Source organism: Camelus ferus, chromosome 6 (assembly GCF_009834535.1).
Source record: "Camelus ferus isolate YT-003-E chromosome 6, BCGSAC_Cfer_1.0, whole genome shotgun sequence".
NCBI lineage: Eukaryota > Metazoa > Chordata > Mammalia > Artiodactyla > Camelidae > Camelus > Camelus ferus.
The window spans coordinates 4,121,972-4,355,926 of NC_045701.1; the positions used below are offsets into that span (position 1 = coordinate 4,121,972).

The 233,955-nt window shown below is 38.4% G+C and overlaps 5 protein-coding genes, 1 non-coding gene and 2 pseudogenes across 23 annotated transcripts; 4 read left to right on the forward strand and 4 right to left on the reverse strand.

Annotated features, from left to right (window-relative positions):
* Positions 1-3,173: 3,173 nt before the first annotated feature.
* TRIP4 (thyroid hormone receptor interactor 4) lies at positions 3,174-51,359 on the reverse strand. The gene is made up of 13 exons (XM_006184001.2): positions 51,193-51,359; positions 47,337-47,506; positions 46,375-46,508; positions 41,435-41,647; positions 39,899-39,977; positions 37,537-37,666; positions 35,180-35,395; positions 31,756-31,879; positions 27,783-27,970; positions 24,698-24,822; positions 23,567-23,658; positions 10,635-10,737; positions 3,174-4,826 (listed from the first exon to the last, which is right to left on the reverse strand). The coding sequence occupies exons 1-13, from the start codon at positions 51,291-51,293 to the stop codon at positions 4,759-4,761; spliced, it is 1,743 nt and encodes a 580-aa protein (XP_006184063.1). The 5' UTR covers positions 51,294-51,359; the 3' UTR covers positions 3,174-4,758.
* A 147-nt stretch (positions 51,360-51,506) lies between these two features.
* On the forward strand, positions 51,507-64,502 carry PCLAF (PCNA clamp associated factor). Of its 4 annotated transcripts, XM_032480964.1 has the most exons (5): positions 51,507-51,606; positions 56,252-56,637; positions 56,932-57,012; positions 58,170-58,332; positions 63,482-64,502. In XM_032480964.1, exons 2-5 carry the CDS (start codon positions 56,592-56,594, stop codon positions 63,525-63,527), a joined length of 336 nt encoding a protein of 111 aa, XP_032336855.1. In that variant the 5' UTR covers positions 51,507-51,606; positions 56,252-56,591; the 3' UTR covers positions 63,528-64,502. The 4 variants fall into 4 exon arrangements, with proteins under 4 accessions (XP_032336855.1, XP_032336857.1, XP_032336856.1 ...); XM_032480965.1 differs by lacking the exon at positions 51,507-51,606 and having other exon boundaries at positions 54,730-56,637; positions 58,173-58,332; XM_006184000.3 differs by lacking the exon at positions 51,507-51,606 and having other exon boundaries at positions 54,740-56,637.
* Positions 64,503-68,405: 3,903 nt separating this feature from the next.
* CSNK1G1 (casein kinase 1 gamma 1) lies at positions 68,406-218,662 on the forward strand. Of its 14 annotated transcripts, none has more exons than XR_004320372.1 (15): positions 68,407-68,647; positions 123,513-123,912; positions 144,640-144,680; positions 150,112-150,181; positions 175,859-176,010; positions 177,839-178,073; positions 182,439-182,524; positions 184,366-184,450; positions 184,724-184,872; positions 185,537-185,641; positions 196,138-196,248; positions 205,350-205,456; positions 212,692-214,437; positions 215,485-215,593; positions 217,506-218,662. XR_004320372.1 is itself a non-coding variant. In XM_014558668.2 (14 exons), the coding sequence occupies exons 3-14, from the start codon at positions 123,732-123,734 to the stop codon at positions 212,744-212,746; spliced, it is 1,377 nt and encodes a 458-aa protein (XP_014414154.1). In that variant the 5' UTR covers positions 68,407-68,647; positions 104,467-104,515; positions 123,513-123,731; the 3' UTR covers positions 212,747-218,662. The 14 variants fall into 14 exon arrangements, 8 of the variants coding, with proteins under 8 accessions (XP_006184054.1, XP_032336859.1, XP_032336861.1 ...); XR_004320374.1 differs by having other exon boundaries at positions 212,692-214,159; XR_004320373.1 differs by having other exon boundaries at positions 212,692-217,650; positions 218,312-218,662.
* On the forward strand, positions 90,339-90,410 carry TRNAD-AUC. The gene has a single exon. It is a non-coding gene; the product is annotated as a tRNA-Asp (tRNA).
* Positions 136,375-136,474, reverse strand: LOC116664500 (annotated as a pseudogene).
* LOC106729506 lies at positions 141,087-141,899 on the reverse strand (annotated as a pseudogene).
* Positions 218,663-221,032: 2,370 nt separating the features above from the next.
* PPIB (peptidylprolyl isomerase B) lies at positions 221,033-226,797 on the forward strand. Its single transcript, XM_006183991.3, has 5 exons — positions 221,033-221,228; positions 221,953-222,066; positions 222,748-222,841; positions 225,721-225,905; positions 226,458-226,797. The coding sequence occupies exons 1-5, from the start codon at positions 221,094-221,096 to the stop codon at positions 226,578-226,580; spliced, it is 651 nt and encodes a 216-aa protein (XP_006184053.1). The 5' UTR covers positions 221,033-221,093; the 3' UTR covers positions 226,581-226,797.
* On the reverse strand, positions 226,793-230,270 carry SNX22 (sorting nexin 22). Of its 2 annotated transcripts, XM_032480975.1 has the most exons (7): positions 230,136-230,263; positions 229,673-229,756; positions 229,139-229,243; positions 228,531-228,625; positions 228,135-228,167; positions 227,832-227,899; positions 226,793-227,388 (listed from the first exon to the last, which is right to left on the reverse strand). In XM_032480975.1, the coding sequence occupies exons 1-7, from the start codon at positions 230,208-230,210 to the stop codon at positions 227,267-227,269; spliced, it is 582 nt and encodes a 193-aa protein (XP_032336866.1). In that variant the 5' UTR covers positions 230,211-230,263; the 3' UTR covers positions 226,793-227,266. The 2 variants fall into 2 exon arrangements, with proteins under 2 accessions (XP_032336866.1, XP_032336867.1); XM_032480976.1 differs by lacking the exon at positions 229,673-229,756 and having other exon boundaries at positions 230,136-230,270.
* Between the last annotated feature and the right edge of the window lie 3,685 nt (positions 230,271-233,955).

Consider the following 233,955-nt stretch of genomic DNA (forward strand, 5'->3'; position numbering starts at 1 on the left):
TTAAACCCTTTCCGCCAAACCATCCTTTATCACCAAATCTTGTTTCTTTTTATTATCTTAAGTCCCCTATTCCGTCCTTTTCCAACCCACCATTCTAATGACTGTAACTTTTTATCTTTTCTTATCTGCCATTCATCTGATTGCACAGCACACAGTAGGCATTCAATCCTAGTTTAAGTTAACTTTCCCACCGACCTCTTACTTGTGAAATATCATACTCTTCACCACCTCCTCCCTAAAACTTCCACCTCCTTCCAGAGCAAACAAATTTATCTCAATCCTCAAGGCTCCCCACACAGTGTTTAGCCTCAATTATGTCTTTCCTGTGTCCTTGGCCATCTTAGCTCTGCAGTATTTCTCTTTCCTCTCTTCCCTTTTTAGGAAAAGGGCATCCTTCTACAGTGCCACTCAAGATAGTATAGTATGTGACTTGAGGATAGAGCCAGATAATAAAATCCCTTTACTCTCCACCTCCATATACACATACAAAAGGGTGTGTGTGTGTGTGTCAGGGGGTAATAGCTAAAGAATACTAAGCCTGTCTGGTCTAGGAAGAATAATCTCCCATTTGTTCACCAATATTCAGCTTGCCCTCGGACAGTACAAGGACAAAACTGAACCCAGGTGACAGCAAACCTCTCTAATCTGTACTGGATGATGTTATAGGTGAAGACTCAGCTACTTGCAGGCAGAGAAAGAGAGAAGTTTAGTGTCTTAGACTTAGGTGTGACTTAATTAAGGGTTAAGACTTGAGTAGTCATTTCCTATTGAAGAGTATGACTATTATTGGAGAAGCCTAGACTGCAAATATAGGGAACAAAGGAAAGTAAACATTCCTACAGAGCACTCCAATTTTTAGACAGAGAAATTTCTCAAGTCTAGAAGACCCACTAAAAATTTTCAAGCAATTGATGTCTTATACATTAAAAGAATCTTTAAGTTTTGATTTCCTGCCCCTTTAGACCAGGGTTTGGTAAATTATGGCCCACAGGTCAAATCCAGCTCAGTGCCAATTTTGGAATGTCCTATGAACTACGAATGGTTTTTACATTTTTGGATGGCTGAAAAATAAAATATTATGTGATGCGAAAATTATATGAAATTAAAATTTCAGTGTCCATAAAGTTTTATTGGCTCATAGCCACATTCATTCTTTTATGTATCATCTATGGATTTATTTCACTTGAACTTCAGTAGCAGAGTTGAATAATAAGAGGGACCCTACGGCCTAGTAAAGCCTAAAACATTGGCTCTCTAGCTTTTTATACAAAGAGTGTGGACCCCTACTCTAAACAAGCACTGTCTGATAGAACTTCTGGCAATGATGGAAATATTCTGTATTTGCATTGTCCAATTCAGAAGTCACTAACTACGTTTAGCTATTTGAATACTTGAATATGGTACCAGATGACTGAAGAACTGAATTCTTAATTTCATTTAATTAAATAACTCATGTCATTAGTGGCTACCAGGTTAGACAGGATAGCTCCAGACTCTTCTCAAATCTTCTGTACTGACATTTTTTGCCCTTTGTTCCAACACCTCACTCCCTTCCTATGACACATCTATGGATTCTCAGTCGCCTTCTCGCCCCACATTATTTACCTGACTCCAAGTTAGGGTACAATATTTACTAGGTTTTCTTTCTGGACTCTCCACTATCACATCGGAAATCTGATCAGTCTACCAAGTTTCACCCCATGAATTAATCCACATTAGGAGCACACACATAAATGGACAGACATTTACACAAGTTTCTTTGTGTCAGAGGATGGCACTGAGCTAAGTTCTTTCTTCTCCGCGTGAGAGAAGTAGAAAGCCCTCCACATGCTAGATCCCTTGATGCTGCTGGAGCCTGTGATATGGATCACCTCCCTCCAAACACATTCAAAGAAGTTGAGAGCAGCAGATGTGTACTTGCTATTTGAATCTCAAGGAAAAAAAAAAAAATCCTTCATCACAGGACTTTCTTTCCTCCCCCAGGCCTAATAAACTGAAGTTAGCTGATTTCTCTAGTTTAATACATGCTTGCTTTTTTACTGGCCTTTTCTAGCTGGGCAAGAGAACAACCCCAATACTGTCTCAATCTTGGCTAGGACCTCTAAGCAAAGGTATTAAAAAAAAAAAAATTACCAAACAAAATAAAATCCACATAAACGGGCTTTAGTAGAGACAGTAGTTAAAATGGAAAGAGATTAAGGGTTATAACTCATAGCTTTGTAATTATTTGTAAAAAGCAATCTTTAAAGTCTAAAATTTTTACACCTACTCCCTAGGGGAAAAATGGGTTTCTGTAAACTTACAGTTTAAAAAAGAAAAGAAAGGATATCTAGTTCTCTTTTTCAAGATTAACTATAGCAAGAAACTCTACAGCCTCCCACCACCCCCAACCCCCTAGCCACTTACTCCAGTCCAAACATCTGTCTGTAAGGCCAAAGCCTCCTAAATCCTGACAGAAAAAGTCTTCAGTTTCATATACATCCTACTCTGAGCTAATATAATTGAGACTGCGTCCTACCTAGAAAAACAAAAACAAAAACACTGAATCCTTTAGCTATGATACAAATTGAGAGCCACTGAACCCAGCCATCCAAAAGGGGGTGCAGGTATTTAGGCTGCAGAAGAAAACCAGCTCAGAAATGTAAAATTTCCCTCAGGCCAAGATGTCCCAGAGTTACAGGGTGAGTGAAAAGTGTTATAAAGTACTGAAAGGCTATTCCTGGGCAAGTCTGTACTCAGGCTGCTAAGAATTTCCACTAGGCTTTAAATCAGGCTATTCATCACTGAGTAACTGAGGGCCATCTACCCCCAAGTCTCTCCCACACTTCCTCCCGGGTGTCTCCGCAAATAAAAGAGAGACTTTATACCACCACCACGTGAACTGAAGACAGGCTTTCACAGTCTAACCATGAAAAAGAGAAGTTTCCAAGTTACTCGGCCATTTACTCATGTGGCTCCAGCTGCATATTCTGGATGCTGAGGTGGGTTCTCATAAACTTGTAAAGTTCTTGTAAACTTTCTTATCACAACACGCAGAATGGTTGCATAACCTGAACTCTTGCATCTCCTGATGTTTTTCTTTAGGCATGCACACACAATCTATCCAGGTGGAAAAATCAATCCAGACTCCTCTGTGCTCAGGCTGTCGTTCGAATAAAAAGGCAGAAAGATAATTTTTTTTTCCTCCCTAGGCTCTTCACCTCTTGCCTTCCAGTTTTATTTTGGTATTAGGAAAACCAGACAATTCCAGCACAGAATTCAAGTTGCTACTGCTTGGTAAACTATTAACCGCATAGTGAACCCAGTGTGGCTTCTTTAATAATACTAGGATCTGCAGGAGGCCAGAGGGAGACTTTTTTTTTTCCCTAAAGAAGTGCCATTAGTGTCCTTTCCACTTTCTCTACAGAACTGAACAGAAGAAAAAGAATGCTACATGCCTGCATCACCAGAACAAGAATCGGGTGGGTTTTCCCTGGGAATCCAAAGTGATCAAGCCCCCACAAAACCAATGCCCAGAGCTATGCAACAAGCAGGGTTCACAGTTGAGTGAACATCAATGCATAATGAGTGGAGGCATTTCAATGCAAATAAACGCTGAATATGAAGGATTAAAGAAAGGGGAAATTAATCTTTTTCATAACACAGGGCACTTTTTTTCTCTCCCTTGTGCTCTCTTTTTTAAGTCATGCACACAACTGCTGGAGGGAATCCAACTTCCCCCGTGTGGTGGTGCTGCTTTATAAAAAGCAGAACGTACACATTTAAGACCATGAATTTCCTGAGGATGCCAGCAACTGAGATTCTGACAGTTCTTCTGAACAACCTCAGAAAAAAAAAAGTGCTTCACTAAGTGGGGCCAGAATGACTGGTAAAAATCTCATTTCAAACCAACCTTCTATTTTTCCAAAGCTCAAAGCTTCCTGGGGTATGGATGATTTAAAGGGTTTGGTTTCAGCATTTGGGGGTATTTGTATGCATTTACTGAAGGGATTTTATTTTTGTTTGTTTCTAATTGCTCCAAGTGATATGTTTGCAATCCCAACAAAATAAATAAGGCAGTTTCATGCTGCTTTAGCAGGTGGCTCCATCTCATCCCGTCTGATCCTCTTATGTACTAACGTCTCAAACCAAAGAACAAAGTGGCAGCACCTCTTTAGGTGTGGCTCCTCCCATCCCTGCCCCCCAAAATCTGCCAACGAAGGTTACTCAGCTTTTAAAGACTGTTCACTTGAAGAGATGTTGGACTAGAGCAGCAAACCTGTTAAAAAAAAAAAAAAACTTCTCGTCCCATCACAGGTTTGTATTAAACACAGTCTTAACAATATCTTAACACTCTACCAGGCTATCACTTTGGGGAAAACAAACAAATAAAAAATACTTTAAAATTCAAGTGGTCCCTTAAAATATCATTAATCTAGGTTAAGAATTTTCCTAATGGCAAATCCAAGCCTAAAAGAGGAAAATAATTTCCAACTTTTTCCTTTTTCTTCTGTATCATTCTGAGAAAAATGTCAAAGATACAGAATTTTTAAAAGAAGTTTTTATAAATAATGTATTCAAAGATTTTGACCCACTACATAAAGTAAGAATCCCACTCTTTCAGAAAAATATACAGATTTTGGTAAGAGTTTAAATTCTGAGAGTTTCAAGCCTGATGCCAAGCCTTTAGATTTCTACTGCTTCAAATCCAAAGGACCAATGGATAGCAATTTTAGTACACAAAACTCCACTATGCTGTATAGCTCCTTTTCTCCCGGGTCAGACAGCTTTATTCTGCTTCATTAACCCCTTCTTTGCTCCTTGATGGATCTTGGAATCCAGTTTCCCTGTAAGGGAGAAAAAGAAGCCTCATTATTTATTTTTTATATTTGCAATGCAAATCTTTCATGGCCTCCCAGGTCTTCTGGTTACTGTGTTCCTGTCACATTCAATTATCTTGCTTCGGGACTCAGACACTTTCAAACTTCAGAGCTTCGTTTTGTAAGAATGAGGAAGCAGTGGGAACACTGTACAGGGTCACACAAACGTGCACACACAAACACACTGAGTATTCGCCTAAAGAATCTAGGAAGTTAATATTTCTAATTCTGTACCTACTAGAAAAGAAACATCATGTTTTCCAGAGTGTCTGATGCTAAGGCAAACTTTTAAAGAACACACACATAACAATAAAGGAAGGCATTTCACACAGTGGGAAACCCATTCCTCTGACCTGTTAACTGGCTGAGCATAATGCATGAACCTCCCTCACAGTGAGAAAAGCAGTTCAACTCACCCCTTAGCTGCCTCAGACTTAATAGGGGGAGTGACCTGAAACAGTGGAGTAGAATCCACATGAATGCTTTAATGACAAAGGGCCCCTATCACCAGCTAAGAAGGGCAAAGGTCATAGGCCGTATGACTCTTCTAAGTGTTAAAGTTAGAAAACAAGCAACCTTCCAGTCCCAGGTGACCCTAATGAGAGGTACTTCACTGATGTGGTCTCTGACCTCTGACTCGTGAGATCTACCAGGATAAAGTTTGGTTCAGTGGTAGCCACCTTAGGAACCATCCAACTCATGAAGAAAATCTTAAGAGAGTTCCTCATCTGAGAATAGCGCTTGCAGGTTGCTTTCTCCCACAAAAAGCCTTATTTAAGTCAATAGCAATGCTGATGCTGGATACAGAAACAGTTCAGCACAGCCTCAGCACTAACCAAACAAACAAACAGGACAAAACAAAGAGCCTCCCTTCAACAATGGCTGGGTCTTCTACAGGCCTATACACACAACCACTGCCCCTTTATATTGTCATTTTCACTTACTGCAGCAATCAGGTTTAGGAGAGAAAGCAGTGGGCAAGAAGTCAGGAGACCCACGTTCCAGTCCTCCTTTGTCTGTTATTAGCTAGCTGCATGACTTGGGGCAAGTCATTCAGTCCCTTTGGACTGGAATATCCTCATTCATCCAACTATACGGATGCATGTCCTGATTACTGTACATGGAGACAGGGAGAAAAATACATTCAACCTAACAAGTTTTCCTGTTTTCTTATTTTTTTTTCTTCTTCCTCATCTCTCCAGGGCTACAACTGCCCCTGGAATAACATTACTTCCTTTTCTGTGCTTCCTTAGAAACCATCACTAAGTGATGCCCTGAATGACGTCCACCAACACTCACAATGATGTTGATTTTAATTTGGGCTTTGGAGCACAGAGTATTCCCAGGGATTTAGAAGTTCTTTCATCCCCCAGGCTGCCTGGCTGGAAATCCAAACATGTGCCAGCAATCTGGCAGAGTCCTATTACAAGGCAAGTTTGCCTTTGTATGCCTAAGACACAGCGACTGCCAAATGGTAGGTGCTCAATAAGTGAAGTAAACAAACACGGTGGACACCACAAATTTCAAAACCTTTACATTACAGGAACTACTAAGTAACCAAAAATAGCAGATTATCAGATAAACATAAGAGTATTCATTGTAAAGGTGGTGGTACCCAGAGGCACAAAAAGGTATTGCATTTCATTAAGCTTTTTAGGACAAGTTAGGACAGAATTTAGAATTCATCTAGGACTCCAGACTTTTAGTTCTCTGTACTGAATAAGTTGGAAGACCCAGGTCCTAGCTTTAGTCCTAAGACTACTTAGCTCTATAACCTTTAGGAAGTCACCTAGTCATACCTATACCTTTCAATGCTAAGAGGAAATTGGGTTACAGAGTACCGAAGGCCCCTTGCAGCTCTATGAAACTGCGGCCTAAAAATGAAATGTAAATAATGTGTTTCTGAGACAATATGATAAAGTGAAAAGAGAAGGAAACCTGGAGGTAGAAAGACTCAAGCAAAATACACCTTCTGTAAACCTGTTTACTCAACTGTATAATGAAAAATTCCTACTAATTTACCAAGTTGTTGAGAAGATTAGGGCTAACACTAAGTGCTTTTTATAGACTAAGCACTGTATTAAGTATTTTATAGACACTGAATCAGTTTATCAAATAACTAATTGAAATAATATATGTTAAAGCACTTCATAAGCTCTAAGTGCTCTGAAAAAGTAAGGGTAGTCGTATTATTTATGCTAAAGCTTCAGAGTTGTGTTTCTTAGTTATGGTGTCAGTTTTACCTTTAATTTACCATATAACTCTAGGCAAGGCTTTTAACAATATTTATTTCAGGTTCCTCGTATTAAAAAGAGACATTACCTTCTTCATATTCTCAAAGCTTTACTATATAATAATACTTCAAATATAATTTTCATAAAATCCCAGTCTATGAAAGCCCTCATGTGAGGCCAGCTCAGACAAGATCAACTCATCTGAGCAAAGCACTCAATGGTAGGCAAACTGATCTCTGGCTTCAGTGATGATGTGATAAAATGGAAAACTGATAGGAGAAAAGAGATAGAGAAGAAGAAGGATTTCCAGGGCATTCCCAGGGATTCAGAAAGTCTTTCATCCCCTGGTTACCTAAAAAAACTATACATGTGCCAGCAACCTGTGAGCGCCTTACAAGTAAAAACTTCTTTACAACTCTAACATCTACCATAGTGACTGCCGATAGTGGCAATTCTTGGGTCAGTTGGGCAATGAAGACAAGCGACTGGGACTTCTTGCATGAAGAAGCAGTTATCAAGGATGCCCTCAGATTGCCCAAACTCTGAACTCTAACTTCTAGTTTAGCCTGGTCTTTTAAGACTTGGGATCTGGACAGTTAACTATAGTAATACAGAGCACGCTCTTAAAAGCAAAGTGATAATGCCTAGTTTCTGTATTTCCCCAATATTTTTACATTTAGTACACACAGCATTTCAGTGTTAAACCACATCCTCAATCATCGTGCCTAACAGAAATCATGTGCAGCAGATGGGGGAGAAGTTAAAAGGGAAAAACTATTTGCCATCAATCGATGTTACTCTCATAGGGATTTCCACATGCTTTGCATAAGATATAAGGCAGAATCTGCATGAGTTTAAAAAGCATGTAGTTCACGTAAAGAAAAAAAATTCCTTCATCTTTTTGAGCATTCAACCTATATATTCTATTATACTTTTTTGCATTTCTTAATTTGAGTAGACACACAGCCAAGTGATTTCATACTACACATTGCTTTTTTTCTGAATTACTTAAATTTCAAGAAACATGATTATCCTCAAGTCAAGCAAGCTCAAGTTTATATGTCCAAAAACATGAATTAAAATATATACCTTTACCAATAAAAATATATTAAAAAAAAAAAAAAGAAATGACATGGTCTTAAAATGGAATACTATGCAGCTGCTAAAACAATAAAGCAAATCTTCAGGAAGTGATAAATGTATATATACTTTTAAGGCATATATATGTACATATATATATATACACACACACACACAAGTGATATAACATGTAAATGGGTTGTATTCTAAAAGTTTGCAAGTCAGAAGTTTTGAATTTGGAATATATTTCTCAAAGAACTAATCTATAAAAAGTGGCTAGGTTCCTAAGCCATCCCACAAGAAAAAATATTTAAGGCACAGAGCTGTAACTGAAGTAAGTATTAATATCATTAATACCACGGAACTTAGCCACTTCATGTAACAATATTCTAGAAGAAAATGTGAAGCATTCCAAATTAAAAGCCAAGTATGTGATTTCCCCTATGGCAGTGGTATTAAAGACTTTTCCAGCTGTCACCTACTGGAGGTGGCCACTATGACCTAAGGGAAGGAAGTTCTGACAGAGTGTAAGGTTTTTAAAGATAGTAAAGAGGAATGAAGGAAAAAGGAATGAGGAATTATAGGAAAGAGAAACTACACACAAGACTAAATCCTCAGGTAGGCTGGCTCCCCCTTTAGAAATTTTCTGAGACACACAGGGATTGGTCAATCTATTCTCCCCCTCCCTCCTACTACCTATTCTTTGCGACCCACGTTTCACTGTGTCTGGTCTACCAAGGAAGAAGCTCCAGTCTCACAATTTCTCTCCAGCCCTGCTGTGCCTGAAATAAGCACACAGTCCATTTTGGCTTTTTAAGGCTTTTAACCAACAGAAACAACAGGGAAAAGCTCTGTCCTGAGACCATCACTCTCCCCCACCCCCTATTAAACCTTGTGGTAAAAAACGAAGGCCATATGTGTGCTGAAGGTGGGTCTCTGGGTAGAGAAAAGTACTGAAGTGAAACATTTCAGAGAAGTATAAAAACTCTGTTTACACAGAACATTTTCTCACAGGAGCTTAAGCAGCAGATGAAAACCAAGATAGGGGAGGAAGCTAAGAAAATGTAACTGGGACTAAAGATCAAGCAGACGTGGGTCTGGGAGAAAAGACCAACCACATTTTCCTACCACCAGTGTTGCCATCAGTGCCTACAGTAAGGTAAGAATGGAACAGAGTAAGAAGGGGTAAAACTCCACAACCAAAAAAGAGGAAGAGGAAATGGAGGCTTAAATCTTAAATAGTGGAGAAGAAGGAAAAACAATTTCCAGGGCCACTTGGCAACCAGCTGGGGTACAGTTTGAAGCAAATAATTTGTGTACGAATTTTCTGAGTTGCAGGAATCTCAGGAGCATTTTTCATAAATCATGAGGGTTGTCTGAATTTTGCAGTAAATACACATTAATCTAAATTCATACTCCAAAAATTTCATTTTGTGATCAAAAACAGTATTATCCATAGCAGTCAGCTAACCAACAACATCAGTATCTCTTGGGAGAGGGCTCAGGAACCTGTGTTCTAACAGTTCTCTAGGTGATTTTTATTTACATTACAGTTTGAGTAGTACTTCTCTGCAGAACGGCTTAATAAAATAGCTGGTCCCCAAGGTACAGGGCGAGGTGGTATTGTGCACAGATCAACAACTATACATGCCCCGGAATCGTCCAGGTCACACAGTGCGAAAGCAACGTCACAGAGGCACAAAACCGCAACTGACATGAGCAAATGGGAGAGTTGCTGATGTTGTTTTTAAAAGGAAGTTAGGCAGAGACGGCATCACTGTATGTTTCTTGAGATTGCTTGGAAACAGAAGCGGCTGCTGTAGGACTAGACAGAGGAAGTGAAGTTGGGAGTTGAAGAAGAGTCGGAAGTTGAAAGAGTAAAAGTCAACAAGCACTTTCTAAGAAGTGAACATGCAGAGGATACTATTATCGCAAACTCAGAAAAGCAGGAGCTACAGAAAAGGAAATACCAAGAGGTTTCAAAAAGAGGATGAAAAGCAAGAGGGCTAGAGCAGAGCTCAAGAGAATAGTGGGAAGTGGTGCCTCCAAAACAGACACTCAAAAATAGACATTTAAAAAGTTAGGTCTTATTCTTGGATTGAATATTGAGGAACAATAGATAAATGACAATGCTGCCACAGGCACTGGCTTAATACTTCCTTTAATGAGCGCAGTACAGTGGAGCAAACGTTCTCGTTTGGCTGAAAAAATAGGATTTCAACTGTAATGGGTTCCTAAATGGAAGTTTATAGAGTGATGCACTCACATACCAATAACTTTGGAAAGGCTATACTGCAGTTAACCTTACATTAAAGTTATTGCTAAACAGAATTTTATTAATCTTCCAAATAGTTGAGATGCCATAGAACAGGGTAAAAAGAGAGGAAAAAATTTAAAGTTAAACAAGTGAGATTAAGACAAAGAGCAAAATAAAATTAGACCATTGAAGCTTGTGACTTACAGATTTTTGGATTTCCTTTAATAGGAAACTTCACAATCATTTCCTGGGGATTTGCGCAGATGAAAACAAATGGAGAATCAGATTCTTGACTCATGTCTGGATACTGTGAAATATAAAAATAAAAAGTTCAGGCTAGTTGGGACAAATTTTGAATTTCAAGGAGCTCAAAGGATGTCCCAGAATCCACCTCCACATTCTAATGATATAGTACGCTCCATTTCACAGGCAGGTGAAGAGGATTATGCTCAACAAGCAAGAACAAACCTTCAACTTTCCCCAGGCTCTAGCATAGTATTCTTATACAGTCCTTGGCCCACCATTTGTGACATCCTATAACGGAAATAACTTCTTAAAAAAAATGCTTGACATCTTCACAGAAGAATCAAAACTGACTACTCTTTCAATATAAGTGACTGTGAGTTGGGAGATTCAGGGGTCTCCTTCAGGAACATCAGGAATCCTCAGATTCAACTCAAGGGAACCAGTGGAAGATTTAAGAAAAATAGAACATTTGTGGAAATTCTGCCAGAAACAACCAACAGAGCCCTTCTCTCACTAAAGGGAAGGAAGATGATTCATTCTTAAAGGTATGAACACACCAAAGCTGTTTTGCTGGATGCATTCCAGACTTAGGGTGAGAAGGTAACTAGTAGAGCAAATTGGAAAATAATTTAGAAGCCTCCTTCGGATCTCGTATCACAGAACAGATCTGTGTGAACACTTAGGACTTTTACTCCTTCTACAAAGACAGACAGAGAACATGGAGCAAGACTATCTGGCCATATAATCATAACTTCAGGAACAAATGGGGCTTGGCAGAAAGTGCTCTCTAGCAATGCCCGACTGACCTGGTGTTTCATTATTTCCTATCTTGGGACGTCTCGTGTTTGTCATGTTCGATAAATAAAACACATAAGCTAATTATGACTATAGGTCAGACTTCATTACCCAAAGAGCCTTTCTCCTAGTAACTACCATCAAAAGTATGAAATTATTTTCCACTCTCATTCACCTGCTAAGATGTGTCTTCTGAAGATCTAAGGCTCTAAAGTAAAAATGGAGGTTTCAATAAAATCGTAAGAAAATTCAAATGTTTCTTTAACTAGTAGAAGCATAAACAGTTAAACTTCTTTACTCACCACTCTGACCTAGGTGGTAAGTAATACTGTGAAGAAAACAGAAGGGATTCTCAATGGCTTTTAGACCTGCCCACATACCACAGCTTTTGTGGGGGACAGGTGTGGCGTGTACTTTGATAAAACACAGCTTAATATCAAGTATCAGCCACAATTATATTCACAGACAGGGTCAAAATGTTCATGGTAGAAAAGAAAGCCTAAAGATGGAAGGGTAAACCTTCTTCTTTCCTTATCCCCTGGATCTTTAGAACTCAAAGAAAAGCAGGATCCAGCTGTTAGTTCAGAATGAATAAAACCAGAGGCTGCCATCAAGATCTTTAAACCTAATTCTACAGAGGCCAAAGCAGCAACAGTCACGGTTCACATCTCTTCCATTTCCCTGCTCTCTCTTCTCTGTGTCATAGAGTGTCAAGGCAGAGGACAAAGCTGCCTGAACTTCACAGCAATACTTTTCCAAAACTGCAAGCCATTTCCCCTCTTTCTTCCACATGAATAAATGTTCTCTCTCTACTGGATCAAATGCATTAACAAACATACTATCTGTAATGTCTGCCATAAAACAAAAACTCCCCAGATGCTGCATACTCCTCCAGTTACTACCCCATTTTTCAGAGTCTCTTTATAAGAAAATTCATTAAGATTACCTGTACACCCTCCCTCAAATTCCTTTCCTTCTACTTTTCCTTGAATTCACTATAAACAGGTTTTCACTCCCATTACTCCACCTAAACTATTCTTGTAAAGGTCATCATTCATTTCCCTGCTGCCAAATCAAATGATCAATTCTCAGTTCTCATCTTATGCGACAGATGGAGAACTTGACAGAATTCTTCTCTCCCTCCCTCTTGAACGCATTCCTCGTCTGGCCTCCAGGATACCATTCTCTTCCTGATTTTGCTTCTTCACTGACTGCTCCTCATATCCCCACCCTGTTGGGAGTACTTCAAGAGTCAGACCTCAGACCTCTTCTCTCTCTACACTCACAACCTTGGTGATTTCCTTCAGTCTCAAAGTTAAAAAAATAAGGTCCTGAATTTGTAGCTATGAGAGGTGATGGAGAGAGGAGAGTGTGTTAACTAAACCTATTGTGGTAATCATTTTGCATTATATGGATCATATATCTAATCTTTATGTTGTATAACCTGAAACTAACACTGTGTTATATGTCAATTAAATTGCAATCAAACGAAAATAAAAAAAAGTCCTGGAAATGCAAGTCAATACCACAAAGAGATACCACTCTACCTTCACCAGGATGATTATTATAAAAACAAAAAACATGGAAAATAACAAGCATGGGTCAGGATGTGAAGAACTGGAATCCTCATGAACTGATGGTGTGAATGCAGAATGGTGCAATTGCTGTGGAAAACAGTTTTGTGGTTCTTCTAAAAGTTAAACATAGAATTACCATATGATCCAGCAATTCTAGTTCTAGGTATACACCCAAAGGAATTGAAAGCAGGGATTCAAATACTGGTACACCAATGTTTAGAGCAGCATTATTCACAAAAGCCAATCATTTTCACAATCCAAATGTCTATCAATAAATAGATGAATGGACCAACAAAATATAGCATATACATATAACGGACTATTATTCAGCCTTAAAAAGGAATGAAATTCTGACACATACTACAACATGGATGAACCCTGAAAATAAATTATGCTAAGCGAAATAAACCATACACAAAGGGATTCTACTTATATGGGGTACTTAGAATAGACAAAATCATAGTGAAAGAAAGTAGAATAGAGGTTACCAGGGGCTGGTGGGAGAAAGAAAGAGGAGTTGTTATTTAATTGGCACAGAGTTTCTGCTTGGGATGATGAAAAGTTCTAGAGGTGGATAGTGGTGATGGTTACATAACACTGAATGTATTTAATGTCCCCTGAGTTGTACACTTAAAAATGGTTTAAGTGTTAAGTTTTACATTATGTATATGTACCACAGTAAAGATAAAATTAAAAAAAAAAAAAAAAAGTCAAAGTCCTGGATTTCCTTCCCAAGCCTGCTCCTCTCTTACTCATCCCTTTAAAATAAATAAACAGCTATTCCATCCTTCCAGTTGTTCAGGCCAAAAAATCTATAACCAACTCACTGGGAAATCCTGTTAACTCTACCTTCGAAAGATATCCAGTATCTCACCACTTTAAGACTTCTATGACTAGTTCCCTGGTCCAGGCCGTCACAGTGTCTCCCTGGATTACCACAATAACCCCCTAACTGGTCTCTCCATTTCTACCATTAACCTCCCTCTTGTCCGTTCTCAACATAGCAGTCAGAGCTATTTTTTTTTTTTTTTAAATATATCAGATCAGGTCACTCCTCTGCTCATAACTCTGCAATGGCTTTTCATCTCAGAATAAAAGCCTAAGTTCTCACTATGACCTACAGGTCCCTAGACAATCTGGCCCCATTTCCTCTCTGAAGCCTTTTCTTATTACTCTACCCCAACTTTTTACTCCAGCCACAGAGGCTTCCTTGTTGTTCCTGCTTCTGGATCTCTGCACTTGCCCACCCCCTTTTCCTGGGACTTTCTTCCTGCTAGGTATATATATGGCTTCCTCTCTCTATCTTCAGAATCTTGTTTAAATGTCAACTTCATAGTGAGTCTTCAGGCACACTTAATCCTCAACTCCTACCTTAATTTTCTTCTATAGCACTTGCCATCATCTGATACTATATAATTTACTTATTTAAATTGCTTAATTTGGACTTCCCTTACCAGGATGAAAGCTCCATGAGGGCAGGGATTTTTTGCCTGTTTTGTTGACCCCTTAACACCTAGAATCATGCCTGGCACACAGCAGGCAATCAATAAATATTTGTTGGATGAAAGAACAAGAAATTTAACAACTTGTGCATTTATATTATCTTAACCATGCTAAATACACACATGCTGGGAGCTGGACACTCTTAGAACTAAACTCTGGATAAAACAGGTGTTATTCTGTAATCTGTTATCCCTAAGCTAAATTAGAAATTTTGTGTCTTGGCAGGTGGCCAATAAGGCCCTATGTTTAATAAAAACTACCCTGACATATATTAACAGAGTAAGAAATGTCAAATAATGGGAAAAATGATGGATAAATGAAATTACAGAACAAGAGGTCCGCTGTTCATTCATGCCTCACAATAAAGACAACAGCTAAAATCAACTTTCCCAACTGAATCCTTAAATCCAAGTTTCCTGTGAATATCCCTTTCCCAAGCTCCATCACTAAACTTCAGGAGAATTATAAGAAACAGAACTGAAAAGCAAAGAAACCTATGAAGAATAAAGAAAAGTAAGGCCTATGTATTGGGAGAAGGGTTTATTTCTCATGGTAAAATGCATTAAAGTCATCTTGGCAGAGCCTCAGTGCCTCCAAGAAAGCATAATCTCCCCAGTTAGTCTTGGACACTGCAGACCACATTAAACACCAACAAGTCAGAGACTTACCAAAGAGGAATTTTTGGTTTGAGAGTCAAAAGATAAAATGCGGCTGATGCAGAGAAAGAGTTAATTAAGAAAAGGAAGGTTCATACTTGTGAAGAACAGAGGTAAACTCTGGATGCCATATCCAACTTAGAAAGGATGCTAGATTAAGGGTCACTGAGGGAGCACAACACACAGCAAAGGGAATATGGGTTATAAGACCAAATAACTCAAAGCAACCGTTCAAGTTCAGCACCAGACTCCTCAGGACACTGCTGCTGTTCTTGCCTACAACAACATGATTCCTGGTTTCCAGCTTGATGAGTGGTGGAGGCGGGCTTACTTTCTTTCATGCCTCATAAGTTTCATAGCTGTCTAACATAACAGGTAATTAACTACTAAACAACCATTTTCTTCTCCTCTCCAGAGGAAAATTATTCACTAGTCATCTAGAAAACATTTCTCTTGCCATTTTTGTAAGAGACAAAAAAAGTTTAGCAGTTTTTGGCAACCACTACTGATTCAGAGCCAAGTGGGCATTTCCCCTAACTCTGCCAGCCTCTTTTTAATCCTTGGACTGAAATGATCAGATACTCCTAAACGATGTCACTCTTCATGAAAATCCCCAGATGACCTATATGTAAATCTTGTACCTGTCTCCAGAGGACTAACGGCTAAAGCAAACAGTTAAGAAACTCATTAACAAAGAACATATATTTGCTGTAGGTTTTCATGGTTTAAACTTTGGAGAACGAGACTGGACATGAAATCAGGCTCTGAAATCTAGTTAGCTGAAAACCAACTCCAAGAAGATTGAAGTGATAATATTCAGAAAGAGGGAAGGAAATGAGTCTGATAAAAAAGGCCACAAGCACAACAGATCTAAAGAAGCATATCCTGAAAGCAACTGTGTTCTCTGATAAATAGTTCTCATTTACATTTTCCTTCAAAGCAATTCAAGGTGTTCACAGGATAACTAGCACTGCGGGCCCCATGACACTGGACTGTAAGAGTTTTCTCACATCAGAGTAACATACTCATCAAAGTGGGATAGCTGAACTCCCACATACCAGTACCCAATTCAAATCATGGGCCTAGTATCAAATACAGAGAGTTTCAGCTCAATGCTCCATTCACATATGCAGGTGAGAGGAATAATGAAAAAGTAATATGCAGCTTTTGGGTCTTATAGCCATTTGTGGAAGATGATCTGGTTGAAGCCACACGGCACTGGTTTCGTGGTTTCTTCCTACTGACAATAAAATTCCTACTATGGCTTTCTGTGCCCTTTGGAATCCTATCTGTGCTGGAACCTCCACACACAAAAGAACCCAAGGACTTATATTTTCTCTAAAATTAACCTCATAGCTTTTCTGCTCTGATTCTTCAAGACCTAAATGGGAATCATCCATTCGTGGCAATTATTTTTGGTCTTTATTTTTATACAGCAGGCTTTTACATCAACCTAAACTAGTGAAAATCAAAAGAAAATTGCTCTTAATTAAAGATACTACATTATAAGGTCCTTAATCATTGAAATCTACCCTGAGACTAACACCTCAGAATGCTAAGATTCCTCTGGCATTAAGGGTTCTTCCAGTTTCAGATTTTTATCTACCAGTGGCTGGTCTGACTCAACTGAGGACAACTATTCTGAGGAAGAATTCAGAGAACCTTTGACATGAGTTGACATATCATTATCAAGTAATATATAGTGTTATTAACAGCAATAATGTCCCCTTATCAAATAACATGTCTTTTAGACATGGAAACAACCCAAATGTCCATTAATGGATGACTGGATAAAGAAGATGTAGTACATACACATAATGGAACACTACTCAGCCATAAAAAAGAATAAAATAATACCATTTGCAGCAACATGGATAGACCTGAAGATTGTCATTCTAAGTGAAGTGGACCAGAAAAAGAAAAATGCCATATGATATCACTTATATGTGGAATCTAAAAAATAATAATAAAATTAAAAAATAAGGACACAAATGAACTACTTATTCATAATTTAGGTGATTGATTTCTTGAATATGTGTAAGCACATTTGACTGTCCTTTATGATTTGATTACTACATTCTGTTGATTCTTATTTTGTGGCTGGCTTTATTCCTTTGGTAACTATGTAAGTTTAAAAAGCTAAAGCTCTAATCTGTTTTTAGAAATGATGATCAGAACATATATGTAAACTAAAAAAAATGCAGTATATTGTAAATATGTATTTACATGCAATATTATGTCTATGTGCAGTCAAACTGTGATAATTCTACCTAATAAAACTGAAAAAGGAAAAAAAAAAAGAAGATAATGGGTTTAGTTTGAAAAAAACATGTCTTTTAGAACAAAATAGATTAAAATATTTTAAACAGTCCAACTGAAAAATCATAGAACTGCTTTTTATACAACAGTCACATACTACAGAACATCTCTCCTCTACCGCTACTATACAGATTTCCTTTGCCACAGCTCCTTTATTTTAAAAAGTCATTTACCTTAAAAGAAAATCTTGTTCCTCTGTATACCCTGTCTAGACTAACAGTACTATCATTCACCCAACTCACCACAGCCAGAAGCCCACCAAGTTTATCCCAGACTTCTTTCTCTCACCCTTCATATCCAATCAAATCACCAAGTCCTATAGACTTTACCTCCCAAATATTTCAATCATCTATTCCTTTCTTTCCAACTCAACTGCCAGAACACTACTGCAAGCCTCCATCATGCCTCCACCTGGACAAACAGGATAATTTCCTAAATCACCTACTTGTTTTCAGGCTTGCCCCATCGGGTCCAGCCTTCCTACAGCTGCCTGAACAATCTTTCTAAAATGTACATCTTACTATCTTATTATATCACTTATGTGGTTGCCCTCAGAATACAAGTCAAATTCCTTCAACACAGTATTTAAGGCTTTTCTTATATCAACCAACGCCTGCCTCTCAAAGTACTGTCACCACCATTTATTGAGCACCTACTATGTGCCAAGCATGTATCATGCTAGGATACTGGAGGTAAAAAGATGAATAAGACATAGATGGCTCCTAAAGGACTTACATGCAAACATATAATTAACAAAAAAATAGTTTAAAATGTAATAATAGAAACATGAACATAGTAGCCCAGAGAAGGAAGTGATTAATCCAAATGGCTGAGGTCAGGGAAGACTCTACACAGACAGTGACACCTGAGCTGTTTTAAAAGACGAATAGAACTCTCTTGGTGGACAAGAACATGGAGACATGATACAAGATGGTATATGGATGGAGATATAAAGTCTTCTTTCTCCAGGGACTGCCTTTTTTAGAAGCTGCCTTAACCTTCCCTGCCCTGCCTCCAGCCAAGGTGAGTCAGGAGTTAGATCCTCTCCTTTGTGCACTCCTTTGATCATATGATAATTACCATGGTTTAGTTTTCTTGTATCAGTCTCTTCTAGAAGACTGAAAAGATCGAGAGGGGATGAAATATATTGTTAAAACTGTGGATCCTTAATTTTTAGCACAGTGCCTGGCACATGACAGATGGTCAATAAATACTTGCTGAATGTGTGATTTTATATAATATTCTGAGCAATAAAGTTTTAAATTAGGAGATAATTTGCCACCTGGTTCATACAGTAAATTGGATAACAAACTAAGATGCCGTCAACAGATTGCAAGAAGATAGCAAGACTGCAAAGCTACAGCAGATTCCTTCTAGATCAAGCAGACTGCTTTCTAAGCCTGGGTTTATTTACAGATAAAGTGAAGGTGTGAAGGTGTCACATTGAGTGACTGACTCTACCTACATAAAACCTGACACCTGTTCCTCTTCCTGTCTAATTAGAACAGATTTAAAAAAATATATCTAACTTGGATGACAACTGCCTTCTCACTAGACATCCCACCTTCAGTCTCTCCACCGCAATCCATCTTTTACATTACTACCAGATTCATCTTCCTCAAGAAAGGCTCAGATGACCTTCAAAACTGACTAGAGAAAAATGTCTCACCTCCACAGCCTATCATTCAAAGCTATCTACCTTCTGACCACAACACACCTTCCCATTCAACAAATTGGTCTGCTATTATTCTCCAGTTATTCTCCATACAGAACCCATGACTTTCCACCTCACATTACACCCTCTGCTTAGAACACGCTTTTCTACCGCCCAAACAGGAAGCCTTGAACAGCAATCCCAATTTTACCATTTACTGACTATATGCAAGTCATTTTAGCTCTGAGTCTTAAATTCTCTCATTTCTAAAAGAAGGGTAATGATTCCTTGCTTGGAGTTGTTGTGAGGATTAGAAAATTACATACATAATAGGTCTGGCACATAATAACTGATCAAAAAGTGATAGATTTTATTATTACTATCCTTCAAGGCTAATTCAAAAGCCACATTCTTAATAAAGTCTTTTGGGATCCCTCCCAGCTGGAGGAGATTCCTCCCAAACTTGCCCTCCTTTAATTCCTCAGAGGCAGTCTTTACTTCTCTTAAGAGAGTTATCTTTGCTTTTTAGTTTGTATTTCATTGTACGTATCTTATCTGCCTAGTGGTCTTTCAGACTTTGTGGACAGAACCCATGGCTGATTCATCTTTTTGTTTCTCTTAGTGTCTAAAACAATGTCTGATTTATGGTAGGCGCTCAAGTAATTACTGATGAATAAAATACTTAAGAAAATCTTAAGAATTATGTGTTCATTTCCAGATGAAAAGTTAAACATGGAAGAATTTACATAAATGCACAGAAAAGTGTTAAATTTCCCTTTCTCTCTTCAAGATCAGTACAGCAGAAAGCATAATGCTTCCTGGATTACTTTTTTTTTAATGTACATGGTTTTCCTCAACTCATCAAGTGGGCACTTGATACCCAGGTTGCAAACAACTCTATAGACAGTCTGTTCTGACCTAGAAACTCAAGTAAATGTTCTAGTCTTCATGAGAACTCTGCAAATACATTCTCTGTTTCACTCAAATGAGCTGTGATATTAAAGACCTGCCTAGGGTTAGGCTAGTTGTTGCAGACATACAGTTCCCCTCTTTGTCAGGTCTCAGATCAGACCCCTTAAGGAATATACATACACTTTAGGTCTATGAATTGGCAGGTTTTCTCCATATAACAGAGAGAACATTTTCACATATTTTCAAAGAGAATTTGGGGACTGCATTTTTCAATGCCAATGCCTGGTTTGAATACAGACTATCACTTCCTTCATTCTCTAATTTCTCACCTCTCAAACAATCCTTTTGTGAATAGAAGCTGATGATTTCCACACATGAAGTGCTATATGCAATCTTTCTGCAGATCTCTATTGCATGGACATTCTTATCTAAAAAGGAACAAGTAATACTCTCCTCCCCACTGGAAAACTCTAATTCTATTGCTGATGTCAATTATACAGGCACCCAGCAGCAGAAATGCTTCAGCATAATTCCTTCAGTACAGGATCTTGGCTATTACAAAAGCCCTAAGATCAAACGGACTAAAGGGTCAGTAAGCTGGCAGGAGAGGAATGGATTCAATACAGGAGAGGTAGAATAATCAGTGACCAAGGAGATAGCAGACAAATCAGATTTTTCTATCGAAGACAGAGATATAAATAGCACAAACCCAATACAGATGCATAGAAACAAAAGCCACCAACTCAACTTTTCTGTTCGAAAACTTGTTAGGTCCTGAGAACTGTTCAAACCACAGCTGCTAATGGTTATGGATTTGGCAATCAAAATGTCTGTGTTTAAAAAAAAAAAGTTTTAACTGCCTTACTACTGAGGTTACAAACCACAGCCTTGATGCATTGTTGCAGTCAACATCCTCCCTGCTGTTTTTGAGAGCTTACATCTGCTGTGGGCAGATAAAACCCTGACAAGGCACGGGCTCCTTCCAGGGGAATACAGGAGAAGTTTTAACTAGATGACTCTCATCTACCTTTCTCTCCTGAGTTGAGCCTACAGCCTTTTCGGTATCACTCCTACCTTGTCTAGGTTGATCCCCTGCCATTACTCAAGAGGACTGACGGTCAAGCAGGATTTTTTTCTGGCACAAATCAGCCATGCCAGCCATATCACTCTTAGAAGATAACAGGAAGACGAGTTCTTAGCTCAGGGGAAAGCATTTTAAGCACATATTTTTTAAAGCCACTTACAGTGTAGTGCACTTGATTTTAAACAACCACTAATAAAACCTTTTCTTTCTTTTTTTTTAAGGAACTAAATGATCTCACTATGCCAAAAATAGTGAAAGTTTAGTATATTTTAACTTATCAAAGAAAGGCCAAGAACAGCTATTATTCCTAAACTCTCAACTCATTCTTGAAAAAGCAAGAATAACACTGGTAAAACAGACTAGGCAATCACAGTACTTATATCAGAGAACTCTAGCTCAAACAGACACAGGTAGACTACCAAAGGTGCTTGAGACATTTTCCAAAAGACAGCCAAGTACCAAAGCTACAACTTTTGAAAGAGGTAAGATCCTTACCCAATAAATAATCTCCAAATATGGCTAATACCAATTCTGAAGACACTCATGTGCTAGCCTCGCACACAGAAAAGAAATAATGGGAAAAGCCATAGAAAAGCTGACCACAGGAAAAATGGGTATGGGATTTCTGTGTCTGATGAAGTCTTGTAGCTTCTGGCATTTTGGGGTATTCTAATGTCATACACACATCAGGGAAATTCATAAGAAGAGCTGCCAGGACCTCCAGCTGGGAGCATATGGGAGAATTCCTTTACTTATATGTGCTGTCCTCAGCATCCTCTGTGTAAAAGACAGAATAAGCTCAAGGAGGACTACCATGCTGACCTGAAAGAGAGGTACCCCTGAGAACCCAGAAAGGTTTGTTTTGTTAAATAGATTTCTAATTCCTGTAAGCCTTGTGGTACTCCATACACTAGGATTACAGCTCCCTACCCTTCTCTACACAAATCTGTGGCAGAAAGATGACTGGCTAACTGTCTAGTTATTGAAATCATTTGACCTGGATCAAGTGGTGGCCTGATTAATTGACAAATGAGAAAGTAAAGCCAATCCCATCACCCACACTGCCAGATGCTCCTGGGTTCTCTTTTAGAATGCAAATAACCTAAGGAGAAAATATAATACATTAAGTTATACTAAGCTGTACCTGAGAGTCTGTAAAACTCAAAGGCCTACACCAAGATAAGGAATTTTTACAATTATTACTTCTAGACTGAAAAAAAGAGGAGGAGAGGAAAGAAGACCCTGAAAAACAAAATAGGCAAAAGATCCGCAAAAAGATAGGATAGGCACATTGGGGTGTGGAAAACAAAGGGACTCCACGTTTTGCCTGGGTCTGGATCAGGTACTGAGGGCAGAACAAAAGGGTTGGAGTCAAAATTCATACCAGAACACATGTACTGTACTCATACACATAAAGAAATTAGAAAAGGGCTGAGGAGGCAATCCCCAGGAAAATGAAAGGTAGAAAACTGGAAGGATAATAACTATTGGCTAAAATCTTTGAGGAATGGATAGAGAGTGAAATGGACCGGAGCAGTTTTTCTAAAAGGCAGACACTAATGGCAGTAATGAAAGGCAAAGGAAAGTCTGGAAAATAAAGAATTTATTGAGAAAATAAGCTAAAGGACATTTTTTTAAGCACAGTGGGGGAACCCCTATTACAAAAAGTAGCTATTCAAGAACAGGAAAACCATCTGGTTAGGTAAGACTCTTCATGCTTCAAGGATGGACCTTCTCATTCTGGATTCCTCCTAGCCTGAGCCTAATCAAAAAGGCTCTAAATTTCAAGAATTTTCCAATTAAGCTAAAGTCTTCCAGCTCCCTCTACTGTTCAAAAATGTACTTTAGTTATGTCAGTTCAATCTTTAGCAATCAAAATTTTTTAAAAAATGCATACATATGTATGCACAAACACTCACACACACCCAAACCTGGCACTGTCTGGACAACTGGAGTTCAAACATACTTGCCTATCATGAATACTCTGGCCTGGACCAAATGTTTCAGAATAAGTAATGACAAATTCTACCATTTCCCACCACCTAACTGACATAATTTAAGGAATAATGGAGGGTTTCTTTGCCAAAAGCAGCAGTTTTATTAAAGGATAAGAATCCAGCTATTCTTGCTAGCTGGATTGTGGCAATAGCTTTTTATGCAGAAATGTTTATGTACCAGTCCTCCACATACCAGGAACCAAAGAATCACCGAATATTTGTTTCTGCCATGGTCTTCCCTTCCCAATATTTCCTTTTTAAAAGATTCTCTTCACATGTCCAAATTCGGTTGTTAGCACCTTACTATCTCCAGGATATTCTGAATTGAAGGCTCTACAGGTCAGCTGTGGCGGCAAACAAAGCAACCATCCAAGAGAAATACTCTATACTCACCTGATCCTTAAATTGCTTCTGGGACAAGCAGTCAATTAGGTCCACGCAACCCAGGAGACAACCTGATGGATAGTCACTGGGAAACTCCACATCTGAATCAAGAATAACGGAAGGATTGGATAAATTTCCCTCTTTAAAACCTTGGAACTCACATATCTGTTTTCAATTCTGAACAAATCGCTTTCTCTATTATCTACTCGTAGGCATAAGGAAAACAATGAGGCTTTTTATTTGGCACAACTGTTTGTATTTTAGCAAAAAAATTCAGTGAGTAGCTGGCTTAGTCTACTATCCACTATCCTAAACTATAGGAAAATTAGTTTCATACCATCGAAGTTCAAGGACTCCACAACTTCAAACAAATTAATTCTACTCTACTCAAGTGGATCAGACTGCAGTTTGGTAGTGATGGGTTTTGGAAACAAGCTAGAGATGTCAAGAGAAAAACCATAAAAATGTAGTAAAAAACATAAGAATGTCAGAATACGAATTTAAAGTAAGTCGGTCATATCAGCCAAAACAGCATTTTTAAGGAAACACGAACCTTGATTCCTAAAGTTTGATTTCCTAACAGCTTTTAAAGGATGGTTTTGCACTTATTCTCTCATTTTGCCTTCAAAACTATTGTATGGCTGAGTAAGAGGAAGGAAACCAAGACACCTAAGAGTCAAAGTGTTTTTTTAGGATCCTGTGCTTAGGGTGATTCCCAAAATATGCCACTTAAGTCATCCAACTTTCATCTGTCCAAATCCAATAGCATATGTCTATATTGGGTCACTCCCAATTAAAAAATTCTTATTTGTGGTTGTTCTTCCAAATCTAAAGATCCCAGAATTTACAGTAGTTGTTTTACTCTCATAATTTTAAGAAAAGGAAAAATTATGACTATTTGGTTGATTCTTGGTGTTGGGAACTGATATTTTTATTTGTATTGTTTGATGAATTAATGCTTTGAACAGCTGTCTATGATTTGCCACCATACAAATAAAGTCCCTTTCAGCCAAAAACAAACAAACAAACAAAAAACAACCAGCCAACCAACCCACAGGAAAAAGGAAGTGAAAGAAGATGAACTTCAATGACTTCTCTCCACAAAGTAAGACTGAAATTAAAAAAATATACAGCTGTTACCTTTCCCACGAAGAAAACGGTATGTAGTCTGGAGTTCTGAGACTTCCTGAGGGGAGGGTCTTTTGGCTGTGGCTGCTATCCAAAGTCGTCCTCTGTGAGGGGTGTACCAGCTTCTGCCCTCCACCCTTCAACAAATACAAATTCAGTAGAAAGAATCTAAATTCTAGTGTCTTGGAGGATCTGATAACATACAACAAATTATCCAGTTGAATCAAGAAATCTATAGATGATACCTCACCAAGAGGGGTATTTTTTGTGAAAAAATTTCTCCTATAATACCTTTCACTTAAGTATGAATACTGTTCTCTAGTTTTTTTCTATCATCTGAACAAAGACAATTCATCTTTCTCAGCTCCTGTTTTTTTACCTGATCTCTGTAACTCAGATTTGGAGCTTTCACTAGCCTTGGGACCTTGACAATCCAAACCTATTTTCAAGGCATCCAACTTGTCCCACAAAAATGGAAATCCTTGCCTTTAAGTCATGAAAGATTTATTAATTAGTTGTTCTTTAATATGACAGAAAAATCCTCACCCACACATAACTCCCCACGAATAGTATTTTTATAATTACTATTTAACAGAATTTATGTAAATAAAAATGCCTATCATCTTTACTCTAAATTGTAACCACATTTATTTATATTTTCTTAAGTGTTTTATAAAAGTTCTTTGAAGATAATTAAATGACCTGTTAACTAGTTTGAAAGAATCTTTAAGTGGAATAACAAAATGCACTTCAAGAGAATTTAATTACTCCCTACTCTCCAAGGATTACAAAAAGATGTTTTTCATTTAGTTCCCATAAAATGAAATAACATATCTTGATAATATACCCTTATTATACTAGTCTTATAATGGGAAACAGGGAATTTCTCATATCCTTAGTTTTCCAATATAGATGAATTGGAACAGTGCCAGGTAGTCAATAAATGAGGAATGAATCAATATTATTTTTTCCCTCTACACCAAATGATCCAAAAGGTTATTGGGTAAACGGTCTCACAAATGCGGCGGAACCACCCACTTTATTTCTGTGGCACTAGTGATTGTGGGCTGGATACTGCTCATCCTGTTCTTTTCAGTGAGAAAATATGAATAACAGATTCAAAATAGGATGAGAAATGTAAACATTCTGATTCCCACAGCAGTAAGCAAGCTGCTTTTCTACTTTGGAAACGGAAGGCACCTCAACTGCAGAGATCTGAGTAATGGCACTAAATCATGGATTATGAAACAATTAGGAGTCAAAGCAAGAAGGTCTGACCTTCAAGAGGGGAGAAAAATGGTAATGCACCTTAATGAAGGATGCAAATCACAACTAATCATGAAAACATCAAGTAGAAATGATTGTTCCTAAATTCTGATAAATCTTCTTTCAGGAAAATAGAGAAATGACAGAGGCTTACACAGTAAGAGTGAAAAAAGCACTCTGAAAACCTAAATTCTAGTTCCATCTCTGCCACGAACTAGCTTTGCAATTCAGCGCAAGCTACTATACCTCTGCCTGCCTAGGTGTCCAGGATTGTAATAATACTGGCCTGATCTACTTAAATAGAGGTACTGCTTTGAAAATTCCAAGACTGTATTTAAATATAAGGCATTATTACTGATTTGAGTTAGGACACTGCCAAGGATATAAAATTCTAATAGATAAAAAAAGAAGGAAAAAAGAGATATGTACACCCCCCACATTCACAGCAGCATTATTTTTAATAGCCAAAACATGGAAACAACCTAAATGTCCATTGATGAGTGTGAAGAAAATGGATGAAGAATAATATTCAGCCATAAAAAAAAAAAGAAAATGAAATCCTGTTATTTGCAACAAAATGGATAAACCTTGAGGGTATTATGCTAAGTGAAATAAGTCATACAGAGGAAGATACTTTATGATCTTACTTATATGTGGAATCTGAAATAACCAATCTCATAGATACAGAGAACAGATTGGTGGTTGCCAGAGGGAAATGAGTGAAGGTGGTCCAAGAGGTATAAACTTCCAGTTGTAAGATAAATAAATCCTAGGGATATAATATACAGCATGGTGACTACAGTTAACAATACTGTATTGTATAGTTGAGTTGCTAAAAGAGTAATCTTAAAAGTTCTCATCATAAGAAACAAAAAAAATTGTAACTATGCAAGGTGATAGATGTTAACTAAACTTATTGTTGTAATCATTTTGCAATATTTCATATATATATGAAATCATTATGTTGTACACCTTTAATACAATGTCATTATGTCGTCTACATCTCAAAAAAACCGGGGAAACAAGGAAAAAGGAACATGTAACGATAAACAAAAGAAGAAAAACATAATATAAATATATAATGACCTCACTATGTAACAATTTGCACAGGAAAAAGAATATAAACAAACCTCCACAATGCTAACAGTAGCTGTTTCTAGGTGGTGGAATTACAGGTGATCTTTCTTTTTCTAGCTACTTTTCTGTATCAGTTTTCTATTTACATTTATAAAAGCTAAGAAAAAAACATTTAAAAAAGTTGAATTGAGAATAAACATGTGAAACCATAGAATAGTAAGCTATTACCATCACTAACAGGTACAATAGCGTAAGTTTATAATACCTCTACTTAACCCTCACTACTTCCTCCACTTTTTATAGAAAAGGAATTTGTGGTAAAATAGTTCCTCATTATGGTTACTCAAATAGATGTATAGAAAAAAAAACAAAACCAGTTAGGCTGGTGTCTTAAATAAAAGTAAGTAAGCATAAAAACTTTCCATTTCCAATAGGTTCAAACCATTAAGGTTGCTGAGTGCTGTATTACAAAGGCAAAGCCAAGAGACATTTTCAGTAGACTTCCTTCGAAACGTGAAAACACTAATAGTCTATTCTTTATTATGACTAGGATCTGTAGTCTTTCTAACCTGTTTTTTTTTTTTTAAGCTAGCCAGTGAAAAACAAGTCCTTAACATGAATATATTGCTTAAAGTTCTATGTGCCAAAGAGTATTATAAATCATCCCTAGATTGGGGAAAATGAATTCCAATCCATAATTCTAAATCAAGTTTATGCAAAATCTTCTACCACCAAGATTCATTTCTGTCCTTACCTTTTAATCCCTCTGACAAGCAGAGAAGCCCAAGGTTGATGCAGAGAGAGGCACCAGCCACCATCAAAGCCTTCCTGAAATTCTTGGTCCTGGATTCGAAACTGCTGCCGACATGAGTTGAACTCTAGCCCCGATCCTGCTGAATGGAAAGCTGCCTTCTGTGAGGCTGCGCTTGTCTGATCTATCCACTATACAGGAAATAAATCAAACATATAATTTTGTCTGACAAGGGAAGAACCTGGGGTAGGTATACAAAATGAGATGAAGGCTAATAATGAACAAATCATACTGGGAATACTCTCTTAGAAAAATGTATTTCATCTTTGTCTGAAACAAGGTGGAGAAGGTATAAATTCAGGAGGAATCCCACGTATGATAAAAAGGGCTCTTCTTAAAGGATAATTAGATAATATTTAATTCTCCATACATAGCTTCCTAATTCTAGCAACAGCACAACTATCAGACCAAATACTTGGTCTGTAATTATTTCCACTTTAAACTTATTAATGATTCATACAGGATTTTGCACAATTTCCCAATATAATCCTATCAGTGAAAAGAAGGTTCAACATTTTGGTCCACACAATCTTCGCAGGGGCAGGGTCGCATGCTGTTACCATGATAAAGCCAAACAGATGCTTTCAGGGGCCAGGAGTTCTGAGTATTAGATGCATGAAGTAGTCCTCTTATCCTGAAATGAACAACTGTCCCCGAAAAGAGAGGATGGAGCACTACTCCCATCATGTAAAGCGAATATACAATTACAGAGTACAGGTAATTACAGGAGGCTAAAGAATCCTGGCAGTAACTCAGTCAGAGAATGACAAAGGTTAACATTTCTAGGAGGGTATAGCTTAGTGGTAGCGTGCCTGCCTAGCATGCACAGGGTCCTGGTTTCAATCCCCAGTACCTCTGTTAAAAAATAAATAAACCTAACTACCTCCCCACAAAAGAGGGGGGGGGGGAGAGGTTAACATTTCTTCCAGAACAAGAAGACTGAGTGCTCTGAAATTCATTTTCAAAAAAAGGAGGGAGGGGCTCTATTGGGATGAAGAAGTTTGGACTTAATTGTATTAATTTATTTTTATTTTTTAATAATTTATAGGGAAAACAAAAATGGTAGAACGTCAGTCTAGAGACTAAACAATCATTTCACTCCTAAATGTTTTAGTTTTCTCAACTGTAAAATTATGGAGTTGGACTAAGTGAATCTCTAAAAATCTTTCTGCAATAAAATTTTATGACTGTAATCAGCTGTGTCATATCTTAAAAAGAAAAACCAAACATTTACTAAGTGAAAAACATATAAAGCAAGAAGACTTATATAAAAAAGGATACAGTTCTTGCTTTCAAGGAACTTACAATCCTAGTAGACGGCACATAAATAACTATCCAAAACGTAAGGCAGAACTGAGTAAATACTACACGGGGACTTAAGTCCTTAAGTGGGAACACAGAAGAAGAACTGATCCATTACAGGGGAAGTGAGTGATTTTATAAAAAAGCTGGTATTTGAACAATCCCGAGATCCTAATTCTCTGTTCTACCTCGATCACAGTTCTTGTTTGTATTACCTGTTTCCCTACTCCACAGCTACTTTCCTAAATTAATCTTATTATCTTTCAATAATACCATTTGCAGCCAGCTAACTGGTCTCACCTCCATTTACAGCCTCTAAGTATCTCTCTACTTCACTGCTAGCTGCAACACTAATTTGGGTCCTCATCTCTCCCCCACTGTACTACTGCAATAATCTTCCTAGCAATTTCCTTGCTTCTGCTTTCCTCTTCCCTCCAATCCATTCTCTACATAGGCATGGAAGTCATGTCAGTCTTCTGCTAAAATTCTTCAAGGACTCTTTCTTGCTCACTTTAGGATAAAACCAAACTCCTCAGCATGAAACATAAGGGCTTTCATGATGTTACCTACTATACTGGGTTGAGTAGCATCCCTCCCAAATTTATGTACTCCCAGAATCTGTGAAAGTGAATTTGGAAACAGCATCTTTGCAGGTGCAGTCAAGTTAAGATAAAGCCATACTGGATTAGAGTGGACCCCAAATCCAATGACTAATAGCCTTATAAGAGAATACACAGAGACAAAGACACACAGGGAAGATGGCCACGTAAAGACAGAGGCAGAGAGTAGAGTGACGCAGCTGTAAACCAAGGGATGCCTAGAACCACCAGAACCTCAAACAGACAAGGACACATTCTCCCATAGAACATTTGGAGTGAGCATGGCCCTGCCAACACCTTGATTTCAGTGTTGAGAATTGTGAGAAAATAAATTTCTGTTGTCTTAAGCCAATCAGTTGCGGCACTTTGTCATGGCTGCCCTAGGAAACTAATACACTTACTAGCCCAGTTTAATTTCTAACGATACTTAATTACTTGTGGTTCTCCAAACCTACAATGCTCTCAAGCTGCAGAGCCTTTGTACATGTTATACCATCTACGGAGAATTCTCTCCCTAGACTTGTCTGCTTGGAAATTCCTATTCATCTTTTTAGTCTCTTCTCAAACATCATTATCTTTTGTGACTACTCTGGTGGGTTTACGATCTCTCTCCTCAACTCCAACTGTGTCTATGACATGTGTCTATCATAGCAATTATCTTGAGGAATTGAAATTTTCTGTATTCAAACTCATCTTCCCACTAAATCTGAAGTCCTTAAAAACAGGAGCTGGGCTTTTGCCTTTTAACCTCCCAGCATCTAGCAAAGAAACGTAGACAGTGCTGAATGAGTATTCCCAGTGAAACTGTCTAAAGCAGTGCTCTGACTGCATCTCTCTGCTTAAGAACATTTTATGACCCACATTTATTTGCAAAATAAAAATGTGAAAACGTCTTAGCTAAACATTTAACTCTTCAGTGATCTGACTACCTACCTATCCCTAATCTATTCCTTGTGATATAATCCTTTTATGAGTACTACCCTGGTAGCCTAAATTCACTATTCCATATATAGCTCACCCTTGAAAAACATGGGTTTGAACTGCATGGGTCCACTTATGAATTTTTTTTCAATAGTAAATACTACCGAAAAATATGATCTGCAGTTGGTTGAATCTGCAGACGTGCAACCTACTTTGGATGTGGAACCACTTTATGGAGGGCAGACATAATCATAAGATAGACATGGATTGTCTACTGTGCAGATGGCCGGTGCTCCTAATTCTTCCCTGCATTGTTCAACTGTATGTATGTATATATGTGTACATGTATGTACATGTGTAAAAAAATGTGTGTGTGTGTGTGTATCTACCACATCTTATTCCTACAGTTAATTCTGCATACTTTTTTGGGGGTGGGTTGTGCGGTTGGGGAGGTATCCTGCAGTTAATTTTGACTGGAATGTTTTCTTTTCCCACCAACCTCAAACACCATTCTCTTGTAAATTTACTTTTAATGAATGTCATCTTCCCTATAAAGGCCTCTTTTACACCTCTCAACTCAAGTAGTCTTTCCCTCCTCTGTGTTTCCACTGTACTTTTATTTATATCTCTATTAATATCAGAGTTGCTTATGTAATCTTTTCCTCTACGAGTCTATGACTTCTTTGAGGATAGAAGAGTGTCTGGTTGATGACTTACTACTGTGATTGTACACAGTAGATGCTCAATGTACTTGAAAAATGAGTAACAATGAATAACTGAATTAATGTATTAATTTAAAATACCACTCTATGGGACTACCCACATTCTATGAAAGATAGAGAAAGAACATTAACAAAAGGACCATGGGATTATTGTTTAAATCTCTACAGTACTTAACAAAACCTTCTCTTGAGAAATACTCAAAAGACAACTTGTCAGAAGTGCTGCAAAAAAAACTGGGCCAGAGAGTAAAGTCGGTAGGTGTATTGAAAGAGCAGATTGGTATCTAACGCTTACGAGACAGTCAGACCTGAAAGGCAAATTATCTGGGTCCAAACTTCTTTCATCATCAGTTAGAGCAAAGGTCCACCAACCTGGGGAGGTGACTGGTACAGGTTGGGATTCACCAGCAGTCCCAAAGGCTCTTCAGATCTATCCAATTTGGTCAGTGGCTGGTTCAATGTTCCACTGGCAATAGCCTGTATTGCCTCATCTAGTCTGTGATAACAAACCAAAGGATGCAATAATTGGTAATGTTCCATGCTCAGAATAGCCTTACTTAGCACAAACATAAAACTTGCCAACAGTAATAAAGTTTGAAATTCAAAGAGGGGATGATTTTCCTCATTCCCCATACCAACCTCCCCTTCTCTTCCCAAGAACCCTAAGGAGTATGAGACAGTAAAAAGTTCCTGAACACTAAGAAAATAGGTAGGGCACATTACAACCACTTATCTGTTTAACAAGATTACTGGTAATGCCGAGATTAGAAAAGTTGCCTAGAAACAGTCTGACTCACAAAAGAGTATTCTACGCCAGCCTATTTCTCAATATCTTCAATTATTCTTCCAACCTCTCAGGAGTCCCTCTCTACTCTTCCATGCTGATCTGAATTGTATCCTTGCTTCAAGTCCCAGAACTTCTGAGGTGGCCCTCTACTGACCCAGCACAAAAGTACTCACTTCTTTCTTTGAAGTCGTGTTGCACCTACTATTTAAACAGTCATCAACTCTACCGTGTTATCCTGTGTCTACAGTGTTTGCTTTGAAGATCTGGCTCTAATCCTATAAAAGAATGTGATTTTTTCATTTAAAGATTATGGAACTAATCCTGCTGGTTAGTAAGAGATTTTAAGTTCTGCAGGAACCATACCTTATTCTATGCTACAGATCTACATTACTCGCTGCTGCACTCCATGTCCCTGCCAGATGCTTGACAACCATTTGTGGACAATGATAATTCTGAGGCAGAACATAATGAAAAGCTTTTACTGGTAGAAAAGACTGACCGTGACCTTGAATACAATTAAAGAGATATTTGTTAGGAACCTTTAAGGTGCAAGGCAATTAAAAGGGGTAGAGGGCAGGATTCCTGCCTTCAGGAAGCTCTGAATCTAAGTAGCAGTTTAAGACAGCTATAAAGATGACAAACAACATATGGGAGGGTGTAATTATTACTATGAGACAGGCACAATCCATCTGGTGGCTATTATCTCATCATCCTATGTGTTGTATCAAGTAGGTTCAAAGGGGAGGTAGATATTTAAAAAGCAAAGATTAGAGGAAGGATTTCCAAAGCAAGGGAAAAGCAGAAGAAAAAAGGTAAAGCATGAAGGTTAGAGGGGAAAAAACAAAGTACAAGAATTTGAGGGAAGAGGTAAATCTAAAATAGGATGGGGATAGTGGGATCTAAAGGAGAAACAGATTTGTAACATAGTACAGTGCCAAGTATATCCACACCTCTAGAATCTATAAAAGAAATAATACAAATTGCTAATCAATACATTTTTAGAATGTTTAGACTTAACAGCATACAACCAAAGCAAAAGAATGTGAATAAAAATTATGATGAAATACCATTTTTCATGTGTCAGAATGGCAAATTTATTTTTTTAATTGTTGAGAGACAAAGAAACTAGCATCTTGATATTTAGTGTATAGCTCATAAGTCAAAAGCATGCAGAATTTAAATTTTGAGATACTGCCCAATTTCACTTCTAAGAGGCTTCACTATATCTTATTGTACATAAAAATGATTTTGTCATAAAAGCAATTCATGACTATGGAAAAACTAGAAAATGCAAATTAATAGAAAGAAAATGAAAAATTCCTGAACCTGTCACCCAGATATAAGTTTGCTTTTTTCTTTGTATCTGTCTATCATATACGTATTAGGTAAGAATAAATAATTATTCTGAAGTTAATGGTAGAATTTCTTTCAGGGAGAGAACAACCTTTGTTTAGGAAAATTCTGTGATGGATTTGCCAGGTATAAAAGAGAAGGCCAAGGACTGAGCCTTGTGGAAAGAAAGCATTACTGTGTTCACTAATATCCAGTTTTCTCTGTATGTGTGTGTAAGAGAGACAGAAACATAAAGAGACAGAGAGATGTATGCCATTTCCAAAACAGGGAGTGAGAGCTCCATGAGCTTTTTTTTTTTTGGAGGGGGGTAGGTAATTAGGTTTTATTTACTTATTTATGTTTAGAGGAGATGCTGGGGATTGAATCCAGGACCTTGTGCATGCTAAGCATGCACTCTACCACTTGGGCTATATTTTACACCCCCCTCCGTGGGCTTTCTTTTCCGTGCTGTGCTGAAGCCAACATGTGTAACTTTTCTCAACTCTACATTCAGTAACTTCATGTTGTTAACTTGAAATTGGCCATGAAGTAAATTTTTTTCAATAAACTTTACTTTTTAGAGCAGCTTTAGGTTCACAGCAAAATGAAACAGGAGCGGGTGGAGGCTATAGCTCAGTGGTAGAGTGCATGCTTAGCATGCATGAGGTCCTGGGTTCAATCCCCAGTACTAAGAGGGCATATCTATTTTCCTATACTCACAGATGATGCAATGTTACATATTTTAATTTTCAGCCAATTTAATGATACATTATGTTTTAAAATTTGCACTTCCCTAATAGTTAACTGAGCATCTTTTCTAATGTTTACTGGCCATTTGAATTTCCTCACCTGTAAATTATCTGTTCTTAGCCTCTTTCCATTTTCAACTGGATTTCTCTTGTTAATTTGCAGGTCTTTATATAGTATGGATATTGCTCTTTTTAACTGTTAAAACTGTTTAAAATGTTTTCTTGCAGTCTTGTACTTTTTTACTTTATTTAAAATATCTTATGTCTTTTTGACTTCTGGGTTTTATACTTTGCTTACAAAGAGCTTTACCATACCAAGACAGTAACTCTATTCTCCTAAATTTCTACTATTCTATTTCTTTCTGATCCTTTTATTTCTTTTGCATTTAATGCTTTAGTCAGACTTATTATCGCACTATGGTTTGAGGTAGAGATCTAACGTAGATTGTTTCTAAGCTGGTGGCCCATCGTTTATTTAATCTTTTCCTTTGTAACTAATTACAAATTACTAAATGTACTAAATTTATACATCTCTGCATTTACAAAGCTATAGACACACACTCATGCACACATACATACACAATGCAGACACACAGGTCTCTTTCTGAATTCTATTACATTTCATCGATCTATTCCTGTGCCCAAACTGTACCTCATTGTTTTAAAAAGGTTTTTTTTTTTTTTTTTTTACAATACATAGATACATACATACATACAGCTTTTTACAAAACTACAGTAGTTATATAGGAGAATAAGGTGCCCTCATGGTTCATTTTCAAAATTTTCTTAGCTACTCTTACATGTTTCTATTCCAAATAAATGTATTACTTCAAAAATTAACAGAAACAGAAGACCCATTAAAGGGGAGAAATCTTTTACAGTCAGACTGCCCCCTTTTTTCAGACCCCTTCTGGTGTTGCCCACTTACTTGCTGTGATACTCAGCTAGTGGATTTTCATCCTCCACGATCTTCCTGCCTGCAAAGTCAATGGTAATCTTCTTAGAGAGCCGAGAGGCATGTCGGAATTCTCTCAGCTCCTCCTCTCGCTTCTGTAGGGCTTCCCGCTCAATTTTGGACAACCACTGGTTAGAATCACTGGCAAAGTAATCTGATTCATCATCAATGACTTGGGTCCTTCGAATGCTGAAGAAAAATAAAAGAACATATGGTAATTACATTGATGACAAACAGGGACTTGATTACTAGGAAGCTGTTTCAAAGCAGCTCACTCTTCTGCTATCCTGAAAGTTATCATCTCGAATATAGATGACCAAGAATGTTCCAAAAATAGGTCAAGCTCTGCCTGGTTCCCACCTTCTGCATATACCTTATCCCCACTGCAGGGAATCAGCTCCTAGAACTAATCTTACCCTGGGCAGGAAAAGACATAGCACCATAATTTATTGTCCTACTTTTCTTACTAGTCCAACCCTCACCTTATAGCCGGAATTCTGTCTAATTTTGCTGCATCTGAGTTCGCGTCTTGGTAGCTTACTCAACATCCTAGTCCCTGCACAATTGGGACCTAGTCTATTCTTGCTAGACCCAGTTGCTGCCCTTTTTCCTTACAAATTGGAGCTCTATCCTGGACCCTCAGTCCTGTAACTTATTCTTAAGTTATCTTATTATTCTACTACTTCTATATGTCATTTTCCAACCACCCCCGCCATCCCCACCCCAACCCTATCTTCAGCCCTTCCCTCAATATACAAGGGACATGTTCCAAGATTATAACAATCAGGCCTATTTCTAAAATTACACTGACAAAGAAACTAAGAACTAGAAGGAATCTTGATGATCCAACTCTGTCATTCTACAGATAGGGGCTCAAAGAAGTCAATTGACTACTCCAAAGTTACAAATCCAGTCTCAACTGCTTCAGTAGAAATTAATGATACATACAGGTATTGGGAAATACTGAAATCAGAATCATTTAGCAATTTTCCAGGGCTCAGCTAGAATTACGGAAGTTTTAAAGTAGACTAAGAGTGGTCCTATACTATAGGTGAACCTAAATAATGAAACTGGTGTCCCTGAACACACGAGCATAAAGGCAAAATCAATAGGGAGAGACCCTTTTCCAGTTTCTCTTTAACAAAAAATGTACTCTATTCTAGTAAATTTCACTGAGAAGGGCTAAAAGTGATATTTAAAAGTTTAAGAGCCAATATTAGTTACAAACCTTGTGATGGGCTTACTCAAGGAATAGCTTTCAAAGTTATATCCCATGCAAATGATCTATATTAGGTGTGTGTAACCAAAGGATTATAATGCTAGAAACAGACATACTTAGTTACCATTAAAGAAGAGATTCAGTGTCTGAGAAGTGAGAATATAAGTCCTATTTTAAAATTTTTTAAAATTAATTTGCTGGGTGGGGGGCTAGGGGAGGTAATTAGATTTATTTTTAGAGGAGGTACTGGGAATTGAACCCAGAACCTCACGCATGCTAAGCATGTGCTCCATCACTTGAGCTATATACCCTCCCCCCATAAATCCTATTTAAAGATTCTTTTAGTGGGGAGGGTACAGCTCAGTGGTAAAGCACAGGATTAGCATGCACAGGGTCCTAGGTTCAATCCCCAGTACCTCCATTAAAATAAATAAGTAAGTAAATAAACTTAATTACCTCCCCCCAAAACAAAAACAAAAAATAAATATTCTTTACCACCAACTAGATCTCAATACATATATTGTCCAAACGGAGAAAAAAAATGAAAGAGAAATTAAAAATAGAACTAACAAATCCATCAGCTTGCCTCCTAAAGAGAAGTTAGTGGGCTAAATGACCAAAGTGTAGGTGTATAAAACTTAAAATTTAGGGACATTATTGAAAAAGAAGACAAATTTAGTGTCAAAGCGAAAAGGGAGGGTAAATCACGCCTTCTCATGATATGGTGTTACCTACACTCTCCCAAAGGCAATTTCTTAGGGAATCTCCAGGGCCTGGCACAACATTTGTACACGGTAGGCATTTTAACATATGCTGACTGAATGAATGAATGGCTGCAAATGAAACAAGTAGGAAATCTGTCAACTCAGATCAACTTTCCAGGGGGTATACTAGCATTTGCTAAGAATCAAAAATGTTGCAAGGTAGGATCCTTTTGGTGGGAGCCTAGCTTATTCAAACATGGATTCAAAAACAAGATGTATAACCCCTAGAGCGAGCCTTCAGCTCTTCTTTTGCTGTAAACGCTTCCATAGTCCACCCTAAAAAGATCAAGTGCCAAAATAACGGACTAGTCTTTTCCTTAGCATTTTTTATTCTAATCACATCATACCTAGTCCTGTCAAACTCTAACAATTTGTCTTTATGCTTGATAGCCTTCTCCAGACCAGATTTAAATCGTAATTCTTGATGAGGAAGAAGGTCCTTGGTAGAGATGTCCACCTTTCCAGAATTCTCAGTCCCTGAAATTCAATAAGGAAATCAAATGTTGTCAGCCTATAATACAAATTAGTTGTACCACTGTGCAGCAAAGAACACATAAAAAGATCTAGCTTTGCCCCTAATGACGGCCAGCCATGGGAAAAAAAACAAGTACACAGGCCAGGTTTTACTTGTCAAGCATCAAGAAGTGCTTGAACATAATAGGTTCTCAGTAAATGTTAAGGATTTATTTCTTCCCTCATGGAAATGTGGATCACTAAAGGTAACAAACTGTTTAACAACACAGTATAAAAAGGCTTTATAAATAAAAAAAGTTATTGAGTAGGGCTGAATATCACTTTTAAACATACTTCATATATCAAAGCTAAAAACTAAATAATAGAAGAAAAAAGAGAAGAAATTGCAGCAAAGGGACAGAAATCAATAATGAGAACTTATTAGATGCTAAGGCACTTAATACATACTACTTAATTTTCACAATAACCCTGTAAGACAGTTTGTATTATCTTTGTTTTACAGATAAATTGAAGTTCAGAGACATTAAAAAACTGACTGAGTTTACTAAGTTGTAAATTAAAAGGTGGAAACAAAATACAAACTTAGGTCTGTCTAACTCTAAAGCGTACATTACATTTATTCCTTGGCCCGTGTATTATCTCCTTTGTGACAGCATACCACAAATCTGATCCAGAAAAGACAGCCGTATATTATGATAAAACCAAGACCTAAGACGTGTTAGGAAAACAACTAGGGTATAACAAAGGCTGACTTTTCTCTTTACCTAAAACTCTAGGCCTGTTCAAAGTCCTGTCAAATCTTTTTTTTTTTAATTTAGAAAAGAGATTCTTGTGTTCTGAATATAAGAAAAGCATTTAGAACTACTTTTTCTCATAACAATGACCCTAAATTAATCCTAATTAAAAAAATATGGAGACATGTTCTACCTCATTAATAATAACTAAAAAAACACAGCTATAAAAATAAAATAATTTGAAATGTCAAAACTCAACAGTGACAGCTTTGAGGGTAAAATACTAATGTTGTTGTAGACTGGTACAATATTTTGGTAAAGTAATATGGCAAATACATCTTAAGGGTCAAAAATGACCATATTCTTTGACTCAGTAAACCCACTCTTAGAAATTTATCCCAAGGAAATAAATCAAAAGATACAGTATTAACAAAGTTGACCACTGTGGTATTATTTACAATTTGGAAACAGTTAAAATATCCAATAATTGGGAAATAGGTAATCAAACTAAAATAAGTCAAGTTAATGACTATTTTTAGCCACTAAAATTTACAAATATGAAGAATATATGGTAACAAAAAATAATTATAAAATGTCAATTTAAAAAAGGGAAAAAAGTAAAATTCTGTATACACTGTGACTGCTACTTCATAATACAAACCAATCTATATTAAAAAAAAACTACGAACTAAAGCAGAAACAAAATATTTACACAAATTTACAGTAACGAGTACATTGTTTTTCCTTTAAAAAGTCCTTAACGATTTTTGTCATGCTTTTTCCAAATATGAGACTTTGAAAAGAGTTGCAAAAATAGCAGAGTTCCTGTGTAACATTCATTCATCTTTCCTTACTATCTTATCTTACATACCATAATATAATTATCAAAAGTAAAAAATTAACATTAGTACAATACCATTAGCTAAATTACAGACTTTATTTGAATTTCAACATTTTTTCCATTAATACTATTTTCCTGTTTAGGGATCCACTTCAAGATCCTACATTGCAGTTAGTTGTTGTGTCTCCTTAGTCTTCTCCAATCTGTGACAATTCTTCAATCTTTCCTTGTCTTTCATGATTTTGCAAATCTCCTATTATAAAACTTACATCCAATAATTTTAGCATCCATTGGTGGATTTTGTCTGTAGCCATTACTACTACTGAAGTGTTCTAATGGTAATTTTCTATTACTCTAATTCCTTCAGTGTATTAATTAGAATTCTTTTATAAGAAAGCTGTCCCTTCTTCACCACGTATTAACTAACATTCAGTTAATTCATGATATTATTTTATTCTTTGGGTTATAATCCAATAGTATTATAATTAGTTTTTTGCTCAATGTTATGTGGTTTTAATAAGAACTTTAAAAAACAAAATGCTTGTAGAGTAAATGAGTAAATAAACTGCATCTTGCATACCAGGATACAAGAGAAACAATCATAGGTACAACAAAATGTATCCATCACCAGTGTGATCCAGGTAGAAGATTGTTGCCTACCTGACATGAGCTTCTTCAGCAGTTTCTGGCTCTTGTTTGAGTCACGCTGTAAAATACCTTGTTCCTCACGAGTACATACCTATAAAGTAACAAGAGGAAAACACACAATTCAATCATTAAATTGTTTGCTTAATAAACTTAAAAAGTAACCTCAAATTACACATAAGATAGGACAATAAAATAATGAGATTTTTTTTTTATCTAGACAAACATACCAAAAAATATGTATATCCAAATGAGTTTTATGCTAGCCTCTTTCCATTTCTCCTTTCTTTTGTGAATCACACCAAAAGCTGATCTCACTGTGTCTCTGAATGACTAGGTAAAAAAAAATCTAACCTACTTTCAAAGAACAAAGATTTGCCACCATTGGGAATACTGAACAAATGTACAACACTTTTTAAAAAAAAAAAAATCTTCCAGTTCTAATGGTGAAATTCAAGTCTTACAAGAGAAAGTATAAGCAGGTGTATTATTAGAAAGAACCAGAAAAAGAAGCAAAATACAGTACCACCAGGGAAAACTAGTCTAGCTTTTACACTACACATATTTTTTTCTTTGCCTTCGAACATTATCTACTTATAAAGTAATAAACGTATTAAAGAAAGGAAAAGTTCTGTTTATTATAATATCACTGCAATTATAAGAATGGAGGTTACTTAAAAGAAGAAGGGGTTCCTTAAAAACAATTTCATACTGAGCTTATAAAACTACAAATGTCAAGGCCAATCCACATTATTCTCTCTTGAACTGAAGGAATCCAGGGACCTAACAGAAAATACTGCACTTGGCTAGCAGCTGCCTGAGTGGCACGTAGTGTTCCTTCCAGCAGCTGTAGGGTGTTTCTCTAGAGAAAGTCTCATATGGGAGGACATTTACTGCCATTTTACAAACACTTGTTACGTTAGATACTATATTTTTCAGGTCATCCATTGTCTATCAGCTTATTCAGTGAGTATATTGAAAAATTAAAGGCCCCATCAGAGAAGGGAAAACAAAGCAACACAAAATATACGCCTTCACCAATGCCAAATGCCACTGCTTCTGCCAGTCAGCAAACCGGCAGAACAAGCTTTCTAGACCGCTCACTAGGGTATCTGTAAGAGAGTCATTACTGCTACACTCTTTGAGGTCATTCACGCAAATAATGAAGAGCTATAAAAAGGAGGTGTTCTAGAAAAAAAAAGATATAAAGACTGGAGGACTACATCACGGTGGCACTGTTTCCCTAGGAATGTGAGCTACATCTGAAGACTGACAAAAAAAATTTTGTCATTTCAGGCCCTAAAGTTTTCTTGAATTGAAGTTAATCTCATACAAGACTTGGATCCCTCAGCAATGTATGTTCTCAAAACCCTCTGACTAATAAGCCTCAGGACTGGGATATCACCTGGGGCTTCTGACTATACAAGTTCCCACTACTAGAATTTCCTGGACATCCTGAGGAAGAACTTACTAAGAAAAAGAGAGATTAGGAGTGTAAATGTCCCTATGTATAAAACCAAAGTGTGGTAAAATAGAAAAGAAACAACTTACCAGGGTGCCACAGAATAAGCAGGGGCCAGAACCCTCTTGTTCACAGACAATACGCCCACAGATCAGACAGTTATTGATCAGCTTGTGCTTCTGGCCCAGGCAATCACAAGGGTGGCGACCAGGGATCAAGACTGCAAGTTTGTCCTGTCCCTCTTTTGTGTATAAACTGACAAACTTCGTCTTCTTCTTTAAGGAGCTGCTGTTCTCTTGTGCCTAATTGTACAAAGATATCAGAAATAGTATCAGATAATTAATGACAGTGAAAACAGTCAAGAGAGAAAAACCTCAGTTCTGTTAAATAATGACTTACACACTACTCAGGAACCATGAAAGGAGGTGGGAGAAATACAAATTAGTTATTATCAAGGGTCTGAGAAAAGGTTATTCTCCTGAAAAACTAGGTAATAAACTCACACTTTTCTGCTATTAGCCTTCAGCCCTGTATTACAGCTAGTGGAAGGTAAATGTAGCAATAAAAGCTGTTTATGTGACATATTTAAGCACAGCTAAATTGGAGATCATAAAAAACAAAAATGCCTCTAAAAGCAGATGATGTTCATAGATTTGGAAATGAGACGAATAAAATAAGAAAAATCTATAAAGAACTGACTCAGTAAGAAGAAGACAGATAACAATAAAAAATTGGGCAAAGGACCTAAACAGGAAATTCATAAAAGAAAATATTCAAGTGGCCAACAGACACATGAAAAGGTGCTCAAATTCATTAGTCATCAAGATAATACACAACAAAACCACAATGCAAAGCCATGACACACGAACGAGAATAACTAAGTTGAAAGGACAGAAAATACAGAGTGTTGGCAAGGATGCAGAGCAATCAGAACTCTCACATACTGTTCGTGGGAGTGTAAACTAGTATCTGCTAAAGTGAGCATCTGTATATCCTGTGACTCAGCAGTTCAACTCTTGGGTACATACTCAACAGAAATGTGTAAATATGTTCAACAAAAGACATATACAAGAACATTCACTGCACCATTAGAATTGGAAACCACCCAAATGTTCAATAGTTTCTGAGTATTCACTTAATAGAATCCTGTGTACCAATGAGAATGAAAAAGCACAGCTATACAAAACAGTACGGATAATTCTCATAAACCAAGTGACACAAAAGAGTATATACCATCTAGCTCCATTTACATAAAGTTCATGAGTAGGCTAAAACTAATCAATGGTATTTGAAGTCAAGAAGGTGTTTTCCCTTGGGAGGGTTATCAGTTGGGGGTGCATGGAAGGGTTTGCTAGAGGAATGGTAATGTTTTGGTTTTTGGCTATACAAAAGTCAGTTTGTGAAAATTCACCTGTTCACTTCTGTATGCGTGTTATAAAATAAAAACTTTGAAAAGAGAACTATATTTATCAGCCTCTGTCTTAGTTCATTCCGGCTGCCTGTTACAAAATACCACAGACTGGGTAGCTTATAAACAACAGAAACTTTATTTCTTACAGCTATGGAGGGTGAATGTCCAGTATCAGGGTGCCACATGGTTGGGCAAGGGTTTTCCATGGTCACAGAAATCACTTCTTCATCGTATCCTACATGGCCAAAGCGGGTAGGGAGCTTGGTGGGGTCTCTTATAAGAGCACTAAACCCATTCATGGGGGATCCACCCTCTTGACTGACATAAGAAACTCTCAAAGGTCCCACTTCCTAATCCACACGGGGCATTAACATTTTAACTTGTGAATTTTGTTTTTTGTTTGTTGTTTTGGGGCGGAGGTAATTAGGTTTCTTTCTTTATTTTTAGAGGCAGTACTGGGGATTGAACCCAGTACCTTGTGCATGCCAAGCATGCACGCTACCACTTGAGCTATACCCTCCCCTGCTTAACTTATGAATTCTGAGGGGGACACAAACATTCAGATCATAGCAGCCTGTGACACTTAGGGTGTATAGAGGCCTCTCCCATGCTGTAATCTTACTTTCCCTTTAAACTGAGAGTTTCTCAATCATTTCCAGAGACTGAAGTTTCAGAGACAAAAAAAAACTCTGGAGTTCTAGTGGGTAGGAAAGTTACCATAAGAAAGGTAACAGTTGTTAGGTATAAAGACAGGTGACATGCCCTAATGTCCAAAGCCAAAAGTTGAGATACAAGGACAGTATCAAATAAGTCAACCTAGACAAAAATTAAAATCTAAGGCAAGTGCTAAGGATTTTATCTAATCTAACAGGTTGCCATTTTTCAAGCGAGGCAATCCTATCTTTGGCTCTCAAGATGGTGGTGAGGGGAAGATTAAAATCTCTAAGGAGAAACTCCTATTTCACTCCCATTAAAGTATCCAGTTACATTAAAATATGGTATTTGAGAGATTGAGGGCTGTGCTTTGATTAGGTCTCTTATATACAACAGGCAATAAGCATTCACTGAGAAGGAGAAGGAGAGACAGAGTAATAGAGCAGAGAAGGAGAGAACAGGGCAAGCAAGAAAATTCATAAGTGTATCAACCCCTTGCTCAAAACCATCCACTGGCTTCCCATCTTGCTAAGAATAAAACCCAAGCTACTTATAAGTACTTATAATGCCTTACATATGGCCCCCAGGTGCTCTCCAACCTCATCTACTTATCATTCTTACCCTGCTCACTATGCTCCAGAAACGCAGGGCTCTTGGTACTCCCGAGAAGACTTTTCTCCATCTCCCCTTTGCACTTATTTCCTCTTTCTGCCTTTGTTCCCAGCCCATCTCTTCATATACTGGCTCCTTGGCAGTGTTCAGGTCTTAGCTATGATTCCACTCCCTCAGAGAGGCTTTCCCAGCCTATTCACAAGAGCTCCTGTCCTATCAATTACTCCCTACTGCATTGCTCTTTTTATTTTTTCATGGCAGTTTTCACAATCTACTTCAAAATTTTTAATTACTTTAAAATTTTTCTTTGACTATCTTTCTACCTTTCCTCTGAACCACTAAAATGTAAACTCTAGGAGGGCAACAAAACCTACCTAATGTGTCTTGTTTATTGCTATATCTCAAATTCCTAAATCAGTTCTTGACACACAGCAGATACAATCAAAATTTCTGAATAACCAAATAGCCTATAATGAAAAAGAATATGAAAAGGAATATATACATATGTATAAATGAAACAGTACGCTGAACACCAGAAACTAGTTTCTATTTTAGTTTCAGTTTACAGTGTTTAGTTTACAACATTGTAAACTGATGATACTTCAATTAAAAATATATATTAAAAAAAGAAATTACCTGCATGGTGATTCCATCAAATGAGGGAACAATAATTTCTTTAATCTATCTCTTACTGTTTAAAAAATTAGGTCAGTTCATATTTTCAGTATTATAAATAGCATCATGCAGAACATAAGCTTTTTTTGTGGGTTTCTGATTACTTCCTTAAGTTAGATATTGAAGTCATATTAATAAGCCAGATGACTAGATAAAAAAGCTGTGGTATATTTACACAATGGAATACTACTCAGCCATAAAAAGAATAAAATAAATGCCATTTGCAGCAACATGGATGGACCTGGAGATTGTCATTCTAAGTAAGCCAGAAAGAGAAAGAAAAATACCATATGATATCACTTATACAGGGAATCAAAAAAAATGGGAAAAAAAAAAGAACTTATTTATAAAACAGAAACAGACTCACAGACATAGAAAACAAGCTTATGGTTACCAGGAGGGGAAGGGGATGGGAAGGGATAAATTGGGAGTTCAAGATTTGCAGATACTAACTAATATATATAAAACAGACAAGTTTATACTATATAGCATAGGGAACTATATTCAAAATCTTATAATAAACTTATGGTGAAAAAGAATATGAAAACAAATATATGTATGTTCATATATGACTAAAGCATTAAGCTGTACACCAGAAATTGACACAACACTGTAAACTGACTATACTTCAACAACAAAATATATATAGAAAAAATAAAAAATCAGTCCGAAGCCTAAGAACATTTCCACAGTTCTTGACGTACACTACCAAATTGTCCCCCAGAAAACTTAAACCAATTTATATTGCCACCTGTAGTGTACAAGAGGTTCTTGTTTTAACATAACTTCAACAGCACTGAGTATTCTATTTTTTAAATTTTTGACAATTTGATAGGCAATTATCTCAGGGATTTACTGTTTTCTTATTTGAGTACTAGCAGAATATGGGAATTCTCAGTACTAAAATCAGGGGAGTCCAGGCAAATAGGGCAACAAAATGGTCATCTTAATTATTACTAAGGATAAACATCTTTTTATGTTTATTGCTCATTTGTGTTTTTTCTTTTGCTTGTGATAGTCTGTGCTCATTTTATACTAATTAATAAAAGGCTTAAATGTCTATTTTTTTTTCTTTAAGTTCACAGTACTTTGCAAACCATTTTCCGTGTTTTTTTGCATGGTCATCACACTCAGAATTTTTTGGTCACTTCTCTTCCTTCTTAGCATAATTAACTATTCCAGTCTGCTGGGAAATTTAGCTTGTCAAATTGCCCTGAATATAAATATTTCTGCTTACCTTGCATGGCTATTTTGAGAACCAAGAGAGAATATGAAAGAACTCTAAATGCTAAATAATGATGGTGAGGATGGTGGTGGTAGTGAATGGTCTAAAATAGAAATACTCTTAAAACAGCTAGAATTGTGCATTCTTTCAGTATAGACTCACAAAAAAATGTTGACATTGAAGCCCTAGTGCACTTCATTAAATATTTTCCATCATATATATAGTATATATATCTCTAAGCAAAAAATCCTTATAATACTTATTTAATCAAGCTGCTCAAAAAATCTACATATAGAAAATATGTCATCATTATCACTCTCTCACCATAAAATTCATGCATTTGTTGAAAAATTGCCATACTAGACCAATGTGTACCCTTTGCTCTCTGAAATGTATCAGTCATTATCTCTTCTCTACATAGCCAAAAAAAGGCTCATTCTCAAAGCACTCACCTTCGCCAAATCAAAAGGTGTTTTGACCTCTATGGCCGTATCAGGTTCAGTAAATGCAGGAACTTCCTGTCTGTTTCTCCCTTTCCGCCTGCTCCTCTTTAGCTGGTCTCCTGATCGCTGCCCATCTAAAATCTCTTTAAAGAAGAAGAAGAAAAAAAAAAAATATATATATATATACACATGTACATAGATAAAGTGAAAATAGTAGGACTCATTGTTGAATTAATAGCTAATAAAGAGAAGGCAATGCTTAGTATTAGAGTCAAGATACGAAGTCAGGCAGGTTTTTAAATTATCTTTCCCTCTCAAATCAGAATTAAATTTAAACCACCATTTTCAAGATTGTAGTCAATGATAAAAGACTACTGGCTAACATTAAGACTACTGGCTAACATTAAGAAGTTAAATTAAAGTCTGATACTTTAGATTGTATAGTAATAATGCCTTATTTAGTTTGGTGCTTATCTTTTGTATTATTTAACTTAAAAGTTGCCTCTAAACATTATTCATAATGAAAAAGAATATGAAAACAAATATATGTATGTATATGCATGACTGAGACATTGTGCTGTACACCAGAAATTGGCACATTATAATTGACTATACTTCAATTAAAAAAAATTTAAATGCTATTCATACTAAAAATTGTTAACGTCTATTTACATCCATGTATATACATAACTGAAGTTTGCCTTTAACTCATGTATAAATTTTTCAAGTTATTCTGAAGCCACATTTGTATCTATAAATAGGTATTTTTGTGATATTTTCTAAGTTGAAAAAGTCTGGACCAAAACAACATTCACTGTTTCTACAGACTGAGTAGAACTGAACTAAAATATGTATACATATAATTCTGGTTAAGTTTGCTGTGAGGAAATAAATGGTGACAGAACATACCAGGTCCCATAAACCAGCCAATCTACCAACATTTCAACCTTTACTTAATTATAGTAAATTACCATCTTTCTTGAAGGGCTGCTGCAGAGCATCAGAAGTCAACTCCTGATCATTCTTTTGCCATTTGGTTACAAGTTCTTCTATGAATTGACCTTTTTTGCCCTCATTTCCCTGAAGGAGATCAGTAACATATTCTCGCATCTCTTCAGCACTCTCAATTGACAAAACATACCTCAAGAAGCAAAGATACAAGTTGTTGAAACAAGGCTAGCTTATACTATGTTTTTCAATAATTATAACAGACATCAAAAAGTAGTGGGGAAAAAAATTAATTCAATAGTTTTTATTTCAAGGCAAGTTCTAGGTTAGATGCTAGAGATACAAATTTGATTAGAACAAAGACCCTGATCTCAAGTAGTTCATAATCTAAATTAATATAACCTTTCTGTATTTGTAGAATCAAATCACTGTTTGAAGACAGACTCAGGGATGGTCTTAATAGACGAACACTCCCCATAACTACACATCCACAGTCATTATATTTTCCTAAGGACAATACAATTACTTAATCTCTACATTGCAAAACCTAAAATTTCTTTTTTGCCAAAAATATGTATACTACAAGCTAATCAGTTACTGATTTAACATTCTTAAAAATTATATATCAAGTTTAGCATCACTCAGAATAAGCAGATCTATTTTAAGAAAATGGTATAAAGGATTCCTAAAAGTGAAACAGGGTGGGAGTACAAGTCAGTACGACCTTTCTAGAAATCGATCAGCCAAAATATTTAAAGTGCCTTAAAAACAATCCAACAATTCCATTTATAGGACTGTAAGAAATAGGACTCTATAAGAGACACAGGAAAATTTATGCAAAATATTTATCTGAGAAAATGCTCTCACATAAAGTGAAATAGTAGGATAGACTATATAGCACAGGATCCCAATTGCCATAAAAGGAATGTGTATATCCGTATACTTACGCGTAGACGAAAGGCTAGAAGGTTATATACCAAAGTGATTACCACTAAGTGATATGATTAAAGAGTTTTGGTTTATTTTTATTTTCTTTTTTTCCCCTACAATGAATGTATTTTGAAAACGTATTACAATATGCATAAGAAAAAACACTAATAGTTATCTCTAGGTTGTGGTATTATGGTAATCTTTGTTCCTCCTTTATCCTTTTCCGATTTTTTTTTTTTTTTTAGTTTTCTACAGCACATATGTCACATCATTAGGGAAGAAAGAAGTGAAAAAAATTACTAATAAATTAAGTATCGGACCATGAAAGCAATAGAAGATCTGAAGAAACTGTAATGCAGACATGCTGGTATGGGATACAAGAAAAGTTATTACAATAATGCTATATATCCTTTAAATTTTTAAAAAGTCATGCAATTGTCCTATCACTGGTAGCATAGGTACTGGGTTCTTTTCCTAATGTGGTGGTGAATTTGCAGAGTTAACAATCTATTCGTGAACAAATCTGTGCCTTTGCATCTCATTCAGGGCATCTTCTAATCCATCACAAATTTTTTAAAAAGGCACAAGTATTTTCACGACTTTCATGGTTTAATCAGCTTGATCTCCAAACTTACCAGGCCCCATTAAAAGACTAATTGCTATTATGAATTCACAGAGCTGCAAGGAACCTCAAGGGATCATTTAACTCTGGAGGATTCAAGAGTTACTAGGAATTACTTAGAGTTCCAGAAACATTTGAATACATGTCATTTTAACTATTTAACGAAGTATAATAAAGAACAGCATACATCCAAATGGGTTATATACCAAATCTCATCACAATAGAGTCAACCAACACAAGAACTAATGCAGGCTGTGGAACAAAGTTTATTTTGCTAACTCTGTTTACAGACCTTAATGTCTCATAAACGTACCACTGATTAGTAGAGTAACAGCTCTATATCATCTTTTTAAAAAATTCAGGCCACTCATACCAAACTGTTCAGGTAAGCACACTGTGTTATATAGTAAATCCTTGTTGTTAACCATTTTGTATATAGTGGTGTGTATATGTTAATTCCATACTCCTAATTTATCAATCTTCCCTCCTTCTTCCCCTTTGGTAATCATGAATTTGTTTTCTATGTCTGTGAGTCTGTTTCTGTTTTGTAAAAAATTCATTTGTATTACTTTTTAGATTCTACATATAAGTGATATCATATAATATTTGCTTGACTGGGTTTTTTTTGATAGTCTATTCCAGTGCTCAAAATAATCCTTTATTTTATTTTTAGACCTAAAACTTTAATTTCAAAAAACAACTAAATACCTACCCAACTCCAGATATATAAATTATTAGAGTGGTTTTTATACTTATTTCCTCCCATCATGCACACAGTAAAGCTAATTCATATCAAAGATTTTAAATTATATGCAAAAACTGTATATTTACCTTACACCAGTGCTTCCTAAAGGGAGAAGACCTTGGCTACTGTTTTACAGATATAAGAAATGCTTTAGTTCTAAGGACAGAATTTAGGAGATGAAAAAAACAGTTTAAGCTTCAAAAGATATTACAGACAAAAACTGACAGTGACTGAAATTACTTAGTGATAAATACCAATTTCTCAGGTGAAGGTAACAGTATTCACTTTGGCTCAATCAACTATCTTGTACCTGCTGGGTTATGGGCATATTACCCAAAATCTGTAGCATTTGTTTGGAAAAATTTTAAGAGAAATAGATAGTCCTGAAGTTGGTTTATTGCCTATACATCTTGGATTCTAAATAGATGATTACCTAACCCCAGGCCAGGGGTGCAGTTGCATTTTTGCCTTGTTTTCCTCCTTCTCTGCATCAAAATAATCCTTTAAAATAGGCTCTCTTAACTCTCTCCTTTCCAACAAGTCTACTTTCTCTGAAATTCAGAAATTAACCTTACTTTCTACAAAAGCCCTAGAATGTAATTCAGGTGTCAGAATCAACGAGCAAGGAAACAAATCAAGAAACACTTTCAGGTTCCTTGATTACGTTCAATTTTTTTGTAGAAGTTTTTTCCTCTGCTTGAAAACTGCACTGCCACCTACCTATCCTTTAGTTCTCAGGTTAAACTCATCCCTTGCAATAAACCTTCCGAATTTCTCAAATCCTAATGAAGTCTTTAACTCAATGCTCCCACAACACCCTGCACTTCCCCCATCTCAGCACTCATCAACGAAGCAGAATCCAATTGTCTCAACCATCTTTGTTGCCCCAGCACCTGGTATGCAGTAGGGCAAAAAGCAAACAATAAAACCAACCAAGCCTTTATAAAAAAAATGTGTGAAACAAATCAATTAAAAGCAGACATTAAGTCATGTTATCATCTCCATCTGATAAGAAACATAAAGCATTAAAGATAACCTCTGCTAATTATTCATTTTACATATGAGGAAACTAAGGTACAAAGAGGAAAATTAAGTTGCTTAAAGTTCCAAAAACCGGTGAATGACCACAGAAAATAGAACCTGGGAATCGGGAATCCGGAGCTATTTTTGCACTGTATTGCGCCGCACCCATTTAAATTTCATGTCCTATCTGACACAAACCGGATCCGGCAAACTGAAATACTCAGAGTAAGGAATTTCTGGAAAGACAATTTGGCTTGCCTCTTCTCCCCAGAATCTATACGGAAACCGGCTCCCGGGAGTCCTCCAAGTTTAATCATCAGGCATTTGGCGTTTTCCTAGGGGAAAAAAAGGCCCCGCCGGCCGATCGTGGAGCCTTGACACCTCACTCCAGAAACTAAACTAAAAAGCCGGAGGTCAAAATCCCGCGCTCGGAGACGGAGAGCAGTCCTTTTATCACATTGCTTCACTCATCAACTTTTTAGTTCTCCCCGCTTCCCGGTTCGCTCAGCCAGCGCACATCCCAGAGCTACTTCCCACCTAGAATCTAAACCGGTCTTACTGTATGATCTCCTCACTGACATCCAGGCCGAAAGTTTTCCGCAACTGCTGGGTGCACCAGCCCACCAGCTGCTCCTGGGACGCCGCCCCGGCCACCGCCATTTTCCCCAGCCGGAACCAGCTGGGCTACAAACGTTCGGCGTCCTGCGCCGGACTAGTTCCCTTCGCAACACCAACCTCGAGCGCGCGGGTTCCGCCAGCCGGCACCGCCCCACGCCGTAGCACCGCCCCACGCCGTAGCACCGCCCCCAACACAGATCCCTCCCACCTGTGCCACCTCCTCCTTCCCACTTCCTGATGTTTTCAATTGTACCAGGGCTCCATCTGTGCGTGATTCTTCCGCGTCGTCAGATGTAGGACGTGAAAATTGGGAATTCTGCTGAGAAGACAGTGCAAATACCTATAAAAACTACAGGTTAGGAAAAAAACAACATAATACCCCGTAACTGGAGGGGCCAGCTTTTAAATTGGTCAGGTTTTATGTAAAACATTTTAAATAGCACTTGAAAACTAAGAGTAAATGCTGTAAGGATTTGCTCCGGTGGCAGTGTGGTTTTATACAGCCCAATACTAGAGTCAGGCTGCTAAAATCTCTATTTATTTTTTTGAGCCAGGTCTTTTCTAGGAGGACCACGACAACTTTGCAAGCTCAAGGAGGGGAAAACTTAAGTAAAACAGGTGCTGGGGTTTGGCTTTGAAGACCTTCCACATGAATCATACGTATTGATTATTAAGAAGTTAAAATTATTTGAACCCAAGGTGACCAGAGTTAAAGGTCTTTGGCTACTTCCTACTCCACTGGGACAACGGACTGGGAAAAATTTAGCCAGATTTTTGTGGAGAACATAATGTCTTCTGACATAGTTCATCAGTAAATTTAATTGACTGGCTTTATGTTACGTGTATAGGTTCTTCATTCCCATTAGGCTGTTTAGGCTAAGTAATTACAATAATGGATGCTGTTTCACCTTTTTATGTTAATATTTTTACCAACATAAATAATCAGAATCATATGTATGTTGAAGTACATTAAGTATAGATTGTCTTTATTATTAATTTGGAAAATCCTTGATTTACCAGATTAAAAAAACACTCTGAATGTTCATAAATGGTACAAGTTTTGTTTCTTCATAGAAATCTGCTACGTTTAATACTAATTATAACGTATCCAACTTCCTTACCTGTTTTTATACTGTTCTGTTAACTAAAATGTTAAATTTTTGAAGACAGAGACTAACCTAAGCTATTTGTACAATAGGACTTAGTATATCATGCATATTATGATGAAATTTTGAGAACCTTAAGAATAAAATGTTCTTTTTTTCATAAGGAATATGTTAATGATTGTAATCTCTAGTTTGTAATATATGTAATATAATGCCATTTATAATCATTATCATTTTAAAATTGAAATATAGTTGATTTACAATGTTGTGTTAGTATCATAGAAAAGTGACTCAGTTATACATATATATACTTTTTCATTTTTATCCAATATCGGTTACTACAAGATATTGAATATAGCTCCCATTATCGTTTATTAAAATAAATTTCTGCCTGAACAAAGCAAGCACATTTATTTAATATGATTTAAAGATATTCTTATGTATAAATTTAGGCAGAAATTTCATTTGTACATACTACAACTTTTCTTAATGCCCTACACCTTTAGAAATTTCACATTCACACCACACAACTCTGTTTTATTTAAGTGTAAAGGAGAAGAACTTCAGCAAAGCAAACATTTAAATTAAGATTTTTTTGGAGGAGGGGAGGGTATAGCTCAGTGATACAGTGTATGCTTAACATGCAGGCGGTCCTAGGTTCAATCCCCAGTATCCCCATCAACAAATAGTCTCTTTTATCCCATGTCCTCGAGTTTCTTCCCTTGTTTTTTTTCCTTGAAATATATTCAGTTTACAATATTGTGTCAATTTCTGATGTATAGCATAATAGTTCAGTCATACATATACATGCATATATTTGTTTTCATATTCTTTTTCCTTCTAAGTTACTACAAGATATTGAATAGTTCCCTGTGGTATACAGTATAAACTTGTTGTTTATCTATTTCATATTTATTAGTAATTATCTGCAAACCTCGAACTTCCAATTTATCCCTTCCCACCCTCTTTCCTCCTTGGTAACCAAAAGTTTGTTTTCTATGTCTGTGAGTCTGTTTCTGCTTTGTAAATAAGTTCATTTGTCTTTTTTTTTTTTTTTGACTCCACATATAAGTGATATCATACAGTATTTTTCTTTCTCTTTCTGGCTTACTTAGAATGACAATCTCCAGGTCCATCCAAGTTGCTGCAAATGGTATTGTTTTATCCTTTTTATGGCTGAGTAGTATTCCATTGTATAAATCTAACACAATTTCTTTATCCAGTCATCTGTCAATGGACATTTAGGTTTCTTCCATGTTGTGGCTATTGTAAATAATGCTGCTATGAACATTGGGGTGCATATATCTTTTAGAACTAAAGTTCCCTGTGGATATATGCCCAGGAATGTGATTGCTGGGTCATATGGTAAGTCAATTTTTAGTTTTTTGAGAAATCTCTATACTGTTTTCTATAATGGCTGCTCTGAACTACGTTCCCACCAACAGTGTAGGAGTGTCCCCTTTTCTCCACATCCTCTCCAGCATTTGTTTGTGGACTTCCAAATGATGGCTATTCTGACTGGTGTGAGGCAATACCTCATTGTAGTTTTAATTTACATTTCTCTGATAATTAGTGATATTGAGCATTTTTTCATGTGCTTATTGGCCATTTGTATGTCTTCATTGGAGAATTGCTTGTTTAAGTCTTTTGCCCATTTTTGGATATTTTTATTAAGTTGTATGAATTGTTTTTATATTCTGGAAATTAAGCCTTTGTCAATCTCATCTTTTGCAAATATCTTCTCCCATTCCATAGGTTGTCTTTTTGTTTTGCTTATGGTTTCCTTTGCTGTGCAAAAGCTTATAAGTTTAATTAGGCTCCATTTGTTTATTCTTGCTTTTATTTCTATTGCCTGGGTAGACTGCCCTAGGAGAGAACATTGCTGAGATTTATGTCAGATAATGTTTTGCCTATATTTTCTTCCAAGAGGTTTATAGTGTCTAGTCTTATGTTTAAATCTTTAAGCCATTTTGAGTTTATTTTTGTGTGTGGTATGAGAGAATATTCTAACTAACTTCATTGATTTATGTGCAGCTGTCCAGTTTTCCCAACACCATTTGCTGGAGAGACTGTCTTTACTCCATTGTAAATTCTTGCTTCCTTTGTCAAAGATTAATTGACCATAGGTCTGTGGGTTTATTTCTGGGCTCTCTATTCTGTTCCATTGATCTACATCAATGCTGTAGCTCTATAGTATTGTCTGAAATCTGGGAGGGTTATTCCTCCAGCTCTGTTTTTTTTTCTTCAGTATTAATTTGGCAATTCTGGGTCTTCTGTGATTCCATATAAATTTTAGGATCATTTGTTCTAGTTCTGTGAAAAATGTCCTGGGTAATTTTCTAGGGATCACATTAAATCGGTAGATTACTTTGGGTAGTATGGCCATTTTAACAATATTAATTCATCCAATCCAAGAACATGGCATATCTTTCTATTTCTTTAAGTCATCTTTAAAAGAAAGAAAGAAAAAACCTATTGAACACACTCTGAAATATCATAATGCATGACAAGTCACTTTTTGAAGCTACTATAGAAACAAATAGCTAATGTATTTGTATTGAAACATCTTACACTGCAACAGATTGCTTTGCAATTAAAGTTTTGTTTTATCTAAAAAAATACTATATTAAATAAAAGTGGTGAGAGTGGGAAAAAAATAAATAAACCTAATTACCCCCTCAAAAAATTTTAAAAAGGAATTTATACTCCATATCACTGTTTTTTCTTAAGTTTTACTCTAATATACATGCTTTCTTATCATAATTGACATTAAAAAGACAAACCTACAAATATAGCTATGTATATGTATATGTAGATCCTTTGTACAAAGGTATATTTGCAATTCTTTCTAGCTATTTGTTTGGCCTGTGGACCAAGGGAAAAGACCAGGTTCTCTATGCATTTCTAATCTTTCCAAGGATCATGGATATGAGTTCGAATTAGGTAATTCAGGCCTTAAGTAGAAGCCACTTACCTGAAATGGAAATAATGTGCACTGAAGAAATGTGTATTGAGAGGGGCTTGATGACAAGCAACAAAGAAGGATACCTTAGGGCTTGTTGACTTTTCTGAAAGGAATTTGGCTATAATCTTAGGCTCTAAGATTTAGATTAAACTACAAGTAATTTGCAATACATTTCCTCCTATTACAGTGTTAGTTTCATCTGTTGTCTAGATTCTGTAATTAAAAAACACGAAGTAGTTGTTGATTCTGTTAAATTACAGAGTAACCTTTATTCAGAAAGTTCAAGCATAATTCATTGGAAAGAATCTATGCTGTGCTTAAATTTTCAGGGTTACCTTTGAAGTACACATTTAACAATATACATCCTAAGGCAAGTTCATTTGATCAGGTTTTGTGAATGGTATTCAGAGAGTGAAAATCACTCCCCCAGGGATACTGTGAGTAATTAAGATAAGCATAGGGATAAACAATAGTTATGAGATCCTATTCTAGAGTACACGATGTGCCAGGGATATACCCTTTGCACATTTGACATATTTTTAAGGAATTGTGAGACCATACAGATCTAAGGAAAATGTTTTATTGTAATAATAATAACGTCTCTTTTAATGTATGTATGTATATACAAGTCACCCAGTTTTTTCTTCAGTTTCGCACTATCCTAAAAAAAAAAACAAAAAAACAAAACCTGTAAATAAATTGTATTAGCTTCCTTTTTCCCATTCCATAGAATTGCCTTAATTATGGACGCTGTAAAGAGAGTGCATGCCTCAGTTATTAAAGGAAAGTTCTCTTTATTTTAATTTGCATCAAGAAATTCATTTCAGATGTTGCTTCCGGGAGTCAATCACTATGGATAGAAGCCTGTGGTTAACTTTCGAGGAAATGCTGGAATTCACTGTCTTTCTTGGGCTTTCTTTTCTAAATAGGCCCTTTCCCCTGGTTCAGAGTCTTAGCACCCACGCATTGGGCACCCTAGGAAAGCACCCTGACATCGCCCACCTGGGTCAGATATGAATCACAACCTTCTGCGAGTTGATGGGCGGGTCAACACCTCGCCGAGTGCCGGCAGCAGTCACCACCGGACACTGGTGATTGGTTGCGCGTTAAAGGCGCGGAACCAATGAGAGCGGCGGCCCGGGAGAGTACAGGGAGCGCGCGGGAAAGCGACCAATATAAACTCTGGCGGGAGATTCGTTTTCAGGGCCTTGTCCCGTGAAACACCCTCGACTGGAGTGTCAGTTGATAGCTCTCATCTGGTGTTCGAACATGGTGCGGACTAAAGCAGACGGTGTCCCTGGCACCTACAGAAAAGGTGAGGCAGTCGAGCACTAGAGTGAAGGGCAGGTGGTTCTTCGGACATCCCCGCCGCAGGCGGGAGAGGCCGGGACTCCCCACGGCGCTACCCGCCAAACTGGTCCAGCCCGCCAGGAAGGGGCGGCCCGGCCCCTTTAACCAGGAGGAAGAAGCGGCGGGGACAGGGGAGGGTTATCTGCTGTTCTGCATCGCGGGGCTCTCCTCTCCGGTCGGCTGGGTCAGAGACTGGTAAGAACGTGGCTGTAAGACTTCCTGTCCCCTTCTGAATGCTGTCCTTTACCTCTCTCCGCAGTGGTGGCTTCTCGAGCCCCCAGGAAGGTGCTTGGTTCCTCTACGTCTGCCAATAATTCCACGTCGTTTTCGTCACGGAAAGGTAAAAAGCGCCCCTGCAAGCTCCTGGAGGAACCCTCTCAAAAAGGAGATCAGGCCTGGCACCACAGTTCTCCTGACCTGCGAGCCCCCTGACCCACCAGTGGAATTTCTTTTCCTGAGATCCTCACCCCTGAATTTCTTCCTTGCCCTCTGATATAATGAATGGGCCTTGGTCTCTTGGCGCGCTGGGGTGGAGGTGGGGTGTTGCATAGTAAAGAATTAGGGACGGACAAACTTTCTCTTCAAACCTGTTTTTCTTTTCTGCTTTAGCGTTCTTATTTTTCTTAGTATTTACAGATGGACTTTTTCTTGTGAGGGGCTATTTAAGCACCTCTTTACTAGATTAAGAATTATGACAGTACTTGACAGTGCTAATCACGTTGTCTTCTTACTGTAAATGTTTTTGTTTTCATTTCTGTGCATCTTTTTTCCTTACTACCCACTTTGCAGGCTTCCTTCCTTCCCTTTCTCTTCTTTTTTTTTTTTTTTTTGGAGTGTGGTGTCCTTGCGTGTGTTTTCAAACTTTGCAGCTCCTGATACTGCTTTTTGGGACATTAGGAGGGAAAACTGAGCCACGGAAATACCTTCACACCATTCCTTCTGTGCCATGAGAGGTTGAGGAAATACCGTGCCATCTAGTGTCTCATTTCTTTCAGTAGGAAGTTGAGCAGTTTGGAAGATAAATTCCACAAGCCCTAGTTAAGAACATACGGAAAAAAACTGTGTCAAATTTTGGTATGACAGTACATAAGACTAACTGAATAGCTCTGCTTGTGGAGAAAATGTGAAAAATATTTTCTATTTTGTTAATGCAATTTTTCTAGGCTAAATGATAAATATAATAATGTATAATGTACTACTGACTGAATACAGCTTTATTATGTTACATTTTAAATTTCATTTTAAGGGGAAGGATATAGCTCAAGTGATAGAGTGCATGCTTAACATGCACAAGGAACTGGGTTCAATCCCCAGTACCTCCTCTAAAAATAAACTTAATTACTTCCCCCACAAAAAAATAAAATGAAATTCACTTTAAGGTGGATGTAATATCATTTAATATCATTTAGATTTGATGCTAAAGAATTAAGTTTCCCTTTAAGGAATGGTGATTGTATTCTTAATTTTTATTTAGTTCCATCTGTTTATATTTTATAGCAGAAAATAAATATGCAGGAGGAAATCCAGTTTGTGTGCGCCCAACTCCCAAGTGGCAAAAAGGAATCGGAGAATTCTTCAGGCTGTCCCCTAAAGATTCAGAAAAAGAGAATAGAATTTCTGAAGAGGCAGGAAGCAGTGGCTTGGGAAAAGCAAAGAGAAAGTAAGTTTTCATATTTGGAATATGAGACATATTCTTGAAGATAAAAGACAACAGAATATTGAGTAACTGAAAGATTTCTCTTTGAGCAGATAAGAAAATATAAACCAGATTTTTTTTTTTTTTTTTTTTTTTTTGAGCAGAAAAAGGTTTATTGCAGGGCTAAGGAAGGAGAAAGGGTGGCTGGTGCTTAAAATACCCAAACTCTGAAACCAGAACTTTTAAAAACTGCTAATCCCTTATTTAAGTCACTCTGAAATTTGAGACGTAAGTAGGAAGTTATTATTTTTACTAATCTCAGTCACAGAAAGAGGGTCAGATAAAATTCCCATTCAGATAAAGTTCCCATTCAGATGATAAGTACTACAGTATTAACCATGAACTTCTGGTCTTTATTCTTTAATTTTTACTGTTTTCTATAGAATTTTTTTCAAAAGCAATTTCTATGATGGTTTATGTAGCTTGAATTCCATTAACCCCACCTCTCAAAAACTACTAGTTCAACCTTCACAGGAAGTATATAACCAGTATGGAAAAGTTCAAAAATATAGAAATCCCCATCACCAAGAAATAACCAAAACTAACACCATGGTGTATTTTCTTCACACCTCCTCTATAATTATGCAAGGATACCTCAAAACAAAACAAGGTGGGTATAAAACTGCACACATACGGAGTTCAGTGTGTAAACCTAAGAAGATAATTAAATCAGGCGTTCACATTTTTAATGTCAGGCAAGTGTTCTTGATAAATGTTAAGCAAAAATTCTGGATACAAAAATACAATGATTATTGTGTAAAAGACATGTATATAAATATACCAAATGTCTGTACAAAATATGCCAAGTATCAATAGTGATAATCTCTGGGTAGAAATCTCTCCTCATACTCAGTGCTTCCAACTTTCAACAATAAACATATTTTAAGAATCAGGAAAACAATAGCACCATTGGGGGGAAAAAAAGCAATGGAAACCTGCTTTTTAAATCGATTTATAAATAATAGTGTCCAGACTCTCCAAAGAATTTTGAAATTTTTTATTTCAAAAACAAATTATTTGACTGGAGGTGGGGAGTGGTGCCACGTAGGCTTGGTGCCACGTCACTGGCATTATGAAGCCACTTAATTTAAGACCCTGCTAGGTCCCTCCCTTGCACCAGCCAGGACCCGGTGATCCTCCAGCGCCCGCGTAGCGAGCCCCGTCCAAGGCGCAGTGATCAACGCGGGCAAGGAGATGGCGGCCAGGCTCAGTTTGGGGCTGCTGCTTCTGGTGCTGCTCCTACCCATGCAGATTTATTCGTCCGTTCTTACAACCAGCACACAAGCTCCTTCGGTCCAAACCACAACGACCGGCTGTGCCTTTCAGTCAACAGCTAGTCTCCTTGTGGTCTTGCTTGCCCTTCTACATCTCTACGGTTAAGAGACTTGGCCAAGAAACAGCTACAGTTTACCAACCCATCTCCTAAAGCTCGCTCCATGCGGCATCTACAAGTCCAGCGTGGCAAGGGGAAAAAAAAAAACAGGTCTTCATCAAATCTACTAATTCCACTCCTTATTAACACAGAAAATGTTGACAACCCCAAATTGGACTATTTTAAAGAGCGTCTGAAGGATTTGACTAGATAATGAATGCCAAAATTAAATCTGCTGGAGTTTCACGTACAAGACTGGAAAGAGCATGGAGAATTAATGATGTGATTAAGTGTAATTTAAGAAATATGGACACTTGAAACCGTACCTGGTAAATAATAACTTCATAGTCATCTAGAGAGAAAGGATGAGCTGTGGAATGGAGATTCAGTTTTCATTTTGGTTCATGAAACCTAGAAGGCCATAAAATGATTAGACAATATAAAAAGCTTCAGTGATTCTGTTTATGATGTACACTCACCAGGTATTACGGTAAACCTTCTATGTATTGTTTCAGCAATCCTAGTGTAATGCTGATACACTCTGTCAGGTTTTTTTTTTTAAATCAGGTTTTACATTGTTAAGTTTTCACTGTTTTTTTTTTTGTAACTTTTTCCTCTGGGGCTTTGGATTTGACATTGCATTTTGCTTTTTGTAGTAACAGATGTGTGCCTGGGCAATGATGAATTGGAATCTACTACAAATCCAAGATTAAGTAATCCTTGCATATATATTCAAAATCAAATGATAGGTATTTCCTATCACACAGTCCCATCCAATAAGAGCGCCAGACTCATATAGCTGATTTGGATCTCTTAACTTGATTCCAAAGATTAGAAGTACAATGACTTCAACCGGTCTTAAAATACTGCTTTGTATTTGTGCATATGTTGAATAATTTTTACAGCTTAAAAATTGACCTGTTTTGAAGGCATATTTGACAGATCTTGAAATTAAGAGGCAAATATATGAAGGAGGCAAAAATAAGGTGTATTGGGTTTTTGGGAAATGAAGACTGGAAATTTGCCTGCATTAAATTCACAACTGTTTTTTGCTCTTTCTGTAAAACTTGATGAATCAGAATAGCTACATGTGGAACACCTACATCAGTCATTATTTTTAGATGGTTAGAACCTGCTACTAAATCTAAGTGGGCTTGATTCTGGAAAGCAAAACTTTACAACTGCCTTGATGTACAGAAACCTTTTTAGAAATAGATACTCCGTGAAATCTTTAGTTCACATGTTCACAGAATGATGCTTAGGTGTTAAGTATCTAGTATGTCCATAGTACTCTTAGTAAGTCTCAAGCCAATATTTGCCATCTTTAGAAACCTACACAGAAACAACCAGATCCAACAGATCTCAAGCTCTGTTAGATCTATGTGTGTGAGTGAACACACCCCTTTGCCTCATATCTGAACACTGTACATCTGTTTTGGATTGTACGTTGTGTTTGGAATTGATTTGCATTGAACACAAACTAAATAAAAATAAATGGCCAAAAGAGCAATTAAAACGAAGCTTTTGACGTATAAAATGATGTTTATGCATATAAAATGTTAAGAATTAGTCAACAATTTCATAAGATCATTTAGTAAATTGTTATTGAGTGCCTACTTTCCATCTTATGAGATGTTTAAAAGGAATGTCAAATTCTGGAGCATTAATCAAATTTTATATTCTGTTGCTATATCACTATATGAATCCTGGTTTCAATAAAATCAACAAGCAAGGAGATACATTTTTGGATAGTTTTTTAATAGACTTGTTTTCCTATATGTCTCCGTTAGTTCCTTCTCATTTTCTGGCACTATTCTTCCATATACTTTCTCATGTTAATATGAACAAGCTAAAAGTCAATATTAGCTCTAGAATATATGACAGTCCTCTTGAATTATTTGTGACTTCCATTAAGGACATAAAATATTTGGCAATATAGCCAAATGTGGCTATGCCATTGATCATCATAGCAATAAAATGTGTATCACAGGCTTTTCATCATATGGAGAAAGATTACACATACAGTCTTGTAAAGAACTTTGATCCATCGTATAATAAAATCTGTGACATAAAACTAATAGAGGTTTATATTATTGCTTTAGGCTTCTTAACATTTGTTTTTGTTTGTGAGAGTTGTAAGTATCACTTTATTGATGGTAAATTGATAGATTTACTGTTTTTTTCTTCCAGTTTTATTGAGACAAAACTGACATACAGCACTGTACAAGTTTAAGGTGTACAGTCTAATGATTTGACTTACATACATCATGAAATGATTATAATAGGTTTAGTGAACATCTATCATCTCATATAGACACATTAAAGAAACAAACTTTTTTTCCTTGTGATGGGAACTCTTTCAATAGATTTAGTATTGATAGTAAATAGTAAACTATCAGTATATTAGAAGGACTTCTGCTATAAACTCTCTAATTTAGAGAAATATAGAAAATATAGAACATCGCTACTCCTATGACTTCATAATTCTAACAAAGGCAGGGTAAACGCCCATCAGGTGCATGGGGGAGAATAAGAATCAAGAACGACTATCTGCTCAAAACCTTGAACAGAACTGTGATACCTAAAGTAAATTAAATCAGGTCCCCCACAAAAAGAATTTTGGGTCATGATAGTGTTAAGTTGTTAACTTGATTTCATTTCCAGGAAAGTACAATGAAGACCTCTTGGTAATATAATGGTAGGTGAGTCAATGGTAATCCTATACTAAATCAGAAAACCTTTGTTTTAGTTTCCTTCTTTGACTACCTAGCTCTATGACCATTCAGGCTTACTGGATCTAATTTGAAAACTGATTATTTTAGGAGAAATCTCATAAACCTTTATCAGCTCTGAAAAAGATTCTGATTTATGATTAAGCTTTCAATTGACTTCTTCTGTATAAAAAGTATAATAAGTACAAAATAGCTTTGGGATAATATAAATTATTTTTCAAAAGCTATGACTACCTGCATGCCAATTTAAGACAGTTTTGGGATTTTTCTAGTTAGGTAATACATTCACATAGTTCCAAAAGGGTATACAGTCAAATATGACAACTTGCTGTATTTTCTCTGCTTGAGTGTATCGGTTAAAATTTTTTTTCCCCTTAATGGAGGCACTGGTGATTGAACCCAGAGCATGCAGTCTACCACTGACCCCCCCCACCCCTTTTTTGCCTTTTATTACTACAGAGTTCTCACTGAATGATTATACTCCTCATCAATCCACTTAATCTATAAGGAGGTGGATTACCCTCCTCCTCCCTTATAGAATGCTATAGAAATAGAGATTCCCTTTTAATAAAAATGGCAACATATCCTAAAGGAGACACTGATTTGGCAAATTCACAGGCAAAATAAATTATTAAAAATTTTATCGCTCTAAAGGGGAGGGTATAGGTCAAGTAGTAGAGCACATGCTTAGCATGCACAAGGTCCTGGGTTCAATCCCCAGTACCTCCATTAAAAATAAATAAACCTAATTACCCTCCCTGCTAAAAAATAATAAAATGGTAGGATAATAAATAAAATATTTTAAAAAGTTTTATCACTCTAGGATTTGGAATTTGTAGGGGTTTGTCAGTTACTGGAGTTTAATTTTCTCTCATTTCTAGTCTCTTGACCATACCCACTGCACTGTTAATTAATGTTCTTGATTTATATGTCTTTAAAAGACTGTTTATGTTTTGATTTTTAAACATTTGGCTCAGGTGACTATTGAAGTTCTCTATTCTTTCTACAGAGCACGTCCTTTGCCACCTGATCACACAGATGACGAAAAAGAATAGAACTTTTTTATTCATCCTTGACTGATGTCTCCTGTTTTCTCTGGTATTCTAGGGTGTAAATTTGCATAAATGTATTTGTTCCAATTAGCATTGTTGAATAGGCATTTAATTTTAAAATGAGGCTTACATTTAGTTATTCAAGAGCAAGTAGTTATGATATTGGAAAGTTTGTGAGATTAATTATGGTTACTTAGCTTAGTATTCAACATAATGTATTTGGTTTCTTTTACCTGTTATTAAGCTTTTTCTTGCTAATATAATTGCATGGTGTTCTAATTATGAATCTACTGTATTTGAGGTTTGCTTGGATCTTTGTACTGTTGCCATGTTTATTGGCATATGATTATTGGAATGATGCCATATTTTTGTTCTTTTTATTTGCTTTAAAAAGCAGAGTTAGATTTTTGCACATCGAAAAATTCAGTGTTAATTAAACTGAACCCATACCCCTTTTTAAGAAAGTGGGGCAAAGATGCAATGTTGAAAACATTTGGATGGCTATTTATCTTCTCCTTAGAAAAATTTAAGGACAGCTTAGTCCTAAGGGTTTAAAGGGTTGATAAAGCTTCTAACAACAACAAAAAGATAAAATACTAGCATACAATCAGGCAGGAAGATTCCATAGACTACATTAAAAGAGAGGAATTTTCCTAGAATATGCATTTTGTTCAGTGCCATAAAATATTACCCTTTGGGCCTATACTTTTAGAGTTGGAAATCAATAAAATATGAAAGGCAAATTATGCTATAAACCCAGAGCTATGTCTAAAGTCCTTAGAGCTACTATTGTATTTTTCAAGATAACCAGGGGTATAATCGAAGAGGTGGGTATAGTACTACTTAGTAACTGATGTTTTGCTTCCTTATCAGGCGTTTTGCTTACTGACATCCTGTTGTCAAAATTAACCATGTTTTAACAGGCATGCTTTTCTGAAGTTTGTTTTTAATAAACGATTACTCATTTTCACAAGACTATCCATATGTGTGCTTCCTAAGATTATATACTACTAGATATTTCTATTTTACTCCTTTCAAATACAAATCAGTACACTGACCTGATTTTATCAACTTCCAAAATGAGTCTGGATGACTATAGAATATTTTTTTCTTTGTCTTTTAGAGGTGGATATTACACAGAATGTTACTGAATTGAGAGCAGAGTTTTTACCCTAAGTACTTCCTTGATAATTAGGCTTTTTATTAAGGAGTAGCTCAAACCAACCCTCTAAATAAGTCAAGTTTTGATAGGTTTGAAACCTGATTTGCTATTTTTCACTGATGGAAAGAGAAACTTTATGGTGGTGTGTCCAATGAAGTCTAATTTTGATATGTAACTGTTTCTAAAAAATGTGACCTAAAGAACCTGCAGTCTTTTTAAATACAATCCTTTCAAAATATACAGTATTTTTGATGATGTCTAATCTTTTATTAGGCAGAGGTCCCATGTAATCTTTCCTTGTCAAAGCTTTTAAAAAATGTAGATTGGCAATTTAGCCTCTTCTAAACATGAGAGAACTACAGACTCCCTGTTTACACTGAAACTGAATCAAAAATAAACTTTGTACATTAAAAAGATAAAGTAAATTTTAATTTTGTATCCCTTGTCACAAAGTTAATATTGTTTTCCTCTTTGAACGGGTCATTCAAATTATTAATTTTAGTGTTAAATTCCTGACCAATGATTAAAACTTTTTATGGAATTTTTGAATGATAGGACACTAGGAGGATTATATGATTTCCTGTTTTTTACATAGTTTCACAATGGAAGAGTAATACTACAGCAAAAATTGTAACGTATGCTTAGAGTTATTTATGAGATGAGAAATGCTTATCATTTTTTAAAAAGCAGAAAACAGAGCCTAAACTCAACCTTTCCTACACACACACACACACACACACACACACATAGATATATATATAGAGAGAGAGAGAGACTGCTTACAAATCTCACTGTACTTAGAATCCTTCAGGCTAACTCAATTTTGGAAAATCTGAACATAAAAACATCTGGGCTTTTGTCCAACTGACAGTGTTAAGATGATTCTTTTTACCTTTGAGGATAGCCTATGGAGGTGGGAGAGATGGTCCTTGAATCAAAACTGAGAGGAATGTTAGAAGTTATCTTGTTCCCCCAGGCCAGCTATAGCTTTTCATTAGGTGGATTGTTTTATTACCTGGCAGCTCTAATTGTGAAAATGCTATGAGTTAAAAATTTGATTTTTTTCTGAACTCTCCTCCTGTTCTTAGTTCTGTCCTCAAAATAACATAGAACAAGTTACTCCTTCCATGTGACAACTTTTAAGTATTTAAAGATAGCTGTTACATCTTTAGCCTTCTCTTCTTAAGGCTAAAGCTAAACATTCTATTATGTCACAGTTTATCCCTAAGTGAGTTTCTCTTAAGTCCCTTAAGAGAATGTGTATGGGGCCATGCCTTTCGTCTTGTATACTGCTTAGGCAGATAAATGGTAAATCTGGCTACATTTCTTCTAATTGATCCCAAGAATTCATTAATTTTGGTATCTTTTATGTTTACTTATTATTTCTTTAGTACTTAGAACTGCCAATAGAACTTTAAGAATATTTGAGCATTTAAGTATTAATTCAATAATTAATAATAATAAATAATAATTTAATAGTAACAGAGTATTGGGTTTCCCCAAAATAAACCTTAGATACCTTAATTCTTTCTTAAATGATTACAAGGGACAATTAAAAAGTGTTTTAAAAGCTTTCAAGAGATTGGAAAAAATGGCTGGAGGTCCTACAGGATGAAGGTACTATACTGACCTTGAAGGCTATTTGAGATCTAGCATAGATCTGAGAGCACTGTCTTAGCTATGGTTCATATTAAGACTATGGATTCCTGTGGTACTACTCAAAAAATCCTAAAAGTGTAGTTAAACCTACATAGCTAGTTTTAGGTGTGGATTGTGTTATATACATATTTATTTATTTATTTGAATTTTACAAATTCAAGCTTTGATAAATATATACACCTGTGCTATACATCTTTTGAGGTCTCCAGATAATGAGTATGTTGAAAATGATAGAATTATGGAAGTCACGTGACCACTTAGGAATCAAGCCAGGTATTCATGCACCTATACAAAAGTGATTGCATAGTAATTTTTAAAAAACTGTAGGAAGAGTGGGTCTAAATGAATGTTGTTATATGCTAATTTAAGTCACATTTCTTAAGACAACAGGAAAAATGAATGATGCATAGGAATTTGCATTTTTATGTTGACATAAATTGCCGTGTTTGACCTTAACTATTTTACCCAATAAAACATTTCCTTCTATGGGACACATTTACCAATTCTATGTTTTTAATTTTTTAGAGACATCTGAGTCCACCATAGTTTCAGATAAGTTGTTCATTGGGCTTATAATCTTACTTTTCTAATTAAAATTTTAAAATATTTAAACCTGTTGGCAAGCTCTATTTTGTCATGGTAGCAGAATTATCACTTGTCAATTACAGCCAGGTAATTGTGCTCACATTCCATTTGAATTGTGTACGTATATACTCCCACATCATGTATGTATGTGCATAGCAAGGGTTGAAATGTTACAGATTTATTAAACAACCTTCTAATGACATTTGAACCTAGTGATTTCCTAAAGGTTTTGCTGAACTGACTCTAAGGTGAATCAGTTTAATGCTGTATCATGTGTACAGGAAACCAACAGACCTGCTGTTTCTTTAAAGTTACCAAAGCTCATTTCCTCTGCCCCAGCTAGGTGGAAAACAGTTCAGTATTGGTGACTAAGTGGTGACCAAAAAAATTATGACCAAAGTTATTATGACCAATAGCCAGCAATTGCAAGTACATTCACTGCCATGGGCTAGATAACAAATTCAGTGAGCTACGATTAAACTTTACTGCTTTTAAGCAGACTTATTCAAGATAGGAAAGTTAAGCCAATATTTTTACTCATTTTTCTCTGAATGCCCAATTACATTTCTCTGAATATTTAATTGCCATAAAGATATAGGTAATTTTTCAGAAGAGAGGATTAATTAGTTTGTTGGCTTTTGCCCCAAGCAGTGGTTTTCCCAATGTTTTTCAAGCTCAGATCACCCCAACACAAGAATAAATGTCTCTTATTAACACTGTTCTGTCCACAGTATGGGAATGAAGGTTTATTCTGAGTGGAGGATTAAATGTCTTCCTCCTTCCCAAGTTTGACTACTGGCTTCCTCTGGCCTTTTCTCACTTTTTTCTTTTCTTTTAGGGAGTAATCATTATACTCTATATACAGTGAATCTTTGTTTTCCCCTTCCATTTAGCCAGGTTATTTCTAGATCATACACAAACATTTGCAGTCCTTTCAAAAGAAGATTAGTGAACGCAAAACTTTCTCATTATTCGGTTTCAGGGGCTGTCACAGGAGAGCGAAGTGCATGAAAAAGCTTTCATAACATTGGAGGTTTTTAAAAACCCAGTTGAAACACAACCGAAAATCCGCAAGAGGGAGATGCTTGCTAAACCGCCAAAAAGTAACTCCCACGAGGGACCACAGTCAGCCTTAGGAGAAACCAGTGGGTCCGCCTGGGATTCAGGGAGGAAGGGAACAGGAGTAAATAGTAATTGGGGGCTGGTAGGGGGAGTACAGTTGAAGAGAAATCAGGATGCACTTCGTGGCTTTGGCAGGGAAGCCCGTGCTCCACCCAAGACCAGGAGCAGAAGGTAAGAGCGTTTTGCCAAAGAGGAGCACACATCCCTCATACCTCTTGGTAGTACCAGAAGAAATGGGGGTGGTTGTCTTTGAAGGCACTTCCGCTTAGCAACCCCACGCGGTTGCTAAGGAGGGGCGGTAGTGGGGATGACCCGGAAGTGGTGGTGTCCATTTCTTGCTGCCTGCTTTAAGTTTGACCTATCGGGAGCGCTAGTGTGCTCTGCGCTGGGCTGAGGGTGGGGCCCGCGCTAGTGGTTCCGGCTGGGCTTCTGCCGCCCCTCTGCTCCTCGTCTTCCCCCTCCCCTCTCGCACCTCTCCTCCCTCCCATTCCTGGGAAAAAGAGAAGCCGCCGTTGCGGGTGGGTAGAGAAGCATCGGCGCCTCCGGGAGGGGACTGCGTCCGCCCCATCTGAGCTCCGGAGCACGGCACGACCAGGTACTTGCTCCGGCTTCGACGGGGTCCGGGAGGCTGGAGCCCGAGGGTGTGTGTGTCTGTAGGGGCGGGTGGGGGCCCCTTCTCCGGGTCGGGGAGGGGAGCGCGGAGATCCTGGGTGGGGCTCAGGCAGGCGTGTGTGACTGTGAAGGGTTGCGGGGGTGGAATCGGAGGGTTGGGGGACACCGTTGGGCGAGAGTTTCGGGTAGCCGAGTCGAGATTGCGGAGGAGGCGCCCCCTCGGATGCAGACGACTTCGGCCGGTGTGGACCGGGAGTTTGCCACCTGGAGGGCTCACTCTGAAAGGGGGAGCATCCTCCCGGGTCAAAAGGAGAGCATGGAGCTCGGCGAGGTGGCCGGGGCAATCCCATACTTCTGTTGCTTGCTTCCCCTGCTCACCCCGTTGGGACAGAGCCCGGCTTCTGGGGTTGTGGGTGTTGTGAGTCCGCTGGGCACCGTGGGGAGCCGCCCTTGGCAGAGCTAGGGCAGAAGAGTGGGTAAAAAGACCTCCCTCCTCCCAACTTCCGTGCGTTTCCCCCACTTCTTCCTTTACTGCTCTCTCGCTCCAGTGTCCTGCAGGAGCGGTTTTCCCCCCAACGCCCCTCAGTGGGCTGGTATCACAGCGTTAAGAGGGTCGAACTGGGTTGGTTGCCCCTAAATAATACTTCGAATGTTTGGAAAGTGCCAAAATTGCAATATTCAGCCAAATCTCCCAGCTTGATTTGAAATCTGGTGTAAATTATTTTAGAAAAGTGCACTTCTGAAAGGCACCAGACTATAGGCTAGTCCGGCGTAGCCTTTTTTGGTAAATATGCGCGTTTATAAAAAATAAACCTGGGGAACCGTATGGATATAGAGGTTTAGGCGAGACATGTTGAGGCAAGCCTTTTTCAACCTCTTTGTTACCTGCCAGTAAGCCTGCCCTAGTTTAAATGAAGCAGAGATCCTTTCATTTATATTTCAATCAGTGACTGAATTGTAGGTACTGTGTGTTTATAGATGTCTCAGAATAATTATGTGAACGTTCAGAGAGACAAAGATTCTCAGCTTTTGAGCCTGCCTCTTAATCTTTTAAGGAGATAATTGTGATCAAGTGGAAGTATTGGCTTTGAGGTTGAGTAAATCTCGGATTGAACCTGGACTGCCACAGGCTAGTTATTGACCTTGGGCAAGTCATGGAACCTACCAGAGTTTCAGTTTCTTAAGTAACATGAGTTAAAATTCTTATCTGTATTGTAAGGGGGATAATGTATTTAAATAATAGCCCACTTTAAATGGAAGCACCTTCCAATTGAAAGATGATTTATTATTACTGTTAGACATTCAAAGTAGCCCAGTTTAGTGGAATGAGGTTTGCGATAGGAACAGAACTGGGTAATATTCTGAAACATAAGTATACAACTGGCTTTCAGTGGCTTCTAGTAGCATGAAATCCAGTTGTCAGTAATTTCTTAAAACTCTTGAAAATAAAGCAGGATATGTTTGCATTAACTGAATGGCCAGTAATCTTTCAAAGGTTTTTCTCAGATTTGGATTGTATTGTATTGATGAGAAAAATATTTAAAAAGTAGTGTATGTAAATCTTAATTAACAATGCATGTCTCTGGAGAGAATTAAAACTGGGGCATAAAATAGAAAGTAGTTGTAATTTTAGAATTAAAATCAATAGAAGTAGCATGATTCAATTAGACTTAAAGTAGTAGCAAACACAGAATTTATATATATATATAAAATTTGTAAAAGAAATGAAAATGGAATTTCTACCTTTAAATCATTATGATGGTAATATAGAAATATATGTCGGAAACATGAAGTCTTTATTCATTTGTAGGTATAAGATGATACTGTTCTATGTAACCTGCGTAACCTGTTCTATGTTAGATTGTCAGCTAATGTAGTTTGCTTTTTGATGTATTTTGTAGTTAGTAATTTTTAATTCATAAATGTACTTTATACTCAAAAGGTAAAAAATAACTTGCTTTAATAATACTTTTTTGTCTGTGTATGAAAGAAGAGTAGAAAATTTGTAATTCAGTATCCCTTTTTAGGGGTTACAGGTTTTGCATAATTTTGAGAGAAATTTTCAAATATATTTCTTTGTGTCTCTTTTAAAGAGTTTACCTTTTTGTTTTTTTTGATCACTCAACTATATTGCATGCTCTTTGAGGTAGAAATACTGTTTAAAATTTTATCCACCACTGAAGTTACATAATAGGCAGCAAATAAATAATGGTCAAATTGAAAAATGGATGGATATATTTAAAATAATTGATAAGGTATATTTATAGTATTTTTTAAAGAGTTGAAATTATGTTTTTGCTGCAGTTGTGGATTTTTGTAAGGTTATTCAACTTCCTAAATGACTTTTCTGATATTGTAAAGTCTTTACTGTATATGTATGTGTTAACTGTGTTTTCCTGGATCATTATTTTTCAACATCTTTGAATCTTAAAATTGAGACCATATTATCTTACTTTGTAAAGCCATCAGAAGCTCCCATTTTTCCCCCCTGTCTTCTCATAAAACTTTAATAAACCATTTATTTTGGTATAAGAGATGAAATACTAGTTGTATAAAGATCTATCTGAAACGTGGGCAACAATAGAGACTGTTAGAGATGATACTTTTCTCAATGACCTTTTCCACTTAAACAAAGTATGTGACCATTCCATGGATCTTTGCAGTTGTTAGTTGTGGAATTTGCTTGTCAGGAAATCTAAAAATGACTAAACCTTCCTTTAATGTCTGTCTCTTGGATGATCTCAGAAAGCTTTAGGAAAGATTGAGAAGGTTTATTTACCCCTAGAATGTATAATGAACAGAGTACAGTTAATTTTGTTGGTGCTGCCAAATCAGGAGTGAGTTACTGTGCAAATGTTTAACAAATGCCAGGCAGTGCTTTGCTCAAACCAAATGAGTATTCTTCTAGAGCTTGTTTCTATTTTAAAGCCTATTTCTTTTTGGAGTTATGATTTGGTCTCTAACAAGGGTAAAGAATCATTGTATCCAGAAAAAAAGGCTGATATCAAAGATTTTAATATCACCATTCTTAATGGAAACTGCTTCAATGGCTTCAGATAAGTGTAAGTAGATTTTCGTGAAAGAACCTTTAGATTTTGTGGAATGATAGTTTTTTTCTCTTTAACATCTAACTTGTCTCTACTAATTTCTGCCTAATATAGAAACTTTGAGAAGCTGGGAGAAAAAAAAAAGGATGAATTACTTTAGAATTACCATTTTGTTTCATAGGTTACTTATTTGGAGAGCTAAATTGGATTTTGACATTATTGGGATTGTGTTCAAGATGGACTTGGAAAAAAAATTAGATGCCATCTGTTTCAGATTCCTATTCCCACACCCCTTCATGTTCTGTGCCTTTGAATTCATCAGATTTTTTTTTCAAAAATAAAAATCCTCAGTGGATTTAGGTTATATAATTTCAGCTATACCAGTGAACATGTAACTAAAAGAACTTGCGTTTAACATTGAGTTACATAGACAGATCACAGGCATTGGTTAAAAGTAATTGTTTCTTCAAAGTATCTGAACATTAGGTAGCTAAACCTTTCCTGTCAGTAATGCTTACCATTGTCTGCTTATTGGTGGAAGTTGCTTAAAAAAAAAGGATTATGGAGATACAGAGTAAACATTTTTTTCCTCTTATATTACAATCAGAAGAGAAGCCTCTCCTGTGGATTTTTTTATTTAGTGATAAGTCCACTTAAATGTAACTCTCAATAGTGAGTTTTGCCTTACTTTATGCCAATTGCTATAGTTTTCATCTAAGTGGTACCTTACAGTTCACAGGGCACATACTTTTCACTTTTCAGTTTGGATCGTAATGAATCCTGAGGACAGGCGTTTGGACTTACTGAGCTGGAAAAGACTGTATCTTGTTCAGGTTACAGTAGTCGGGCACCTAGCATAGACCAGAAAGACCCAGGCATCTTTGAGAAACTATAAAGTAGAATTAGTGTGGTATCCCAGAAATGGCTTGAAGAGAGAGCCTTCTGGATAGAAGAGAGCCATGCTTTGTCTGCAGTAGGAATGTTCGGGTGATGTAGGAAGACAGATCGACTTCCTTTGTACTGCTGTAGTCTCTTCCTCACTCAGAAGCTCCAAGCGGGCAGTGTGGTAATGGCAGGGGCTGGGATGTCAGGGCTGGGAATTGTTCTTCAATAATTGCTCACCCATCACAATGGAGACATAGACATAGTGGGGAAAGGGATATTCTCTTGGATTTTGCCTTGGCCAGAGAAGCTGAGTGAACGGGTAGTCATTGCCCTTCCCATCAGAGAGAACTTGGTGCTGGGTAAGCCTGTCAGAATGCCACAGTTTGAGGTCTCTATCAAAATGCCACATAAAATTTCCAAGAGACGATAGCATTGGATGCACATTGATTTCTGTAGTTTACACATTCTAATTCTTAACCTAGAAAAAGGAGCACTGAGGATTTTTGGGCCTCTGAATGAAAGTACTATACATTACATCCATCTTGATGGGTTTATAAATGCACTTTAATTTATCTTTTGGTATTAATGAATGATGTGAAATGTTTTAAGTTGTGTGTGTGTGTGTGTGAGTGTCCGTGATGATCGCAAGATCTTGGTTCTTCAGGCTAAACTGCTAACCACAGATGTGGTCAAGCAGCTTCCCAGCTGGATTTCTTTTTCATCTCCTAGAGATCACTCTTTGAGCAGGGATATGACCAAGCTAGGAAAAAGGCAAGGTGATTAAAGTTAATTTCTTTTAATTTAAATTTATTGAAATGTTTATTCAAATTTGATTTTATTTAAGTAGTTTTTTCACTTTGCTATAATCTCTGTAGTTCAAAGTCACAGTATATACTCTTTGAGATTGTGGATGGCCAATTTTCTTTTTTTAATTAAGAGTTTATTTTTAACAGTTTTAGGTTTGCAGAAAAATTGAGCAGATAATTTCATATCTTTCCAAATCCACTTAATTCTCACCCACCTTACACCCCCCACTAGGTTCCCTTATTAACATCTTGCATTAATGTGGTACATTAGTTATAATTAATGACCCAGTATTACTGATACATTATTATTAACTGTAGTCCATAATCTTCATTAGGTTCACTTTTTGTGTTGTACAGTTCTGGTTTATAACAAATGTATGATAACATGTGTCCACCATTGCAGTTTCATATAGAATAGTTTTACCCCCCTAGAAATCCCCTGTGTTTTAACTATTCGTCCCTCCTCTCCTTTCCCCAGAATCCCTGACAACCACTGACCTTTTTACTACTCTATAGTTTTGTCTTTTCCAAAATGTCATATAGTTGGAATCATATAGTATGTAGCTTGTAAGACTGGTTTCTTTTACTTAGACACATGCATTTAAGATTCCTATGTGTCTTTTTGCAGCTTGATAACTCATTGCCTTTTACTGCTGAATAATTTTCTATTATATGGTTGTACTACAGTTTGTTTATCCCGTCATCTATTGTAGGACATCTTGGCTGCTTCCTTTTTTTTTTTTTTTTGGCAATTACAAATTAAACTGCTATGAAGATGCATGTGCAGGGTTTTGTGTATACATAAGCTTTCAATTCCTTTAGGTAGATAAATATTATTGCTGGATTGTATGGTAAGACTGTGTTTAATTATGTAAGAAACTGTGAAACTGTCTTTCAAAGTGGTCACATTAGTGTGCATTCCCATCAGCAATGAATGAGTATTCCTGTTGCTCTCAGGCCTTGCTAGAATTTGATATGGTCAGTTTTTTTGTCCTTGAGCAATTCTAATAGGTCTTTTAGTTTGCAATTTCCTAATGGTATACAGTGTTGAACACCTTTTTTGTAAGCTTATTTGCCATCTTTTTATCTTTGGTGAGATGCCCGTTTAGATCTTTTGCCCATTATTAAATTGAGCTGTTTTCTTCTTGTTGAGTTTTAAATTTTCTTTGTATATTTTGGATACAAATCCTTTATCATCAGATACATTTTTTGCAAGTATTTTTTGTCCAATCTGTGGCTTGTCTCTTTATTTTCCTAGCAGTGTCTTTCATGATATGAAAGTTTTTAGTTTTAAATAAAATCCAACTTTACAAGTTTTTCTTTCATTGAGCTTGCTTTTTGGTGTTGTCTCTAAAAACTCATTGCCAAACCCAAGGCCACATAGATTTTTCTCCTATATTACCTTTGAGAATTTTTATAGTTTTGCATTTTACACTGGGTTCTAAGACCTTTTTTGAGTTTGGGGGGAAGGTTTAAAGACTGTGTCTATATTCGTGTTATTGCACAAGGGTGTCCATTTGTTTTATTAAAATGTTTTCTATTCTAAAAATGTTAATGTATTTTTTAAAAGACTTTTTTAGGGCAGTTTTAGATTCACAGCAAAGTTGAGAGGAACGGCCAGAGATTTCCAGTATACTCTCTGCCCCTACACATGCATAGCCTTCCCCATTGTCAATATCCCCTACGGTGTAGTACATTTGTTACAATTGATTAATCTACATTGACACATCATAACCACCCAAAATAGTTTAATTTAGGGTTCATTCTTTGTACTGTACATACTGTAGGTTTGGAAAAATGTTACTATACGTGTATAGTAAATGTATAGTAAAATGTATAGTAACATTTTTCCATCATTATAATATCATTTAGAGTATTTTCTAAATGGAGGTGCTGAGGATTGAACCCAGGACCTGATGCATGCTAAGCGTGTGCTCCACCACTGAACTATACCACCTCTCCATTTTGAGTATTTTCAATGCCCTGAAAATCATCTGTGCCCAACCATTTTATCCCTCTCTCCCACCCCAACCCCTGTTTTGTTTCATTTTGTTTTAAAAACTAAAATGAGTAAAGTAATGTGTGGGGATGGTTTTGAAAAGAGATTTTCTAACATTCTGAGATGTAATTAGAAACATTGTTCAAAGTCTTGCTTTTCCCTTTCAAAAAGGTTGATATTAGGTCATTTGGTGTTAATTGACCAGTGCTTTAATTCTTTGAGACATGTAATTGGGCATTAGAAGTGTCAGCTAGATGTGGCACTGTCCACATGACAGTTGCAGGTGGTAAAGGGGCTCGATGAGAGATCTAAATTGAGAATGTTTGAACGATCACTAAAGTTAAGGTGCTTTGCCACTTACTTGTTGTGCAAGTTTCAGCTATACAGATTTCTTGGCTGCTCTCTCCAGTGCTTGTTTTTTTCCCATTACAGCTGTTGAAGACCATCCAGAAACTTGAGCTGGCAAAGTTTGAGTAGGAAGAGATACCATGGGCATTGCTGTAGTTGCCTGATATTTCTAATCCGATTCAAGAGTGGGTATAGCTATTCTAAAGAGAATAAAGTGCTATCCTGAGGCACTGTTTCTCAAGTAGCCTAAGTAGTAATTGTTGAATCCTTGAGTGTTGATTTTATAACTGGATCCTATCCTGGATTTCTAGGACACCTGTTTTCCAAAACGTTTTAACCTTAATTGGTATTTGATATCCAGATACTCTGGTCATCTAAGGTATGATGCAAAAAATGTTTAATAACTTTGTTTGATGTATTTTGCTTGCTTTCTCACCTGGTTAAATAAAAAGAAACGTGATGAACTATCTGTTTGTGTGAAAGCACTTGGATTTTCCAGAGATAGATGCCATCCAAATCGATCAATACATCAGCTCACTATGTCTTTAATGGGATCCATCTGGTTAATGCTTATGTTTCTTGAGTTTCTTAGAGTGTGGACTCATAAAGCTAGAAGGAAACATGGAAGTGGTCTAGTTAGATTTTCTTCTTTTACAGCTGAGATTCCTTAAGTGCAGAGAGGCTAAGAGACTTGATCAAGATACCTAATGAGTCATGCTGGAACCCAGGTTTCCTGACTTCTATTCCAGTTTTATTTCTGATATAATATACTACTTTGGGTTTTTTTGTTTGTTTTTTTAGTTAATGAAGAAATTATGATATTATAAAAAGTAAAATTTCCAGGAAATTTAAGTAGACTATTAAACTACTACAGTATTAGAATTCAGTATATTTAGTTGACGTCCTAGTTCATTTCTGAAGTGTTGAGTTATGTGCATTTCTTTCAGTACCAGATGTCACTGGATCTTTAGTTAAGAGCAGATTTGTTATTTTTCACATTCTAGCTAGAAATCAGCCAGTTCAAAAATAATGAAGATATTATAACTTATATTTAGCAAGCACACATTTGGCTGCATTAAAATGAATCTTAATGTATTTTTTTCTTTGCACAGTGGAGATAATCTGTTAATATTTCATGTCATAAAGCAACAATGGAACTCTGCTTTATGTGGTGGTATATTTATAAAACTAGAGTGGAGTGTTATGTAAAAACTGAAAGTACGGATTAATATGCATCTGGTGAATGCAGGGCTTGAAGGATGCACATCTGTTGAGAAAACAAATCATAGAGCTATTCAAAGCTTCAGCAGCTTTAAATATGTGTGCTTTGATTCTCTTTAACTGTTTTGAAACAGTCTTTAATGGATTTAGAAAAGGCCATTTGCTCTAAGGAAGCAACTATGAAGCCATTTATGATGCTATTCATCATTTTATTATTCTCCACAGCATTTTGATACATTAGTATTTTTCTTTCCAATTTATTGGGGAAGGAAGGAGTTTAATGACTCACAATAACAAAATGAGTTTGTTACAGAAATATATTTAAAAAAAAGAGAGAGAGGGAGGATAGGTTCCTGAATTAGATAGACTAGAAATACTTAAAGCTCTGAATTCCAATTTGAGTCCACAGTGAGGAAATAACCACTGAGTTCCTACTGTGTATTATCACCGTACTAGTGCTGGCGTAATACAGAAATTAAAGCTGTATATATGATCGTTGATCAGTTTTGAGAATGAAACTTAAAATGAAAGATAGAGTGTAATACCATCTGATATGTAACTAAGTGCAAACTTGATGATACAATCTGGTAACACTATAGGAATTTAGAGGAGAGAAAATTCAGTGAGTGTTCATAATTCTGATGGGAAGGAGATTGAAGGTAAAGTAGTGGATCTCAGCTCTGGCTGCTTGTTAGAATCACTTAGGGAAACTTGTCCCAGGATCAGTTGAATCAGAATCTCAGGGGTGGGGCATCCATAGGTTTTAAAATCTTTCCCAGGATGATTGTGAAGTACAGGCAGTGTTGAGAAACCACAGGCTTAAAGGATGGGTGTGATTTGGGTAGGGAAGAGCAGGGAGGGAGAATGGGGTACAGCCTATGAAACTAATCTAATCAAAGGCATGTGTACTGGTTAGGGAGTAGGGAGAAATAAGATTCAGGAAGCAGAAGGGGGTCATGTTTTAAGCAGTACTTCCCAAAGTGTAGTTCCTCAACCTGCAGCATCAGCATACCTGGAAATTTATAGCAAGGCAAATTCTGAGGCTCTGCTCCAGACTTACAGAATTGGAAACTGTAGGGGTTCCAACAATCTGTTTTAACAAGCAGTACAGCTGTTAATAGAGGATAGTGAAAACAGGCAGAGGAAATTAGATTTGATGTTGTAACTAGGAAGGACCATTGGAGGTTTTTTAAGCTGGGGAGTAACAGGATGTGTTTGTATGTATGCAGAGTAAATCTGACTATGATGTGCAGAATCCTTTGGATTATTGAAAAAAGAATGAAGGAATCCAGTTGAAGAGATTTAGACGTAACCTAGTGGATATAATCTAGCAGCAGTGAAAACACAGAATAGTAGTAATAGTGACTGTTGGTTGTCAAGTGTTTATGTAACCAGGAAGGAAGATTACCTCTGACTTTCACACCATTGGTAAGTGGGAGACACAGGATGTTAAACCCAGGCATCTCTGCCTCTGAAGCCTTTTGAAGAAACAGCTAATAGTAACTGGAGACCAAGAGATAAAGAAGACTCAGAAGTCAGTCGTAGGTGACAGATAGCAAGTGATTGTCAGAATGGAAATAGGGCTTATGGTAGGTTCCAGGGCAAGTCATTTCAAACTATCTTGTAAAAGTGATTGTGAGAAATAACCTATGGAAATTTTTGTGTCGTGCTTTTTAGGTATAAAGTTCAAAATAACTTGTGGTAGCTGAGTTTCTGAGTTTTCTTTGGCCTTTTTACTCATGGTGACTACAGTTGAAACCTCATCCAGCTTTAAAAAAATTTTTTTTTTCGATTTTAGAGTAAATAAGCCTGTGAATAAATTACGCCTGAGAAGCTTTCTATAATACCACACTTCCCTCTCTAGAGGAATACTTTGATTTAGAAAAAGGCAGGAGCATCTTATCTTGAGACACTTTAAGAAATATTTCAGTGTTATTTTGTTTTAGTTGGGAAATAATAGTAAATAAAAAGTAAAATAATTTATCATGTTTAGGTAATTGTTTTCATAAGATGTTATCAGTTCTATTCTAACACCTCCTTATTTATTGAGGTAAATTTCACGTAACATAAAATCAACCACTTTAAAGTGCACAGATTGGTGGCATTTGGTACATTCACAGTGTTGTGAAGCCATAATCTTTATCTAGTTTCATAACATTTTCATCATCCCCAAAGGAATAATCCCATACCTGTTAAGCAGTTACTCCCCATTTCTCTCTCTCCACAGCCCCTGGTAAACACTAACCTGCTTTATATCTCTATAGATTTACCTATTTTGGATATTTCATATAAACGAAATCATATAATACGTAACCTTTTGTGTCTGCTTCTTTCACTTAGCATAACATTTTCTAGGTCCATTCATGCTGTAGCATGTATCAGCACTTCATTTCTTTTTATGGCTGATAGTCCATTGTATGTCTGTACCACATTTGTTTATTCATTCATCAGTTGATGGACATTTCTGATTGTTTTCACCTTTTGGTTATTGTGAATAGTGTTCCTATGAGCATTAATGTACAAGTTTTTGTTTGAACACCTGTTTTCAGTTCTTTAGGGTATATACCTAGGAATAGAATTGTTCAGTCATACGGTAATCCTACATTTTACTTTTTGAGGAACCCCCATCTGTTTTCCAGTGACTGCACCATTTTACATTCTCACCAGTGATGTTCGAGGGTTCTAATTTCTCTACATCCTCACTGAAATTTGTTATTTATTTATTTTTTAATTATAGCCATCCTAGGGGGTGTAAGTGGTATCTCATTGTGATTTTGATTTGCATTTCCCTAATGGCTAATGATGTTGAGTATCTTTTCCTGTGCCTGTAGGCCGTTTGTGTATGTTTTTTGATGAAATGTCTTTTCAAATTCTTTGCCAATTTCTTTTTCATTTGTCTGGTCGGGGCAATTAGGTTTATTTACTTATTTTTATTAGAAGTACTGGGGATTGAACCCAGGACCTCATGCATGCTAAGCACATACTCTGCCGCTGAGCTAATTTTGAAATTAGGAAGTGTGAGAATTACACTCTGTTAAGGGTTCTAATTTCTCTACATCTTCACCAAAATGTTTTTGACGTGTGTGTCATCTTTTCTTCTCTCTGAAGAACTTCTTTTGGTATTTCCTGCAAGTCAGTCCTACTGACAACAAATTCCCTCTTTTTTCTTGTCTGAAATTCATTATTTCTCCTTCTCTATTGAAGGATAATTAAATTGCATACAGAACTCTAGGTTGGCTTTTTTTTTTTTTCTTTCATCACTAATTATTCCATCCTCTCCTTGCTTGTAGGGTTTGTTAAAAATAAATGCTGTCTCCAGCAATGGGCTTTTGGTCCTGGGCTTTTGCTTCTGGTAAGTTGGGCTTTTCGCTATCTTCCTCTGTTGACAGTTTTCTGAGCAGTGATTTACCCTGTGACCTCAATTCTTTGAGAGATCTAAGAAGAGTTTTTGCTTTTTAGTTTTCTTATTGTGGAGACAGGAACCATGACTTTTATACTCCTAACATGTCAGAGTAGCAGTGGTAATCTCTATAGAAACAGGCTTTCTTTTTCTGCAAAAATGGTCATTGGGATTTTTACAGGGATTGTGTTGAAGCTGTAGGTTGCTTTGAGTTGTATTCCTGTCGTAACAATATTAAGTCTTCCAGTCTTTGGACAGCAGGATATCTCTCCATTTATTTCTGTCTTCTTTATTTCTTTCAGTGATTTTTTTTCCCAGTTTTAGGTATTCAGTTCTTATACGTCCTTAGATAAATGTATTTCTTATTATTCTTTTTGATGCCATTATAAATGGAAATGTTTTCTTAATTTTATTTTCAGATTGTTCATTGTGTATAGGATTACAACTGATTTTTGTGCTGTATTTATTGACTAATAATTTTTGTGTGTATATTCTTTTGGTTTTCTGTATATAGGATTATGTCATCTGTGATACTTTTTTTTTTTTAATGGAGGTACTGGAGATTGAACCCAGGACCTCAGGCACGCTAAGCACTCTACCATGGAACTATTCCCTGTCCTCCCTTGTCATCTGTGAATGGAGATAATTTTATTCTTTTCTTTCCAATCTGGGTGGCTTTCCTTTCTTTCTCTTTTTTTGCCTAACTACTCTGGCTAGAACTTGCAGTACAGTGTTGAATGGAAGTGTCAGACAAGAGCATCATGGTGTTTTTTCCGTTCTCAAAGGGAAAGCTTTCAGTCTTTTTACCATTGAGTATGTTAACTGTGGGTTCTCAATAAAAATCCCTTTATTGTGATGAAGAATTTTTTTCTCCTGCTAGTTTGAATGTTTTTATCATGATGGTGTGTTAGATTTTGTCAAGCTTTTTTTTTTCTTTTACATCAGTAGAGATGATCATATGGTTTTTCTCCTTCATTCTGTTAATGTGGTGTTGTACTGATTGATCGTCATTGTTGACCCACCTGGGATAAATCTCAGTTTGTCATAATGTGTAATCCTTTTAAGATGCTGTTGGATTAGATTTGCTAGTACTTTGTTGAGGATTTTTGCATCTATATTTGTAAGAGGTATTGGTCTGTAATTTTCTTTTCTTGAATGTTTTGACCTGGTTTTGGTATTGAGATAATCCTGGCAACACACAATGAGTTAGGAAGTGTTCTATGCTCTTCTGGATTTTGAGAGAGTTTGAGAAGGATTGATAATTATTCTTTAAATGTTTTGTAGAATTTACCAGTGAAGCCGTGTGGTCCTGGGCTTTCCTTTGGGGGAAGTGTTTGATTATTAATTCGATCTCTTGTTGTAGTTCTGTTCAGATTTTCCATTTCTTCTGGAATCAGTTTTGGTACTTTGTGTGTTTGTAGGACCATGTCCATTTCATCTAGGTTGTGTGATTTTTTTGGTGTACAGTTATTCATTATATTCACTTATAATCATTTTTATTTTTAAGGTCTGTTGAATTGTCCCCATTTTCATCTCCGAATTTAGTAATTTGAGTCTTTTTTTCTTGGTTAGTTTAGCTAAAAGTTTTTCAATTTTGAACATCTTTTCAAAGAATCATCTTTTGGTCTCGTTGATTCTGTTGTTTTTAAAAATTCTGTTTTAGGGGGGAAGGTATAGCTCAATGGTAGAGTGCATGCCTAGCGTGCATGAGGTCCTAGGTTCAATCTCCAGTACCTCCATTAAAAACAAACAAACAAACAACAAACATAATTCCCCCTCCTCCCAAATTCTGTTTTGCCCCCACCCTAGTCTTTATTATTTCCTTCCTTCTGTTAGGAACAGCTTTGGATTTAGCTTGTTCTTCCTTTTCTAGTTCTTTAAGGTGCAAACTTAGGATATTGATTTGGAGTCTTTATTGTTTAATATAGGCATTTATACCTATAAATTTACCTTTCAGCACTGCTTTTACTATATTCCATAAGTTTTGGAATGTTGTGTTTTTGTTTTAATTTGTTTAAAGGTATTTTCTAATTTCCCTTGTGATTTTTGTCTTTAAACCATTGGTTATTTAAGTGTATGTTATTCAATTTTTACATACTTATGAATTTTCCAGTTTTTCTTCTGTTAATATTTGGTTTCATTCTGTTATCATAAAAATACTTTATATGATTTCAGTCTTTTAAAATTTATTGAGACTTGTGGCCTAACATTATCCCTCCTGGGGAATATTCTATGTACACTTGAGTAAAGTATGTATTCTGCTTTTTGTTAAGTGGAGTGTTTGTATATGTCTGTTAGGTCTGGTTGGTTTATACTGTCATGCAAATACTCTATTTCCTTATTGATCAACTGTCTGCTTGTTCTTTCCATCATTGAAAGTGAAGTTTTGAACTCTCTGTTATTGTAGAAGTGTCAGTTTCTCTCTTCAATTCTGTCAGTGTTTCTGTGGTTACCAAGGGAAAAGGGGGAAGGAAGAATAGATAAGGAGTTTGGGATTAACAGATACAGATTACTACATGTAAAAGAGATAAACAACAAGGACCTACTGTATAACACAGGAAACTACATTCAGTTTCTTATAATAAGCCATAATGGAAAAGAAACTGAATATATATATATGTATGTATGTATGTATATGTATAACTGAATTGCTTTGCTGTACACTGGAAACTAACATTGTAAATCAAATTCACTTCAATAAAAAATAAGAATAAAAATATTCTGTCAGTTTTTGCTTCATATGTTTGGTGGCTGTTATTAGGTTTGTTTATGTTTATAATTGCTTTGTCTTCTTGCTATATTGATTCTTTTACCATTGTAACAATTTCTCTTTTGTAATGCTTTTGTTTTAAACTCTGTTTTGTCTGATGTTAGTATAGCCTCCTTTGGTTACTCTCAGCATGGACTATCTTTTTTCATCCTTTTACTTTTAAGCTTTTGTATCTTTGACTATAAATTGAGTGTGTGTATAGAATTTACTTGGATTGTTTTTAACCCATTATACCAGTATCTGCTGTTTAATGGGAGAATTTAACCCATTTACATTTAAAGTAACTTATAGGGAAGGACTTACTTCTGCTATTTAGCTATTTGTGTTCTGTGTGTCTTACATCTTTTTTGTTTCCCAATTCCTTCATCTCTGCCTTCTTTTGTGATTACAGTCATCCCTCAGTATCTGCAGGTGATTGGTTCCAGGACACACTTTTGATACCAAAATCTGCAGGTGCTCTAGTCCCGTAATCAGAGCTCCAAATCTGTAATTCCTCATCTGCAGATTCAACCAACCACAAATTATAGTAGTACTGTATAAATTTATTGAAAAAAAATACATGTATAATTGGACGCGTGCTGTTCAAACCTGTGTTTAAGGGTCAACTGTGGTTGATTTTGAGTAGTGTACTGTTTTATTCTCTTCTTGTTTCTTTTTGTATATTGTACAGTTTTTTTCCTAGTGTTACTCTGGGAATTAAAATTAACATCTCAATCTTATGACAATAAAGCTTGAACTAATACCAGCTTAGTTTTAGTAGTATACAAAAACTTTGCTCCCATGCTGCTCTACCCCTTGCCCTTACTTATGTTGTTATTGTCAGAAATTTTACCTTTATGTATTGTGTTCCTGTTGACATAGATACTTAGTTATAAACATATATTTACTGTTTTATGTTTTCTTATTTCAAGTCATATATATATAAACTGAAAAAGAGGAGTTACAAGTCATTAATGCAGTAATACTGGTTTGTATATGTACTTATGTAGCCATCTTTACTTGTTCTTTATTTCTTTGCATGACTTTGAATTATTGCCTAGTGTCCTTTCATTTCAGCCTAAAGAACTCTATAGTTTAAAGTTCTTAAAGAGTAGGTCTGCTGGTGACAGACACCCTCGGCTTTTCTTTATCTGGGAATGTCTTAGTTTTTCTTTTATTTTTGAAAAAAGATAATGCAGGATATAGAATTCTTTGTTGATAAACTGACTTTTAATCTTATGGAGGATACCTTGCACCTGATAAGTTGGTTCTCTCGCTGCTTTCAAGATTCTTTGTGTCTCATCAGATTGACTGTAATGTATCTTGGTGTTAATCCCTTTGAGTTCATCCTGCTTGGAGTTAGTTTAGCTGCTTGGATGTGTAGATTCATGTTTTTCATGCAGTTTGGGAATTTTACAGCCATTATTTCTTCAAATATAACTTCCATCTCTTTCCACTCCCTCTGAGACTCCCATTATGCATTATGGTGGTAAGCTGGCTGGTTGGTGTTCCACAGATTCCTCAGGGTCTGTTCATTTTTCTTCATCCTTTTCCTATTTCTTGGACTGGATAATCTTAATTGACTTATCTTCAGGTTTATTGATTCTTTCATTTTCCTGCTCAAGTGTTTGGTTGAACCCATTTAGTTAATTTTTTATTTCAGTTACTAAACTACTTAGCTCCAGAATTTCCATTTGATTCCCTTTTATCATTTCTATTTCTTTATTGATACTCTCTACTTGGTGAGATACTATTTTCTTGGTTTCCTTTTAATTATTTGTGGAGTCCTTTGCCTGGGTTTCCTCAGAGACAGTTTCTGTATTTATTCCTTTTTTTTCCCTATGAATCTGAACTTTCTTGTTTCTTTGCATGCCACATAATCTTTTGTCGAAAACCTGCACATTTTGAATATTATTATGTATTGACGACTCTAGCCATCAGATTCCTCCCCTCCTCATGGTTTTTTGTTGCTGCTTGTTGTGGGATGTTATTAGTTTCATTGTTGTTTGTTTAATATCTTTTTAAACTATTTTTATTATGTATGTATTCTTTGCCATGTGTGGTCACTGAAGTCTTTTTTCCATACCTTAGTCAACTAGTGTTTTGACTGTATTTCGTGAACACCCAGACACTAGAAATGTATAAAATAAAGAAAATTTTAAAAATGCTCCCCTACTTTTGGCTGGATGATTCTGTGTTTGGGTACTCCAGTGCTTAGTCAGGCTGTTTACAACCCTGCCTGAGCCTTCCTGTTTGCGTGGAGCCTAAACATCAGCGAGAGGTGGAAATCTTAGGGTCTTTTTAGACCTTTTTCTATGCACGAGTTCAGCCTTCAGCGTATGTGTGGCATTCTAGATTCCTTGTTACATAGGAGAGTTTACAAAGCACATTTCTCTCCTTTCTCAATCTGTCCCTAGGCTTTTAGTTCTGTGTCTTACCTTCCCTTTTTTCCCCTCCTCTAGGCTGCTCGCCCTAGGAATGCTCCAAGTCAGACAAAACAAAGACACATTCTTGTGCTAGCTTTTGAGGAAGCTGCCAGTCAAGTCATAACATTCAGCCACAATTCTTTGAGAGTAAAGTTCATATTGCTCCCTTGGCACTGTCAGCCTGCATCAGTAGTGTAACTGCCATCCTCACTGTCCCTGCTGAGCTGGGGAGTGGAGAATGGTAGGTAGGCAATTAAAAACCCCACAGCACTTTCGTACTCAGTGTAGCCATTTCTTTCTTTACTAAGCCTTCCCTTGGTTGTTGTAATTTTTATTAGATTCTACTAAAGTTGATTCTGACTATTTTTTTCCAGCGTGTGTGTGTGTGTGTGTGTGTGTGTATGTGTGTGTGTGTGTGTGTGTTGTGTGTAGTGTATGGAGCCCTGGAGTTCCCTATTTGTCAATTTTGGTGATATACTTCCTGCTGCCCTCCTTTTTCTCCTTTTGTTTTCAGACTGAATCTTCTCAAAGCATCTAACTTAATTTCTTACAATATTTTTTCAAGAACTACAGCATATTTATAAAGAGTCACATATAGTTGAAAGTCTAAAAGTGAACACTGTACTCATCACTCTAGTAAGGAAATAGAACATTACTGGTATCTTAGAAGGCTCTTTGTGCCCCTTCCTTTTTCTGACCTAGGAGGAATCATTATGCTGAACTTTGTGTTAATTAGATAAGCAAATAAGTAGGAAAATGTTATCCATAGCTAGGAGAAAAATCAGTCAATAGAAACAGACCTAGGAATGCTGAAATGATAGAAGTAGTACAGCAACACTTTAAAAACAATTATTTAAAATTCTGATTTAAAGACAAGTGTGAAAATACTGAGGAAATACGTAAGCCAGAAGTAGGTAAAACTTTTCAAGCTGAAAAATACCTGCATTGTTGCTTTTAATTCAGCATATTCAGTTTTTAGGAGGCAGGTTGTTTTGAGTAATCTGCTATATTTCCATTTGCAAAGCTCCATCGTACCTGCCTCCCTCACTCCCGCTTTTTTTTATGTAGTAATTTCCAAATTTTCCTGTTAACTAATTTCATCATTTTTCTTACCATCTTTACTTAATGTCATAAGTTTAAAAAATTGGAAACATAAATTCATCTTAATTTTAACTTACCAAATGAAGAATGTTAGTGATACTATTTTTTTAGACAATAAAATGCTGAGATACAAAAAGTGGGCATGTAATGAAGACAGTGAATGAAAGCAGTAAGAAATAATATGGTTAAAGTAGGAGCTAAGTATTTACTATAGAAATATTTGAGAATGATTAAATACAGGATTGTATTTCATAAAGTATGTTCACATTTTTACTGTATTTATAAATTTAACAAATTATATTTTAATTTAATACATTTTAATATATGATAAATGGTAGGCATAACATTTTATATTTTTATTATATATTTAGTTAATCATTATCTTTGTTTTCGAACTGTATACTTTTTATATGCAAGGCTGTGCTGGATACTTCTTGTTAGGCCAGCACTGACAGCATAAACCTCTTTATGCACTCAGCTATGATTAAGCTAAGGTTTACATCCTTGGTATTTAAATGCCACCTCTCAGTTACTAAATATACTTTAAATCTTTCTAAGTTGCCACACTTGCCAGTACTGATTTCAGGGCCATTGAGATTTGTCTGTATGTGGACCAGGTTAGCACAATGAATTCTTTCTCTTGGTTAAAAAATGTAATTCTTTTTTTCAAACATTTTATGACTTGTATTGAATGTCTCAATTTATGGTTGAGAACGTTGAGATAAGAAGTGTTAACTTGGGTACTTGGTTTTTATATGTGATTAGAATTCGGAATTTTTAGCCCTTAGTTCAGTTCTTACATTCAGTTCCTCTGTATGAGATGTTCTTCCCTTTTCACAAGAGTTGTGTGCCTTTGGTTTTCTTGCATTGGTTTTCTTTTGGTACTAAAATATATTAAGATGTTGAGTTGGTTATCCAGAATCGTTGAGTATTTTTTGTTTGTGAGTAGCTAAACATTGAGTCCAGTTAATCCTTAATATAACGATTATATTGATTCTCTATATTGTTATAAAATCTTGGGCCCATGATGACCAATTACAGGGTTGGGAGAATTTAATTTTGTCTTTTGAGTAGAGTGACCAGAGTTCAGACCTGTGTTTGCCTTGAGAATAGTCTCTGGTGTGCCCAATAAGATGTAATGTATTCTGTGCAGAAAACTTTTGGTTTTTAAATAATCAAATTACCCCTATTGGGAGCAGGTCACTGTGGAACGTTAATTTTTCAAAGACTGTGGATATGATTGCTAGTTTTATAACATCCTGAATACAATGGAATTAAATTAAAATATTAATAAGGTATAAAAGATAAAATATGGCTTATTTTGACATAATGTGTACTTTTAACCAGTAATTACTTGTTTTTTCTGGTGGCAGTTTCATTAAACTCTTGGGTTAATGTTTCCTCGCAAATGTCATTTTTAATCTAAACAATATTGGGAAGACTTTCTGTTATTGTCAACTATTTACAGAGGGAAAACATTCATTATAAAAAGTAATAAATGTTTTGCAAATTTTTAACAAAGTGTAAGTGCTTGTAACTAATCTTCATTTAGAAATTTGTCAGTTTGGTTTGTATTCCTTTAAATTATATTTCTTTATATATGCTAACAGATATTTTTAAAATTCTCTTGTTATAAAATACAGTATGAACTATTTTCCTGTTTAAAAACATTCTTTTAATAGCAGTATCTCAGTTTTTGTCACTACATTTTGGACAAGGTGTTTGATTTCTTTTTTCAAATAATTTATGTGACTGTTTCTTATGTGAAGGTTGTAAAAAATTTTTGAATAATGTAGCAAAGTTAGAAAGAACAAAATAAAACCACCCATAATACTTCTTATAAAGAATTCATTATTAGCAAGTAAATTTTCTTTCCAATTTGTTCTGTGATTATATGAGAGAGATACATGTATAATATATATTTTAAATAATATAGTTTAGTATCCTTTTTTCACTTAATGTTGAGAAAATTATTCCATATCATCAGATAGTTAATGGCTATATAACACACAGATTATTTAATTACACTTCTATTGCTGGATTTTAGGTTATTTCATGTATTTGTTGCTATAAATTCTGAAATAAATATTTTGATTATTCCCTTAGGAAACTTATTTCCTTATGGTTTGATAGATGAACATTATTATTTATTCCTTAAGTTTCAATAAATGAGCATTTTACCGGATAGTCTTTTGGAGAGATGGTACAGTTCCCTCAGCAAGGCATGAGAGTGTATTCCTCTGGACCTGCCTAACATTGGGCATCACAATTTTCTTTCATCTTTACTAGTTTCATAGATGAAAAAATGTTATTTTTGTGTAACATCTGTTTTGGGGGGAGTAATTTACTTATTTATTTATTTATTTTAGTGGAGGTACTGGGGATTGATCCCAGGACCTCATGTATGCTAGGCATGCACTCTACCACTGAGCTATACCCTCCCACCTTGCATAACATCTCTAATGTGTACTTTACACGTATAGTACAATATAGTGCTGTGTAGCCTTTGGGTATTATACATTTGGTAACTAATTGTAAAGTAAAAATTAAAAGTAAATAAAATTTATGTAAAAATAAATGAGCACAGTTAGAGCCACATTAATACTGTATCAACTTCTGAAATGTTACAAGACAATGAAAATTGCAAAGGACTTGCTTTTTGTAGTTTGCATTGTCATAATGTATACGACTCAGTAGTCCGCTGATGAGTCCACTTTAAATTTTGATGTGGGATAACTATCCTGAGGCCCTGGAAGTTTTTGTGTTATATCTACTAAGATGCTGTATAAAATACCATGTGAACTGTTAATTGTGTTTTTCATGATTGGAAAACGTTGGTGGAAAATACAGTGTGCTAAGAAAATTACTGGTGGATTCAGCATCATTGAGCCAGTGGCTAACCTAAGAAACGGAAAATTGCTTGAGAGGCATTTATATTTGACATGTTAATTATAGACCCTTCCTATTTATATGTATTAGGGATGTACCTAATTAGAAATTTTTTTTATTAACTTGGTTTATTATGTGTGTTTGAGCACATTAAATCACTTTTCTTTAATGTTTTAAAATGATTACAATTCATAAGTTAAGAAAGACATTATTCAGGCTGATCTTCAAACAAGTCTGCCCTTTGTAAAACATGAGACAATCTCTTATGAATTAGGGAGCAATGATCATTTTCAGTACACAAATCACACATCTTTACTCACTGCTCCTGCATCTGCTCCATTTGACCTAATTATGAAATGAAGTGGCCCTTTAACCACAGTTCTACACCCCAAAAATTCTTGTAGTTTTCCCTAGAATCTTTATATACACTTGAGTGTAAGCTAGAAAGTCTGTACTTTTAAAGTGTGAATCCTAAAATTCATGTACTTTTCTTAACAGTATACTTCTGAGCTTCCAGGAACATAGTCACCTGACTATTAAGTCATCTAACTTTACTAACAGGTTTGGTTATAGCTTATAGCAGGTTAAAGGAGGCAGATTACAAACCAGGGAAGGAAGGTGCTGCTAAAGCTGAACACACTAGCAGAGGTAAGAAGTGACTTTTGATACAAAAGAAAGAGAAAAAAATGTAGTATTAAAACTTAGTACCCTGCGACCATTTAGTATATGTAGCAGCATTTGGCATTACGTACTTCATTAAGGCTGGATGACAAAATATTTCATAGAAAAATGCAGTGGTGGGGGAGGGTGTAGTTCAATGGTAGAGTGCATGCCTATCATGCACGAGGTCCTGGGTTCAATCCCCAGTACCTCCATCAAAAAAAAAAAAAAAAAGTAAAAATCAAGTAATTACCTCCCCCCTAGAAAATTTTTTTAAAACTTTAGAAATTCAAAACAATAAAATAAAAAGAAAAATGCAGTGGTTGTTCTCAGTCATCAAAAAGGTTAAATTCACATGTCATGTGCTTGGCTGTCCATGTGAGAGAATATACTCTCAAATTATTTCTTCCTTTTTTCTCTTTCCAGTATTTGTATCCCCCCCCCCTTTTTAATTGTATTGGCTAGGGCAATTGATTAAATTATTTATGGCGGCTTTTATTTAAGTATAAAGTATGTTATGTCTTAATCTTAGTTTTAGGGTTTAAAAGGATGAACTTCAGTTCTCTAGCAAATTCATCTATTGAAGGCATAATTTCCTAATGATTAATGAAAGATTACTATGCTTAAAGATATTTATATCTATACACAGGTACAATTTGACATATATATCTGCATATATATGTATATTTTTTAGAAGTATTTGGTTGGACAAAATTGTGGTTGGTAGAGGTATGAGTAGTTTAGAAGGTGAAACAAGGCTAATTATGGAAAAGAGTAGAAAGATTAGGTAGGTATGAATGATAGTTGGGAAAGAAAAAAATGATTACTCTGAAGATCAATATGCTAATAATTTTATTTTTGGAATATTCATTGAAAGGATGTTTTTCATTTTATGTTTTTATTGTCACATTTTCCTTATATAGTTTGTAAATATTATAGATATTGTCCTTTAGTTTTTAAGAGTGAAGATTTTAAATAACTACTTAAAATGATTTATGATTATTAATATGTGATATAAAAGGAAAAGAGGCAAGTGAAACCCAGTTATCTTTTGAGTGACAGCGTTTTTCCTGTTGTAGAACTACAAAGCATTGTTTTAGATACGGGCTTTTATGCAGCCAAGTGTACAAAATTATCTGTTTCACTACACTGTCTTGATAATTGAATTTGGCTCAGGCTCATGGGAATCCTGTGGGCGTGTGTATGTTTGACCTCAGAGAAAACTACTAGAGGAGAGTTAGTCTTAATTAATGCTTTACAAAGCAGTGTTAAAATATGGATTTGGAGAGTTTTTTGTTTGCTGCTTTGTAGTGGGCCTATCAGTTGTTTCTTTTCTCATTGTGCCTTTCTTGGCTTTAAAGAAGAAACATCCTTCTTACTCATTGCTTTTACTATTTCAAAGTGAAACCAATATGCACGTCTCTTATTTTAGTGTAATGGTATTTAATAGAGATGGCAACGCTTTTTCTCCTTTGAGGCCACAGGAGGCTATTTCCTCCTCTACTTCTCTCAAACATATTTTTGGTGTTTTCACTGGGTTTCAATTAAAGGGCTGTTTAACAGTCAGAGACTATTTTTGCTACTGCAGACAGACCCAGAAGACTTAATGGATTCTTGTGAATTCGGTAAATAGTGACAGGAAGGAAAGAAGAAATTTTGGGGTCTGTCTGTAATAGTAATAAATATAAACTCACAAAGAAGCCAGAACAAGTTCAAGGTTTTCTCAGGATTGTTTGTTTCGTGTGGAGGTGCAAGAAGAACAGGAGAAGCTCACTGGCTCTCTGTATGGGTATGAGGAGAGGTCCCTCGACAGGTTGTGGTTGGCCTTGTGTACCCATTTTCCTTACCTACTGATCTCCTCCTGCTCTGAAGCTGATTTACTGGGAAGACAAAAAAGAGGAAGGAGCACTGTTGTGGGTTGCCCCACATCTCTGATCAGTTTTGTTCTTTTTCTGTGGTGGTCATTCTGACTTTACCAGTAAAGAATTGAGGCATAGTGAAAGGTTACTATTTCCCTAGATTCTCCGTCCATTGCTTTACCACTGAACCCTCCTGTGAATCCATGTGTTTTCCCCACCCTTAAGTTTGTGAAACCAACCTAACCAACCTAACATCGCCTTTACAGAGGCGATGCATTGAAATTGTAGTCATTTACTGGTTAGTGGTTTCAGCCTGATTCCCTTATTGACAGATTGTAAAATGAGACTGCATTGGTTTTTATCATAAAATACATGTCTCGCTGATTTCTGGCAGCCAGGAAGAGTGTGGTGTCTTTCTATACCCTTAAAATGAAAACTGCAGCATGACAGACATTACAATGACTGTTTCTTAAATTTGGCTACCCACTGAAATTTACCAACATCCTGAGACAATTACATGAGAGAATTGCTGACAGGATTGAGTTCAGTAGCATATTTGTATGAATAATTTTTCAGCCAAGGATGGTGGTGGTTATTTTGTTGCATAAGATAAATTAAAAGTGAAAAGAAAGGGAAATTTTCTCTATCCTAACATAAATCATTTATTTTCCATTCTTGCGCTTGTTTGACTATAAATACAGTTAAATTTTATTATTTAGTAATAATATCATAAATATACATATAGCTAGTCCATAAAGCCATATTTAAAAAATGAGGAATGTTGGGAACGTTTTACGGGTCTTGGAAATGGGTGGCAAAGACTGGAAGGTAATGCTTACTTAGAGTTACTTGATAAAGGACACCCCTTAGAAAGGAACTTTGAGAAGGTGAAAGAGAAGAATAAGGAAATAAAATGTACAAGGAAGGTATAACTTTAGAACTACTGGTGAAACATAATCTTACATTTATTATCAGTTAGTAATAGATATGTACATTTACTTTATTTTCAGTGATATGGGAAACTATCTTTAAAGGAATAAAAATCTTCCTACTATCAAATATGCAAAAATGGTGGATTTATTTTTTTAAAGAAACTTAGAAAAAATGGCTGAACTGGCAAAAAAGATGAAAAACAAAAACAGAGGCCAAATGCAGAGCTGTTTCCAAAGCAGCCTAATGACTGCTGCTTTAAGGGCATCTGCTGGTTCTTGATGAGCTGTATTGTCAGTTTTTAACAGGTAAGCATGGGACTCAGAGGACAAGAATGGAAGCCACATTATAGGGGTCAAGCTAGAGATCTACCTTCCTAAAACCAGAACCCACAAAAGGCTATAGCCCTACTGGGAAAGGGAGACAGAGAAAAAAATCACCCTAGCAAAGAGAGGTAGTCAGAAAACTTACCCTTCTCAGCCTTAGATATGAATAGAGGGTGAACAAGGTTTTCCCTGAATATTTGTAATTAGAATCAAATATTCATGGAGGTTTGGGACCCCAATACCTGTTTGATTTAAAAAAAAAAGTGTAAGCTGAGACTTGTTTTGAGTGATTATAGCTTGCTTGGTATTGTGCCCAGAGAAAGACAGAAGTGAATCCAAGTCCTTTCTGGAAGAACATCCTCTCAAAGGCCTCAAAGAATTTCCAAAGATGTTAATCCCTCAGAGAGCTTGAGCTCCAGTGAAAAACCACAAAAGCATATGAGAAAATGGTTACCATGAGCAAAACAAAATGCCAAAATCAGACTCACAAAGACTTCAGGTATTATCTTACTGGGTACTGAATGTAGAAATAAATGTGCTTAATTTATCAGAAGAAACAAATGGAAGAAATGAAAGTATGTCTCAGGGATAAGGAATTGTCCAAAATAATTAGACAGAATCCAGAAACAAACAAAAAATAAAATAAAATAATTAAAATCATAAATTCAAGGGCAGTTTAACAGCATATTAGATTGAAAAGACAGTGAGGTGGAAGGTAGATCTAAAGAAATAATTAGGAATGCTGTACAGGGAGATAAAAGAGAAGATATCAGTAAGGTTAGACACAGGGAAAGGACTGAAAAGGTCTAAAGTACATCTGTGGTGACGAGAATAATTGCCACCCAAAGATATCCACACCCTAATCGTCAAGAACCTGTGAATATGTTACCTTTAACGTGGCAAAAGGGATTTTGCAAATGTGATTATATTAAGGATCTTGAGATGGGGAGATTATCCTATATTACCCAGAAAGTCCAGTTAATTACGGGGGTCCTTTTAAGGGAAAATTGTAGGCACGAGAGCCAGAGAAAAATTCGAAGATGCTTTATTTCTGGCTTTGAATATGGAAGAAGGAGCCATGAAGCTAGGAATACAGGTTGTTTCCGAGTAGTTTTTACCCAGCTGTCTGTCAGCACGTGGCCAACCTTATGGCTCAAGGTGGTTGCTTAGAGCACCAACTCTAACAAATTTCCAATTTCCTGTAGGAGGAAGGATGGAGTGGGGGTGGCGGGTGGAGCTCAAGCAAGCTATTAGGCCATCTCTTAAAGTGGTTCATGGAAGTTCCACCTAGCAGTTTCACTGGCCCTTCACTGCAAGGCAATTATGAAGTATATTTTAGGAGAGCACTTTGCTGCCCAGAATAAAACTGGACTTCCTTACTAAGGAAAGAGGAGAGATTGGATACTGGGGGAGACCATCAGCAGTTCTCTGCCATATCATATAGTACTAAAAGATTCTGTTTACCAGGAAGATACTAGAATTCTGGGGGAGGGTATGCCTCAAATTATAGAGTGCATGCTTAGCACACACAAGGTCCTGGGTTCAATCCCCAGTACCTCCTTTAAAAAAATAAATAAGTAAATGTAATAACCCCCCCAAAATAAATAAATAAATAAGTAAGTAAGTAAGTAAGTAAATAAATAAATAAATAAATTTTAAAAATTAAAAAAGATACTAAAATTCTAATGATATTTGTATCAAATAACACATTCCACATACATAAACCAAAAATAACAACTACAAGGAGAAATTTATAAGTTCACAATCATAATAGTTTCTAACACACACGAATTTAGTAACGAGGCAGAAAACTTGAACAACACAATGAAATAGCTTGATCTACTGGATGAAGGTATTCACATTTTGAAGAATCAATACCAGAGTTGATATAATGCATATATAGTACTTAATGGAATCCAAAATTTCTGGTAATGCAACAGATAATTACTCAGCCTTGAAAAGTGCCCGTATGAAAATCTCAGGAAGTAACAGGAAATAACAGGTAACCTTCTCTGATGAAAATGCAAGCTAAATTAGGACTCAGTTTTTTTTTTTTTTTTTTAACTCATTTCTTATTGCGGTAACATTGGTTTATAACATGTTTCCTGTGTACATACAGCATTGTATTCTACTTCTATGAGGACTTATTTTTTTAAAAGGTTAACTTTAAAAAAATGTTTGAAAACTTAAAATCATACTTCTGAATAACTGAGGTTGCAGAAGAAATTATGATTGAAGTTTAATAATACTAAAATTCAATGATAATGGAAATATAACATCAGAATTTGTAGGTGAAGCTTGGTGATTCTGGGGCATAGCACATATTCAAGTTTCATAAATATTTTGTGAGAGCTTGAAAAGAATGTGCATTTTGCAGTTGTTGAATTAGGAGGGGGAAAGAGCCTCAGAAGTTGAGAACTGTTGATGACTTAACATTAGCATATGTAACCTCGTGCAGATTCACCTCTGACAGTTGTCGACAGGCACTACTGTCTCATCGTGCTTCCTTTGCTGTAACCTTAACCTAATTCAGCTCTCTGATCAAACTAGATCAGTGGTTCTAAAACGTTAGTGTATATCAAAATCATCTGGATGGTTTGTTAAAACAGATTGCTGGGCCCTCCCTCCAGGCTTTCTGATTCTGTGCCTCTGGGATGGGGCTGTACATTGTCCATTTTTAACAAATTCCCAGGTGGTACTGATGCTAGTGACCTAGGAACCATGCTTTGAGAACCAGTGTAGACACTACATTCTCTTGACTCTAATCCTTGAACCTGCTGTTTCTTTTTCCTGCAACTACTTTTCTTTCTCATCTTATACTTTTTTTTCAGCACCACTCCTTCCCCTACTAGTTTAAATCTCTCTTTTCTTGAAAGTATTTTTAACCACCAAATTGTTAGATGGCCGTTACTATGCTTCCTTATACTCCCAAATACCTTTTTACACATATGCGAGAGCCCTAATTATACTCTTTAAAACCATTAAAAGCTATGTTTTGTGTTTGTATCCTTAGGAGTCTTTGTACCAGGTACAAAGACTTTCTAGTAGTCAATAAATACTTATTAATAAATGGGCTCTTGCCATCCATATTTTGAAAGTGTTATTTAGGAAGAAACAATTATGGAAATTCATTCAAGACTTTGAATAGCACGGTGTTTAAAAAAATTCTGCATTGTATATTTAGAAATAGATGGTTAAATACACTTTGAGAAGATCACCTGAGTTTGGAAAGGTTCCTTTTGTCTTCCTGCCATTTCATGTCATTGGCTGGAACATAACAGTAAAGGAATAAAGGTAGTGAAATGAGAAATGGACTACTGCAGTGGATTTAATACGGATAAAATAAGGGTTAGGTCAGTGGTTCTTCCTTAATTCATTATATCAATCTGAAAGCAGAATCATTAGGATATATTGTATATTATTAAAGGATTTGACTGCACAAACATGGGAGCTGGTCACACAGTCTGTAAGGCTTTGAGTCTGTTGCCAGAGCTTGAACTTCACAGGCAGGTAGTTGATAAGAGAACATGGGAAATTGGAAGCCATGAGTACAAGCTAGAACTAACAAAGACAGACTAGAATGCTTATCAGTTTCTGCTACCTTCAAGCTTACTGATACAGTTACGCTGCAGGAGAACTGAGGCAGTCTTACTCAAGGAACTAAACATGCACTTGGCCCAAGAGAAAGAGAAGCTGAAGGTAAGATTCAAGGAAAGACGGAGTCATTGCAGACCTGGGCTGCTTCCACACACCAGCAAAGTGAGCTAGCAGATAAGTGACAGTGTGTGGCCCACACTGACCAGAAACATACAGGGAAGGGAGTTCTGAGGAAAAAATTTATCCTAGCTAAGTTGACAAATTATAGAAACCATCACACACATTAGAGTTATATATATACACAAAGTAAAATTTTCAGTACTTTCCTATCGCAGTGATTTTCTAACTTGAGTGCAAAAGAATCATCTGGGGAGCTTGTTAAAATGCAGATTTATGAGCCTTTGCCCCAAGATTCTAATTAAATGGGTCAGGGGTTGGGGACCAGAAATATTTGCTTATGTAAAGAATAGCAAATGCATGGAATTTTTGGACTGCGCTTAGAGAAAGTTGATAATAAATATTATGTTAGAGCGATGCTGCATATTTAAAAAATACCAATACCCTACCCATCATCTTACTAAATCAGGATATTGAGAGGCATGGATCCTGGTTTTGTGTAGTTTTATGTTTTACTACTGATTCTGCTGTCCAGCCACAACTGAGAGCTACTGTTTTGTAGCAATAAGGGGTTCAAAGAAAATACTCAAATAAAAAGGGTAGGGACCTGTAAGTGGATTTGAGATTGGTCCATATTTGTTTTGCATAGTGATGTTTGATGAATTAGTGAAGATTGTATTTGGTCAAAGTATCCTCTCTGCTGTAGTCACACTTGACTCTGGGTGTAAACTAGGTTATACAAGCTGTAGCAGCAGCTCATGGAGAATAGAGTCTGGGGGCTCACCATATTCTGTCATCCAGTCCCCTTCAGTGATACCTGTGTGAATTATCAGAAATAGGTGAGTTCAGCCAAAGTCACACTGAGTTAAACTTTGTCCTATTCAATCCTGTTTTCTTTCAAAACTGGGAAAATCTGTTAGAATTTTGCTGACACAAACTGATCATCTGCTATGGATATTGTGACCTGCTAACCTTTATTCAACTTCAAATTTTAGACACTATAGGCTTAATCTTAATTAACAAGTCTTACATTTCCTTTAAAGCTCTTATAACATAGAATTTTAAAACTTCAGTCCATTGGAATAAAGAAAGCCTAGAATGCCTGGATTTAGGCAACAGGATTAACTTCTGTTTATTTGAAGATTATGAAGAACTTCTAAAATTTTTAAAGCTTGTTTTATTTTGAACATTTACTGTACTTAAGGTACTATAGGGCATAATTAAGAAAAATGGGTTTTTGTTCTTAAGAGGCTTACAGTATATTGGGGTAACTAGATTTGTATTATGATGGTTTTTCTTTTCTTGATCATTTAAAAATATACAACTGATACTCCTAATATTGTTGGGAATGAAATGGGCTCTTTCTTTGATAATAGAACCTGTAGCTGTTACAAATCTTTTATTCTTTATAAGTAGCATATTCAGTGACATAGGTAAGTATTGAGTATAGGATGCATTTATACTGATTTCAGTAGACTTCCTGGCCATACATAAAAAAGAAGAGAAGAAAGAAAGGAAGTTACGTGTAGAGTGTGCGTTATAGGCTTTGTGTATATTGTAATTTCGTTGTTTTATAACTTTTTCGTAATTAGAGTAAGTAGTGAAATGTAAGGATAATATCTAGTAAATTGAAGTACTTGTTAAGTAAATTTCAGTTAATCAAAAACAGTCGATTCATTTAAACATTTACTCACTCATCTCTGTTTTGGCACAGGGCTTGATGCTGCAGGTGCATAAGACAGCAGTCCCTGGTTCCATAGAGTTCCACAGTCTAGTTTAATAGACAGGTTTAAAAAAAAAGCCATAATCAATTATTGTAGTGCTAGATGGACATTTGAAATAAGAATATTCACGCGTCATAAGTTTATTGAGCACTGCTATGTGTTAGGCTCAGTGTTGGCGCTGTGAGTACAGTGACAAACAAGAAAGATTTGCTCCTACGTTGGAAAGAGCTTACAGGCAGGTTTTAAGTAGGTTTATTTTGTCCTTGTCCTTAAGTTTTTGAAATGAAGTAAGTAAAACAAGACAGGAAACAGCAGGAGTAATAAGTTTACTCTCTACACTGGAAGAACTCAAATCAGAGTGTAGTTTGTGCAACTGTCTGATATTCCCTTGATCAACTGAAATGATTGAAATTCTTATTTTCCCCATCAGTGTTGGAGGGACTCTTTACTGCTTAGCTTGTGATAGGGTGTTTTTTAAATAAAGTAATAATTAGGTGAAAAGTTACTTTAAAGCTTAAAAATTCAAATCACTCTATGACAGAAGTAAATATTTATGGAGGAAACTTACTGGTTCTTTGAAAGGGAGGCAGGGATGAGGCAATCATGGAGAGAAGTCAATCTGATAATTATTTGGGACCATCATCAAGGCTGTTTATTGATGTTCTGTAGCCTGTTATGCTGATTGTTCCTGTATTACCAAACTGCAGTTATCAAAGCCCTTATTTTAAAAAAATTGTTAAGAAAAATGAAGGAGAGTTCAGGACCCTTGTGACTATGCCAGTGAGAAGTGTTTGTGGCTCTTCAATACTGATTTCATTGTGACAGTTTTATTATTTATTTTTCCTGGATAGAGAAGAAAAGCCATCCAATCAGTGAAAATTATTTTATCTTTTAGCATAACATGGCTTGAAAAAAAAATTTAGGGTGGTAGAGAAAGAAAATCCTTTAGCCAGGTACTTAAAGATATTTTTCCTTTTAGCCTGTGTTGGTTTCTCCTTCTCACACAGGATGTGTTCTAAAATAGTAGGTAGACATATTTGAAACAAATGTTGGTTTTCTTTGTAGATTGTCTTAAGAAAGCAGTTACTATACAATAAGCCAATAATCTGAATCTTCGTGTTAACACTTATGGAAGTATCACTAGGGAAACCAAAGAAGGAAATAATACTGTAATCTCTAGGTTTAAAGTTAGGGAAAACCAGATAATCCCAGGAGAGGACTTTCTGATAAGTGTAATGCTGTTATCTGTTAGAGTAGATAAAAGATTTCATAGTTCATCCCTTGTTGATATCATTGCCTTAGTTTTAAATTAAAAGTGCCTCTTCCCAGCTCCTTGAATGAGATGCTCTTAGAAAATAGTACTCTTGTGTTTTACTCCTGAGATATACATGCTAGGATTTCTTTATTCCTTCTTCCCAAGTAATGTTAGCTCAAGTTTAAAACTGAGTATTTCATCTCTAAAAATAAAGATGAATCTTCTGGTCCTTTAATAGATATTGTACTAAGATCTAAAAATTCAATAAATTAGTATAAGTTGTATTTATCAGAAGAACTGTTTTAATGAGTATAAGTCAGTATATCATGATAATTTTTATATAACTTCTCAAAATTAAACATAAAAGTAGATTCTTTTTTATGACATAAAAGATATTTTATTTTTGCAGTCTGTGTCTTAAAACAGTGAAATAGACTGAAAACCAAGGTGTGGATGTTTTCATTCATGTGAGTGAGGTGAGGTGTGATGTGATATGATTATGTATCATGGGTAAGACCTTTGGAATCCGGCAAATCTGACTTTGAGTTCTCCCTCTGCTTTATCTTAGCTGTAGTAGTGTTAGGCAGATTAGTATCTGTAAATTTTATTTGTCCCGTGGGTTAAGTGAAAATGATACCTGACCCATAGGATAGTTGTTAAGTAAGATAACGCAGGTGAAGTGTCTTGTATAGTACCTAGTATGCAGTAGGCACTCACATGATGCTCTTATTACTGTCAATTCAGGGCTATGAATTAAAACTGTAAAGTTAAGGTAATTAAAGGTAATTATAATTATGGAGTTTTAGAAACCTTCATTTAAAATAGTTATGAATCTAGTTCTCTCCAATTTTAGTTAATTTTTCATAGAAATGGTTAGATTGTCTTTTATGATTCTCGGACTGTAGAGTTTTTCTTGGTCTGAGGTAACCCATTATCATATGAGAATAATGTAGTATTAACAGCTGTCAGGATACGTGAATTGTCTTTTAGGCTGGAACCTCACCACTTTGACCTCCTCCAGTTGATGGAATTCGGTTATCTTTCTTCACTAAAAATAATGAAAGATGGAACTTAAGGCTGGTCGTATACAATTATAGAATTCAAGTAGAAACCTGTTTTACTGCTTCCAAGTGATGTAACATAACCGTAGCCATATCCCAGTGAAAGTAAAATATTATTAAAGACGACTTGAATTCACGTTGTTCCATTTTTCTTAAAATAAATACTTTTATTACAACATAGTTGTAGAGAATGATTACAGGAAACAGTGTCGGCTGTTTCAGATATCACAAAAAATTGAAAGACCCAAGGGAGTTTTGTGAATTTTGTATTAATCAAGTTCTTATGGTTCAGATACTTTTATGTGTTCAAAAGTTACCTTACTTAGCATATTACAGAGCATTGGACTGTATAATAATAAAATTTATCTTACACGTTGATTCAGCAACATCCTCTTGACAAAACTCGCATGCATTTATATGTGAAAATGTACTCATATTTCCTAAAAGAATAAATTTTCCTGTTCTAATCTGCATTTGTTGCAAGTTAGTATTGAATCTTAAGTCCCACTGAAGAAATTCGATGGGGTTCATTTATAATCTCAGCCTGCAGGAATGTGCTCTCTTTGGGTAACCATATGCATTTCTTCCTACAGGTTTTAGTAATCAGTGTAGTGTTTATAAAAGCACAGTGGTCGCAGATTCTTGAGTCAGGCTGTCAGATATCCTGCTTTTTAGTTTCGTGATCTTAGGCACCTTTCTTGGTTTTCTGATCTGTGAAATAAGGGTGATAATAAAAATGTTACTATCTTGTAGTACTGTGGAAGGACTCAATGAGTTAATATTTATTGAAAGCACTGAAAGAGTGGCACATAAGGGCCCAGTAAACTTTAGGTGTTATTATTGTCACTGTTCTACAGTATGACAGGTGTGGACTATTTTGAGTTTTTCATTATGTCCTATGAAGTGTATGCAGAAAATAATAAAATCTGTGGGGAAAGAGTGGCTTTGTAGTAAGAATACTAGAAGAATCTATTCCCTTTGCACTACCCTGTAAGCTATAAAATGAGAGAACCAGCAGATAACGGCCCTTTGAAGGGAAGAGGGGGACAAGTATAACTTTAAACATTCTAATCAGAAGGGTGAAGTTGCTGATTTGTTTAGCCAGTGATTAACAAATAATTCTTTGAGACTGGACAAAATTTTAAGTAAGAATAAGGTAGTACTTGTATATAATGCCATAAAAGGTTTCCAACAGCAGTCCTTCAAGTTACAATAAATACAGTGAAACAGTGAAGATTCATTTATGACCAAAGCAAGAGGAAGATAAAAATGTAGTGTATTTTATATTGCTATGATTAGAACAGAACCTTATCTTAAAACTGAGTAACTGAGTTTTAAGAACTTGATTTCCATGTACCAAGTGAGAGTATAGTATGTGACTGAGATGAAAAAGGCTTAGCTATTGGCACCTTTGGTAGGAAAGGGAAAAAAAAAACAAAAAAACAAACCAACAGATTTCTTTGTGGCTAGTTCATGTGTAAAACTGAGAAAGAGAAACTGGAATGTGAGAACAGTCGCGTTATAAAGCCTTTATGCTTCACAATAAGAGAAAAACATTTTACAGAATAAAGATTTCTGAAGGTGAAAAATATTTACTACTTAGGGTAAATGAATTAAGACAAAGGAATAAAAATGCAATTAAATGTTACATAGAATCTGATTAGAGCCTAGCAGTCACTCTTGTAAGACCTATTACTGCTTTGTCTGGCTTATTAATAAGTTAGTGGAAAATACACGAAGAGAATTCAGGCTGTATGTGTAGAATCATTACAAGCTCAACTCCCCCTTCTTCCTTCCCATCCTATTGGCTGTTTTTCTTGCTCAAGGAAAGTTGAATGATACAATCATTTTATAATGGAAAAAAATGTAACCAATATTAGTCTTTGATTAGATGCTTTGAAATGAAATCTGCATGTCCATGGCCTTAACCTAGCTCAGTATCAAAAGCAGCTACATTAATCATCAGCCCATGGACTTGTAGTAATTTTATTATATATAAAGTAGCCTTTTTTCCTTTGTAAACCCCTCTGTTTGTCATATAAATTGCTGGCATTATTTAATGTGGAATGACTTTGTTTTGAATGCTGCTCATTTCCTTAGAATATAGTACATTAAATTGTTCTCATTTGGATCTGAAATTGAGAAATGGCAGTTTTCCCTTATTAAGAAACAGAAATGGATTAAATTTATCTAGTTAACAGTACTATGATATTCTGAACTTCTCTGTAGAAAGCATTATCATTACTTCAGAATCTCAGTTTTCATGTTAAGACTTGTTTCTGTTTCTGGAGTGAACAAGGTACTTTTTAGTTAAACATGGTACTTTTTTCTTGTTTTGTGAGTTCCCCTCCTTATTTTTGGCAACATAGATTATTTATGCTGAAGGCTTTAAAATCTGTATTTTGCTTTAACAATTTTATACCACAGGTTGCGAACTGGTGTGTCAGACATTGTTAAAAATTTTAAAGAATTAATTGCCAACAGCAGCAAAAGATAATATTAAAGCAAAAGTAATGAAGAAAACTTGATCAGGGTGATGAAAACAGGTAACAGACTTAATTTAATGCCAGAGATTTAAAAGACTGTGTTCTAGAAACAGTATGTTTTGGATCAGACCGAAAGAAACTCAGTTGAAACTGTCCTTTCCAAGAGGACCATACACTTTTGTCAGAACCATATAAAGTTTGAAAACCCTTACTAATATGTCACAGGAAGAAGAAACATGGTTCATTGTGTCTTGAGGCCACAACAGCAAAGTCATAAAGAAACTGTATATGATTTATTCATATTGTTGATTAAAATATATATATAAATATATATTTCCCTTCCTCTCTGATAAAAGCTTTTACTATCACAGTTGGCTTACTTCTATGTGAAGAAGTCTCCACCAAATTGATATGAGTAAGATTTAGAGGTTATGTACAAGGCAGGAGAAAGAGTCTTATAAGATCCTTTTCTCAGCTATATAGCAGTTGCTTAAGTCCTAGCTCCCTGTCCATCCCTGTCAAATGACAAAATAAATGAGCTAACTGGAGAAAACATTGTGTTTGCCAGGTAAACAAACTCAAGAAAAACCAGTTGCACTAATTGTAGGCCAAAGATAGACCCATTTTGATTCCTCCCAGTTCAAAAATTTTTGAAACAGATATACTTTGAATAGGTGAATTGTAAAGTATGTGAATTATATCTTAATGAAGCTGTTTTTAAAAAGTAAACAAATCCCATGGAGAAATTTTGCCCCAAAAAGAAGGCATAAATATGTTTTAAGTGATGAAGAACATCAGTGTGGGAAACACAAAATTTTAAGTCACTCAAGGGAAGAAGAGTTAGGCTGGCTCCCTTGGATAAACTTTGAGGACATATTAGAAAATCACCACACACTTTTGTTTTTTATTGTTTCAGGAGGACAGTTGTGAGGCCAGTGCACTTTTGACTCAATGGGGCTGAATGGGTGAGTGAGTGCATGGTTCTCTGGTAAGGAGGGTGGACAGGAGAGAGCTCAGGCTTTGAACACGACTGGATTTGACTGTGATCTAGACACTAAATATAACCTCTGTAAGCTTCAATTTCCTTGTCTATGGCAGGGAATAGTTAAGTCCAGGTTAACTTTACTGACCAGGTCACGTAGCGCCCAGATTCAATCATTTGAAAAACGTAAATTAAAAAAAAAAATCAAATCCCTTTAAATATGTGTCATTTCCCGACTTTAAATTCTTAAATGGCTTTTTATTGCAGTATCAGCAATCTGTAAAATCCTGAATGATGGACTTCTCCTGCTACCTCTTCGCCTGTCATCCCTAGCCTTGCTGGTCTTCTTTTACCAAGAGTCTTTCTTTATGTTTCTCTATCTGGAGGGTCTGTTCCTAGCTCTGGATAAATTGGCTCCTTCTCATCCTGAGGATACTATTTGAATGTGGCTTCTACTAAAGAAAGGCCTTAATACCCTATTTCTAAAACTTTCCTTTTTGACTTCCCCATTATCTTTGGCAGGTCTTTGTTTTCTTTGTAGGGTAGCACAGATTTGTAGTTCTTTTATTCATGTGGTCATTTGTGATGCCCCATGTAGACTAAGCTCTGTGAGCACAGGAAGTATGCATATGCTGAGTTCCCTGTTAAATCCCCAGTGACTATCCTAGTTTTAGGCGCAAAGGAGACACTCACCAAATGTTTGGTTGTATTAAGAACTGCACTTTGAATGAATAGAGGGTGCTTGTACTTTTCCTTTTTGACATCTGACAATTGTGCAGACTCCTTCAGTAATTGCTATAATTCCTTAAGGTTCTTTTATGTAGAAATAATACTTAAAAGCGTGTGTATACACACACACACACACACATATATATATGATGAAATATATATATTTTTTAAGACTTTTTTTTTTAGAGAAATTTTAGTTCATGGCAAAATTAAGAGGAAGGTACAGACATTTCCCACCTATCCCCTGCCACCCACACATGCACAGTCCCCCCATTATGAACAACCTCCATCACAGTGGTACATTTGTTACAATTGATGAACCTACACTGGTGAATCATAATTACCCAAAGTCTGTAGTTTAAGCCTCTGGCATATTTCAAAATAGTTCATTTTCCCCTCCCCCCTGCTGGAAGCACAGGGGGATTTTTTGGTGTTCTACATCGTACGATTTTGGATAAATGTATAATGACATGTATCTACCGTTGCAGTATCATACAGAGTAGTTTCACTGCCCTAAAAATCCTCCGTGCTCTACCTATTCATCCCCCATCCCTTCCCTGGTAACCACTGATCTTTTTTACTGTCTCCGTAGTTTTGCCTTTTCCAGAATATCATGTAATTAGTATTATATAGTATATAGCATTTTCAGACTGGCTGCTTTCACTTAGTAATATGCATTTAAGTTTCTTAATAGTTCTTTTTTTTTTCTTTTTTCTTTAAAAAGAATTTTTTATATTGAGGTATAGTCAGTTTACAATGTTGTGTCAATTTTCTGGTGTATAGCACGATTCTTCAGTCATACATGAATATACATATATTCATTTTCATATTCTTTTTCACCATAAGTTATTGAATATATTTCCCTGTGCTATACAGTATAAACTTGTTTATCTATTTTATATATACCAGTCAGTATCTGCAAATCTCGAACTCCCAGTTTATCCCTTCCCACCCCCCACCCCTATAGTTCATTTCTTTTTAATTTCAAACAGTATTCCATTGTCTGGATGTACCACAGCTTATTTATCCATTTACCTATGGAAGGACATTAGAGCTCTTAGCATATTAATAATAGTTGTTTAAATTCCTGATCTGATAATTCCATCATCCTTGCCATGTGTTCTGATACTTGCTCTGTCTCTTCAAATTGTGTTTTTTTACCTTTTAGTATGTCTTGAAATTTTTTCTGGATGGCCAGACATGATGTACCTGATAAAAGGAACTACTATAAATAGGCCTTTAGCAATAATGTGGTGAGGTATGAGGGGAGGGGAGAGGGGAGGCATCCTGTTGTCCTGTGCTTGGGTGTCAGTCTTTTAGTGAGCCTGTTCCTCAGGACTGTGAGCTTCACAAGTGTGTCTCATTTTGTTTTTTCTCCACACTTAGGTGGGACAGGATGGCTAAAATGGTTTGGAGTTGGGTATTTCCCTTCCACCATGTGGAAGGCTAGAGGGGGTTAGATACAAGTAGTTCCCTTCCCCCAGGTCAGTTAGGCTCTGATAAATATCCCAGCAGATTAGACTCCAATTAACTATTTTCTCCAGAGGGCAGGCCTCCTTAAAAACAGAGTCTTCCGGAGTATTTCAGAATACTTTATTTCCCCCTCCCCCTGCTGGAACCTCATTGGGATTTTTCCCTCTGATATTTACTTTGGGAACCTGGTCGAGCTCTTGGAGGCAAATCTCACAATGAGAGACAGGGTCCCCTTGGAACCTTTACCTCTTAGAGTTGTCCACACTGAGCCTCCAGAAATTCGTCAGTTACAGGGTTCCCACCCTGGCACTGGTTCTTGCCGCATATTCTGGGTCTCTTCTCCACTAAGCTGCGACTTCCTATTTTCACCTGTCTCTCTTCAATCTTGGCAGCAGTGATTTGCCCTATGTTCTCTCCTCTTTTATGGATCCGAGAAGAGCTGTTGATTTTTTTAGTTCTTTTGGTTTTTTACTTCTTAAAGTGCTGACTTCTCTAAGCTCCTTATATACAGAACTGGAAACTGGTTAAGTCCCCTGTCTATCCTCCCCTCCCCTTTCCTCCCCTCCCCTCCCTTTCCCTCCTCCTCCCCCTTCTCTCTTTCCTCTTTCTCCTCTTCTTTTCTCTTCTCTTTTTTCTTTAAAAACAATTTATACCTTTTTTTTCCTCCAGTAAAAGATATGGTACGTTTCAGGTATGTCTCCTTTTTAGGAGGTGAATCAAATGGAGGGAAGTATATTGGTGTCAAGGCTGAGAATAAAAATCCAGATTTCTAGCCTTGGTCATCTATTTCACCAACTGTGTGCCCATATTAAATAGACTGTTTCTGCATGACTTTGAAAAATACATAGAAACCAGAGAGTGATAATGCCAGAGAAGCTCACAGATGAGACTATTTAGAATTGGATTTAAAACAAAACCAGTGTCTTGGTCATTAGTTTATATTTTCTGACGCTATCTTATGTCATCTAAGATGAGTAAAAATTTGGGCCGTACTTTTCTAATGAGGAGTGTCTTTTGTACAATAGCACGTTACATATAATTACGGTAGGATGTAATTACCGTGGTACTTGGGATTACTGTTTTTCCTTCTCTTCAGAATGATGGCTAGAATTGTGATCTCTTGGATTTGAGTTTTTCAATCTGTTAAATCTGTTCTTTGGTTGAAAATCAAGAATGAGAACTCATTTATTCATTTATGTATTCCTTTATTCATTAAATATTTGAGAACCTACTATTCCAGATCCTATGAAGAAAATGGTGAATGAGACAGTTCCTACCTTCACAGAGCTAATACACAGGTGAACAAGCAGTTAGAACTTACTGATTAGTGCTGTGATGGGATGCTAAAAGACAATATGGCAGGGGCCCAAAGAACAGAATTGAATTAGAGGAAAATTTTTTTAGAGAAAGAGATTTTTAAAGTAAAAGCTAAAGAGAAGCATGAGTTAATCTAAGGAGTATAGCTACAAGGGGGATCCGGGCCCAGGGCCCTTTGGTGGAAATGGAGTGAGTTTGGTGTTTATTAGCATGTAATGAAAGGGAATGATTTAACCGAAATGAAAGTGTAGAGGTAAGTGCGTGCCAGTTCAGGATGGACTGTAAGCCTTTTTTTTCTAAGGGCATTGGGAGGCTGTTGAAAGCCTTTGAGCTGGAAAACAACATGATCAGACTTGCATTTTAGAAAGTTCCCTCTGGCTACAGTGCTACACATATTGGTATGGAGAGGTAAGGGAGTTGAAAGGAAAAACCTAGAAGCAAGGAGATCAATTAAGAGACTCTGTTCCAACCCTGTAGGAGAATGGGAATTCTTACCCAGAGTGACACTAATGAAGACTGAGAGAAGCTTACAGGTTTGACTGTTATTTAAGAACTAAAATTGATCCTCTCTGTCTTGTTTAGGTCACTGGATAAATGGTTAGTGACAGTGTTGAAATTAGGACCCAAGAGATGAAAGAAGGTTTGAGGCTTTCTTAAGGAGAAGAGGGGTGGTGTGAGAAGTAGGAGCCAAGAGAAAATGAGTTTAATTGGGATTATTGAAATTGAGGTGTCTGAATTTTCTATTTAGGTAGAAAAATTGAGTATACCCCTGAGTGTATAGATCTCAACCTCAGGAGAAAAGTGCTAGCTGGGAATGCAAACTAGGGTTCATCAGCATGTAAATGAACATATGATACGGGTGCTTAGAACAATACAGCAGTGCCTGGGAAAAGTGTCTTTTTACATAATGGATGCTTATTAAATATTTGTTGAATTAATGCATGACTAGAAGCCATGGGAGTGGTTTTAAGTGAGAAGAGAGACAGGCTTGGGCCAGCACTGGGAGGAAGTGAAATAGTTCAGGGACTGGCTGAGTAAGAAGGAACAGCAAGAGACAGGAGGAAAACCAGGAGAGAGTTGCAGCATGAAAGGGGAAAGAATGTTTTAAGAAAGAGCAAAAGAATAAGAGAGATAAGGACTGAAAAGCATTCCTTGGTTTTAGCCTCAAGGATGTGATTTATTTTACCTGGGGGAGGAGAAAGATATCAATGGTTTGTGTGGATGGGATTAAAAACCCTATTGCAGTGTGTTCAGGAACGAGGAAATAGAAACAGTGAGTGAATAGCCTGTGGGGGAGAGAGAATGGTTGCTGGGCAGGGAATAATGATCAGGGTGCTGGATCTTATTTCTAATGGTAAGGTTTTGAACATGTTTAATGCTCATTGAAGGAAGTCAGCCTAGAGAAAGAGGATAAAGTTATTGGAGAGAGATAATGCAGTGACGTTTATAAGTGATTTGCCTTGGGCATGAGGGCCACCTCTCCTAGATGAGACAGGAAGAAAGTGAAGTCAAGTTATGTAGCTTTAGAGGCATGTTTTGCTGGTTTGGTATTAGAAAATCAAGGGAATTTTTATCTTAACATTTTTTGTTTCTCGTAACTGGCGATAAAAATTTTAGTAACTAAAGTGGTATGTGCTTATTTAAAATTATTTGTGGTGCAGAAGTATAAAATAGAAATTTAAAGTTTTATTCTTTGCCCTTCAATTCTTTTCCTCCAAGACTAACTGGTGTTCAGTTGTTTATGTATCCTATCGGATTTCTTTCTAAGTACATACAAACTATATTCATATGACAGATTGCAAAAGGATTTTGAATATTAATTTTTTTGTTTTTGTTTTTCTCTTAAGTGGGATCATACTATATATATATTGTGCAGCAGCCTCCCCCCCCCCCCCCGCCCCATAATGTATTTGGTTCTCTTTTCCGAGCTAGGACATATAGATCTACCTTTTCTTCGTTTTCTAGCTTACACCATCCCATGTATGGATATGCTGTTATTTAACCATTCTCCTAGTCATGGAAATTTAAGTTGACCATGATTTCTTGCTATTAAAAATAACACTCAGTGGACATTCTTATCAGTATAGTAAAATTATACTCATGGTTTGATTCTCTAGTTATTACATGAGGTAAATACCATGTATCATTATCTTTTCAGAAAGACATTGCATTCAGGTAAATCCAGTGTGGTCAGTCCCCTCTCCCCCAACATTGTATCAGATTGCTGTTTCTTTAGTTGAGCCCCAGATGAAGTTTTAGTGCATTCTGGGGGTATATAGTATGAAAAATGTGTATCTTCAGAAGTAAAATTACATTCCTATTGTAAGATTCACATACAGAAAGAGGCCATGTGAAAGTATATGAAGAAACACGATTCACTTCTGGTTAATTGCACCCTCAGCCATTTCTTTGTTGAATGTATTAGTGGGTGGGATTGGGCCTTGCTATTATTTGTTTATTGACCTAAGAGCATAAAGTTTATGTGTATGATTTGAAGCCCTTATATATTAGTACAATTTTCATGAATTTCTGTACCTATTTTATGGACTGTTCAAAATAGAGTTTAAGAGTCAAAGAAATTGCAGCTAAATTTTATTTAAATTTTTAAATACTGCAATTATCCTCCGGTAATTTTATGGCAACCCACACTTCTTTGGGTAGTGGATGTGATTTCTGTTTCCTGCTTGATGTAGATCATATGTTAAGGATAAGGAGGCAGGTAGCAAGACTTCTTAGCCTGGTTCAGAGTTCCACTGAATTAGGAAACCACATATTTATAGTGATATTAGTTGTGACATTTTTCTCTATCAGTGCTCTGCAGAGCCCAGATGTGGGTACAGAGAACTTTATATTTTGGAAAACATATATGTCTTAATGATTATAGCTTTAAAGTATGTCCTGAAACTAGGTAAATGTGTCTTCCAACTTCAAAATCTTTCAAATTGTGGTGAAAAAAAAGTAATACAAAATTTACCCTCTTACCCATTTTTAAGTGTAGAGTTCAGTGGTGTTAACTATATTCACATTATTATGGAACAGATCTTTCTTTTTCATCTTACAAAACTGAAATTCTCTACCCATAGAACAACAACTCTCTAGTCCCTTTTTCTCCACAGCCTCTGGAATCCCCATTCTGCTTTCTGCTTTTATGATTTTCAGTATGAGTGGAACCATATTGTATTTGTCCGTGTGTAAGTGTGTAAGTAAAAGATTGATTTAGCTATTCCAAGTTTTTTTCTTTATCATAAACACTTTAATCAATTTATTAACTCCTAGAAAAATCCCATAGTGATTTTTATATGGAATGCATTAAATTTGTCAGTTTGGAAAAGATTGACATCACAACTGTATTGAGTATTCCAATTCCCTAAACACAGTATATTTCTCCATTTATTTAGATCTTTAATTTCTTTCTGCAGTGTATTGTAGTTTTGAGCATAGAGATTTTACACATTATATAAAACATTCGTATGTACTTTCAGTTTCTTGATGCTATTTTAAATGAAATTATTATTTTAATTAATAGACTTTTTTTTAGGAACAATTTTAGGACTCTGTACAGAGACAGAAGGCAGAAATGCCCATCTCTCAGTCTTTCCATGAAAGAGAACTATTGTGTACTCTAAAAGCTACTGCCTGAGGGTCAAGCTTCTAATTTAGCACACATCTAGGAACAGACCACAATTCTCCATGGAGACCTGAGAGGCTGGCAGGTGCCATTTCTACATTCTCCCTCTCGTTTGCTCCATATCACCAGTATCTCCCTGACATGAGCTTGTATACTTATCTGGTCCCCTGACTTTTGTGGCTGTCTTTTAGGGGATGCCCCCCTTCACTTGGATTCATTAGTCCCATGGGACTGTAAGAAAGCAATAGTTCTTATTTGACTATCCCCTCAGCCCAGGTCCCAGTCTCTCTGAAAAAGGACTACTTGCAGACTTTAAAAGTTGCTGCTGAGAGTCCAGCTTCTAGTCAGCCTATATCTAGGTGCTGACAGTGGTCCCCTCTTTGGGACACCTAACAAGTTTTGGCACACCCTCAACTGTTGGGAGCCACTGAGACCAAAGAACAGATTGACCAAAGATTGTAGCTTGGACAATCACAAAGATTTGAGAAACAACTAAAAGCTAGAGCCTGGTTGAATGATAATATTCATCTCCTATAGGAGACTGCTCCATCAATATTGGGAAAGATGGCTATTTTGTCTAATTAATGCACAGAAACTGACATAGAGAGTCAGGGAAACAGAGGGATATTTTCCAAACAAAAGAACAAAATAAAGCTCCAGAAACAGACCTTAATGAAACAGAGTTAAGTGATTTACCTGGTAAAGAATTCAAAATAATGTTCATAAAGATAGATGCTCAACAAGTTCTGAAGTCCTGTAGAACTGAAGGAGAGATAAGGAATTTTCCAGACAAGCAAAAACTGAAAGGAGTTCATCATCAATAGACCAGTCTTAGAAGAAATTTTAAAGTGACATCTTCAAGCTGAAACTAAAAGTTGCTAATTAGTAACTGGAAAACATATGAAAGTATAAATCTCATTAGTAACAGTAAATATATAGTTAAATTTAGAATACTCCATAATGTTGTAGTGGTGGTGGATAAATCACTTAAAAATTTAGTATGAAGGTTAAAAAAGAAAAGTACTAAAAATAAATAACTACAATAAATTATGAATGGATACACAAGGTAAAAAGATAAATTGTGGTATCAAAAACATAAAACCTGAAAGGGGAAGGTGAATAAAAATATAGAGCTTTGGTATACATTTTAACTTAAGATGTTATCAGCTTAAAATAGACTGTTACAGATAAAAGATGCTTTATATAAACCTCATTGCTACCACAGGGCTAAAACCTATAATAGATACACAAAAGATAAAGTCAAAGGAATCTAAGCATATACTAAAGAAAATCATTAAGTTACAAAGGAAGAGATAAAGAGAACAAGAAAGGAACAAAGAAATTACAAAATATCCAGAAAACAATGAACAAAGTGGTAATAGTAAGTCCATATCTATCAGTGATTACTTTAAATATACATAAACTAAAGGGTGAGGGTATAGCTCAAGTGGTAAGAGTGCTTGCCTAGCATGCATGGGGTCCTGGGTTTAATCCCCAGTACCTCCTCTGAAAAAAAACAAACAAACGTAATTACCTCCCCCTGCCAAAAAAAATTAAATATACATGGACTAAATTTTCCAATCAAAAGACACAAGAGTAGCTTAATGGGTAAAAAGACAAGGATCCAACTATATACTGTCTATGAGAGACACTTCTGCTTTAAGGACACACACAGACTGAAAGTGAAGAGATGGAAAAGATATTCCGTGCAAATAGAAACCGAAAGAAAGCAGTGGTGTTTATGCTTATGTTGTACAAAATAGACTTTAAGCAAAGACTGTAATAAGAGACAGGGTCTTTATATAATGATAGTGTTGTCAATCCTATTGGATTGACAGTAGGATTGGATTGACAATAGGATTGACAACATGTACACCCAACATGGAGCTCCTAAACATATAAAGTAGAGCTACACCTTGTTCTGTTGTGCTTCACTTTATTGTATTTGCAGATACTGTGTTTGTTTGCTGGTTTTTGGTTTTGTTTTTTTAAACAAATTGAAGGTTTGTGGCAATCCTGTATCAAGCAAGTCTACAAGTGCCATTTTTCCAGGAGCATTACTTTTAAATTAAAGTATATACATTGCAAGTGTATGTTTGTTTTTTACCATAATGCTGTTGCACACTTAATAGACTATAGTATAATGTAAATATAATTTCTATATGCCCCAGGAAACCAAAAAAAAAATTTGTGTGACTTGCTTTATTGCAATATTCACTTTATTGCATTGGTCTGGAACTGAACCTGCAGTATCTCCAAGGCATGTCTGTAAGTGTTAACACACCTGAAGGGAGAAACAGACAGTGTCACAGTAGTAGTAGGGGATTTCAGTACTCCTACTTTCAACAATAGGTAGATCATCCAGACAGAAATTCAATAAGGACACATTGGACTTAAAGTACACATTAGACCAGATGGGCTTAATGGACATTTACACAACATTCCATCCAACAGCAGCAGAATACACATTATTTTTAATTGCATACAAAACATTCTCCAGGATAGATCATATGTTAAGTCACAAAACAGGCATTAATAAATTTAAGAAGATTGAAATCATATCAAGCATCTTTTCTGAGCACAATGGTATGAAACTAAAAATCAGTTATAAGAAGGCAACTGTGGAAAATTTAGAAATATCTTGAGATTAAACAACATGCTGCTGAACAACCAGTGAGTCAAAAAAGAAATCAAAAGAAAAATCAGCATAGTCCTAGCCAGAGAAGTTAGGCAAGAAAAAGAAAGAACAGGCTTCCAAATCAGAAAGGAAGAAGTGAAACTGTCACTATTTGCAGGTGATGTGATATTACACATAGAAAACCCTAAAGACTCCACCAAAAAAGTGTTAGGACTAATCAACGAATTCAATTGCAGGATAAAAAATTAATACACAAAAATCTGTTGCATTTCTATACACTGATAACAGACTATCAGAGGAGTTTTTTAAAATGTCATTTACGATTGTATCAAAAAGAATAAAAATACCCAGGAATAAATTTAATTACTGAGGTGAAAGGCCTGTAGACTGAAAATCATGACACTTTTGAAAGAAGTTGAGGAAGCCACAAATAAATGGAAAGACACTCTTTTCTCATGAATTGGAAGAATCAATATTTTTAAAATGTCCATACTACCTTAAGTGATTTACAGATTCAGTGTAACCCTTATCAAAATTCCAATGGCATTTTTCATACGAGTAGAAAAAACAATCATAAAATCTGTATGGAACACAAAAGACCCCAAATAGCCAAAGCAGTCTTGAGAAAGCACAACAAAACTGGATGCATCATACTTCCTGACTTCAAACTAAGATGCAGAGTTACAGTAATCAGAACAGTATGGTGGTATTGATATAAAAACAGAAAAATAGATCAATAAAACAGGATAAAGATCCCAGAAATAAACCCATGCATATATCATCGGTTAATTTCCGACAAAGGAGCCAAAAATATACAATGGAGAAGGGATAGTCTTTCTTCAGTAAATGGTGCTGGGAAAACTAGACCCTTGTCTTATACCGTACACTAAAAGCAACTCAAAATGGATTACAGACTTGAATGTAAGACCTAAAACCATAAAACTCCTAGATGAAAACATAGAGGGTAAGTGCCTTAACATTGGTCTTGGCGATGATTTTTTGGATTTAACACCAGAAGCAAATGCAACAAGGGGATGGGTATAGCTCAGTGGTAGAGCGCATGCTTAGCATGCAAAATATCCTGGGTTCAATCCCCAGTACCTCTTCCAAATATAAATAAACTAAATTACCTCGCCCCACCAAAAAAATTAGAAATGAAGAAGCAAATGCAACAAAAGCAAAAATAAACAACTGGAATTATATGAAGCTAAAATGCTTCTGCACAGCAAAGAGAACCATCAATAAAAGGAAAAGGTAACCTACAGAATGGGAGAAAATATTTCCAAACCACTTATCTGACAAGAGACTAATATCTAAAATATATAAAAAACTCATACAACTCAGTAGGAAAAAAGTCATACTTAAAAATCAGCAGAGGAATTGAACAGACATTTTCCCCAAAGGAGACATACAAATGGCCGACAGGTACATGAAGAGATGTTCAACATCACTAATCATTAGGGAAATGGAAGTCAAATCCACAATGTATCACCTCACACCTGTCATCATCAGAAATACAAGAGTTGAGTGTTGGCAAGGATGTGAAGAAAAGGGAACCGTTGTGTACTCTTGGTGGGAATGTAAATTGGTGTAGCCACTTTGGGAAACATGATGGAGGAGGTTCCAACTGCTGGGTATATATCCAGAGGAAAGGAAATCATTATGTGGAAGAGATACCTGTACTGTCCCGCTCCGTGTTCTTTGCAGCATTATTTAGAATAGCCAAGACATGGAAACAATCTTAGTGCCTATCAGCAGATAAATGATTAAACAACACACAGAGGAATATTGTTCAGCCATAAAAATGAAGGAAATCCTGCCATTTATGACAACATGGGTGGACCTTGAGGGCATTATGCTAAATTAAATAAGCCAGACAGATAAGTACAAATACTTCATGAAATCACTAGGATCTATCAAAATTGAATTCATAGAAATGGAAAACAGATTTGTGTAGCCAGTGGTGAGAGTAGGGGTGGGGGGGGAATGTAAAATGCATGAAGGTGATTAAACTGGAAGTACAAACTTCCAGTTACAAGATAAATAATTTCTGAGGATCAGTACAGAATGGTATGTGTAGTTAACCAATACTGTATCATATATTGCAAAGTTGGTAAGAGATCTTAAAAAGTCCTCATTACTGGAAAAAAAATTGTAACTGGCTGGTGATAGCTGTTAACTTATTCTGGTAATTATTTTACAGTATATACCTATAATCATCATGTTGTATACTTTAGTACAATGTTTTATGTTAACTTCGTATCATTAAAATTGGAAAAAAATAATAGTCAGGTGGGAATAGATTGAGCAATGAGGGTGTAGGATAGTAGGAATGAGAGAAATTAATACTTGGAATTTGTGGAAGAAAGATTAATAACACCAGAACTGAGACACTGCTTTGGGAAAGATCCCTGGTATTGTCCTTAGTTGCTGCAAGTAATAAATCCTACCCCCCACCCGCCAAATAATAATAATACTACTACAACCTGTAAACATTGTTCTTCCTTTTAATAATAGCACTCCTGTAATGGAATTTTTTTTAATTCTTTTTTTTTTTTTTTTTTGTCGGTGGAGTGGGGAGGTAACTAGGTTTACTTACTTATTATCACTTTTTTTATTTAACAGAGGAACTGGGGATCAAACCCATGACCTCATGCATGCTAAGCATGCACTCTGCCACTGAGCTGTACCCTCTCCCATCCTGTATATGTATTTTGGCCAAAATAAACAGATTTTGATAATTTGTTAGGTTAATTAAGAGTCTCATTTTGTCCCTTTAAAAAAAAAAAGCTAAAATGAATATTAGCCTTTTGTTTGTTAAATTGTATTATACTTTTTTAATTGTCCTGTAATTTTTGCTATTTTTTTAAGCACATGCAAAAATTACCTTTTTTACTCAATGACTGAATGCCTTCTTTGGGTGTGAATTGCTCTTGAAATTTATCTTACATTCTAAACATCATACTAGGCTTTATCTCTTTCTTTGGGAGTTTCAGATATTGTTGTAGACACTATTTGTTGGCAATACAACATAAGGGAAATTTTGCTGATGGCTCTGTAAAGAACTTTCATCTTTACCAAAAAAGATACATGATGAGAAAGTCTTGCTATTGTCGTTTCATTTCTGTTTTGGACGCTAATACGGGAAGTGATACCTGAAGCTACTTATGATCAAAATGTTGTAAGCATTAGGACCAAAGCCAACATGTGGTAGGTGAAGGAACAGTAGAATAGAGAGTCTGATCACTTTGGAAATTGTTTAAACATACAGTTACTATGTGATCCAGCAGTCCTAAACCCATAAACAATTTCATCATAAGTTATATCAGAAGAGAGAGATTTAGAAGCTCGACAGTCTTATCTTGACTATCAACACAGACTGGGTGTGTTTTGACTTTAAATATTTATGTTCTTCATTTTTGATAACACCAATATATGAGAATCTGAAATAATAAACTGTAAATCATTGATTTCTTTTCACTTAGCAGATTCACAGCTGTAATTCTTTAAATATTTTCTTTGATGGTTTTATAATGTGAGTTAATTTTTTTTAACTGTCATGCAACTTCTCCAAATACTACTACATAAAACTATAAATTCACTTTAGTAATTTCATTTATAATAGAAGACCATGTCTGTCTCTCTGACAGAGCATCCATTGCTGTCTTACAGAGACTTCAGGCCAGATGAACTTTTGGTTTTGAACTTTTTTTTTTAATATGTTGGGTCATGGTAGTAGTTACTGGAAATATAAATTTCTCCCATTTCAATGTGTTGGAATGCTATGAGATGCCTTCTAGGGTGCTCTATGAAGGAAGACTTTGACCACTGCTGAGGATGGTCATCCATATTCTTCAACTCTAATGTAAGCCAGGCAGATTTGGCATCAGTTCTGCACATACAATTTGATGGATTGGATTTCTTGATTTTACTATTAGCAGCAATTCTTTATTCTGCTAGAGAGCTCTTAAAATTTCCCAGTTACAAAAGCCATGTGTATAAATCTGTTTTTATTCAGTTGCTAAGTGAAGCTTTATTGATAGAGTAATGCCTTCTGGAAAGGGGGAAATGGGTTCCTGAAACTTTTGATTGCAAAGAACACGTAGAGTGTCATACTTTTAAAAAATACCTTTTCTTGGGAAGCCTCCTACACTGGTGGTGGGAATGCAGTTTGGTGCAGCCACTGTGGAAAACAGTATGGAGATTCCTCAAAAGACTAGGAATAGACTTACCATATGACCCAGGAATCCCACTCCTGGGCATTTATCCAGAAGGAACCCTATTTCAAAATGACACCTGCACCCCAATGTTCATAGCAGCACTGTTTACAATAGCCAAGGCATGGAACCAACCTAAATGTCCATCAATAGATGACTGGATAAGGAAGATGTGGTATATTTATACAGTGGAATACTATTCAGCCATAAAAACCAACAACGTAATGCCATTTGCAGGAACATGGATGTTCCTGGAGAATGTCATTCTAAGTGAAGTAAGCCAGAAAGAGAAAGGGAAAGAAAAATACCATATAAGATCGCTCATATGTGGCATCTAAAACAAAAAAAACCAAAACATAACTACAAAACAGAAACGGACTCATAGACATAGAATACAAACTTGTGGTTGCTAAGGGGGCGGGGGGTGGGAAGGGACAGACTGGAATTTCAAAATGTAAAATAAATAAACAAGATTATACTGTATAGCACAGGAAAATATATACAAGATCTTGTGGTAGCTCGCAGTGAAAAAAAAAGTGACAATGAATATATGTATGTTCATGTATAACTGAAAAATTGTGCTCTACGCTGGAATTTGACACAACATTGTAAAATGACTATAACTCAGTAAAAAAAAAAAAGTTAAAAAAAAGAAAAGAATAACAGTAAAAAAAATACCTTTTCTCTAATTAAATGCCTAAAGTGGTAGAAACCACTGGAATTAGGTTTCTTAAGGAACTTGCTAGTATGACTCTAAAAATTCAAGTATGTATTCATTATAATATTAACATGTTTAATGAGTTATGAGTGATGCCAAATAGTTTATTCACCGGAAAAATAAACATCTACTTATGGATTTATATAATTTCTCTCCTTTCTCCTTCTACTGTTAAAATAAAGAGGAGAAATAATATAAGCATATAGTTTATCTTTTACTGCTGTCCTTGGAAGTCATTTAAAAAAATAAAGTATAACTTAATGTTTACCTTAGGTATTCCATTTGACCTGGTTCTTGAGTTAACTTTTTCGTATGTTATCTGCTAGTAACTGTAAATAAATCATGTAATATCCTTATGAAATGGAAATTCTAACTAGCCTTTATCTTAACACTAATGAATTTAAATGAAATAATACCGGCTTCTTGCTATGTCAGTTCTAGGAGTTCTTAGGGTTAGTTAGAGAGTTCTCTTTACTTTTATTATTTTGTATAAATATTTAGTTATGGAAATCTGTTTTCTATTATACAAGATCATAATTATTATTCAGTGTTTATTAAGTCACAGTTGTATGCAAGAAACAAAAAGAAATACGAGAAGATCCCTAACTTCAGAAGCTTATAATCAAATATGAGAGTACATATCAATATAATCTGATACATGGTAGGGGGCAAAAAAATTTTTTTTTAATAGTTTTCTAATGGTACATGATGTTGAGCATACTCTTGTGTGCTTATTTACTATCTGTATATCTTCTTTGGCCAGGTGTCTGTTCCAATATTTACGCATTTTTAATTGGATTTGTTCTACTAGAGTTCTTTTTTTTTTTTAAGAATTTATTTATTTGTTTGTTTGTTTATTTTATTGAAGTACAGTCAGTTACAGTGTGTCCATTTCTGGTGTACAGCACAATGTCCCAGTCATGCATATACAAACATGTATTCATTTTCATATTCTTTTTCATTAAAGATTATTACAAGATACTGAATATAGTTCTGTATGCTATACAGAAGAAATTTTTTAAAATCTATTTTTTTGTATAGTGGCTAACTTTTGCAGATCTCAAACTCCCAAATTTATCTCTTCCCATCCCGTTTCCCTTGGTAACCATAAGATTGATTACTATGTCTGTGAGTCTGTTTCTGTTTTGTGGATGTGTTTGTTAATGTTCTCTTTTTCTTAGATTCCACATATGAGTGTTATCATCTGGTATTTTTCTTTCTCTTTCTGGCTTACTTCACTTAGAATGAGGATCTCTAGGTCCATCCATATTGCTGCAAATGGCATTATTTTATTCTTTTTTATGGCTCAGTAGTATTCCATTGTAAAAATATACCACAACTTCTTTATCTAGTCATCTGTCGATGGGACATTTAGGTTGTTTCCATGGCTTGGCTATTGTAAATAGTGCTTCTGTGAACATTGGGGTGCATGTATCTTTTCGAATTAGAGTTCCTTACGGATCCATGGTCAGGAGTGGGATTGCTGGATTATGTGGTAGGTTTGTTTTTAGTTCTGTGAGGAATCTCCATACTGTTTTCCATAGTGGCTGCACCACACTACATTCCTACCAACAGTGTAGGAGGCTTCCCTTTTCTCCACACCCTCTCCAGCATTTATCATTTGTGGACTTTTTAGTAATAGCCATTCTGACTGATGTGAGGTGATACCTCATTGTTGTTCTAGAGTTCTTGGTGTAGTCTGAGTACAGATCCTTTATCAGATATGTATTTTACAAATATATTTCTTTCAGTTTGTGGCTTGTCTTTCAGTTTTCTGAATAAGATAACATAGTTTAAAGTTTAAAATTTTTAAAGTCCATGTTCAAAATTTTATTTCTTTTGTGGATAGGCGTTTGGGGTTTTGTGTTAAAATTCATCACCAAACCCAGGACAGTGGTACTCCAAGCATTAATGATGAATTGGTTATAAAAGGTTTCATAAAGGATGTAGAATATGAATCAGGCCTTAAATAAGGCAGAAGATTTAAGAGGTCATTCTAGGTGTAAGAGCTAAGAGTGGATGCTCCTTTGCTTTATGTAGTAACTTTTTTTAAGAGATGAATTTAAATAGGGAGCTGATACTGAAGGGACTTAAGTGGCAAGCTGAAGAGTTTATAATTGAGAAGTAGGAAATAGTTTTCAGCAGTGGATGCTGATAAAGAAATAGCATTTTAAAAACTAATCATTCAATTAGTTTGATTTCTTAAATGAGAGGTGCCACATAACGCAGTATTTAATATTATTCATCTTTCCTAATTATAGATTAGACTGTACTAATGTCTCATGAGTAGATGAGAAAATCGATGTAATAATGTGAGTTTTTCCCATGTTCGTGGGAGGTAAAGTGATTGTTCTGATCTATAAGCAGATGTTTAAAAAACACTTCCCCTGCTGAGTGGGATCTTTGGCTTTCTGCAGGTTTCTAACCTGGCAAGTGCTACTGCATGTGTTTTGAATACGTATATGCAAGTTTACATGGATATGAGGGCTGTGAGTGATCATTCCACCTAATATTACGTGAGTCTAAATGCACTGGAGGAAGCTAATGGCAAGCATTATAAAAATAACCTCCATCTGTTAGAAAAACAGTGAACACAAATGAAAAATATGAAGAGCAACAGACAAGATAGTACAGTTTTCCAACTCTTCTAAATGACACTGTTGTACTATTAATAATTTATGAGGCTTTGGGAGTTAGTTGAGTGCTCAAAATTGTCTGACTAGGCTAAGACACGCTTTACCTGTCCTCCAAAAAATGTAACATAAGGGAAGAAAGTATAGCCTGACAATTTCTCATATATAGACACACAACCACCTGTTAAGATGGAACTGTCTAAATTAAACATCTTAGACTTTATTTCCCTTTCTTTACCAATACTGTTTGAGGGACTTTGAGTAAACAACAAAGATAATTGAAGGAATATTACCTAAAATTGGAGATGAGAGAAAGAGTGAGAGAAAAAATACAAATTTATAATGTTCTTCCTGTAAGAAATCCAGTCATTTCTGACTTATTCTTATCACCCTGATTCTTTTTCCTTAACAGAATATATTATGAATGTAGATGTATTATTCCCTGAATTCAGATCAGTGCATTTTATTGGTAATTAACTTTATGGAAGCCTAAAATCATTATACAGGTTTAATAATGCAAAGAGAACAGAAAAGATGAAAGTAAACAGTTTAGTTTAACTACTGTAATGAAGTAAACAGATTATATCCTTGGATCACGTGCCTGCTTGTGCATTCAACTCACAGCTTTGTGCCTGTCCCTGTAGTAGGGAATTAAAGGTGTCTGTAAGAAACTTATAGTCTAGACATTTTTGCTTTATTGTATATATGCAGTAATAACCAAGCAGTTCTAATAGTCTTTTTCCTTAAAAACTTAAGGAAAATCTTTAATAAAAGTGAAACATAAGTATATGTTTAGTATGTGATTGGTGACAATTTTTTTTTTAAGGACACTTACCTAGATTATTAGAAATAGCATCGAAACTACATCATTGTAAACTTTTGTCTTGGGCTTAGTCCTGAATTGAGACACTGGAGAATTCTGGTAGGGATGAGTTTTGTTTAATATTTTTTTTGTTTCTCAGATTTATTTTCACTTTGGGGTTGTACAGAGGATGTGCTTCAGGCGCTCTGACATTGTATACTCAGTCCACAATGAAAATTAGACCAAAAGTTAAGCTTCCCAAAGCTTTGGTCTAAGACTGCTTGGTACCAATAGGTTTTTGGAAAGGCCTTCATAGAAGTAGTCTGTGTCCATCAGTAACTTGTTTTGGATTTCGTGATTGCTGTTAGTGCTTGATAAATGGTGAGGGTGGAGGAGGGGGACAGTGAACAGTGAGTAGCTTCATTTCTGATAGGTTGTGTCCGAATTAAAGGGAAGAGCTTTTAATTGCCCTCAGTTTATTTAACTGGGCTGAACCCCACCATAACTTTGTTAGCCAGTGATGAAGAGCTGACAAATAGCTTTCTTTTGGTTCATATGTACAAAGCTAGAAGAAAGCATTTTATGATGTTAAAGGGTTGTGTGTTCCCTTAGCGGCCATGGTCTGCAGCCTACTGAGTTTATGTTACCAGATGAATAACTAGTCCAGATGGCTAAACTGTTGGAGGGTATGAAACCAAAATCCATTTCAGGAAACTATCCACCTTGCTCATTTTTGGATAGGATCCATTCTGATTAGTGGTAACTTTCTTAATTTGTTTTAAAATATAATTTTTAACTGTATGCTTTCTTGATTTTTTTACCTAGGTTACCAAATATCTTCCTATGCTTGAGACCTACAGACTACGTGTCCTACAAGAACTAATCAATGGTTTTTCATCTCCTGGAGATAAATTAGAAACATAAATATGGTGCCAAAAGAACTCTTTACCTTACTCTGACTACGGTTTATCTGGATATACTTTTGTATTGAAGAGAAGTATACAGATTAAGGCTACTTGTGCAGACACAGTGTCGTGTAGGATCATGGACCATCCTAGCAGGGAGAAGGATGAAAGACAACGGACAAGTAAACCCATGGCTCAAAGGAGTGCACACTGTTCTCGACCACCTGGTTCCTCGACATCCTCTGGGGTTCTTATGGTGGGACCCAACTTCAGGGTTGGCAAGAAGATAGGGTGTGGGAACTTCGGAGAGCTCAGATTAGGTAAGCACTTGGTTATATTATTGGCTTACGCTAACAGCAACCACAGCAGCAGCTATAATAATCTTCGGTGTGCTTAAAGATAAGTAGCTTATAATTTTATGAGAAATTCTTGTAAGGAGGATCTATTGTTAAAAAAAAAAACTTAAGAATTTGTGAAGAGGACTACAGTCATTATCAGGTGTAATTGTTATCCAAGGTTCATCTCTCTTTGTGTGTGATAGGATTTTAATTTTCCACCAATTGTGAGATTTGATATTGCAGGGATATTTGCATATAGATATCAGTAAAATGAAGATTCTGATTTAGATGGTCTGAGAGATAGAGTTCTATATTCTGTCTTTTTAACAAACTCCCAGTTGATCCAGATGCTGTTGATCCTTGAACCACACTTTGAGAAAGAGTTAAGGGCTTGTTTTAATTCAGACTCTACCCCTGGTAAGGGAAGAGTAACTCCTTACTCAGTAATACCCATACTTCGTCTGCAAGGATGTATATCCTGTTTAGAGAGGTTTTCCAACTGATACTATGTTTGCATTTCTTCCTGGAAATCCCAGCATCAGGATTGAGCTGGAACTTCAGACAGAAATCATGTAATTTTATTTCCCAACCAAGGAGAGGATTTTAAAAATATTTTATATTTTACTTTAATTAATTAAGTAATATATTTTAAATGGAGGTACTGGGAATTGAGCCCAGGACCTTGTGCATGCCAAGCATGCACTCTACCACTGAGCTATTCCCCATCCCCCAAGGAAAGGATTTTTTATTTCAACTGTTAGTTTATGAGTGAAATGATGAATAATGATGAAATCAACCAGTTTGAAGATGTGAAATTGGGAAGAAGATACATTGGGTATTTATAAACTTTTTGTGGCCCTCCCTAGGTGAATGGGGAAGAGAAAATGAAAGCTCTTATAAATACATGAAGTTGGTCATCAGCTTGGGGATTGTAAACAGGTCCCCTTTTAGGCTAGAGTGTTTTCTTATTTGTCGCAGCTGTTGAGGCTATGCATTATTTTTTTTTTAATTTTTTTTAACATTTTTTATTGATTTATAATCATTTTACAATGTTGTGTCAAATTCCAGTGTTCAGCACAATTTTTCAGTTATTCATGGACATATACACACTCATTGTCACATTTTTTTCTCTGTGAGTTATCATAACATTTTGTGTATATTTCCCTGTGCTATACAGTGTAGTCTATTCTACAATTTTGAAATCCCAGTCTATCCCTTCCCACCCTCTGCCCCCCTGGTAACCACAAGTCTGTATTCTCTGTCTGTGAGTCTATTTCTGTCCTTTATTTACGCTTTGTTTTTGTTTGTTTGTTTTTGTTTTTGTTTTTTAGATTCCACATATGAGCGATCTCATATGGTATTTTTCTTTCTCTTTCTGGCTTACTTCACTTAGAATGACATTCTCCAGGAGCATCCATGTTGCTGCAAATGGCATTATGTTGTCGGTTTTTATGGCTGAGTAGTATTCCATTGTATAAATATACCACAGCTTCTTTATCCAGTCACCTGTTGATGGACATTTAGGCTGTTTCCATGTTTTGGCTATTGTAAATAGTGCTGCTATGAACATTGGGGTGCAGGTGTCATCCTGAAGTAGATTTCCTTCTGGATACAAGCCCAGGAGTGGGATTCCTGGGTCATATGGTAAGTCTATTCCTAGTCTTTTGAGGAATCTCCACACTGTTTTCCACAGTGGCTGCACCAAACTGCATTCCCACCAGCAGTGTAGGAGGGTTCCCCTTTCTCCACAGAGGCTATGCATTATTATGGAGACCCGTTGTAAGAGACTGCCCTTTGAGGGAATGGGAGCATGGAAGCATAAAGATGATTATTGTTGGTTACCAGTGCGACTTCTGATGATTTTGCAAAAGAAGATGGAAAAAAATCTTATCTCTGATCCACCATAGAGAGATTTGGGGAAACATCACTGCCCCAGCCAGAGATCACTGGGTACAGAAGTGAATTTAGGGATGCTGAGAATGAATTTATTCTTACTACTAGTAGGCTGGCAGCCTGGAATTTTAAGACCTGCCTAGGATAATGAAAGGCTCTTTATATTTAGTGATGTGTTCATATTTGGGTTAGCAAAGCCAGCAGATGCTACTGAGAATAGGAGTAAGATGTGTAATTTCACACTGCTTTAGTTCCCAGCAACTACTGAGTTGCTTTAACAGGTAGTTTTGTGAATATTCATTTCAGTAATGGATTGTCTTTGCTCTAACATCACAGTAGTACTTGAATTAAATAGTTTATGACATAAACATCCACAAAATTACTGCTGAGAGGCAGTTTATAATGCTTATAAATTCATGCATTCTCAAAACAAAATTGTTTAATTTCTATCAAGTGGAAAAAAAACCTTGGTCAATGAAAACTGGAAGTCTATTTTGTTTAATTAAGTCTAGATTTGTATTATATGATCTTTAAGTTTATACATGAATGGAAGAATCTATTAAAAGGATAAATTTGTAGCTCATATATATTTTCAGAGTAATAAAGTGTTTTTCCTCTAATGAATCTAGGATAATTACGATAGTTCTCATTTTGACTTGCTTTGTAGTCGGTAAAAAGAATTTGTCTTTCTTTTGAAGTGGTTTAATTCCTGTGTGCTGATCAGGTTTTCATTAGCCCTGGGACCATTATTGCTAGGGTGTTGTATATAGGAATACTTTTTATCAACAAAAACCAGAAAAGGTACTTTTGACATCTTCCTGACAATAGGATGTGCTGTATACCCCATTCCATTGTCTTCTTGCTATGATGTTAGAAGTAGAAGACTGTGTAGACAACAGAAGATGTAAACTGGGAAATTCCAAACTTCAGGCAGGTTCAGATAGGCCTCCACCAAGGCTATCACTTACAAGGCTGTACTTTCTTTTCCAAATTCATTTCTTTCTCTAGCCACACCATCTCTTCTGTCCCTTAAATAATCAAGTGCATTTCTGCTTCAGAGCTTTTATGCTTACAGTTCCCTCTGCCTGCAGAATTTTTTCTTCAAAATTTTGTTTAGCTAGTTGTTTCTCATCCTTCAGGCCTCAGCTTTTATGTTACTGTCTCAGAGAAATCTTCTGTGACTTCTTTAAAATAGCACATTTCTCCCCCAGCCACTACCTGTCCCATCAAACTGCTTTTTTTAATTCATCACATTGATCACTTTCTGAAATTATTTTATATATTTATCTGTTAATTGTCTCTCCTTACTTGAGTATTGAGTATTAAGTCTCCCAAACCCATTGGAGGGCAGAGATTCTATCTGTATTATATGCTGCTGTTCTTTGTGGGATGGATGGGTAGATAATCAGATGAATAGGATGAGGGGAGAAAAAAATACAGGCTCTTTTGGTTTCCTGGTATGTAGGGGATCGTAGTAGGTAGTAGCCTTACTGTTTAGACTCCTGGATTCCAGACAGAGAACCAAAAAAATAATTTTGGTTTTCTACAAATCTATTTCCACCCCATCATCCATTTAACAAATATTTCTTGTATATTTACTATCTTGCTGGACTTTGGCAAAGATACTAAGAATAACAAGATGTAGTTTCTGTCCTTAAGAATCTCACAGTCTAGGAGAGAGGGATAAATTTGGAGCATGGGATTAACAGATACACACTACTGTACATATATAACAGATAACAAGGATTTACTATGTATCTCAAAGAACTGTATTCAGTGTTTTGTAATAATCCATAATGGAAAAGAATCTGAAAAATATATGTATAACTGAATCACTTTGCTATACACCTGAAATTAATCCAATATTATAAATCAACTACAATTAAAAAAATAGGAATCTCATAGTCTAGTGGTAGAGAGGAAGAAAAACAAATTACAACACCAAGTAATAAGTATTGTAATAGATTGTTCTGAAAACTACACTGGCAGAGAAGGTTAATGAAGATTTCACAGAGGAAGGGTAGTTAATGGGAGAGTTGGACAGGACTTCACTGGTGAGCACAAGGAAGAAGCACTCTGCAAAGGCAGGAGGCACAGACACTGTTGTGAAAGTGCTTAGCGTATTGTCAAGAGCAGCAACTAGTTTTACATGATTGGGTTATGGGGTGTGAAGTGAAAGAAAAGTTATGGATGAGGCTGTTAGATAACTTAGGACCAGACTGTGAAGTGTTTGCATGGTATTAAAGCATTTGGACTTTATCCTGTAGGCAGTGGAATAGAATTATCAAGGGTTTTACAACATGATCTGGTTTGTATTCTAGAAAGATAATTCCCGGTGCTGTTAAGATTAGATCAGATAGGAAGGAGGTTGACATCTCTTGGATTTTGCTCTGATTGTAGTGCTTGTCACATTGTGACATGTTCCTCCATCTCTCTATCTCAAGAAATACTTAATGGTAGTAATTTGCTTTATTAACATTCTCATATTTATATTCTTAACTACTTTTACTGTGTGAGGCATACAGTGGGTACTTAAGAAATGTTTGTCTGGCTTTATAGTCCAAGTCGGGAATGGCCAGGCCCACCTTAACTCTGAAAATGGCAGTGAGATGGAAAGGAAGGGATGAATTAGAGAGAAATTTTAGAAGTAGGCTATAGGATTTGGTCACCAGTTATTTTAGGGGAAGGGGTCGAAGATGATTGAGCTTGCCAGGTTGGGAAAACCAAGAGAATGAGGAAACCCTTAATAGATGTAGGAAATACAGCCCTAGAGTAGGCGATGGGAAAGGCAAGTAGTTAGAGTTTGTGAATGTATTGACTTTCAGGAGTGTGCAGCACATATGCAGAAATGTGACTCTGAAACTTAGAAAAGTTTAGGCTTCAGATAGAGATGAAGAAATCATCACTATGTAGGTGTTAATGAACATGCAGTCATGGGTGATGAGATGGTGCTTGTGGAGCTTGTGTGATTAGGAGAGAGAGGGTACATTTAAGGGATGCTGAAAGAGGAAGAGCCTGAGGAGTAGAGAAGTTGAGAAGTCTAGAGAAGAGTGTCTGGAGGGGTGGGCTGTTAAGCCCTAATGTTAAGCAGGAGAAGCTAATTATAGCCTTTGTCTTTTACTTCTGTTTATATATTTCTGAGACATTTCCCTTTTTCCTTCCTTTTTGTTCTATTTTTTTTTAATGGGTACATATATTTAGTAACCAGAAAAACAAAAAGCAAAAAATATCCTTTAAAGGAACCTTTTTAAAAAGAAAACATGCCGTTGCCCCAACATTGTTTGAAAATTTTACTTAAGTGTCTCAAAAGATAACCACTAATTTTGTTTTATTTAATTTTTCAGAATAAAAAAATGTGTCAGGACATATTTTAGAACTGCAACCAAACTGTTATAAATCTGCTTTTATCACTTAATACAGCATGAATTTCTTAAGGTTTCAGCTTAAATACAGATCATTCATTTTAATGTGTATAGTTACTCAGTAATTTATAAGCTAGCCTTAGTATACATATAAATTATTTCTGTTTTTTAATTATAAGTACTATACTGAACATCCTTGTAGACACGTGTAATATAATACATCCTTTTAGTCCCAACTTCCCTGATTATTTTCTTAGGATAAATCCTGGAAGTGTACTTTCTGAATCAAAGGTGGATTGATAAATACATATTTATGATTTTGTTATACGTTGTCAACTTACCCTCCAGGAAGATGGTTTCCCTTTACTTTCTCTGTGTGTGTGTGTGTGTGTGTGTGTGTGTGTGTGTGTGTGTGTGTGTGTGTGTGTGTGTGTTTCTCTATCTCTTCAGAAACCTCGAACATTATCAAGAATCTTCACTTACGCTGGTCTGGTAAGGAAAAATGGTATCTTATTAAATGTGTATGTGTACATGGGTGAAGTTAAACGTCTTTACATAGTTATTTATATTTCTTCTTTTAAGCGTTGCCTTTTTGTGGCCTTTGTGTGTTTTTTCAATGGAAAGATTATTTCTGTGGAGTCTTACCTGTGTATGTTGCTCAATGGAAAGGGGAATTTTGAAGATTTGAGAAAGGAAGATTGATGAAGGATGATCATGAATAAAAGGAGGGAGGACATGATGGAGTTGAAACAGATCTGCAGGTTGTTTTTAGTTTTTGTTTTTTTTTAATTTTGAGTCTTTTTGCTGAATCAGGTCTGGAAAGACTCATGTAAACATTAAGATACAAATGATTAAGAATGGAGAATTCTTAATTCTCCAGAATTAAGAAAATGTGTGTCCCTAAGTCTACAGATAACAGCTTTTTTTCTTCTTAGTTGCAAGAATAAGTAGATAGGTGATTTCATATCCGATAGGTGTATGCTTATGTTTTAGGAGACCCTTTAGACTACCTAGTCGGACACGTGATTTTAATAATCTTTATACTATCCTTGTGAATAGGGTATTGTTAAGAACATTTTTGCTTACAAACAAGAAAATGGAGGCACAAAGAATTTACCTTCTTGCTCTTTTCTGTCTTTGGTATCTGGTGAAATATGCAGAAGTACATTAGCGCAGAAGGATGTTTCTGACGAAGGTAAATTGGCTAAGGGTATCACCTTGTTCTGTGACACACTCCTCCCTTGCTTCTAAAATAAGACGACTGTTTCTGTGACTGAAGTAGGGTGTACATGACGACTTCTCTGTGCATTGTTCTTATCTGAATTACTTAAAGTTGAAATTTTTTGAAAAATCTGAGCGAATGTAGGCTTAAAACAAGATTTTAAAGTGTTCTTCTCTAGTTGAAAGCGAAAGCATTGTAAAATGAAATGTTTACTTTTTTATTCACAATTTCTTAGGAAATCTTAGCATTTTGAACAAGTGAAACTAAATCTGTATCAGCCAAAAACCAAGCCAGTCAATAAAACAGAAAAAACTGATACACAGTCAGCCCTCCACATCTGCAGGTTCTGCATCTGTGGATTCAACCAAGTAGGGATGGAAAATATTCAGGGGAAAATAAAAATCTGATAAAGTTCCAAAAAGCAAAACTTTAATTTGCCCTGTGCCAGGAGACTGTTTGGATCGGATTTAACATCATATTTACAACTATTTACACAGCATTTATATTGTATTAGATATTGTAAGTAGTCTAGTGACCTAGATCTAGTGTACAGAGGATGTACCTAGGTTATATGCAAATACTGCACCGTTTTATATAAAGGACTTGAGCATCTGCAACCACAGATTTTGATAGTCATGGGGGTCCTGGAAGCAGTCCACCATAGATAGTGAGGGGTGACTGTATTGTGCTTTTACAACTTTGTTAAGGTTTTCCTATAAATTTGCAAATTTTTAGGGTCTGTGGTAGGAACAAACTAAAAAGTTTCAGGAGTCATGGCCTTACTCTCTTACTCAAGTGGTTAAAAGTAGAGAGTCCTGGAGTCATATTGCCTTTCCAAGTTTCATTTTTTTTTCCATGTAAGATGAGGATGATAATAATATCTACCTTACATATTTGTTGTGGAGATAAAATTCGGATAATGTATATAATCATCTAAGACAGTGATGGCAACATAGTGAGTACTTGGTTTGTATAAATAATATAAAACATTGCTTAACATTTTTATTTTTACCCAACTTGTATGAAGAAAAATGTCAAAATTTTACAAAAAAACTAAAAAGGATAGGATGGTGAATATCTGTAATACATTAACACCTAGATTTACCAGTTGTTCATATTTTGTCCCACATGTTTTGTCTCTTTGGAGATATGTGTGTGTTTACATTTGTGTATGTGTTGCAGTAAGTTGTAGTACCTGACAAAATACATTATTTCCTCTCAGAAACTGATACTTAGGTTCCTGCTTCATAGGTATGTAACATTATATCATTTGTTTTCCATATGACCCCAGGTATAATGTATTTTAACTTTCTTGGAAAACCACAAATGTATATAAAATTCTTATTCTAATAGTATTGTAGTTTAAATTTCTTTTGGAATTGCTCCCTCTTCGTTCTGATTCAAGCACAATTTCTTGAGGGTAAACAGCTTTAACGGCTCTTGAAGGAGGATTCTTTCCGTCAATAGCACAATCCATTAAAAAAAATGGCAGGAGCAAACAGTTTTAATCACGTATACCGATGCACAGACTGTGTCAGGTTAACTCGGTGACTTCAGAGGTATCACAGGATTATGCACTGACATTTTGGCTAATCAGGATAACTTAACAGTAAAATTTTCAGGATTGCTAAACCAGTTTGGAATTGTTCAGCAGGACTATGAAACTAGGGTGATTATGGATTTGATTATGAGGATCAATATTTACATGACGATCGTGCATACTTCTTCTTTTTTTTTTTTTTTTTTTTTTTTTTTGCAGGGGGAGGTCATTAGGTTTATTTATGTAGTTTTTTGATGGAGGTACTGGGGATTGAACCCAGGACCTTGTGCATGCTAAGCACACGCTCTACGACTTGAACTATATCCTCCCCCAATGATTGTGCATCCTAAGGAGAAAACTGTTGAATTTATGGCCCTACTTTTCCAGAAAAAGGCAAAGCTCTTATCAAAGGAAGTAGAGTTCACTGCCAGCCATAGTGGGGTCTCAAAGCACAGGTCATGCTAGGTTAATTAAGCTTTTTGCTGAATTAAGGTTACTAGGGCAAGATAATGCTAAAGGTATATATTTTTTGTAATTTAATTTTGATGAAAATAATTATGTGACGTCAATTTTAAAGACCTGATCAGTACAGGTAAGCATTTCAACTCTTAACCATGTCCTGTAGATATCTCCTTTTTTCTAAATATTTTTTCCAATGTTAGACTTTTTTTTTTTTAATTTCATTTTTGTTATGTGTTTATTTGGGGGGTAATTAGGTTTATTTTATTTATCTATTTTTTTAGAGGAGATACTGGGGATAGAACCGAGGACCTTGTGCATGCTAAGCATGTGCTCTAGCACTTGAGCTATATCCTCCCCCACCTAGACATTGTTTATTGATTTTTCTTATGGTACCATCCCAATCACATACTCCTGACATTCTGCCTATATACTTATGTCATACTTTTTGGTTAAACCATTTTTCTGCATTTCTCATGTTATGGTTGTGGACATACTATTCATAACTGGGCTATGAGAGCCCTATTGTATTTCCTTCCTAGTACATCCCCACCCTACCCTCCTCAGAATTAAAAATTTCTGATACTTGATTTTTAAAAATGTTCTTGGTTATCTACATACCTATTATTAATTCTTCCTCTCAAGTTTCCAACAAAATTGTAAAATTTCTGTCAATATAATTAGATAATCTAAGCATTTAGATTCCTCTTCTCCAGTACATATCTGTCAGCTGTCTCAGGTCGGCTAAGTCAGTTACCACTGTTGGCTGTTCATTTCTTATCTTCCAAAGTGTTGGCATCTCTAGTCTGCTGTTTTCTCACCTGTTTTTACTTTTTCTTTTTTCTTTTGTCATTTCATTGGGCTTTTGGAAAGGAATAGAGTAAAATGCCTACATTTTATCTTCCATGTTTAATCAGATGTCTTTTTTTTCCTTGTGTTTCTTCTTTTCTTTTTTTTTTTTTCCAGATGTCTCTTTTATCATATATTTTTATTCAGCAAAGTATTTATTTGACACACTTTTGTGATGTTCTGGTAACAGATATAGAAATGTAAGCTGGTGGATAAGATAATGAAGTAGATTTGTAGTTGTTTTAAACACTTACCCAAATGAATGGGATGGATCGTTGTCATCACTGATGCTGAACAATAGAGCTCTGTATTTTGGTTCCATTCAGTTCAATTGGGAATTGGTTAGAGATCTTTGAAGAATATACTAATAGAATCACCATAGAACACAAAGTTTGAGGTGGGTTAGCTAATACAGTGACTGGTTAACAGAAGCAAGATTCAGTATTATGTTGAGTAAGCAATGAGTTGAATGAAAGACCTGATTGTGATTCAAGAACCCTACTCTATAATTTCAAGCCTGATAACTAGATTAGCAGTACTTATGTGGGAAAGATGGCTGTGAGTTTACTGTGAGACAGGAGTGGGATTTACCCTGCCAAAAGCTTATAGTTAACTTAGACTGATTTACTAGATATGTAAAGTCAAGATCAACCAAAGTAATAGTTACTACATTTTTGGACCTCTGAGTAATTTTGGCGTTGTCTAGTCCAAGGTTTATCATTTCAAAACTGAAAGAAATTACAAACTAAGTGATTTGGTCCAGGTAAAATAAACTGGCTTGCCACAGAGTTGAACTGGACCCCAGATCTGGGACATCCTTAGACAGATATTCTATTATATATCATGTAGTTATATCACTTATTGGTTACATATGTAGTTGAAATACATGCTGGAAAAAAAAACATTAAATTGGACATGAGAATTAATTTCTAATTCCAAAGGTGATAATCATAGATGTTCAATATAATTACACCTATTACCAGGAAAATAAATATAAAGTATAAAATAATAGCCAATAATCTTTTGTTTTAAGCTCCACAATCTAGTTTCTATGTTGGACCCACTTTAATCTTCAGAGATTTTCTAAGCGGTGAGGAGGGAAAGTGTTGACTAATTAATTAATAATTAATTTTTAATTATTTTTAATTTTATTAGGTATGTATTTTGAAATTTAAAGTAAAATCAAAGTGAAGGATATTATAAACACTGTCCCGTATTCTATCCTTAGCTTTTTATTTAAATAAGGTACAGTGAGAAGTCAGGCTAGAGATGTAAACAGAATCTGTTCTTGACTGGCTGTGGGCCATGATGTAGATTTTGGACTTTGTTCTATAGGCAATAAAAAAAAAAACCTTGGAAGGAATTGCACGTCATGTTTTCCACCCCGCCCCAAAGGTCATAAATTAATTAGAACTTCTGATCTCACTCCCACTCCACCCAAAAAGTACAAGTTTTCTGGATTTAATTTTTTTATATGGTTAAACATGAAGCAAATTTTATCTGGTGGTACTGATATCTAAAGGGTAATAGTGGAAGTTCTTCAGTTACCTGGGTGGTAAAAAGCTGAAACAGTAAATGCCTTTTGATATAAGTAATTCTTAGTGTTTCTTTGATTAAAGGGCTCATCTAGGTAGTTTAGGCTAATGTTTGTATGTTTGTACTGTGAAACTAAAAGTTGACCTTTTTTTTTTTTTTGAGGTTGTGATGCTCCTTTTTCTACTTTGTTTTATAAACTACTTCGGAGATGGACTAATCTAAATAATAATTGAATTCGGATTTGAACATGTAGCCTATAGAGGAGTTAAGTGTAATTCCAATTCATGAAGCTTGTTTTGTTTTTGTTTGGGTTTTTGTTTTTGTTGACAGAATTGTAAATCACACAAAATTAGAGCAAAGTCTTTGTTCATTTGTGCAAGTCTAAATGGATATATGAGTATATTCACATGCATATGCATATATGTGTGCTTTGTTCTAAACAAAGTTAGATATGCTTTGAGATTTTGTATTTTTATTTACTAAATTCCTATGTGATTTTAATAATTGTAAGTTTAATGGCTATTCCGTTTCTGAAAGTGGATTGCCACATTTGTAAACATAAAATTGGGCTTCAGTTACTTCTAGGTTTTATTATTATTATTATAAGTATATACTACAATAAACATTTTCATAAATGTAGATTATTATCAGAAATACAGTACATCATCCTTTATAGCTTGCTACATAAATTATATAGGGCAGAAAATGTATACATCAGTAATAAAAGTATAATTTTCTGCAGTTTTCTTCTCTAAAATACTCGTATTTCAGAATAGACAAGACTAAATGTATTCTTTCACAAAATTTTATATAGAATATAAGTTAACATTAATGTAAATTAGAATTATAAGTTACATGTCCTAAAGTTTTTAGCCATGTTATAGTAAAACTATATGTGGTGGTGTTTTTCTTAACAAGCTGTAGCTCTCTGCATCAAAACTGAGGACCAGAAAACAAACTAAAACACCAATAAAAATTAAAAATTTCTTAGCCATCAAAATAGATATTTTAGGATCTGTGTAAAGTTCCTGTTCTTTAGATCTTTAGTCTTTCCCTTATTTTATATGAATTTCTAACCAGCCTATTAGTTTTCTCATTCTTCCATAGAATAGAAACACAGAAAGAAGAAGGTATTAACATATATCAAAAAAATGATCACTGATAGACTGATAGCAAGGGAGGAAACAAAGTACACAAAGCAGAACAGTCTGGGCAGAATAGCTTTATATACTCAACTAACCCCTAAGGGTGTTGCTCGAGTTGTGTAATGTAATTATTCATCTTGACCAGATGTAATAAGAAAAAAATCAGATATTCTTAAAAAGTTTTTATTGAGGTATAATCAACATACAACATTAGCTTCAGGTATACAACATAATGATTCATTATTTGTATATATTGCAAAATGATCACAGTAAGTCTAGTTAACATCCATCATCACACATATTTACAAAATTTTTCTTGTGATAATAACTTGTAAAATTTCCTCTTTTAGCAACTTTCAAAATATTAATGATAGTCATGTATATAATGCTGTGTATTACATCCCCATTGACTTATTTGTGTCATAACTGCAAATCTGTAAATATTTGGAACACTTCATGAATTTGCATGTCATCTTTGTTCAGGGGCCATGCTAATCTCTGTATCAATTTTAGTAAACAGTATGCTACCAGAGTGAGCACCCGATACTCCCTTTGTGAAACATGAAACTTTAGAAACATTTCCATTGTAAATGATTTTACTTTTTAACTTTTATTGAAGGAGTATCACTTACATGAAAAATTCATTTATATAAAAGAGTTCCCTACTTGAGTTTTAAGAGATACAAATACTTCTCCGATTAAAAGACATACTATGTTTCTAGGAATGGATCATGAGAGGAGGTCTGAATCATTATTATACAAAAGTGTCTATGTTTAATCCAAAAATGAAAGTAAGAAAACAGTTCCATTTACCATAGTGTCAAAAGAGAATGAATTTAACAAAAATGAGTGTAAAATTTATACTTTGAGAATTACAGAACACTTTTGAAAGGAATTGAAGAAGACCCAAATACATGGAAAGACATTCACATTCAGGGATCAGACTTAATATTGTTAAAATGGTAGTAATCCTCAGATTGGTTTACGGAGTCAACACAATCCCTGTCAAAATCCTAGCTGGCTTCTTTGTAGAAGATGACAGGCTGATCCTAAAATTCATATGGAGTTGCAGGGGACCTGAAGAGCCAAAACAATATTGACAAACATAGCCCAAACTATAAAACTCTTAGAAGAAAACATAAGGGTAAACCTTTATGCCTTCAGATTTGGCAGTGGACTCTTAGATCAGACACCAAAAGCACAAACAAAATAAAAAATATATAAATTTCGTCAAATAAAAATTTTTGTGCTGCAAAGGACACCATTAAAATAAAAACAGTCTGTGTAATGGGAGAAAATATTTGCAAATCATATCTGATAAGGGACTATTATTTCAAGTATATAAAGAACTCTTAATCTCAGCAATAAAAAGACAACCCCTGTTAAACAGTAAGTTTATACTGTATTGCACAGGGAACTATATTGAATATCTTGTAGCTTATGGTGAAGAAGAATATGAAAACAAATATATGTATGTTCCTATATGACTGAAGTATTGCGCTGTACACCGGAAATTGACACAACATTGTAAACTGACTCTACTTCATTAAAAACAAAACAACAACAACCCCATTTCAGAATGGGCAAAGGATTTGAATAGACATTTCTCTAGAGATGACGTAGGAATGTCCATTAAGCATATGAAATGATGCTCAGCATCATCATTCACTGGGGAAATGCAAATCAAAATTACAGTGAAATACCACATTGTACCTACTAGGATGGCTAGAATCAAACAGATAATAAGTGTTGACTGGTGAGGATGTGTAGAAATCAGAAGACCTCATATGCTGCTGAAGGGAATGTAAAATGGTCCAGCCACTTTGGAAACAGTCTGGCAGTTCCTCCAAAAGTTAGATGTAAGAGTTACCATTTGTTGTAGCAGTTCCACTCCTAGGCATATACTCAAGAGAAAATATATATTCACACAGAAACATATGTGAATATTCATAGCAGCATTGTTCATAGCTAAACAGTGGAAACAAACCAAATGTCCATCACCTGATTAATAGATAAACAAAATGTGGTGTTATTTGGCCGTGAATGAAGGAAATGAATCAAGGATGAGGGAGTGAGAGAGGCCTAGAAAACATTTTAACATTGTCTAAAATAGACATGAGTTAGCATATTAATAGGAAACATGCCCTCATCATTACCAGTAATGTTAAACAAGATTTTAGAAGATTTGTTTATAATAAACTAGTTACTGGTTTTTGTAAATAGTCTCTTCAAAAAACTTGGCACAAGAAGGAATCGTCCTTGCTGTTGACATTTGGGAAATGTTTCTGCATAGTATACTAATACACTAGTAGAATTAAGTTAGTAAAAATGAAAAAGACCTCTGGCTTTTTTCTTGAAAGTTGTAGTGTTAATTATCTTTTTACCCCTGACTACTTCAAGAGATGCTGTCTGGGTGGTGGAGACAATAGGCCAGCCTCTTTGCCCTAAAGAGACATGGTAACCAATCTGAAAAGTGGTTTCTTGTTTTCACTACTATTTGCCTCTAATTCATTTGGCTGGATTTTTTTTTTTTTTTAACAAGTTCTAGGTTGTAATTTGTAAATGTACTACTTTGAGTTTAGGACAAGAAAATGTGACAGCTGGAAATCTAAACTGGGAACCTGAGGTTTGTGTGTTCCTTTATCAGCGTGACTCTGAGAACTGAGGCCTGCTGGTTCTTTGAAGTAATGCTGTCTGATGAAGCTTTCGGTAAATGTTGTCTCTGTAGGCAATTTACTGAGACAGGAAGTCTGCATGCAGTGGGTTTTATGGGTAGCTTCACATCTAGGGCTGCTGCTTCAAAAGGACTGAGTTTAGGTTTAAGCTCCAAAAACTACTGTGTAATGCGGTTTCTTTACCATTAACAATAAAAGAACCCACAGCCAGGAAGTGACCTTGGGAAGCATTGTGGATTTTGTGCAACAGATACTAAAATGTTTGGGAGTATGGGGTTATGCCATCTCATCAGTGGTATTTTTCTGTTCATTAAACTGTCTGCCTTTCTCACAGTTAGTGTTACATCATTCATATATATATATATAAGCAGAAGCAGTCATTCATTTTATTTTTTTGTTCTGTTTATGTGGAGATTTTTCTTGTGGCTTTATTTGTGTAAGAGTTTCTGCCAGAGTTCAGTGGATATTCTGTGGGAGTTATTCCCCATGTAGATATATTTTTGATGTATTTGTGGAGAGAGGTGAGCTCCATGTCTTTCTACTCCACCATCTTGAAGCTCCTCTTAATTCCATTCATTTTAAATGGGAGAATTTTAACCCTCTATCTTTGTTATTAAATTCTTCCAGAGCAAAAATTTTGTATATCACTGAGGCTAGTGGCTCAGTGATTGTCTAGCCTTCCACATGACTGTGTTTTGTGTTGACCTCTTCAGTCTTAATGATGCCCCCGGCAAAGGAATTCATTTGAGCATAGCTCAGGAGAATTATCTAGTCACCTCCAGGGCCTCTGAGGAATAAGGATAATTGCTTTGTAGAGGTTGCCATGTGTTCACTTTTTGTAAAATAAGGAGAGAAAGTAAGTAAATACAAGCAAGCTAGCATTCTGTGACGTATCAGACATCATGTTTGGCGTTACATAGGCTGCCTCATTTATTATACTTCTGTGATTTTATTCTTCCATCCAGATACAAAAATTGAAGCTGAAAGGCGTTTCATAATTTGTGTACTACTTTTAGGTTTAGTGAGAGCTTGGAGGAAGGTGTCATGGTAGAGTGGATGATCATTGCCTGCTCTCCTGGTCTTCCTTCTGTTCTCCACTAATTAGAGCTTCATCTTTAACCCTTCTCTTTTCCTTTTCCTTCATGCTTATAAGTAATCCAAAGGTTGTTAGTTTTTTCTTCTAAATACCTTATTATAAATATTATTTTTAAGTTATCTTCCAGGAATTATTGCATCTTTCCTGCAGTAATAATAGAAGTAATAAAAGTTAGGTTCATCTGGCACTTTGCAGTTTACAAAGTACTTTCACATATTCTGACTGATGTAATCCTCATAACCACATGGTGTGGTAGATGTCATTATTTAAATGTTCTGCTATAAAAACTTCCTTTTCTTCTTCTTCGAAGGTATTCTCCTGTCTTTTATCTTATACATTGGATCCAGATTAATATTTTTAAAATACAACCTTCACCATTATTCTTTTTCTTTTATTACAAGACCTTTGGTGGTTTCACAGCAAGCTGAATAATGAAGTCAAAACTCCTATATTGCATTTAGCATTATCCATAATCTGATTCTAAACTAGCTTTCTTTTTTTAATTGCCCTAGAACTTCATCAGAAGAACCTTCTCAGTATATCAGTCAATTTGGTTCACTTCAGCAAGTGTTGTTACCTACTACATATTAAATACGATGTTTGTTGTTAGGGATAAGAAGTTGAGTTGAACATTCTTGTCCTTAGGCCATTCACTGCCTAGGAGAAGTAAAAAGCTATATGCATAATTAATAATAATACATGTGGAAGTTTATGGAACTAGGTGTGTTGCCTCAGTTTTAGAAGTATATTTAGAAAAGGGATTTATTTTTTAAAGGGATAAAAACCACAAGGAACCAAAAGAATGGGAGAGAAGATAAAAACAGATGAGAAATTTTAACAAAATTTTGGAAGCTAGAAAGCAGCAGCAGTTAAGTGGTAACTGATGGGGCAGTCCAGAGAAAGCTGAATGATGAAAAGGATAGGCCAGTTTGTAACAAAAAATACACCAGATAAGTTCAAAAATTAGAGACTCTAGTATTTCAGAAAGCTAGGATACAGGAGGAGCTAAAAACAGGAAGATTAGTTGCAAGTCTATATATGAAGTAGTTGGATTGCTGAATCCCCTCCTTCCCTGGCATCACCTGGCAGCTACCTTTCCCACCTTCACAGAAGTTCACTGAACTGCACTGTGAGAAGTGGGCTGCCCAGCTGAGCACAGGGAAGGGGAGGAAAAGATTACCCACTGATTGGTGAGATGCCCTAGACTCTGGAAGAAGCAGATCCATAGGTAAGTGCCTGGGATTTCTTTGAACTCTTGAATTGTTTTCTTCAAAGGAAATGATGCACAGTTGCTATAATTAGCAAGTTTGTTTTACTGTAAAAAAAGATCTTCCCAAATCTTCAAAAAAAAAGATGAGGATTTAGGAAAGTACCTCAGAATAAGAAGCTGGCATCCAAGGTTATTGACACCCTGTATGTGTTGGATTTTTCTGGCTTCATTTCCTTTTTTTTTTTTAAACAAGAGAACAGACCCACATTTTTATTTATTTACTCTTCAGTAAGTTTAAATCCTTGAGGGGCACAGCCTCACAGATTCTGTGCTCAGTGGCCTTAGCAGGAAGGTTGCTTTGGAATTTGGCATGAAATACGCCACTGTTTTCATGAACGCGAGTTACCTTTCCCCATGTTACTCTGGTTTTGTTCAGTTTTCCACCAGGAGTTACTATGTTGTTCTTTGCTTTGTGCACATACGCACATCTCTTGCCTGGATAGAATTCAGTTTCATCTTGAGCATAAACACCTTCAGTTTTAAGAAGAGCTATGTGCTCCCTCTGGTTCCAGAGACTCCACTTATAGCCAGCAAAAATGGGCCTTGGACCACAGCCTCCTAGACATTTTGTTGTTTTAGAAGTCCTGCTCCCAGCAGGCCTCCACAGGCTCCAGGATGGCTGAAAGAGCTGGCTTCATTTCTCATCATTCTCGCCTGTGTATTTTGTGCTTTTTTCATATTGGTCCACTCACAGTTTATCAGATTGTCTGCGTTTTCTGTCATTTCTCCAGCTCAATGTTCAGTTGTAAGAAATGCCCTGATTCTCTCCTGTTCATCCTCCCAGGCTTACCTCACGTGCCACTTGTGCCCAAATGCTTTACCCTCCCTGTTCTAAGCTCCTCTGCTGACTTGTTCATATTCCTCTTTTAACACTTACCAAATAATGTGGTTTATTGAACAAACTTTGAGCCACCATGTGCAAGGCCATGTGTGAGGATCTAGAATACAGTCTATGAAGGGTGAGAACTGAGTGTTACTCATCTTAGATGTCTGGAAACTGCATGGTGGATGTTAAATACTCAAATACTTTCCCCCACCTCTAGTCTCTCAGTAATCCTTTATACCTCCTCTAAATCAGAGATCTGATCATGTCACTACCCTACTCCAGAACTTTTCATTTTAAACTTTAAGACGGCTTTGAGAACTTTCCTAATATGGACTCTACTTTTCTAGTCTCTTTCACTGCCCTAAGCACTCCTTGCCCATCCCTACCCCTTTCTGATCCTCATGGTCCAACTTCTAGCCTGTTAACCCCTAGACAATCCACCAATCTCAGCCTGTATTATCTGTTTTCTTATTTTTTATTGTTTTGCTCATACAGTTTCTTCTCCCTGGGATGCCTTTCTCCCTTCTTCAACTGTTCAAAGTCTACTCATCTTTTCAGACCCTGTTAGTATGTGGTCGGAGGAAGAATGAAAGGAAAGTATGTCCCTCCTGAGACTCCTGTGATTGCCCTGTCTCTTTTCTTGCTCACAGATCAGAATCCAGGTTTATTACTCCGCTTGCACTGATACCACCACCTCACTTCACTTATAAGGTTGTGATCTATTTACAGCATTGTAAACTGACAATACTCCAATTAAAAAAAAAAGGTTGTGATCTATTTGAATTAAAGATCTGTTACTGTAAGCATATGCTACAAATATTAAGTTAGTTCTTTAACAAAGCATTTTAAGGCATATTGTTCTGTAAATGAGAAAGGGGTGAGCTTTGGTGCCTGTAATTCTCTATCCCCCAGTAATTCTTATTGCTAAAACTAGGGGGTGTCTCCAACTCAGAAAGACCCCCTAAACACATTGACAATTTTAAGCCTGACCATTTTCCTCTAAGCAGTATGAAGTTTTTAGGGTCAGCCCTTTGCTAAAGTTGGTTTTAGGTCACAACAGTAGTGCTTCCACAGTGCCAGGAAGGGGTCTCCTGAAAAATCTTTGTGCAGCATCACATCTGGTGTGGAAGAGGTCTGTGGCCAAGAGGGAGTTTTAGTCTGCCTTGGAGTTTGCTGTCACTACCTCATCTATTCCTCTCCGTTACTAGTACCCTTTTCACAATTTCATCAAATAATATTTTTTAAAAATGTTTTTGGTAGGAACGCTAATCAGAAACACAAATTAACTTTTAGAAGCTTAATGCAATTAATGTAGAGAGAAAAACACCTGTTTTCTACTTTTGCTCCTTTGAAAAATAAGTTATTCCTCTTATAACGGCTTCTTAGGTGTTTGGCAACCTCTGAGTCCTCTTTGTTAATGTTATTTGCATACAAAAGTTATTCCTAAATTAGTGTACTTTTCTACACATAAAGGCACTGGGCAAACTGATAACAGCATTAAAAGTATAATGGTATAGTTTGCAAAGGGCTTTCTATTGTCTAGAGCTTGTTTAAAATAACCAATATTACCAGCATTCTTTTGTTCCCAAAATGTGGTTTTTTTTTTCATTATCAGAACAATCTATGTTATATAAAAATCAGAAACAATCATTTTAATACCTTAATGTACTTCTTTCTGTATCCTTTTCCATACATATATACTCAGCTATGTACATTTGTATGTGTATGTATATAAATATAGCATTTACCTCTCTATGTATTATTTGAAAAGTAGTCATACTATACGTACCTATAACTTATAGTCAGCCAAGGTTTTGGGTGTCTGAGATATGCAGAACATGGTCTTAAGCACCATAGGGCATTCATTGATTGAACTATTGAAGAAAATTGCTACTCTCAAGATATTTATAGTCTAGCTGATTAATTTAGAATAAATATATAAGAAGCAATGTGAGGTCCATTGCAGTGGCTGAACTATATAGTATGTTACTAAACACTTGGAAGGAATGAAAATTAGCTTCGAGAATCAGTGGGGTTGGGGAGGTGAGGGTAGCTAAGCACCCAGCATGTAGAATGGGCTCACGGAGTGGTGCTCGTTTTTCTTAGACTTAGACTCACCCCAAGTTCTTACCTGGATGTTTAGGATAGGAGAATAGTGATTCCATTTCTACAAGCAGAGAAGGTTCAGTTTCAGAAATAACTTTGAGGTGTTTGAGTGTGGTCCAGGTGGAGAGCTCTTTCCTGCATGTAGTTAGAGGCTGTAGAGCTAGAGTTCTGCTGAAGAGTCAGAACAGCTTTCAGAATCGTCTACTTGTGGACAGTAGATGAGTCTTGCGAAAGGAGAGTAGGGCAGTAATTGGTTTTACTTTGCACTGTCCTTTATGCCAACAAAAGTTGACACTAAATACAGTGACAGAAACCACAAAAGCCTTATTTGTCAGTGAGTTAGAAAAATGAGAGTTTGTATTTATTGTGTCAAGAGTTAAAGTCTGTATCTTTGAAATTCTGGCATTTCTTTTTCTTGGGTTGCCTCGTGGCTTAATAGTTGGGAAATATTAAATAACAAAATGTGTGTGTGACAGAGAAAAAGAGATTTGTTTTCCTTAAAATAACAAATTCCCATGTCTAACTTAAATTTCCAAATTCTCAGGCTGGTTTTGTTCTCGTCTTGCTGGATCTCATTATCTCTGTTTAGCTTTCACTTATAAATCATGTTTCATGTATGTGAACCGCATTGGGAATTTGACCTTTTCTCATGACCCTGTGAGCTAAGATTTTGCTTTGCATTTCCCAGAATAAATGTCACTAAAACATATACATTCTGCTTTTCCCCTAGGTAAAAATCTCTACACCAATGAATATGTAGCTATCAAACTGGTGAGTAGAATCTATATTTGTGGTAATTATGTTTGGTGCTCTCATCCTTCACATGTCTTTTTACAGGAAATAGTTGTAAGCCTTCACAAAATACTAATGTTTTTTTTCCCTTGCATAAGATCCCACAGAGTCATTTCCTTCAAAAAAAAAATATATATATAGTGTTACAGTGGTGAATCACTGAATACTATATCACACTATATAGTTAGAAGATGCTAACTATAGGGTTAGCAATGATGAATCAAAAAATAGTTAAAAAAATAGCTGGAAGGAAAACAGTTTTCCTATAATTTCTTTGTATTTTCTACATTTCACAGTGCTTTTTTTTATTATTTTCTTCTTCTTGAATATGACTTATTCATTTTTAAAATGTAAGGTATTTATTAATATACTTAGCAGTAGAGAACCAAATCTGATCATCTAATTATTGCCTTAAAAAGTTGTCAAATGTGGAAAATACATCATGAGGTCATATTTGAAGCAGAGTCAATTGGTTTTGTCAGTGCTGATCTTGTGAATAACTAACCTAGTCATTGAAAATAACATCCTATTAAAAAAGACTAATTCTGTTTGTTTGAGGATTAGTAGTGTTAGAAGAAACAATTCTTTAAGGTTGATACAAAACCATTCTAGCCATATGAAATGCTTCCTTTGACTAGTTTCTAATGAAACTGTATAAATGTTGTATGTAAGTAAGTTTTCCAGAGTCTGGAGGTAGTTTGGGGCTTCATTAATCGGAAGGCAGAAGAGTTAATAGTTGAAGGAAGCATCTTGTGATAATTGCTGTTCTTTTCTAATGAATTGCACCTACCACATCCCCACCTGCTCTGTGGTTAGTCCTTTCCTCTCATAAGCTTGTCTGTCTGTGGAGGAGTTAGAGTTGCCTTGTGGAGAACTGACACGCATCAGATTCGTTTCTCTACAGAGAGATAGACAGGGAGCAGGTATTAAAAGCAGGTAACAGTTAATGAACCAACTCTCTTCTTTTTTTGTTGTTGTTGACTGGGAGCTCTTGTTGGAGAAATGGGAGTGGGAAGAGAGAGAATGCACGTAACAGTGCAGACCAAATATTTTTCTCAGACTGAATATTAAAGGATTAATCATATAGTTTAATTTATAGGAATTTGATTATTCTGTAAACGTGTTCTCTAGTTCATCTGCTTTTTTATACTTTCTGTTTTATTATTTTGGTAAGTTGGAATAATTTTGATTCTTTGGGACTAGTAATAGGAAGAAGCAGTTTCTAAAACACTTTAAAATATTGCCTCAATACTATATATTTGTAATTGTCTTTTTATTTACAGGACTTCTTTTGAGGTTTTCTGTTAGGGGCAATCTATTTAGATTCCTCCAGCCAGGATCATACTAGTTGACCTATTTAAATAAGCTTGCATAACATATTACTGACCTGACTGACTACTGCATTTCACTTACATTTTATTAAAGTTTTATTCTTTGTATGACCAAGAGTTAAAGCAAAAAATAGACTTCATGTTATCTAGTGTGGTGTTTCTCGGTACCTCATTTCTCTTTGAAATAAATCTTAAATAAAAGCTTTTTAGAGGCTGACAGTCTTGTCTCTGGGCCTCCTCTCTTGCTGTGAAGCTGTATTCTCTGTGGGACATATGATGGCAGTAACTGAGCTCTTCTCATTGGAACGGCACAGTTTGCCTTAAGCATCGCAGTCCTACAAGGTAGCCGTCTGCTGTCGGTTTAGGATTTCAATCAGGCATGTGTGCTCCAGAATAACCGTGATTCTGGCAAATAGCCAGTCCTCTGTGGAAGTGTAATCAGCATCTGGCACAGAAATACAAGGAGGCCGTGCTGGTACTGTTTCAGTTCTACTTTGTTTTGATATTCACTGTGGGTTCTTACTTCTTGGGTTTCTAGGAACGTTTTTTTTTAATCAGATACAATGTAAACAAAATAGTATAATGAACCCCTCCTTTACCCCATCATGGAGATTTCTAGGGTTCGTCTTGACAGATACTTTCTAATAGTTGTTAAAGAAATTTTCTCTCCATGCTGCCTTTCAGTCTGTAGACTGTTTGCAGTGTCCTTCATACACAGTGCTTCTGGAAGAGCTCTTGAAGCTCCAGTGGGCTGAACAAGCTACTACCGTGTGCTGAAGGATGTAAGTCTTTCCATCTGTGATGAAAAGCCCCTCACGTCTGAATATATGCAATGTGTATACCCACTTCAGCCCTATAACGTGAAAGAATTTTTGCTTTTTTTAATCTGTTCACCTGTTTACTCAAGATCACATTGACTATTGCCTATTGATGTTTCCAGTGTGAAGTTTGAGAGTATTACATTTGAAAAAGGATCTGTGGGGTGGTTTTTTAATTGGCTTTTGTGGTTTGTCAGAATCCAAGACTATTTCTTTAGAAAGAACACTCCTCTTTTTAGTGTTTAGATCAACCTCTGGTTTCTTATTAATTTGTTGTCACTGTTTATTTTGGTTTCTTGTGAATTATTAGTGATTTTGCTGAAAAAAAAGTTCTGTAATTGGCTACTTTAATGGTGATATAGTAAAAGATCTAAAACCAAATGGAGACTCTTAAGAGTGATCCCTCTCTATCTGAAGAGATAAATGAATAAGAAAATGACTCTACAGTATATTTAGTCTTAGTTACATTTTTTGAACTGTAAGAATCTTGAGAAACTTGAAGTCCAACTCTGATGTTTGCTGATTTTGCAATCAAAGAACGGTATGAGTTTTTCATAGAGCTCCTTAGGGATTTGACATATTCCAGTCTACCTGAATTGATTTAGATAAAACATTCCTAGAAGCAAAGGAATAGACTAGATAACTTTAAAGAAAGTTCTGACTCAACTCTGTGATTTGGGGATTCTTTATCTTAAGAAAAATGCAGAAAACTTCAAGTGGGTTCAGGAATAGCCGTCAAAAATGATCGAAGAACTGAAAAATAAGACCAGTCAGGAAAGGTTAAAAAAATTGAAATTACTCTTCCTGGATATAGAAAGTCTAAGAAATGATTTTTTAGCTGTCTTCTTTGAAGATAGCTATTATAGTGCTCACAGGTTATTCAGGAGCTATCTTATTTTGTTATTGAGGACATAAGAGAAATTGGCTAAAATTTCAGTAGTGGAGACTTAAATTACATATAAAGACCCTCCAAATTATGAAACTTATTAAAGAACAGCATGAATTATTGAGAGAGGCTGTGGACTCTCCTTCCTTTGGGCCTATTTTATAAATAGGACAAGAAGGGGAAGGTATATAGCTCAGTGGTCATGAGGTCCTGGGTTCATCCCCAGTACTGCCATTAAAAAAACAATAATAATAAATTAGTTAAAATTTAAAAATAGAACAAGTAACCACTCAATGAGGACAGGACACTGTTTTCAAGAAATGGTGTTGTGAAAACTGGATATCCACATGCAATGAAGTGAGACCCTTACCTTATATCATGCAAAAATTAACTCAGAATGAATCAAAGGCCTAAACAAACCTAAGAGCCAAAACTATAAATCTCTTAGAAGAAAAACTTAGAGGAAAAGCCTCATTGTATTAGATTTGGCCATCATTTCTTGAATATGACACAAAAAGCATAAGCAAGAAAAGATAGATAAGTTGGACTTTTTCAAAATTAAAAACTGTTATGCATCAAAGGAGTCTGAATAGTGAAAAGACAACCCATGGAATGGGGGAAAATATTTGAAAATCATATATCTGATAAAGAATTGATTTCTAGAATTTACCATTTTAACCATGTTTAAGTGTCCAGTTCAGTGGCATTAAGTATATTCACCCTGGTGTGCAACTATCACTGTCATCTATCTCTAGAACTTTTTCACCTTCCTCAACTCAAATTCTGTACTCATCAAATACCAGCATCTTTCCCCCTCTCTCCCCAGCTCCTGGCAACCACCATTCAACTTTCTGTCTCTATGAATTTGGCTATCTAGGTACCTCATATGAGTGGAATCATGCAGTATTGTCCTTTTAAGTCTGGCTTATTTCACTTAGCATGATGTCCCCAAGCTTTCATCCCATTTTGTAGCATGTATCAGAATATTCTGCCTTTTATGGCTGAATAATACTCCATCATATGTGTGGAACATAGTGTAACCGTATTTTATTTATCCATTCATTTGTTCATAGATACTTGGATTGCTTCCACCTTTTTGACTATTGTGAATGATAGTGCAGTGAACGTGGGTCTACAGATACCAGTTTGAATCCCTGTTTTCACTTCTTTTGGGTATATATCCAGAAGTGAAACTGCTTAGATGATATGGTAATTCTGTGTTTAAGTTTTTGAGAAATTGCTGTACTGTTTTCCATAGTAGCTGCACCATTTTACATTCCTACTGGCAATGCACAAGGGTTCCAGTTTCTCTACATCCTTGCCAACACTTGTTATTTTCTGTGTTTTTGATAGAGCCATCCTAATGGATATACAAATGTATCTTTTAGGGTAGTGTTTGATTTTCTTGTTGCCTTGTATACTGTCGATTCAGAATAATTAGCTAGCCAATTCTTGAAGTTTGGTGTAGAGCCAAGTGTGGTAGTTTGTCTTTGGGGTCTTTAGAAAACTCTAATTTTGAAAATTTGAGCACCATATTATTTACATATCGTAATTGCATTTACAGTCTTTAATTCTCTTAAATGTAAAAATAAATATACATAAGACTGTTCCTACTTCATTTTTCATAATATTGAAAACTGAAAATAGTTCACATGTCCAAAAGTCATGATTTGAGTGCGCGCGCGCACGCACGCGCACGCACACACACACACACACACAATACAGCTTTACTTACTGCCTTGGAAAGATGTCATCATCACATTGTTGAATTTAAAGGCACATTACAGAATATCAAACAGTATGATCTCATTTATTTAAAATACATTTTTGAGTCTATATTATATATAAATATATGTATAAATAAATATTTGGAAGAACATTCACCAAAATGTTAACAGTGCTTCTCTTTTAAATAATAGGACTCAGGTTATTTTTGCTTTCTTTCTAAGTCTTTTGTGTATGAAATTTTTTTCCTGAGCATATATCATTTTTCTAAAAAGAATAAAACCATTTACTACCCAAAATTCATAATAAAACAAACAGGAAATAAATCCTGATATTTAATTAAAGGGCTTGGTATTTGGTTTCCTAGACTACATTTCAGGAGATGACTTCATGGTAAGGGAGCTATCCTTGAGTGATGGCTCATACAGCATATTTTTATTTAAATATCCATGGAAAGGATTGTGTATAGTTCAGCTTCATCTTCCCCTAGGTGTGCTTTCAAAGAGAAATTGTGGTAAGAAAATGCTATCATATATAAATATCATCTCTAAAACATTAAGTGGTCTTAGCCCTGGTTTACTCTGAAAACCTAGGAATGAAAAAATCCTATTTGTCTAAATCTGATCACAATTTCTCTTCTTGGGTTTCAGGAACCAATAAAATCACGTGCTCCACAGCTTCATTTAGAGTACAGGTTTTATAAACAGCTCGGCAGTGCAGGTAAGTCAAGTCTGTTTTCTCCATCTACTTAGCATGTAGCGTAGGTAGAAGTCCGAACATACGCAGATTTTCTTGGCTCCTTTACCGTTTTCACTAGACCAAAGATCTCCCCTGCTTGCTGGGTAGAGACATACACATAGTCAACCAAAAAGCGCCTTGCTCTCTGGCTCCTGGAAGGGTGGTTGGATTGATTGGAGACCTGAGATGCCATGACTGTGCCCACAAACCAACCTTTGAATGCTTTCATCCACATGAAATACACATGGTACGGGGTTTTGCTTCTGGGTAGTTTATTCATTCTCTTTTCATTCTTTTATGTTTACCTACAGAAAGGAGGAAGTGTTGGTGATTTACAAGCTATATTTCACCACACTGAGACTATATATTCTATTTAAAGACATACTGCTAAAATATACCTTCTGAAACTGCTTATTAACACTGTCACTTTATCTGTTGTTCTCATTAATTTGGAAGACCTATCCATCTATATGATTGTAATAACCCATGAACTTTGAGGATTTTTAAAAATTAAGTTTATTATTTTTTAAAACATTCCTGTTTTTCACCATAAAGCTCTAATTTCTGAATATCTTACTGGCTTCCAGAAAAATACCTTGACTAAGCAAATGTTACCAACCCTAAGGAGGTTGAGCCTTTGGGATACCTCTTGCAGTACATGGAATTCTTCAGTGGTAGTTTCATTATTTGACATTAGTAGACGTTCCTCTGCTTTATGCTTTCTTCAGTGTGGCAGTTTTATGTGAATGACTAAAACATGGTTTCTATTTCAAGTACCATTATTGAAGGAATTGAGATTTCACTTCCTAAAATAAATAGAATTATTATATAAGAGGCACTGGGTGTTATTCAGGTTGTCTCACACCCTGAGCATGGCAATAATCAGCCACAGTCATAACCTAGGGAGGCCAGGATGGACCTCACATGAGTTCTTGCTCACAGTAGCCTCTCAGTATTTATTTGTTCATTGATTATATCCTTAAATAGGGAGTGTTCCTGGCATAGGATTTAAGATTGGCAACTGAGTTCACAGGACATACGTATAATTTGAGGCTTGTTTTCTCAGAGCTAAACTTTAAAGTTGGCTGTTATGTTGTTCCTAGTGTCATAAATTTCAGGATGATAATTATCACAGCTCACTTATGATAAACATTTTTGTTCATGTCTCACAAATCTATGGCACAGGTGAAAACATACTAGATCCAGCCCAATTTAAAATTTTGAGTTGGCCTGAGGAAACTGAGCAGCCCAATGCGCAGGGTTTCCTCTGTTAAGCCCTTCTAAATAGACCAACCATAGCAGGTCAATATTCCCTTTTCCATGTGGAACCACAAAAATCTCATGAACCTATTAGGTTGGAATAACATGTGGGCTGTTAGGTTCATAGTCTCCCCAAAAAGAGGAGAACCATACAGATTCTTGAAGTTTTGTCATTCTTCGTGCACAGAAAATGAGAATTAATAGGGAGAGGACTGGAGGAAAGGGGATTTTTAAACTTGCCTTTTACTTAAGGTGGCGAAGAAAAACTGGAATCTCTGAGACTGGTGCATCTGTTATAAGCAGTGGGACTAGGAGGGCTCTGCTGTGGTCAGGCCAGCTATTGGCTGACAGGCAGGTGGGTTGGCCATCATTGGCCTCCCTCCCCAGACCTCTTCTGACAATCATCTAAAAGTCGCAAAGTCTTCTAGGTCTTAGACAAAGTTCACTGGTGATACCTGACCTCTTTTCTGCTTTTTGAGATTGTCCACTGCTCTTAAAGTAGCTATGACAGGGTCTCATCTTCTTAATATTCTTGCCTGCAGCTAACAAGGTAGCCACAAGCTTTTCCAACATAGGAAGAGCTTAAAAGATCTGTTAGAAATTTCTACCCAGTATAAGAATTGCTTCCAGGGTTTTCTTAATAAATGGTCATCCATCTCTGCTTGACTACTACTAGCCATAGAGTTTATCACTCTACAAAATAATTCAGTGTTGGAAAGCCCGAAGTATTGGAAGTTCTTCTTGTTGGGGCAAAATCTGCCCTTTTTTTAAATTTCCGTGGAGCACACTGAGCCCTCTTTTACCAGCTCAAAGGTATTCATCACAACTGTTGTGTGCTACCCTCTCCACTGCTCACCTCCAGGTCTTCTTTTAATCTGCGTATCTTCAGTTCCTTTAATCTCTTTGCATAATATGATTTACAGATGCTCTGTCATTGCTCTGCTAGCAAGCATGAATGTACGCACGCACTCTTAGTTTTGTGATGTTCCTCTTAAATGAGCCTCGTGAAACACCAGTGACCCTGGATTTGGAGACAATAGGATTATTACCTTCCTTCATCTGGACATAGTATTTCTATTAATTTAGGTTAGCTATTTTAACAGCCATTTCACATGGTTGACTTTTATGGAGTTCTATTCAACTGAAACTTTTACATCTTTTTTTTATACAAGCTGCCATCAATCAAGGCTTTCTGCATTTTTGTGGTTGTACTATTGATTTTGATCACCTGAATCTCTGAGGTGCCATCTTATTTTATCCCATTATTACTAAGTATTGAGATGCTTTTCAGTCCTGATTCTGTTACTGATGATTACATATTGACTGTTTTTTAATTGTGATATTCCCCCAACTCCATGAGACTGCTGTAAGCTCCCTGAGAACAAGGCTCGTGCCTTCTTCATCCTGGCGTCTCAAATGTATCTCAAGGCCCAACGTCGCTCTTTCACGTAATAGAAAGTTGGGAAGTGTTTTGGTGACAGAAGTTAGGAAGATTTGATAAGCGTGCGTTTTTAGATTTTTGCCAAGTTGTTAATAAAACTATTCCCTGGAGATGGCCGAAAAAGGGAATTTATTTTGAAAGTGGATCAGTTGACAAAATAGACAAGATTTCATTGTTATCTCCCTGTAAGTGTGAGCATGAACACTGGAGCGTGTTCCTAATTACAAGCACGAGCATTTCTCTTCCTATTTTTCTAGAGTGAAGCTCCCAACTGCAAATGTGACCCATCAGTAGTTAATGTTTGGGCAACTAGAGCGCATATGCCACTCTCTTCAGAACCAAGGTGATGTTGTGGCATTGTAAATAAACAACCGTTTACACTGAAAGCACACAACAGCCAAAATAACGGAATCATTGTTTTTACCCACTAGTACTTTGTCTGTCATTATTCAGTGCTGGCCAAAGGTTTGCAAAATATTTGGTTATCAAGACAAGGAATACTTAAAAAAAAAAAAAAGCCCGTTGTGACTTAGAATTTTTCAAGGAATTAGTCAGTACTTATAAAATAAATGGATGTAATCGGGGGGGAAATGAGTGGTTATGAATTTTAAAAATATTGATATTGCTAATGTGACCAGAGCTTGAGACTTTAAATTGCTAAAAAAAAAACAGCTTTGTGTTGGCTTGGAAGTCTAACCATTCCTTACTGAAGCACCCAAGTCCTAATTATTACCTTGATTTTTGACCCCCACATTGCCCTGACTGCTATGTTCTGGAAGTTCATACCAGTTCTCTACTCATGTGTAGATAAAACAAAAATGGTGGCACTGGCTGATTGTGAACGTGGTTTAAGGGGGAGCTTTTCCTGACTGTCCCTTGTTTTCCTTGTTTGATCTCAAACTCCTTCCCTTCCATACCACTGTGTCCTCTAGTGAACAGTCACACTTCAGGCTTTGTTTGCTGATTGTAATTTTGCCATCAAGAATTTTAACACCTGATTATTTACTGTGAGGGCTGATCTCTCTAAAATAATCAGGGAAGAAAGAGGGCTGTGAGAGCTTGAAACTGAAAATGAGGATCTTGGTCTTCCTGATAGTTATATTTAAAATTCTTTTTCGTTTATTGTAGAAAACAGAATATAAAATATTAAAGGAATATTTATTAATGTTTATTTTAAAAGGAAATGTTGGTCCATGTTCTTACCACCCAAACTCAGCCACATTTCATTTGACTATTTCTCTCCTTTTCATATGCAGACATTTCATAGTTAATCTCAGTTCATATGCAACTGTATATCGTCTTTCACTGAACGTCGTTAACATTTGTCATGATGCTGCATTAGATACATGTTTGTAATCATTGTATAATATCCCATCAGCTTCATAGAACGTTAAGTTCAGCATGCATTTCATGTTGTTAGATGCTTAGATTGTGTTTGAGGAAATCATTTCTCCTATTGATTTCTGATACCTGAGTATTATAACTCAAAACTTTTCTTTCATATGTTCTGCCATTTACTCCCCATATGATATGATGGTGATTTTCAAATGTTTAAAGATCTGTTAAATGATAGATTAGGGGTTTTATTCCAAATAATTCCAGAACAAAAATTATTGAAAGAGATTTCAGGAAAGATAAGTTTGGACTTTTTATAACACTTAAAACAGCGTGAAAGTAATCTAAATGTCATCAGTAAGGATCTGGATAAATAAATGATGATACATTAATACCATGAAATTACCCATTAAAAAAAGAAAGTAGAGCCCTATGTACTAATATGGAAAGATGCCTCAATATATTTTTTAAGTAAAAAGGTTTGCAAAACAGTATAGCGTAATTATACTTGTGTAATGCAAGAAAAACATATGTAATACAGATACGTCCACACGAGCACAGAAAATATCTGAATGGATATATTAAAGAGTTGATTATCTTTTAAAAGAATGATAAGAAATGGGAAGTAGTCTTTAAGTTTACACTTTAATCCTTTCATATTGGTTGCATTTTCTGCCCTGATCATTATTATTGTTATTGTTGTTATAATTAATTAAAAAAAAAATACTGGTAGTGGATTTATTGACTCTTCTTCTACCTCTTCCATCACCAAGCAACCTATTTCTGTTCCCATTTATCATGAGCCATACATTTAGCAGTTTCAGGCCATAAGATCAATAAATGATAATAAAGTGGTGCGGTACCTTGTTTCCTTTCTTTCCAAACACCTTCTTGTAGGAAGAGGTAAAACAAATTGTGAGCTGGAACAAGCTGGCTATGCAATGGGATTTCTGATCTCTTAGGGGGAGGAAGGAAGCTGTTTTCTGTTTTCAAGCTGCAATTGAACATTTAAGTATTCTGGATGTTGTGGGGGAGATTTGTGCACTGAGTAGAAAGTTAGAATGTGTAACTTTTTAAGACCTATTCTAACATTGAGACGGTATTTAAAAACAAAGACAAAAACAAAAACCCTCTTTTTAAAAACCACATTACTGTAAAAGAAGCATCCTGATGCAGATATTTATATTTGGTGTTTTACTTAGTTTCAAAAGACATAAATTTTTTTTCTAAGTTAATTACACCATAAACACAACCCTGGCAAAGTGGACACCCAGTGGTCAGTCAAACAGAATGGGAACATTATCTAGTGTTTTCATATACTTGGATGGGTGGAAGTGGGCTCGATTTTTATTTGCAAATTACAGTTCAGTTATTGAACCTAAGATTGCTGGAGAATTTCCAAATTTATTACAAAGAAAAAGCAATATTTTTAAAATGTGAAACTCTGCAAATATATGTAATGACTATGAAAAATTACTGTATTCTTCTTTTCCTCAGTGTTGGGACATCAAAGTTTTAGGTTTTCTCCTGTGACTAAATCAAATACCTTCTTCAGTTTTGTCTGTATTTTTGCTTTATTCCTCTTACGTTGCTGTTTTGATTTTTCAAAGCACAAAGGGCTTTGGCATTGAGCACAATTATGCTTTCCTTTTCTGATGTACTTTCTACGGGTTGTTCTGAGTCGACAAGATTAGGGAGTCAGGGACTTAAAGATTGACTGCAGATTCCCTGGGACTTGCTTGCCCTCCTGGTAGCTTCAGTATTTGTTTGGTATAGTGGGCCCGCGTCACACAAGAAAGAACAGCTGTATTTAATCATGGTAATTAAAGGCTGTCAACCTTGCCTTCAGCAGGCGGAAGTGCCCTGTGAGGTATAACCATTTTACTTGTTTTCTTACCATTTTCTTCAGCCATCAGTGTTGTGTTAATTGTATTGTAGTCACGGTGGGTAAGTCCCAAACTTATTTTCCTGTCATGGGAATGTTTTTAGGTTTCCCTGTGCTCTCAGTGTCCTTTTACTTAGGAGAGAGTATACACGGTCAGTTTTTAAATTTCCCAGCTCACAAATCTGGTGTCAGAGGCACCTCCCACTTTTGCTTGTATCCTAACACACAGGAGCAGGATTTGGTGGATGACAGGTTTGGGGCCAAGACAGGCAAAACCAGTGGCCTAAAAAGATAAGAGGCCTAAACTTGAGAGAGGGACAGTTGAGCATGAAGGTTCATAACTTGATACGGACTGGTCACATGGTAGGGGTCTAGTGCGTGTTTGGTAATTAAATAAAAGATCAGTAAACCAGAACCAAGCGTGCAGCTGAAGTGGCAGGAGAGAGAGAGGAAGGGAGAGGTAATGAGTCAGCCTGGGCAAGAACAAATGAGAGAGGATGGGGAAGAAGGGAGAGGCAAGTGGCAGGAAAACAGGACTCTAGATACAGAAATGAGAGTGCAAGTGATAAAATCTGGGGAAGGCTTCTGACTCAGCCAGAAGAAGCAATAAAGTTGCCTTATATTACTGTTCTCAGAGTTAACTGTTTCTTAAGAACAGTGGTTTTGAAACAGTAGCTTTGACATCTTTAGTAGAAGTTCTACGGAAGGTTATGGTAAATTCCCACCACTTCATTTGGCATTTGGAAAGGCCTAATTGTAATATAAACAGATACTATAATGATCTCTTGGCTTCCAGAGTCTTTTTAATTGTATTGAGAGATCCTAAAGGTAGTGGAGGAACTCATCATGCTCTGGTTAAACACTTAATTCCACTTCCACAGGACAACCTGCCTGAGAAAAATTCTCAAGGGCTCCAGGAATAAATATCGTATCATAGCTGATCTAAGCCTGAGCTGCCATGTCCTTGCTTTCCAGCAGCTGTTCTAATCTGCTAATGACTTTTTTGTAAAGGAGATGCTAATCCTCAAATTAGAAAAGACAGCACGATACTTATTGAAATTTTGCAGTGTAACAAAGTCCAGGGCAAAATCTCACTGGGAAGAGAAAGCAGGTGAACTTAATATCCACTAGGTGCTTTATATGGTTATTTCATTTTTCCCATTTTGAGCACAGGGATATTTAGTAACTTACTTACCCTGGGTCACACAGTGGAAAACCTGCTCTGGGAATGTGTTTGTATAAATTTTTGTCTTCTGTGTATACCCAGGAGATGCTTGGGGCCTTCTACCTATTAACCATTACCTAATTGTAATAGAGTGCTGGGAGATAGTTATAAAAGTGTTAATTGAAGGAAAGGCCCCAGTGAAAGAGTAGGATTTCCTGTTTCACGTGATGCCCCCAAATGCCATGCCTTAGAAGGCTGCCTTTGTTACCTCCAAAACCTTTTATGGCCTTGGGCAAGCTAGGTTTTGAAATGTTTCTTTCCAAAGTAAATTAATCATTTATGTTGAATACACGTGCCATGTGTGCAACTGAGAAGCTCAGAGCTCCCCTGTGCAAGCCATTTCACCCACTGTGAAGCCTTTATGCTGTGAATAAAGAAACTATTCATAGAGCTGATTGGGCTTTGCAATTTTGAAGTTTCTGGGAGGGAATGGTTTTATATCATCAAAAAAGGTAAGAGGTACTGGTTAGTACCAGAAAAAGAGTTTTGAATCTGGGTAACTGTTACATTAACAGGGACGTGTTTCTGCTTCAACAGAGGAATAAAGCATAGATCTGAGGAAAATCAAAAAGTGTGAGATTGGCCAAACCCTCCTACAGTGTTGTGAACTTCCTTAGGAGTACATTAGAAACTGGGCAGACGCAGGAAGCAGTACACAGGAGAATGAAAAGTAAGAACATGTGAAGGGATGCTGGAAAGATGGGAATTTTACTTAAAATAAAAGTGAATCATATAGCAAGAGTGGTTACAAACAAGTAACATGCCTTAACCTAGGTGTTCCATAGTTAGGAGTGCTTAAGGAATTTGGAAAAAACTTGCTGGTCTCCAGTTAGGCAGAAAGTTTTCATAATGAGAGAAGAAAGGATGAAGTAGTGAACTTGGTAAAATAAACTGAAATCTGGATTCTTTTTTGCCATGTGTAAGTTTTTCAGAAGTCTCTAAAGTTTTACAAAGAGAGCAGACACATTCTTCTAAATTCAGGGAAGATGGATCTTAGTATAAATGGGCAGCCTTGAAATTACATTTTGAGGACTGGAGATTTAGTCAGTTGCTATTTCTGATTGTAGGCAGTGTGACTAAGTGGAGGCAGCCAAGAATTGGAGCAAGGAGAAAAGTTTAGCTCAAGTGTTCCCACTGTTTTCCTGTGACTTAGCGTTAACCATACACTCCTGCTGTACCTCAGTTTCCTTAGTCATACAACAGGGAAGCGTCTTGTTTCTCATTGAGTTTGCAGACCTTACAGGGTTGAATGAGGTAATGTCTGTAAAGGCTTTGAATTCTTAAGGGACAAGGGCTATATAAACACAGAGCACTATTGTTTTACATTAAAACTGAAGATCTGACTTTCCTGTAGAAATGGAAATATCTTATTTCTCATAGCTTTAAAAAAGGATCAGAATGAAGAGATAACAGTTTCAGTTTTGAAGAATTTTTGATGAATTCTCAAGCAAGAGCAACTTAATATTTCCCAGTCCTTTCTCTGACTCAGACCAGAGTTCCGCTCTGGTGAACCCTTCACATCTGTGATCTCGAGGGAAGTGTTTGTGTCTTTCAGTGGAGCTGAGTATGATCGGATTCAAGTACAGTAATGCTCACTGAGCCTCCTGGGGGAGAATGAACACTTTTACTTCCACAGCTCCACAGCCTTTCATGCCAGTTTTGGGGGGGACGCTTGGCCACAGCCCTCCTGCAGTACCTGGGGAAGAACACCAGAAGAAAAGGTCAGATTGCCATGCCTATTTTTGTTCTGTAAAGTGGAATTGAAACCATTAGGCAAGGACCAGGCCAAGAGATTCATTAATATTTGGTTTTTATCATAATTGGATTCATCTATGAATTCCCAAAGGAAGTAGTCTTACTAGGGATGAACTAGTGAAACATCACAAGTGAGGTTTATTACAGTGGTGTGTAGGCATGCTAGTGAATAGCAACGTGCCCAGAAATGAAAGATGCATGTAACTGGGCTCCCTCCTGCCTCCAGCGTGGAAGATTTCTTACAAAGGCAGATAGTGTGAAGGGACAGGTAGTAAATATTTTAGGCTTTGTGAGCCACTTGTCTCTTCAGCTCTTGCTGTCTGTATTCAACTCATGTTATACTGTAGCACAAACATAGCCATAAACAATATGTATGTAAACAAATGAACTATATTACAATAAAGGTTTACTCATGGCCACTGGAATTTGAATTTTATGTAATTTTCACAGAACATGAAATATTCTTTAAATTAAAGAAATAATATTTTGATGGGGGAGGGTATAGCCCAAGTGGTAGAGCGCATGCTCAGCATGCATGAGGTCCTGGGCTCAATCCCCAGTACCTCCTCCAAGAATAAATAAATAAATCTAATTACCTACCCCCACCAGAAACAAACAAACAAACAAGAACCCTGGGATGAGGGTTTTTTTATAAACAAACAAACAAATAATATTTTAAAATGTAGAAACCATTATTAGTTTAAACCATCTAATCATACAAAAGTAGGTGGGCCACTCTAGCGTGGCAGTGACCAAAACTCCGTATTCCTTTTTCTCACTGTTCAGTTGGCATAATACAGAAATTATTTCAGGAGGTATATGCCACCCTTGAGACGCCGTAATGAGAGGGCTTAGAGAGAGAGAGCACCATATCCCTGACTCTGTGGACTTTTCACAGTGCAGTATGGTGCTGAATTGTGAGCTTTTTAAAGGCAAGAAGCATCTTTTATTCATTATAGTATTATTTGCATATCACTTACTCCAAAGGAGAAACTCAGCAAATCTCAGCAGATAAACTCTTGCAGCAGTGTTTCACGGCTGTGAGATCACCAAGTTAAGTTGTAGCCTCTTCTTTCATCGTACACTCTCCTTTTCAGCCTCTTAGCTTCTTCTCTGTTTGCTTGTGTCAGCAATTCTTGATTAACTGTAGTAAGGAAGCAGAAGTATGAATGAATAATTCAAAAAATTAGAACGAAGTTCCCCAAATTATTTCTGCAGGGATTTGGTATATAGTCAGAGACATGTATATTCACTATTACAAACTAACTCAGAGCATCCAAGAACTCTATGGTTAAAGTTCTGGAATTTAAGCCCTTTGAAGGTTGAAATTACGTGTGGTTCTCATCAGCATAGTAGCTATAAGCATTACATATCTTCAGACTTAAGTGGCCCGTAAGCAGCTGGAGAATAATTTGGACCCGATCACATTGATCCAGTGATCATAACTTGTCACCTTTTTGCTTGGCTCCTCTCAACACTAGAGTTCAGGAAAGATAGCAGTCTCGATTTCTGACTCTGCTAGCCAAAAAAAGTAACTTCATACGAGGAATCTGCAACTATCTGTGTGCAGCTTGCCCAAAGGAAAACATTTTTTTCACTTAAAAAAAAAATTTTGTAAGTTCTGGGGAAAACTGGTATCACTGAAAGTTTTAAAAAGGTATATGAAAGAAAGATTTAATGTCTCTGCTGACAACTCCTATCATCATATGTGCTTCCTTAGTCTTTTTATGTATATATTTTTCATTGAAATGTTTCTGGTTTAAAGATAAGGTGGGGGTCTATTTAGAACAAGGGAAGGTATACATTTCAAACACTGCTGAGGTTCTTTTAGCTTTATTATCCAATATGGATTTGAGAGATGAGATGCTAAAGGGGTAGAATGAGTTAAATGTCAAGTGGAATATTATGATTGAAGTACAACTGGAACACTGAAAATATTGAAAACAGTTCTAGGCAGATAATACAGAATGTTAGCAAATAAGTTACTGGGGCACATCTATGTGCTAGTTTGTCATACTTCCTGTCCTGAGACACTGTCAACTTTGGGGACTTCTAGTTTGAGTCTAGAGGCTTTGTTCAGAATCCTAAGATAATTCTCAGAACATCATTTCAGTTCAGTTTAGCTGGCTGCTGGGAATCTAGTAATCAGCCAGATAACTAGATCACCACCAGCTGTCACAGATCACGCCTCACACCTGTCTGTTAGTTTATAGGTATCTTATTTAAAATGCTGGGATTTCAGAGGTGACGGTTTTTCTAAGGAAACCAACTGCTAAATACAGTGGAGTCACATGTGAGATTAGGAGCTAAAGTTAGCACACAGACAAAAATCACACATAATCAAAGTTAGCCTTGAAAAATCCCTTAAAATGCCCATGGTGTACAGCATATAGTCTAATTGGACTTGTATATATGATCACGCTCAGTAAATATTTACTGCACAGTATGGATGTGTAATATATACAGTAGTGCAGAGTTTATGTAATAAGGTATGCATCTGCACGATAACTTTATGGTAGTTCTTGTATTATTCTGTTTTTTTGGCCAAGCATATATCATTAAATTTGAGTAGGTAAATTTGGTTCTTAGGCCATTCCACATCATGCTCTTCATTTTTTTTTAACTATTTTTTATGAAATATTTGACCTAGTACTATGTTAGCTGTTTACCTCTCTGTTTTCTACCTGTAAGTTTTCTAAGGACAGAATCTTTGTCTTATCTTTTTTTCCTTCCCTCCCTAAAGCATCTAGCATAGTGTCTTGCACATACTGTTTAGGAAGTGATGGTTAAGGAGGAAGGTGAGCAGTTACGTGTGTTTCGATAAACACTATTTTGGTTACAAATAACAGAATCTATTCCAGTTAGCTTTTTCCAAAAAGAGGAGTTACTGGAAAATCACAGGGACATATCATGGAGCCAAGGAAGGAAATACTGTCTCACTAGGGATTGGAAAAAAGCACTTAGAAAGCCTCTAGGAACCAAGACAGCTACTTTTTGTCCCCAACTTTCTAACTCTTCTGGACTCTGACACTATTTGACTCCTCCTTCTCCTTAGGGTCATAAAAATCTTCTGCCTTGGCGTTTTAGCCCTCTTCATTCTCTCTGTAATAATAGCTCAAGTCACATGATGCATATAGAGTTATTTACATACATAATTACATACATAAAATTTGTTACTCTCCCTCCTGCAAAAAAAAAAAAAAAAGCCACTTCTATTTTAAACATTTTGCTGGTGAAGGCTTGTTGGGCCAATAATTTCTTTAATTGCAAATAGAGTGTTGTGAGTTTATTATAGAAATTGTTTGGCCTGCATACACCTCACAGTTACACCAAGTTCCGACACCTTTTTCAGTGCATTGTTTTGCAAAGTACAGATCTGCTGGAGATATTCGCTCAGTGTGAAGGGAGAATTTGTTACTTGGGTTTTGTGTTCTTTTAAGGATCTTCATGAAAAATAGAAGGCAGGGTTTCAAAAATAGACCCAAGTAACTTATACATAGTGGACTGGGCTGGAGTGTTGTGATCAGTTTCAGAAAACTGATATAGTGCTTTTTAAAAAATACATCTATTTTTATTGAAGTAGAGTCAGTTTACAACGTTGTGTCAGTTTCTGGAACTGCTTCAGTTTCAGAACAGCACACTGCTTCAGTTCTGTTGGATTATACATGTATTTGTTTTAATATTCCTTTTCACCATAGGTTACCGCAAAGATATTGAATACAGTGGTATAGAGCTTTTGTAGACAAAGGTCTGGAGAAGTCAAGCACTGACGCCTGTCAGTGGGAGCTTGCTTATAAATCAGCACAGAGCCTGAACTTTCTGATGCCATTTTCTCCCTTTTATTCTAGCTCATACTTTACTTTCCTGTCTTTACCCACACCTCTCTTACCGTGCACCTGCATGTTTCTCTTCCTTCCATCTCCTCCCAGACATTCTTCAGACATGAAGAATAGCTTAGTGACGGCTCTTAGTGAATGCTTGTTTAAGGCGGGCGAAGATGGAAGACCCAGTGACCGTCATGGGACTGACGCCAGCCCTCAGTCTCTCCCCCTCCTTAATTCATAGTTTGTCAAGGTTAATCATTAAGAAGGAAGGTAGCATTTAGCATCCCCAAAGCTACGGAGTACCATGGAAGAGATGAGTCACTAAAGTGGATTATTCCTATGGGTTATGAGAAAGTGGAAGCATGTCTCTGCTGTCTTATATTAAAACTTAATGATAAATTAAGAGTTAAGGATTTGCAGATACTATTATATATAAAATAGATAAACAACAAGGTCCTACTGTGTAACACAGGGAACTATATTCAATACCTTGTAATGTAATATGTGTGTAATAGATACACTGCTATGTATAAAGTTGATAAACAACAAGGACCTATTATATAGCACAGAGAACTATATTCTGTATCTTGTAATAATCATAATGAAAAAGAATCTGAAAAAGATATATGTATGTAACACTGAATCACTATGCTGTACACCAGAAATTAGCACAACATTGTAAACCATCTCTACTTCAATTAAAAAAAAAAAAAAAGCCGCTTAACAAATTCCTTTGCAGTGAATCTCAGTGTCATTGTGAGACAATGTTTTCCTTAAATTCCAGTGACAGACTGCATAAAGATAGGTAACTCCTCTTACCTGTGATCGAAATACCAGTCCAGTTGCCAGCTAAATCCTTTGTATTTGTAGAATATAACTTATCTGTAAGCATACTTAAGACAAAAACCAACAAAAAGTTCAATTTTTAACATTTGTGGCCGATTATGTTTTCATCTTCTTTCAAAAACTCCTAAGTAATACATATTCCACCCACTTAAAAGAAGTTTGTCAGCTCTATACACCTCCGCATTCTTTTTACTTTCAACAGTCTGACACACTTTTAACTTTTCTCAACATTTTCCTCTTCCTTTATACTTCGTATGGCTTTCATTAATCATTTCTTACCAGCCTGTAGCAATCTCTTACTAATAATTACTTTAGTCATAATGCAGAGATGAAGTTTTAACTAGCAAAAACTGAGCATCAGCCGTGTCCATAGCATATGCCGAGTAATTTGAAGGCCACAGTTATAAATATGACCTCTGTCCATTGGAAGAAAAATGTAATGTTTATTGAGCTTTCATAATGTTGACTATAAGGCATTGCTGTACTACTCTCAAAGAGCTCGCTAAGGTATGTCAGTAATTATAATGCAGACTAAAACAGCGGAATTTTTATTTAAGTTATGTATACAATGATTTGGAAGTTGTGAAGGAAAAAAATGGTCTCTAATTATGGGAAACAGGCTTTACAAAGAGGGTGGCTTTACAAAGAGGGTGGTTCCTATGGGGCTGAACTCTCAAAAAGAGGTATGATTTACTTGGACGTGTTCAAATAAAATGGTAAAGAAAGCCTTCCAAGAACAAAATAAGCTGAGGACCAAAGGCAGGCATATGTCTGTTCATACGTTTATTAAAAAGCTGTTCACCGAGCATCCCACTTGGTCTAGGTACTATTCGAAGCTAAAACCCTAGGGATACAGTGGTGAATAAGACCAGGCGGTGCCCCTAACTTACACTATAGAAGGGGGACCACCTGCGATTGGCTCTGGGTGAGCAGAATCAGCAGCTCTGGGGAGTTCCAGAGGAAGGAGAGAGAAGGCTTCTTGGTTGGGGTCTTGGAGATTGCTAAGTACAGAACCTCTTGTCCACTCCATTTTTGTCAGTAAGCCAGCCTGAATTATATCTTTCTTCTTACAGAGCTGAACCACTGCCCACATGCGCCTACTGAGCACCTGAAATGTGGCTAATCCAAATGTGCTCTAAGTATAAAATACCCACTGAATTTCAGAGATTTAGTATCCAAAAAAAGAATTTTAAATATCTCAATAGTTCTATGGGTTTTTTTTTTTTTAATGGATGTACTGGGGATTGAACCCAGGACCTCATGCGTGCTAAGCACATACTCTACCACTGAACTATATATACCCCTACCCACTAAAATAGCTCAGTAATTTTAAAATTGCATGATTGCATGTTGAGGGGATGATATTTTGGATATGAGTTAAATCTATTATTAAATTTAATTTTACCTGTTTGTTTGTTTGTTTGTTTTTTACTTTTAAAATGTGGTTTCTAGAAAACTTGTAATTGAATTCATAGTTCTCATTCATGGCTTGCATTTGTATTTGTTAGTGCTGTTACAGTGCATTGTTAGTGTATACATTGTTCTGTTACTAAAGATGTACTAAGGCAATATGGATGTATACTACTGAGATAAAACCCTTATTTTCCCTTTATTCTTTCGATCTTTTTATTTACTCAGATATATCTGCCTTTTCAACTTTATTAATGGTCTTTGCCGTAATTTTTAGAGACATCTGTTTAATCAATAGGTGGTTCAGAATTAAACTCTGGTGAGAGCAAAATAATCTTCATTTTGCTGATTTCAGAGAGCTGTTATCCTGCTTTTTTGCCTCTGTACTTTTAGCTGCCCATATGCTTGCTGCTCCCTCAGCCTGCAAGATTCACTCTCCCCACTCCAGCCTAATCAGCTCTTAACCATCCTTCAAGACTCAGCCTGTGAGCCCTGCTCTGTGAAGCCTTCCCCAGCCCCTTCGGTCAAGGTTAGATGCCCCTCTTTATTGTCCCCACAGCATTCTGTTCTCACTTGGGATGTTTGATGAATGGACAGACTGACCACCAGACGTTTTAAACTTAATTGAATTTGAAATTGGAAGCAGGGACATGGCAGCACGTATTCCTTAGACTAACTGAAAATCGTCTAGATAAGTGAGCTCACTTTGCTTCCTTGGAAGTCGTCATGCTTCCTCAGTGACCAGAGTTATAAGGCCATCTTCAGTGTTCCACCAGGTCACATCTGTCCTGCCTGGAGAGCTATTTGGGTGAAGGCTCAAAGGAGAAAAAAGACGGCAGGCTGTAGCATCTGTTCCATTGACCGGTTCTGTGGCAAACCACTTAACCTCCACTTTTCTCATTCAGAAAATGAGGGTGACACTTGCTTCTTTACTCTCCCAGAGCTGTTTTGATGCTTAAGGAAGGATATTACAACATTAAGAGAGTTCAGTAATAGGGGACACTCTCCTTCTGTGCTGTGATTAGTCTGTGTGCCTTAGTGGGGCTTGGTTTTGTTTTTTCAATCAGGACACTTCTGGGAACAATTTGTTAAATGGGTCCAAAGTTACTGAAAACATATGCCTGTACTTTTTAATGCTCTCTGTATTAATCTAAACCTTTGCCATGTTGCCCTCTGAATTCCTAAATGATGTGTTTAATTTATTAGGCTTAATTTAAAGATTGACTACTTGGTAGTTAGATTAGAAAACACTGCCAGTACACTCCTGATAGAATCTTGCCTGTGCTTTTTGTAAGGAAGATACTACTCTTTCTTTACTACTCGAGTTCATAATCTGTCAACATCATCGATATTTTGTGATTGTCCCTTAGGTTTGTACACAGATCACGCTTTACTGAATCTTTATAGAATTGGTTAATCTCCTATCAAAGTAAGGCGACGCAGTAGCCCTTGCTGCCACTTGCGATGTCTGTGAACTTGAGGGCACAGATAAGTGTGTGTGGTGTAGCCAAAGAGCCTGAAACTTGGGGGCAGAAGTGGGGCTTTAGCTCTCTCTGTATGCCCTAAGTAAGTCATTTCAGATGAATTACCTTATCTATAACATGAGAATAGCGATTCCTGTGTGTACTTGTTAGGATTAAATGGGAAGACATAAAAATACGTCATAAACTGTAAAGCAGTTGATGACTACTGGACTTCTGTGACGCAGGTATGTTTTGAGTGAAAATTTCTTATTGTAGCATTGAACAAATAATGGGGAAGGAAGGGTTTTTTGATTGTGAAATATCAATTATAATTTGGACAAAAAGCTAGGAGACTCCTCCAAACATATTATGGCTGCATGTATGACAGGAATAGCCTAGTGCTGGGGCTTTGGGGATATTGGGTCAAGGCAGGTTCTGAAAACCTTTCTAACTACTCCTTGGGCCTGAATACTTGAAGTAATAGGACTGTAGTACTAAATGTTGGAAAGAGGCCCAGGGCTGGAGACAGACCAGGGACCAAAGAAGATTTAGAACTGGCAGTTGGGCAGCATATCCTAAAATGTTAAGTATGTATGCCTCTTGACTCAGTATTTCCTCTTGAAGGAATCTATGGTGAAGTCATGCCCCAAAATGTAGGCAGAAGGATTTTTTTATAATGTTGTATGCATATTTGTCTAGACACCTTTGTTTTCAAATGATAGAGTTCAGGCTCACCTAATTGAGAGAGAAGGGGCAGTGGGGAATTTTTTGGCTCACAGGACTGAGAAGTCCAGGATTCTTACGTCAGGCCAGCCAGATCCAGGACCAGCATTGTCCTTGGTCCTCAGGTTTGTGATATATTTGTCTGTCTGTTTCTCTCTGCTCTGCTTTCTCTGTGTTGGTTTCATTCTCAGATAAGTAGTCTACCTGTTCTCATGGGGTAGTCTCTGGCAGCTCCAGGCTAAACTCCTTCCAGTTTGGTGATCTGGGGGGACAGACCCAGTTCTCCAGGGCGGGAGGAAAGAATCCTCTAATTAACCTGGCTTGAGTCATGTCCTTGGGTGGCAGTGGGAAATGGATTCACCCCATTTAAACCACGTGAAATAACAATGAAGAAATGGTGCTTTCCCAGTGGGGTAGTAAGGTGCTGATATCGGAATAGGGAAGAAAAGAATGCAGACCAGAGAAAAGCAGTAGCTGTTCACTGTAGTATCTATTTCTAATAACAAATATATGAATACTACCGAAATGCCCATCAGTACAGGAAAACTTACATATGATATGTCACAGGGGGAGATATGATGTAACTGTTAAAATGAATGAATGTCTTGACAAGGAAAATTGTCTACTATATAATATTAAATTAAAAATGAAGTTGCAGAAAAGCATTTTTAATTATGTATATGTGTATCTGTTATGGATGTGAATACTTTTTCTGTATACATTTCTGTACTGCTTTTGGTTAGCTGTTATGTTTATTTAAAATTAGTATGTAACACTTCTGTAGTTCAAAAAAGTAATATCCCAGGTCCCCCATTCTGAACAAGGGGCTGGAATTGACAAATCAAGAACTACAGAGAGATGGACATAAGAAATCTGTAAAATAGTACTCATGGAGCTGATATAAAAACACTGGGAACCAAGTAGGTGGATAGGACAGATTAAGCTGCCTGTGTAGCAGGGTGGCAGATTTATATCCTGGAAGAGTAAATGTTAACCAAAAAGGCATGAGATTTGGAAGAAGTAGGGTAGGGAACACGGAGAATAACTTTGGCAACCACATGAATGAAAAGGAAGTAGAATGTGATATACGAAAGAGAGCAGTGAACCTGGAGTTGAGAGATCTGGTTGCGTTATTGGGAACCCTGTTAGCTAGGAACAGTCACGCAGTGTCTCTCAGGCTCTCTATCTTATATGTAAAATTGAGTCATTAGTATTTTTCCTTTCTTCTTCGTAGGGTGACCGTGAGATTCAAGTAAGATGGAAAAGAGCTTATGTAAAGAAAAGACCGTATAATTCCCAGTTAGCCAGAACCAGAATAATGTGTCTATAAATGGAGAGGGAGAAGAAGATGGTAGGAAGATGTCATCAGACTTCCTGTGCACATTAGACAACTTAAATGACTGATTTTGTTGGTCATTTAATCTATTTGGATGGACAGGTGCTTTTTTGAGAGATAGGGAGACATTTATATTTCTTTGTGTATTTTTTCGGTATTATTAACTAAAATGAATAATTCTACTTAGTTCTGCATGTGGGAACAGCAAGACAAAATTGCACATACCATATACAACTATCATAGAAGAAAATATACAGAAGAAAGTCAGTATAGAAATACTACAACTCAGAGGAGGGAGGGTATAGCTCAGTGGTAGAGTGTGTGCCTAGTATTCATGAGAGGTCCTGGGTTCAATACCCAGTACCTCCCTTTAATAAATAAATAAGTAAACCTGATTACCTTCCCCACCCCAAGAAAAAAGAAAAAGAAAAAAAGAAATACCACAACTCTGTTTTGACTTTTTTTTTAAATTGAAGTATAGTCAATTTACAATGTTTGTTAATTTCTGGCATAATGTTTCAGTCATACATATACACACATTTATTTGTTTTCATACTCTTTTTCATTATAGGTTAACTGCAAGATATTGAATATAGATTACAGCTTTAAATTACTTGGAGTCTTCATATTGGTGGCTTACCCAACAAAACTTTTTAAATATCATTCCCATGAAACTCAAACAAGAACTATTCAGAAGTATCAATTATGTTAGCAGTTCATGCACGTTTAAAATCTGATTAATTTGTTTTGCTCTGTATGTGTGTGTCTTTTAGCATTTTGAAGTTTAAACATTGTGTGTTAAAGATAGAAAACTCAGGTGGAATTTTATCTATTTATTTAGTGCTTATTTGTGTGTGCCCTTATCTACCACATGCTTGGACCAGTGCTGGGGGCTGACATACAGACATTGTTAACACTCAGTTACTGCCTTCAGACCATCTTCTGTTGGTTCATAGGGAAGACAGATACATGAACACAGAAAGTGTAATGGAAGTGGGGCAGGATTTTCAGGAAGAGGTTCACTGTACTTGGAGTGACTCATTTTTTTCTACTCCTTTTAAACGCTTGCTGGAACTTTCTTTCTAGTTGTTATTGTTTGGGTATGTGTTAAGAACTGCTCATCTCCTAGCTTTTGAAACTCAATATTCTATCTATATAACTTAATGACAAGAACAAAGTGGTAAATTGTCTGAGACTGGATTTTTTAATCCCATAAATTTACCAGTTCTAAACTGAGTTAGTCTTCCTGGGAATAGAAAGGATCCTCCACCCTTTACTCCCACCCCCAATACACAACACACTTTTAAAACTTTTTTTTTTTTTTAATCTTTGATGCTAGGAAGAAATCTGTCCTGTCTTGGACTTTCTTTCCTGACTGCCCTGATTAAGCAAAACTTTGGACCTGCTTTGAGGCCTTTGTACTTGTATGTACGTGATAGAGAAAGTGTAAAAGCTCAGTTTCCGTGGCTCAGAAATGTGAGCTTATTCCTCTGCTCTCGCCTTTCCTCACCTTCTCTTCTCCCACCATACAAATTTGAGCTCACGTTAGCAGCGTGTGTCTAGCAATAGTCCAGTTCCCAAGGGGCCTCTGAACAAGTTGATTGTAAAACATTTTTCATTAAGGTAGGACAAAGTAATCCTGATTCCTTAATTCTGGGTCTAGCTGTTTTTGTTATTAAACCAGCATTTTGAGTAGATTCATATGTTGATCTGGTTCATATTGTAAAAAGGCATTTTTCAGAGCCAGAGGAATGAGGGGGATTCTGTTCCTTTTTTTTAAAAGAGAAACACATGAACACATGTATTGTCTCATTTTTGTAATACTGCATCGTTTTTATAGTTATTTTCTGAGTTTTAAAGGCCATGCTCTTATTTTCCCCTTTCACTTCTTCCTATGGAATATTATGCTTGTCTGCCTATTCTTTCTACTTTCTTGTTAAATGGACTAGTTTAATATCATTATTAGTTTACCTTGATAATAATTCCCCATATATCAGTAATTCCCTGATCTCTCATAAACAGTAAAGAACATCCAGTAGTTGCGCTAGAAGCCACTACCATGGATGGGACCAAGGACAGCTTAATTTGGGAGAAAAACTATCCTATTTTCTTTAAAAATTAAAAAGCAAACTGTAAACAAAACAAAGCAAGGGAATTTTCGAGGTCATTATGTCCTTAAAGGTGTTTTTCCAGCCCTGACTTTAGAAGACAGTCATCACCAACATACACTTACTTTTTCATAGAAATATTAATATAGATATTCTTTTTTACATCCACATATTAATGTAGATATGGGGCTTATTTGAATTTGCTTCACAGCTAGGTAATTTAGTTTTTCAACAAAAACGAAAGGCTAATTATTAGGCAATAATGTGATCAAATTACCAAAAGCTGCAGGGTGGTTCTATTTCAGTTCTCAGCCTGATGTGCATTTAAAAATACCCCTACTTAGAGTAGTTACTGTTCTTAGTACATTATGGAATCTTTTTAGGTAACAGCTTGGATGATAAAGAAGTCATTATCCTTGATTTGATGTGTTTTAACCCAAGTGAAATTTATGACAGACTGAAAGTCAGCCATAGTGTTATCCACCTCACTTCCTGTTCTGTGCAACTCGATATGTGTGTGGGCCATATGTCCAGCAGGATTTATTAGAATGCATTATTGATGGGTGGAAGGGCTGTTTCGTAATAACCTGTGACAATATACACAGTAACATGTGCAGTATGTGTTTAACCTTGCAGTTTTGGTTTATAACGGATTTAACCTGTGGCTAAAAGTAATAATAACGAAATATATTGGAAATCCTTCAGAAGAGGAAAATTTGGAATCTGCTTCTTTAATTTTCAAGCTTTTATGCAGTTGACCAATTTAGATGGGAGACCTTATTAGTGCTTTATTTCCAGAGAGATTATAATACTACCTTAGTTTCTGAAATACCATGGATCAAAAGGAATTCATTGTATATCTACCTTGCCTACCTCTCCCACTTTATTCCCATTGCTTCAGACTTACTTGCAGGAAGTACCTTGTTTTCCACGTGTTGTGTTTAAGGCTTTGCTATCATCCCATCTTATTAAAGGACTTTACAGCATAATGTTGATTAATTTAAAAATTTTTAAGCAATGGATTAGAGATGGCTCTGCAAAATAAGAGTGAAATGTAATATACAGGAGTTCTCATTTAAATACAACCCAGGTGATAAATCACTGCTGTGCAGTAAATCTCTGACCAGAGACAGGCTTCCCTAGCGGGCCTGTGTCTGTGTCTTTCACCACCAGCACTGGCTACTTAACGGGCAGCCATGTGAGAAGCCAGGCACAGAATGGAACTTGTGTGGGCATCTTTATCTGTCACAGACAGTTCTAATAAATTATGGCTGTGTCTCCCAAAGAGACTTTTATGCTCAGCAGCACATTTTCTGTAATACCTAAGAAACTCGAAACAGACAAGTCTTTTAAATAGCCTTAAAATGATTCTTTTCCGGGGGAGCGTATAGCTCCATGGTACAGTGCATGCTTAGCATGCATGAAGTCTTGGATTCAATCCCCAGTACCTCCATTAAAGTAAATAAATAAACAAACCTCGATAAATAAATCTCCCTGACCAAAAAAAAAGAAAAAAAAGATTCCTTTCAAAAGGTACTGAGTCCAATTTTAAACTGACTATATTTCAACTTTTTTAAAGTACTGAATCCAGTTGTTCTAAAAGGTACTGGTCTGTCAGTGTTTTCTGAGTCCTTAGAATATATTAGCCATGAAACAAAGCAATGCCCTTTATTTCTACCCTCTAGATACAGAGTTTTCCAGCCGAGGTTGTGCTTCTGTATCAACTGTGGGAACTATGCTTACATCCACTACTAGAAATTCTGCTTTGGTAGGTTTGAAGTGAAGTCACCATATCTGTTTTTAAAGTTTTAGAAATGTTTATTAATAGACACACTTTCAGTTGAGTACCATTACCAGTTGCCAGTACCAGCTTACACTCGAATTCGTACCACACATATTCTACATAACGTGGAGACAAGTTTCATTCATACTGGTCCTGTGGCTTTACAAAAGGAACCTAGAAGTTAACTAGAAGGAAATCCTAGCTATAATCAGAATTTTGGATTTAAAAGAGAACCAGGCTAAACCTGTTATCTTTACAGATGAGAAAGAGCAGAAAGGTGAAGGAGTTTTCAGAGTTGGTAGCAGGACCAAATACTAAATCCAAGACTCTGACTTGAGCTCTTTCTACACTAGCATCCTGGACCTAGTCTATTTTTGAGAAAAACTTCAAAGCTGCTCGGTAATCTAGAAGCTGTCTTGAGCATCCCAAAGCCCACCAGGGTACTGGGAGCTTTCAGAGTATTTAAGAAAAGAAGCAATAATGCCCCTAGTAGGAAATCCTTGCACCTTTGAGGTTTCTAGGCAGGAGTTACAAATGGCATTACTTATCATTAGAAATTATAGACATCATCCAGAAAGCTTTTGTGACTTCTTTGTAAATATGGAAATTTTTGACAAGAGATGCCTACATTTGGTACTGAAGATCATCAAGAACAAGATGATCATCTGTCTCATTTTTAAACTGATCATTAAGTATTGGCAGCAAGTCTAGAAAATTATGCCAATATTATGTTTCTAAGCCAGCCTGACTTTTAGCTTGTACTTTAGAAGAGGATATTGTGCCTAGATTTGCAGCTTAACCAACTAAAGGAATAGTAAATTTATTCATTAGGATTAGACTTGGCTATTAAAAAAATCCAAATAACAGTAGTTCAATCAAGACAGAGGTTGATTTTTCTTTTGGATTAAAAAAGTCCAGAGGGAAGGGAAGTCCAACATTGGTGTGGTTGCTTCACAGCCACCAGGGACAGGTTCCTACAATTTTGTTCCATCCATCTTGGCACTGTCTTAAATCTTCAAGGTATCTGGTAGCTCTAGATGGCTTCTGGAGCTTCAGCCATCTCAAAGGAACATACCTCCAATTTGAGTCAGCAACCTTGAAAGAACTTTTCTAGAACCACGCTATCCAACAGTTTCTGCTTCCATCCACTGGTCATTCCTTTATCAAGGGAGAATAGAAAGTTACGGCTGTGCAATTTACTATTCACAATAATTAGAAATTCTGTTGTTGAAGGAGGGAATGGAAATTGGGCAGGCAGCCAATAGATATGCCACAACCTGTTTTGAAGAATATAATATTTATATTAGGAAAATAAAATTTAGTAACATCAAAAACTATTATATAGGATATAAATTTAAAAGATCCCCAGACTACAATCTACCATGTGTCTGATTAATAAGAGCAATAAATCTCTATGATAGTGTTCTGTTTTGGATTTCTCAGTAGGACTTACTGGGAACAGCTGTTCAGTTTTATATATATTAAATGAACTGAAGAATGAGTTCTTCAAAACAACACGAGGGGAAAGGAGACTTCAGATTAAATCCCATTTCCTTTTGGAGATAGGGAGACTCAGAACAACCACAAGGACAATTCAGTGAATATTTGTGGAGCTCGCAGGAGCAGAGTATACTGTATTAGATGGTACGACCTGGGAATGGACATATTAAAACACTAAAAATCAAGTTGTTTAGTATTTAGGTGGAATAAGATAGACTGATGCAGCACATGAAATAAAAACGTATCATAGCAGCAAACTAGACCAATTCCAAATATATAAGACCTGTGCTGGAGAGAAAGATGGGCACATTGGGTTAAAGTTTTATGTTTTAGATATTGTCTTAGTCCTTTGGGGCTTCTGTAACAAAATACCTCAGAGTGAGTGGCTTATAAATACAGAAATTTATTTCTCACAGTTCCAGAGGCTCAAAGTCCAAGTTCAGGGTGCCAGCATGATGAGGTCCTGGGGAAGGCCGTCTTCTGGGTTGCAGACTGCTGACTTCCTGCTGTGTCCTCACATGGTGGAGGGGACTGGAAAGCTCTGTAGAGTATCTTTTTTAAGGGCACTAATCCTGTTCATAAAGGCCCTGCCCCATGATCTAATCACCTCCCAAAGGCCCTCATCTCTTAAAACCATCACATTGGGCGTTAGGTTTTCAACATATGAATTTTGGGGGTGAGGGGGACACAAACATTCAAATCACAGCAGATATAATTACCTCTGCCTGTATCCTGCCTGTACAAAAAAAAAAAAAAAAAAGAATGGGAAGATGGAGAGAATTTTGTTGTCCCAAAAAACTTGTAGACAGAAGCAAACAGTGATCTGCAACATATACACCTGCAGACCGTGGTGCACGTCAGTTTATTAAGGTGGAAGTGTTTCTGCTCTGAGACCAGATTTTTGAAAATTCTGTAGTCTCATTCATATCCACTGTTCACGTGGTGCCATTTAATACATATTTACCGAGTGCCTCATATTTACAATACACTTTAAGAAGGAAATTTATTCACAAGTTGCCACTTAGGTGAGAAAGTCTAGATTTTGGCTTCTTTATAACTATGAATTTCAAATTGGGGAAAACCCAGCCTTGTATTTTTATTCCTTTTCCTTTCATAATTACTTATCAGTAACCAAACCCAGTCGCTGACTTAGCTCCAACTGATAGAAAACAGGAAACTGCAGAGACTGCCTATGAGAAGAACCAGTCTGCATCCTCTGTGACCTCACCCTTCCAGTCTGAGTTCTCCTTGGGGCAAACGGTTGCAAACAGCTCCATCTCCATGTGGCTTTGACAGTAAGCATAGGGAGGGCACATAAAACCAGCTAATGCAGCAAGGTCTGTGAGCCTGGCCTTTGAGCTCAGGGAGCTGTCTTTTGAACCTTTTATATAGTACACTTTTGGGCATCCTTGGGGGAGAATAGTTTACGTTCAGATCCAGCAGTGGATCAGGAACCATTCTCTGTCTCACATAGCAATGGAAACATGCCTCTGGCACTCTGGTTTTAAATAACTGCTTATTTGAACATATTGTACAATGACTTAGCCTTTCCCGCCTATTATTAGCTCCCTTTGAAGCTAGTAATGTGCTCAGTTTAAGTTCACCAGTAGGGACTATGAAAAAAAATGGAAATCTCACAAATTGTATCTCCTTTATATCTACTTTAGATCTCTTTATATATCTACTCCTTTATATTCGATGCAGCTGTCTCATATTTTGGGTTTTGTGCCCCTCACTTTGCACCCCATTTTCCTTCTGCTTTCAGGTGAAGGTCTCCCACAGGTGTATTACTTTGGACCATGTGGGAAATACAATGCCATGGTGCTGGAGCTTCTTGGCCCTAGCTTGGAGGACTTGTTTGACCTCTGTGACCGAACTTTTACTTTGAAGACTGTTTTAATGATAGCCATCCAGTTGGTAAGTTGGCATTGCTATTCTGCAGAAGTGTAGGGGGGGCAGGTCCCCCAGCCACATCCTTTGTCCCTGTTGGTGATTTACCAGCTATAGTGATACCTCATGAATGCACACTCACTGGCTGTGGCTAAAAGGCTTAACCCGGAGAAGTCACACGCATTTGCTGCTTGCTCTATTTTAAGAATTTGTACCTGAGAGCAATACTCCGCCCTTGGCTGAAGTGGAAGTGTATATAGGGAGAAAGAAGATGATTAGGTGAAATTGTACAATGGCAGGTAATTTCTTCGATGTTTTATTTATAGGTTTTAAACACATGCCTATAAGATTTTGTCATACCATCCCTCTCCTCTTACCATTGCATCCAAGGAAAGATGTAACCTACTGCCCGAAAATCAGATTCCAAAGTTCTCTGACCAAGAACCTGCCTTAGTTCTCTAGCCTCCAGTTCTCACACAGACTGACACAGCTCAAGAGGCAGCTTTCTCAGCTCCTGCCAAATTACATACCAGTACCGGTCTCAGCTGCAGTTAAGACAGTTCCTTTGAGAATTTTGTCAGCCCCTAAGCAGAAGGATGCAGGTGCACCTTTATTGATCTGAAACGGTGATGGTCTCACTCTATTGTAAAGATTTGGAAATGTTAGAAGATAGATCTTGACTTTTTTTGTGTGTTTGTTTTAAATTGAATTGATTTATATTGATTTATAACAATATTGTATTAGTTTCTGGTTTTACAGCATAGTGATTCAATTTCTATACATATATGTATATAGACTATATATACATATATATATATATATGTTTTCATTATAGGTTATTACAAGCTACTAAATATAGTTCCCTGTGCTCTACACTAGAACTTTATTGTTTATCTGTTTTGTATACAGTAGTGTGTATCTGCTAATCCCAAACTCCTAATTTATCCCTCCTTGCCTTCCTTCCCCTTTGGTAACCATAAGTTTGTTTCCTATGTCTGTGAGTCTGTTTCTGTTTTGTAAATATGTTCATCTGAGTCACTTTTAAAAAATTCCACATGTAAGTGATATATTTGTCTTTCTCTGCCTGCCTTATTCACTTAGTATGTTAATCGCTAGGTCCACCCTTGTTGCTGCAAATGGCATTATTTCATTCTTTTTTATGGCTGAGTAGTGATCTTGACTTTTGAGTCAAAAATTGAAATATACTGTCTTCCCTTTCTATACTAAGTAGAAAATCTTCGAAGATAGAAATGAACTTAAAGAAATTTGAGTAATTTTGTGATGACTATTTTGGGCTACATTTACTTTCTCATAAAAACTGCCCTCCTACCTCTGCTGTTAATTAGCTTGTGACATCAGTCCAGTATTAACTTCTCTGGGCCTCACTTATTTCTGGAACAAAGAGAGCTGGGTTGGGGAGTCCTATTCTACTGAATGTGGGAAGAAGTGGGCAGGAGGTGAATGTGGCTGTGGCACCTGTCTTCAAAGGCCACCAATATATTCTGATATTCTGTCTGGGAATACTTCTTGCCTCTCAGATGCTTACTTTCTGAAGTAGCATAAAAACACCTAATTCTGTTCATCATTTGTAGTTTGTTACGTTATGTAGTAAAACTGCATATTGTCATTTTAGGTGAACTGTACTCGATTTCTTCTACATGGATATTTGTTATGTATATATTTGTATCAAAATATATTCTGGGTTACAAGAGTAAAGTGACTCTGGGTGGTGAAGAAAAGAGTTTTATTCTAATTTCAGTAATTAAAACCATAGGCTGATAAAAGAGAACATTTTGATGTATTTTTCCAGTAAACTTCTTTAGAGTATTTCCATCATTTTTTTTTTCTCTTTTAGCTTTCTCGAATGGAATATGTGCACTCAAAGAACCTCATTTACCGAGATGTCAAGCCAGAGAACTTCCTGATTGGCCGACAAGGCAATAAGAAAGAGCATGTTATACACATTATAGACTTTGGTCTAGCCAAGGAATACATTGACCCTGAAACCAAAAAACACATACCTTACAGGGAGCACAAGAGTTTAACTGGAACTGCAAGATATATGTCTATCAACACGCATCTTGGCAAAGGTGTGTTTATTTTCTGCTCTGTGAAAGGGGCAGGTTGTTAAAAACAACTCTTTATTCCAGTAACGCTTTTGTATCCATGGTGTGTTACAATCTGTGATTCTTATTGCTTCACTGGGTAAGTGATTATTACACTGGAGAAAATAAAATGGTAAGTTTGAGACTATCCTAAGTATCCTGTTGACAGCTTAAGGATTTTTTAATTTTTTGTTTCCAAATGCTTAGTTTCTCAGCAGTGTGGGTACCTGAATTATTGAATTAAGGTAACAGCATTTTAGTAAGTTTAGTGATGAGTTTGCTATTCACATATGAATGGCCCCATTTATAACAGTCCTGAAACAGACCCCATTCATAATCAGGCTGGTACCTGCTTTGGAGAAGAGTGCTTCACTAAAACACGGACTAGACTTCTGTTCGCGGTGCGTAAGTTCATGACTGATTCTTCAAGGAAAAGCTCATGTCTTACTCAGTGAAAGTATATTTGTTTTTTTTTTTATGAGTCTTGAATTTTATTTAGGATAGACAATTTGCACAAATATTGCTAAAAGCTCTGGTCAAGGCAGAAGGCCTTACTTTTTAGAGGAACTAGTCTAGGGGAGAGTATTTGTGAGAGAAACCTAAGAAACAGTGGGAAGGCCCAGTAGGTGGGGCCTTGAGCCCTCACCAGCTTCTCCAGGAAAGCTTCCCTTTTTATCTGTTTTATATATTGGGCTTTCATGGAGGAGTCTATTTGAAGAAAAGATTCTAAGGAGATTGAAAAAATATGTTTGAAAATCATCACCCTAGAGAGTAGACATACAAACAGAATATTACACCCCTAGACACAGCTAATTAAATAAGGTGTTTAAATATTAATGAACTGTTGTCCACTAATAGGTATTTTAAAGACTAATGCAGCTAACAGAGTTGCCTCACTGAGTAAACTGTGCGGGTATTCAGGTGAGGATTCTAGTATTAGTGAAGAGTAAAAATGACATTACAGAGTAGTCTGATACCACCGAGTCGGAATGAGTGCTCTCAGGGTTTTTTCGGTAACCACATGGATATCCTCACTTAACTAAATATAGTACTTTAAAATCAGACTGGAAGGCCCTCTGCCACTTATTATTGGTGTCACTTTGGACAAGTTACTTAATCTCCCTGAAACTTACCTGTTAAAAAAAGAAAGAATAATCTTTCACAAGGATGTTTTGAGGGTTGAATGGGTGGTCATATATGTAACCCAGGTCACTTGCATAGTGCTCCATGTTCCCTTCTTCCTTTTTGCAAGGAGACAGACTGTGTGGCCAGCAGTGAAGTGGTGATTGCTTGGTTTGACCGACAGAGTCTAGAAGTTGCTGTTCTAATGCCTGCTTCCTGGGCCCAGCAACTTGTGTTCTCTTTTTATTATTCTCGTCAGAGAAGTTAAGAACAGATAAGGGATGGGTCACCGTGTTGTTTGTATAAGGTGCAGTGTAATGGTTAAGGAAAAAGGGCTGTAAATTCTGGCCCTTTCACTGAAAGCTCTGTGGTCCGATAACCTTCGTCCCTCAGCATCGGTGATCTCATCGATCCTGAAATGGGTGTAATAATAGTGCCTTATATTATAGGGTCCTGTGAGATAATGATATAAACTGCTTGGCAGAGTGCCTGATAGTAACTAGACTCTATAATAGTAGTTATCACATACTCAGCAGAATATGTTTTAAGCATCTACAGTCATTAGACTGGGTTCCTTTATCTCTTGGTGTAACCATTTCTGCTGGAATTTTTAAATTTATTTCTAATGTGGACTTCCTGAGTTCTCGGGTTTTTTTCCGGTCAGATCCAGCCTGTCATCATATTTGTCTGTAACGTCTATATTACAGGGAATACATGTAAACTGTTGTCACATTCCCATAAACTCTGGCCATCATCTAACACCAGAGAGTTTTCCGTAGGAAGTCTGATCCTGTTGGTTTTCAAATGTGTAGCATCCTTTATGTTGTAATGAAGAAAAAAGGAAGTGTATCTTCAAATGACTTGGAGAGAATTTGCTATTAATTTTGTGAGGGCAGAAAACAAAGGAAGAAGCCTCCTAAACCTGACATTTACTACATTACATTAGCCACCTTCCCACTGGTGAAGCCTGCCCATCTTTGTATTCCTTAATGTTTGAAGTTTGGGTGAGGACCCTGGGTCATCGGGCCTTTTCCCTTCAACAAAATACATTTGACCTAAAGTAAGAGGTGATGTTCGTAAACCAAACACATCCTTCTGATTGGTCGAAAGCAAGCCTTTATAGTGTAGAAGAATTTTGTGTCCTCCTGGTCTCTTTCTTTGAAGATGCATGAAAAAACTGAATTGAATGAATGTAGAGTGTTGAAAGAAATATGGAAATAAAGCATGGCTCTGGTTTCCACTTTTTTTTTTGGAGTTGGGGGAGTTAAACCTTAATGGTTTAAATTATCATGGATTATTTTAGAATTTTAGAGCTGAAAAATGACTTTTAAAATTATCTAAATCAATTGCTTTAATTTTCAGATGAGGAAATTGAGACCCAAAAGGAGATTTGGCCATGCTTAATTTCGCATGGATTAATAAGTTAGTGGAAAGGACAGGCCAAGTCCTAGATGACCTGACTCAGCAACCATCATTTTTCCTGTTATTCCCTGTTCCACAGCTTTTTTTTCATGGCTTTCAGTATTTGAAGTTACTTTCTTATTCCAGTGAGTTTAAATGTGTTTGGGGTTTTTTTGTTGTTTTATTTTAAAAATCAAAATTTCATTTCATAATGGGCTTTGCTGTGAAGAGAAGTTAGGCTTTTTTCTGTAGGGCTGATGAATCTTTGAAAATGTGGAGAGTTTCGCCCTCTAGTGCCCAACTATCTAAAGTGCAACCATTTGTCTGGTGAAGTTTTTATTACCAAGAGGCCTCCTTAACAGGAAGTCAATACGAAATGCAGAGGCAATGAGTAGGTGTGATACAGTGTGAGAACCTGCAGGGTGTGGTTTCTCTATCTGCCCTGCTTTGTGGGAGGCCTCAGCTCACCTGCTTGTTTTTTTTTTATTTGTGTATCTTTAGGTTCTGTTAACAAAAATCTTTTTATCTAAAGACTTTTTGTTTCCAATTATGTAAGAAATTTATTGCAGACTTCAGGCAAGCCTTGTAGGCAAAAGCTTCTGATGGTCTTGCTGTTTTATTTCACTCTTTTTACGATTATTTCAGTTGATGTTATTTGTATGTCTTGTCAGGGTGCCTCCCCTCCCCTTCCCATTAGTGACCTCATTTCCAAAAAGCTTCAAAGTGCAATTTAGAAAGTTGCCTTTTCCTTCTTCATCTACCCTGTGGAGTACTATTCACTCTTTTTCATGCAAATTCCCCGTAAGTGGAGGCAGCAGTTAAACATGTTGTGCTTTTGTATTTTGAGTTAGCTGAATAGCTTTCCCTGCCTCCCTGACTCTTAGGTTTTACTTTCTGCACAAAGAAAACAAAATCAAGTTTAAGGTAGCCCCTTATTCGTGGCATCTGTAATTTCTTTTGATATAGCTCAGAACTTGATTCTGAAAAATAAACCCATTAAGTGTCTGAGGTGAACCGTTAGTGTACGACTTATATTGTATGACAGCCAAAGAATATATATGTTTTCTGAGATGTAGTTAGAATTTTTTATTAGCCATTCTGCAGTTCTTTGCCATCTTTATCATCCCAATTTAAAGGAAAGAAAGAAAAATCCAACAATTTGTTTTACGTGATAAGCTCCCTGAACACAGGGATTCTCTTATGTGCCCAGAAAGAGCATCTTAGTAATAAATTTTAAAATCTTCTTAAGGCAGCTATGGGACATAGTACAAATGAAATGGAGCTGAGGTTTCTACATTGATGTTCACTCACATTAAACTAAATTTCAAGTGTTAATTTTTATGATGAATAAGAAGCACTAGGCGTGTATGCTAGCCATTCTGCAGCTTGTGTCTCTGCAGGCCTAGCCAGAATGGACCGTTTTTACAGCCTCAGCTGCCCTAAATCTGCCGCTTACTTGACATGATGGTAACCAAAGAGTAATTGTAGCCCCTGTGCTACAAATAACATTCATTATCTTCTTTCCAGGAACGTGACGGCATTGAGTGAGGGGTGGTTACTCACCATGTACTGATTTGGATTTGGTTTTAGTTTAGGATTTGCTCTTTTCACTCAATATTTACTTGCCAGTAACAGATCTAGGCAAAGGAAGTACATACTGGTTTTTTTTTGGTTTTGATCTAAAATACTATCCCTGATTTAGATATACAAAGAATTGTAAGCAGAGCCTTTCCAGAACAGACAGGTTTCTGAAGGGATTACTTGTTTTTGAGCCCCTTTCTGCTGTAATAACTGCAAACATAATGTGTGATCTTTCTTCCCTTTCAGAGCAAAGCCGGCGGGATGATTTGGAAGCCCTGGGCCATATGTTCATGTATTTTCTCCGAGGCAGCCTACCCTGGCAAGGACTCAAGGTAGCTTTGCAAGTGCTCGGTGGAGAGCTTTGTTTAAATACTCAGTTGTTAATGAAGGGGTTGCTGACTTGATGTCTATCAGAAGCACAAAGGGGAGACTGGCTACAGGGATGGGAAGCAGGAACTAGCTATATTATTAAGTCTATGATGTAAATGCTCACCTGGGCTTCGGAAGCTCTGCTTTGCCCACATTTGTCTTCTGCCCCTTCTGAATCCTTCTTCCTTGTTTTCAGGGTTTCCATAATCTTTCCTCATTCCCTCCCAGCCTTGGCAGCGCTGCCTTTCTCCCTCTGTTTATATCTCTCCTTCGCTACCATTATGTAGCAGGAAGAGTGTTCCCAGGGTGTTGGGGAATTGCTGGAACAAACTGATGACAGCAGCTGCTATACATTTTGCCAGCAAGGCCAGTGGGGCCAGGTGTGCTGAGAAATATTTGTTCATCCTATAAACACAAAGGACCCACCTGAACTAAAACGAAAATCCAAGTTTAACATTGTGGTTCAGGTGTTCAATTAAATAAATGCCTATGCAGACAATAGGTGTTTCTTGAGAAATGTGTGGTTTAAATAGCCTTCCTTAGGTAGGCGTCAGTACAGTGCATTTGTGTCGAAGTTAACTATTAATTATAGTTACAATCGTTGTAATGATTACTCTGTGCCTCTGGCTGTTAGACTAGGAAATGGAGAGCTTCTAACCCATTCCGAGTCCTATTAGATACCTAAATGTGAGACATTTTTGAGTTGTATTTCAACATATTAGTATGGGAGGAAACTTAATCAGTAACTTTGGGTCCTGTAGTACCCCCTCCCTCCCTCCAGCAGAATGATTCATTTTGCTATGCTTTCTTGGATATTGTCCTAAAAAGTAAGGCTTTTATCCTTTCCTTTTGGGACAGTTTTTTTTCTTTCCCTTTAAATTCTTCTCCTAACATTTTCTCCACGGTCTTCTCCTAGTCACATATACCCGCTCAATGATATTGACAGCCATCAAACAGTTTCACATCCTGCTTGTTCATCATACAGCCAAACAGTACATTCATGTATTATTAATTGCTTGAAACTTTCTCATGGTCCATGAATTATTTTAGTGGTAGTTGTAGATGTAAAATTTTCTCCAACGTACTTCAGAACATTATTGCTTAAAGCTGGATCCAGCCGACTGGATAGAGTGTCGTGAGAATTCTTTGAAACCACATCATTGGTCTAAGCTCCAGGAGCCCTCTGTCTGCAGTCTTGAACAAACCAGACTTGGCTGGCTTGAGCCACTGATATATAACACGCTTGACTGTTAGCCATGCCTGCCTCATAGCTAGTAATACTTCCCCCTCTGGAAGCACATTGCGGAAAGGCAGTTTTTCTACATCCTATCCCCTTTTTCTGGTTCAACTTCGCAATAATTATGCAGTGGAGCAATCTATCTATTTGCCTCCAATTGGATTAGTATAAAATCTTATCTAGAGCTGATCTAAGAAGGAAAACGCTGACTCAACTTTTGAACCCTAGTGGTCATGGGATATTATTAAGGTGTTAAAATGAAAATTATTGCTACATCCCATTTTTATTTTCTTATCCTAGTCACTCATCTCATTACATTTGATGACGTTTTTCTGAGACAACTAAATATGTTTGCAAGTAAAACTTTACAGAATGGAACAGATGTTTTGTACATATCCAAGTATATCATCTCTGCTACATTTCTCATTTGTTCATATTAGGAAAAAATTGAGACCATCTAGGAAATCCTGCCAGTTTGCATGAAATAACCATTGTGTCCCCAAACATACTGGACCTCTTATACTTAGCACCTCATTCCAAGTAACTCTCTCTCTTTATTCTTTACAGGCGGATACATTAAAAGAGAGATATCAAAAAATCGGTGACACCAAAAGGAATACTCCCATTGAAGCTCTCTGTGAAAACTTTCCAGGTAGGCTGCTGAAAGGACACTCCCGCCCCTGTGACTGAAGCTTTGAAGCAGGTGGAGACCGTGCCTTAGTGTCTCTAGTTAAGGGTGCTCTCCAGAAAATTCATGTTTCCTTTTATTATTTAAATCAGGGTAGGTTTTATCGCTTTGATTTGGTCCATGAAGAAAACATCAGTGTAAAATAGTGTGTACAGGTGTTTCCTGCTTGGCCCAGAGCTTCTCCCCCCTGAGAAGCATTCAGCTAACGAGCACGGCCTTCAACTTCTTTCCTAACAGAGGAGATGGCAACCTACCTGCGATATGTCAGGCGATTAGACTTCTTTGAAAAACCTGACTATGAGTATTTACGGACCCTCTTCACAGACCTCTTTGAAAAGAAAGGCTACACCTTTGACTACGCCTATGATTGGGTGGGGAGGCCTATTGTAAGTATCCTCTTTTACCTGTTCACCTCAGACCAGCTTTCTCATCCCTATGCTTGTCAGATTTTCTGCTTAAATATATAGGAAAAAAAAACCATTCCTTTCACTGTCAACTCTACACTTGCCAACCTTTTCAAGGTGATACCATAGGTTGATCTCATTGGAGTTATAAAGGAGTTACTCCTGCTTCCTGTGTTTTTAAGATTATGACCAATATGTCCAAACATACCAGAACTTAAGCCAGTTTTTAAGTAGAAGTTTTATTTGAATGATCCAGGAGCTACATAAACCATTAAGGTGCCTGACGTTTGTAGGAGTGGAGCCCAGCACCACAGGAAGCCTTTGAATTGGCTCTTCTAGCCTGGGGTCCACCGGGCCTGCGAGCATGAACAGTCATCACTGTAGGATGGGGTTTTTTTGTTGGTTTTTTTGTTTTTTGTTTTATTTTCAAAGGAAGCTACTCTCCAATGAACTAGTGAGGACCAAACTGTCTCCCTTCTGCAGATAAGCAAACTGAGAAAGCAGGAAGACTTGAAACTGTCCTTGGTGGCTGAAAATAATCATTACTTCTGTCCTGTTAGAGTTAGAATTAGAATGATGCTGTCCTTTGCAGAGACAGTAAGTTGGACCTCTCTTCCCCATTTGACTTTTTCTTACATGTTCCCAGCCTACTCCAGTAGGGTCCGTCCACGTAGATTCTGGCGCATCCGCAATGACCCGAGAGAGCCACGCACACAGGGACCGGCCGTCACAGCAGCCTCTACGAAATCAGGTGTGTGTTGGGCCTTCATTGTTTCAGAAATTCCCCTTCTTCGTGGCTAACATTAAAATCCCAAGTCCTTCAGCTTCTTTGCTTAAGTGTATATACTGAAATTAAAGACAAAGGGCTTACCATTTCTCACAGCTGTGGTGTGGCATTCCAGCATGCCTCAGGGTTGTGTTCTGGCACTGAGACGTGGCCAGGTATCTTACAGGAAGCATCCACTCTAGGGAAGCTGAGCCTGTCAGAATCTTGGCTGAAAGGGGCAGTCTGCCATAGGCCGAGAAGACCTGCCAGACACACTGGGGAACAGGGTGGCCCACTTTGAGTCTCATCTGCAGTCTGGTGTGCAACTCTCACCCGTGCTGGGCCCTTGCTGATTAAGAAGGGTGGGTGACATGGACTTCCAGCTGATCTGGACATGAACTGGCACCTCCACCCCACCTCTGTCCCTGGATCCAAGCTAATTCTAGAGCCGGCCAGGATCTGGCCCTGCAGGGAGCACTCAGCTCTGCTTTAGGCCATTCCAGAGAAGGCACATCATCCATCCTTCAGTGTTCATGGTTTGGGAAGCTGTTGGCTTGGATGAGAGGTTTCTCTCTGCCTAAAGACAGAAGAGGCAATCACACCCCAAAAAATGAGCAAATTGACAACATTTAAACAAAGGGGTAACGGATTGGGAAGTAAATATGATGAGTTTAATCCTTATATATATTGCTAAGAGAAAAATGAGTACCTCAACAGATAGGTGTGCAAAGACTAATAAACAGATACATGCACACACACACAAATAATCATTATCACCTATCAGGTTAGCTTGTTTCCCCCTCATCCCTGACCTCACTGTTTTATAGTCACAGACATTTTTACAGTAAAATACAAAAACACCTCACAGATGTACATGTGAAAGTACATAGGTTAAAAATAGTATCTAGATAAATAAGTTTCTACCGTATAGCACAGGGAACTATATTCAATAGATTGTAGTAGCTTACAGTGAAGGGGAATATGAAAATGAATATATGTATAGTTATGTATGACTAAAGCATTGTGCTGTACGCCAGAAGTTGACACAACATTGTAAACTGACTACACCTCAATTTAAAAAAATAGAAATGAAAAGTGAAAAAAAAAAACTAGAATTATATACACACACACGTACACACAGTGACGTACATATACAAACATAGGTACACTCACCAGTAAGTGCATACTTTTGGCAAAGTGTGGCATATTGGGTAAGAAAAAAATGTCTGAAGAAAGGAAATCTGTATTAGAGAATAAATAGGAGAGTAAGTAGAAAAATGGGGTTTAGCAAACTGTGTACACTAACTGGGTCCAGGGTTATACTTTAATCAGAGTAATTAGCTAAGGATTATATTTTGACCGACTTCTGATTTGACAGCAGAATACAGTTGACTTCTTCAGCTCCTATTTAGAAGTGTGGAGTGTCCAGTTCAGGACACTCTCATGCATTGCTCTTGACTTTGCAAATTGTTACAAATTCTCCAGAAAGTAATTTGATAAAGTTACTGTCCTCTCTGGTAGAATAATTTTACTTTTTAGAATCAATCATAATAAAACAACCCAACATACAGATTAAGTTGTAAACATTAAATTCTCACAAGGCCACTTCTAGCAAAGTTTTAGAAATGAGCCACCTATCCAGTTGTGAGGGAATGGCTATGGGTCTGTTCAAATCTTTTATCAAATAAACTGGGTTAAAATAAAATAAGTTGTAGTGCATTCATTCAGTGGAATATTATGATGCCACTTAAAATGATATTTAGGAAAACTTGTAGTAACCTGAAAATGTTTATGGTTCTATAGTGAAGAAATCACAAAACAAAATTAGAAATACCTCATGATTTTTTTTTCCCTCAGGGGAAAGGAAAATGGGAAAATCAGTGGGAGGAGAAAATGCCAAAATATTAACAGAAATAGTGTTGGAAGTGGTAGTATTGTGGATAATATTTTTCCAACTGTTCCACAGTGAAGTTGTGTTACCCTATAATGAGAAATGCATTTAAATAGGGAAGGTATGGAAAGGAAAAGATAGATAATTTAAGTAGTCAGTGAAGTCATAACATGTCTGCCCGCTCATATTTTTAGAGTATTTAAAAACTAAAATATGCGTTTCCTTAAGTTTCTCTTATCTTTTCTGCTTCAGTGAATTCATAAGCAATGCTGCTATTTTGAATGAATTTTAAAAGTATGGGAAAAAGAGATGATTGAAAAACCTAGATTGCCAGGGTGAAAACTGAGGTCATACCTGGTATCAGAGTAAAAGTACAGTGAATTTCAGTGCACTTTTTAAATGAAAGGTCATTAAACCAGGGTGTGTAATTAGGAAATCTCATCTGCAAGGCAGCAAGCTTCTGTTTAAAGAGTTGAGTCTTGAAAGTCTTGCTTAATTTTTTTTTTTTTCCTCTTAGGGTTTTTAGTATCCCATGGCTGCTGAGGGATTGAAATTCCCCACATAAATGCAAATTTTATACCTCCTTTCCAGCAGGATTCTGAATTCTTGCTGGGTAGAATTCTTTCTGCACTGTGCACTGTGGGTAAATGGATTTGTAGTGTCTATTCAGCCCTTACACTGGGCCTCAGTCTGTGGTCTCATTGCTTTTGTCCTGTCTTTAGGGTCGTTTGTTTATGCTTTTTTTTTTTTTTTAAAGAAAAATTGCAGCCAATTATGTCCTTTTTATGGCTGTAAGAATCAAAAGCAGTGTGATTTTTTTTTAGACTAATTCTTTTCAAGTTTTGAAATCAGCAAAAGAAGGTAAAATCTTTCCTTGAGAGAGACTGAAAGATACTTACTTTAGAGTCACCTAACCTTTTTTCAGCAGTTTCGACTCAGTAAATCTAGCTGAGGACTTGCTATGCGAAAGTATGTCCTGGAGATACCGTCCTTGTCTTCAGAGTTCTGACGAGCGGATAAGCCAGGTAGCCAGCACAGAACTTAGAACAGAAGGCAGAACAGGTAAGCGTCCCAAGTCGCAGGTTACTATCTCCAGGGATTGGAAGGAGGAGACAGTTCATCTAGTCTGAGCACGACAGAGAGTTTCGTGAAAGAAGCTGCGTTTGAAAAGCTCTTGGGAGAATTAGGTGGAAAGGAAAGAGGTGTTCCAAGCAAAAAGGGAATATGAGCAACAACAAATTATCTAGTTCCATTTTGCTAAAATATGTGGTATGAATATAGGAGACAAGTCTTCTGAAACACTGGGCGGGAGAGTTAGTACCGATTCCAGTAGGGAATAGCTACTGAAGGTTTTTGAACAGAGGGATGATAGGATGAAAAACTTTGCCTTAGCAATGTTTTGGCACAGAAGAGGGTAATAGCCTGGCAGCCAGCATGGAGACCTGTAAGACAGTAGCTCCCCTGAGAGGTAAAGGGGGCCTAGATGGGCTGCAGTGGTGAAAATGAAACAAAATTGAAAAGTGATACAGGGATATAATCTGTCTGAATTGGCAGCCAACGTGTACGGCAGGGTTGAGGGACAAGCGTATGTCAAAGCTGTTGCTGAGATGTTAAGCCTTGGTCATTAGGAGGCAGGTGGTACTGTTGCTAGAGGTGGGAAAGTTGGGGAAGAAACTTATTTGGAGTATGAATTTAGGCATCTTGCATTTTAAACGCTAGCAGTGCACTCCAGCTGAAGATGGCTGGCAGGCAGAGGACGGCTCTCAAAAGAAAACCTGAGAGATTTGGAAGTCAAGGTGTGGACATGACGGTGATGCTAATGCCTGAAGAGCTTCCCTGTCCTGGGTAAACCTGCCCCTCAGTTGTGCAGTAGAGGAGCCAGCCTGGGAACAACAGGCGCTGTTTGTTCAGTCCCGCACTTAGAGTAGGAGAGAAAAGCAGAGGTGCTCAGAACTTGCTTTTCGCTTATCCCAAGACTTAGACCATAGGACATTTAAGCTTCGGAGGACCTCAGGTTCCACAGATGTAAGCCTTGTAAGGGCAGAGATTTTTGTCATTTTGTTCACTGCTGTAGTCCTAACACCTAAAATAATATTTGGAATAGTAGGCATTTGATAAATAATTGTTTGAATGATGAATGAACGGATCTGTCAGATGAAAAGTATAGATGAAACCAGACGGTTGTTTAAAATAAAGATTTTTATTTAACCTTCCATGAAGAACAAATTTTAAAGTTTTTTTCCTACTCGTTTTTTTCTGTTTCCACAAAGTGCCGTTCTGCCTTATTTGGCAGCCAGAGTAGGGCTGGATTGCCTCTTCAAGGGGAAGGGTGTGGAAAAACAGCAGTTTCTTGCTGCAAAGCAAGTTCAGGAGATTACATTGGGTCTTCTCCATCACGATGGGAATTTTCAGGGGAAATTTGCTTTGCTGGTCTAGAATGTAGGTGTATTGAACTTGCATTGAGTATTTGGTTCCTAGATGCAGTAATAGATCCCAACATGGTGGTGGCCAAAGGACTGCACTTAAACTCACCTACGTTGGCTCTACCTTTTAAAACTATTTTAATGCCAGATGCTTAAGAACAATTGGTTTGAACATTAATTTACCCAGCTAGAGAACTGTAATTAAATCATGAGCTTGGGTAGAAAAAACATTCCTAAAAGCCGTATTCACTCAGAAGGATCCACAGTGGGTTAGTCTTTTCTGTCATTTTTCCTTGGTATTTGTCCTTTCCCAGTTCCAAGGTTCCTCTTAAAGAACTCTGCGTTAGAACTTCCTGCATCCATCAGGAAGGTATGACGACTTTAATGGTTCTGCCTGTTTCTACCTGCCAAAGCTTCCCTTGCATTCTGATCAAATTTGGTCGGAAAGTAAGTCCTGCTGGTATCCAGGCATCTAATATGAAAGTGCAGTATATTGTGCTGTCAAGGGTTTTAATGCAGTGTGTTTGTTCGACAGTGTGAAATGTAGAATATTGCATTGACTGGGATGTGCAGACCAGCACATTTCCTTTCAGAACTTGAAATCTAAGCTTGTGACCATCCTTACTCAGTAAATGCTACACAAATACATACTACCATAGTTCAGCGAGTTGGATAGTTCCCTTTTTCTCCCACTGACTCCTTTTATTTGGTAGGGTTTCTGTGGGCATGTTGAAAAAGGGGTACTTGGCCTGGAAGGTTAGGGAGAACAGATCTGCTTTGAGGTTGGAAAGTGTCATATTGGCCATCAAGAATTATTAAATTCTATCATACATAGTGTCCTACCCCTGATCATATTGAATCCTCAAATATTACTCATTTTTATATGAGCAACATATATGTAAGGGAAAGAGTTTATTCTTTGTAATTTTCTACTAGATGTGTTGTTCACTTGTAAATTCTCCGGTTTGACTAGGGAGGAAAATACGATCAAAGATCAGTAAAGCTAATCCTTCATCCTGCCAGAAGACCCACATTTAAACTAACTCAGCCCCTTATAAACACAAGAAATAAACAACAAAACTTAAAAAGAGTCAAATCATATTGAGTTCTGAAGAAGATACACCCCAGTACAAAAGTGGTTCAGATTTGTTCTGTTTGTGTCTAGACTCCAAGGAGTAAAGATTTAAGGAACATGTAGCCTTAGGAATAAACTTTGTGGTTTAGTGCTATGATGCTTACTGGATGAAGCTGCTTGTAAGCATAGCTTTTCCAAAGAGGAGATTAGGCCAGATTCCTAAGTAAATGGTCAGAGATCTTTACAAAAACTTTATTAATTTTTTTAAAAGTCCAGTAGCATTTTAAAAAATAAAACTGATGAGTTCTCCACTCCCTTCCTTGTACAGAGTATGGCTTCATTTTCAGCAAGGTTCCGAGTCTGCTAGTTTAAGGGGCAGATGAGTTGGCTTAGAGATTATTGGCTTCCTTCTGACCTGCATGTAATTTCCTAAGTTGCTGCCTCCTGTCTAGTGTGGCAGGAGCTCGGGTGTAAAGATTGCACGCTCGCCCTGCCACCCTCCAGCACAGAGCTCAGTGCAGAGTGAGCTGTCCCTCCTCATTTCTGGGGCTTTAACTCCTAGGGGGACAGTGAAACAAGCAAGTGCAAAACTGAAATACAGCTCTTTTCTTAGCTTCTCCCATTCCGTCACCTAGTCTCGGCTGCTCACGTCAACTCTATTCCATGTTAAAAATTCTCTTCTGTCTATATGCACTGTTTGATAAAACTTTATATGTCAGCAGACACCCTGTGTTCTGAGGCCTCTCCTTGTAGAAAGATGATTCTTGAGTAATCCTTCCTAGATAAATCGTCATTCCATAGGGGACGTGTCTTATGCCATTTTGAGTAAGAATAGGGCAGGATTTGACTAGAGAGTTTCAAACCTCTAGGGTGGTTCCTGTGATTTTTCTCAGCACTTCACAGAATTGCTACTACTGTCTCTCTGGGCTTATATAGTATTGGGCTTGGAAATAATCCCTTCCAGTTTGTTATCGGTGATTTTCAAACATCACTAATATTTAATCAAGTTTGTGGAATACAGGAAGTCACTATTTGCACACCTAACGGATTTCATGTAACAGTCTCTGTCTGGCATGGGAAAAATTGGTTCTATTTTGTGAACTTGATAGAAGGATATTTTTGATTTTGTTAAAGTGTACACTTCAATAACCTTACCAGCTTTTTTTCATTTCATACCTAAGGTCTGATATATACCCCCCAAATTTTTAAGATGCTTCCTTTACCATTTTTCCTGCCCCCTATATTTAAAAAATTATATTTTAATATATACCATGTATAATAATACATATGTTTTATATAGTATATTTTAATGTACTATATTAAAACTTTGTTTCATTTTGGGAGAATTGTAAGACAGAATGCAATACGGTGTATTCATTGCTAACCTTTTGGTACTAGTCAGTCTCTAGGTAATTATAGTTGAAGACTGTAATTATATAATGAGGCCTAGAAGAATGACATGGGAGGCGGAAATATTCTCTGTAGATGACAACTTTTAAAGCATTTTAAGAGCCATAAAGTAAAATGAATGAAGTTCTTTGTAGATGTAACCAAACTTAATTTTTCAAAATAACTTTATATAGAATTTAATGATTTGTTTGCTACAACGGGAGGAAGATGTTTGCCTGCCTTGTGCTTCAGAAAAGTAGCTTTATCTCCAGTAAAAATTTGAGATAATATTCAAGCCACAGATGGAGGTGGTTATCTGAGGTGTTTGCAGACTGCATTTTCTTGCCCTCTTGTTAGTGTTGGTCTCCCCACTGTCTGTCCATGAATCCTGCCAAGTGATTGCTGGGAGAGACTTACCTCCTCTGCCCTAAGCACATGTGATGGTTTGGCTTTTTCTACCAGGCTTCCGTGTTTTCCCTTCTCTGTGTTTGCCAGCTTTGCCTTTGATTTATGCTGTGCTGGATTGCTGCCTTCTTGTTTCCACATTCGCCTACTAGATAATAAACCAAGCATTTCCATGCAGGTAGTACAGTCACAACTGAAGATTTTAAAGCAGTTACCCCAAGAAACTCCCACTACTTGAGATTCCTGCTGCTGCCTTTGGGGACTTACACACTCCATGTGGACCTTTGCCTCTCAAGTAATGCAGAGAGATTGGTTTTGCTGAATGACTCTTCTACCCGTGGATGCTCCCATTGCTTTTTAGGCAAACACGTGTGCATGAGTGATCTTTAAGAATGAAGGGTTTACATGCCTGTCTCCTCTGCTGGTTTGCTTAGTATAACTGGCTTCTGTGCAGATGACGCCAGATCATAACCCCTGTGTACACAGCCTTGCCTAGAACACCTTTCAAGGGAAAGTAGACGAGCAGGGTCCTGGGGTTGTTGACATTCCTTGTTTTCATTTAGCTCCTGGCACTCAGTTGGTTTCTAAAACTAGCAAATAACCCCTTCTGCATCAACTTTTAGATCCCAGTCCAAGTCCTTAAATTCCAGTATAGCCGTAGAGTTTAGCATTGTGATGAAAAACAATTCCCAAAGAAATAAACCAACAACCCCAGGTTCAGGTCTGTTGCCTGGTTTTGCTGCTGTCAGTGGATATAGAAGGGACTGGCGAGCAGCAGGCTAGCACTGTATGTTCACGTGTCACAGTGGAAGCATTTGTGAAGCAATCAGGAACACTAACATTATTTTTCTCTTAAAAGATAAATAGTACATCACTTTGAGGATGGAGATGGAGTATGACTTTTAGGCCTTTGAAAAAAGGTCTTGCTGCTTTCATTTAGACAAAAATCTTGATTATGCCAACAAATTATTTTATTTCGCTAGAATGACTGTAAACAAGTACACATCCCTGTGAGTCAGTCAGACAGTAGCATTAAACCAGATTTCTTTTTTTTTTTTTTTTTTGAGTAAAAGTAGATTTATTTAGAGAGATGTACACTCCATAAACAGATTACAGGCCATCTCAGAAGGTAAGAGAAAGGCCTAGAAGATACACGTTCTGTGGGCAGAATGTGGGCCATTTTACTCAGAAGGGAGAGCCCCAGCCTCAGAGCATGGGGTCGGCTAGGAAAATGAGCTCAGCCCTCAAACCAGATTTCTGATATGCATTTCAGTAAAAATAGAAATAGCAGCTCACCAACTGTCCAGGATTTTGTTAAGCTCAAAAGCATATGAGGGTTTTAAGTACATTTCATCTGCCTTAAAAACAAATGCAAAACAGTATTCATGAGAGAAGTAGTTGCATTGAACACGTATCACAGAACTCAGAACACCACCAAATGGCTTATAAATCTCTGGATATTTTTTAGGCACTTAAACTTTCTGAGAACTGATAATTCTGTATAGTAGGTTAGGAGCTTAAATAATCTACTTAAATATTACAATTTTATAAGTCCTAGAGAGAACTGAAGATGCTATCACTGATAGATATTAGTTACAGGTATTGCTTATAATATTAGAGGAAGACATATTCTTAAATCTCCAGAAGTGAGAATAAATGAAATTAAGTGCTCTGAGGATATGAATATCTTATCCTTATTTTGGGAAAACGAAACATCTGACCCTCTGTTGGCAGAAATAATTGGAGTCGGGGGATATGTTCCATAGCTTGATTCTCTCAAATATGATAAGCAGTATGGAACTAAACTCCTCACTTGTTAAATTATATAGCAAGCAAGTTAATACAGCTGCCTTCTTACAGAATATGCTCACTCCCTGAGGGATATCAGAAAACGTGGCCAGAATCTTTTATAGTGCTGTACCCATGTAATTTCTTATTCCATTAATAAAGAAGATAAGTAAATTGTAGCTGGTGGATGCTTTTTTTTCTTTAAACAGGAAAAGCCTTTTTGGTGATTTATAGATGAGCTTTAAACAGCTCTAGTCAATAAGGAGGTACAGAAGGGGGAGAGTGATATGGAGCCTCAAACTACTGCTTCTTCACCTTTCCTTTTCTTTTTTATAGAATACAACATTTATAGCTGCGGACGTTTCTAATATTTATAGCATCCTTACTAGCTTTCGTGCAGAGCAGCAGTATCACATCCCAGCCCCTGCTGCTGTTCATATCAGCAGCAATTAAACTTTGATTTACTAATGCCTCGCTGCTGCCTCTCCAACACCTCATCTTTCATTTTTGTAGAGCCTTAGGACTGTTACAGCTGAGCATCATGATGTTAACACCTCCTCAGCCATCTGGCACAGGGGAAGAGGCACCCAGACAGATTCTTCTGAACAAATATCACATATGAGCAAGATCAGGATAGTGTGAGATCTAAAAAACAGGTAAAGAAGGAGTGAAGAGAGCCTGAATGGCAAGCAAAGGTGAAAGCAGAACCCAGTGAGCTTCTGTATTGAAAGCCCTCTTTTGCTGGGAAAGGATCCTGCCTTTTGCTTTCTGGAAGGAAATGGTTCATAGTAATCATATCTCAGCTTTTTCCAGTTCCAGGCTAGAGGCTGTTATGTTAGCTAGAGGAATCTGAAAAACGTTGTAGCCTTGTTTTTTCCCCCATCCTTTCATATTCTTGGCTGTGAACCTACTCTTGAGGAGATACTTTATTCATTCTTTTAGGTAAGAAAGCATATTCCAGCCACTACTCATTTTATCTTAGTTGAAAGCCTTGTGGAAGTCTGTGTTGAGAGTAGTGGGCTCCCAATTTAAGGAAGAGGTATATTATCTTGATTCCTAATGCTAGGAATTTTCTGTATTGATTATAGTCTATCTAGACAGATCTTTAATCAGTGAAATGATTTGTAAGTATGGTTGTTCCTTTGTCCAATGATCCTAACATTCTGAATTTGGTCTGCTTAGTGGTTACTGAGATTTTACTAATATGGAAAATAAGAGATGATTCCAGCTTTTGATAGTTTTTTTTTTTCAACCTCCTCTCTTGGTGATTATTGTTTTTCTGTGTCTGGGCAGAGATGATATGCTGTAGACTGTCATGTGTTGGCTCATTAGGCTGAAATGAATGTAGCCAAGCTGTCTTTTTCTCATTGCTCTGCGGCATTTGTTAGTTCAAAATCCAAAACAGAAATAAAACCCTCAGGGACACTAATGTACTTGATTTTGTTATTGCTTGCTGTTGCTTCACCTTTCCTTCCGTATCTTGCTCTCATGCTTCCTAATGCCTGAGCAGACTGCATCGTCAGAGCGCCGAGGAGAGTGGGAAGTCCAGCCCAGCCGGCAGACCAATACCTCGTACCTGACGTCTCACTTGGCTGCAGACCGCCATGGGGGATCAGTGCAGGTACTTACTGCCTTTATTGCTTCTTCCTGGCCTTCCCAGCTTGGCTGGTAGAATGTTGGCTTGCTTTGGAAACTCGAGTCCCTTTAGAATGGAAACTTACTGAAAGGTTGAGCTGCTTCTATAGTTAACTGAACATCTGTGTGTTGATTTCCTGCCCAGGTGGACTTGTAAGAACCACTTGTTGAGATGGTTGCTGGTGGTTGTCATTGACTAAGAAATGTTTATAGATTTCTGATACTGATTTCTGGTTAAACCAATCCTGCTGCCTTGATCCACTCATAAACCATAAATAATGTCAAGGCAGAAGTATGTTAGTGTCAAGTCTGTTAACTGTAAAGACCTGAAATTAATGAAATAAGTATTTTTTGGACAGAGGACTGCATATGTAGCTCATTATAATGATATATGCCCTAGCACGTAAGGTGAGATTGTTCATCGGTCCAACTCAACCACTGATGAGTAGGCACCCAGGGAGCTGGGCTGTTTCTTTCTTCTCCTTGGAAAAAGTGTCATCTCAGAGAATTATTTCTGATTTCACTTGGACTATTTTGAATCTCAAGTCTCTCTTGTACTTAAGAATATCTTGTGCCTCTTAACTTTTCGTATATATCACTATTTTAAAACTCTTAATCTAAATATTTTTCTCATACTGGTACATAACACCAGCTGTTGGGACACACAAGTGAACCCAGAGCTACCAAATATAAATTCTTATAAAGTGATAGGCAGTGCCTTTTGCACACAGAAATGCATCTTGATAGGCTGGATTGTCTAGGATACGCCTTTACATGAAGATTGTGTTATTCTCAGGAAGTTAGACAGCTTCGAGATAGCTTCAGTCCTATAAACCGAAGATGTTCCCATAGGAACATCCAGGTAAAAATGATGGGCTGGACATACAGATCTACTCTCATCTCCTCCTGAAACAACACTAAAAGAATGATAAAGAGATTTTTTTTTTTAAGGCATTAATCCATGTAAGGATGGAGAAAACAGAAGAGGAGGCAACAGAATCAAATGTTAGAAGCTGGAAAGCAGTTGGGCAATTATTAAATGACTTAGGAGTCCCAAGAAAACTGAATTCTAAGCTAATATAGGGGAAAACTGAGAGCCTATTTACACAAGAGAATCCCCAAAAGGCTCAGAAATTTGCCTTCTATAAGAGGAAGGTGGGTGCGGAGCGGCATATGCTAAAATAAAGAAGATTGGGTTAAGTCTGTTTAAGAAGCCAGAGATCCCTAAATGCTCTCCTCCTCCCCAGCAGAGACCAAAATTGTTGTTCTTTGGAGAGGGCAAAATAGAGGGTCTCTGGATTAGTAAGTCCGAGGCACATTTAGGGACAGAATTCTATACAGGAAAACAGGAGATTAAATGCCTGTGTGCATGCTGACTGCCTGCTCTCCCCATTTAGTACTTGAAAATGCTGACAGCCAGGTGTGTACCTTCCAGGCAGGAGACTGAGTCTTCTCTGGGGAATCTGGCCAGCCCCAAAGACAACATCTGAGCACACTGACAACAGGGCTTCCCTAACAAAATGGCCCAGTCAGATCACTCCGCAGTGAGATCCATAAGTCCCACCCCTGAACTCACAGTGCCAGTTAACTTTACACTTTCCCACTTTTAAATATGAACAAACAATCAGGCGTTATCAGACTTCAGAGGGAAACCATGAATAAAATAGGAAACCAAAACAAACAGCAGCAGCCACAAAAAATACTTTGTTATTAAAATTCTCAGACAGAAGATATTGCAGCTGTGAAGCAAGGAAAAGATGCTACTTTTAAAGGAACATTCTAAGAACAACCCCCCCCCCCAAAAAAGCTTTTAGAAATTAAAAACGTAAAAAAGAAAAATTTTAAACTTAATAGTTTGGAAGATAAAGTTGTAAGTCTCCCGGAAAGTAGAGCAAAGAGATAAAAATAGGAGAAAACACAATGTAAGATTTAAGGGGAATCTGATTTCTAAATAATGGGCATTCCAGAGACAACAGAGAAAGTGGAGGGGAGGAAATCGTTAATAAAAGAAATTCCCAGAACTCATGAAGATTTAAAGGGCCCACTAAGTGCCCAGCATAATGGATAGTAGAGCCACACGAGGGTACATCATTGTGAAATTTCAGAACACTGAGGACAAAGAGAAGATCCTTCAAGCTTCCAGCAAGAGAAAACAATCATATGCAAAGAAAGGGTCAGGACTTAATATAACTTCAGGTTTCTGAAAGGCAGTATTGGGATCTAGAAGGCAATGAACAACGCCTTTACAACTCTGAGGGAAAATTATTTCCAACCGAGAATTCTGTACTCATCCAAACTGTCAACCAGGTTGGAATATAGAATAAAGATGTTTTTAAAAATATGTGGTCTCAAAATTAAGACTTCTCATGCATTCTTTCTTCTGAAGCTATAGGAGGATGTGCACTATGAAAATAAATGAGTAAACCAAGAAAGAGTAAATAATGGGATCCAGGAAACAAGAGATCCAACACAGGGAAGAAGCGATGTAATGGTAAAATTAGGAAATCCCAGGGTGACAGCTGTACTCCAGTAGAAGAGGACAGCCTGTCACAAACACAGGTGGTCCGGAGGGTTTGAGAGCAGTTTTACCACAATGAAATGACTAGGATACTGGTATGTCAGAATATCTTGAAAGTAAATAAATGACAAAGTTTGGTCAGAATGAGTGATTAACAAAAAAATATATATATAAAGCTAAGTAAAAGTAAATTTTGAAAGATAATTAACTACATGGAAACCAAAAAATTGTACAGGGACGGAGAGAGAACTATGGTATATGCTCCAAGTCACAGCATAGTCGTAATGTAAACAGCAAGGATCAGTCTGGTCACAATTACAGTATAAACTAAAGCGGGAGAATAAAAGGATGGAAAAGGTGACTATAGAGCCTAAAAATGACAAATCAAGACGCATGTTATTCGGAGATATGGAGGTAAAAACCAGGAATCAGCTGTAAAGGAAGAGTAAATGGTGGGATGGGGAAAAGACACTACTGTTTTTCCTAAGACTTCTTGTAGAAATATTTGATTCTTTACAGTGTACTTATATAACTGATAAAAATAAAACCAAACAATTAAAAAAAATACATATACCTATATACACACATACCAGTTTTTAACTATCTTATTTACAAAAATTTGAAGTTTATTAATAGCCTATCTACTATTGTTGAAATGTAAAAAAGAACTATTTTGGAGGATAATTTGGCAATATCTGTGAAAATCTTAAATATCTACACTTTTTGATCCAGTGCATCTAGTTTCAGATAAAGATCCCTCAAAAATGCACAGATATTAAATATATCTGTTCTAGAAAATGCTGTTAAAAGAAATGAGTCTAATTTGTAATTTTAAATTGTCTAGTAGTCACATTAAAAAGTAAAAAAACAGGTGAAACTAACCTTAATAGTATATTTAAGCCAGTATATCGAAAACAGTTCAACATGTAGTCACTATTAAAAATATTAGAGATATTTAACCTTTTTTTTTCTAACCAAGTCTTTGAAATCTAGTGTGTGTATTTTACACTTACAGGACATCCCAGTTCAACATTAACTAAACAAATATAAATACTGCGATACCATGGAGAGAGATCTCTGAGTATCATGGAAAATGTCCAAGATATATTGTGGGAAAAGCAAGTGGTAAAACAGGGTATAAATTTGACCCCATTTTAATTAATTTTCATATATATATATGGAAAAATAATATATGTCAAAGAGAATACAGACACACACCCACACACTTAGGTTAGTGTATGCAGAAGGAAAAAGAAAATGTAGAGTAGTTGTGGGCAGCATAACCAGTGGGGCCACATCTCACCCTCTGCCTGCTTTTATAAATCAAGTTCTAGAAGAACACAGCCACACCCATTTGTTTACATGCTGGGGTTGGGGGGCTGCTTTCTTGCTACAGTGGCAGAGTTGAGTAGTTTTGACACAGACTCTATACCTTACAAAGTCTAAAATATTTACTGTTTGTCCTTTTACATAATAAATACTTTGCATACCCTTATTCTCAAGGAACATTACCAAATTTCCCACCGGCCACTTCCATGTGATGATGTCCCTGGACACTGGTACTTTTTATGTTGCCTTTTTTTAATATTGTAACTTATTTTTTACAACAAACACGCTTGCTTTGTAAGTAGAAAATAAAACAAAGATAAATGATCATTTTTGAAAGGGAAACCCCTCAGAGCCAGCCATGTCTGAACCGTTTCCTGGATCTGTGTTCCTGGAACACAGAGGTGCTTATTGGACAGTGTTTCCTGCTGTCCACTGTGAGGGGTTGTGGATTAGAATTGAGAGTCAATTAGAATTTCTTTTGAAAATTCAACCTCCTTCTGTTCTCTGAAAAACTAAGTTCTCCCAGCTCCCTGGATACTTGGATGGGGACAGGCAGTTGTGCAGTTTCCCTAAAACTGTTAAACTCAAATGCTCCTCACTATATCTGCCTCTTTGATTTTAGCCCCAGTTTTTGTTAACTCGTAAAGGCTATGCTTTTTACAAACCAAATCAGCAATACCTTTCTAGCACAGCAGCTGGCCACGTATTTGTGAGTTGTCTCACGTCCCGAAGTTAATGTGGTGGAGCTGTGGTTGGCCTAACGCGGATGACCTGCAGACACCATGGCCGTGGTAGAGGGAGGGCGGAACAGCAAGGTGAGACAGGGCACATGGGCACTCCCACTTCAGCCCATTGAATGGGCTGGTCCCCTGTGGTCCTCACTGTTCCAGTATTTCCACAGATCTTCCACATGTGGAAGGCCTAAATTCAAAAAGACAGAATATTTTTCTCTTTCAGAAAGATGACTCTATAGTTGTTTGAATTAAAACATATAGGAAGTATTTAGAAATCTCCAACACCAAGCAAGGGCATGAGACTTAAGAATGACATTTAAGGGAGGGTATAGCTCAAGTGGTAGAGCGAGTGCTTAGCATGCATGAGGTCCTGGGTTCAATCCCCAGTACCTCCTCTAAAAAACCCCCCCCCCCAAAAACAACAAAAACCAAAAAAATTAAAAAATAAAAATAAAATCAAGCCCATAAAAAAAAGTATGACGTTTAACATTTAGCTAATATTTACTTTGCTCAAATCTTTATGATTTAGAGTTATTGTCATCTCTTGTTGAGGTCAGTGTTACTCCAGTTTTATAGATGGGGAAGCTAACGTAGAGAATTACCGCACATGTTAGTTTGGAGAAGTAGGATTGTAATGTTGATTATCAGCTAAAGTACTGCTTCCTTTGGTATTTCCTGTCTCTTTTTTTCATGGCAGCATTTTGAAAATGGGGCTAATAACTTAAATTTCTGAGGCTCTTAAAAAAAGTTACCAATATTAAGGACTAATGTTCAAAATAGTACCTCTCCTTAGTCTCTTTCACGGATGGTCCTGTGTTAATTGCTTTGGTCTTGTGTGCTGCAGCCAGAGGACTGTGGGATTAATATTAGTCAGTGATCACAGCAAAATCAATTATCTGTATTCCAGGTATACAAATAAAACTTACTTTTTAATTAAACTATTCTAAAATATTCAGTGGAAAACTATAAAAATGATACTGTTTCAAATAATAATTTATTGCATTCATAAGGTTCTTTACAGTTTTTTGAATTGCTTTCCTGGACATCGTTACATTTAACTACCACAGTAATTATGAGGTAAATAGGAGCAAGGCCATTGGCCTAGTCTCGCAGAGCATGCTGATGGTAGAGCCAGGCTGGAATCCAGCACTGTGGTTACCAGTACTAGTGTTTGTCCCACTGCACGTCCAGGCAACAGTTCAGTGGTTTGACAAACTGCTTCCAACCTGAAACAATTAAGTGGGTGCTTTAGAGACCCAGGTTAGTTGCCATTGATCCCTAGGTGTATTTCAAGTCAGGTTTAAGTTTAGACAGCTGGTGGTAAGGTTCCCTTTTGTGCCCGATTCTTTTGAGACCAGATACTCATGGATACGGACAAGATATCTAGTCTGTAGAATAGGGTAACTTCTTCCTTAGATTGCCCAAGGACATTGCTTGTGGGGAAAGTGGCAACATAGTGTGAAGGAAAAGCTGGGCTGGTCTAACAAGATAACTCACAGGTCTAGGAATGTGAAGGAGAGGCTGGGCTGGGCTAACAAGATAACTCACAAGTCTAAGTATTGGAATACTGATCTGAGTTCTGCTGGACTAACTTGTAAATCTAAGTTTATCAGTGTTGGTTTGCTGTTTATGTTTTTTTGCTAGCCAGCTGGATTTTCAAAGATACATATCTGGCTTTGGAATGTTGGTTTGCTGCCTCCCCGCCTCCACTTTTGTGATGATAATGCTGCTAAAGCTGTTCCATGCCTATTGGCCAAATACCCCAAGCTTGTACTTTACCCTATAAAACCTCATGTGCACGTCTTGGAGGTGCTCAGAGCTTTGGAGCAGAAACCCCTCTGAGCCCGCCGGCGTAATACATCTGAGTACTCCAACCCTCCGAGTGGTGCTTGTTTCTTGACTGGCCTGTCGTTTCCGTAACATTTCGAAGGAGAAATTATAGTCTGAGACATGTGAAATGCTGTAAGCTGGGCCGTGACCCAGAGTCACCAGGTAGTTTGCAGGGTTGGTGCTTACTTTTGCTTCATTCATGTTAGTAGTGGCCAAGACATTTTAACATCTTGTCTAGTTACTTAATTGTTTGTTTAGAAACTTACTGTGATTTCTCCCTTAACCCTCGTGCTCACAGAATGAGTTTACCCGCATTATCACTAGTGTGCAGCCAGAATGTGCCCACAAGAAGCACATGTAGGCTGAGGAGATGACTAGGACCGCATTGGCATGAGGGATTGTGGTTTTCCAGTCTGTAAACCTGTCCTTGACTTCATTTTTGCTGCTTTTTTCCCAGCTTTTCATTTTGAAATTTTCAAATCTGTAGGGGGTAGAGGGTGGTGCAGTGAGCCGGTGTGTATCCTTAACCTAGATTAACAAATTATTATGATTTTTGCCATATTTGCTTTAACTCGGGGAGGGGGTGCTTTCTAAGCTATTTGTAAGCACATTTTATCTCAAAATACCTCAATCTGCATCTCCTAAGAATGAAGCCGTTCTCTCATGTAACCAACAGTACCATTGTCACATCTGAAAAAATTAATAGTAATGCCATAATATCTAATGTACAGTCCCTATCACATTCCCCCAGTTGTCTCCAGAATTAAGTTTACAATGTTCAGGGTCTAAGCAGGGTTCATGCATTGCATTTCATTGCTGTGCCTCTTCAATTTCTTAGTCTCTTTTCATTTATAACAGTCACCCTGTGTTTAAAAAAATAGAGATTTTTGAGGCATGTCTTTTTTGAAGAATCAAGGTTTGTTGTCTGTTAGAATGTCCTGCATTTTAGATCTGTCCACTGTTTTCCATCACACTGAGATTATTTTGCAAGAGTACTACATAGATTATGTTATAGAGTATTCTTTGTATCATGTCAGGAGGTAAATATGGTCAGGTGGTTTCCATTAATCAGAAATGCTAAATTTGATCACTAGCAGAAATTTGGGTCTCTCATGGCTAAGTCCAATTTAATGTTGTGTGTTTCTTTGACTAACCATACAGCATTGTTTTAATTTTTTTAAGCTTGTATAATTAATAAGAACAATAAATATTTCTGGTTTAGAAATAATGGTGGGCATAGACTACTGGAGAGTAGTATTCACTTTGCCTGCCCTTTCCTCTTTGAATAAATACCTCAAAAACTCCTTATATTAAACACTTCCTTCCACCTTCCTCTTTATGACTGTGCAGGAGATTTTTGCAAATTAACTGCTGATGAGGACCCCAGATCTAGAGGGAGATAAGAACAAACATTTGTGGAGGGGGAATAAGAGTAATATGAACACTTGTTGAGCCATTACCATGTACCAGGGGCTAAGCACTTTCTGTGGACTGTCTGCACAGTAACCCAATTAGGTAAGCAGCATTGTTTCCCCATTTTACAGATTAGGAAGCTCAGGCACAGAAAGAGTGAGGATCTTGCCCAAGGAGCCACAGCAAGTAAGTGGTGGAACTAGGGCTCAGCCGCAGGGCTGAGTAAGTCTGGAGCCCATTTCCTATTTACTGTGCTCAGCTGCCTCCATTATTGTGCACCAGGTATCGTACCAGACCCTGCCTCATACATTTTTTGGTAGAATTCTCACATCAGCCTATAAGAAACAGTCTCAAATAGATGAAAAGTTACTTACCTGAGGTCATGTGATACCCGAACCATTTATCCTATTTTGTGGTTCTCTCCCATGTTCCAGCCAAGGTCTTTAACAGCAGAGTGGTTTGCCCAGCGGGGTCCCTTTTCCCACTTCCCAGCACCCACATAAACAGGACTCATGTGCTGGAAATGAGACCAGGTGGCAGAAGCAGCTGCACAAGCAAGAGGAGCCTGATCGGGTCCACATTAACCAGATGACAGGAGTGAGAGCCTTCAGTTACAGTTCGGGGACCGTCAGTGAGAAATGAGATGACACTGAGCCTGAAATAAAGGTTGTTGAAATAAGACCGGTCTTCCAAGGGGAAGTGTCTCCTTACCGTCTGTCCCCTCACCAGCGAGGATGTGGCAGTCTTTATTTGAGAAACTTCAAACCACTGGTCCAAAGCCGTGAAGAAATTTCTGAAGGAGAGTGCGATTGCTTATAAGTTTCTGATGCTCACTATTGATTTCCTTTTTAGAAATTTTTTTAACATCATCACTGAGTCCGCATATAATTATAGCATAATAAACTGAGAAGAGTAAAACTGAAGAGAGTAATATGACCTATATCATAGGATTTTCATGAAGATTGAATTCACACGCACACACACAATGTAGCACAGTGCCTAACACAGCAGGCATTCATTATGAAAGTTCTTATCATTATGTGATCACATCGATGAATTTTACGTTCTCACATGATACGGGTCTGGGAACACTCCCTAAATTAGGACATCTGGCCTCCAAACCCAGGAAAACAAACATTCCAGACCCTGCCTGGCTAGTATCTAAGCTAGAGACCCGATCTCCCTTAGTGACCCTCTCCGGTGCTGGCAGGAGGCTCCTGTTACCATGGTGTCTGTCACACTCTGTCTGTCCTTCTGTTTCAGGTGGTTAGCTCAACCAATGGAGAGCTGAATGTCGACGACCCCACGGGAGCCCACTCGAACGCGCCGATCACAGCTCACGCCGAGGTGGAGGTAGTGGAGGAAGCTAAGTACGTCCGTCTTTCAAGGGGGCTCTTGAGTCATAGGTTGAAAGACCTTTTCTCTGTCTCTTCCTCTCGTGTGCTGCTCATCTCGACCGGACTCCTCATGCTTGTGTCCACAGCTTTCTTCCTTTGATCGTTTCCTTTTTTGCATGGTACCCTAAGGCTGCTGCCGCCCTTCTTTAGCTGTGATTTCTGGAAAGACAGCCACTTTTTCTAGTCCACTGGGGGCAAGAGACATAGTGAACTAAAAGGATCATGGTGCAGGAGCGACAGCAGACAGCAGTCGTGAGCTTCTTGGGGCTTGGGGCCTCTTGCTCCCTCAGGGACACAGAGGAAAAAAATCTGCTTATCTAAACCATGGGTCACGCTGAACAGCATTCGATTTCTGGTCGTCGGCTAACCACTCAGCATGCGTAGTCCTAGACAAGGGTTTCAGAGCTATTTTGTTCACATTTACGTGAATTTAGAGAGACTCAGATAAGTCAGCCAAGAAAACTAGTCTCTGCACCTGTGAGTGAAAGAGTCTTGGGCAGGAAAGGAAATCACACGAATCCCAAGAGGACGAGGAGGTTCCCCGCCTCCGTTTTCTGCTTCTCTTGCATGTGAGTGTGTTGCCCTGCCCCTGCCACCAGCCCCTTGGTGCTCTCTGCATGGTCTGTGTTTAAACTCTTAGAAGATGGGGTAGAAGGTGAAGTAACTGCTGATTCTGCTGCAAAAGCGGCATTTCTGTCACTCCTCTCCCTTTTTGCCCCGTCCCAAAGTCAGGTCCAGATGAAAACTCTAAGACTGCATTAGGTAAGGGAGAGAGAAGTCCTTCACAGATCAGTAACTGCTGCCAAGCCCGATACGGATGACTTTTTTGCTAAACCCTGGGAGAACATTTAGGCTATCCCAGTATCTTGTTCTCGTAAGCAGGCAACATATTTATAATGATACCGTGCCTTACGTGGTCTCTGGAGCCCCCAGATAGCCTGCATACAAGCCACAGCATGCTCACGCCTGAGTAAAAGGTGATGCGAGGCTAATCAAGACCTGCTTCTTCCTTCCAGACAAGCTTTGCACAGCTGCTCCCTCACCCACTCCTCTGCTCTGCTGTCCGTCTATCTATGTGACGAGCTCACTTTGCTTTTAAGCGGTCCTTTCCTTGGAAAGCCAGGACTTGAGGATTCCTCCCCAGTAGATAAAAAGCAACAAGGATGACTTGGACGCTCTCTTGTTGAGTCCCTGCTGACTGTAGGCAGCTTCAGATAATCCTCTCCTGGTTAATACAAGGCCCTGATACATAAGGAAGGCAGGGGGAGTTTGTAATGCTAGTAAGGACTTCGGAAATTTTAATGGTGCCCACAATTTTTCCAAGACAAAACTTCATTCTCCCAAATAAACAATGTGGTACTTGCACCCTCTTGAGTTCTCAACCTTGGCTGAACTTTGGAATCACCTGGGGCATGTTAGAAAATGCAGATGCCTGAATCCTGGCCCCAGAAATTCTGATTTAATTTATCAGCATGTGACATGAGCGTCAGTAGTATTTAAAGGTCAGGTGATTCAAGTATGCAGCTGAGGTTGGGAGATCACATCTGCTGGATGTGATCTGATCCACACATTGTCTAGACTTGAAAGACAGGCGCACCCCACCCCCACCGCCACCTGGCTCCCAATTCACTGTCACGGTTATTACTTCGAAGGCTAGAAGCTGAGCTCTGGATTTAATAGTATACTTTGAGTCCAGCATTGAATGGGCTTTAGTCTTAAATATGACCTATACAGGTTTATCTTTGAACCCACTTTATCTCATTTCATTTTGGTAAATGTGTACACTAATCGTATATGTGAGTGTGGTGTTGTGTCCTGTGTATAAGATAGGGGGCCATTCACACAGTGATTTCAATCTGGTGTATTCTGTTCTGGTGTAACCTAAATCCTAGGATATAAAGAGAGTTTAAAGTCTCCCCACGTAGCATAGAGGACCACTGTGCCTCTTTGCAGCCAGTGCCAGGTTTGGGCTCTCTAAAAGGTGTGGAACCCAGAAAGGAGCAATAGTATTTGACCACATGTCATCCAAAAGCTCATAGCTTAGGACATTTTGTGTGCTGGATTTCCCCTAGTGATTTCATGCGCTGCCAATCCATCTCGCCCAGGGCACTGTCAGGGCACAGCCATGTGTTTTTCTGCTTGGCCTATGTGTATGGGGAGGGGACGTGGAAAGAGCCACGTGTCCACCTGCGTGATTGTTTTCACAGGAAAAAGTCACAGCTAGAGAAGCACCAGGCGTCCCAAACAACTCCTTGCACACAGCCGTGCTGCCATTGGCCCTGATACAGCCTGCTTGTGGGGGAAAAAGGGGCTGCTGCCTTTATTAAGATTCAGCCAGGGTACTGCTGGGGAGACGATGTGAAACCTTTACTTCCAAGCTTTTGGTTTTGGATTCCTCATCCAGCTTGTTTTGTGTAAAGGAGGAGAGAAACAACAGGATCTCGGTTTTTGTTCTATAAACAAATATCTAACTTACCTTTTTCTCTAGCTACAGGACACGTGTCCTTGTTTTAAGTATGATTGAAAGGGCACTGAGGCAAAGCAGCTTTTTGGTTGACTTTTGTTCTGGTAAGAACACGGGAATTTTTGGTTATCCACCGACTTTAGCTGTCACTTAGCCAGCGTGGACCTCATTTCCCCTGAGAATTAACATGCGTGGGGTCTAGGCCCTTTTCTGGCAGTCAGACCTTAATCCAGAGTAGTTACTCTCCATACTGAGACATCTCCTAGTAAGATAAAGTACTTCTTAAGCCTGTTCTCCCCTCCAGAGGAAGAGCTAAATGCTGGCTGCTTTGGTTGGACTTACCGAAAGGCTGGGGACTTCTCTTTCCCTCAGAACGTTTGCAAGGTTAGCTTAACAAACTGCATGGTGAGACCTCACACGGGAACCAGAATGGCTCAGCCTTGGTGCCTGATTGAATTCTTACAGGCAGGGCCATATGTTCTTTCTCCTGCTACCTTCCTGGAAGTTGCCCAGGAAAGCCCACCCCTGGGGCTCCCACCAGCTCTTCCTGTTTTGCCTTGCCCCTCACTGAGATCCAGCTCTCACCGGATGTTTCTGTCAGACGCCTGCCCCTCCACTTCAATGCAGGGACCAAGTGGCTTGGGCCTGCTCACCCTACCTTGCCAGAGGAAGAAACTAAACACAGACACATACTGCATGTTTGCATGGCTCACAGGGAGTTGCTTCCATCTCACCTCTGTGGACTAATATCTCTCTTTCTCTCTCTTCCTTTCTGTGTTTTTCTCTTTACACACTCTGTAGCTGCCTGAAAATGCTCAACCTGTGGTGAGTCCCTGTCTCCAGCCCACACGCTAGGGGAGCGGACCTGACTAGGCTGGGGTTGGCAAAGCCAAGCAAAATGCCTTAGGAACACGCAGTGGCTTCCATATGCCATCTTGTGTCATTACCCACCCCGACTGGGGAACTCGAGCCGCAAGGTGGGGATGGGGCAGGCCTGCAGCCAGGAATTAATCTGCTCCTCCTTCCCTTTCCAACCCACCTCACTGCTGCCTCCTCCTGTCAAAACGGTAGCCCACAGTATACAAAGTTATCTCTTCATTTTTATTTTAGTGACTTTTTTCTCAAATTGATACAACCAGGTTTGAGCAGACAGAGAGGGACAGAGGCAGGAAGACCAGGTGACTGTGTCAGTCGTAGAATCAGAACCTAACTGTTCCTCACAGCTCCAGGGAGGGTCGCTGCCAGATAGTCTCACATTCTGTGATTTGCTCTCCGACCTTGAAATTCAAGCAGCTTTGGAAAAATCTGTGACTTTTCTTTTTTGATTCAGCTGGTTCTTCCTGTCTCTAGAATATGAGTCTCTCCAAATAAGAGAATTGCTTTTTGGGGAAAAGGTGGACATTTTGATGTTGTTGTTCTGAGTTTTTTGTTTGTTTTTCGTTTGTAGTCTTTCCTTCTCTTCCCTTCTGTTCCCTTTCTTTTTCCTCTTCCCTTCCCCTTCCTGTAAGAGAGCATCGTAGGCCAAGGGCTGACTTGGCTAATGCGATCCTGGAGCCTCTCTTTTCCATTCCTGCAGAAGGTTCCTTGAATGCATTCTTAGGAACAACACGAGGTATGCTGAAGGGGAAGCCCTAAAGAATCCATGTTTGGTGAGGCACACTCTTCCTGCAGGACCGAGCCCCCTCCCCAGCTCTCCTCCTGAATGCTGCCCGTGACCTTCAGGGGCTTCCTGAGCGAGTTGGTCTTTGCAGTGTGGAATCGTAACTCTCCCCCGTGGTCTGCATGCCTGAGATAATATTCTCTGTGGTGATAATGTCTGCTGGGCTCTCTGACTGCCTTGTTTCTGTCTGTCTTCAGTGACTGGGTTGGGCACCAGTCTCTGTACCCTAACTGGCTAAGCCAAGTTGCCTACAGGGTTTCCCCAGGGACAAGGATGTATTGAAGATAACAACTGGGTTCTAAAGAGATAGAACTTGTAGAGTTACGGTGTCAGGGAGTACATTTGGCCTATTTATTTAGCAAACATGTGTCTCTGTAATCTGACATTGTCGTGGTCTGTTTTTTTCTTGTGAGATGTTAGTCACATGATCCTAAACTGCAAATAGAGGGCCTACCTTGTGCTCATCCACTCTGTGCCTGGAACTCCAGGCCATCCCACGGCCTTCCCCAAAGAGCTTAGGTGCCATCTAGCTGGAGAGATAAGACACGTGTACTTGACAGGACAAGTAGTTCTCCAGGACACTTAGGTTATTGTCCCTTGAGAAGTCACCGTTGGCAGGGAAGGTCAAGGAAGACTTAGTGGGTGCCGTGAGGCTTGACCCAGGTGGTAGAGCGAGGGAAGGACGTACAGGGACAGCAAAGACGAGAAGCCTCGTAAAGTAACAGCTGAAGGGAGAGCCAATCAGGAGTCACCTGGAAGGAAACCTGAGACTCAAGAACGGTTGATCACTTGCCTTCATTGTCTTCTGAGAGGAAAACATCTGAATGGAGTCCGTCAGCAGGCTTGGTCTGGGATCTAACCAGGCTTAACAGGTCCTGTTGCTGGTAGTCACCACCAAAACCAAAGAGTTGAAGAATAGGTTGTGGAGCCTGTTCCCTCCTGGGTAGAGTTATTAAAAGCTCCTGCCGAAGCCTTAACTGCGGTAACTAGCAAGAATTAATCCAGGGCTCTGAAAACCAGGGCTCACACTCTCCTCCAGTCCAGTGAATTCAGCGTTGCACGTCAAGTTATAATATGCTTATGAGCAGACATTACTTCTTACGGCTTGCCTTGGAGGAGGTAAAAGAGAAATTGTATGGACCAAAACAGTATTTCAAACTTCTTAATGATTGCCCTTACTTAAAAACACAAAATCATCATCTTAGCATTCTCCAAAAAGAATGAGAAGTTGACTTAAATGTTAATGATCCCTCAGTCATGGTTAACAGGGAATCAGTAGCTCTGTTGAAACATTGATGCTCCCATGAGATTTAATTCACCTTGCTAAATAATTTCAGGGCATTCACCTTGAAAAATGTCTGTTTTCTAAAGCATATGTACAAAAAAAAACAACCCAAACTTTTTTTTCCCCTTGACTCCTTCCCTAGGGATTCCATTGAGAACTGTTTTAAATAATCAAAAACTTTTTTTTTAAGCATTTATTCAGTCTCTGAATACACAAGACACTTTATCTAGTGACTATACTCACATTACACATGTCATTGTAACTCTTGGAAAAAAAATTTTAAGACCTCCCTAAGAAGCTCTTATTTCCGAAATCTCCACGCTCAGTTCATTCAGATATGGTTAAAGCCCAGCACTTTGTGTATGTAAACATCTGTTTCTGCATTCCAAGGAACTTTCTCCAGATTTTTAATACCTAGGGTGTAGGAATACCACGGGCCTGAAAAGGGAGGGAATGTTAACTACAGGGGAGAACTTCGGGGTTTGGGAAGTAAGCAACAGCTTATTTCCATGTAAGTACTTTTGGCATTAAACCCAGAAGGATTCGGCAAAAGAGCCAAAGATAGGTTTCTGAGAAAAGCTTTTCTTTCAAGGGCCCAGCAGGACTGAGTTCTGCCTCCAGCTGTGCTCCCCCCATCTTTGGGCCCCTTGGACTCATCCACCACCTTCTGCCCTCACATTCTCACTGCTCGTGTGTCAGCTTCCTGGAAAAGACGTATCTTTTGCCACCGCCCTCATCTCCCCCTTCTGGAATAGTCACTGCCCAAGCAAGAGATGCTCCCTATCCCGAAGGCCGGGAGTGAGGAGTGGGCACTCGAGGGCTGTGGCTGAGCCGCGGCTGCTGCCCCAGAGGCAGCGCTTGGAGGGCTTGTGAAGAGATCAGGCCCGGCCGCCACCCTGAGCGGGGTCGGTGCTTGAACCCAGTCTGGTTCAGCAGCAGTCTCGGGAGGCTAAGTTGAGGAGGACCCTGCAACCAGATGCTTCCTGGTGATCAGCTGTGGCGTTGGTCCCCTCTGGACGAAGAGTGGGCTCTGGTGATTTCATTCACGGGATCTGGGCTCCCACAGTTATTAAAGTCAGGGCTTCTCCTGCCCACTCCAGCCTGCTGGTTGAGGGCGGGGGCTAGAAAGAATCCTTAGTCCTTCATCAGAAGCATCGTGAGAGCTTCCCAGAGCTCCAAGTGTCACGTTTTTCATGGTGTTTGTTTGCCTTAGTTGAGCCTCCATACCGGCCGAAGTTGCATTAAATAATTGTGCCCTCTGTACCAAGGGGCAGACAGTGCAGCGTATTCTTATGCAGCCCTGAGGACCCCCCAACCTTGGTTCAAGATAAAAGATGAGACATCCGGGGCGGGGTATAGCTCAGTGGTGGACTGTGTGCTTAGCATGTAGGAGGTCCTGGGTTCAATCCCCAGTCCCTCCATTAAAAACAAATAAACTTAATTCCCCACTGAAAAAAATTAAAAAAAAAAAAAAAGATGAGACATCCAGGTTGGGGTGTTAGACTAGGAAATAAGCCATCTTCATCCTTCTTACAAAAATGCCTGTTTGGGCCCTGCCTAGCCTGCCACGCTTTGGTAATTAGGTTTGGTGGCTGCAGATTGGAATAAAGCATCTCCTTCCTTTGGCTTTCCTGGCAGATCCTGCCCACCGCCTCCAGTATGTGTGCTCTAGATGGTGGGCGGCCCCGTGGGTGGGTTCCAGGGGAGAATTTCATCCCCTGCAATGAGCAGAGGCAGGCAGAAATCTGTTGGCAGCTGCAGGCCTCCAGAACTAACTTGCAGTGTTCCTTGTGCTCCAGGTGCTGCTGTTTCTTTAAGAGGAAAAGGAAGAAGACTGCTCAGCGCCACAAGTGACCAGTGCCTCCCAGGAGTCCTCAGGCCCCGGGGACTCTGACTCAATTGCACCTGCAGCTCCTGCCATTTCTCATTGGAAGGGACTCCTCTGTGGGGGAGGGTGGAGATCCAAACCAAAAAGAAGAAAAGAGATGCCCCCAGAAGGAGCCAGTGTGGGCAGCCAGGGCCCAGAGGGTCAGTGGCTTTCCCTGCCTGCCTGCGGCTCTGAGCAGGTCCCAGAGCTGCTGGGCCTCCACTGCTGGCCCTTGGGGCTGGCTGCCTGGTTGACTCTCCTTCCTATTGTTTACAGTGAAGGTGTCATTCACAAAAACTCAAGGACTACTATTCTCTTCCCTCCCCTTAGTTTACTCCTGGTTCTTGCCGCACCCTCAACCCTCTCCAGCATCAAAGCTAATGAGTTGAAGGCTTTGTCTGCTGAAGGAGCTCAAGAGTCTGGGGGTGCGGCCAGGAAAGTAGGAGGAAGAGGCAGGCCTGGGCTGGAGGAGCACCTTCTCCACTTGCCAGGTGTGTCTGGCAGTCTGGCTGCCTCTTCCTCCGTGCCTGTGCAGCCTCCATCCCCCGCCGCCCCGGGGGTGCAGGCCCCTCCCTCCCTCCCTCCCTCCCTCCCTCCTGTGAAGTTACACTGTAGGACAAAGCTGTGAGAAGTCTGCAGTCTACTGTCCCTGCGTGTTGGCGTTCTTAGCTTTCTTGACAAGCGAACTGTGTTCTTCAGACAGCAGCAGAACAATGCAGATTGTCCTGAGCAAAGGAAAAAACTGACTTTATTGCACTTTTAGTTGTTATTTTGTTGTTTTGTTTTGTTTTGTTTTTTAACAAAAAAAAACATGGCAGATGCATATTGTGTCTGGTTATATTGGGAGTTTTACTTTTTTTCTGTTTTGAGGGGGATGGGGCCAGCCAAGCCATTCAGAGAGAACATGGGTCCAGAGGACATTCTCAGTGGAAAGAGTTGGGTCTGCAGCACCCAGAAGAAGAGAAGAAGCCAAAACTCTGCGTCTTCCTGAGTGAACACTCAGGTTGGCAGGGAAGCATACTTGAATTTTCGTTCATCTTCTCAGCTGCTGAAGAATGTCGCTGCCGGAGCCTCTTGACCTCATCAGCCTGCAGTTTGGACAAACCTAGCTCCCCAGCACATGGGATGAGCCAGCCAAGCCAGACTGTGGCCAGGAGACAGTTCATCCCAGAGAAGGAGATGCTTAACACAGAAGTCTGAAATGTCTGTTTCCTCCACTGCCAGGGACTTCCAACTAGATAGCCATGTGACTTCCTTAGTGACTTGGGGGACAAAATTAGTGATGAAACAGCCACCACCATATTGCCACCAGTGGACAAAAAGGAGGAAAGTGATCCTGCCTTCCAACTGCCAGAGGAACCTCAGGATTTGGCTCATCACAGGGCCAGGAAATAAAATCGGTGTGTACTCTTTGCCCCAATAGCTGAGTTCCAGCGTTTGGGCTGGCCTGCCTTATCAGAAACCAGGCTCCTGCAAATCTTCTCCCAGCAGGTCCATAGTAGCAGGCTGAGGACTCAGTACTTGGGACTGTAGTGAATGAGAAGGTAAGACTGGTTAGTGCTGGAAGATACCAGGGCAGAGAAGACCGAAATGAAAGGTCTGAAATTATCCTCTCACTTGGACATAGATAGACCCCTTCCAGAGAAGACGGCCACACATCTCGAGCACGTTGTCCCCGGTACGCTGTCCCCTCCCCCGTGGTGTGGTCACGTGATACACTGCCATGAAGGGTCTCGGTTCCTCATTCACTGCTTGAAAAGTCATTGATGTATGGAGTTAACCTCATGCTTGCTTTTCATTTGAATTCAGTGGCTTATCCAAACAGTGACCTCTCATTCTAGATATGCTAGAGAAGAAAGGATCAATTACAGCAGGGGATGAGGTTTTGTATCTGGGAGTAGAGAGAGCTCACCACGGAGGACAGTGGCTGGGGACTTCGTCTGGGCACTTGGGGGGAACAAGTCATTGCCTCTGGCTTGAGGTGTAGGGCTGTCTTTTGGACTGGAGGTTGTGGGGACACTTCCTGGTAATTGGCATTTCCTGACAAGTCGCTTGATGTATCTTACATGGAGCAGAAGTAGCTGCAGTAGCGTGGATCCGAGTTACTGGGCTTCACCTGTGTCCCATTGGGTCCTGGCTAGCAAATAGCACGTCACTGGCCTCAAACCTGCCTAGCTTATGTAAACATCGTAATCTTTCATTTCTTTAAAAGAAACTTTTCTATAAACAAAACAGAGTGGCTGAAAGATTCAGTGTCACACCACTTCCCCACAAGGATTTTAAATAGTGGGGTTTGCTTCTTTGACATTACCTGGTGGTTAAGGCACCATCACTGAAGCTTACATAGTTTCTCAGTTGGCATCTGGGCAACTCTGACTTCCTGTATAGAAACTTACACATCCCTATATAGAAGAAGCCTTAACTCTCAAGGGAGGGCAAGGGGAAATGGTGGCAAAGCCGGGAGCATTCCTGGCACTCTGTACCCCACTAAGTGCCTCCCCACTCCCTTTTCCACAAAAAAGTAAAGGCAGTTACCAGCTTGGCTGCAGGGCCTACCCTCTTGCAGCTGGGTTTGTGACCTTTTGGGAGTCGTAAATTTTTTTTTTAAGTCTAGCTCTTGAGGGACTTAACCTGAGCAGTTGTTGGGGGAGTCTTCCTGATGCACTGTTCTTACTCTGCCCCCCTCACCCCCATCTCTTACTAGATACTTGGTTTTTCATGACAGGTGAAGAGCCCAGGACCTGGCGTGCACAGCAGCGGTGATCCTTCCAGAGCCACTGGCCCTCCAAGGGGGTCCCAGACCCCTGGGGCATTCTGTTGTGATCTTTCTTAAAGTAAGGAGTAATTTGGCCATCAGTTCCATCCCCTCAGCCCGTCAGGGCTCCCTCCTCAGCCCTCTTGCTATAGTCGCTGAACTGTGTTCCTCAGCCAGCTCCTTGGGGTTGGGCACTCCCTGCACCCACCCCCCACCCAGATCCACTTGCTCTGTAGCTTTTGAGCTCCTCCGCTTCACAAGCAGGATGCCTGGGGATGTTTTCCTTTGGGATTGATGCAGATATTTCTGAGTTAGCCTTAAGCACTAACGACATTAGGAGTCCTCCCAAACCCCACGGTCCTTCAGGCCTTGCGTCCTGAGCAGATTGAGGCAAGCAGGCCAGGAATCCACCAACACCTATGGGGTCCTTCCCTTGTGACGAGAGCATGACTGGTGTCTGTGCAGTCTCGGCTTGTCAGAGCCGATCGCTTGCTGTATACCCGCTTGGCATTTCCCAGTGGTCTCGCTCCAGACCGCTCTGCAAGGTGGGGCTGTGTGCCAGCAGCAATGTGCTTTCATGACTGCCGTAATTAACATTCTCCTGCCACTTTGGGTCTTTCTACAAGGAAACAGGGTCTAGGAAGGTACGAGTCAGGTGACTCAGTCGGCCTCGAATTAAAGCCTCACTTTACTTTAGAACGTAGGGGCAAGAGGAGACAGCAGGGTCCTGAGGTTTCCAGTAGAAGTGTGATTGCCTGTTCATTCTCAGTGAACTCCAGGTTCATAGAAACAGCCCCTGCCATTAGCCGGAAGAGGTGTCCATCACCTCTAAAGTAACTTCACTGGAAATGTACATTGGGAGTACATATTCAGTGTTGGTTCTCAGTCTTAGTAACCACTTTCATTGTCAAAAGTGAGTAATGGTAGTGATACGCCACGGTGGTTACTTAAAGATCATAGCCTTAACTTTTTTTTTATGCAAAAGATATACCCTGTCCCCCCTCTTAGTGAGTAGCATAACCTGTATCTTAAGTACTTCCATGGCAGCCTGGAAAGCATCTCCTCTAAGGAACTTCATCTTTCTTCTGATGCGTCATCTCCCAAGTCCACATGCCTCCCATGTCGCGGTCACATCTTCCATTTTCATGTTTCAGCCAGTTTTCATTCCCAATGTGTTGCCCTGACAACATCATCTTCAGTGTCAGAACCACGTTAGGGCCAGAATTTCTCAGATTGGGAGCCTGCAGTGCCATACAGCCAAAATTGCCTTTGCCAGGCCACTGCCACCATCCCCACCAATGCTCCAAACTGGGCCGATGAATTCCAGAAACCCTTAAGGAGCCAGGGTAACTTGGCTCTCCATCTGGATTGGCCTGAGCAACAGGCATGTGTCTCGGATTCTTCTACCAACTCCAAGGCTCCAGGAAAGTCCCATTTAGAGGGTGATGGCCAGTGACTCCCAGTCTTCCCTGTGGTAGGTTGGTAGAAATCAAAATGGGATGCCTGTGGTTTTGTTTTCTTGGGTGGGTTTTTGTTTTTGTTTTTATTTGGTTGGGGAAGAGAGTGATTTTGTTTCTGAATAAGAAAGAAAAGAAACCATGGTCCTTTAGAGGGTTTGCAGAGTTTTAAGTAGTGTTTTACCCACAGATAAGGAATCTTGGAAGTCTTTGATCAATTAAGCACTCTTAAGAATATGTTTTTCCTAATTCCTTTTGCAAGTGACTGCAAAAGAATAGGTTTCTCCATTGTATTCCAAATAGTAAGTAGGTTCCCTGGATATACACAGTAGTAGTTGACATATTTCCTCAAAAAGCAACCAGGAAGTCCACTCCAGTGTTTATTTTGTAGCTCAGTTTGTATTACAAAGGAAAAAGTGAACCTGTACTCCATATATTTCTAGTTTGATTACCAAACTCAATGTTATATATAGAGAAACCTCAGTTCTGTGGACAGAATTTATTTTGTTATTTTTCTCCTTTTACTCCTCACAGTCGTCTTTCCAGTGCCATCACCACCTTCAAAGCAGAGGGCTATCCATGGTAGTAAATGGGATGCAGTGCAGTCACCCCTGTAACCCACACCAGAGGACAGATGTCCTGACTGCCCCTTCCCGGCAAGTCCCCTCCTTAAGGGCAGGTGAGACTTTCAGTGTTCCTCTTCATGAGCTCCAGACCAAATCCCAGGCCAGCCCTTACACCGAAAGCTTTTTTAAGAGGCTTATCAGTCTGTTAGGAATGTCTCAGGAAGATGAGCCATTTCTTTGAGGGGGAAATATATTTACAGATGGGTGTGTGTTGTTGCATTTTTATGCTTGTGTGTGTGTGTGTGTGTGTGTGTGTGCACAGCTCATCTGTGTGCATTTCACTTCCATAAAGACTCAGCCCAGGCTGCTGGGACCACGTATTCCTGAATATTCTCGGAAGTAAACAGGTAACAAGTGAGTTTCTCAAATTAGTGTCACCGCAGCAAGCTGGCTCTTGGAATGAGCCCCATTTATCAAGCAGAAGAGTAAAACAACAGAAAAGATAGAAATGAAACCAAAAATATTATAAACCCCCCAATGGAAAATAATGTTGATTTCATCAGTTCCCATTGGACATATTACATGCTCTAATTTATTATATTGTTTTGTCTGTTTCTTTAATCTTGACCCATTGTACTTTTAAAAAGATGTTGGGATGTTGATTGCAATTTTTTAAAACTAGATAATGTATAAATCAGCTGTGGAAATCAATTTTAATTGATGTGTGGATGTGTCTGATTATTGTTAAATGCCTTTTTTTATCTTTTATTTTAGATATGTAATATTGTTTCATAAACCCTGGCACTGGTCGCAAAGCTCAGCTGTGAAAATGAAACTTGGAGTATTTTTAAACATGAATGTCAGTTTCAAGTGTATTTGAAATGGTTCCTCCAGGAGAGAGATTTGTACACCATTAAGTAAAAACTCCTCTTCAGAGGAAGTAGCCTTCTTTGGGAAAAATGGAAATGGGTCTTGATATGTTATCTCAGAGTAGCCATTTCCTAGGGCACCATGGAAAACACAAATGTGATCTTTAAGTATACCTCTTCCCCAATTTGGGGAGGAAAGGACTCAGTTTGCACCCTTTTTGTATGTAAAATAAAATGTCTTACCTTTCTTGGCTAATTTTGCTTGTTTGGTTGGTTGGTTTGGCTGGTTTTAATCTCTCCTGATTCTTTGTAACTAAGAATCCGGCTAGGAGACTAACTCTGATATGATTCAAGACTCCAGTGAATGAAAATAATGCCTAATACTTCGGCATTCTTGCTTCATTCTTTTGGGTTGAACTTTGCCCTCTCCTCTGGGTCACTTTAAATATTTCTGGTTAAAAAAAAAAAGATGAATGTTCATAAATATTTCTGGTAGAATTTGGACATTAATCACTCACAAACTAGTTCCTGTGTCCCTGTGCTGCATAGGTGGTAGAACACCAGGAAGTTAGGATCTGCTCTGTGGAGCAGGTTTGAAATAGCAGCTTTGCAATTCTGCTCTACTAATGAGGAACATCTATACAGACAGAAGATGTTAACTACAATGTGCAAACTAAAATCACTAGTGCACGTATGGCACAAAACAGCTGCCAATCTGCACGATTGGTTCCAGTTTTTTCCATTACTGCTCAGTTACTACTTAATGCTTTGTTTTTTCACTAGTAGAAAACACATTTAAGGTCATCATGAGAGAAAAGCTTCATATTGAGAGCATTTTATCCATTAAGCTTATTTTTTTCAAAGGTGGTTGGGAAGGTGGGAAAAAGGCTGCTTTTATGCTATTTTAGCACTAGTTCCTCATGTTGAGAAGGCAACTTTGAAAACATACGTTGGTAAACAGTTTTCTCGGTGGTTACGGGCAACATGAGACCAGCAAGTAGGCAGAGAGGCTTGACAGACAAAAATAAAGGGGGTGGGGTGTTTGGAAGATCATCATTGTCAGTGCAACAGTTTTACCTAGAAGAACCTCCACCTATTTGAGTAGTGGTCTGGGTTGAGGTGTAAGGATTAGAAATAGCAAATGTCATTTGTGTTGGTGAAAACTGTCAAGCTGTGCAGCCTGCCTGCAGCGATGTTGTGAGCAAGGACAACGTTAACGCCAGTGGCCGTGCATAACCTCAAACTCAGGTCAACAAGTCATATAGAGACCAAATTGCGGAGTTCAGCTATGGAAATGGAGCCTTGTCTACCTACGATCTGGGCTGTGAAGACCAGAAATTTCTACAACATTAATCTTTGAAAATTAGTTTGAAGACATTTCATAACATCATGGTTCCAAGTTTTAGAAGTTGTGAATGTGTAATTTTTTTAATTTAATTTTATTTTTTGTTGGGGGGAGGTAATTAGGTTTGTTTATTTACTTATTTATTTTCTTAATGGAGGTACTAGGGATTGAACCCAGGACCTTGTGCATGCTAGGCATGCACTCTACTACTGAGCTATACCCTCCCGCCTTGAATGCACATTTTTTATTTTGGGGTGTGGGTAAGACTCCCAGTGCTGAAGCATATATATGTTGTAGGCTCTTGGGAACAAGACAAGATGTGTGTGGAGCTCTGATACACTGCTGTGGGGGCATCTGACGACTCTCCGCGACCTTCCTGACGGTTTCTAGAAAAGAGAGACTAAACCTCAGACCGTGGCACATAGTATTTCCTACTTCAGTGCTAATCTGACCCTATTTCAACCAATATTTATTGAGCACTTAGCCCTGGAGCTACTCGGAGAGTTGTATACAAAGTGCGTGCAACACAGTACACTACTCTCAAAAAAAAAAAAAAAAAAAAAAAAAGTGTGGTTACTTGGGAAAACAGGTAAAGAAAGGAAGTTAAGAACCAGAGTATACAATAAAGTGTGCGTTGACTCACACAGTAGTAAGCACAGTAAGATGAGAGGGGGGAAAAGGTAGTACAAATGACAGGGACTAAGTCAAAAGGAAGTGGGTTTTGAAGCAAGTTTTGCAAGAGAAGTAGAAGGGGCTGTGTAAGGCTGTACCCCGGATAGGCATAAACACGCCCTGAGCTTTTGGAGGCTACCACATTTAAACCCAATTTAGTGGTGTCTAACTCTTCACTGGCCCAGTACGGACGATGGCATGTGTCTTCCGCCCCGTCCACGGACTTCCTGACAGAATCGGCCACCACCTGCCAAGCCACGTCCCGTCTAGTAAAAGCACGTCGGACCACGGGACCCGCCGCTCTGCCTGCTGGGGCTTGCAGTTCCTGCAGAAGCCCAATCCCGGTGCTCTCGGAGGGCGCCGCCTTCCGCTGACCCCTTTCCTGTGGGTGGGGCTGGCGGGCTGGAGAGCCAATGAGGCCGCAGTAACGTGGCAGCCACCCACGAGCCCGCGTCTCCGCCCGCCCGGACGGCGAGCCGGGCTCCGCCCCCCAGGGGGACCTACCATCCGGCGCCCACGCAGAGGGGGGAAATGGGGCCCGCCTCCTGCTAGGAGGCCGGCAGGAGCCCCGGTCCCCCCCGGCTGCGCTCGGTGGCGACGCCCGGGCCCACGCCGCCGCGCCCCTCCTTCTTCCGGCCTCGGCAGCCCCGGCCGCTCCCGCTTCTGGTTGATGCTGCGCCTTTCGGAGTGGAACATGAAGGTGCTCTTCGTCGCCGCCCTCGTCGTGGGCTCCGTCTTTTTCCTGTTGTTGCCTGGACCTTCTGAGGCCGATGAGAAGAAGAAGGGGCCCAAAGTCACCGTCAAGGTCCAGCCTTCCCTCTCCAGACCTTCCTGGCGCGGCCCGCACTCAGCTGCTTGGGTTCCGGCCTTGGCACCGCTGGTCACATGTGTCCAAGGCGTTTAGGGTCCCGAGCTCTGGCTTGGGCGTCCTCGGCTTTGGCTCTGCCTCTTGCCTCGTCTCCCTGCCGTGCGTCTTGGCGCCTGGGCGGTCCTCCCCTAGTCAGACCGGAGAATGACCCGGGCTCTCCCTGACAGCCCGATCCTGACCCAGGCATTGGCGCCCGGGATGCCCAGCTGGGGCCAGCACTGCGGACTCAGAGCTATTTGCAGATACTGCACTGCTGGGGAAAGGGTGAAAGATCATGTATGCCAGATTGCCAGTCGTTCCTCTGCTTAGGCCAGATTTTAGCCACTTCCAGTTATAGAGCACAGCAGTGTAGTTCAAACTTGAGTGGTGTGCTAGGCACCCCTCCTTGTTTTTTTTTTTTTTGCTGTTAATTTCTAGAATCGGGACCCACTATTTATTTAGAGCAAGGATTGTTAACCTTGTAGTCTAAAGAGAGTGTAAACAAACATGGAACTTTCATTAGATTCCCATGGATTTTTTTTTCACCACCAAAATCAGATTCAGAGACACTGCCCTTAAAATATGGCTGTTTTCTCTCCCATCCTCTGGGTAGGTTCTTCGGCGCTCCCTTCCCTAGCAAGTCCCCTTTAAAGAGGCTAAGTTTGAAATGGTGTTTTTCCAGGTGTACTTTGACCTGCGAATTGGAGATGAAGATATAGGCCGAGTGGTCATCGGTCTTTTTGGAAAGACTGTTCCAAAAACAGTGGATAATTTTGTAGCCTTGGCTACAGGAGAGGTAAGTGGCTGGAGTGGAGGTAGCCAAGCTCAAAGGAAGTGAAGTTGGCAAGTAGGTCTAGCAGCAAACTGAACTGGAGAGCATGGCCCATCCGTAGCAGTGGCCCTCACAGAGTACCAGCTGTGCTTCTGGCCCAGTGTTATCATATCTTCTGAGTTTCTTAAACTGAATCCAGAATTAGGGTTTTTTTCTTTTGAGAAAATTTTTCATCTTTGAGACATTGCAGTAACAACAACAACAAAAAAAATCTGGAAACTAGCTTGTGGCCTCTGCCAGAGTAAGGGGGCCAGAGCTTTACAGGTTTTAAGGAAATGAATGCCTTGTTTAAGAAAGTTTGTAGTCCAACTTGTCATTGGGTCACCAGGTAACTTTTGGTAAGGGGGTCAGTTTTCTTGCATCTGTGATCAGATTTTTAAGAACAAGAGGGAAAAGGTGGAGTCATTATGTGAAGTAGAATAGTGTGGAGTCTGGGAATTTGTATAAAGGCAGAGGAAGGTGTGGTCTTGGCCTTTGCTGGATCTGTGTGCTCCACACCAGGCCTGTGGTGACCGCTCGTTGAACGATGAATCTGCCAGCAGGTGTTTCTCTTCTGTGAGCAGTTGTTGTGGGCTGCGTTCCTCCAGGGTGTTTAATGTCTGCCTGGTGCCTCACGCCACTTCAACGTCTCGCCCCTTTTTCTAGAAAGGATTTGGCTACAAAGACAGCAAATTCCATCGTGTGATCAAGGACTTCATGATCCAGGGTGGAGACTTCACCCGGGGAGATGGCACTGGAGGTAACCTCGTCTTCTGGGCCGAGGGGTACCGGCCCCAAGGCGGGCGGGCCAGCTGCGCTGGGTCGGCAGGGCCTCTTCCTTCCCCAGCTCCAGAGGAAGGCTTGTCGCCTGCATGGAGACCAACTGCACCCTTCTTTGTACAGGGGCCCCAGTACCAAGGAGAGGGGGTAATGGGGGTCAGGTAGAGGTAAGAAGATCCTGCCCCACTGGCAGACCTGCTGATCCAGGCCTACAGCCTCAATGAGTTTTCTCTCGAAACCTCCTGGGGGGAGGGGAGCACAGTGAAGCACCACCTGGGGGTGATTCTGGGTCAGGCATGCGAAGCCTGTGTGGGCGACCTCGGAAGCCCCAGCAAGGGTGGGAGAGGTCGCTTTCCTTGGCAGTTTCCCACCAGAGACCACTTGGCAAGAATTGGTGGTCTCACTTCTGTGTTACTTGCACACGTAGGACAGACAGACACCCTGGCCAACCCACAGGTCTCACCACACTTGAGTGCACACCTGCTCTTCCCTCAGGCCGCAGCTGCAGCTCACCCCACCAATGAATATTTTTTGGTGGGCCAGGCTCTGTGGGGGGTGCCGAGGATGCAAAAGCCAGTGGGACGGCAACTCCCTTTCACTTCCAGGACCCGAAAAGTCACAGACGGGCTGTAACACAGCTTTAGGGGCTCAGGCTCTGTCCTCAAGTTGTGTATCTAAGTGGGAAGAACTGGGAGAAAACACTGTGGAAGGTACATACTACAAGATGTAAGTCATAGCTGGTTGGACGAGAAGGACAAAGCCGAAAGGATACAAAGCACTGGCCTCATGGGGTCTGCTGGGCTGTGATCTAGTGTCTTGACACCTTCTTGCTTTGTGACTTCAGGCAAGTCCTCTGAACCTCAGTTTCCTCTTCTATAGGAGTGCTAAGAGTTGTGGGTTCTGGGAGGGCAAGGTGAGATCTTGAGTGTGCGGTGCCCAGCGCGTGGTAAACTCAGCCGTTGTCAGAATGATGACAAGCAAAGGACTCAGTTCGGGCCAAGGCGATCAGGAAGTAGCCTTGTGAATGTGAGGTCAGATCTGAGCGGGGTCCCGGCTGGGGAGAATCTGAATGGGCATGGAGGACGCAGGGTTAAGGTGTGAGTCCGCTCAGTTCTGTGACAGGAGCTTGGCCACAGGGCGGGTCAGGGGGCTGCAGATGGAGCTCACACTGGCAGCCGTGACCAGGCTAGGAACCCAGGGCTTTGTCCTACACGGAGTGAGGATCTGCTGAAGACCTGAATGGGAGCGAGACCCGATCACAAAGGAGTTTGCAGGAAAAATAATGTGGCAGATCAGGTCGTGGAGGCAGGAGCAAGCAGGCTGGCGGGGGGTTGGCGCAGCTGTCCCTGGGTAGGGCTTTGCGGGCCTGAACCAGGGGACGATGCCTGGTGGGTAAGAGCAGGGATCTGAGAGCTAGGCCACCGTGGTTTGAATTCCAGCTTTTTAGCCTCGGTACCTGTTTCTTCATCTTTGAAGTGGGGCTATTGGCTCCTGCCTCATAGGATAGGGTTTTACTCTTTGTGTAAAATGCTTGCCCCAGGTCTCTGGCACACTTTTCCCACTCAGCGTTAGCCACTGCTGCAGCGGGGGGAGCAGGAATGGAAAAAAAGGATGAATCAGTGGTGGGGACAAGGACAACAGTGTGCAGAAGAAAAATGTCAAAAGAAAAACTGAAGTCTGGAAGGAAAGATGACAGAGTATACTGAGTTTAAAATGAAGAGCTGTCCATTTACGTTTGGAACTCCTTGTATGTTGGGAAAGTGATTGGAGCTAAGGGTGTTTAGATTTGAGGGTTTTCTGGGTAGCAGTGATTTAAATCCTATAGTCGGCTGAGACTTACAAAGAGGATTCTGACATGGGGGAGGCCTCTGGTCAGCAGGCCAGCCAGGAGCCCTGGCCTGGCGATGGGAGAACCCGGGTGCTCCCGGCTGTGGGCGTGCGAGTGGAGCCCAGGCTGAGACACCCCCGTCCCCACCAGCCAGAGCCGAGTGAGTCTCATTGTTGAGTCTTCCTGCTTACTGGACGGTCAGAGCTATCTCCCTGGTTAGCATCAGCCGAGGACAGTTTCCCAACCTGGTTCCATCCTGTGGGAACCACAGGAGGACTATGTGTGTAATAAGGTGGTTCCATATGCAAGTAAGTTTGAAAGGTGTTGGGTCAAACAAAATGAAAACTACCTTTGTTGCTGGGTTTCTCGGGGCCTCTAGTGAACTAGTCCACAGTGTGAGTCACCAGGAGTGGACAGGGACAAAGAAGGGCGTGGTATTTCCCCCGGAACCAGCTTTGGGAACTTAAGTTAGCATCTCTGAAAAGGGGTCGAGATCAGCTCCTGGCCCCTCTGTCGTATGCCCTGGACCCAGACTCTCCACGGACAGACACGGTACACACACTCAGAGCCACCTTTTATTTTTGGTGCATTCGTTGATAAGAGGCTCTTGACTTTCCAGGACCCAAATGGCCATCCCTCCCTTTTGCTTCTCCTTGCCATTCCCAGCTCATCCCTCTTTCTGCTTTGGAGCTTCCTCCGTATCTTTTGTGCTCTTAGGAAGAAAAGCTGGTCAGCCACAGCAGTCCTTTTTTTCTGGAGAGTTCTTAGCTCCCCTGCATCCAGCACAGAACATCTCTCCACTGATGTCTCCATGGCAGGCCTCTTAGGCCACAGCCAAGGGTAGTTGTTCAGTTGTGCCTTATTTAAAAGCCATAAAACTAGATTCTCAAAGTGATGCTCGTGTGAGCAGTTCACTAAATCACCCTGGCCTCGTGCCCCACCCGACTTGGGCCGGGCCTCTAGAATCCTCACCCCAAAGATCTGCTTGGTTTGGGCTAACCCAGCTCCCCGGACCTACTTTTTCCTCCCAGGTAAGAGCATCTACGGTGAACGCTTCCCAGATGAGAACTTCAAGCTGAAACACTATGGGCCCGGCTGGGTGAGCATGGCCAACGCAGGCAAAGACACCAACGGCTCCCAATTCTTCATCACGACAGTCAAGACAGCCTGGCTAGATGGCAAGCACGTGGTGTTTGGCAAAGTTCTGGAGGGCATGGTGAGTTTGGGAGGGCAACCCTCACCAGGGATCTGACAGACCCGAGAGCAGGGGATCCCTGTATTTTATCCCTTTCCCAGAGGGGAAACTGGGGGGCACGGTGGGTGTGGAAAAATGAGAATAAAAGGCCTACCTCTCCGTTCACCCAAGTTCTAAATCATTCCAGGCCCCAGGGAGAGGCCGGCCAGGGGGCCCCATTTCATCACGCACATTCAGTCCTGCCCCGGCCCCACCTGAAGTTGTACAGGGCACAGCCAAACATGCTGTCCCTGAGAAGCCACTGGGTACCCATTCCAGCTACCCTCTTAACTCCTCCTCACCCTCAGCCCAACCCAGGTCCTACTTCAAAGGATCAAAACTACTGCATCCTCCTGATGTCAAATCTGGGTTCTCCCTGCCCTGGGCTGGCACCTGCCACGATGCCCTTAGGATTGTGGTGCCTCACGGTTTCTAGGTTGTTTGTCACGTGGTGGGGTCTCAGTCCAACCCGGCCACGCGCTGGGGCCCGTCTCCCTTGAGCCGCAAACCTGACGCACCTGCCTTCCTTCCCAGGAGGTAGTGCGGAAGGTGGAGACCACCAAGACAGACGGTCGGGACAAGCCTCTGAAGGACGTGATAATCGCAGACTGTGGCAAGATCGAGGTGGAGAAGCCCTTTGCCATCGCCAAGGAGTAGGGCCCCAGGGACCTCCTCCCTTTGAGCAACTGTCTGTGTGGCCCTGTTGCCCTCCTGGGGGCGAAGACAGCCCGCCACAGGGATCCGCGCTGCACCGGCCCTAGTGCTGGCATCGGACGGAGTGGACCCTCCCGTCACATTCCACAGGCCCGGGGGCCCAGTTTTGTAACAAACTCCTACCAACACTGACCAATAAAAAAAAAATGTTTTTTTATAACCTGCTTACGGGTTATTGGGCCTGCAGCACCTCCAAGTCTCGTCCCAGCAGGTCTCCTGGGGGAGGGGTGCCTGTCCCCTCCTTGGGCTCCGGTCTGAACCCTTTCCCCAGGTGCTACCACGAGACAAGCAGGAGCTTTTGTTCCTTGCTCCCACACTGGCCAGCTACTGTGCATCAACCTTGGCGTGTCCCTTCCCCCATTCTTCTGAGAAACACACCCATCTGTTCATAGCCTACCTCTACAGTGACTTCTTCCTTTACTCCCTGTTCTCTGCTGCCCCTGCCCCGGCCCCTGGGCTGTCAGAGTGCAGGAGTTCTACCACCAGCCCAGACACCAGTGCAGCTGAGTTCTGACCCTGGGCGCAGAGGGGTAAGTCCTGGGTCCAGGCCAAGGGTGATCCAGCCCATGTCCCTTTCATAGGACTGAGGCACATGACTATCCTGGCATGTGATAACGCCTCTGGGCTGCTCAGGGCATCGGTGGCACCGGAGCTGGGGGACAGGCAGCCTCCGGCTGGGCGGTAGCTGTGCTGGCACTGAGGCCGTAGACGCCCTGCAGCACACCACTCACCACCACGCTGGGCAGCGGCTCTGGAACAGAAGGAAAACGGGAGGAGGGGGTAGGGGTGGCAGGGGAAGAGGAGGTGTGGGATGGACCTGGCTTCAGGCCTGCAGCCCCCTGAGCCCCTGTAGCTCAGCAACAGCCCCCCCCACCGCCCCCGAACAAGAGCCCTTGCCAAGGCAGCAGGTCGCAGCTGGCCACCCAAGTGAGGCTTTGGCATTGCCAGTTCACATTTTGCTTAGTGCAGCTAAGGAATGGAGAACAGGGGAGCCAAGCCTACGTCACCATGTCTACTCCCTGGAGGAGACTACAAAGCAGGCTACAGGAGCAGTGGGCTGTGTGGCCCTGAAGGAGGGTGGCAGGAGGGAGCTGTCTGGGGTTCCTGGGAGCTGAGAAGTGGCCAGTTCACCCTCACTCCCATCCTGGTACCTGCTCCCTAAATGTGGATTATGGGTCAGAGGCACCTCCTCACCTGGGGATGGGATGCAAATATAAGGATCCACACGGAAGCTGATGACAGGCCGGTGGTACAGCTGCGAGCTACAAGGAAAAGGGGTCATGAACAGCAGAGGGGCAGGCAGAGCAAAGTCTCAAGTTGGGTGGAGACTAAGGACTGAGATCACCAAGGACCCACAAAAGAGAAGTGGAAAGTGGGCTCAGGAGGCACCAACAGGAAAACCAGAAGAACCCCAGGGACAGGCCAGAGACTTCAGGCCCTGGCATATGGCCACCAGGGGGCAGCAGGAGCCCAGTGCAGACAGGGACTCTGACTTACCTACTGTTGCCAGGCAGGAACTCCCCCAGGGTGCTGAAAAGAAGAGAGAGGCTGTGAGCTGCCTGGGGATGCCCTAGGGGAGCGTGAGGCATGGGTGGAGACGCGGAAGCCCAGAACTTCACCTCCCAGGGGACCACCACTTCTATTTGTAACAAGCTCAGTTCCGGAGGCAGCTGGGGTAACCAAGGCTGTCCAGAAAACAACCCCTTCACGGGGGTCAAGAAAGCCGGCAAAGGAGGCTCTGTCTCAAAGAGGAAGAACCAGTCTAGCGCCTGGCAGATGAGAGAAGGCAAAGCGCTTGGCCTCTGAAACCTTCCCTCACCTGCTGGCTGTAGAGAGGCCCTGTCCCCCAACACTGGGACCCCTCATGCCTGTCACGGTCCCCAGAGGGCTCACCTCCAACTGCTGGCCTTGGGGTCTGTGGGGAAGTGCCGAAGACTCAGGAATTCCAGTAGTTCCTTGGGCACATCCTGGTTCATGTATAAAATGCCCTGGAGAAGAGAACAGCGGAAACCTGTAACCAGACTCAGCTGTGTAATATGCACCGTCCGGTGCAAAATGAAAACACAGGGGCTCTTCAAAAATGATAACGAATTCAAGACAGAGCATTAAACCAAGCTCAGGCGCCCCCAGCCCTGGGTGACAACACAGGTTTTAAGCCGAAGAAGCTAGCCTGGCCTGTAATTGGGTATAACTGTGTGGGAGGGGGGAAGGGTCCCCACCCTACATCCTTATCAAGAGGGCAGCACAGGATCTCACCCTGGAGGGGAAGAGAACTAGTCTTCATTTAACTGGGACCATCTACCTCCTGATTACCTCACTCAGTCCTACCAATTCAGAGAGGGCTATTTGGACCCATTACCGTTCAGAAAATTGAGGCTTGAAGTAGTGGATAACATGCCCCAAATGTGGGTCCCCCTCACCCCATGCCCCTGCACTTCTCTGTCTGGGTCACACCTCTGGTCCAGTAGACTGAGGGGCAACAAAGCAAGACCCACGCACACCTGGATGTATGCCTCCAAACCCTGCCGCCGCTGCTCCAATCCTCTGGTCCTCCAGTTGGGCAGGCGTTTCGAGGGGAAGTCGGGCACTTTGCACAGTTTCTTGATCTGCCAGGAGGTTACCGCGGTGCGATCACAGCATCCCACTGAGCCCTTAAGCTCATTTCACCCTGGCCAAAAGCCCTGCCCAGTCCTCCCCGCCACCACCCCTATAAACTTGACTTAGACCCACTTGGCAAGTGATGGTTAGAACAAGGGCGAGAGGCGCCCCAACTCCCCCCCTCCATCCCCAGATGCCCAAAGGCGGGCGGGCAGCGCAGGGGCACGGACAGCACAGGCTGGACCTGCCCCCTTCGCGCCCATTCCGCAGCCCGCGGGTAAGTCTGTGCCCAGGACTTGAACTCTCCAGGGCCTGGGGCCTTAAGCGGGGGCGGTAGAGGCTGGCGCCCGCCAGCTCTTCTGCCCGCCGCCCAGGGACAGGGCAGGAGCCGGTCTGGGGTCGGTCAGTCGGAGGGTGGGTGGTGGGCGCCGCCTCACCCGCTTGTGCAGCGCGTGGAACTCGCTGTAGCGCCTCTGCACGGTGTGTCTGCGCCCGCGGCACAGCACCTCCACTCGGAACACCTGGCGGGCGCGGGCGGGCAGCCGTGTGCGCGTGAGTTCCCGCGGGAGGGCGCAGCAGGACCCGCGCCCGGCTACGCGCCCACCCTCCGCCCCCAAAGCCACAAAGTTGCCTAGAAAAGCCGCCGCTCTCTGGGGACCCTCCCACTCTCCCCACACACTTGGGGACTCTGCTGCGTGCAGTCAGTCCCTCAGGAGCGGTGACCGCCACCCGCAGGGCTGGACAATCCAGGCGGCCCCGAGACCCTCTGCAGGCTGCCCTCCGACGGCCTGGCCCTCTGTTCTCGGCCGCCGGAGCCCGGGGTGCGGGGTCCCCTCTGCGTTGTGCGCGGAGAAATCTGGCGGGTCCCTGCGCCCCTTCCCACCCAGTGTCCCCGCTCACCATGTGGCCTTTCTCGGGGTTCTGCCGGGGCCCCTCGGTCTCGGGCCCCACGGACGGGATGTGGACTTCCAGCATCCGCGCGCAGCTCGCACCCCGAGCTCTGCAGGCGCGGACCAGAGACCCTGAAGAGCGCGCCCCGCCCCCTCTTACCCTCAGGCCCCGCCCCCGCGCCGGCCCCGCCCCAGGCGTTCCCTCGCGCCGCCAGGTCCTGCGAGAGACTGATTAGGCTGGACGCCGGGTGGCGGGAGGCGGACACCGCCTTCTGAGCCTAGTGGGGCCGCAATGCGTGGGGACCCTTCGGCAGAGAGGCATCCATTTGTCAACATGTCCACATTCACTGAGCACCCACTGATTGCCACGAACCCGGGCAAACCAGAATTTCACCTGCTCTTTGTTGAGCGCCTACTAAGGACTGGGGCCTGTGGGCGCTGGGCAAGGAGAGAGGCTTGGCCCAGACCAACCAGGGACTTTCCTTGCGTTCCTCACACCCTTCCCTGGGACCAGACTGCCCCCAAACCCATTCCCTCCACCTTCAACCCGGACCCTGAGAGCGCAGCCACACAGGGGTAAAACTTGGACACACTCTGGCTTTGATGTCCCCCTCCCCCAGCATTCATAGGCCTCTCCGTTCGTCCACTTTTTAAATCCATTCCTCCATTCATTCATCTTTCAGTCAAACCTGCATCAGTCCTGGGAGAGGCAGTTTAGGGACTGAGGCTCTTCTTTGGAGATTAGACAGCTTGGATTCCCCTGACTCTGTAGCCTTGTGCTCATCTGCAAAATTGGGATAACATGCCTCCCTCAGGAGAGTAGGTATTGAGAAAGTGGCAGTTTGTGAGCTTATCCTGGAGACACAGGTGGGTTGTGTCGGTGTACAGGGCAACAGAGGGGAAGAGACTGTGGGAAGTGGCACAGGGTTTCTTGCCCATTCTTGTGGCAGAGTCTTTCTGGGTATGCAGTAGGATTTCATTCATAACTGTCTCACCTCCTGTGTTAGAAGGGACCTCTGCTCCCACTGCCCAGCTCCGCTCCCACTGGCCCCAGCCATAAGGGAGCTGTGCCGTTCAGCAGAGGCCTCCACTCCACTGATTTCTCCCCACGATGGTCTAGGTGGGCAGTGGAGTTTGGGGAGTCCCTGCCTCCAAGAGCTCACACCAAGGGAGGCTTTGTGGTGGGAAGGAGGAAGCAGAATACCTGTCTTAGGGGTTAGGGTCAAGGGACCACTGCCTCCCTCCTTCCCCTGCTAGTGTAGAGGTGCTTCTGAGCTGAAACTCTCCATTCCCAACTCTGCCCCCAGAGAGAGGATGAGTGGATGACCCCAGAAAGGGGGCAAGCAGGTCTCATTCATTATATGTCCCACACTTTTCACCCCGAATTCCATCTCACAAGGTCCCCAGAATCAGGAAGCTGAAACTTCCTGGAAGGGAAATGACCCACCATGAGGAGAAGTGCTGGGGTTTCATTTCTTTCCTTGCACTCTAGGGCCCCACCGGTCAGGGACCCTGCTCTGCTTGTCTACCATCCAGGAAGTCTTCTCTTGGGACCCTCAGACCTCTAAACTTCTTGGTCACCCACCCTAAGGACTGTCTGCCCTCCGTCTCTATCCCTACCACCCAGAAAACTGTTAAGTCTCCTAGTGAATTTCGCAGTTCTTCCTTGTCTTTCTCCCTCATACATGGTCCATTCTCTACTTGGCAGTGCAAACTGTCATCAATGCTTAAAACCTTCCAAAGGCTTCCCATTGCAATTAGAACAAAACCCACCCTCCCCACCACCATCGACAAAGCTCTCAATGACCCAGCCCAGCCTCCACCTCTTATCTCCTCTACTTCCCTCTCCTGTATGGAGCTCCAGCCACAGTGACCATCTTCCAGTTCTTCAGACCTAACAAGCTCTTTCTGCCTCAGGACCTTTGCACTTGCTCTTTCCTCTCCCTGAAACACTTTTTCCTGACTCTTCACTTGGTGGGCTTCACCTAAAACTTTCAGTTCTTAGCCTAAAACTCACCTCCTCAAAGAGGCTTTCCTTCTTACCACCCTGTCAGTGTCTGTCTCTGCACTTATTCTAATATGGAGTTACTGTTATTTTCTTGTGTGTCTCCCTGGCTTTCCCACCTCGGCCCCAGACTCAGCACCATGGGGCCAGAGACATGGTCTCTTGTCAGTTGTTGCCACCATGGTGCCAAGCATGTAGTAAACACACAGACAATATTTTTTGATTTTAAGACTGGAAGATATGGGGGGAAGGTATAATTCAGTGGTAGAGTACATGCTTAGCATGCACAAGGAAGGTCCTGGGTTCAATTCCCCAGTACCTCCATTGAAAAAAAAAAAACGGACTAAATAAATGGGAGAGGGGGATGTTGGGAAAAGGCTAAGGAGAGAAGGGAGGGACTGCGAGAGGCAGGAAGGGAGCAGGGGTTGCTGAATCCTTAGAGGAAGGCCTGCAGAGGGGTGAGAACAGCGATCCTCTTCCCACCTTCAGAGACAGACACCTCTCTCTCTCTCTCTCTCTCTCTCTCTCTCTCTCTCTCTGCAGGCTGCTGTCCACTTTATCCATTTGTTTAATTTTCAGGTGTTCCCAAGAAGTCTCAAATCAATGGATTTTCATCACCTGTTATAGAGGGAGATTTGATGCACCACCTGACTTGTAAAATATCTGGTAGTAAACCTGCAGTTCCTTATTCCACAGCATTTCATTAACACATGAATGAAGATCCAAGTGAAGAAAAACAAGATCCTTGACCCGGAGACATTTACGTCTTTGGCGAGCTAAAACAACATATGGAGAATATTTTCCTGTAAAGAGGACCACGTGACATGATGTACACTCCAGAGCAGTTATTACAGTCAAAGGAAAAGTTTTCTCCTGTATGGTTAAAGCATTGAGCTGCTCAGTATATGAACACTGAGCTAAATTCCAGACTCAGATTTTGCGATGCGTGGTCCTGGCGTGGGGCTTGATACTGTGCGTTCTGCGCGAGTTCGCTGGTGAAGCAGATGCTGATGCTCCGGGTCGGGGGCCACCTTGAGAACACCTGTCTCCTGGCTCCCACACTATCCCTGTCAGGAAGCGGGGCCTCTCTCGCCCCACCGTTTAGGCATGGAGCCTGGAGACGAAGGCAGGATGGGCTGGGGGTTGGAGGTGTCCCCCACAGATGCCCCCGCGCCTGCAGGCGGCCGGGCAGCTCGGCGCGCAGGTGGGCTGGACCGCGCCTCCCGCTCTGGCTCGGCCCTCGCCCTCGGCCGCCCGCACACAAAGCCCCTTTCACTGGCTCGGCCTCCGGAGGCCACCGATGCTCTGGGAGGTTTGGTTAACCCCGTTAAGAAAACAAACAGCTCCTGCGCCGCGGGCGGGCGGGCTCCGCTGGGCACAGAGGCGGGATTCTTCTGCCCGCTGCCGCGGCTGGAGGTGGCCTGGCCTGGGGCCCCAGCAGCTGGGGGCGAGGCTGGGCCTGGACAGCTCCTGGAGGCGGGGGGGGGGTGGGGGGGTGGGGGTGGGCGGGGGGGGGGCGGCTCTGGTCACCTGGGCAACGCCCTGAGCCTCAGGGTCCTCGTCCGTACCACGGGGAGCTGTGTAGAGGCTAAATGATACCATGGTTCCAAGGCGTTTAGCACTGGGCCTGGCACGCAGTAAATTAATGTTAACTATTCTTATTTGACTGAATTACACGAGTTTGCCGTTTCAGTAGGCCCAAACCACGGGGTATTGACAATTACATATGGTTCATCCTATATTTGTTAAGGATTCATCTTTGAAACAACAAAAACATACTCTTCTATTCCTTCATTATCCTGAGGTTTCAAGGTTAGCTTTTAAA

Bases quoted from the DNA above. Each gene is read 5' to 3' on its own strand.
- PPIB (XM_006183991.3), top strand. From the start codon at position 221,094: ATGCTGCGCCTTTCGGAGTGGAACATGAAGGTGCTCTTCGTCGCCGCC. The intron at 221,229-221,952 runs GTCCAGCCTTCC...GTGTTTTTCCAG, and splicing joins GGCCCAAAGTCACCGTCAAG to GTGTACTTTGACCTGCGAAT. The intron at 222,842-225,720 runs GTAACCTCGTCT...TTTTCCTCCCAG, and splicing joins CCGGGGAGATGGCACTGGAG to GTAAGAGCATCTACGGTGAA.
- TRIP4 (XM_006184001.2), bottom strand. From the start codon at position 51,293: ATGGCGGTGGCCGGGGCGGCGTCCCAGGAGCAGCTGGTGGGCTGGTGC. The intron at 37,667-39,898 runs GTAGGCAACAAT...ATTGAATTTCAG, and splicing joins GCTGAAGAAGCTCATGTCAG to GGACTGAGAATTCTGGAAAG. The intron at 31,880-35,179 runs GTAAGTGGGCAA...TTGTTATCACAG, and splicing joins CTAGCTGAGTATCACAGCAA to ACTAGATGAGGCAATACAGG.
- CSNK1G1 (XM_014558668.2), top strand. From the start codon at position 123,732: ATGGACCATCCTAGCAGGGAGAAGGATGAAAGACAACGGACAAGTAAA. The intron at 144,681-150,111 runs GTGAGTAGAATC...CTTGGGTTTCAG, and splicing joins AATATGTAGCTATCAAACTG to GAACCAATAAAATCACGTGC. The intron at 184,451-184,723 runs GTAGGCTGCTGA...CTTTCCTAACAG, and splicing joins TCTCTGTGAAAACTTTCCAG to AGGAGATGGCAACCTACCTG.
- SNX22 (XM_032480975.1), bottom strand. From the start codon at position 230,210: ATGCTGGAAGTCCACATCCCGTCCGTGGGGCCCGAGACCGAGGGGCCC. The intron at 229,757-230,135 runs GTGAGCGGGGAC...CGCGCCCGCCAG, and splicing joins ACCCCGAGAAAGGCCACATG to GTGTTCCGAGTGGAGGTGCT. The intron at 227,900-228,134 runs GTAAGTCAGAGT...TTTTCCTTGTAG, and splicing joins TTCCTGCCTGGCAACAGTAG to CTCGCAGCTGTACCACCGGC.
- PCLAF (XM_032480964.1), top strand. From the start codon at position 56,592: ATGGTGCGGACTAAAGCAGACGGTGTCCCTGGCACCTACAGAAAAG. The intron at 56,638-56,931 runs GTGAGGCAGTCG...CTCTCTCCGCAG, and splicing joins CCCTGGCACCTACAGAAAAG to TGGTGGCTTCTCGAGCCCCC. The intron at 58,333-63,481 runs GTAAGTTTTCAT...TTCTTTCTACAG, and splicing joins TTGGGAAAAGCAAAGAGAAA to AGCACGTCCTTTGCCACCTG.